This window comes from Suricata suricatta, chromosome X (genome assembly GCF_006229205.1).
Source record: "Suricata suricatta isolate VVHF042 chromosome X, meerkat_22Aug2017_6uvM2_HiC, whole genome shotgun sequence".
NCBI lineage: Eukaryota > Metazoa > Chordata > Mammalia > Carnivora > Herpestidae > Suricata > Suricata suricatta.
This window is the reverse complement of record NC_043717.1, coordinates 75,820,126-76,108,483: the sequence shown is the minus strand read 5'-3', so window position 1 is coordinate 76,108,483 and position 288,358 is coordinate 75,820,126. Positions and strand designations below refer to the sequence as shown.

The 288,358-nt window shown below is 40.9% G+C and overlaps 3 protein-coding genes and 1 non-coding gene across 11 annotated transcripts in view; 2 read left to right on the top strand and 2 right to left on the bottom strand.

Moving 5' to 3' along the window:
• The window catches only part of DCX (doublecortin), a 162,636-nt gene extending 75,645 nt beyond the window's left edge, over positions 1–86,991 (top strand). For 4 of the 8 annotated variants that reach the window (XM_029930322.1, XM_029930323.1, XM_029930325.1 and 1 more), the window contains 4 exons: positions 57,341–57,443; positions 59,621–59,758; positions 75,452–75,549; positions 86,832–86,991. In XM_029930322.1, the coding sequence (XP_029786182.1) occupies positions 57,341–57,443; positions 59,621–59,758; positions 75,452–75,549; positions 86,832–86,888 (396 nt within the window). In that variant the 3' untranslated portion in view covers positions 86,889–86,991. The remainder of the gene's footprint in view (positions 1–57,340; positions 57,444–59,620; positions 59,759–75,451; positions 75,550–86,831) is intronic. The other 4 variants (XM_029930320.1, XM_029930319.1, XM_029930326.1 and 1 more) reach the window with 4 other exon arrangements.
• A 33,399-nt stretch (positions 86,992–120,390) lies between these two features.
• Positions 120,391–144,579, top strand: CAPN6 (calpain 6). The gene is made up of 13 exons (XM_029930142.1): positions 120,391–120,467; positions 126,770–126,951; positions 135,494–135,625; positions 136,590–136,798; positions 137,315–137,507; positions 138,052–138,245; positions 138,491–138,568; positions 138,675–138,861; positions 140,608–140,730; positions 140,909–141,111; positions 141,675–141,796; positions 142,142–142,278; positions 142,896–144,579. The coding sequence occupies exons 2-13, from the start codon at positions 126,787–126,789 to the stop codon at positions 143,076–143,078; spliced, it is 1,926 nt and encodes a 641-aa protein (XP_029786002.1). The 5' UTR covers positions 120,391–120,467; positions 126,770–126,786; the 3' UTR covers positions 143,079–144,579.
• On the bottom strand, positions 122,728–122,833 carry LOC115284492. The gene has a single exon (XR_003905240.1). It is a non-coding gene; the product is annotated as a U6 spliceosomal RNA (small nuclear RNA).
• Positions 144,580–163,951: 19,372 nt separating the features above from the next.
• Positions 163,952–287,971, bottom strand: PAK3 (p21 (RAC1) activated kinase 3). The gene is made up of 24 exons (XM_029930362.1): positions 287,735–287,971; positions 286,516–286,626; positions 286,201–286,309; positions 285,572–285,642; positions 285,363–285,398; positions 284,778–284,850; positions 281,112–281,259; positions 263,613–263,671; positions 260,073–260,274; positions 239,251–239,351; positions 235,031–235,075; positions 233,717–233,870; positions 231,405–231,442; positions 221,424–221,555; positions 220,256–220,421; positions 210,695–210,758; positions 191,874–191,922; positions 191,443–191,555; positions 189,560–189,677; positions 188,018–188,117; positions 186,811–187,007; positions 168,290–168,427; positions 165,557–165,628; positions 163,952–164,825 (listed from the first exon to the last, which is right to left on the bottom strand). Exons 9-24 carry the CDS (start codon positions 260,245–260,247, stop codon positions 164,736–164,738), a joined length of 1,752 nt encoding a protein of 583 aa, XP_029786222.1. The 5' UTR covers positions 260,248–260,274; positions 263,613–263,671; positions 281,112–281,259; positions 284,778–284,850; positions 285,363–285,398; positions 285,572–285,642; positions 286,201–286,309; positions 286,516–286,626; positions 287,735–287,971; the 3' UTR covers positions 163,952–164,735.
• Positions 287,972–288,358: the final 387 nt, after the last annotated feature.

Sequence of the window (288,358 nt, the reverse complement as noted above, 5' to 3'; positions counted from 1 at the left end):
TATTGCTCTGATATATGTTCAAAAGGTTAAGAAATTGCCAAAATATTTTCTAAAGTAACATCACCATTTTTCATGCTTATCAGCAATGTATGAGAATTCCTCCACATCCTTTTAAAACTGGTTGTCAATTCTATTTTTATTAGGGTCATCCTAGTGGGTGTGAAGTAGTATCTCATAGAGGTTTTTATTTGAACTTCCTTAATAACTAATGATATCAAATATTTTTTCACATGCTATTGAACATTTATATATCTTCTTTGGAAAAATGTCTGTTTAGATACTTTGCCCATTTTTAAGTTGAGTTATCTGTTTTCTTATTATTGAATTATAAGAGTTCTTTATATATTCTGGATACAAGTCCTTTATACGTATGTAATTTGCAATACTTTTCTCCCAGTCTGTAGCATGTATTTTCATCTTAACTTTTCAGGAGCATTTTTTTCATTCTGATGAAGTCTAATTTATTAATATTTCTTTTTCAAAAATTTTTAATGTTTTTTATTTATTTTTGAGGGACAGAGAGAGACAGTTCAAGCAGGGGAGGGTCAGAGAGAGAAGGAGACAGAATCCGAAGCAGGCTCCAGGCTCTGAGCTAGTTGTCAGCACAGAGCCTGGTGCGGGGCTCGAACCCACGAACTGTGAGATCATGACCTGAGCCGAAGCAGGATGCTTAACCGACTGAGTCACACAGGTGCCCCTATGAATTTTTCTTTTATGCAGTATGCACTGGTATCATATCTAATGACACCTTATGTAACAAAAGGCCCTCAAAATTTTCTTCCATGTTTTCTTCTAGAAGTTTTATAGTTTTGTTTCTTATACTTAAGTATCTGATACATTTTATATTCTGTTTTGTGTATGATGTGAGGTAAGGATTAAGGTTCTTTTTTGTTCTCTGTGTTAGAGGAAATATATACCTAATTTTTCTAGCACCATTTGTTGAAAAGATAAGACAGTTTGTTAAATTTTAATTTTTTAAATTATTTTATTTAATTTAAAAAATTTTAAATGGTTATTTTTGAGGGAGAAGGAGGAACAGATAGAGAGACACACACACACACACACACACACACACACACACACACACACAAAATCCAAAGCAGGCTTCAGACTCTGAGCTGTTACCACAGAGCCTGACATGGGGCTCAAACCCATGGACTATGAGATCATGACCTGAGCTGAAGTTGTACACTTAATAGACTGAGCCATCCAGGCACCCCCAAATTTGAATTTAACATGACATTTAGAAATAGCAGTGGCCCGTATCCTCATATTTGGGGGTACGATGGCATCAAAAGTTAGCAAGGAAATACCCTAAAGTTTTCTATAACTTGTAAGAAATATGGTGTAAACTAACAGCATGGAAGTTTCTCCTATATAGATGTTCTGAAATACTCACTCCAAGGCCACTGCTACAGCAATTAGGCTGGCTAAGGTTCATTAAGTAGAAAAAACCAAGAGGACTTGATAAAAGAAGTTAAAAGGAACCATTGTTCCTTGGTAGTGCTTACCGCCATGGTCTAGACTACTGAAGTTCTCATCCAAGACCCATCCAAACTTGCTTGTCCCATGTCCTATTTCTTTAGGGTAGTACTAAGCTGGGCTGGGGCAGGGAATGTAGGGCAAGGCCCTGAATTTCATGGGTTACTTTTTACAGTAATAGCTTAATTGTGATATAATTTATATACCATATACTTCACTCATTCAAAATGTACAATTCAATGATTTTTATATATGTCTATAGATATGTGAAACCACAACCACAGTTAATTTCAAAACATTCTTATTACCTAAAAAAAATCCTGTACCTTTTAGCTAACCCCCCACCCCATATCCCTCCCAGCCTTATGTTACCACTAATCTATTTTCTATATCTATAGATTTTCCTTTTCTGGACATTTAATATAAACTAGTACAATATGCAGATTTTTGTTACTGACTTCTTTCATTCAGCATGTCTTTTGAAGGCTCAGCCATGTTGTAGTGTGTATTTGGACTTCATTCCATGTTATGAATGAATAATATTCCATTGTATGGATATATCACATTTTATTTATCCATTCATTTATTGATGAATATTTGAGTTGTTTCCATCTTTGGGCTACTATTAATAATGAAGCTATGGATATTTGTATAACTCTTTGTGTGTGGACATATATATTCATTTCTTTAAAATATATACCAAGTAATGGAATTGTTGGGTGTTAGGATTTCTCCTGTCCCCTCATCACTAAGCACATGTTCTTAAAACATGTGTCCCAAGGGATGCTTCAGACAAATTCATTCTTCTTTCTGTTTAGAGATTTGGCCCACAGTTCTTGCCAAAACAATATAGAAGGAAAAACAAAATTACCTTTCACAAGTTTTCTTAAAGCTAGAGTAAATATAAAGAAGCCATTTCCTTTTTCTTTTTATCCCAGTCCCATTGATTAATTCTCCATAATCAAAGACGCTTTCTAAACAGAAGGGACTCCTAGTACAAAGAGTCACAGACTATCCTCAAACCACCAAAGTTACTTAATTTTATAAAGGTATGTCAAAGGCAAGGCGCCTGGGTGGCTCAGTTGGTTAAGTATTCGACTTCAGCTCAAGTCATGATCTCACAGTTTGTGAGTTCAAGCCCCACATAGGGCTCTGCTGACAACTCAGAGCCTGGAGGCTGTTTCGGATCCTGTGTCTCCTTTTCTCTTTCAGCCTCTCCTCCATTTCCACTTTGTCTGTCTCTCTCAAAATTAAACATTAAAAAGGTATATCAAAGGGGATTTCCAGAATCCCACTCTATCTATTTTCCTAGGCTTAGAATACTTCTATTCTTGATACTACAAACCCCACCTTTTCCATGTATTGTGGTATTAGCTCCTGACAAAAGTCAGCTTGGGTATAGGGAACCACAGCAGTTCCCTGCTTGTTTTCAAACAGGGCAAATTTCTCCCCAAGTGGCATTTGGCAATTTAGAAACATTTTTGGTTGTCATGAATGGGGGTAGTGTGCTACTGACAGCTAGTTGGTAGGGGCCAGGGAGGCTGCTAAGCATCTTACAATGTACGTAACAGCTCTCCACAACAAAGTATTTTCTGACCCAAAATGTCAGTAGTGCTATGGTTGAGAAACCCTATGTTACAGGATAAAGAACAAAGCATATGTGGCAGAAGATGAATCTGAGAGGAAGTCAAGGGCAAGATCCAGTAACAACCTCATAAACTATGTTCCAGAGCTTGGATGTTATCCTGTAGGGTTAGAAGCCACTGAAGGATTGTAAGCAGAAGAACAATGTAATCAGATGTGCAGTTTGGTTAGGTCATTCTGTTGCTTTGGATTTGAGGAAGACAAGATGAGTAGGGAGGCCAAGTAGGAGGCTGTGTGGTAGAACAGAATGGAGAATAGAAGGATCTAATGGACACAGGAAAAGAGAAAACAGGTTCTGGAAATATTTGGGAGATAGAAACTAGAGAGCTTCATGATTAATTGAATTTAGGTATATATTCATTTTTTATTGCTATGTAATAAATGACCACAAATGTAGTAGCTTAGGACAACATCCATTTATTATCTTATGGTTCTGTAGGTCAGAGTTAAAGTAGATTTGACTGGGTTCTCTCTTTAGGGTCCCACAAAGCTGAAGTCAAGATGTCAGGCTAAGCTTCTATCTAAAATTTCTGGGGGTGAATCCATTTTCAGATTCATTCAGGCTTTTGGCAGAATTAATTTCCTTGGACTGTAGGTCTACAGTCCCCATTTCCTTGTTTATTGTCAGCTGGGAGCTATTTCCAGCTTGTAGAGGCTACTCACATTCTTCTCACATGACTCTCTCCATTTTCAAGCCAACAAGGTTACATCAAATCCTTCTCATGCTTAGAATCTAACTACCCCTTCTACCACCAGATCAAACTATCTGCTTTTAAAGGGGTTCATGTGATTAAATTGCTCTCATCTGGATGATTTTCTCTTTGATTAACCCAAATTGATTGATTACTAACCCTAATTACATTGACAATTCTTTTTTGCCATGTAACATAATTATAAGAATGCTGTATTCACAGATTTGTACCACACTCAAGGGGAGAAAATTATACAAAGGCAAGGGTCATTATTAGAATTTTACTTAGGGGTGCCTGGGTGGCTCAGTCAGTTAAGCTTCTGACTTTGGCTCAGGTCATGATCTGAAAGTTTGTTAGACTCTGTGCTAACAGCTCAGACCCTGGAGCCTGCTTTGGATTCTTTGTCTACCTTTATCTGTCCTTCCCCTGCTTATGCTCTGTCTCTCCCAGTCTCTCAAAAATAAATGAACATTGAAAAATTTTTTAAAAATTAAGAATTCTGCCTACTATAAGCAATGGAGAGGCAGGATTTAGGTGACTCTAAGGTTTATGGCTGAGGTGTATGGGTGAATGATAAGGCCATTCATTGTGGTGGGGAAATCCAGGGTAAGAAGCAGAGTTTAGATATACTGAAGTTGGAATGCCTTGCTACATCTAAGGGGAGTCTCCAGAAAGTCATGATATATATGGGTCTAGAACCCAGGGGACATGTGTGGGATGGAGATACAGATTTGGGAGTAATTTGGAAACAATGGAAGTAAAAATCAGGCAAGATAAGATGAGCTTACCAAGGGTTCAGATGTGAAGTTGCTACGGGAGAAGACCATGGTGGGGAGTATTTGCATTAAAGGGATGGGGAGGACAAGAAGCCCAGGAACAATTAGAGCAATAGCTGGAGGCAGGAATGTGCAGCTGTGTCAAATGTGGCAGACAAGTTCCGTTTCAGAGGAATATTTAAGCTATGAAGCGAATCAAATCCAGGTTATATGAATAGTCATTATTGCAGGAGATAAGAAATCACAGAGCAGGGGCTGGCTCAGGAAGACCTTCACAACCAACCAGGCAAACAGAATCATAACTGGGTCAGGCTGTGAGATTTGATGTTTCTTTGGCAGCTCCCCATGCTCCAGATCTATCCTAACTTGCCCATCTAGTGTCCCATTTTCCTAGGGCCTTCCTCTCTGCTAGCTCTTGTGTTGTACATGGTTGCTGAAATGCCCTTCTAAAATAACTTATGTCATGTATGTGTTTTACTATACAGAGTTAGTCATTTGTCCAATTGTGCCCCACATTATGTTATAACTTAAAGCTCTACACACAAATAAATCAGTTCTTTTTTGGGGTCTGAGCTCGATCTCATCTTATGGAGTCAATTGGTAAGACTCTAACAAATCAATCCTCACTATAATATTAACTCTTATCAGTTTAGAGCATTTTTCCCAAACTGTGTTATATGTAATACTAGTCTGATCAAATGTTCTTTGATCAAATAAGTTTAGTAACATTGCATAATATATTCCCATCTTAGAAGAAAAAACTACAATAAGCTCTCTGTAAGGAAACCTGATTGACTTTGTTTAGTCCAGTGTTCCCTGAACTTGTTTGAACACCAAACCTTTTTTTTTTAAAAAAATAAATACATAAAAAACAATGATCATATGGTAGAATGCACTTTGGGAATCATTGGCCTCTGCCTCAGGTATTTATTTGCATTTGAATTAGAGAATCTTGAAAAGAAAAAAAACCCTTTAAGGCCCAAAGGAATAATTAATTGGAGAGAAAACAGGCACCACTGCAATTTGACAGGAGTGATAAACTGGGGCAACAGGGTCTTTGGAGCTAGAGTATTGACAGTCACCACCAAGGTGACACCTATTCATCCACAGTAAAGGTAGAGCTTGAGAGCATTTATCCTGCTACAGACTCTAGAGGGAAAAGGGGAAATTGATCAAAAAAGGAGATTTCTCTAGCAGATGTTTCAAGAGTCCCCAAAGTTGTAAGAGATTATGAGACTCCTTTTGATTACTGGCATTGAAATTGAGCTTCTCTAACCACAGTGGTAAAGAGGCAGCACGGGCTCAGTTCCTTTGCCAGGTTTAGAAAGTTCACAATAGATTTAATCCTGTATAAGCCAGCACTCTCCCCACTACTCCACTCTGCAGAGTCTCCCTGGAAGACTCAGAGACAGGTTTACTAATTAGACTTCACCGCCATAAGTAGTGCTTGCCATATATGTGTACTGCACATTTGTTTTACACCAAGTCCATGCTCTCCAGCTGGCAACAATTTGGCAGACCCTAGGGGTCTGAATGGCTCCCCCAGCATGGTAATATACCTTGAAAGAGGTTTTGGCCCAGTGACCAGTACCTACTGAAGTGTGCCTATGCAAGACTGTGCCTCTGTTTCATTTAAGTATTGGCTGTCTCATCTGATGAAGTCGTATATAAATATTTATATGTCAGGACATTTCTGGTCTTACTGGAGACATAATATAGCCTTGATAAAAAAGCTTCCCTCTGGCAGTCTTTGCCTCCATGGTTTATTTAAAATGACAGTTGATAGGTGAACTTCCTCTTGCTGTTTGCAAAGAAGATGGAGCCCTGCCTTGCTTGGAGTTCCAAGTGTTTGGCTTGTTGCCTGCTGGGAATTAATGTTTGTGCTTTCCCAGGGCCTCCCCTGATTAAAAGAAGTACAGATTCTCTAACGTGCCATTCTACTCTTTAGATTTTGGATCTTCAGGAAGAGTTCAATATACTTACAGTTGTATTATGACTTTTGTGGCCCTAGGCACATTTCTTTTGTGGACATTATTATTATTATTATTTCCACTGTGTTGGTACAAAGAGGAATATGTTAGCATTATATATTTAGACATTTTCCTCAACCTAAATGTTTGTTTTCTTTCTGATTTTAAAGGAAATTAAATCATTTTCATGGGTTCATAAAAGTATGGTGGGCCCTTGGCACTGTGCCACCATACCAAATGGATAATCTGCTGTGGATATACTGGGCTGCTTCCTGGGTTGGTTGTGAGCTCATATGAGCTAAGCGGTGAATAAGAATGCTGTGACTGAGTATTTAGATCAAGAGAGCAGTAGTTACTTAGACCTCCCAACCAATAGTTGAGAAGTAGCAAGTAAGACCCTTGTCTTAGTTAAGCTCTAACATATTTTACTCTCTGTACAAAGCATGATAAAATGCCATCAGTAGTCAGTATTTCCTCTGGCTTAGTGGACTCAGATCTGGGAACAGGGGACTGCTTCCTCAGCATCTTCAAAGAGATACTTCTGGGATTGATGAATGGTATCATTCATTTCCAGGCTGGTAGTGCTTCTGTCATTTAGCCTGCAGCCCTGCAGAAGACAGCTGAGTGAAAAGGGTGTGGAAGCTGATTAGCAATGAGATAGATTACTGCAGGCTCATCCAGAGGAATCAGGGTGGGGGCTGGTTTTAGTCCAGGTCTGTTTTTAGTGGCAGTTAATATAGACACCTCCACCTCAACCCCAACCATAATCTTCTTTAGCAATAGCCACTCAACTGTAGAATGGGGTTCCAAATGCTACTACTGCTGTTATGTTGGCTGCTAAAAAGTCTGTTGGCTAAAGGTCTACCAATAAGCCTCACCTGGAAGTTGGTGGTAGCTGGAATTGAAGATGAACTGATGTAGAAAGTAAGAATTTAGAGGGGTTTCCCCCATGGAGTTTACTTTACATAGCCACCATTGCTTTCAGATTTTCCTCCAACTGGGGCTATGGCTAGGACTCAGACTCCAGGGGAAATAGCTATTTACTTGGCAGGGTAAGACATTCCCAGTGCCCCTCCCACAACCACTTGGCTTAACAGTCCTAGCTCTGGTTCAGTTCACTGAGTGGTATGGAGTTTCGGTCCTCCACAGGGACCTTGCCAAGACCTTGAGGTCAAATAGAGCAATCTCTCTCCCTCCCTTATGGTCAAGCAAAAAATCTGTTTAAATCAATATGTTTCCATACCCCCAGCTAAATGAGGCTTTCAAGGATGGTAGCATCTGCTCCATACTGCCCTTGTTAAGTCTTAGCATGAAGTAGAACAGAATGGTGTAGGGTGGCTGGGTTTGTGTATGTAATGCATATGGCATAAATGCAAGGATACAGACCCTGGAAATCACACAAAGGCAGAATCAGTGGGGACTCAAAGCAAAAGCAAAATATAATTGGAAACAATTAAGGTTAATCAGAGTTTGCAGTGTCTACGAAATTTTGCTTTGGAATACAAAGGAGAGCTTGATTTTCCATTACTCATAATACAATAGATCAAGGGTCAGCAAATTATGTAGAGGTCTAAAAAACAAGAAGAAAAATGTGCAACAGAGACCATTTGATATCACAAAGCCCAATATATTTATCACATGGCCTGTGTTTGCCAATGTTTTTCAGAGAAACAGAAGCCAAAAGATATCTATCTATCTATCTATCTATCTATCTGTCATCATCATCATCTGTCAAGAGATTTGTTTTAAGGAATTGATCTAGGCTATTGTGGGGCCTTGAAAATCTGAAATATTAGGCAGACTGGTAGGGCAAGAGACCCAGTGAACAGTTGATGTTTCAGTCTGGAGTCTGAAGTCATGACCCTTTATAGAAAATATTTGCCAACCTCTTAGAATAATGGAAGGAATATAAGAAGGAATAATAGAAAAGACCCTTGGGAAAGGGACCTGCAGACTCTTGCTCTGCCACTGAATAGCTAGGTAATCTAGAGTAAACCACTGCCATGGTTCTTTACATGCCACTAAATCACTGGATCATAGTTTCTACTTTTATAGAGTAGATTACTTCAAGAGTTTCTCCCACAAAGAAAGCATTGTTTGTGCTTTAATTGTTTCTATTTGTAAATTTCTGTGATTCCATAACTCAAATCTGGCAGATCCCAAATAGGCTAGCTTAAACTGCTTCCTGTTGATGTCTAGAAATGACTCCACACTGTCAAGAATCCCAGATAGCAGTAAATTTTAATTATAACATACAGAATAAACAAAATGCCCAATCTTTACAGTTTATTAGTAGTTTTCTTAATAGTAGTTTCTGTTAAGGATAACAGACTGTGACAGTTCTCTATAATCATTTGAGACACATCCGCTATTGGTATTGTACAAGACACTTTGGGGTACTCTACATAAGTACCAGAAAACAGAGTATCTAGTCTTAAGGTGCTTATAATCTAGTTAGGAAGACATATTCCATACCTAGAATAAAGTATTTTTTTCAGTTTATTTATTTATTTTGAAAGAGAGGGTGAGAAAGAGTGCTTGCAAGGGAAGGGCAGAGACAGAGGGAGAGAGAAAATATCCCAAGCAGGCTCCATGTGGAGCCTGACACAGGGCTTGAATTCATTAACCGTGAGATCATGACCTGAGCCCAAATCAAGAGTCAGATGCTTAACCAACTGAGCCACCCAGACACTCTATTATACCTGAAATGTCTTAGATCTTACAGGGCAACATACAAACAACTGTTGGGGACGGAGGCATTGTCTTTTTCATAGATGTATCCTTAGGACCTAGAACAGTGCCTAGAACATGGTATGTGCCCAATACATATGTTGAATGAATGAATGAGTGGTGGATGGCCTAGTGAGTAGTGAGTTCTAAAGGAAGGCATGCTTACTTAGATCAGGGCCATGTGGATGCTAATTAGGAAAGGTCTTCTAATGGGGGAGAGGGTGTAGTAAATTCAACAGAGAGCCTAATGGCTTGAGTGATATTTCTGAAATGCTGGGTTTCTATACATAAAGATACACAGGGCAGATTCAGGGTTAAGGACCATATGTGTTTGGGACATTAAGCAAACTAAAAGCAGCCTAAAACAGAGGTCTGAGCTTTGAAGTAGAAAGACATAGGATCAGTCTACCAGTCAATCAACGTTTCTGTGCCTCAGTTCCCTCATCTTTAAAGCGCAAATCACATCTAGACCTAGAATGTTAGAGATGCAAGAGACCTAAGACCTCATTTGGTCTGATGGGTTTCAGTCCTGTATTCCCATTAGAGACACGTGGAAAACTTTCAGAAGGCCCAGTGCTCAGGCCTGGCCCCACACCAACTACATGAAAAACTTTGCAAGTGGGCCCAGGTATCCATATGAGTATTTTAAATCTCCTCAGGCAAGTCAGTGTTCACCCAAGGTTGAAAGCCATTGTTCTAGTCCAACCTTTTCATTTTATAGACAGATAAACTGAGACCCAGAGCAGTAAAAAAACTTTGTTCAATGTATCTCATAGGACCATTAGAAGGATAATATTAGATCATAAAATTTTACAGCTGAATGGACCTTAGGTATCAAAATATCTGAGAAAGTGTTTTGTATAACATAAAACATTATTCATTTGTAAGAGATTATCATACCAACAGAACCAGAAAGTATTCATTGGCAACCAGGCAAAATATCCTGTTCATCTTTAAATTACACTAGATGGACAATTGATGAAACTTGCATTCTTTTTCATCTTCCAGGTCTTCCTAAGTCAGCAAATGAGTAAATGTTCCCTTCCAAAAGTTAGGATATGGATTATTGAATTGAATTTTTGGTAAATAAAGATGGCTTATATTGCCCTAAATATTCACATTTATTAAAAAAGGAACATAAGCACTTTGGAAATGTAGGAGAATATGGAACCATAGCAGGAAGCATTGTTTAGCATAGTTCTAGCATATTTTTAGCCTACATCATCCGTTTGGGGTATGGTCATGCCTAGAGACAGAGGGATGAGGTTTAGAAATTTTAGCATGGTGTCAGGCATTTTTGCTTAGAAGGGCCTTCAACTTGCTCCTGGCTTGAGGGACTTAGGCTTGCACTGAATTTTGAAAAGCCAGGATAATTCTCATTGAAGATACATTTCCTCATTTCTACCCTTTCCGTATTTAATCAGATTCACTCTTTGTAATTTGTCCTTCCAAACAAGACTGTGAGGTTGGGTGTAAAGGGCATTTTTTAGTTCCTCCATTTAGCCCATGTACTTTTTTTAAGTTTATTTATTTATTGTGAGAGAGAGACAAAGTGGACACAAGCTGGGGAGGGGCAGAGAAAGAGAAAGAGAGAGAGAGAGAGAACGAATCCCAAGCAGGCTCTGCCTTGTCAGCACAGAGCCCGATGTGGGGCTCAATCTCACAAACCATGAGATAATGACCTGAGCCAAAATCAAGAGTCGTACGGTTAACTGACTGAGCCACCCAGGTGTCCCTGGCCCCTGTTTTTAAGATATATTTATTCTTTGTCTGAGAGACTATTTGTTGAATTATTTCCTGAGAAAAAAAAGTCATAAAAATGTAAGATTATTGTTTTACACAGTTCCACTTTTTTTTATGAGGCTTTCTCAACTACGCCAATTCACATGCTTTGTTTCAATATTTATTGTACTGAGAATGCCAGAGAGCCTATTGTTTATTGTTCTGTAATTATTTTAATATGTGTGAGGTCTATCTCCCCAGTAGATCCTGGCTTACACTCCCTTTATTTTTCAGCCTACCCCAGTATTTAGAATATTATTCTTTACAAAATCAATGCTTGAGCCACATATATGAGCAACTACCCATTCCTAAAGTCTCTTCAGAATCTCAGTAAAATGCTTCTCTTCTGGGGTCACTTAGCACTCAGGGAAATTGCTGGTGGGGATAAGATTTGGGGTTGAGTGTGGGGAAGTGGAGAGAGTTGTGATTAAAATTTTGTTAGTATAGGGACATCTGGGTGGCTCAGTTGGTAAAGTGTACAACTTCAGCTCAGGTCATGATCTCATGGTTTGTGGTTTGAGCCTTGTGTTGGGCTCCATGCAGATAGCTCGGAGCTTAGAGCCTGCTTCAGATTCTGTGTCTCCCTCTCTCTCTACTCCTCACCCTCCCTCTATCAAATAAACATTAATTTTTTTAATGTTAAAAAATATGTTAGTTATCACTAGTCCAGAGCAATGTTTCCCAAAATTGGCTATGCATCAGAATCACCTGGGAACTGGAATTTCCAGAGGAGGTGCCTGAGAGTATGTATTTTGAAGTTCCTGCAAATGATTCTGATGAGCACCCAGGTCAGGAAGCCACTGGACTCATTGGTCTCTGATGCTCCTCAGACTTTAATTTCTGCAAGATTTTGTATGTTACATGTCTAACAAGTTCCCAACTAGTTCTGGTGCTGGCTAGTCAGAAGACCAGACAAAGAAAGCTATAAGGTAGTGGTTCTCAGCATGGGGTCCCTGGGCCAGCTATATCAACATCACCAGGGAACTTGATAGAAATACAAGTTCTTTAGTTCTCACTCTGGATCTTCTGAATCCAAAGCAATCCGGGTCCCAACAATCATTGTGGGTGATATTTGTCAAAGTCCAAGAACCACCGCTATGAATAATGCTGGTAATAAAGTACACGGGAGAGGTGCAATGGATTTGAAGAACTTGAGTTCAAATCTCAGCTCTGACCCTAATCTCGCTGGACCTTAATTTTTTCACTTATAAGATGGGACTAGAAATAATACACCTTAATTCAACAAATGCTTGTTTTGCCAGCATTTCATTAGGTGCTTGGAATATATTAAGATGAGTAAGATACATTCACTGTCCTTGAGGAATTCATTGTTGCTTTGCCTAATGAGCAAAGTTATGATAGATCTTAAAGGTGATAGTATATGTGAATGTGCTCTGTGAACACTAAGGTATATTGCAAATATTAGTTATGATCTTAATCAAATCTGCCCCCATTTTTTCCATATCTTGCATTCATAATACTTCTCAGTAATCCTTAAGCGTTAGCAGACATTTGACTGCTGGAAGCTGAAAGAAGCAAGTTGAGTAGCAAAACAAATATTTTATTAGAAGAAAACATTTATTTTTAAATATTTAATTGTTAAATATTTAAATTTATTTAAACAGTATCTTTTACACATGCACTTCATGCTTTTAGAAGGTTTTTTTTGCTTCTATTATCTGTTTTTAAAATCTTTTTTCTCTTTTTTAAATTAAGAAAAAATTTTTTATTTTTGAGAGACAGACAGAGACAGCGTGAGCAGGGGAGGGTCAGAGAGAGAGGGAAACACAGAATCGGAAGCAGGCTTCAGGCTCTGAGCTAGCTGTCAACACAGAGCTGGACGCAGGGCTCGAACTCACAGACTGTGAGATCATGACCTGAGCCGAAGTCGGATGCTTAACCGACTGAGTCACCCAGGCACCCCAAATCTTTTTTATAAAAGTTAATTTATTTTGAGAGAGAGAGAGAGAGAGAGCGAGCGAGTGAGCATGGCGGGGTGGAGGGCCGATGTAAGGCTTGAACTCATGAATCTTGAGATCATGACTTGAGCCGAAATCAGGAGTCAGACGCTTAACTGAATGATCCACCCAGGCAGGCGCCCTTCTATTACTCATGTTAATTGTCACAGCAACCCTGTGAGATAGCCTAGGTGGATATGATTCTGTACACTTGACAGACGCAGAATCTGGTATTCAGTAGTGAAGGGACACACCCAAGGTTGCAGAACTCATCAAGGGCAGAGGTGTGATTAGAATCCAGATCTCTTCACTCCCAGGTCGATGCTCTTTCTCCCATTCCATGCTGGCTATCAAGCAAAAGTCCTTTCAGATATTCACTCCGTGCTAATGAGGTTACTGCAGCACACATGTGAAACAAACTGAAGCCGTCTTTGAAAATCTTAAACCTGTCCAGGTTTTACTCATCTGCTTATGTTAAAGCATATAGCACTGTCAGAGAACATAGCTGAACTCCTCTGTTTGGAATTTTTATATATCGGGAGCCTTATCAACTGCTGGCAGGCAGTTGGATTACACGTACATTTCAGGAATCAAAGGCCTGTATTAGAAGGCTACATTAGGAAACCAGAATAATATTCTTGCACTCTCAAAATCCCCTTAGAATGGATTATACATAAGAACTTATATCTTTGAATGCCAACTGAAACTGGAGGCCTCCTCTCCTCTGTTGAACTTTGGGTTTTTGACACCTGGCCTAATTTTCAGTTAGTGGATTTTGGGGAAGTTTCAATGTTGGACAACCACAGTTACTAGGACTTACATCTAAACATAGACACTTCCTATTTGCAAATAAATACTAGAGAATGAGATATTTTGCTTGAACAGACAAAACTAAAGAATAAAATAGGCTTGTTTTCCAAAGAAGATGTTTGCGAAATATGTTCTGGATAGAGTCGTCTTCTTCATACAATAAGCAGAACAAATGGCTGTTTGCTGGTGTCTTGAGGGCAGTTCCACGTTCTTCCATGCATGCTTCCTGAACACTCATCTGACAACCTTACTAAAAGGATGGGGTTTCTTTTTGGGGTGACAAGAATGTTTTAAAATTGATGTGATAGTTGTCCAACTCTGAATATAGTAAAAACCCAATGCTTGGGTCGGAGCACTTTAAATAGGTGAATTATAGGATACCTATAATTATATCTACATTAAGCTGTTATTTTTCTAGGTTTCTACTCTAAAGATATTCAGAATCAGTAACATAGCTCATGTATGAATTACAGTATGCACCTATCAACTAAGAAGTTATGTATCACAGTTTGCGATACCCTTTTGTTTTAATTTTTTTCAATTTTTAAAATGTTTATTTTCAAGAGAGAGAGGGAGAGAGAGAGCGCGCGCAGAGGGGAGGGGCAGAGAGAGAGGGGGACAGATGATTCGAAGTGGGCTCTGCACTGACAGCGGAGTGCTCAATGCAGGCTTGAACTCACAAACCTTGAGATCATGACCTGAGCTAAAGTCAGACATTTAACTGACTGAGCCACCCAGGTGCCCCCTTGTATTAAAATTTAAATCCCAAATCTCCAAGTGGTCACATGGAATAACAGAACTGAAGTAAACATATTAAACAGGTACCAGATATCAGAGATAAGAGACATCAGAAGGTTTTCTCCTGCTTGCGAAGTAAACTTGCATGTGAATTTGCCAGTGAGTGGGTGGCTTCTAGGAGCTGGAAGTGGCCCTTGGCTGACAGTCAGCAAGAAAACTAGGACCTCATTCTTGTAAGGAACTGAATTCTGATGACAACCTGAATGAGCTCAGAAGAGAACCCTAAGCACAGGTGAGAACTACAATACAGCTGAGGCCTTGATGGTGGCCGTAAGTCTGAGCAGAGGACCCAGTTAAGGTGCGTGGGGACTCCACATCCCAGGAACCTGTGACATAATGAATGAATGTTATGTTAAGCTGCCCAAGGTGTTATACCAGAACAGAAAGCTACTACACAAACTTACTGTGAAAATGGCATGGGGAAGCTGAGATGGAGTTAAGGGGTGGCTTCTTTATTTTGCATCTGAATTTTTGCATTTGCCTTAGTTTAAAGGGCTGTGGACTGAATAACCCAAGAACAATGTAACCAACATGAAGTCTCTAAATGGGTAGTGCAGTCAATTCCAGCCTTGTTTCAAGTCACTCGACTTGGAGACAGAGAAAAAATGTAGGCTTATCAGACAGACGATTGTGGATATTGTAGTAGAGCAAGCTAGCAATGCCCCCAGAGGATGCTTTCCATGAGACAAAAACTGGGCCCCTACCTAATTAGATGACGATGGAATATGAAGTTTTATCTGTTTGGAGAAATTGGTGGTGTGGTATGAAGAGTATTATTTAATTACATAAAAATTTTTTTAAATGCTTTATGACAAAAGATACTATATACCAGCATTTTTCAGTGTTGCACATAGACCCCATTCTTGTGGGGAGGTGGTTAGAAATGCAGATTTCCTGGACCCCACCCCCAACCTACCAAATTAGATTTGCTAGGGGGTGGGCCTCAGGACTCTGCTAAATGTTCACATAAGTGCTAATGTTTGAAATTCAGTGAGCCAGTTTTTCACCTTTTCCAGCATTGCTAAGTGCTTAACACCCAGGGCATTAAAAATACAGATAGTACGTCCCTCCATCTGTATTTTTTTAAGTGAGAGAAAGAAAAAGGGAGAGATAGAGACAGATTTAGTGAGTGTGTGAGTGAGAGAGAAAAGCTGCAGCAGCAGAGGAAGAAGAAAAGAATGAGAAGGAGAGGAGGATGGGGAAGGGGAGGAGGAAGAGAAAGATGAGGATGAGAAACAAGAAGGGGAGGGAGAGGAGGAGGAACAAGAAGATGAAGAAGAGGAAGGGGGAGGAGGAGGAGAACAAGGAAGATGAGGAACAAGAAGAAGAAGGAGAAGAGGTGAAGGAGTAGGGGGAGGAGAAAAGACATGTCCAATTATTAAAGATGTGTATTGAAGATTAAAGATATGCTCCATTGTCAAAGAATAAAAGTCATGTGCATCATACAGAATATTTGACATCTCTGGGAAGCATCTTTATTCTGACTCCTTTCTTAGCCCTACCATTTTCACACCCAGGAGTGACTGCTAGAGCAGGTGGAGGTGACAGGAAGCTGAGCCCAACCAGCCTGACTTGGCAGTTGAATCGAAACAGGAAGGGGGCTTCAATTCCTGCTTATTGTCTCTTACTGGAATATAGTATTAGACCCCAAGACAAAGCTCATATTGATGCAGTACCCACCCCACCCTTCTTCTCCTGGCTTCTTTTCTATAAGTCATGCTTTCAGTGTTTGGAGTCTGGCAGCTGCAAGGCTTGGTTGCTAGGTAACAATTTCCCAGCACAAAGAACCCTCAGCTGGGTAGGTCAGGTCTGTCAGTGTGAAACAGCTGTACAGAATTTTTATTGTTTTCCTCTTGTTTTGGTTAATCACAGGGCATGGAACCAGAATCAAACTTTTCATAGAAATGAGAAATGCTAGAGGATACTAGTTCAGCTGCTCCTGCTTTTTTGCTGCTCTTCAAATCACAGCCTTTCTACTCTGGCTCAATAGAGCTGCAGCAAGCCTGGCAGGTTGCAGGTGGAGGAGGCTGGTAGAGGGCTCAGGTGTTCTTTAGCCTCTTTAGCATCTGGGAGGGGGAGGGCATTGCTGAACCATGAGCTAAGAAGTTAACTCCCTTTCTTCAAATTGACCTGCAGTTTCCTAGGATTAGAGTTGTCAGATTACAGAACATCAAATTAAATTTGAGTTGCAGATAAATGATGAGAAATTGAAATTGAACTGCGCATCTGGAATTTGTATTTGCTAAATCTGGCAACCTTACCTAGTTTGCATTCAATTTGGTGTGAATTTTTTGTGGGATTGATACCAACAGAGTAGTAGAAATATGGGTGGATCTGGTTCCGGTGCTGTTATGAAGAATTAACCTCAGCCCTGGCTTGGTATGCTAGAAGCTAAAGTTTGAGGGAATTTTGTATAAAGTCATACAAAGCAAAGGTTTAATCCATTTCTGTTGCTGTCACCTTTCCTTATAGTTATCCATCAGATGCTAGTCTAGTGACTAGTGTGGTGCTCTGTGTCAATGATTGGAAATCAGGAGGCCTAGGTTATAGGACTCGATGGATGCATGGAGTATCAACCAACTGTGTGATCTTGGACAAGTCACTGCTATTTTATGCCCTAGTTCCCTTTTCTATGCCTTAAAGGAGTTGTATTAGAGCATGGTTTTCAAAGTGTGTCCCCTCCCCCATTAGCAGCATCAGCATCACCTGGGAATTTCTTAGAAATTCAGATTACGAGGCCCACACTCACCTTCTCAATCAGAAACTCTAGGGTTAGGGCCTTGCAAGCAGTTTTAACAAGCCATCCACGTGATTTTTCCCCCAAAACTCTGTTTCCAAAAGCCCCTTCCCTGTCCCATTTCTGGTTTTCCTATAGAACAGTATAGGACCCCACCCCCACTGTCTTCATAAATATCTGATTTCTAAGGGAGGGAAGCAGAATCAAGAGAAGCTCCGGGATGTAAGGCACCTTATAGCTTCTTTCTCACAGTAACTGACATCCGATGGTGTTGTCCATGGTGCTGAATGTGGTTGTTCAACCTAACCTTGGAAATCTTTGTGAGAAATATACACAAAAGAGAGGAAGTTGGATTGTTGTAGTAGTCTGACCTGTTTCATATCCCGCTGGAGACAACTTATTGAGTTTAGTAATCACATTATGCAACTTAGTTAATGTGAACCAGGATAATTATATTGTTTTATAGGTTAGTGCCTTTCTCTGGTGCTTTCCTGGTACTCCTAGCTTGGGTAACTATATTTTATTCTGACACAGAGGGTTCTATGTAAATTGTGTGTTTACATAAAAGCGTGGATCATTCCCCTAATGCTACCCTCTAATTATGAATGAATGTGGAGAACAATAAGATATAAAGTTAGCCATCAAGGGCCTACAATAGGACTAACAAATCATCTTAACCATCAAGCAACCATAAGGGTAAGAAAACGCAGAGTGCTGCCTAGGTTACTCACAGAAAGCTTTTTAAATCTACTCTGGGCTGTGCTGAAGTGGTGGATAGTGGGACTCAGATAATTATAAGGGATTAGCTAAAGTCTAACATTCCTTCCAGCCTTGCATATTGAGCCTTGGCTTTCTTTACCTTCTTTGGAGGTTCTCATCATGGCATGAGCTATACTTTAATAACTTCTTGAGCAAACTTTTATGTGTTCATCTGCATAGGCACCTACTCTCAAATTTCAGTGTACAGATGGCCTCAAATCACAATGGCTTAACTTATGATTTTTCAGCTTACAACTGTCCAAAAGTGAAATGCGTTCAGTAGGAACTGTACTTCTTGTTTTAAAGATTCATCTTTTCCCAGGCTAACAATATGTGGTACAATACTTTTTTTGTGACTTCTAGTCAGCCATGTGAAGATGAGGGTAAATTACCAATATATTTACAACCATTCTGTTTTTCACTTCCAGTACAGAATTTGATAAATTACATGAAATATTTAACACTTTATTATAAAATAAGTCTTATATTAGATGATTTTGCCCAACTGTAGGCTGATTAAAGGGTTCTGAGCACATTTTGAGGTAGGCTAAGCCAAGCTATAATGTTCAGTATGGTAGGTGTATTAAATTCATTTTGTACTTACAATAGATGTTTTTAACTTACAATAGGCTTATCAAGGTGTAACTCCACTGTAAATAAAGGAAGGTCTATAATTTTATGGACTCCACAATCACTTAGGGGATTAAAGTAGAAAAAGAACAGATGTGAGGAGCCCACAACTATTACTTCTAGGATACTGGATTTGTCTAGGAGAGGACAAGGCAGGAATGTATCCAACTCTAAATCTCTTTAAACTGTCACTTTTACTTATAGATTGTGACTAGAGTAAGTTAATAAGCTTCACTGTATCATCTGTAAAATGGATACAATGATAGTTAATAGGCACTATTTACTGAATAGTTACTATATGTCAGATACTCCCTACTTCACAAGATTCTTGTGATAATTAGATATAGCTCTTATAAAGTGCCTGGCACAGAGTAGGCACTCAAAAATGGCATCTATTAAAATTATTAATTTTGGGGGCACCTGAGTGGCTTAGTAGGTTAAGTCTCCAACTTCAGCTCAGGTCATGATCTCATGGTTTGTGAGTTTTAGCCCCACGTCGGGCTCTGTGCTGATAGCTCAGACCCTAGAATCTGCTTTGGATTCTGTGTCTCTCTCTCTCTCTCTCTGCCCCTCCCCCACTTGAACTTTCTTTCTGTCTCTCTCAAAAAATAAACATTAAAAATTAAAAAAATAAAATTATTAATTTTTAAAAAAGATTTAACTTTGCTTCTGAGGGGACCTGGATTCACTTGGGTAATGCATGTTGGATAAGACCTTTTTGGCCAGGAGCTGATGCTACATAATGTTAGGTCTTACTTTTTTAAAGTTTGTTTATTTTTGAGAGAGACAGAGACAATGTGAGAAGGGGGGGAGGGCAGAGAGAGAGCGAGTGAGAGAGAGAGAGAATCCCAAGCAGGTTCTGTGTTGTCAGCACAGAGCCTGATGTGGGGCTTGAATTCACAAAATGATGAGATTATGACCTGAGCTGAAAACAAGAGTCAGATGCTTAAATGACTGAGTCACCCAGGTGCCCCTTTAATGTAAAGTCTTAGCATATCTGACAGATGTGTGCTTGAAACTGCAATTATTCCTAGAAACAAGAATAAATACAACCAATTCTTACCCTTTCTTGGCTCAGCAAACACAATTTTTTTGCTTGTACCAAGAACCCTAAGTGTGGATCAGAGAAATCCCTAAGGTATTTGATTCCTTAGGTTGAGAATCAAAGTAGCCTCAAGGCAGAATCTTCTAAAGGACTGGGCAAGTAATTGCTGGTTAATATGCACACAAATGTCTTGTCTCTTCTGTGGAATCAGGAACCATGGAAGCAATTTCTTGTGGTTTGAAATTGTTCCCTCTGTTCCTACAGCCCTATGCTTAAATGGGATGCTCAGATCCTCTGGGGCTAGAAGGATAATGAAGAAAGGCCAGCCTTGCTTTGTTTTGTCCACAAGTCCAGTAGCTGATAGCATCAAATAATAGTAGTGATTACACTGGGGACATTAACTCCATGGGTGTTGTGATAATGGAACACTGACCTTCCTAACAGAGAAGTTCATTTCATTGCATTGTGTTATCAGCTTTCCTCTATTGGAAAGAATCCCTTGATTACCAACTTCATCATAACCCCAGGCTCTTGTTTAGCTGAATTGCCAGCTAGTTCTCTTCCCTGGTGGAAGGATCCCTAATAGCTTTCACACGATTTTTAAAAAGCCTAGCCATCTGAGATTCCAAAGGAGTCACTGAGCTTTAAGTTTCAGCCGCCCTTCTTCTTCCCATTCTCTTTGCTGGCTGCCTGCTGAACTGAGCTTCCAAAGCTTTGAAATTGATTTACCAGTCATTTGTAAGTTTCCTGATGGTGATAAAAGAAGTACTGTTCTGTTTTCAGCTGCCACTAACACTTCCTCTTAAAGCTCAGCTACAGAGTTTACTACTAGACGCCCATCTGCTGTCCTGCCTCGAGCTTTCCACTCTCTTTCCTTTGCCAGCCAAACCAGTGCCATTTATCCTTTGAGGGAAGGCTGTTAGAAATGAGTGGCTCAATAAAGGGAGACTAAAGGGTAAGATGGCTCTGTGTGATGCTGTCTTACTTTGGAAGAAAATGAATGCTCATGTGCATAAACACCCACCTCGAATGGGATGTAGATAATTGTCCAATTTAATAGGATTTTTGTTATGGGGAAGAGTAACATAATGTAGCTTGAGTGAGTCGTGCCCATTCCCTGGTTCTGTGGAGATGTTAATCAGATTGCTCCTGGCAAGTCTGTCAGAGCTGAAGCCGATGATGTAACTGATTTTTCAGCAAGCTCTTTGTCTGAGTGACTGCAGTGCAGCTGCAGAACAGAGCGCCAGGGAGCTGAATGTGTTAATGGGAAAAACGCGCTTCCCATAGTTTTTTCTTCCAAAGGGCTGTTGTCACTGGGAGCTTTGAGTGTTGGTCAGCATAGTGGCTTTTCTTAGTGCTAGTGTTTCTCAAAGTCAGGACCAAATGGGTATTGTTAGGAACACCACAGATACGTATGTTCACCGCCAAGGTATAGACCAGTAACAGTGGACTGTTGTGATTTCAAAGCTTTGTGTCAGAGGTCCCATGCCTTCATTTGGACTTTGTAACTGAACAAGTTATATGTTATAGGTACATAAATAAATAGTATTACATATACATATATATTATATGTATATATGTAACATTTATATATAATACTATATATAAAATGCAATATATGGCATTTTTGAGCTCTTGCTGTGTGTGTTAGGCATAGAAAAAGAAGTGTAGTAGTTAGTGTGGAAGTGTGATCTTAGAATCAAACCACTTTGGGATTATATTCTAGCTCTTCCAATTATTAGCTGTGTGATTTGGGGCAAGGTACTTACCCTTTTTAAGCCTCTTTTCCTATCTGTCTTGGGGATCATAACAGTAGGGAGGATTAGATGAGATAACCCATGTGATTAGCTTAGTGCCTAGCAAATTGTAAGCACTTAATAAATGTTAACTTTATTACTAAGTTATTTATGTCCCCTCATTTAAGTCTCCCAATCAACCTGGTGTATCGGGTGCTATAATGATCCCTCTTTTATATGAGAGGAATGTAGGGCTCATAGAAGTTAACGTGCCTAAAATCACAAACAGCATTGGTTGAGGTGGACTTGGCTCAATGACGTGACTCCAAAGCTGCTAGCCAACAAGCTCTACTGCCTCAATTACAAAGGGCTGGCAAGTTGCAATTCGCCTACCTCTCTTTAAGGGGTTCTTCACCTTGTCTGCATGTTGGAATCATCTGGAAAAAAACAGAACAGACTACTGATTGTGATGGCCTCTGGGAGGTAGGAGTGGGTGGGTGTGTCCTGGAGGATGCATGAGGAGATTTTTTAGTGTCTTGATAAGGGTTTGTATCATACAGGTGTATGCACTTGTAAAACTCATCAAATGCTATCCTTACAATTTATGCATTTTACTATATGTAAGTGTTATCTAAAAACAGAAACATTAAACGAATGTTGAACTCGAATTAATTGTGTGCCTGCAGAAGTGTTTAAGGGTGAAATGTACAGATGTCTACCTTTTTTTAAATGTATCAAAAACTGACATGGGTGGATAGAAGGATAGATAGATGATAAAGCAGTATACCAAATGCTAATTGTAGAACAAGGGTGATACAGACTTTACTGTATGTTTGAAAATGCTCATAATAAAGTGTTGGGAAAAGAGAATCACTTGGGAAGCTTTTTAAAAATACTGATTCGTGTGATCCCCTAAGAGTTTCAGAAACAAATTAGTCTGGAATAGGACCCAGGTATGAGTTTTTTAAGACTATTTATTTATTTTGAGAGAGAGAGAGAGAGAGAGAGAGAGAGAGAGAGAGAGAGAGAGAGCAGGAGCAATGAAGAAGCAGAGAGTGAGGGAGAGAGAGAATCCCAAGCAGGCCCCGTGCTGTCAGCACTGAGCCTGACTGAGAGCTCTATCTCTAAACCATGAGATCTTGACTTGGGCCAAAAGCAAGAGTCAAAGGCTTTGCTAACTGAGCCACCCAGGTGTCCCCCAACCCAGGTATGAGTTTTTTAAAAAGGCTTTCCAGGTGATTCTAGAGGGTCTTTAAAACAACATAGTGTACTCTAGGTTCTCAAAGCCAGTTCACAGTAAGTGTCCCTGGGTACCAAACTGAAAGTGTCCTGATGACATGTCAGTCAATGGTAGGCCAACCATTCTTCTCATGCGGACATCTCTACTTCCTACATTCTGCCCCTAGCCTCAAACATTTGCTCTAGCTGATAGCAGCACTGGGAAAAATTACAATAAAATATCAGCTAAATTATAAGTGGAAGCCACATCCCTCTTCCACCCACTCTCGGCCAACAGATTATTGCCTCAGGTTCTGCCCCCCCAAACCTTCACTTTGCAGCTCCTGGCAGACACTCATCTTTTGGCTGAGTGGTTGGACAGACAGCTAGAGCTAAATACATGGTATGGGATCATGGAAGAGAGAGTTCAAGGTTCCCTGGATTTTAGCTTCTGTCTTTTTAACTCTTGTTTATAAGGAGCTGGTCTGGGATTGTGCTACCAAACAAGCATTATTTAGGTTTCTGCAAGTGGAGCAGAAGCCCCAGGATATCTCAGCTTCAGCTTGCGGCCTCTCCTGGGAGCACTTACCATATATTTTCTGCCAACCTTACTTAAGAGAGAAGATCCCTTTCTCTCTCTCCCTCATTCCGACCAGAATGCCATAGATCTGTAATGGCTCATATGTGGGGAAGAATTCATGCTGAAAGTGACCCATAAGTAAAGTCACATAGAAATAGTTCCTGCTGCCATCAATGTGCCAGGGGTCACAGCCTACTGATTCAGCTGCTTCATCATCTTTTGATCATTGATGTAACTCATCCAAGGGATTGTTTCTCCCCTGTGTTTGGAAGGCTGCTCTGCCAAGAGAAGCAGGGACTCTTTAATTAGACTGACATATGGCCAAAATAAGGGTTATGTGAAATTTGTGTCAGACTAGAGGGGAATCATTTAGGGAATCGGTGCCGTCACCAGTAGTTCAGAGTGAGGGGGATGAAATTAGAGCCATATGCTAGATTAAGTCAAAATGGCTATTCCTGAATTCTCCAAAGTGCAGGTAGCTGCAATGTCCCAATACTCAAACCTAGTAATGTGCCCTGGCCAGAAATAAAGTTGGGTAGAAAAATAAATTTGCTTTTAATAGCGGTACTCTACCTCCAAGCTTCACATATTCTGCTAACATTCCTGCCAACCCAGATTCTTCCCCTGGCTTGGACCTGCCCTACTCCAGAACTATATTCCTGGCCAGGGTTCTCTAAAATGTGGTAGCCATTCTACCAGTGACACATGATTTTTTAAGTGAGCTTCCTTGATATGTGTTTCAAGTTCTAATAGTTATGCTTGCTTTGATGTATTAGGAAAAAAATGGCACATCAATCCTATTTATTTCATCAATACTATTGCCTATCACGAGGCTAATATCTGTAGGCCAAAAAAAAAGGTCATTTAAAAATTTTTAAAAATGTTTTATTTATTTTTAAGAAAGAGAAGGTGGGGGGAGAAAGAGAGAGAGAACAGGGGAGAAGCAGAAAGAGAGGGAGACACAGAATCTGAAGCAGGCTCCAGACTCTCAGCTGTCAGCATAGAGCCCAACTTGGAGCTTGAACCCACAAGCCATGAGATCATGACCTAAGCTGAAGTTGGACACCTAACTGACTGAGCCACCCAGGCTCCCCAAAGGTCATTTTTAAACAAGTGTGTGTGGAAACGGCAAAAATTATGAAGGTGATGCTCCAATGACTAAAAATTAGTAAAGACTGGTCTAGACAGGTGGATTTCTAACCAGGATGGATTCCCCCACACCAGGGGATATTTGGCAGTGTCTGAAGACATTTTGGTTATCACAACTTGTGGAGAGGGGTGCTCCTGGTATTTAGTAGAGGCCAGAATTTGACTACACATACTACAGTGCACAGGCTAGTTCCCCCTGCCCTCACTAAGAAAGAATTATCCATCCCCTAATGTCAGTAGTACCAAAGATGAGAAGCCCTGCTACAGACTGGTGCTTCTCTGAAGTACATTTGAGTCACCTAGGGATCTTGTTAAAGCACAGCTTTTGATTCAGGAAGTCTGAAATTCTCCAATTTTAAGTATTTTTTAAAATTTATTTTTGAGAGAGAGAAGGTGAGCACGGAAGGAGCAGAGAAAGAGAGAGAGAAAATCCCAAGCAGGCTCTGCACTGCCAGCACAGAGCCCAATGCGGGGCTGGATCTCACACCCTGTGAGACCATGATCTGAGCTGAAACCAAGAATCAGACACTTAATTGACTGAGCCACTCAGGCATGCCTGCATTTTTTTGTAGGCTTTATGACAAGCATGGAGCCCAACACAGGGCTTGAACTCACAACTGTGAGATCCAGACCCGAACTGAGATCAAGAGTCAGACACTTGGGGCACCTGGGTGGCTCAGTCAGTTGAGCGTCCGACTCTTGATTTTGGCTCAGGTCATGATCTCATGGTTCATGGGACCAGGCCCATGTTGGGCTCTGAGTTGACTGTGTGGAGCCTTCTTGGGATTCTCATTTTCCCTCTCACTCTCTTCCCCTCCCCTGCTTTCTCTGTCTCTTTGTGTCTCTGTGTCTCTTTCTCTCTCTGTCTCTGTCTCAAAAATAATAAATAAGCTTAAAATTTTTTTTAAAAGTTGGATGCTTAACCTACTGAGCTATCCAGATACCCCTGAGATTCTACATCTCTGACAAGCCTTTAGGTGATGTCCATACTACTTGTCCATGGACCACACACTAAGTAACTAGGAGCTATAACTTCTCTCTTTATCCCTCCACCAGATCTTGCCTATCTGGAGTTCCATCCTCTCAAGGCTTTGCTCAGGGTTTGGTTATTCTGAGAAAAGACTAAGCAGTACTCACTGGAAACAGATTAATGTGTTTCCTCAGGGTCATTGAAGCCTTAAAACAAAGACTAACTTGGATGAGAACTTCAGGAGCTAAGCATAGCCAGATAGAGAGTTGCAGTTTGCTCTGGGATTCCTTTTGGAGAATAAGCAGTTTTTAGTAGAAGCCAGCTGTACCAAGGCTGGGTTTGTAGAAGCTGTCCTGAATATTTTCATATGCCTGGTACCCAACACAGTGCCTGGATCAAAGCAAATGCCTGAAACATGTTTGTTGAACCAATTGACAAGTTATCTATAGCTCTTTAGATAACTGCTAGAGCAGTAAAGCAAGGTATCTACTAGGGAGGAACATTGTGAACCCCTTCAATGCTAGGAAAAAAATACTGCCCTTCATCAGCTTCCCATTTGAATGATTACCACTGAAAGGGATGCCTACTTCCAGAGTGTTCTTCTGATCCCCTGGATGGCAGCAAGGTCACTTAATAGCTGCGTGTTTTCACTCTTCTTTGTTTAAAGTTAGAAATCTACAGAGAAGGGTGAGTGTGGTATATATGGGGGCAGGGGATGACATGTTACCTGTTCCTGGTCAGAAAGGAAGCTTTGTCGTAAGGACTGAAGATTTAAGCCCTAGGAAGCAGAACGGGACCAAAGAGAGGAATCATCCAGTAGTATTGGCTTAATAGGCTGGCAGTGTACACCTTCCCACACTACCTTTGACTCTTGGAAATGTGTGGTACTAGATTATAGGACTTAAGGTGTGTCTATATTGCTACTGTTCTACATGTTACCTTTCATGGGCCTGCCACAGAACCCAAAAGCAACTTTTTGAGGGCTATCACCTTGGATAATGCAGGTTTTCTAAAGGTTCTTGTTAAAATGTATGGATTACTGTGTAAAGAGAGAGTAGATGGGTTGGCTGCCTAGGGCTGGGGAGATTGGAGGGAAATTGGGAATGACTGCTGACAGGTATGAGGTTTCTTTTTGGAGTGATAAAAGTATCCTGAGATTGATGGTGATGATGGTTGCACAACTCTGAATACACTGAAACCCATTGAATTGTACACTTTATTTTTTAATTGTACACTTTAAATGAATGAATTGTATAGCATGTGAGTTATATCTCCAGAGAGCTATTATAAAAATGTATAAATATGTGGATTAAATGAGGAGACACAGGTTAATTTAAGAGATACTTGGGGAGGCCCTGGAGTACCACATGGGAGTGAGAAAGAGATGGTCCCACCAACAGGAAAGGAAACATTGAAACAAGAAATACAGGGTTGGAGTTGAGAATTGTATGTAATTTTTCAACTCCATAAACCCATTTCTGCTTTTTTTGGAATCCAACTGCCAGTGATCCCAACTGTTATCAACTTGTTCAACATTAGATTCATTGCTTAGAAAAACAGCCAGGAAATATTTGGATGCAGTGAACAAAGAAAGCCATGTCCCCTTAAATAAAATAACCATGGCATCATTAATGAAGCATAGGGTTTGGCACTGTCCCCATGGTTCTGGAAGCCTTTTAAATTAGATCAAGCCACTGGGACCATTGCTACTTTCTACAAAGAGCTATAAGACCAGAGGCCTGAGAAAAATGGACTTTTTTCCATTGAAATGGAGACTCTGGTTTTGGAAGAGGTGATTTTAAAACCACAGTTATCTCATATAGTCTTGTGGCCAAAGGCTCCAAAGCCACAGAGGGAGAACCCTTGCCTCTCCACATGTGGCTTTCCATGAACCCACTGTAATTTTGGTAGTTAGGTATGGCACAACTGGAACATAAATAGCAGGGCTACTTCAATAAATCTGTTTAAAAAACAGAAATGGCAGGGCCTAGGACCTGGGGCTACTGTTTCTAGGACTGAGATCATGCTAGCTGAACATCCAAGTGTTACATAGTAAAGACATCTTCTCCAACCCTTCAATATATGGCTTGAAACACCTTGAGAGGAAAAATAGTATATTTGGCTATTATCAGTGTTTATATCTAGCTACGAATGAAGGCCCTAAGGAGTGGGGTATGATGATTTGGCCAACTTGGGGGAGAAAGTGGCCCACTAATGGGGGGAAGGGCATGCCAGCAGGAAGATTAAGGGCTAACAAAACAAACTGGTCCTTTTTTTCTAAAAGTTTTCTTTAGGTTTTCCCTGCCTGTGACTATGACCAGCAAGTCTTGGACTTGCAAATATAAATTGAGATGGAGCTATCACTAGAACCCAGGATTGTGGATCTTCCCCAAAGGGCCACTGACTATCCCACTACTCAGCACATTATTTGTAATTTTTCACTCCCTTGGGTATTATTGGTGCCAGAGAAACCTGGGACAAAGGACATTCTACAGGAAGACAAAGGGGATAGGTGTTCAGTACAGTTATTACATATGCATTTCAGAGTAAAAAATTATCTCTAATGGATGCCAATTGGAGGTCGTCCGACATTTGGCGAGTGACTGACCCTGGTTACAATAAAACCCCAAATTTTAAAGAAAGCATTGTGGAAACTTCTCTGATTGAACTCATCTCATTCTTCAGAGAACAGTGGGTTATTTATAAGGCATAATGATATCCAGCAATGCTTCCTTTCCTGCTAAGATTTTATCATCTCTCCAGATTTCACACCAGGGCTGGTCTAATTTGGCTCCATTTTCCTTGTGTCTGCAGATCTCAAATTGTCATGGAACATCTCATCAGGAAAAGGCCAGATGGGCAGTCAGGGAAGTGATTCAGTCCCCTGGGAAGTAAAGGGCTCAACTTTTCTCCACTCCCTCAGGGCACTGGGGAGTGAGGGATCAGACAGTGACCCATGAGAGGGTACCTCCAACGTATCTTAGAGCTGCTGAAACCTGGGACAGATGAGCAGTTTTGGAGAGTAGGGAGCAGGAAATTTGAATTTCCATGTTGTAAGTTCACATGGTGAAATCTGATACGACCCCCTCTCATGCTCTGGAAATGAACTTAGTCCTCTACTTGAATTGGGGTCTCAGAGCCACAGAATGTCACAATGCACTTTTCATTCTCCATACGCTGTGAGATGCAAAGTGAAATACTGAGGGCATAGACATGGATTGTATACATGGTCTAATGAAGTGCTCAAAATGAGGGATGTTCTCATTGCCTTTACATTTTGATTCCTGAAAAATGTTCTTCTCTGGCGATTATGTGGTAAAGAGATTTTAGACTAAATCATTCTAGAATCATCTTGGCATCCTCAGCACCTAACACAGTGGTTCTCAGTAAATGTTTCCTTAAAGAATAAGACTGACATCTGGCACTAACCTCTCCTTGTCACTTTAAAATTTGAGCATTAGGGTCTCTGTCTCTTGATCTCATCAGGCAAATGCCATCCCTTCTGTGGCTTATGACTGCCCTCTGGATTGACGGTGCCTTAGGAGCATATCTACATAACGCAGCCAGGGAAGAGGGAAACATTGTTAGCTAAGCAACCATGCTTTCGATTATTCTGAGAGCTGATCTGGGGTAAGATCTAGTTGGCTTCCTCTTCTTGGCCTTGGCATTTAGCTTTGTGGCTTTGATCCACAGCTGTGTCTCTGGATTGATAACTTTCTATAGTCTTATTAAGTTTCCGGATTACTATCCCTCTTCCCTGACTCATGATATGAACATTAGTCCATAGATGTCAGGGGAAGAAGCCTGGCTCTTATTATATAATTGCTTTACTGGTGATAAGTCAGACTATAGTTCTGGGTTGAGGAATTCCAAACCAACTAACTTAGAAAAGGAACAATGAGAAAACAAGGTTAGGTTATCAAGGCCGTGGTTGAGATCCACAGGCCAGGATCTGGAAGTAAAACAGAAGACAACACTAGAATTAAATTTGCAAGCATGGATAGATTATGAAGATTCATATCATGACATGCTGATGAGGTATTCAACCAATGACTCTCAACCAGTGGCAGGCTTGCCAGAGGACACTTAACAACATCCAGAGATATTTTTAATTGTCATAATTGTGTGGATGCTACTGTCATCTAGTGGGTAGTGGCCTGGGATGCTGCTAAATATCCTATAATGCACAGGACAGCTCCCCACAACGAAGAATTACCCAACTCAAAATGTCAGTAGTGTCAATGTTAAATAATCCTGTATTAAAGACAGATATAAATTATAGGTCACAACCACATAAAATAGGCAGATGAAAACAGACTGGAAGGGTACACATTGTAGTTATAATGGAAAGTGTCTTGGTAGCAGGATTATGCATCTTTTTTCTATTGAGCTGGTTTGCAAATTTTCTAATATAACTGTGTTGCCTCTGGTTTAAATTAATCTTCACCCAAATAATATATGAACACATTCTTCTGGTATTACAAATGAGACTGAAGAAATTCTTTGACCAGCCTGGCTTCTCCATCCTCTTTCCCCTACCCAGAGGTAACCAGTTTGTAGATATGACCTTTCAAAACTATATCTACACATTTACACATATATTATGTACAGCTATAGAATACATATACTATCTCATTTTTTTGGCTTCATAGTATTTTGCAGTTTGTCTGTTTCCCTGCTGATGGACCTGAGGTTGCTTTCACAACCTCACAACAAATGCTACACTTTATATGCCTCCTTGCACATACTTGCTGGGGTTTCCAAAAGTAGATATGGGCATGAAAATTTGTGGGTTATGGAAAACACACATTTAAAATTTTATCAACTACTGGGGCACCCGGGTGGCTCAGTCAGTTAAGCAGCTGACTTTGGCTCAGGTCATGATCTCGTGGTTCATGAGTTTGAGCTCCACATTGGGCTCTGTGCTGACAACACAGAGCCTAGAGCCTGCTTCAGATTATGTGTCACCCTCTCTGTCTGACCCTCCCTTGCTTGCACTCTTTCTCTCTAAAACAAATAAACATTAAACAAATTAAAATTGTATCAACTACTACCAATTGCCTTCCAAAAAGCTCTCATATTTAATTTTCTGATACCCTCATCAACACCTAATACTTACTCTGTTTTTCATATTTGCCAATCAAGTGGTTGTGAAATAGCATCTTCCTTTTGTTTTAATATGCATTCCTCTTGTTACTGATGGGGTTGAGCACCTCTCCATGTATTTGTTGAACCTGTCACATATTGTCTTCTGTGAACAGTGATGTTCTCATCCCTTGCTGACTTTTGTATGATAATACTTTCCAATAGCTTTTAAGAACAAAAGGGAGCAGAATTAGGCAGTGTAAAAACACAGAAGCCAGGGTCTTACCTGTCCTTTTTACCTAAGATAGAGCCTGAATCCCATTCAGAACAAAATAACCTTTTCTTGCCATTATCTAGAACCCAAGAAAACAGCTATATGAGGAAACAAATTACCCAGGGCCATTCTCACCACTGCTCCGTGTTTCCTTGCACTGGGAGCCTTTGCTATGCCAGCATCTTAACACTGAGCAGCCAGCAGGTACTGCCAGTCAGATTCACCCCAGTCAAATGCAAATCTGATATGTGATGAGGCATAAAGGACCATGAAAGGCAGCGTGTGAACTGAATTGTAACCACTGTCCGTGCAAATGGCAATTAGGACCATTAAATTTCAGTTAATCTTCATTAAGAACATCTGTTGTCTAGCCCACATGAGAAAACTAAAGATCAGGTTGGGTAATTGTGACCACTGCAAATAAGTAGTTGTATCAACTAGTTTCCCACCCTGCAGGCATAAACTGGAAGAGATGTGGCAAGGAAAATGTATAATAATGTCTGATAGGTAGTGGCTAAAGAATAAAACAAGATAGAAGGCTTCTTCAAGACTCTTGAGCATTATTCAAAACTGGGGAACCTGTAAGCCATGCCTCTTTGTGGTGACAAAGATGATTGATTTAGACTTAGTGAATTTCAGTCTCTGAAGAAGGGACCCCAAGGACCAACCAGAACTGGCCCTTAGCCAGATTGGGAAAGGTCAAGTTGGGTCTTATGCAGTCTGGCCTTTCTGGTCCCCTCTATTATGGTTGCCCCATCCCACACACCCTCTCACTCTGTCCCTTTGGGGTCCTGCTCTCTGTTGGGGGACTATGGATTTTAAGCACTTCAAATCCCTGCTACCAACACGTTGCTGAATTTCCATCCTTCTGCCCCACAGGTGAAGGACATCTTCTACCTTATTACTCTCCCAGTTGGCTTGTGTCTGTGGTGGTGCAGACCATCCTCACTAGTTCCAGAAGAGGTTTTAGGGGAAAGGCAGGAACTTCTGCATCTTTGTCCGAATTTAGATAGGTTAAACCTCTTCCTGACCATCAACAACCATAGTGGTGGATGGTCTTCTTTTCTAAGCGAGTGGGGGGTCAGGCTCAGAGGTGGATAAGGTAGACCCGTAGTGTAAATTATATTCCTTTCTACATGTGCTACGTATCTTACCTTTGTAGCCTTACCACAGTTGTAATTTTACATTTGTTTGGATGATTACTTTGCCAATATAAGTCTCTCCTGCCAGCCTTTATGTAACATGGGAGTTGCAAGCATGTCTGTTTTTGTTCATCACCGTGTCCCCAAGTACCTAACTCAGTATCTGCCACATAAGTGCAAAATAGAATTTGTCAAGTAAAAGCACAAACGGCTGTAGCTGTGATGTTCTTAGAATGGAAGAAAGGAAGGTGGGAGGAGGCCTTTGTGAGGGGTAGGGCATCTCACCATCTCTCTACTCTCAACCCAGGGAGACATCTCACCCCGTGAGTCTGCAAGTCACCTTTGCGTAAGTCACCTTTGTGTCCCCAGCCACAGCCATCCTCTCAATCTGCCAACAGTGCTTTCACAGAGGAAGGTTGGGAATGACTGAGACTGAAGCTTGCCTTTGATAGTTACCTGTTTCCTGTGCTCTCAAAGCCACTGTCCTCAGGACGGATACTCCTTGCAGGCACAGGTCTGTCTTGCTCCCTGGGGCTTATGGGGTAAAACTGTGCCAGCAATTTGTGGGATGGTGGTAGGCAACTGACCAGCTCAGGAACTGTATTTCCACTGAACTTGAAACAAGAACATACTGGTGCATTTCTTGAATCATAACTGCTCCAGGAATCTGCTAATGTTTCATTCTCTTACTTCTCAAGGACAATTGACATGGAAGGAGAGGATGAAGGGTGTGGCAAAGATGTCAGAAATGGAGCGAAGATAGTGTTTTGAACAAACTTTGACTCAAGCTTTGATTCAAGAAAATTCTTATGAAGAGACCTAGTGATTCTTTCTCCAGCTCTTCTCAACCATCCCATTTAACCTCTTTTGAACCCTGCTGTTTTCCCACAATCCTTCTCCTGACCTCTTAACTATTGCCCAGAATTCTTATAAGATCTTAATACCTCTGTTCCTGAACAGCAAAAATAAGGCTTTAACTGAATCCCCAGCTTCTCCTATATGACCCAAAATGTTGATGCCGAAATGAGGGGTAAGCCGAAAGCATGAATGCATTTACTGCAACAACTCCTTAGTTGCTACTAACTGGAATAGATCTTATTCATTAAACTGAGAGATTTCCAGGGAGACCATTGCTAATCCCATAAACTCAAGATGCACATAAAGCAGTTGGCTTGAGTATCACTAATTTCATTTTCATGCTTATGTTTGCCATCATTCATTCAAGGACAAGAACAAGTCAACTATGATAAAGGTAAACTGTGGATTAGCATTGCATATTGTAGCTGTAAATTTTACTGTAAATGAAATGTACAGATGATTTAAAACCAGTTATAGAAGAAGCAAGAAGGGACAGATGAGCCTTTGATGGAAAACAACTTTGTTACTTGCTTAGTTGGGTATTTGGGATTGGTTTTATTTTTCACATTTTATGAGGAGATAGTTCCCAATTGGCCTGAAGATTGGATTTATAATAATAGTTTAGGAGTTTAGGTGAAATTAATAAAACCAAACTTAAAAGTGTGTTGAAATGAAAGTAAGAGATTGAAGTCTAGCAATTTTAAAGATCCTGACAATTTCCTCTTTAGAACTGATCCTTTCAACTCTGAACATTTCAGATACAGAAGGCTTATTGCTTTTTGGTGTGTTTTGAAAAAACACACACAAAATGTATTCATCATTTTTAAGTGAGTCAAGCAATCCAAAAGTATAAAGAAGAATATGTGAAAGTCCTTCTCTCTCCTCTTCTCCACTCTTTCTCCCTCCAGGGGTGACCATTGTCAACTGTATATCCTTCTTGCTCTTTTAATTAATCAATCAATCAATTAATTAATTAAATTTTATTTTTTAAGCTATTTATTTTGAGAGAGAGAGAGAGCGAGCGAGCGAGCATGAATGCATACATGCACAGGGGAGGAGCAGAGAGAGAGAGAGAGGATTCTAAGCAGGCTCCACACTCTCAGTGCAAAACCTAACACAGGGCATGATCCCAGGAACTGTGAGATCATGACATGAGCCGAAATTAAGAGTGGGATGCTCAACCAACTGAGCCACCGAAGGGACTCCCTTCTAGTCCTTTTAAAATACATTAATTTTTTTTAACATTTATTTATTTTTGAGACAGGGAGAGACAGAGTGTGAGTGGGGAAGGGGCAGAGAGAGAGAGACACACAGAATCTGAAGCAGGTAGGCTCTGTGCTGTCAGCACAGAGCTTGACGTGGGGCTCGAACTCACAAACTGTGAGATCATGATCTGAGCTGAAGTCAGATGCTCAACTGACTGAGCCACCCAAGAGTCCCTTAGAATACATTTATATCAGTGGTTCTCAACCAGAGCAATTTTGCCTTTTAAGGGGACATTAAGCATTCAACAATGTCTGGTTTCCATAGCTGGGGGTGGGATGTTACTGGCACCTAGTGGGTTAGAAACTAAGAATGTTGCTAAACTCCCTACAATGCACAGAATAGCTTCTCACAAAACAAAAACAAAAACAAAAACCCAATCATCTGATTCCATGTCAATAGTAGTACTAAGGTTGAGAAATCCTGATTTACATATAGGAATGGAGATGGAGATAAATATATCTATTTTTTAATGGAACGTTCAGTTAAGAAGTGCTCACATTTTTAAATATTTATTTTTGAGAGAGACAGAGAAAGAGAATGAGAGACAGAGCATGAGTAGGAGGGGGCAGAGACACAGAATCCAAAGCAGGCTCCAGGCTGAGCTGTCAGCACAGAGCCCAACGTGGGGCTTGAACCCCGGAACCATGAGATCATGACCTGAGCTGGAGTAGGAGGCTTAACTGACTAAGCCACCCAGCCACCCCAAATATATCTATTTTTGTTAAATAAGATTATACCATCTCCATTTTTCCATAATCTGCTTTTTCACCATTTGGAGTTATTTCTATGTGAATACATATATTTCCACTGCATTATTTTTAACAGCTGCCTGATATTCTCTAGTATGGACATATTGTAGTTTATTATGCTGCCCTGTGTTGGTGGCTGTATAGGTTGACTCCAGTTTTTTTTAATTACATGCAATACTGCAATAAGCATGTTTATACATATAGTATCTATTAGATTCCGAAAAGGATAATTATTGGGTCATATATGTATTTCTCTTTTGGTAAATTCTGCAAAAAATTTTCCCCCAAAATTTTACAAATGTTTACTTCTATCCACAATGTTTAAGAGTGCTGTTTTCTTATACCTTCAGCAACAGTTTTTATCAATCTTTTGGATTTTTATCAGTCTGTTAGGTAAAAATAATATATAATTGCTGTTTTAGTTTGCATTGCCCTGATATTATAAAGATTGAGTGAATGAGACTTTTGGCCATTTTATTTATTTATTTTTAATTTTTTAACATTTAATTTTATGTTTTGAGAGATAGAGACAGAGTGTGAGTGGAGGAGGGGCAGACAGAGAGAGAAAGGGAGACACAGAATCAGAAGCAGACTCCAGGTTCTGAAGTGATAGCACAGAGCCTGACATGGGGCTTGAAACCATAAACACAAGATCATGACCTGAGCTGAAGTCAGATGCTCAACTGACTGAGCCACCCAGGCACTCCAACTTTTAGCCTTTTAAAATTAATCAGTTAATTAAATCAGTTGCTTGTATTTACTTTTCCCATTTTCTTATTGGATTGTTTTTTTTTTTAATTTTTTCATATGATATATTTTATAAATATTTTATTTATTTTTAATACAGAGAGAGACAGAGCATGAGAGGGGGAGGGGCAGAGAGGGAAGGAGACACAGAATCAGAAGCAGGCTCCAGGCTCTGAGCTAGCTGTTAGCACAGAGCCTGACGCAGGGCTCAAACCCACGAATGTGAGATCTGACCTGAGCCGAAGCTGGAGACTTAACCGACTGAGCCACCCAGGCACCCCCATATGATATATTTTAGAAGGTAATCCTTTATTGAATATGTGGCCAATATTCTCTGTTTTATAGCAAGTATTTTATTTTATTTATTTTTAATATATTTTTTATTTTTTAAACTAGGCTTCACACCCAACATGAGGCACAAGCTCACAACCCCAAGTTCATGTTTTACTGACTGAGGCAGCCAAGCTCCCTTAGCTTGTATTTTAGATTTATTGACGACTTCTTTTTTTTTGTTGTTAAGTGTTAAGTTAAAAGCATTTCGGCTGTCATAATGAAATTTATTAGTCTTTTACTTTATGATTTCTGTGTTTTAGATTTTGTTGAAGAAGGATTTCCTTTCCTTAGGATGATCAATACATTTTTTTTCTGTTTCTTCAAACATTCTTATTCTTTTTTCTTTTTCTGTTCATTCTATTTTTTTGTGTTTGCTGTGAGCTATGGGGAAGGGTCTACTCTTTTTTCCCAAAGAGATAGGAATGGTCTCAACTCAATTTATAAAATAATTAATTCTTTCTCCACTGATTAGAAATGTCATTTTGACTCTCTATTTATCTATGATCCCTGTTTCAAGGACTTATTTCTACCTGTTCTTGGCATAAGACTACCCTGTTTTAAATCCTATAGTTTATTTTGATCTTTGATGTTGTAAATTCCCACTTGGAAATTTCCCCCCCAAGATATCATACATTATTCTTGTACATTTTCTCTCCCATAAGATCTTTAGAAACAGATTGTCAGTTTTCATAAAAGTGCTACTGAGATTTTTATTTGGACTGCTTTGAATTGTATATCTAAGTTTAAAGAGAATTGACATCTTTAAAATAGTCTGGAAATGAAAATATCTTTGATTTTCCTCAATAAAGACTCATGAAGTTTTCACCAACTAGGTCCAATACATTTCTTCGAGATTTATTTCTAGATATCTTATTGTTTTTCTTCCTCTTGTGAATAGAATATTTTTCCTGTAAATTGTTTAATAGTTGACTATTGCTGGAATATTTAAAAAGTATTATTTTGTATGTTGCTCTTATATGCAGGTCTTATTGAAATGCATGGATTTTTTGTTTACTTTCTGCAATTTTCTGAGTAGACAATCATCTGGCGTGAGAATAGCGATGATTCAGCTCTGTGCAGTGGCAGTATTATAGACAATGAGGTTTATCCGAGGCCCAATTATTGCTAATTGAAAGTAGCGATGGGGCATCTGGGTGGCTAAGTTGGTTGAGCATCTGACTCTTGGTTTCGGCTCATGTCATGATCTCAGTGGTTTTGTGGGTTCGAGCCCAGCATCAGGCTCTGTGCTGCCAGTACAGAGCCTACTTGAGACTCTTTGTCTTCCTCTATCTCTGCCCCTCCCCCCGCTCACGCTGTCATTGTCTGTCTCAGAATAAATGAATTTAAAAAATAGTGATAATTTTTCTTCTATTTTGCAAATTGTATCTCCTTTTTTGTTCCTATTGCAAGCTCATTACATTCTAGGGCCGTGTGCTTAAAAGTTCCTTCGTATGTTGAGTCAAAATCTGTTATAATTTTTTTTTTTGGCCAGTAGTTCCAGTTCAGTTTTCTAGAGCCGAACAGAATGAGGCAAATCATTCTTCTGAAAGATAACCCTTCAAATACTTAAATATGTTGATTGGAGACCCCTACCTCTTCTGTTTTCCAGAATAAGACCTCTATTATCTTCAATATATATACCTTTCACATCATAAGTCATCTTTCTTTCTTTCTTTACTTTGAGAGAGAGACAGAGACAGAGAGAGAGAAAGAGAGAGAATCCTAAGCAGACTCTGTGCTATCAGTGTGGAGCCCAATGCAGGGCTCAATCCTGGGAACCATGAGATCATGACCTGAGCCAAAATCAAGAGTCAGGTACTTAACCAACTGAGCCACCCACATGCCCCCTGAATCATCTTCCTTTAAATGAACTCTGTTTTGTCAATGTCCCTCTCTAAACATGGTGCCCAGAGTAGAAGAGAGTTCAGATACTGTCTGACCATTGCAGAGGACATATAGAGAAACTAATTTTATTAATTTGCATACAACACTTCTGTCAATGTCCCATAAGATTGAAATGTGAGGTCTACATTATTTTAAAATATGATTTTGTTGCAATGGAATTCTTAGGCAGAATCCTAATTTTTAAAACACTTCTCTTGTTAAAATGAAATGAAGGTTGGGGGTTACAGGACCTTCATTTCAACTTCTTTCTTGTTCCCCAACGTAGCCTAAGAAGCATCCCGAGGATCTGAAGAACATAGTTTGGAAACCATGAACTGAGTCCAATTTCTTCAGAGGATAATGAAGCCCAGAGAGGAAAAGTAACTTACTGAGGTTACAGAGTGACTTAGCAAGATAGATAAAACTAAACTTGGATCAGGGCACCCGGGTGGCCCAGTTGGTTGATTTTAGCTCAGGTCATGACCACAAGGTCTTGAGATTGAGCCCCACGATGGCCTCTGTGCTGAGCATGGAGCCTGCTTAAGATTCTCTCTTCCTTTCCCTCTGCCCCTTCTCTGTTCTCTCTTTTTCCAAAATAAAAAAGAAATGAAATTAAAAAATTGAAAAAAAGAACTAAACTTAGGTCTCTTAATTCCCATTCCTGAGATCTTTTCACTATGTCACTCTATTTCTCACTATTAACTATCACACCTTAATGGTTCATATTAACCTTGGGATCAACTAAAGTCCTAGGGCTGCTGTTAATATACTTCTTGCTCCATTGTATACAGTTGATTTTTTAGAAATCTAAATGTGGAACTTTACATTTATTAAGCGCATTAAATATAATCTCCCCTGGAACTCAAGAGAACATTAGAAATCTTTGCTTAAGGCCTTAAGTCATGCCTTTTAAAAATTTTTCTAAAATATTTTTTAAGATTATATTTTTAAGTAATCCTTACAACCAGGATGGAGCTTGAATTTACAACCTCGAGATCAAAGGTTGCATGTCCACTGACTGAGCCAGCCAGGTGCCCCCCAAAAACCTTTCTAAAACCTTCATTCTTTCATTTAATATCCATCCTTTTCTTTTGGGAGGACTATTCAAGTAAAGCTTCAACTTATTATCCTGATAGTAAACCCCCTAGTTCTTCAATTTTCCAAAAAATGGATAATCATGACCTAACTTCCAAAAATTTTGGCTTATATATTATGGGATTTCTCCTCCTTTACTTGGAGAACTCTTGCTCATTTATTGAGATCCATTGCTAAAGTCACTTCCTCTGTGAAGTGTAACTAAGCACTCATTTCTCCTCTTTAAATCAGAGTTGACAGATGCCATGTTTATAATATAATAGAATTTTCATAACTAACATACTTTATTATTTTATGAATTCCTTAAGGGTCTTATGTATTATCTGCATCTCCAGACTGTGAGTCTGTGGTGGCAGGTGAACTATGGTGACTGCCTACTAGGAAGGAGTGTGCATTAGGTAGGAACTCCACTGTAAAGAGTGTTGTGAGGGATTAATGATTTTTGCCATGGGCTCAGGAAGGCAGTATTTTGCCAACCCTGGCCCAGCACATATTCAGTACCCAAAATACGTTTTGAAACTATATTTTTATACCCCCCACAGATCCCTAGTAATTTCATCAAAAGAAAGGGTAGTTGGGCATGGCTTGTGACGACCCTTGTTTGTGTCTAGCAATTATAATTTCTCTTGAGTGCTCACAAATAATATTCTAATAGCCCTTTTGCAATATTTTTCTGGATATCAGTATGAAGTTAATTATTGGTTTATATTTTCAGAGATATGCTTCTTTCCCTTTTCAGAAAGTAGGACATTTCCTTGTCTTTAGCCTTCTGGCTCCTCTTCCATTTTCCAAGAACTTTCCAGGTGGTGGTGACTCATTTGGAGAAAATGGCCCCATTCACTGGGACCTTTCAACAGCATTGTTTGTCATGGTCAGGGGCCATGACTAGGAGAGCTGTTTCTTGGAAAAAGTATATTTGAATTGGGCAAATCAGAGGCTGAAGTCAGGATGGCCAATAAATGTGTTATTGACAGAGGCCTGGCCTAGAAAGACAGCCAAGTCTAGGGAGGCAGTTTTCTCTGAACCATGGCCCAGTAAGCATTTCAGATGGCTCTCCCTGTCTCTCTTCCCTTTCCCTTCCCTTGGCTCCATGTTCTCCTCTTGCTGTAGTTTGTCTACTTTGAGCTGAATTTGGATGGCTAAAGCATAACCTCAGCACAAAAATGACCAGAAGAATGCACATCTGCCCTTGAGTTCCGGACGAGGGCCTAGGTCGGTAACTGTTAATGAAAGAATAAGCAAAACAGGAAATGGTTTCAAGAAATTGAAGATATTAGGTTAATAACAGATATACTTCAGGCTGTATATATGTGAAAAAGAGAGGAGACCAGCTATGTAGACACGCATACATGACAAAAATACAGTAAAAGGGCAATTTATTGGAATACTAAAAGAAATAACTTTTTTGTGAACCCACTGTGTGCCCAGTCCTGTGCTAGGTAGGTTCAAAGACATGATCTTAAAGATGTTGCAATAATTAAACAATTTTTTTCAACCTTAATGAGGGAATAACAAATAGCAGGAGCCTGATGGTTATTGTTGTTGTTGTTGTTGTTGTTGTTGTTGTTTTCAGGCTCTTTCTTTAACAAAATTTGGAACAAAAATGTAAGTGGAATTTTTAAAAGGCCAACCTTCAGCAACCAGAAAATGAAATTCATCCAAACTCTGTGTTCCAAGCATGTGTTGGTTAAATGACCCTTGATCTACTGTAAATGTGAAGAAAATGAGACCAAAATGGCTGCAGCTTGTCTTCTGCACCCCATGCTGGGGGTGGCTTTGTACAAGCTGCAGCAAGTCTAGTGTTCACTGATACTGGGAAATCTCACCATGCAGGTTCAGTCCAGCTAAGGTTCTTGTCCTTTCGATGTGGATCTTACCACTTATTTGGGCAAGAGGTACAGTGAGAAGTGGGCTTTCAGCCCTCAGAGGGGTTGTCCTGTTGCTGTAAACCATTGAAATGCTGACTCCTGATCTGAGCAGCCCATGCAAGGGACAAATGTAAACAGGGGCTGCTTTGCTGTCAGTGGAAAGGTTTGAGTTGAGCTTCCTCCAGGCGATCACACTGGCTGCCATTTTATACAGTCTATTTCTGTCTTCTTGTACACATCCCTCAATTTGCATTCCTGCTTAAACTTGCCACTAGTCCTGCCTCTCTATGTGGGAGGTGGAATTATTTGAAGAGGGAAAAAAGAAAGGCCTTTTTGTGAGGAGGGAGAGAATATAGGACTTTTCCTAGCTGTTCCTCCTGAATGTCTTCAGAGAAGCATTTTATCTCCTGGCCTCCTTGAGGGTTGTCACAGAAGCTCTCTTTTAGCACAGAAATCATCCTTACTTCTTTGTGTATTTGAGTTTTAGCTGAGTTTGAACCAATTTGACTCATTAAAAATGGTGATTAGCGGGGCACCTGGGTGACTCAGTCGGTTAAGCCTCCGGCTTCGGCTCAGGTCAGATCTCACGTTCGTGGGTTCGAGCCCCGCGTCGGGCTCTGTGCTGACAACTAGCTCAGAGCCTGGAGCCTGCTTCCGGTTCCGTGTCTCCTTCTCTCTGCTCCTCCCCCTCTCATGCTCTGTCTCTCTCTGTATCAAAAATAAATAAAACATTAAAAAAAAGTGTTTAAAAATGGTGATTAGCATAATGGGAAGATGAACTAAAAGGAAGTGGAAATAGATCTTTAAAGATGGTTTACATGAAGAGAGTGATTGGAAGGGCCCATCAAAGGCTCTCAGATATCCTTGACAAAATTTTAAAATATATGAGAAGTCTACTATTAGAGCTTTATTCTGTAGGGTTCAGTTAGGGTCCTCTTTAGGCATTACCTACAACCCTGGGTGGGATGCAGATTAAGCTATAAACACTCTAGCATAAATTAGTTTTCAGAAATATGCAATCAGCTCATCCCTTCCCAGCAACCAGTTGGACTGGTTGCCAATATATTGGACTTGGATTTTCCTCATTCTTAAGGGAAACTAATTTAATTGTGTAAGTTTTCAATCTTAACAGGCTCAAAAAACAATTGCTGTGAGTCAAAACTTGGAACCATGAGGCAGTTTAGATGATTGTATAAACAAGGTCCCAAAGTCAACTTTTCAGACCATTAAATGTAGGTCAGAGGAAAGAAGAGAATTACATTGGGACAGAAGGGACTGAACCAAGGAGTTTCCACCAGACTAACAGCTTCTCGAGGACAAGAGCTGTGTCTTATTCTTTGTTACCTAACAGTTACCGTGATGGCTAAATTCTCATAAGCACTCAGTTAGTGCCATTCAATCAGTGAATTCATTCAGAAGAAGTTTTTTGATAAAAGATAGATTCTGGAATGCATTACTAATTAATGTTATGGAGTCCCTTACTGTAGAGATTTTATAAAAGAAGGTAGGTACAGCTATGCTCAGGATATGGAAGTAAAGTGCTCTGTGGGGGCAGAGAAAGACAGTGGATTTTCCTTCTAGTCCTTGGATCTTACGAAACAGGGTGAAGATAGTTCACATAAGATTCTTTGCCTCTATCTCTGTTGCCCTCTGTCTCTCCCCTGCCCCGTGTGTCTCTATCTCTTTGTCTCTGTCTTTCCTTCTTTGTCAAAACCTGATTTACTTTACAGACTTGCTTGGTCCCACCTTATCCACCTTCATGTTCCTTTAGGTCACACAACTTTTGCAAAATAATTATAATAATTTGCATTCATAGAGCATTAATGCTTTTCAAGGCACTTTCATATACACCATCTTTTTGTTTTTGTTTCAAATTGAAAAAAATACTATGAAGCAGTCCAAGTAATATTAGTTCCATTTTTTTAAGATGAGGAATAAAGTGTTTAAGTGACTTGCCCATGATCACAAAGCAATGTGTGACTGAACCAGGAGTAGAAGCCAGTCCCTCTGCACAAATATCACCTTGAGTCTCAAAATTCATAAATAAAAGTTTGTTAGGAGGACAGCAGTCCTACTTGCCTTCATGGTTATAATTCTCATACTTTTGTTGTTTCAAATTCTTTTTTTGTACTCCTTTCTAGGCATATGAGGCCACAACTTGAGAAATGGCCCAATCAGACATTATCTCAACTGTGAGGTCTCAATTTATTCTCAGGTTTTCTTCTTCTTCAAACATGAAGTACATGCTTAACCAAATTTAAAACAACATGTAAGGCATCTTTCTGTCTCTACTGAAGCCAGCTGACACAGAAGTCTTCTGACATGTGCTGCATCAGGATGCATCTTTTCTTTCTTTCTCTTATAGCTTTCATTGACAGTAATAGCAGACATGCCTCCTGCACTAGTTAATATTTCATTGAGTCTATTCCTTCTTAGGGCTGGCAACTTTCTTACAAAGATTCAAGAGGCAACAGGTCTAGTGTAATTACCAACCCAAACCCTATTTGGTGTCCCAGAATGGAATGAGTAAAGCAGTGTCATACTGAAACCATGGATGAAGTTGGACCTCAGAGACTGGGAAAGATGCCAGGACTAAAAGAGCCAAGGACTTTGCAAAAACCAGAGGTCTAGGCAGGCTGTGAGTCATTAACCAGACAAGCAGTTAGGAACTAGGAAATAAGCTTCTTATTGGGGATAAAGCAAGGCCAAGGGTCAAAGACTCAATAGCAATGGACAACAGTAACAACAACAACAAACCGCCCTGGAAAATGAGACAAATTCTGCCTTAGCCCAAGAGCTGGATGAAACTGAGCTGATTCTAAGGAGTGGACAGGCCTAACATCCACAGGTGAAAGCAAGGAAGCCATCTTTACAGGTGGGGAGTGGAGTGTGTGGTCATAGCAAAGATAACATCTTGACAATTGAGAAATGCCCTAGAGCATGGTTTCTCAAGTCTGGCACTATTGGTGTTTTGGTTCAGATAGCTCTTTGGTTCTTTTGTTGTATGGCTCTGTTTTGTGCATGTTAGGACATTTAACAACATCTCTGACCTCTACCCACTAGATGTCAGTAGCACCTACCCCCCCCCACTCTTTCCAGGTAGTGATAACCCAAATGTCTCCAGATATTGTCCAATGTCTCTTGGGTGTTACAGGGAAGTAAAATGGCCCAAGGTTGAGAACTGCTCTAGAATCTATGGATTTGAAAGCTTATTGGCTTTAACCTTCTAGGATTCACTGGCTTATAATTATCTTTCAAAGAAGGAATTTAAGGTAGCAAGCATAGGCAACAGTAATCCCATCCTTCTGAAATGTTCTTTCACATTCAGTGCCTGCCTCATCTCTTCCACTAGGCACTATGCAGCTCCTAAGAATGCTGAACTCTCAAAAATTTCCCAAATCCTGCTTAATTGCAAACTCAAGGATAGACCTGCTCATGGTTTTCATTCTTGGTTTACATGCAAGTTGGGACAAATGTGAAAAAGCATTTTTATTTTTTTTCAATTGAGTTCTAAAAGATGTGCTAAGTTTCTGTTTCCTTATTATTTGCCTTGGGTTTTTATTTCTTATTTTCATGTCTTTCCTACTTTCATTCTACTACATCCTTTACAACAGAAGTCTATGGCTGATGACGTAGGACACCCAGAGACCAGAAGCGAAGAAGGAAAGAGGATGGGGGAAGAACTGAGTTTAAACATTTTTGCTCCGGAAAATAGTTGCAAAGAATATTGTACCCACTTATTTATCTTCTAAGTCAGGTTTTTCCTCCCCACCTATCATACTGACCCTTTCTTCAAAATGTGAGGAAGAAATCCATGCAGTTGCTTGTTCTTAAATGTTGCCCTTGTGATGGATGTTTATATTTGTCAGAAGTAGGAATCTTGTAAAGGTCTGTCAGAATAGCATTGTGGAATGAAACATGGTATAGAAAAGACTACAGGATATAGTGCAAATGGCCCTATACTAGGAGTCCAAACCCATGTTCTAGTCTCTCTTTTCCTGTCTATAGTCATTTGAGCTTACAAATCACCTTGCCTTAGCTGGACTTCAGTTTCCTCATGTGCCCATTTGCTTACATGGTAACTCTATGGCTCAGATGAGACCATGAGATGAAAACAACAAGAAACATGTAAAGGCTTTTATAAATGCAAAATGGTATTATTACTGCTTAATTGCAGCTCACAGCTCTTCAGTTATTCTTCACTAGATGTCACAGGGCCCACTGGATGGATGTCACATTCAAAGCTGTAGTAAGAGTTACTTTCTCTTGCCTGCAGTGACAAACTTACTTTCTAGGTCTTCCTCTTCAGATTTACTCACTACTTTTTACTCTATTCCACCCTGGGAGGCTGACCCATGTTAACAGCTCCCTTGTCTTCTGGATACCAGTTGTATTTAGCCAATGGGGAATACTGGCAGGGAGTAGAAAAATAAGGTTAGGCTCCCTGCCTGAGAAGTTGATGGGCATCTTTTGACTGAAGGTCACAGCTCCAATTAGTGAGCTCTTTTCATGTAATTTTCATGCTCTTTCTTTCCTCTGGGTTCTGGTTACAGCTATCTCCCCTGTCTCTTTTAGGAATAAGAGTAATAATACCCCCCACTATTACTAGTCCTGGGACACTTCAGTATCCCCTGTGGTTTCTTTCTACCCTGCCCTAACATGGTAATCAATCCCTTTTATTAAACTACTCAGTTTGTCCACTCTGAGTGTGTCATGGGTTTCTTACTGAGACCCTGATGGGTATACCCACCAAGTCTCTTTCTATTCTTCACCCCTGATCTTTTTTAGTACTAAAATGTATTCTTACAAAAAAAGGGACATTAAGGAATGAAGTAGATCTATGGCCATTCGTATTGTGGGCAGCCATGTTGAGAATCAGCTCCTAAGTCACCAGCTCAGAAATCCATAACTGAGCTGTATGTTCCTTACCAATTGTGTAGTCCATGCTCTTTGTCCTATCCTCAGCCAATCACTGAGAAACATCCACAGGCCATGACTCTTGTACCTACTCTCTCCCACAAAGGTCATATCCTGCTAAATTCCAGCAACCTGAGAGGCAATCGTCTGATGCACACGCTAGTCTCTAGTTTGCTGTAAATCAATTTGCACCCCTTTGCTTCCCTTGGACTCAGTTTGCAGAGAATGAGCTTACATCCTTTTGCTTCCTTTGGACTGGAGTCTCAGGAAGCCTGGGAAGGGGGGTACAGTTAAGCCTCTGGGATTCTACCACAGCTGCCAGCATTCTGGCCCTGGTGTCTCTGCTCATTAACTGTGTCCAACTTGGAATGTTTCATGGACTGTCAGAGCTAGAAGAGACCTCAGAAATCAACTAGTCCAGAGGTTCATAACTTAGGATACATAGATGGGTTTCAGAGAAATATTTAAGCCCCTGAATTCTATGAAACATTAGCTACCTCTCTGCACATAGGCATTTTTCTGGGAAGAAGATCCATAGCTTCTCAAAAGTGCTTGCGACACAAAAAAGACACAGACTAGCACCCCCCACCTTATAAGCTCTAGACCAGCACCTTCATCTCATAGCAGAGGAAACTGAGGCCCAGAGAGAAAACAGCTTATCTGATTCTACAGTGAGTCACTGAACAGGGTTTAACCCAGAATCTAGGAAGATATTAACTTCCTTTATTTTAAACAAATCTTTCCTTTCTCTACTGAATTCCAAAGACATATTCTCACTATACTTTGTGCATAACAGGCACCAGATAATTTGTTAAATGCCAACTGATAACTTCAGTGGGCCTGTATACTCTGATTTTAATTGACCCTGCAGAACAGAATCTGGAGTTGTGTGGGGCTCAGGGCCAACCATAAAGCTTAGTGATGCCAAAAGATCAAGCAAGGTTTTTCCACCCCAGTTCTCTCTGATGAATGGAGTTCTGTCTTGTCCCTGTTTCTCTGAGCCAACTTGTCCCCAGGGCCCTGTGGAAGGGCAGGTGTCGGTCCTGGGCATGGACTCAGCAGCCCAAATCCAGTGCCTCTGCAGCTGTTCTCATCCCTGTGAGGCCCCCAGTGGGAGCTGACACAGAGACTCTTGAAAAATGGCAAAGAAAAGCTAAGGAAAAAACACCCTTGAGCATTGAGGGGTTGCCAGGCTTCCAGGGGAGCTAGCACTGCCTAGCTCAGGTTATTAAATCACAACCAGCTTCTGGTAAAATAAGGTAGAAAGTCTTACTCCCTCCCATCTCCCCTTATATGCTCTCTTTTCTAAGTTGAAGGTATTTTCACACTACCCAGAGTGCCCTACTGTATCTCCTTACCCAGGTCATCCCATCTAGGAGATAAGTGCCTTTGCTGTATAACTTAGGTATCCAGTATGTCACAGTGAAAGAAGCTTTGACTTTTAGTATCAGCTCTGTAACTAACTAGCAATGTGATCTTGTACAAGTCACTTAACCTTAATGGGCTTTTATGCATCATTCATAAAAAACAATGGGGCTAATGACCCAAATGAGGTAATGGAGGTGAGACCACTTGACAAATGCAGAACAACAAAGGGTCATTGTGACCTTTGTTCGTTCAAAGATAAATTGTATTAAAGGTGAAAAGCATAACCTGGAGGGATGATAGTCCAGCTGAGATCTGAAATCCTGGGTTTCAGTCTAACTGGGTTTTGTGGGGGGAAATTCCACAATGGAGGGGGAAGGGGAGTCACTATCGGCTGTGAGAAATCAGTTGATAGAAACTCAATCTACTCTTGATGTTTCATATGGTACTTTACATCCTAGAGACCTATGAGAAGAGTTTCTTAGGATCAGTTACTTTTTCACCAGGCAAGGCACAAGAAAAGCCCAATCAGGTCTAGTGCTGGAAGATCAGAGGGAATCAGCTGCAGTATGACTTGCCATACAAATAGGTAGACTAGCTTGCAGAGGGGCATAGAATTCCCAGAGGGTGGCACAAGATACTGGGAACAGAATATCAGTCTCTCCAACTACAAGTGGCCAGTCAACACTGTTTCCTAAGGCCCTTGGCATAGGTCACACGCTAAGCTAAGCACCTTGAGGCATGACAAAGGAAATCAGAGAAATGGTCAGTGCCTTCAAGAAGTGGATGCTTTGATGGATGAAAGAGGGAGACAGGACAAAACCCTTAGGGCAACTAAGGCCCTTAAGAAATGACCTTTAGGGGCACCTGGATGGCTCTGTCAGTTAAGCAACGGGCTTTGGCCCAGGTCATGATCTCACGGTTCCATGAGTTCGAGCCCCGTGTCGGGCTTTGTGCTGACAACTCAGAGCCTGGAGCTTGCTTCGGATTCTGTGTCTTCTTCTCTCTCTGCCCTTCCCCTGCTCACTCTCTGTCTCTCAAAAACAAATAAACATTGTTAAAAAAATAAATAACCTTTAGTGGGAGAGCAGCTTGACACTGCATTGTTTTATATGCAAATAGCTAAAAAGCAAATAGATCCAGAAGTTAGTAAACAAGTCAATCTCTATCTCTTATGACTTTGTCTAACATATAGTATAGAGGACAGTGACCACTAGTAATCTAGAATAACCTTATCATGCTATAATATCTTTAATTATGGAGCTAAATTTAATTATAATGTTCCTTAGACTCTAGCTATTACTGATGGTAATATTTTAAAAGTGTTTGACTTGTTACACTTGAATTTAGTAGAGATATAATGGAGAACAAGACTGATGCAAGCTCTGTTTTGGAGACTCTATGGTGATGATTCTAGTTTAGATCAGGAGATAAGGAAGACCTCTCTGAATAGATGGAAGTTCACTTTTGCTTCTGCAATATGGCAGTCTAAGCATTCTAAAAACTCTTCCTGCTATACAATACAACCAAATCCTGGATAAATGAAAACGCACTATTTTACATTTATATCTTTATTTTTATTTTTTTAAACAGCTCTGTTGGTATATAATTCACATACCATACAATTTTCCCATTTAAAATGTATAATTCAGGGTGCCTGGGTGGCTTCATCAGTTAAACGTCTGACTTCAGCTCAAGTCATGATCTTGTGGTACATGAGTTCAAGCCCCACATCAGGCTCTGTCCTGACAGCTCAGGGCCTGGAGCCTGCTTTGGACTCTGTGTCTACTTCTCTCTCTGCACCTCCCTCACTCACTCTCGCTCTCTCTCTCTCTCTCTCTCTCTCTCTTTCAAAAGTAAATAAAACATTAAAAAATTTTAATGTATAATTCATTGGGTTTTTGGATATAATACATTATTTAATGTTTTTAATTGTGGTAAAATATATGTAAGAAAAATGTGTCATTTTAACCATTTTATGTGTGCAATTTGGTGGCAGTAATTACACTCACGGTGTTGTTCAACAATCACTACTATTTAGCTCAAGAACTTTTTCATCGCCCTAAATAGAAATTATGTAACTATTAAGCAGTATCTGCTTAATGCAAGGCACACAAGGTCCTCGAAAAGCAAGAGACCTGAAGCTGCAGTCTCCACATTAGGCCAAGACCCTAAGGTGCAGACACACCAGAAAACTCAGCTGGAAACTTGTTTGTTTCTGTCATGACTTCTGCTGCCCTGGCTGCTGCTACTGCAAACATTCCCTTGAAAATTTGCAGTGCAAAACGTGTTCTAACACAGGTCTGGAGTTCAAATTTATACTCCTGTAACAAGGAAAAGCACAGCTGAGTAAAGGTAACACCATACTGTTAATGCTTTCTGGCACCAGGCAGAGCAAATCCAAGCCTTTTTGGGAGGAAAAGATTCCCAACCTAGACCCCTCAGGATTCCCTAAGAATTAGCATAACTGAATAGGAGCTCACAATAATACACACACAATAATGCACACACACATATACATATATATAAACACACACACACATATATATGTATATACAGAAAGACTACTGTTCTTGTATATACATATATATGTGTGTGTATACATATGTAGAACAAGCCATCACAAGGGAGAGTTAGCACAAACAACAGATTTGGATTTCTAAGGATTTCAGACACTAGAATTAATCAAATACAGGACATAAAACAACTCCAGATGGATTGTCTAAAGAAATAAAATGTAATCAAAACTGACAAGAAAAAGCAATTATCAGCTATCACCAGGCAAATGTGGGGGGGGAAATGAAATAGAATTCAATGAGTGGACTAAACAGCAAATTAAACACATCTGAAGAGACAAAGAGGGAACTGGCAGATCTGAAGGTTTTTTCCAGAATGGAGCACCCAGAGATAAGAGGGTAGAAAATATAAAGGTGAGGTTGAGACATGAAAGAGAGTGGGGAAGTCTAACAGGTGCCTAGTTTTATTCATTTATTTTTGAGAGAGAGAGAGTCCATGGGGGAGGGGCAAAGAGAGAGAGCAAGACAGTGGATATGAAGTGGGCTCCATGCTGACAGCAGAGAGCCTAATGAGGGGCTTTGTGAGATCACGACCTGAGCTGAAGTCAGACATTTAACAGACTGAGCCACCCAAGTACCACATAACAGGTGTCTAATTTTAAAATGACCCTGTGAGAAAGATCTAAGATGTAACAAGGAATGGTAAGCAAATAGTACTGGCAGATTTGTAGGTAAATCTAAACAATATTAACTGTATAATGTAGTTAAAATAATAATTACTAATTTGTATGGTGAAATAAAAGAACTAAGATTCTTTTTTAATATTTATTTATTTATTTTGAGAGAGACTGGGCAAGGGAGGGGCGGAGAAGGAGAGGGAGGGAGAGAATCCTAAGCAGGCTCCGTGCCGCCAGTGCAGAGCCTGATGTGGGGCTCAACCTCATGAACCATGAGATCATGACCTAAGCCAAAATCAAGAGTTGGATGCTCAACTGACTGAGCCACCCAGGTGCCCCTAAAACAACTAAGATTCTAAGCAACAATGGCATGTAATTTGAGGTTCACACAGACTTAAATATGTGATGATTTAAATTTGATTGTGAAGGGACAGCTAGCCCTGTGAATGTCTGGAAAGATATTCTACCCTCTAGGTAGAGGGAGCTGCAAGCATGAAGGCCCTGAAGCAGGAAAGGTCTTGATGTGTTTGAGTGTCAGAAAGAAGGCAGTCTGACTGGAGCCACTAGCATGTGTGGCATAAAAGATTGGATACTGTGGTGCGAAGACTTAAAAAAAAAATGGAGTTTATTCTATCTATGGTGGGCAGGCTGAAAGATTTTAAGCAGAGTGAACTGCATTATTAACATTTTGAAGTACTGGGGGACTGGATGGCTCAGTCAGTTAAGCACCTGACTCTTGATTTTTGCTCAGGTCATGATCTCACAGTTTGGGAGTTTGAGCCCTGCCTTGGGCTCTATGCTGACAGTGCAGAGCCCGCTTGGGATTCTCTCCCTTCTCTCTCTCTGCCCCTTCCCCATTCAAGCATGTGCATGCTTGTGCTCTCTCTCTCTCTCAAAATAAATTAATTAATTTAAAAAATCATAAAGTATTGCCACGACCACAGTATGGAGAACAGTACGAGTGTATGTGTAGGGGGTGGAGTGGGTGTGCCACCAACAACCTGGCTATGAAGTAGATCTTGAAGTAGAACACTGACAATGGAGAGGGGGAAATGTGGCTTCTAGTAACAAATGAGTCATAAGTTTCTGGTTTGGTCAACTGGAGAATTGTGGTACCATTTGGAAGAGAGGAAGAAATAAGAGTTTAGTCTTGGACATATGTAAATTTGTTATGCCCATCAGATAACCACATGAAGCCATCAAACAACCAGTTGAATATATTAGTCTAAAGTTCAGTGATAAGAAGGGCTTAGAGATGTTTATGTGTGAGTCATCCATGTATAGAAAGTATGTAAAGATTTGGGGCTGGCTATGATTGCCTAGTAAATAAAATGGAAATGAAGAAGAGAAGGGATCTGAGAACTGAGCACTGGGGATTTCAAAAATGGAGTGGTCTGGAAGAAAAAGATAATCTAGCAAAGGAGGTTGAGATAGGATAAAATCCAGAAGGCTATCGGATCTCAGAAATGAAGAGGGGCAAGTATTTAAGGAGGAGGACTGGCTCAGCTAATGTCCAGTGTTGCTAGGCAGTTGAGTAAGATGAATCCAGAGAAATAATCAGGGGATTTGACAACATGAAAGTCATTGTTGACCTTTACAAGAGCAGACTAGGTGGAGTGAGGGGGATGGAAGCCTGGTTGGATTGGGTTTATGGGAGAGTTGGAGGTGTGGAAGAGAACGTAAGACACAATAGATGTGGAGGTACTTTGAAATCAGTAAAAATATTTTACAAATGCAAGTGGCATTGTTATTTTGTCACCAGAGATTTTAGGGAAGTTCAAGACCTTGACTATGTGATGCATGTGCCAGTAGAGGTACTGTGGAACCAAGGAGCTATTTGCCCAGTCAAGAATGTTGTCATGAGAAGCCACAAGTAAGTCTTCAGGATAACCATGGGAAAACAAAGTTGATGAGCAAGCAAGCCAGGGTTGTCTCAGAATCATTGTCTCAGCTCACCAAGTCAACCTTGGGCCAGCCTCTGGAGCCCAACCAGGGCTGCTGTTAGGAAATGTTCCAGAATAAGAATGGCAGTAACTTTTAGAGAAAGCCGCATCCATTAGGCTTACTAAATCTTTCATTAACTCATTTTGCAAAGCTTGCCAGCCACTCTCTATGGGCTGGATACAGTGTTGGCAAGACCGGGAAATCAGTGTGGTTTGTCTTCGTTGCCACAAGATTCCCTCTTCTTCACCACTGGGGCCACTCCTTTTCCCATAGACACCCTCTGCCCTTCTCTTCACCCTGGATCTCACCAGTAAGCAACTGCAAGGCTGGTGGATGGAACCAGGCAATTTGGCTTAGAATCTCGGTGACTAGTGGATGAGATGGAGTTCTTTCTTTCTAGGACTATTAAGAAAAGACATGTTCTGGGGCACCTGGGTCACTCAGGTGGTTGGGCATCTGACTCTTGATTTTGGCTCAGGTCATGATCTTGCAGTTCGTGGGATGGATGAAATCCTCCATCGGGCTCTGCACTGACAGCATTGAACCTGCTTGGGATACTCTCACCACCCCACCCCCCCGCCCCTCCCCTACTTGTGCTTGCTCTCTCTTTCTCTCTCAAAATAAATAAACTTAAAAAAGAGGAAAAGAGACATTCCTGCCTTTATTTGTGCATTTACCTGGAATACCCTTTACTTCTGTCTCCATCAACCTATGTCCCACACATCCCTCAAGACCCAGATTCTTTGTGGTCTTCACCTTTGTCACTTTCTCTATGCAGCCTTCCCACTTCTTGTGATTAGAATTGTTCTCTTTGGCTTCTGTGTTCCCTTTGCTCTTCGTGTCTTTATAATAGTGCTAACAACAGTCTGCCTTGCATTTCAATTATATGTGTACTTCTGACTTGCTTATTATGCTGGCATTTCTGAAAACAGGGGCCTTTCATTGTATATGGTTGTATCTCTCACAGAGTTCCTTTGCCATAGTTAAGCACTTAAATATGAATGAATGAATATTAGTGGAATTGAACTTTCAGTGAAAATATTTTGCATATTAAAAGAGAGTCTCCTACATATACAAGAACATACTTCCTGAGATAACATTTCTTTTTGAACAATTAGATCATGAAATGTAGAATCTACTTTCTAAGAACTAACTGCCAGCATCTGCAACATGTGGAGAATCTAAGCTTAAATCAAGCCATGGAGTGAATTTGCCATTCACAGCTAATATACCTGCTGGTTTGTTTATTTGTTTGTTTGTTTTTTTAAAAGAAGAACATTGAGTTCATGGTTCAATGTTAATATGAGTTGATTTTATTGATTTTGTGTGGGCAGTTCATTCATTACAAAGACAAGCATTATGCTTTTGTGCTCTCATCTGTGACTTGAAGACCAAGTGTGACTCATACAAAAGCTGATGTCAGCAAGATCCTTGATCTCTGAAGATGCTATAAGTGGTATCATAATGATCATTATTTTTACCACTTTGGATGCCACCTCATGACTGAAATGTTATCTAAGAAAACTAAGTTGCAAAATTATACATTTGCAACAAAGGCTCAGGTGGACTTTCTGTCGTGTTACCTCTATGGAATTTCAAAAGCAGGTGTAAGTGTAAGTTTTACTTGGGAAGCGAATTCCATTCTTCTCCTGCTCCTTCTTCTTTTCCTTCTCCCTCTTCTTTTTCTCCTCATCCCCCCCTTCTCCTTTTCCTCCATTTCTACCACATTCTCCATTGCCAGTTACAGTAGTGAATAGGGATTTTCTTGTCTGCATATTCAAAATATGATCCATACAGATGTTTTCTTTTCTCAATCTAGAAAAATGTTGTAATGGGTATTAGGCATCGATTAGGACACATGGGGACTCTCCTATTTAGGCTATATACAAGCCTTTAATGTCAGGGCTTTAAGAAAGCATGTTGTCTCAGGCAATTGAATATTTCTCTTTCTGGAATTGAATCAGGACACCTGAGTGCTGGCCTCAACTCTGCCATGGACCATCTGTGTATCTTTGGGTCACTTTGACTCTCTGTGATTTGGGTTTCTCATATTTAAAATGGAGAGCTTTCTATTTTCCCAACTTTGTAACAAAGACAGGGAGGGCTATTGTGTCTCAGTATCCGAGGCATTTGGGAAAACTGGGTATTCATATGCACAATGTGAATTTGTCTACATTTGGGAGCCAGTAAAATGTGGGAAGGGATCACACAAGAAACCTGATGCTGAACAGCTGGATTGCAAAATGAATGTTTTTGAAGCCAGCCACACCATTGTGAGTTTGTCAGAAGCATAGGGGGCTTTGCTTTTCTCAGAAGCTCCCCAAAGGAGAGGTTATTAAAAAAGTTTTTCCAAAGCCTGGGTGGGGGCAAAATGGGCTGGGGTTGGAGGAAGGTGCGCCATTGTAACTGCAACCCCCAGAGCAATCTGTGAAGGCTTTGTTGTCCTACAATAGGGTATCATGGTGCGTCACTGCAATGACTGCTTTTGAGCTTTTGGTTTCTCTTCTTGGGAAGCAATTTCCACCAGCACCTCCAAAATGAATGCTCAAGTGCCTTTTGGGGAAGGGTTGATGTTTGAAGTATTTACTAAATTCTTTTCATGGTCAATATTTGGTTGCGGTTTTTGATTTCTTCTTTTTTAAATTTATAATAGTTTATTGTCAAATTAGTTTCCATATAACACCCAGTGCCTCTCTCCACAAGTGCCCGCCTCCATGACCATCACCCCCTTCCGGCCTCCCCCTCCCCCTTCAGTCCTCGGTTCATTTTCAGTATCCAAGAGTCTCTCATGATTTGTCTACTTCCTTCTCCCTAACTCTTATTCCCCCTTCCCCTCCCCACGGTCCTCTGTTAGGTTTCACCTGTTAGACCTATGAGTGCAAACATATGGTATCTGTCCTTCTCTGCCTGACTTATTTTGCTTAGCATGACACCCTCGAGGTCCATCCACCTTGCTACAAATGGCCATATTTCATTCTTCCTCATTGCCATGTAGTACTCCATTGTGTGTGTGTGTGTGTGTGTGTGTGTGTGTGTGTGTGTGTGTGTGTATATATATATATATATGTATATATCACATCTTGTCCTCCTCCATTACCACCTCCCTCCCCCCTCTTCAGCCCTCGGTTCATTTTCAGTATCCAATAGTCTCTCATGATTTGTGTCCCTTGCTCTCCCCAACTCTTTTTGAGACAATTTCATTATTTACATTTTTCCTTTAAAAATCATTCATTTCATCTAAATTTTCCAACTAATTAGCATATTTATTCAAAGAAGAACTTCTGAATGCACAATCATTGCTCTTTTCTTATTCCTAAATTTATGTATTTGTGTTACCTTTCAAAACCTTTATTGTCTATGGGCCTCAGTTTCATCATCTGTGAAACATTGATGACAATAATATCAATCTCTATAATCTATTGTGAGAGTAAAATGAGATGAAAGATTTGGAAGTACTTAGCAGGGTGCCTGTCACAGAATAAGCATTCAATTTAATGGTAGCTCTAGTGGTCATTACATGAGTGTGGAATAAATGGGTAAGGGAGAAGTGGGCTGAAGGATGTTGGCCTATTTGATGAGGTTCAGAACCCAGGGCTGGGAAGAGGCTTATAGGAAAACACCTGGCAGTCTTCCAAGTCTTCCTACCTTATCTTGGCATCTCCTGGAAGATTGGGAGGCTGAGGCAATGGGATAATCTTGAAGCATCTCTAACTTTGTGTAAATCTTGCAACTATCTTGGCTGGGCAGATGAGGATTGAATAAAACTTGGGTTGTGGCGGGTGATGGTATTAATGTGCACATTTTTTTTCAAGTGTGAAATATTGCTCTCCACACCCAGCAAGCTATTATTACTTTGTGGACACTGTGTGTTTGGAAAGCCATTGCTGGCAGCTTGAATGGGTACCTTAGATCAATTAGTAGCTTTAAACACTTTCAAGCTAAAGATTGGGATAAGAATGTTTTGATTCTATAGTTTCTCCTGGGATTTCTCTCATGTGCTGGACTAATTATCAGATGTAATTAGGAAGCTGAGAAGTGAGAAGACTGCAGGGAGCAACATACTTTCCCAGGAACCCTCATTTCTTTGTGCAGAAGAGGTTTGGAGTGACTGTCTCTCTGTTGTGGAGAAACAGCAATACATAGGGCACTAGAGGGTGGGAAGGATCCTGGGAACGGGGTTTTACCAGCAGAGCCTCAAGACTGTGGGTACTCATTGCTCTTGATTAAGATTTAAGTAGTCAGGACAGTTTTCCCCTTCTTGTTCTTGAGGGAAGAATGATATACTGGGTCACTTCCATGTTCTTGGTCCATTTTTAGCAAAACTCCAATTTTCAAGGGTCAAAATTAGTTGAGAACTAGTGCCCTTCTTTCAAACCTCATGAAGTTGAAGAGAAGAACTTCCACATCTTGGTCAGCCATAGAGTCTATCTACTTCAGGCTAGAGAAGACCTTTCTCATCTGCCTTGGCTTACGCCTTTGGCCCCAGAGTTGGGCTAGAAGGACTTTGTCTTTTAGCCTCTGAGAAAAGATAACATTTGCAGGACCATCTGCTTGTGAGCTTATTTTTTTAAGTTTAGTAATTTATTTTGAGAGAGAGAGAGAGAGAGAGAGAGAGAGAGAGAGAGAGCAAGTGAGTGAGCGAGCGACTGCCTAAGCAGGGCAGGGGCAGAGAGAAATATTCCCAATTAGGCTCCTGACATGGGGCTTGAACACATGAACTGTGAGATCATGCATGACCCAAGTTGAAACCAAGAGTTGGATGCTTAACCAACTGAGCCACCCAGGTGCACCTGTTTGTGAACTTCTTTCAAAGAAATTATGTCCACATGGTAATGAAGTTATTCGTTAGTATATGTGCTGCCAAAGCGAGCACAGTATTGAAGTTATTCTTAATGCAATGGAAACATGAAACATGAAACATGGAAAGACAATGGCCTTCGGTTAATTTTTACTCACTAGGGGCTGTGATGCAGACTATGAGCCTGGTAGTGGCTGTGATGCAGACTATGAGCCTGGTAGTTTGAAAAATCGAGATCCCTGAGGGCTAAAGATGATGGCCCAGATGTGAAGTTTTATTCCCCCTGCCAGCAGGATATGAAGTTTATTGTCACAAGATAATCACATGTCAATTCAATGTCTCTACTTTCTCCATAGGTAACCTGTCTCCATGATTTCTTTGGTGATGATGATGTGTTTATTGCGTGTGGTCCTGAAAAATTTCGCTATGCTCAGGATGACTTTTCTCTGGATGAAAATGGTAAGCACAACCACTAGATTTGATTTCTCTATTATCCTCCCTCCTTCTATCCCTTAGGATTTCATGGGTTCATGTGGACCAGAGAACATCCATGCATAGACCTTCAAGGGCAAATATCAGTCTTTCTCCTGTATATTTGGATACATGAGTCGCTAAATGAAATGTTGATTAAATGCCTCAGATTCCCAGCCTCCAAACTCAATAAAACTTACTACCTGTCCCAATAGTGACCATATTTCTTGAATCACATATTGTGTCACATGGGCTGACGGGCACAATCAGACTAAGGAAAGGGAAAGTTGGAGTCAGAACTTGGATATTATATGTATATTTTTTTTCTAGTCAACATCCTCCAGCTACTTGGCTCATGTAGATGGTTCCATTTTAGAAAGATTTTCCACTGTGTTCTTAGTGTCAAATCTTTCCCCTCTTCCCTCTTTCTGGCTTGCTGCCTCATTCCCCCTGCTCTGTGACTCAAAATTCCAGAGGTTGTTAATCTCAGGAAGGAGGTGAACATCTGCCCACCTCCCTTTGCTTGAGTCCAAGCTCCATGTGTATGTTAATGGCAGATTAGCTCATACAGCAACAGGGTTGGGTTATGATCCTGATGGGAAGACACATTCAAAACATATTTCTCAATTATGAAGGGTGAGAAAAACCAGGTTGTACTGTAGACTGTGACAAGGACCCTGAAAGAGGTGACATTTCTGCTGTGATCACTTTGAGAAGAGACCAATGACCATAACATAGCCTAACAAATCCCAGGCTATATCCAGTTTCCTATACCTTCTCCATCTCTATCTCTGGACAGTGATCGTTAAAGTCCATCAACCAAAACAAGACGTAGAACAAACAAAAATGAGCTTTCTGCTTAACTCATTTTCCAAAAATCCACTCAGTTGGCCGGAAAAGATCCCCTAATCTTTCTGGGTAATTGATATACTTTAAATAGAACGTGATGAGGAAGCATTCAAAGAAAAGATTGCCCTCTACCTAGTGGTGTGGTTCCACTTTGACCATCATAGCACAAGGTTGGCAAAGCCATAGTGGAAAGAGCACTAGACTGGGACTTAGGAGACTTTAGTTGCTAGTTCTTGGTCTGCTATTTTCTTGCTTGTTGTCCTAAGCAAAGGGCTTATACTTTTTGTGGTCTCATCAGCAATATGAGTATGATAATTCTCCTAATGCATTAGCACAATCAGTGCCCAACTATATGTTCCCATACAGTGCCCAACAGTATGGATGCTGAGTGACCTGCATAGAAAAGGTGCCCATACATGTTAACCTGGGGTTGAGGCAAGTAGCATAAACATTTGGCCACCTCCCTTACACACCCAACAGCTTTCTCTAAGCTCTGAGTGACAGAGTCACTGCTGGCTCATTCATATTCATTTAACCAGGATAGGGATGTATGATAATGTGCATTTAAAATCAAAAAGGGGCATCTGGGTGGCTCAGTTGGTTGAGTGTCCAACTTTGGCTCAGGTCATGATCTCACAGTTTGTGAGTTCAAGCCTCTGCATCGGGATTGCTGCTGTCAGTGCAGTGCCTGCTTCAGATCCTCCGTCTTCCATACTCTCTGCCCCTCCTCTGCTCATGCTCTTTCTCTCAAAAATGAATAATTTTTTTTAAAAAGAAAGAGTTCTATAAGTGTGAGGTAGTGGTGGTAGTAGTAGTTAGGAGTGCTTATTTATAAATTGACATGACATCCCTAATATGACTATTATAATATATGGCATGTAATGAACAATAAACGGTAGCTCCCCTTCCTCCTTTAGATTACTCATGAATGTTTCATCTGTGTGGCTACAACCTCTAAGCTGTCAATCTCTTCTCTAAGGAAATTAATTAATTATGTCAACAGGTACTATTCTGGGTTGTCCACAAATGATCAAGTTGACTACTTAATAATTCACCCAACTTGTCTTCAACTCCTTCCCTTGTTTCCATAATCCAGGGATTTAAACATATGGCTTAGCCCACATGAGTTCTGAAAGTTTCCCCCATGCTTCCCTCCCCAGAGCCATCATTCCCACAGACAATGAGGACCACCTTGTAGTCCTGAGCCATTGGGTACTTTAGCCTTTGATGGTTATTCCAGTTTCTGGAAGGTGGTAATATGCTGAGCCTCGTTTCCCCCCTGGCTTTATTGAGCTCTCTGTGTCCTTTTCTACCAGAATGCCGAGTCATGAAGGGAAACCCATCAGCCACAGCTGGCCCAAAGGCCTCTCCAACCCCTCAGAAGAGTTCAGCTAAGAGCCCTGGTCCCATGCGCCGGAGCAAGTCTCCAGCTGACTCAGGTAACGACCAAGACGGTGAGTGCTCTTTTCCTAACTGCACGATGACTTCATTTACGGAGGCCAATACCCTCTGCATGCAGGGGAATGTGTTCCTCATGAACACTAATGTGTCTCCATGATACCAATTCTATCCATTCAGAGACTAAACAGCAGGTTTGTTTGGACTCATGGAGACACAGCTAAACCCTGATTCTACTCAGATGGATGCAGACCAGTAATCTGGTCTCTTTGCCATGCTTGCTGTAATGCTTATTGTCATGTTTGTCGTCATAGTCATCATCTTCAACATCACCCAGCAAAAACACCATCAATTAAAAAATCCAGTCAGACATCAATTTGAAATAGAAAAGCAAAATCTAAAACAAAAATATCAAAAACTCGCCACCCCAAAGTGTCAACATAGTTGATGCACTTGAGCTTCCAATTTGACTTTGAACTTTTTAGAAGGCAGCACAAAAAGAGAAACAAGATAATTCACATCATTCTCACAATGAGAAAAAAATATATGTAGGCCAGGGTCTAAAAGGAAACACAGAGATTTGTCACACAGGATTTTAATTAGTGGATAGTGAGTGATCTAAAAAATGGGATGTATGGATCGCTGCCACCCATGAACTATTTATCAGTCTGTGACAAGCTTAGAAGCTCATGCCAAATGCAAATTATGCCACTGAGCAAACATTTGCTTCAGCTAACTCTTTTTTCATAACATAATTTTATTGATAAAGGAAGCAGGGTGTTCTTTGAAGTTCTGGTGCAAGATCTTGCACCCGCCATCTGAGTGATACTGATCTGAAAGGCAAAAGGCTGCAGAAGTCAAAGTTGAGAAGCTGAGTGGGGTCATGCACAGAAAATTTGAGATCTTCATGGTTAAGGAAATTGTATGGCCCAGAAGACTTCCATTTGTTCTCCCAAGGCTCAGTGTTCACCACGATAATTCTTCCAGCCTGGGAGCTTTAGGGCAGAGAGCACAAACACTATCTTTTATTCCAATTGAGGCAACTCAAGCAGCCTCTTGGCTTGGAAATGCTTGTGGCCTAGAAAAACAGCCTGTCCTGGGGGCCTCACACTGCCAGGAGCATGGACATAACCAGCCATATTTTTATTCTTGGGCAGAAGGAACTGAACTGAAAGAAGCAGCACAAGCTTTCATGCTTTCATGACTCTGCACACCCTACTTCCCTGCTGTTGCAATGCAGTCCCTCTAATCTACCACTTTTCTTTGCTTGAAAATTTCTATTCATCCTTCAATACCTCAAACAGAAATAGTTTTATTCCCTGCACGATCATAGCATGTTATTCATGTATCTGGGGTAATATTTACCATGCTGTGTTGTAAAGTCTGTATTTACCTGTCTACTTCCCCAACTAAATATTGGGTCCCTCAAGACTAAGATGTCATGTTCATTTTGCATCCTCAGTGCTGAACACAGTGCCTGGGTCTTAGTAGATGCTCAACTAATGTTTGTGAATGAACAGATGTGTTTTTAAAGGTACCTATTTCACCCAACATGGTGCTAGAGACATAGTTAACATTTAGGTAATATTTCTTAAAGGAGTAAAAATATAAGTGTTTGGTGATGTTTTGGTGAAGTGTACAAAACAGCACATGCCTCTATTTAAGCAAATTCATATTGCTTACACTACAAAGACTTATGTTTTAACATTCGGATTAAGAATGAAATTATAGAGGGGCGCCTGGGTGGCTTAGTCTGTTGAGCATCCAACTTCATCTCAGGTCATGATCTCATGGCTGGTGAGTTCAAGCCCCGCGTCAGGCTCTGTGCTGATGGCTCAGAGCCTGGAACCTGCTTCAGATTCTGTGTCTCCCTCTCTCTCTGCCCCTCCCCACTCACACTCTGCTCCCTCTCTCTCAAAAATAAAACATTAAAAAATTAAGAAAAAGAATAAAATTGTAAGAATATTACTCAACAATCAAAAAGAATGAAATCTTGCTATTTGCAACAATGTGGATGGAACTAGAGTGTATTATGCTAAGTGAAATGAGTCAGTCAGAGAAAGACAAATATCATATGAGTTCACTCATATGTGGAATTTAAGATATAAAACAGATGGACAGAAGGGAAGTAAAGCAAAAATAATATAAAAACAGAGAGGGAGACAAACCATAAGAGATCCTTAACTACAGAGAATAAACTGAGGGTTGCTGGAGAGGTGTTGGGTGGGGGGATGGGTTAAACCAGCAAAGGGCATTAAGGAGGGCACTTGTGATGAGCACTGGGTGTTATATGCAAGTGATGAATCACTAAATCCTATTCCAGAAATCATTATTATACTATATGTTAACTAACTTGGATTTAAATTTTTTAATGTAAACATTTAAAAATATCACTGACCGTTTGTGGGATTTCTTTTTTTTTAATTTTTGGAGAGATATAAAGAGACACGCATGCATGTGTGTGAGTGGGGGAGGAGGGGCATAGGGAGAGAAAGAGTGAGAGAGAGAATCTCAAGCAGGCTCCATGACCAGCACAGAGCTTGATGTGGGGCTCAATCCAACAATCCTGAGATCATGACCTGAGCTAAAATCAAGAGTAAAGTGCTTAACCAAATGAGCCACACAGACACCTGCATTTCTTGGATTTCTTTTTTTTTAGATTTTTTAAATGTTTATTTGTTTTGGTGGGGAGGGGCAGAGAGAGGGAGACATAGAATTCTAAGCAGGCTCCAGTTTCTGTGCTGCCAGCACAGAGTCCAATGTGGGACTTGAACTCATGAACCACAAGATCATGACCTGAGCTGAAGTTGGACGCTTAAATGACTGAGCCACCCAGGCACCCCTTCTGGATTTCTAACTTGTACTACTCATTTCTTACTGCAAAACAAATTGCCCCAAAACTTAGCCCTTTAAGAAACAACAAATATTTATTATTTTATAGTTTCTGTGGGTTAAAAATTTTGGAGTAGCTTCACTGTGTGCTTCTGTATGGCTCAGGATCCCTCTATAGTTGAGGTCAAAGTGTTCATGTGAGCTGAAGTCACCTGAGGGTTCAACTGGGACTGTAGGATCCACTTCCAAGATGGCTATTGGCAGGATCTTCTCCCAAACAGTGATTGAAGAAAGTGAACAAGGAAGAAGATGCAGTGCCTTTTATGATCTAGTTTCTGAAGCCACATACTGTCTACTCATTAGAAGCAGTCACCAACTCCAGCCCACAGTCAAGGAAAGAAGAATGAGTCTTCACGTTTTTGAAGGGAGGTGGACCTATTTTTAGATGGCCAAGAATTTGTGGACCTATTTATTTAAAATAACCTCTTATTTAAAACCTCTTATTTTAAAATGCTGAGGTGGTAGGAGCTTGAGGTAAATAGATTCTCTGCAGGCTGTATCCAGTTGGGTTATCCAGCATGTGTGACCAGAACCTCCTGTGAGTAAACATGGTTTCAACATGATCACCAACATGCTACCTACAGAATCGCCCTTCTAGAAACTAAAAGCATCTTACTGACTCCAAGATATTACAGAGAAGGAATTCATTAGGATTCAATGAAGATTTGTCAAATTAAAAGGATATACTAGATCCCAGCCTAGGCAAAGGCAGGCAAGACCTGCCTTTGCTACTTCAGAACTCCTTTGCTAAAGAGAAGGAATGAAGATGTAGTCACACACACAGGATAAAAAGAGTAACCAATCTGAGGCAGGGAGAGGGGATTTTGCTTGGCAGACATCAGAATGACAAACAGCCCGTGCCCCCTACTAGAAAAAGAAATCTAAAGCGGTGTTCTCAGGAGAGAGAATTTAAATATTTATTTCAGATAATTTATGAACATCAATGAAGCCATACCCTGGCCTAGCCAGGCTTAATGGTCATTTCCAGAATGTTTGAGCTCATTGCAGATGATGTGTCTAGATCTTTCACATGATTTCAACCCCAAAGTGTAAAAGGATCTGTGTAACATGACCTTCTCTAGTCCATGGCAGTTTTGAGCCACGTCCAGGCCATCTCTCAGTGAACATTCCAAGGGGCAAAGCTGATCTCAGGCAAAACAATACTTTAGATATGGTTTGCATTTTACATACCCATTTTCCACTTCCCACCTCCATGTCACTCAGGATCATGCCAAGCTGGGAAGTAGAGGGGGTTAGGATATGGAAAAGGAGAGGGAAACATCACTATAGGAAGGCCCAATGGCACCACTTCCCAGGTTTGTGACAAGTTTCTTACCTTGTCTAAGACTTGGTTTCTGTTTTGGTTAAGATAGAATTTACACATCCCAATATTATCAGTTGTTTCCAGTTTACAGAGTTGTACGATAGCTTCCACAGAATCAGGATCAGATAACCAAAAGGAGGAGTTATAGACCATGCATAGTTTTCCATCAGGACATGTCAAGGCTTTTCTGAGTTCTTAGCAAGGGACATATGTAAGTTAATACACATTTCACCAAAGAATAGTGGTGTTGAGTGGGGCTGAAATTCTTTGTTCTTTTCTAAGACCTGGCACTACCACCATGTTTCCATTCTGTGTTAGTCTGTCTTGGATCTGGGACTTGTGGGATGGATTCGCATTTTTTTCATTCAACCTGAGTAACTCTAGGTTGTAGAAGATAGGCCATTTCCAGGGAATTTTAACTACCTTCCTTTGAAGGCAAATGACAGCCAAAAATGTTCCTCTGTAGCAGGGACTCAAACCAAATGAAACATTGGCTCAGTTTGGGTTCAGTTAAAGGAATGTTTTGACATTCTAGTTAATTAGAAAATATATAGATTTGATTCTGGTTTGCTAGATTTTCAAATATTTTTTTAAAAAGAACAGAGCAATGGAGTTGGGAGAAAGCAAATATTGATTTAAAGTTATAAAATAAAACAAATATTTCAGAGGAGGGTAATAGTGAAAGAATCAGAGAAATAAGTCAAATAGATATTCATATATATACTATAGAATATATATGTATATTTGATCCAATTCATAGTTCAGTTGACTTATGGTTTAGTAAACAGATGCAACTTGGTCTGTAATTTGCACCATAATCTGATTCCTTAGTCCTAAATTGTCTCTTTTCTGTTCTTCCCATGAATAAATCAAAATGTGTATACTTTATTCCCTTTGAGTTCAATCCCCACTCCTGCCAATATTGAGTGTGCCCTAAATGGAATGTCTGTTGCTAAACCCTAAACATAAGTTAAGGAAGGATTTGATTGTCTATATGATAATGCCATAAAGAACTCTCATTCTTTCTTATTGGGCAGAGCTGATGGACTCGTAGAATCCAAGTCCCATTAGCCATGTCTGTCTTTAAAGTAGGAGAAGGAACTGTGGTAAAGCAGAGAAAATCTGAGCCCAGAGGTCTCCTATGGGATGTTTGAAGAAAGCTTGTATAGTGCCCACGTTTTGATTAACCCCGGACTTGCCATTTTGATGGGCAAAGGTAAGCCTGGCCTCAGAACTAAAGGAAGACCTTTCTAGAGTGTCCCTTGCCATTTCCATTTCAGCCATTAATGTGTTAATTTTTCCTTTTCTGTAACTACCCCCAATTGAATTGAATTGAAAGGACAAAGTAGCTAGTTTCTGGGAGGGAGTCTTTCTTTTTCTTTCTTTCTTCTTTTTTTTTTTTTTTTCTTAAGGAATTAGCTCCAAGGAAGCTAATTATCCACCCTGGTAGGCTGAGAGAATTGTAATGTGATAATTAGTTTGCTGTTATTCAGTAGTAAGTCATTGTTGTAGCCACCCAATGTTCCTCACCCTCCTTCCCCCCAACCTATGTGTACTTATTCCTGAAAGTCAAATCTTCTCTGTATTCAACCTCCTGAGAAAGAATGGATTCTATGTCAAAATATACAGCCTTTGTAAAGGGAGGTCAAGGGACACAAAACAGCAGTGAAGAGGGGGAGTGTGTGTCCATGGGAGAATTGTATCCAGGAGTATTTTTCTTTGGAACTGAACAAACTGCTTTGGGTTGCCTGAGGAGTGACCTAGCTATTCTGCCCTTCCTGAATGTGACTGTCTAGACCAGATCTGTCCAATAGAAATATAATGTGAGCCTTGTACATAATTTTAAATTTTCTAATAGCCACAGTTAAAAAGGTGAAAGAAACAGGAGAAATCCGTTTTGATAATATATTTTCCTCTACTCAATATACCCAAAATATTATCATTTCATCATGTAATCAATGCAAAAATAATTCAATGAGGTCTTTTCCATTCTTTGAAATTGGGTTGTGTCTTACAGCATATCTTAATTGTGGCTCATCACGCTTCAAATTCTCAAAGGCAAATGCGACTAGTGACTACTGTACTAGACGGCATAATAACTTTCTTCTCTGTCTTAGGTTCAAGATAATGATCTTCTACATAAATTAAATGATCTGTGCATTGCAAAACACTTCCAAATTCATCACCTCAGTTCACTCATAATAGCACCATGAATTGGTTTGGGAAAGGAAAATCATACATTTTTTTTTCTTTTTGATGGGGGAACTAAGATATAAAGAAGTTCAGTATCTTGTGGTCTTCTCAATGTCATGCAACTATTTACTACCAAAGAGCCAGAGCCCAGCTTTCCTGACTTCCAGGCAGACAATCCCTGCACTGTCTTTGAGGCAAGGTGTGGGAGCTCCAGAGTGATAAATAGAAAGGTCTCTGTTGGATAATCCTTACTTCTCTGCTTCCTTCCACCTTACCTCACCTGGAGGCAGGGGAATGGAATGGCATGTGTGTCATTCTCTTTGTGTTACATAAAGTATAGCTATGAGGAATTGGGCATCTCTGTTTTCAGGGCATTCCATCAGCTCCTCTACTGTCACTCCAAGGAGAACTGGTGCTCTAGGAAGAGAAAAACATCCCTTGCCCTTCCCCCATTATGAATCTTTCTAAAAACCATGGCTTATGTCAAGTTTTACTGGAAGAACTGTTCCATAGCTAAAGCAACATTTCCATTGGTATTAGAGAACCACTTGAGAAACTGTCGGCACAAGCAATATAATGGTGACCACTGACCACTCAGCAGGGCTTCGGATGTGGTGGTGTTGACCCACCTCCCCATAATAGGAGTTCTATACACCTGCTGCAATCTGGGACTTGTGTTTAAATGCAATTGACTCTCTAAAGTTTGAATGGAATACCTAATAGTGTTAGGCACTATGCTGAAAAGGAATAAGATGAATTCCTTGTCACTAATAAGCTTATGATTTATTTGGGGAACCAGTATACATATACGTTTAACAAAAAATTTATTCACAAATACTTATATAGTTCTTCTTATGTGCCAGGCGACTGTTCTAACCACTCTGCATGTATTAACCAATTTAATCTTTATAATAACCATATGAGGTAGTCACTATTGCCCCCGGTTTTGCAAATGAAAAAACCTAGAGCATATGAAAGCTAAGTGACCTGCCCAAAACCACACAGCTCCTAGGTGGTAGAGCTGAGGTTTCAATCCAGGAAGTCTGGCTCCACAGTCCACAATTTAACCATGACACTGTCGTGCTAAATATGAGTTAACAGTAATGGCTTGTTTCAATGCCAAGTGAATGGGAGATACAGGCAGTAAGTGCTAAGGGAAACCTTCCTGGAAAAACTGGGGCTTGAAGGAGGGTTATATTTCAAATGATAAGGAAATGGATTTTTCTTTTTTTTTTATTTTAAAGCAAGAAAGATATAGCACAAGTGGGGAAGTGGGGCAGATGGAGGGAGAGACAGAATTTCTAGAGACATGGGGCTCAATCCCATGACCCTGAGATCATGAGCTTCAGCTGAAATCAAGAGTTGGATGCTCAACTGAATAAGTCACCAGGTGCCCTGGAAATAGATTATTTCTGATGAGGGATGGGGAGGGGGAAGCATGAGCAAACGAGTAGGGATGGTGATGAATATAGCATATGAAGGTCCAGGGAAGTGGCTGTTAAATCTACATCTCCAGCCCCAACTTTTCTTCTGGATGTTAATCCCATGAATGCCTACCAGGCAGTCCTACTTAAATGTACCAAATATAATGTGTCTAAAGACCAAAAGAATTTCCACACCCAACTCCCTGTCTGTCAATAGAATCTCTTCTATTCTATTCCCTGGGTCCAATGCCTTGGTGTTATCTTTGATTCTTCCTACTCTTTAATCCTTCAAGTCAGCCATATACTGCTGATGTTGAACCTTTGAATCATATTCACATTATTTACACAGAAGTCCCTTCCTTTACCTCATCATGTGATGCTAGGATTACTCAACAGACTCCTAAGTAGTATCCCTGTTTCAAATCTCTGTCCCCTTTTGCATCTGGTGTGGTGCCTCCATATTTCTCATCTTAAAACACATTTCCATTGTGTCACCCCCTACCATAGAACCTTCAGTGGTTCCACATTGCATTCATTGACCACCTCTGTGGTAATGGCTGAGAGAGTAAAAAGAGAGTCGTGCAGAGGGCCAAGGGCTATATTTTTGTAAGCACAGCAAGAAACCAAAAAGCAATGGAGTTTACTTGGGAAAGCTTCAATCCTCTAATGCTTGACCTGTTAGCCAAAGAAAGTCCTCAGCCCATTGAGATTGATAAGTCATCCCTTGTAGAAGTAGGATTTCCTAACTCAATGCCTATATATTGCATAGTTACTCATGTCCTTCCATTTCTACTAGTGGTAATAGTAATATTAAGAGAAGAGGATGTCATTATGAAGCACTTTCTACATGCTAAGGCACTTAGCTAAGCATTTTATGTATAGTCTGTCGTGTAATCCTCAAAACAACAATTCAGATATGCATTATTGTCATTCAAATGTTATGGATGGGGTAGCTAAGACCTACAGAGGTTAGGTTACATGCCAGGTCAGACATCGAGGCTAAGCCAGGATTTGAAACTTTGACTGTTTACAAAGTGTGTGTTCTTTCCACAAATTAAGAGTCATGTAGTATTTTTTCCTAGTTTCTACCCCATGAAACCAGCAGTGAGCATTGACAATAGGCTTGCTCTGCTAGAAACATGTTCTCCACAGAACCACCTTCAACCAGAAGTAAATGTTGTCAGCATTATCGAGTTTGAGAAAACAATCCGGGAACGTCCATCAGTCTTCTTACAGATGTCTTCTTCTTGAGAGAAACCAATCTGTGTCAAAATATTGCAGGAATGGTTACACATGTTTGTTTTGCAACAGGGAAAATTCTTATTTCTCTCTTTCTTTAGAACATTCAAAACTGAATGCTGCCCAAGACTCGATAGGAAATAGATTTAAAATTGAAATTCCAACTCCTGAAGTTATGGTATCTCACAACCTAGGATTGAATTTGGCATAGGAACCAGGACTGTGATCAAATCAGTGAAGAACTGTTCCTGCACCCAGTTCTTGCTTCCCTAATGGATGGGTCTGGGGAGAGGGACACACGCTTTTCCACTGAGCAGAAACAATTAGCTAAACCAGTCCAGACACCCATCTGAAGGGCTCTTTGGAATGAATATGTGAAAACCACAGACTCTGTGTCTTGGCCTTGTTCTGAAGTAAGCTGAAACCACCTTGGTTCTAATTGGATGGTCTTCCAGAAAAATTCCCTGTATAGGTAGGAAGCAAACAGGGTGTGTTTGAATGGAAACGAAGGAACACTTAGAGCATCTCAATACCAGAAAAAATGAGGGAGTGCCTGAATTATGTATTGAGATCTCTCTCTGCAAGGCTTTAAGGAATTAGTGATGACAAGGCAGAACCAGTCACTACAAGGTCACAGTGGGAGGCATATGATGTGCTAACCATAAGGCAATTTTGAAATTAATCTGCATGTAAATCCCTGAGGCCACCATCCATTGAGGAGAAGTAATTTATACCCTTTAAGCAAGTCCTACACTCTCTGAACCTCTATATTCGTATGATTAAAAGGAGACCATTAATTCCTGGCCATCATTTTTGAGGTTATCAGGAGAATCATGTGAATTCATATAAGGTAAAATGCTTTGAAAATAATTTAAGAAATAAAACTGCAATTTTTGTTTTTAAAGTTTTTTCTAATGTTTATTTATTTGCTTTTTAGAGACAGAGAGTTAAAGAGAGAGCAATCAGAGGAGGGGCAGAGAGATAGGGAGACAGAATCCCAATCAGGCCCTGCGCTCTCAGTGCAGTGCCCGACATGGGGCTCGAATGCATGAACTGTGAGATTGTGACCTGAGCCTAAATCAAGAATTAGATGCTTAACCAACACCACCCAGTGCCCCTACAATTGCAATTATTAGGTCGTTCTGAAGTTATTGTCATGGCTTTTTAAAAAGATAGGTTCTTTTTACTGAGCAATATTTCAAAATAGACATCCAACCAAAACCAATAGGTTTGCTTTTGAGTTGAGTTGAAGCATTGTGATTGAAATGGAAGGAAAAGCCAGAGCTAAGTGAATGAGCCTCTGAATGAGATCAATTTCATCTCCTGTCAAATTTGGGTAAAAAGCAGATGCCAAGCTGGCTCTTTTATTTCTGTGCCATTCTGGCCATCCAGACTTGAACCCATAAAGGATAATGACATGTCTAACTTACTGCCCAGACAGTTCTATAATTGCCACACCTGGGGCTACGTACACCCACCTTACACGCAGCCGCATTCCAATTTCCAAGGACCAGTCCGGCCTTCAGACAAGGAAATCCATAGTCTAAGAACTCAGCGTCAACTCTGCTTGGGTGGGGACCATACTCTGTCTTTGGTTGTCCATGCCAGAAATTGGACCCTCTCCTGTTCTTTGGAAATTGATTCAGCCCACTTTATTCCTCACTCATGGGAACCCCGTTCTCCCCATATGTTTAAATTCCTATAAATAGGCAAGCCAGCCTTGTTACCTTAACAGCCATCTTTTGTTTGGGTTTGTCCTGCTCCATTCTGACTCAGCCAAGGATTTAAAGGTGAGCACTGGGGCAAGGGATGGCATAATGATTCAGAGAAGCTCATGAGATAAGACTATATGCTGAGCCAAGCTTGGCCATTGTGCTGTGTAGCTGAGGGACACCAGCTGAGGGGAGTAATAGATATAGCACAGATACCATCTTCCCAGAGAGCTCTGTGGCCAGCCATAGTTATATGACATGCTGAGTGCTCTGTCTGCTACTGTTTCATGACATTGTCTATGACACCCAGTCTCTTTGGTGAATAAAAGAAAGTTCCTGCTAAATACTTTCTAATCTAAACTAGATAAGTGGAATAAAAGTCCAGAAGACTTTTCTAATCTCTGGTGTCTGTTTCTACCTTGTCCTACTTATCTGTTTTCTCTGCAGCAACATTTCTGCCCCCTTCCTTCCTCTGTCAGAAAGTTGTCACAGGAAGGAGTTCCAGAAGCAATTCATTTATAAAAGGAAGAGCAATGTAGCAAACACTGAAAACAAATGGAAACACACATAGGCTTTGGGATCAGAGAGACCTGTGTTGAAATACTGACTTTGCTATCCCTAACTGGAGCAAGTTTCTCTTTCCCCATTGAAATGAGAATACAATTAAAGAGGCTGTGGGGTTTTTTTTTTGGAGAGGGGGTGGAGTGCACACAGAGTGCCTGGCCTATTGGATACTTAAAACACACTAATTATTATCTTGGTTTTTATTGATAAGACGGCCTAGGAGACTAAAAGTTCTGATGTACCTTGTTGTAGAGGGAAAAAAACTGATATGTACAATGACAAGAAAGGAATGAAAGAATTTGGACTATGGGGAAATAAAATGTGACAACTGTGAGACAATGCTGTTGTTCTGAGGAGAGAAATGAAAAAGACAGACAACTAAAAGGGGGCACCATCTCCCCCAAGTTACAGCTGGGAATTAGAAGGTCAGAAACAAGAGCTAAAGACATTTAGTAAAGAAGAATAAAGAACAGTGAGGGATGTCAAGCAAGTTATTTCCAGCCACTGTCACAGTGAACTGTCATGGCCTTCTGCATGGATTTGCCAGTTCATCAGGCCCTCTTCGTGTTTTTCCCTGCTCCTCTTTTATTTGACATTTCTATGAATTGGCTTCAGATTCCATATAGAATGGCACCCTCCCAAATATTTTCCCCACATAACCCATAGAAGAAGTGAACATATGAATGTATTTTTATCTAATCTGTAAATGTAGGAGTTCCTTCAGCTTGTGAGGAATTGAAATTTGCTTGTGCACGTCTATGTTCTTTCCTTTCTCTGGGTCCATCTTTGGTTTCTTTTTTTCCATCAGGAAGTCTGGGAAAGTGTTTGAATTTTCTCAACATGGCAGTGAATGGCAGTTAAAGTATTAAGATACTTATTTTCAAGGTGCTTGTTGAATGTGAATGACATAATAAAGTCTTTTTATTATGGGTAGCTTAAGATTGACTAGCTGGGAAGTGGCAGAGAGTAAACACAGATGCACACACAGAGAATAGAGAGACGTATTGATAAAATATGTATTTATGCACTATCCCTAAGCTTTGTAAGTGAGAGGGTTTCAGAGAATATTGAGAAAAGTACTGGAGGTTGCACAAAAACCTGTATGTGCAGGTCTATGGCCAATAAACAGGTAGAAACTACCTCACAAGCAGATATGCTTGTGGTTCACAGTGTTCTCATCTTGGCAGGACTGGTGGGCTCATACTCAGCTAGATAAGAGTGTAGGTGGAAAAAGACAGTTTGCACACTGGGAGTATAGTAACCACCGCTGTGTACCATGGCTAACAAATACTGGGGGACTACAATATCTTGTTGCCAAAGGAGGCATCAATCATTGGAACAAAATGCCACAACTTACCTGGGGATACCTATATCTGTTAACCTTCGTGGCTGAGGTCAAGGATCTTTGGGAAGACTTGCATTACATCAGCTCAGATTGATCTCCAAGATTGTTCTCTATCTTGAATACTATGAGTCAGGTCCTGCTAGGGAGGACCTGCTAGGTCCTTCAGGTACTGAAAGTGCCCTGTAACTCCTTCTTTTTCCTGTAATGGACTACTTTGCCCCAATCTGGCTCCACACACTCTTGCCTTTTCCATAGTGCCTCCTTTATTCACCAGAAAGCATAGTACCCTGGCCAAGCCTAGCTCTCACAATCTCTGTGCTGGTTAGCACAAGTCACATTCTTCTAGGGGTGGTTTACATGGTGTGTGCACATAACACTCTAAGCTTGTCTGTCTTCTAGGTCTCTATCTTCCACCTTGTCCCTTCTCTCCCTCCCTACTACTTTAAGTTATGATCACTTCTCACCTGGACTACTGCATTGTCTTCTAATCAATTTCTTTGCTCCTACCCTTACCCCAACCCACCCCAGCCCACCCCAGCTTTACCACAATAGCTGGAGTAATAGTTTTAAAATGCAAATTTGATAGTATCACTCTCAAATTTCTTTCATAAATAAGTCCCAAACAAAAGGCCCCACAAAAGGATCCCGTGCCCATGATCTGGCCTTTATGCCCATCTCTAGTCTCATCTTTTGGAACTCACTGCTGGCATCCTGTGCTTGAGTCATTTTGAGTAATTTGCATTCTGCAAATGTATTGTATTCTTTTATACTGCCATGTTTTTGCCCCTACTGGTACAATCCTACATTCTAGAATACTCTTTTTGCCTTCTAGTTCCAATTCATCTTTTTTAAGGGCTTTGAGATACAATTCACATAAGAATTTGCTCATTTCGAATGTACAGCTCAATGGATTTTTGTTTAACCACAAAATTGTGTAACAGTCTCCACTATTTATTGCCAGAATATCTTTACCCCTCTAAAATAAACTGTGCGCCTATTAGTGGACACTCTTCATTCCCCCCACCCCCCACACAACTACCCACTTCAACTCTGGAAACCACTGATCTACTACTTTCTGTCTCCACAGATTTTTCTCTTTGTTATTCCAAAGTCGTCTTTCAAGATTTTTCTCAGGTTGCCTCCTTCTGTATGCCTCCCGTTCCCCTGATTTCAAAGCCTTTCCTCATCTCTAAGAATTACCTCTGCGTGGGTGTATCATAGTACTTAGCCCATTGTGTTCTTGCCTGCTTCACCACAGGACGTGACTTACTTATCTCTGAAACTCCCCATGTCTAATACTTGGTTTGGTTTAGAGAAAGCACCTCATAACAAGTGAATGAATGAGTGAATGGAAGTCTTCCAGGAAGCGCTAACAGGGAGAGGGGTCTCTCAGTGAATGGGTGAGAGGTGCATTCGTCAATATACAGGTCAAGCCAGACAGTGGATGCCTACATGCGCATTCTTCAGCTTACTTGCTCTTGGATAAACTCAGGAACCGCCCCACCGAGGTCTCTTCCATCTCTACAGTTGATACTCAGGTTCCAGAATTTAGGGGAAAGTTTCTATATGTAGAGAAGAGGAAGTATATCCTCAGGAAATATTCATGATACAACAATTTAAGCTTTTATGTGAGACTAACAGCAATGCCCTCAAGCTTAACTTTTTCAGTTCTCTCTCTCTCTTCCTCCCTCCTGCCTTCTCTTCCTTTTCATTTCTCTCCTTCTCCCTCTCTCTCTCCCTGCTCCCATAGACCTTTGGGATGTTTAAAAAAATATCCCTTTATTTTTAAAGTGCATTTCAGAATACCTCTGATTAACAATACTGGTCTTTAGATTTAAAAAAATTAACTTTAGGGCATCTGGATGGCTCAGTCAGTTAAGCATCCAACTTCAGCTCAGGTCATGATCTCATAGTTCCTGGGTTAGAGCCTCATGTTGGGTTCTGTGCTGACAGCTCAGAGCCTGGAGCCTGCTTCAGATTCTGTGTCTCCCTCTTTCTGCCCCTCCCCCACTCATGCTGTCTCTGTCTCTCAAAAATAAATAAATTATTATTAAATAATATTAAAATAATAATAAAAAATTTAACTTTAGCATGAGATGTCTAAATATGAGTTCACTCAAAAGCTGTTTAATTGTTCCATCCTATGCACCACATTTTTTTTACATAATGGTAAATTTTAAAAGCTCATTAGCAAAGGGAATATAAAACAATTTGCAAACACAATGGAATATCAAGATGTTACATACTAAACCATCTTATTTTCAGCATTTTGTCAGCCTAGATAGCAGTGGGGGTGCACCCTGAGTCTGGCCACCACTGTCTGCTTTCCTCAGTCTCTGTGCCTTTCTCCCGGTTTCAAATGTCTTTGTTCTTTTCTTTTGATCTCTAACCCTGTCTTCCCCATATTTCCTGTCCTCCACTCTTGATCTCTTTCTCTCCTTTTTCGAGTCCCTTCTCTTCCCATCTTGCTGTCCAACCCTTTCTTTATGTCTCACACTGTTTCTCCTCCACTTTCTTTTTGGTCTTCTTCCTGAGTAGCTAGCTTCCTTTTTCTTTCTTTCCTTCTGTTCTTTTCTGCCAGGATGAGGCAGGGAAAAGGGAGTGGGGTGGCAAGGAGGTGAGGAGAAAAAGAGAGAGCGGGGAGAGATTGACTATCTGCCACATCATCTGCTTTGTGCCTTACTTTTTTCTCACTTGTTACGTCGAAACGAAATCATATGTTCCCAGACTACCTCTCAGAGATGGTGTTAAGGTCAAACTTGGGAATGAATATGAGAAAGGTTTGAAAAGAACCAGAGCCCTGTAATTGGAAGCGCTCAGGGGAAAGGGTGGGAGGATTACGGGCCCTGCACTGCTCCAGGATCTAATTAACTGAGGATTGCAGTTCTGGCCTTTCTGAGGAATGTGTTTCTTTTCACCTTTGTTCCACTCATCAAATCACTTGGTTGTCTGTGTACCTTGCTTGAATGTTCTTAGTGTCTTCGGAGGGGAAGGATAACTGGTTCTTTTGTATGCTGTTGATTCTTATCCCTTCCTTTTCTCTTGCCTTGGGCTAGCAAACGGGACCTCCAGCAGCCAGCTCTCCACCCCCAAGTCTAAACAGTCACCCATCTCCACGCCCACCAGTCCTGGCAGTCTCCGGAAGCACAAGGTATTATGTCTCTTATACCTTACTAAACCCCTTTGCACTCGGACTTCTTTGAATGGCTGGGTGAGGGTTTGCTTTGCCATCCTACTTCAATGATGCACCAAGGCCAGAATTTCCCTTCATCTGGTCCTCAAGCTCAACGGCCTGGGAATCCCAGCAAGGGCCAAGCTTCTGGTCACTTTATTTATTCCTCTGACCTCCCCCTCCCCAACACGTTTGTCTACTCCCAGTGACACTTAACCAAAAGGAAGAGGTAACGAAGGTCCCAAACACCCATTCTGACTTAATGATGTCACCAAATGATGGCTCAGGGGATGAGCTGGGCTCTTTTCCTTCCAATTCAGAGGCATAGCAAAGAGGGTATTGAGGGCATTGTATGTTCCCAGACACCAATCTGTAGAACTGACAAAGACAGCAGTCAAAGAAAGTTAGCACTGAGTTAACTCCCTTTAGATTTGCTGGACATCAATATACGAATAGACCCTGATTTTGCTGTGTATTCTTCATTCCCAGGCAGATTCTGGTACAGTGTAGGAAGAGAGAACATATATATGCCACATTGACCCTGGGCACCATTTACATGTCTAAGTCATTCGAAGTAAATATACCACTAAAATAGTAGAAGTTTGTAAATTCTCTAGCCCCACTTTCCAAGCAGATTCCCCCCCACAAGTCTCTTCTGTATAGAAAATCTGAAGTGGTCACTGCCTTGAACCACATCTCTGAGGCAATGTGAATGTGGTTTCTGCTCTGATGGCCTCACTCTAGAGCAGCTTCTTCTAGGATTCTTTTGACTTCTTCCTGCTCAGAAGACTTGGGTTGAGATGGTAAAAGGTGAAAAGCCACCAACGTGGCTAACTCCATCATGGAACCATGAGCTGAAAAAGATTTTAGGTGGAGATACATTAGTTTCCTTTAAGTCTCTCAATAATCTTGTGAGGTTGGCATTTTGCAGAGGAGAAAACTAAGAGCCAGGAAGGTTAAGATACTAAGGTGACAGATCTAGGTAGTGTCACACATTAAGACTGGCACCCAGGATACCAGCAGTATGCTGGAGCCAGTTCAGGCTAGCTCACAGGAGCTGATTGTGAACATCATTTCCCAGCTCTGTGTTCAGTGACATCCTGTTGGTAGCCACAGCTCAGTCATGGTGGGAATATTTGCACCATGGAAATCAACAAGCACTACAAATCAAGGCTGTTGTTTGCTCCCCCTCTCCCCCCAGAAAATAGGTTGTTAAACATTTAACAGCACACTGCTGCCTGACATTCATTTTCATTTTCTTCTCTCTCCACTAGGGCTTTAATTTCCTGGTTAATCTGACCATTACCTGTTCTGTCATTCCTAGTTCCTGTTCATTTCTTTAATGACTCCTTTAACTTTCTGGCATTGACCCCAACCAGAACCTTCTAATTGTCCTGCTCAGCTATTTTGTTTCCCCAAAGGAGGGTCTGCTGAACTGTGTAGCTAATGTTACCCAGAGGTTGTGGCATGGAGAAAAACTACTCTTGCAGTCAGCTTTCAGTAATTCTGAGCAGCAAAGCTTATTCCTATGAACATTCCAACCAAACTTCAATGTTATCCTGCTTCTTACTGTAGCTTTGCCCTATGCATTTCTGCTGTTATTGTCCTTCTGAGAAGTGTGACCTTTGATCACTACCTTCCCAAAGAGATGGGGTTGCTTGTGCATTTATTTGGTCTGCTCACGTAAGTCATTCAGCTTTTCAGTTTGATGTGCTCAGTTCATTTGTGCTAATGTGAAGGGCTCGCAGTGTTAAACAATTTCTCGTGGTTGGGTTTTGCAGGCTTTTGGTGGGGGTGTTTTGTTTTGACTCGATTCTCCAAACTAATTTAACCATTGTGGGACTAGAACAAACCATAGGTGGTAGCATTGTCAGAGCCTCACTGTTTTCTTCACTGTGGGATTTTTAGTGCCTCCTCTTATTTTTAAAATTACTCTTTTTTTTTTAATGACAGTGAAGCATGCAACCATTAAGTAATAAATTATAGAATTTTCTAGAGCACATTTTTGGATTTTGGTGAACTTTTAAGAAACATTTGGATGTTGGTGGACTTCATACTAATTTTTTAACTTCTTTGAGATCATTTCAAATTTACGGAAAAGTCACAAGAGTAACATAAAAAACTGTATACTCTTTACACAGATTCACCAGTTGTTTACGTTTTGTCCCATTTACTTTTATGCGTGCACACACACACACGCACACACACACACACTTTGCCATTTTTTTAACCGCTTGTTATTAATTTGCAGATATCATACCCTTTGACCCCCGCGTACTTCAGTGTGTATTTCCTAACAATAAGGACATTTTCATTCATAACAATAGTACAGTTATCAAAATCAGGAATTTTGCACTGGTGAAGCACTATTATATACTCTACAGCCCATATTCAAACTTTATCCGTTGCTCCAATAACATTCTTGTTCTGTGCCAAGATCAAATCTGGGATCACACATTGCCTTCAGTTGGGATGTCCCTTTTAGTCTTCTTTAATCTTGAAAACTTCTTGAGTCTTTCTTTTTGACAGCGTATTGTAGAAATGGAGAGTACAGGCCAGTTATTTGGTAGCATGTCCTCTTATTTAGGTGTGCCTGATGTTTCCTTGTGAGTAAGTCCTTAGTATGCATTAAGGGCAGAATTGACATGGAAATGATGTTGTGTGTCTCTTAGCAGTGCATCCTATCAGGATGCAATAGCCTCATGCTTACACCACCAATGATGGAAGGTGAACTGGTGTTTCTGAGTAAGCTAAAAAGTATCTTGTGACCTTGGCTCACTCCCCCTGGGTTTCAGGCCTCAGCTTCTTGCTCCTTCTTTTACATAGCTACCATCAAGGTCCTTGGGCAGTGGGCCCAAGCCTTTCTTATCTGAATTTCCATCCAAGTAGACCTGAAAGGTGTGAGTCATGGTGGAGTCAGGAAGCAGGTGGCTGAGGTCGTGACTTTCCTCCTGCGCAACTGGAAACAAACTTGAAGTCCCAGCATCCCTTTGGTAACTTTTGATGGCTCTGGCAGGACCCTAAGCTGTAATCAACCTCTTGGCTTCCTCTCTTAAGCAGCTCATGGAGAATCCTCTTTAATGCAGCTGTGATGGGGTTAGCCAAAGTCCGCATGCTCAAGTGCTACAATATGGACACAAAGTAAATCCTTGGATAGTTAATGAGAACAACATTTTGCATTTCTATACTGCTTCATCCTTTTGCTAGTCATCTTCCCATTTGCCTTGGTGATAACACTTTAGGAGAAATAACGCAGGTGGCATTTCCACTTTAAAAATGAGAAAAAGTGGGTGCTGGGGTTAAAGACAACCCCTGTATGATTCAACACTTTGAAGAAGGTAGCACATTAAAGATGTTCAAAAAGCCTAGACATTTAGTGAAACTCTTTCATTTATTAAATTTTTTTCCAGATTGGTGACTTGCACTCATAACTTTAAATTTGCTTGCAAAGTTGTCTAGAAATCAAAGGGAAATACATTTGACATATATTTGAAAATACAACTGGGGCACATGGGTGGCTCAGTTGGTGGAGCCATCAACTTAGGCTCAGATGTAACTGTACATTTTCCTCTATGTTTCTAGACATTTTTTCTGTCATCTTATAAGTGCTTGGAGAGATAGTTTGATGAATAAAGCAGGGTCCTGACCCTTAAATCACAAACACCACTCTAAGTGGATTTTGGTAGTATAATCAAGAGCAAACAAAAGGGCTATAGGAACACAAAGAGAGGTGGGAAAGGCATCTGATTGGAGGAGCGTGGGAGATGGGAAACGTTTTGCAGACTAGGTGACATTTAAATGGGGCCTGGGTAGGCTTTTGATGAGAATGGGCATTCCAGCATTTTCTAGAACAAAGCCACAGCATCAGAAAAGTGCAGGGCATGTTTGGGAAAAAGCAAACTCAAACTAGAAGCCAGGTTTCTCAAAACTCCTCTCTGACTTCCTTTGGACTATAAGGTCCTTGGATCAGAGACCAAGTTTTTGTTTTCTCTAATGCAATAGTATTGCCAGCACAGCTGTATTTGTTACAAACATTTTGTTCTGTGGAGCTCCAAGGGACCAAGAAAATGAATTTCAGGTGCAAATTATTTGTATTGTTAAGCAATATGTGTGTTTCTGTATTTCTACATATCGATCAACAAAAACACAGTGTTGAGATAATTCCTTTTCCTGAACATTGTTCTACCCAAGCAAGAAAATATATTTGGAATAGTAAATAAGTGCATGGAGGACAGAAGCACAGAAGTTCACTCCCAAGCCTAGTCCTATGGATTCTCTCCATAGCCTGTACCTCACCTTACCCGTCCCAAGTAAAATATCTTCATGATGCTACCCTTAGGCCTGTCTCCACTTCCTCTGAAATATAGGTCAAAATAGTCTTCTCCTATAATTATTTCCACCAGCCAACCAACTGCACTGAAAGGTCTATTATATGAATAATCAAGAGCAAGGGTGAATGCTAAAGCCCCAGTGGGTCAGTGTGGTGGGACTCAAAGTGGCCTCCAGAATGAAAGAGCCCTTCTGTATTGCCCAAAAAAATGCCCGGGGAGCTCATTAATATGGCAGTGTTTGTCTCATATTTCTTGCTTTGGTCTGACTAATACAACACAAACTGCAATGATCTCACTTCTATTTCAAGAATTTTAAAACCAGAAAGAACCTGAAAGATCTTCTGTCTAATGGAGTTCATCAATAGTCACAGTATAGTCCTAGAACAAAAGCACTACAAAACTGTCTCTTATATTTGTACACATCATTACATGCTGTATATTACTATACACATTATCCATCGATGCATGCATATTGCTGTATAGGGTTGCATGCTCAGGAATCACAATCAGTATTCAGTTGTCAGCATAAGGGATTTTCAAAGGTACTATTTTTTAAATAACAGCTTATTGAGATGTAATTCACATACTATAAAATTCACCTTTTTATAGTATGCACTTTAGTAGTTTTCAGTGTAATCAGAAAGTTGTACAAGAATATATTCATTACCCTTAAGAGTAGTCACAGCCCCTTCTCCCTCCACCCAATCCTTGGCAACCACTAATCTACTCTCTGTTTTGATGAGTTAGCATATTTTGAACTTTTCATATAAATTTCCCTCTGAGCACTGCTTTGGCTGCACCTCATAACTTTTCTTGTATTATTTCATTTTCCTTTATCTCAAAAGTCATTTCTAAATTCCCTTGTGATTCCTTCTTTGACCCATTGGCTATTTAGCAGTATGTTAATTTCCACGTATTTGTCAGTTTCCCAAATATCTTTCTTTCTTTCTTTTTTTTTTTAAGTGGGCTCCACACTGGGCAGGACTCAATCTCACAACCTTGAGATTAAGACCTGAGCTGAGATCAAGAATTGGACTCAACCAATTGAGCCTCCCAGGCACCGCTTCCCCAATATTTTTCTGTTATTTCATTCTAATTTATTTCTGATGTAGTCAAAGAACATACTTTGTATATTTTCAATCCTTTTATATTTATTCAGACTTGTTTTATGACCTAACATATGATCTATTCTGCAGAATGTTCCATGGGCCCTTGAGAAGAATGTGTATTTTGCTGTTGTTGGATGGAGTATTCTATAGATGTGTAATTGTTTATAGTGTTGTTCAAGTCTTCTCTTTCTCTTTCTGCCTAGTTGTTCTGTACCTTATTGAAGGTGGAGTGTTGAAGTCTTTAACTATTATAGTTGGCTTGTTGATTCCTTCAATTAAGTGCTGTTTGCTTTACATAGTTTGGTGCTGTTTTGTTAAGACACATATATGTTTATAATTATGTTTTCAGATGCTTGGATTTCTTTTATCATTAGAAAATGTCCTTATTTGTCTTAGTAACAATTTTTGCCTTGAAGGCTATTTTTTTTTCTCTTATTAGTATAGCCTTTCCAGCTCTCTTTTGATTACTAACTGCATGGTAAGTCTTCCCATCTTTTTGCTTTCAACGAATTTGTATCTTTAAGTTGTGTCTCTTTCAAGCATCATAGAGCTGGATCATGTTGTTTTTTTTCTTAAATCCATTCCATCAATCTGCTTTTTCATTTGAGTGTTTAATCTACTTATGTTTAATGTAATTACTGGTAAGGTATGAATTACATCTGCCATTTTGTAATTTTCTATGTGTCTTATGTCTTTTCTTTCCTTTATTCCTTAATTTCTTCTCTTTATTATATTAGATATTTTCCTAATATCTATCACATACCATTTTATTTTTATTTTTTAAATGTTTATTTATTTTTGTGAGAGAGAGAGAGAGAGAGTGAGTGAGAGAGAGCGCGAGCGAGTGAGCATGAGTGGGGGTGGGGCAGAAAGACAGGGAGACACATAATCTAAAACAGGCTCCAGGCTCCCAGGTGTCAGCACAGAGCCCAATGCAAGGCTCAAACTCACGAACCACAAGATTATGACCTGATCTGAAGTCGGCATTTAACCGACTGAGCCACCCAGGCTCCCCTGACACATACCATTTTAATCTCTTTGTATTTTTACTAATTTTATTTTGAGTCATTTTCTTTGTGACTGCCCTGGGAAGTACAATTAATATCTTAATGCAATCTGCTTTGGAATAATATCAACTTAATTTCAATTGAATATAAAAAACATTTACTATAGTATAGCTTTGTCCCTCCCCCCTGCTTTTGTGCTCTTATTGACATACAGATTACATCTTTATACATAATAATTTCATCAACACACTTATATAATTATGCTTTCATGCAGTTGTCATTTGAACTGGACAATAGAAGAAAAGAGTTACAAAAATCAATTTGTTCAGTCTTTTGTATTTACCTATGTATTTACCTTTTCCAGTGTTCTTTCTTTCTTATGTGGATTTGAATTACTGTCTACTGTCCTTTCCTTTCTTCCTGAAGGATTCTCTTTATTATTTCTTGTAGGATATTTCTGCTAGCAATGAATGCTCTTTGTTTATCTGGGAATGTCTTATTTTCTCCTTCATTCTTGAAGGATAATTTTGCTAGATTTTCTTAAATGCATTGTGTGTGTGTGTGTGTGTGTGTGTGTGTGTGTGTGTGTTGGGACATGATTTCAGCGCCCTGTCAGACACTTTGTCTTAGCCTTCATTTGCTGCTTGTGCAGGGCCATAAGACCAACCATAGGTGAGAGATTAGGGCCTTCTGAAGTCTTTTCCCAGAATACACCCAGTCCTAAACATGTGTCATGTCATGTCATAGAGATGGCTGGAAATATGTTGGAGCTTTACAAAGTCTCCTATGGATATTAATTCTCTAGCTTTTCCCTTTAAGGTTTTGAGCAGCTTCATTTGCCCCAATGGGTTTCTTTACTTTAGGCAGTTGTGATTTTAAACAATTGTAGCTGATTAATGCTCCCTGAAAAGGCTGTTCACAGTGAGTGTGCTCTGCACCAGGTCAAATAAAGGAGAGCCCTTTAACGAGGAATTTCCAAGGAGGTGCCGGACAGGTCAAATAGTGACAATTCTCTGGGAATGAGGAATTTCAGGGAGCTCCCAACTCATTCTGCATCCTCCAGTTGCTACTAAATTGCTGCTCTTCAGATACCGTAATTGTGAGAGTATTGGTTTGCTTTCTTGGGGTTTTTTTTTAGATGTTTATTTATTTATGTTGAGAGAGAAAGAGTGAGTGAGCAGGGGAGGGGCAGAGAGAGAGGGAAAGAGAATTCCCAGCAGGCCCCGCACTGCCTGCAGAAAGCCCAACGCCAGGCTTCAGCTCATAAAACATGAGATCAGCACCTGAGCGGAAATCGAGTCAGGTGCTTTACTGACTGAGCCACCCAGGTGCCCTGAGGCTATTGGCTTTCTAAGCTACCCAGAGTGTGGCGAGATAGAGAAGGGAAAGAGAAGAAGCGAAAGCACTACATAGTTTGGTATTCCTACTGCAATTCAGCTATTTTTCTTAAATGAACACCTCTTGGATTGCTGCAAGCGTTTGGTTAATTTCCAGAGTTTTGAGAATGTTGATTTTGACAATTTTTCCAGTGTCACTGCATTTGTGTGGGAGCACATTTTCAAAATCTTTCTTCACTGCTCTGGGGGTCTAGAGCCCAAAGATACTTTAGTCTATGTTTAATTTTTACTTTACTCAAGTACAGGAGAACTCAAATCCCTTCATAGGTGTGACTCAATCGTATGCCACTTTGCCTCAGTTCAATTTTACAAATTTTTGTTGAACTCCTGTTCCCTCAGCCTTGTATTTCCTCTCTGTTTGTCAGTTTTATAAGAGATTGTGTTTGGTAGTTTAGAACAAGGGTGCCAAATCCTGCCAAGGGTCTGGTTGTTTGGCGATGTCCCCCAGATGTAAAAGAAAATGTTTCTTACATCTTTAACTTTAAAGAGTTATAAAAGAAGCTAAACCCAAACAAACCGGACTACATGACAGAGAACAAATGTGGCCAGCCAAGAGAACCCAAAATAATTACTATCTAGCCCTTTGCAAAAAAAGTTTGCCAGCCCCTGATTTACAGTGAAGGGACGGCAGGTTGGTGAGAAGTGAATGTATTTGCTATAGTTGCCATTCTTGTGCTTTGAAATAATTGTTCCCCGGATAGTCTCAAATAATAGTCTGAGAGGTAGAAGAGACCTTACATATTGTCCATCCCAAAGTCTGAATTTTCTCGATGAAGACACCAAGATTCAAAGACTTGTTCAAAGCCACGGTACTAATTATGCAGGGCTAAAAGCTCAGGTTTCTGAATATACTTTGCTCCTCTTTCCAGTGAAGCTGCCTAAAAGTTTTCTTGCCTCTTTTTTCTCAGCAAAAATCATTGGGTTTTTTTTTTAAAGATTTTATTGTTAACTAATCTCTATACCCACATGGGGAACACACTTACAACCTCAAGATCAAGAGTTCTGCGCTCTACCAACGGAGCCAGCCAGGCGCCCCACAGTAAAAAGCATTCTTAATGCTAGGTAAATAAGTCACACTCTTCCCTATTGTCTTTTTTCATATAACTTATGGAGAAGCTAAGCTGTATGCTCCAATTTTTTGGACAGCTCTCTACTGAAGTTCTCTGTATTATACCAAGGAGGGTGTCTTAAATATCCAGAGAGTTGACCTTAAATCTTTCAGTTCCCTTTAGTATCTGGCTGATAATATGAATGATAACAGTGATTTTCAAACCGTTTCATTTAGAGATGGGTGAGATTCTGGCCCCCCATGTCTTATTCAACTACAACAACTACACTTTCATTTATTTTATGTATTGGGTTTTCAAAAAAAAATTCGCTTGAATGGAGGATTTATAAGGAGAAAAGAGAGATTTGAAAATCACTGATTTAGACTATAGGTGAAGTAAGTCCAAGAGAAAACATGAGTACTTCCAAATACAGCTCTGGGGACAATGGGAAAAACCAATGTCATATCATCTCCCCATCTCAAGACATCATGGATCCTAACTCTTGGTGCAAAACAGAAGAGCATTAGAAAATAAGTTAGAAGTAGGAAGATGGGGCACATTTTGTTGGTCAGCATTTGTTCAGGGCCCGGCAGTTCTCTGGGAGTCTGAAATGAATTCATATATGTGTATATATGTATATATTCATATATATGTATATATGTATATCTTCACCACTGATTTTTGACAAAAGCACAAATGCAATCAATGGAGGAAAGATAGCCTTTTCAATAAGTGGTGTTGGAGCAATTAGATATCCATAGGCCAAAAAAATGACCCCTAACCTAAACCTCACATCGTGTGCAAAAAATAACTCAAAAACAGACTATAGATGTATGTGTAAAACAGGTAGAAAGGAAACATAGGAGAAGCTCTTGTTGATCTTTGGCTAGGCAAAGAATTCTTAGGTTTAACAACAAAAGCACTGTCCATAATAATAAAAAATAATAAATTGGACCTTATCAAAATTCAAAACTTTTGGTCTGTCAAAGACCTCCCTAAGGGTGTGAAGAGACAAGCTACAGAGTGGGAGAAAAAACTTGTGAGCCACATATCGACCCAGAGACATATGTAGAGCATAAAAACAACTATTAAAACTCAACATTAAGAGAGAAGAAATCCAACTAGAAAATGAACAAAAGATCCAAAGAAACGTTACACTGAGGAGAAATTACAGATGCCAACTGTGCACATGAGAAGACATTTAATACCGTTAGCCATCAGGAAAATGTAAATCAAAATCACAATGAGATAGCACTACAAACCCATGGGAATAGCTAAAATAAAAAAAGTATCACAAACACCAAATACCAGTGAGGATGTGGATAGACCAGATTACTAATACTTTTCTGGTGAGAACGTAAATAGTACACCCATTCTGGAAAACGATACTGCAGTCTTTACAAATGAAACACCCAATTGTGATGCAACTCCGCAGTCATACTCTTGAGCGTTTATTCCCGAGAAATGAAAATTTATGTTCACACAAAAACCTGTATGGGAATGTTTATTGCAAGCTTTGTTTGTAATAATCCCCATGCCCTTCAGCCGGTGAAGAGTTAACCAAACTGTGCTATAATCACACTGTGGAATACTGCTCAGCAATATAAAGGAGTGCACTGTTGCTACAACTTGTATGAATCTCCAGGGGAATTATGCTGAATGGAAAGGGCCAGTCCCAAAAGGTTACATATTGTATGATTCCATTTATATAATGTTCTTGGAATGACAAGACTGTAAAAATGGGAAACAGATTATTGGTTGCCAGGGAGGTTTGGAGGTGGGAGACAGAGGGGGGAATGTAGCTCTAAGTAGGGTAGCACGAGGGTGCCCTTTGACAAGGATACAGATCTTTATCTAGCTGTGGTGGTAGTCACACTGATATACACATGTGGTAAAATTTCATAAGACTACACCCCTCCAAACACACATGACTGCATAGAAAATGGTCAGATATTACCATTGGGGGAAACTGAGTGAAAGATATACTGGCACAAATATACCTCCCTATACTTCAGCTTCCTATTAACCTATAATTAGTTCAAGATAAAAATGAGAAGGGCCCTTAGATAGCTCAGTCCGTTAAGCATCGGACTTTCAAATTTGGCTTAGGTCAAGATCCCATGGTTCGTGAGTTCAAGCCCTGCATCGAGCTCTGCCCTGACAGCACAGAGCCTACTTGTGATTCTCTCTCTTTCCCTCTCTCTTTGCCCCTCTCCTGCTCGTTCTCTCTCTCTCTCTCAATAAATAAGAATTTTTTAAAAATTAGAGAAAATACTAATTAAAAAAACAGCCACACGATTTTTCCCATTGTAGGGCCTAAGATGGCAAAAAAAAAAAAGGAGAGTTAACTTGATATCTTATCTTCTTACAGGATCTGTATCTGCCTCTGTCCTTGGATGACTCAGACTCACTCGGTGATTCCATGTGAAGGAGAAGAGAACGTTCAGAGTCCAGAGTACAAACCCAATCTTACCATTACAATAGGGTACTTCTGCTAAAGTGTCCAACATGGCTACTGGTGCTTTCAAGTTTTTATGTTTTTGTTGTTGTTTTTTTTAAAAACACACTGTAATATGTTGGGTTTATTTTCCTGTGATTTCTCCTCTGGGCCACTTATCCACAGTTAACCAACCATAAGAGATAGATTGATAACCATCCTTTGGGGTAACTTTCCAGGGATGCAAAATGTGCTAGTCCATGACCTTTCTATTGAAAACATAGGCGCCTGTGCTATTTGTCCCCTGCCTCACGTTGCTCATACACGTGACAGTCTTCCTTCTCTACAGGGTTGTTTACGTACATAGCACTTAAAATGCGTATGTGGGAAAGAAACTCATTTGAAAATCCAAGAGTGACAAACACAAGTGCCCCTTGTCTCCCGATCTCAAGAATGCTGGAGACTTCCAGGAGGACGGCAAGGCAACTCCCCAGCCTTGCTCTTCACCCCTGGTTGAGCCCCCCAGTTTGTTGTCTCACAACAATTCTGGCTGTCAAGGGGGAGAAACACCAGCAATTTGTAATTCTGACACCAGACGTTTAGGACCCCAGTGCAGGGCTAGCTAAAAAGAGACTAGGCAGAATTGAGTGAGAAAGACGTAGATGTTTCAGTGGAGTTTATAAAGCACAGTGAATTTCTTGTTGATCTCTCCAGTGGGGCACTTTGGAATCAATAAGCAATTAAAAATTGGTGGTGAGGGACTTCATATACCCGATTCCTCTAGGATACTGTCTAACATAGCGAGTTATTACACAAAACCGTACGGTATCCATCTATCTCTGTTCTATTGAATGCCTTGTAAACAGCCAACACTGAAAACACTGTGAGAATTTGTTTTCAGGTCTGACACCTTTTGGTCGCTTTTTATAGCAAGAAACCAATATCCTTTTTATAAAACCTCGTGTCTGTATTTCAGGAGCAAACTCTTCAGGCTCCCTTTTTATAAACTGGTGATTTTTCTTTTGTCTAGAAAACACATGCAGAAAATTTACCAAAAAAAAAATACAGAAGAATAACGTAGTTTAGAAATCATGCTGTCACTGCCAAACAGAAACCTCCAGGAGGAAACAAAACGAATAGCAGAGGCCAATTCAATAGAATCAGTCTTTTGATAACTTTTTAACAGTTATGCTTACATTAATAATTTCAATGTGGACCAGACATTCTAATTATATTTTAAATGAAATGTTATGGCATATTTTAAGCAACTCTTTTTTATCGATAATCCTGATATTTCATACTGAAGACACAGAAACCTTTTGCTTGTCTTTACCGCTAGAAAGGATTTCTCTTTGCTAAGGACTGATCATTTGAAATAGTTCTCATCTTTGAGGTACCGGTTCATAACACTGCTTTTTGTCTGTAATCATAGCCTATAATGGCAAAGATAACTAAATTTAAAGGAAAGCCATGCATGCCAATTCTGTGTTTGCTTTTAGCAGATATGAAGATTTCCTAATTTTTTTGTAATTGTTCAGATAGTTTGAGAGGGGCAGCATTCAAAGCCAAGCTGCTGTTTGGCTAATGAATGACTCACAGTTGTTCCTCCACTTTCACTGGAATGAGCTTGGTGTGTGTGTGTGTGTGTGTGTGTGTGTGTGTGTGCACGCACACACGTGTACACACATGTGCATGCACCGGCAGTTCCTTCATAATTAGGAGATACTACATGGATTGGTGGCAGCCTGGTGGCATTGCTGAGGTGCACTATGTAGAAGGGAACCCAGTGGTAGACAGGGTATCTCAGATGCCCTTGGACAAGCTTCAGGTGTCTATAACTACAGGAAATATTTTTAGTTTAAGAAAAGTCCTGATGATGGTAGTATTCATTCTGGTTATATGGGTCATTGAAGAACCCCAAATCGTGAGAATCTCTTTTTGCCCCTCTCCTTATGTGTAGGCCTGTTAGAAACCATTAAGAAGTCAATTTTACCTACCCCTTACTTCCTTCTGGAAGCTCCAGGTTTACTTAGTGCCTCCCAAAACAATTAATTGGGGAAAATTGGTACCTGGGAGCAGGGCGGGGGAGTGGGCAGTGAAGAGAGTGGTAGAAGGTTTATTATTAATCTTCAGGCCAGATCCCCAAAGATTCCACTTTCTCCATATCTCATTTAGCTCAGTTCCTTGAATTTAAGATGAAATGGAGGCTGAGACAGTTAACTAATGTGCTGGTAAAGAGCAAGACCAGAGGAGGAATTCAGATTTCCTCCTGTCCGGGACCGAGGTCACCTCTCTGTGCATTTCCTTGCCTGTATGTAGCATATGTACTCAATGCGCATATCTTTGGAGTGACCTTTGATCCAATAGCCTTCTATAATAAAAGTAGATTTTTTTCATCTTTCTTGTAAGCAATTAGAAGAGAATCTTTCTGTACTGCCACTTCAGGGATCTTGGTATAGTTCCAAATCCAAGTCTTTAATAAGTACATTTTAAATTGGCCCATTTTCAAGGCAGAAAGAAAGAAAACATTGGAACTGAGTGCCTTCACCTCTGTCATTCATTCCTGATTTTGCCCAATCCAATTTTACAACTAAAGTCCAATTGTGTTCTCTTCTGCACAAACAGCAAATATCAAGTCATTCAGCAAGCATCTGCCACCACTCCCCCATCTTCCCTCTCTGTTTTTTGCATGCGCACACACACACACACGTATACACACACACACACACACACACACACACAAACACACACACATACACAGTCCATCTGTTGCTTGTTCCTACCTCCTGATTTTTTTCCCTTACAGAAATAGAAATAGGGACAAAGAAGGGGAAAATGTATATATGGGGGCTGGGCTGAACAACTTCATAAGTAGTGTTAACTAGGGGTAAATTGAGAGAAAACTTCCTTTTCTCTTCACTGTTTTGGAAAGGATAGCCATTAGCATGATTGCTTTGTGTCCTTAAGGACTTTAGTATTAGCCTAGATTGAATCATAGAGTTTTCTAGCTGGAAGGAACCTTAGGATCACATCATCTACTCCAAATTCTTCATTTACAGGCCAAGAATGGAGATGCAGAGGTAAAGTAATTTCCCCAAGGTCACACAGCTGGCTGGGGCAGGGCTGGGATTAGAACCCACATCTTCTGGCTCTTATTCCAGGGCCTTTTCCCACTGAACTGTATTGCCTTCCACTAGACTCCTGGGGATTCTTTCCCAGGGTCATGTTGCATCTTGGAGCCATATGCTGCTGCCCTCAGCTAAGTGGGAAATCCACCCAGCAACCTAATACGGCTCTTTCTCCCTGTGTTCACATGGTTCCCACCCACATGGGCTGCAGATGTCCCCAGAGAGAAGGAGACATTGAGGATCAGCAGGAACAATGAGGTGCTAGACCTCATCCACCCAAGACAGAAGATCACTGCCCCACCTTGAGGAGCCCTCAGGACAGCCTTCTGAGCTCCTGCCCGGTCTAATCAGAATGGAGGAAGTCTAATTTTCCCAGTCAGCTCACCTCATCTCATCTTATACTGGTTGGTCTTTGTAGACTGAGGGAAATGTTTCTTATTTCTAGAGCAGGGAGAGGAAAGAAGGGAGAGCAGAGCAATAATTTTGTCCATCCTGACTCTCTGAGATGGCTTTTCAGTATTTTTTGAATGAGTGTGCTGACATTAATTGGCAATGATTTCTTTTAAAATATGGAGGAGAGGCTAGCTAGAGAAAATAATCCAGTCTTGCTGTGGTTGTTTCTCATCCACCATGTTTCCATAGCCATCCTGCCCTAATGGGGACAATTTCCAGGTAAAAGCAAAGGACATTGTAACTAAAATGTACCCTGGCTGATGTTAAACATTGACTCCTTGTGTTGGCACTAAAATAACAAGCTATGTGCTTGACACACCATACTCATCTTCTTGGGTACCCTGCTTGCTCCCGTGGCCTTCCCGTGGCAGAATCCAGTGCAACAAGGTCTGAATGCATGGTTTTCCTTGCAGCAAGGCTCTTCCTGGAGACTAAGGGGTATTCTTCCTGCTCCTCCTACCCAATCGGAAGTAACCAAGGCATATTTAAGTGGACATAGAGTTAAGAAGAAGGAAAATAGAAGGGGTCTGAGCCCCCAGTTCCTTCTTTGAATCACCCAGCCGAAGTTTTAGAGCACCAAGCCAGTGCCTGCCTTGGACAAAATTATGTCTTCTTCTCTACTCCCTTCAATACTCTGGAAGGATAGGTCCTCAATTCCGCTCAGATTGGGTTTTAAATAGCTTTTCTTTTTTTAAAAACACATCTCCCCTGGACAAGGAAATAAGCATGCTCAGGTGCCAAAAATGAGCTCTAGCACACTGATGAGTGTTTTCAAAGACTAGCCTACTTCCAAAACATCTATGGCAAGAGAAATCTTCAGACTGATACCCTGAGACAGTAGGGTTTGAACAACCCCCTTCACTATCCGATTTTATGGGGAATAAAAAGCACTAGAGATTTATTTTTTGAAGAAGGCCATTGAGACTTGCACAAAAGGTCACTTGAATCTCCAAGACTGAAACTCAATCATGTATTGTTCTCACTGCATTGAAGGATTTGGCTCTTAGGCCAGGCTGGTTTCATCAGTAAACCATCAGTATTTTGAAGGTCATCTGAGATGGGGGGCGGGTGGTGGGCATTAAGAGTTCTATGTTTTGGGACCTGGAATCCATAGAGAATAAAGTCTCAGACGTTGATATTCCAGAAGTGATCTGAGGCCTCTTGTGTGGGAATGGAGCTGTCACACTTCTGCCTCTACCCTAAGAAGGGGACCTCTTATGTATTGTTGTCCACTGTTCTATGATTCCACAAAGGGTTTCCTCTTTTTTATAGGTGTGACCACATGGAGCAAGGATACTGAGTTGATTCCCCATGCTTACCTTTTGGTGGAAGAGGCATCTCCAATGAGTTCTCTGGCTCTTGGTGCCCAGACCCAGCCTAATGCTGTTAATATTCACTGGATTGCCCTAAAGACTGTGATTGTGGACCAAGACAAATAAGCCATTTTTAAAAAATGAATTCCCAATTTTTTTCTTCCTCTGGTTAGCTCACCTGACTTCCTTAGTAGGTAAAAGGCTGGAGTTTCTTGTCACACAGCAGGCAAGACACGTGGGTGGGGAGGAAAATGCATTTCTAAATCCATAAGTATTGACTCCAGTGGTCAACCAACTATGAGCTGGGACTGTTAGCAGCTCCTCCTAGCCTCTTTCACTTTTTCTTTTAAGAGATTAGAAAGCTTACTTTTCATCAGCTTTTCTTTCAGTATGCCTAGTTTAAGAATTTTGCCCCTCTTATCTCTTCAGGGAAAGGAGACTTTCTCTTCTGTCTTCCCCACCCTCATCCCCAGCACTTATCTACTTCTGCAAATATGTAGCGTGGCCTTTACATCCAACCTCTTGGTACTGGTGTTGCTTCCTGCTTGTTTCCCATTAAGGGTCCATACAGAACTCCTACTTTGGCCTAGGTGGTGTAACACTGGCTATCACATGACAAGACTTTTGAACCCATTTTTAACTGCCTACCTTTGTATCCCTTACTTTATAGGCTTCAACATCTTCTGGAATGAGATGTAATCTTGTTTTAACCTAGATGCCCTGGGGCTGGCAGTGGAGGAGTGTAGAATTCTCTTTGGGAATTAAGACATCTTTCTGCTCCTGATTAGAAGTACAGGTTATTTGGGAGAGTCCACATGGCACAACAGAAGTCAGAGCAAACACCTTGTAAACTAAGGCAAAAACTTGGAGACATGGGAACTTCTTGTTTCTATGTTAATAACCTGAGGAATCAATGACTTTTGCCACTCTCTACCTCCCCTGTGCATCTCGTTGTCTTTTCTTTCTCTCTGTAGTTCACTATATTTGCTCTCATTCTTATACTCAGTTGTCTCTCTTCTACAGTACAAACACCTATCCCTTGTCCTCTGCAATTCTCCCTCTCTCGTTTGCTGTCTCCCTTTTTGTTCTTTCCTTCCTCTGTATCTAGGTATTGGGCATATGCCTCTTCTTGGTCCTGAGATTTTGCTTTGGTAATGAGAAGTTATTGCAAGACTCAACCAGCCCTGATCCCACTCCAGCCCAGTCAGAAGTCTGGTCGTTGGAATCAGTCTGATCCTGGCTCTTTCTTCTCCATTTTTGTTTGTGATTCCGAAGAGCAGATCTTCACAAGCAGTTTCCTTACAGCTCATGTATCTTTGGGTCTTTGCCTTCCAAGCACTGTACAAAATACCCTGTGGTTCCTTTTTAGTCTGCCATTTTGTGGAGCAGTGAAGTGTGCTCAGAGAAATAATCAGCTGAACAGAAAAATACACCCGTGGATTCATATCAGCTTAATACTATTAACTGATTTTGTTTGATTTGCTCATAGTTTAAAAAGCTGCAATATAATATAATGAGAGACCACAGGTAATTTCTGCTGTCATTTGGTTTGGCTGGGTGGGCGTATTGGGTGGGGGAAGCAGCTTGTTTCAAGTTTTACCATGATACATTAAACTTTCTGTAATAACCTTATGTTTTGGGCTTGACAACCACTGAATTCTTTTGGCTAAATGGATAGGCAATTAGGGTTGATTTAAATGGAAAGGGTATTTAACAAACCTGTACTATAAGAAGAAACATTTACTTAATTAAAATGTATTTTTCCTTCTGTTACTAAATTCACCTAAGTATTTACTACTGACATCAACTGTTTATATCCCTGTGCAGGCAGTCCATATAAGAGTAATTAATAGGTCTAAAGAAGTCAGCTTATAGGTGCTAATTTATTCAATAGGGTGCACAGCCCTTGGGAATGTCACTGCTTAGCAATACCATATGGAACACCCTTTCCAATGGCTTTTCTTTCTAAGTTCTCTTAAAGGTATTTGAGCAAGTAAGAAGTTATACCAAAACGTCTCCAATGTATGGTCCTGTAATATATTGCAGCTTGAAGCCAATGATCCTTTATGACTTGTAAACAACTAATGCATGTTTTGATTGAAGTTTGCATTTCTCATGTGTGGTAAGTTCTTTAAAAAAAAGTTTTAGGTCACCTTTTTGTGCCATTAAACTTGTACAGAAAATGCTTTTATGGCCATTTTCAAAGGGAGAAAGTTTAAAATGGAAACAGCCCACCCTTTCTGCCCTATAGCTGTAGTTAGAACTCAGTAACTGTAGCAAAACAGCTGTAATTGGTGGTTGTAGTATTAGAGGCGTTAGCTTGCTAGTGACTAGCTTCAGAGAGTAAATGCATGGTATTGTACATCACATTTCCTAAATAACTCATTTTAACCTCTGAAAAGAATATATTCTTCCTTGTGGTCCATCTTCCCTCCCCTGCCCTCTCCTTCCGCTGCTCCCAGGTGTCTTATAGTTGTAAATAACTGATTTGGGGGCCAATAATGTTTGCCAAGTCAAGTCAGCAAAGAACAAACATACCAAAAAACGGGGGAAAGGCATTCCTTAACAGCCTCTCGGCAGATATTGACCATTTCTCAAGGAATAACATTATGATCAAAGACTCAACTTCCCTTTGCATAAGAACTCGATGACAAATTGGGAATGTGTTCCACCATTTGATTACATTGCAGGGTCGAAGAGTTCTCAGAATTACATATAATTGAAAGACAATGGACAATGATGGTCCTTATCCCTGCAGAGTTTTGAGGTATTTGGAGACCACAGAAGGCTCTCCCTGCTTGACCAATGACCAATACTTATTAAGAAAAAGAGAAACAGAGAAAGACATCAGATAAGTTAGGACTTTTTAGCTGCCCCTTTAGAATAGGTATAGCCAGAAAAGACAAGGACATGGGTTTATATGGTTTGCTGTCGGTTTCCCAGGCAATGCCCAGCCTTGCTCTTAGACTGGGATGCTAAAGTAGTATTCCAAGGAAGGCACTCTCCTTTTTGGTTTGCTGTTCTCACTTGGACTGGTAGTTTGATGAGGCCCATGTAAACCAGCTGGAGCGGACCCTTTTCATCTCCTGTGCCTGTTAATATCCCTCTCCCTCCCTCTACAATTCCATGAGGGCTTTCTTTGGTTAGAGGACTTCAAAGTCTAGAGAAGTTCCCCATGTGTGTAACGTGTTGTGAACTGTGAATGCTGTGAACTCACGGCATTCAATCCCAGGCAGCCAAAGAGCTGCTTTTGCAATTATTTTGGCTCTCAAGCTCTGTTCTTCATTTCATTCTCATTTCTGTGTACATTTGCAAGATGTGTGTAATGCCATTTTCCAAAAATAAAATTTGATTTAAATATTTCTGGCTGACATTCTATCTTTTTTTAAAGCAATGAACTGATGATCATATAACCACAAAATGTCCAAACTGGAAGAAAACTTAGACATTAATGTGTCCAACCCCTTAATTTTATAGATGAGGAAGCTGATGATCAATGATGAGGGAAACACCATCATTAATAGCAGCACATATTTATGACATATAAGATCCTGATCTCCCTTCCAGAGTGGAGCAGTAATCCAATGGCCTCTTTCTATGTATAAGATGCTTTGACCAAATTCAGCCTTTGTCATCAGAATTGGTGGTCACTCCTAGTCCTGTGTTTTTGGAGGTCCAAGAAAGATTCCATGTGGGTTCCCTAAAAATACCCTTACCTGCAATCCGTACCTGCAAATTCTCAATCCTTGATGGTGCAGCTACTCTCGGGGAGAGGGAACACCTAAATATCTTACTCACTCTCAAGTGTAAATGACTAAATATTTTTCTCAGATAAGCTTTCATTAACAGGGAGAACACAAGGCACTGGGCTTGTGAAGAGGTTGATTGAAAGGGAGGGAGGAAAGCATACAGAAAGAGGAGACTGAGATCTTAGAGGATAGTTTGAGTAGCCCTGAAATGAGGGTCAACCCTGAAGGCAGCACCTTCCCCGTGTTTAAAGAAGCAAAGATGGCAGCATCCTGGGTATTCCCAAGGACTGAGATGGTTAGGAGTCTTTCCTTTCTTCAGTATGATATTTTATCAACTAGCCCCATGCCGTTACTCTGGTTGAGGAAAAAAAATGTAAATGGAGATGGGAATTTTTAGTGTTCTTAATAAAAGAAAATTTTGGCTACAATAATTAGCCTAGTCATGTCAATCAATCTTCCTCATCACTACCAACAGATCCTCCTCACTGGTAATCTTTCATGGTGTCACTTTCTCCCAGCTTGGTCTATCCTGGTCTCCACTGCAAGTAGAATCTTTCTAAAAGATCATTTTGAAAGTGTCATTCCTCTGGGAATTTATGACAGTGTCTACTGTCCATCAGATCAAGTCCAACTCTTCTTTGTAGTTTTCATGAAGACATCTCTGGAGTGCTATGCTCCAAGTACCCAGCTAAGTACTATGCTTTCAGTTCAGGAGCTCCAGTCCAAGGAAGAACAGACCTATGAATAAATGAGTCAGGTGCCAAGGAGCAAGTTCTATGGGAATGCCAATGATAGGATAATTAATATCCTGGGATGGTGAAGGTCGGGAAAACATAACAGAACTGGCAGCAGACTAAGAGTTTTCCGTGTAGGAGGGGAGTGTTCCTAGCACAAGGAATAGCATGAGAAATGGCAGGAAAAGCAAGACCCTCTCTGAGAACTGAAAATTGCCCGAGGTAGCAAGATTATAGGGTCCAGTGTATAGGGTTCTGGGAGGAAAATACAAGTGTATAGTCTGGAATTACAGTTTGGGTGGTGTACCAGTGGTTCCCAAATGTTGATATAGCAACCAATGGCAGTCTGTAACAAAGTTTTTACCAAACTGTGGTGAAAAGAGAGAACTAAGGATAATATAATGTGGGTTTTTTCCACAGAAATAAGTATACTCCATTTAAAGGAATTTTTTGTTGTTGTTTTGAAGTCATATCCTTTTGACTGTTTTGTTACAATGAATGCTCTTTCTCTTCTGAAATGTTGGTCCCTTAGAAGATAGGTGTCTGTTTGTTTGTTGTATGTTTGTTTTTTAAGGTCCTAACAAGGCAAAATAAAACGTGAGTAAACCTGGGAGGAGCTCAAATCAAATCTAACTGCCTTGATTTTTTTTCTTTTCTAATTTTGATTATCTGTGACGTTTAGGAGTTTAGCAGCCAACGGTTTAGGCTAAAATAATGGAGAAACTAGTGGGGGCTGAGTTGTAAGAAAAAAAGATGCTTGGTATTTGAAGGAAGTTCTTTCTGTGAGCCTAAATCTCTCCTGATATCCCTCCACCGTCCCCCACCCTCCCTACCTCCTTCCTTCTCTTTTTTAACTTTTTATGATTTCTTTCCTTCAACAGCTGCTGCTGAAAGCCTTCTACACTCCAGGCTCTGTGCTGAGGGTCTGCAGATACAGAGATGAAACAGGGTTTTCTGCCTCCAAGGTGCTCACATTGCAAAGCAGTACATCAGTCCCACCTAGAAACATATCAGAAATGCAAATTCTTGGGTCCCACCACACATACAATGGATCAGAAACACTGGGAATGGGGCCTAATGACTCTTGTTTTAACAAGTCTTCCAGTGGATTCTGAGGCCCCCTCTCCTTTGAGAACCCCTGCTCTTGTGAATTTCACTTCCTTTTTCCCAGGACTTAGCGAAGACCTAACTAGCATCTATGATCTCATGGGCCATTTGAATTAGAGTTTGCATCTTTCCCAGAAGAACAGAGACTCTAGAGGCTATTAATTCTGATAAGATCTCTGTATGTTTAGTTTTCTGATGAAAAAACTGCCTTTTCAAGCTTGAGGAAAATCTTGCATAGGTAAAGACATCGTGAGAATGAGTCTTTGCAGCTGTTTCAAGAGTCCAAATAGATATGTGAGAAGACCCAGAATTAAGGCCAGAATAGTGGTGGTGGAGAGGAGGGATGGGGCCGAGGTGCTGTTGATATAGAAGTGTCAGGATTTGGTGGCCCGGCTGGATATGTGGAGGAAATGTGAGAGAAGGAAAGTCCCAATTTGATTTGAGTAATTCTGTCCCATCTTCCCTGGTTCCTAGACATTGTCCTGTGCTCTGGACAGCTCAGAAGCCTCCGTCTTATCAACCTCCTCCCCTGACTTGAGCCCTGGCTATGCAATGCTCATTCACACTTCACTCTTGCTGACAGAATCTATCCTTCTTTCCCTGCCCAGAAAAATACCCTCTGAATGCCCTTCCACATTCTCTCCACCTGTCTAAATCTCATATGTAGCCAAAACCTACCAGCAACGGAACTTAAGACATATTTATAAGAAAAACAAACCCAAACATGGAGTAAAACCTGGCAACTTTTCTATCCCAAACTTTCCAAGGCAGTCCTGATCTTATGTAATTTTTTTTCCTTTTCCAAATAAAGGTGATTTGTTAAACATACAACAAAATGTGATTTCGTTTTTTGTCCTTTCTTAAAAATTTTATATAAATACACTCACAAATTGGAAAACATCCCTTGTCAGGAAACATCTACACTGAGGGTTTGGAAAATACGATTCCTTTCCTAGAGGCTTTCCCCAGGCTTCCTTGTCAACATGTCTGGCCCCCTTTGCCTCAATCCCCTTGCCAGTGTTAGGAGAGACACTGTCACTCTATCTCTAATCCTCTCTTTTCAATACTCCAAGAGGGTCTTTCAGATCAGCTGATTATAGCAAGCCTGATTGCGTCAAGGAGACAGTCTTGAGTAAGCAGGTAATTTCTCTTTGAACCCAAAGACTGCTGATTTTCTCCAATCAAGACCACTTGGCTTAAGTTGTTGTAATCCCTCATCCTTTCCCCCCACCTGCATGGCCCTGGATGATTCTGAAAATACTTTGCCCAGTTTAGAGATGTATACGTTTTGGAAGTCTGTGTTACATATCTCTATTTACCATTGCCAATAATGAACCAGTTGCATACAGAACTGCTGAATGTCAAAGGTGGAAGGGCCCTCATAAACCACTTGTCCAATGTTTCCTGAACTTTCCCAGGGACGTGAGTCAATTGGGCTACCTGCTACAAATACAAGTACTGGGACCCCATCCCAAGACAGAGGCCAGGGAAACTATGGTTTACAGGAGCTTCAGTGATTTTTTTTCATCTATGATGTTCATAGCACTTCCTAAACTTTAGAGTGGATAGGATCACCTGAAGATCTCATTAAAATGCATATTCTGATTTGCAAGGCTTGAGGTGGGGTGCATATCCTGCAATTCCAACTAGCCACCCATTAGTGCTCTGTGCCCCTAGCCCGCAGACTGTATTTTAAGTAGTAAAACCTTAAGTTCATTGTTCAGAAGAGGAGGAAACTGAGGCCCAGGGCAGGAAAGGAAGTCACCCACATTCAGACACTTGGCAGAAAGGGACTAGCACTGGGGGCTCCAGACTCCTGGGCCAGTGCTTTTTCCATATGACCAGGCTGCCCATCACCAGCAGGCACTAAAAGCAGCCCAGCTGCCATGGTACTGTTTCCAATCAAAGGCTAATTGGGAAAAATGATGTTTCCTGAAAGGGGAGCAGCCCTGGCTTGTCTCAGTAATGAGTGGGCACCCTGGCAGTGTGTGGGGGAAGACAAAGGTTGGGGGACGGGCCAGGATTTATGTCTCATTTTAATTGAAGAAATGAGCCAAGTTCCCCTTATGAGGAGCCAGAGGATTTAAGGTCACACAATGTCCTCCTATGTCCTTCAGGAAAAGTACTAAACTAAATGACATTGAACCATCAAGCAAACAAGAACCCATCATCCAAAGCATCAGGAAAGGGCTATAATGGAGGCCCTGCAAGGAAGTCAGGAGAGCCCAGAGGAGGGGCAGTCTGGCCTCTGGGGTAGCATGATGAAGGCTGCTAGATATTGGAGTTAGTATAATAAAGCAGTAATGATGAAAAATGAGCTAAGAATTACCCTGTCTGGAATAAATCTTTATTTTAATGGTCCCCTTCAGGCACAGGCTTCGCTGAGAAGATGTAACCTGAGCTGAGGCTTAAAGAACAAGTTGGAGTTTGTTAAGTGACGAGGGGAGAAAAGGAGGATGGGGCATTCCGGCTAGAAAGACCAGTATGAACAAAGGTGATGAGGTGTGATCCATGTCCACTGTGTCTGAGATCAGAAAGTCCTCCAGTGAGGTGAAGGGACCTTGGGTGTGGAACCAGGGCTGTGAGTGGTCTTCTTCCATGGGAAGGTAAAGAGGGTTTTGTTTGTATGACAAACATGCAACATGGTATGTGCCAGCCACCATACTAGGCTCAGCTGGGTAAAGAGACATGGTTCCTGAACTCCTAGAGCTCCAAGTGTAGCCAAGAAGGACAGTAATCATAGCAATGTGTTGAGTGCTGTGACCTGAGGAAGAGCAATGTGGCAGAGAAATCATACAGGTCACCTAATTCACCTTGGAGGAAGGGTAGGGAGGCAGTTAAGAGAACCTTCCCAGGAGAAGTGACATCTTCACTGAGACTTAAAGATGAGTAAAAGTTAGCCAGAAGGGGGGAAGAATGTTCCAGGTCAGAGGAAGAGAACACGTTAAGGCCCTGAGCAAAAGTGTGGTTTGTTGGAGTCACTGAAAGAAGGCCAATATGGCTGAAGTGTGGAGTGTGATGGAGGAGAGGTGGTGAGAGATGACACCAGAGGGGCAGACAGAGACCAGACCACGTGGGGCTTGCAAGCCACATTAAGGAGTCTGAACTTCCCTCCTGAAAAGCACCCAGGGAATCATTAAAGACTTTAAGCATGAGAGTGAGATGAGCAGATAATAGTTGTGGATAGATCACTCCTGCTGCTGCCAGGAGACTGGAGTGGAGGGACTCAAAAGTAGGACACAAGGAAAATGTGGGTGTGGGAGAGGCAGCCAGTGAAGTCCTGAGCCAGGCAAGAGCTAATGGCGGCTTGGACAAGGGCAGGTGACAGTGTAGACTAGAAAGAGGTAAAGTTGGAGAGACTCTCAAGAGTCTGGAGTCTACAGGCTTGGTTAAGGACTAAGTGTGTAGAAAGGTGAGGGAGAAAGGTTTCAGTTCTGGCCGAGTGGAGATGGGTAGGAGAATAGGAAGAACTCTGGGCCAGGAAGAGCTGAGCATCTCTGAAAGGTGTCACTGAGAGAGGGACATTTGGGGACTTCCTGTCAGGCAGTGGCACTCTACTTGAATCTAAGCTTCTTTGGGCACAGGTCTACCAGAGGTCAGGCGCCAGTAAGGGACTTTTGCTTTTGAGGCCCCTCAGTACTGTGTGGCCTCTGAGTGGAATAGGCCACCGCTGGATATGCTTCCTTCTGGCTGAAGAGTCTTTGCCCAGAGCGAGGAACTGCTAATTGCTGACCTCTCCCATGGTGTGTCAGGCACCAAGCTCGGAACCTCACATGCTTTATTTTTTAAACAAGACTTCACCAAATACCAGCGGGGGATGAATGGTGGTGGTGCTATCCTCATGATTACAGATAGGAAACTGCCTCAGAGAGGTTAAGTGACTTGTCAACAGTCATGCAGCCAGGAAGTGATGGTCTGATGGTCTTTCCATTAGACCAAACTGCTTCTCAGAGAAATGTTGACACATCAAATAAACTCTACACTCAGTCCTTCCATGATGGGTACCATGGAAGTAGGGTTGGAATCTGTCTCTGCCTGGGATGGCAAGGAGTTTGCAAGTAGATTTGAGGTTGGCTTGCTGCAACACCCAAGGCTGAAGGTACTACAGGCTGAAAGGGCAGGTCTCACAGGCATGAAGATAACAAGAAAGTTGTGGGGTATTAGAGGTGGATTGTACTTAGAATAGAGTATGTTTTCTCTAGAAGCAGCCTAGAACTAATAGGGTGAAGATAGTACAGTATATACAAAGCTTGGATGCATAGGAGCATCATCAGGAGGATTGGAACTCAAGAATACAGAGCTCAAAGGACTTGGATGAATAATCTAAGGTAGCCCTCAACCTGTTGGCATAATTCTTGCTGGCTTCTTTCTCCATTTTAGCACATGTACCTTGTCTTTAAATATGTGGGCTGGAGCACTGAATGGCACAATCAGCCGAGTGAAAAGACAACCTACAGAATGGGAGAAAATATGTGCAAATCATGGCTCTGAAGAAAATGATCATATAAAAATAGGGAAAGGAGTTGAACAGATATTTCTCCAAAAAAGATCCACAAATGGCCAACGAACACATGAAAAAGCACTTAACATCACTAATCAGGGAATTGCAAATCCCAAACACAATGAGATATCACCTCACACTGGTTAGGATGGCAACTCTTAAAAAAAACCCAGCAAGTAACAAATGTTGACAAGGATATAGAGAAATTGGAACACTTGTGCATTGCTGAGAATGTAAAATGGCATGACTACTAAGGAATGCACTATTGCAGTTCCTCAAAAAATTAAAAAATAGAGTTACCATACAACCCAGCAATACCATTTATGGGTATGTACCCAAACAAACTGAAAGCAGAGTCTCAAAGAGATATTTGCACATATATGTTCATAGTAGCACTATTTATAATCACCAAAAAGTGGAACAGCCCAAGTGCCCACTGATAGACAAATGGAGAAACAAAATGTGGTACATACATGGAATGGAATATTATTCAGCCTTAAAAAAGAAGAACATTATGGTGCATGCTACAATATGGAAATATTGGCAGGACATTATGCTAAGTGAAAGGAGCTAGTCATAAAAAGGCACTCATGGTATGATTCCATCTACATGAGGTATCTAAAGCCTACAAATTCATAGAAGCAGAAAGTAGGATGGTGGTTACCAGGGGCTGATCGAGTTGTTGTTTAATGGGTGTAGAGTTTCAGTTACGTGAGGTAAAAGTTATGGAGACCCGTTTCACAACAACACTGAATATACTGAGCATTATTAAACTGCATGCCTAAAAATGGTTAGGATGGAAAATATTAGGTGTATTTGATTACAATCACAATTTTAATAAATATTTAAATGTGGGCTGGGATCAGTATCTGTGTGAGTTTCCTCTCTGTCTATAAACCTCAGCTCCCCTCTGTCCTAAGTTTTGCTGAGTTCTCCCTGTTAAACCTCCTCCAGAAAACTGTTTCAGACAATAGGAAGAGTGGAAATGATTCTCTGACCAGGCCACTTCCAAACTTCTTCCCTCCCTTCCCAGCCTGCAGAATCCCTCCTCCTTTGCTTATACCCAATGGATGTTCTTAGCCTGTTTCCAGTGTGTTTGTGGAATGTGTGTTCTCAGAGGTACTGGGTGAAGGCTGCTGATGAGAAAGAGAAAGGTGTGGACAGCTTGTTGCAGCCCTGTAAGTTACAAGGAGCTGCGTGCTTGTCCAGCAATAGCATAGCTTTGTAGATTTCAGGCAAGCCTATGCTTCCTCTGAGATGTTCTTTCACTGCAGATACAATAACACATTAGACCTCGATCCAAAAAAAAAATCTGCCTCCCACCCCCGTGAATGGCGCTTTGTAAGTCAGTTAATGTGTAACACTTTAGAAAGCTGAGCAGGGAGCATGTTTGCTTTTCCAACAGGAACCACATCAGGGGTGTCAGATGCCAATAATCCCAGGATTCTGTGGTCATAGGCTTTGAATATGCAGCCAAACTTTGGCATCCAGATGTAGAGGCCAGTGATTTCCAACCTTTACACCACCAAGGATCCCTTTTATTTCTTTTACCCCTGTAGGCCCATGTTTGGAAAGATTTTTATCTAGAAAAGCTATTACATTATGGAATAATTCATTTTCTCAATTTTTTCCTCACTCAGAGCCTCTGATCCACGTGAGATAACCACACCAAGCTAATATGATTTCAGTCAAAAGCAAAGAAACACGATATTATACTTAGCTCTTTGTGGCTTTGTCTTGTCTGAGTATACAGTTTCTATTAGACTTTTTCAATATTAAAAAACATCTTAAGAGCCCCAGTTTCTACCTTTTTAGAGACCTCTGGATTGAGAACGGGCCGTACAAGGTAATGGGGGCATTGACAGGAGGACTATCAGCTTAAGAAGCTTCAAAGCACAGTAACCACAAACAGAATCTGTTAATTGAGAGGCCTCTATGCTTTATTTCACTCATATTTCACTAGCTGAAGTGCCTTTTTTTTTTCATGTAAAGGGAATGATGAGAAAGACAGTTCCCAAAACAAAAATAACAAGTGTTTACCAAGTCCCTACCTAGGTGCCTGGCATAGTGACAAGACAAGTTTCAGACACAAGAGTCTGCCTCCCGCTGGGGCCCTCTACTTCCCAATACCAGGCACGCTCCCTTGGCATCAAAGATCTTTGGTCATAGGGCGTCTTAGAGGCTCATCGAATCCAAATGTCTCTTAACACACTGAATACAAATGGACACGTCTATGTGTCTGTCCATGCTACTATACCAGAATGCTTTCAAGGTCACGGATCTTGTCCTATTTTTCTCTGTACCTCTGTATCTCCACCAGTCAGTGAAGTGCAGTGCCTGGCACCGGGCAAGTGCTAGTGGAATGGATGGCAGTGAGTTCTTGGCTGGATGAGTAGTTGGGACTACTGAGAATGGAAAGGAGACCATGAGCTCCTTAAGGGCAGATGCTGCATCTTATTTACATCTGTGTTCTTAGTGCCTGGCATGGCAAATGGCTCAATAAATACCTGAGTGAAAGAACGAATGGATGGATTCCATAATGCAAGAGCTAGTACTCTGTGCTTGGACACCCAATGATGACCCATGGACCAGTTATTACAGGCACACGGGTCAGGGGCCACAGGTGGAAGCCCTTTGTCATCATTTATTTCTGTAAGTCATTGCCCAGTGCTGCCACTTCTCTCTTACTAATCTTTGGCCACCCCACTCCCTTCTGTGAGACTCAGTATTCCTTTGCCTGCTTCCTCCTCTCCCTCCCACCTCTTCACCCTCCCACCTTGCCACTGATTGTGTGCACAAATCCAAATGCACTGGTCTGATAAAAGAACACGGTTCAGAACCCTGACACCCATTTTGGAAAGAGCACTGACGCCTGCTATAAAAGAAGCTCAGAAAGGACAGAGCATGAATGCAGCCTAGACATGTCTCTCCCTGTGGTGTCACTGGGTGTAATTTAAGCAGAGGCATTCCTGCAGTTGTTACACCCAGGCAAGTGTGGGGAATGAAACAGTTGTCTGTGACTGATTTAAACTGTGGTTTTGACAACTGTGCCCTGGATTGAAGTGTCCCATCTGTTAAATTTAGTGTCCAAGGGAGCCGTGAACATGAGCTCTAATAGCAGCAGCTTCAGTTCTGTGAGGTCCTTGACAACTCAGGAAGGGTTCCTATCCCCTATCCCAAGCCAAATTGGGCGTTTTCTCTGTATCTAAGGGATGCTTAATTAATACAGTGATTCCTGGCAGAAGTAAGGTACGCAGAACACGGAGGGGGCAGGGAGTGAATGGAGGGGAAGCCTCTTTTCAAATGCTGGTTTTTTAATGTTTATTCAGTTTTGAGAGACAGAGCATGAATGGAGGAGGGGCAGAGAGATGAGAGTACAGATGATGGGAAGCTGGGTCTATGCTGACAGCAGTGAGCCCAATATGGAGCTCGATCTCATGAACCTGATCACGACCTGAGCTGGAGTCTGACGCTCAACTGACTGACCCACCCAGATGTTCCTCTAATGTTTAAGAAAAATCCAGGATTATCCTTATGCCAAGGTCACCAAAAATGCCCCTTTCTCAAATCCCCACCTCTATCCTCATCTTAACCCTATCCCTGTCCCCCTCTTCACTAAGCCTGAAGTCCCTGGGCAACTCCTGCTTCTAGCAAAGTCCTGTAGGCTCCCATTCAAATTTAAACATTATGAAGACATTATCAACCATTCACATCTACTGTGAATTTGCCTATCAGACTTATACTAGTGACATGTAAGAGCCTTGAGAAAAAGTGATATGGTTTAAATAGAGGAAGAAAAATGGAACAGTAGCAAGAAGAAGAAATTATTTTGAGGGAAGGTGATGCTGGGTAAGACTTTGCCAGCAATGGAAGGTGAGAGGTCTGTGTGCAGAAGGCAAGAAGAAGTTATTGAATTCCAAGGAAAAGGGAGGGTAAAAACTGCAGGTGAAGAGACCTTGGCACACAATCTTGTCCTCCGTGCGCCTTGCCTGGCTCCCCATCTCCATTTTAGAGGAGCTGGATATGAAAGAAGTTTCGATGATATTACCCATCCCCAGTGGCAGCCCTCCCAGCCGCCCCAGTCAACTAATCCATGACTGTCTCTGCAGCTATATTTGTTCAGGCAGGCTCCTAGGTCTACACATATTAGCTTGCGGAACTCACGTAAACTCCTAACTCATCTAGATTTAGGCTCTACATGGTCTGATCTCCCATTGTTTGCCAACATCAACTCTGAAATCCAGTCCCACTAGTCCCCTTCACTGTTCTTCCCTGAGGCACATTCCCAGCACATACCACATTTCCACTTGACGGACTGGAGACCTTGATCTCTACAGATCTCTGTACGCCCTACCCCCAAATGCCTACTTTCTCTCCCTTCCAGGCTTAGCTCAAGTCTCATATGTGACACAGAAAAGTTCTTGACAAATATAAATTCTACAAAATGGAAACAGAAATAAAAAATGCAAAAGTCTAATGGAGGATACAAATAATAAAATAAAAAATTAACACAAAAATGTGATCAATGTAGTACCTGTGCTCAAATTCTGGTCCTGCTACTTACTAGCTGCATAACTAAATAAATTACTCAATTTATTTGAACCTGGATCCTCATCTCTAGGGTAATTAGCAGTATTTCCCTCACTGGGCTAGTGGAAAAATTCAATGAAATAATGCATGTAAAGCACTTGGTACAGTTCTATTCCCTTCTGTGTCAGGGCCTTAGACAGGATCCAAGAGGCAGCAAGGGATTATGGATGGTTTGTCCCTGTTTCTTTAGGCTGAAGGTTCTTTTGGGAAAAGCTTTGACAGAGAAACAAAAATACACAACCTAAGCAAAGTGCCTCTGGGGTGGAGGAGAAGAGAGAATGTCTATAGGAGTTTGAGAAAAGGAACAGGACTGACTTCCTGGTGGAGGTGAGACCACAGGGCTGTTTGGAAAAGAACAGTAGGGGTGCCTGGGTGACTCAGTCGATTAAGCGTAGGATTTTGGCTCAAGTCATGACCTTGTGGTTTGCAGGTTTGGGTTCTGCATCAGGCTCTCTGCTCTCAGCAAGGAGCCTGCTTTGTATCCTCGTTCCCCTCTCTCTCTGCCCCTGCCATGTTTGTGCTCTCCCTCTCCCTCTCTCAAAAATAAACAAATCATTTAAAAAAAGAAAGAAAAGGAATAGTGGAAGCTCTATATTTGTCCAAGCTGGACGAAGTACCAGTTGGTAAATAGCAATAACTTCTCAGCTTCTGAAAAGGGGGGCAAGACTGAAAGAGAGTGAAAGAGAGGAAGAGAGAGAAATATACCCCACCTCCTCCATACACATTCTGTAAGGCACAAAGGACAGAGGCCTTTAGGGTATTTCCTACCAGGGGACAAGTACTACCACTCACAATGAGGAAAGCAAGAAACTCATTGTAGGTCCTCATCAGAAAAGAGTCCCCAGATTGCAATTTCTTTTATGAAGTCCCTGGTACCCTCTTTCATTCCCACCTCCTTTGCCACCTCTTCCCAGGACCAGAGGTGATCAATCTTATAGATTTACTTTTTTAATGTTTATTCATTTTTGAGAGAGAAAGCATGAGCAGGAGAGGGGCAGAGACAGAAAGGGACAGAGAATCCAAAGCAGGTTCTGCGCTGAAGCGGCAAGCCCAATGCAGGCCTTGAACTCATGAACCATGATATCATGACCTGAGCCAAAGTTCGATGCTTATCCAACTGAACCACCCGGGTGATTCTCAATCATATTAAAAGTCAGCATTCAGAAGAGCATTTTAAGTCCACGACCACAGAAAGCTATACCAAGGCTGGTAGCAAGCTCCTTAGATACCTTCAAAAACTGATATCCTCACTATAAGTATTTGGCTTCTCAAGTGCTCTTGTTCCTTGGCTACTGAACTCCTTCTCTTGGTTTTCTAGCTTCAGGAGGTTTCATTCTCCAAGTAGGGTTCTAGTTAAATAGGAACGCCTCTGTAGATAATCTTTTAGTCAGAGGAAGCAGCAACATTACCATCCTTCAAACCTACTACTTGACCTCTCTCACAGTCCCTGTTCTTGGGCACAACCACTGAGTGGCACCAAGGCAGCAAGAAAACCTGCCTGGCATAGACCTTTGCCCCACACCTCGCAACTGAATTTCACTTGGCCCCTAAGGGGTTAGCACCAGCCAGTTGCAGCCGGTTCCCTGGCAACCCTCCAGAGGAGTCCTTGAATCTGGTAAAATTGCCTCACCGATCTTGAAAGAGTTTGTGGATGCCCTGGAATACCCCCAGACCCCAAATTTGGGCCCAGCTAACCAGCAGTAAGACACTAAGAACACGTCCAGGTCTTGCTGTCAGAAAGCTTGAATTTCGATGTCAGCTCTGCCACTGAAAGGCCCATCCTCCTGTTAGGAAAGCTAAACATGACAATATACAGGAAGCACTTTGCACACAACAGGTGCTCAGTCAAAGTTAGCTGCATCAGAGGTGATAAGGAAAAGTGTGCCCCCCATGCTTGGAACATCAGCTTGTTGGGGGCTAGTGTGCCTGCATTCATTTTCTAAACCTGTTACTACTGATTCTTTCCAGTCATCCAGAGCTCTCACCACTCAAAGGGAAAGCTTGTTGCTACCTGCTAAAAGAGCCAAGATTTTGCGAGACCTCAGGGTGGGAGCAGACCTCCTATGCACCATGAGGCAGGTCTCAGGCCTGTATTCTTTGGGGTGTGGTTTTCTCCCTGTCTGATGTGTGTACTGTGCTCCCCTATGTTTTTTCACCCCTGTCCCTTAGCCACTCCTCCCACCCTGTCATGACAAAGCTAGGCTCATCCTTCAAGGCTTAATTCAGACTCCTCATTTCATGGATCCTCCTTCCATGCTCTTTCATTAACACATCCTGCACATATTAACTTAACATATTGACTTAACCCCCTCCCCCTGCTCCTGAGGCAGAATGAAGACAAAATCTGAGAGCTAGGGCTAGTCCCAGCTTCTCTCTGTTTTTCTCTTCTTGCATTCCTTCAAGGAGCAAACACAATGCTAGATGCTGGGGCTTCAGGGATGCCATTGGCACAGTCCACATCCTCAAAGCATGGTAAACACCTCAAAAGAGGATTTGAGAGGCGTGCTATGCCATTTGAAGTAGCTGACCAGGGGAAGATGGTCAAGGTAAAGAAAATAGTATGGGGGGGGCATCTGGGTGGCTCAGTTGGCTAAGCATTCAACATTGGCTTGCATCATAATCTCAGTTTGTGAGTTCAAGCCCATGTCAGGCTCTCTGCAGTCAGCGTAGAGCCTGCTTCAGATCCTCTGTCCACCTCTCTCTCTCTCTCTCTGCCCACCCTCTACTCTCATGTGCTCTCTCTCTCTCTCAAAAATAATAAACATTTAAAAATATTTAACAAAAAGAAAAGAGTATGTGGAAAGGTCTCAGGAAAGGAAATGACATGACTGATTCTGGCAACGATTGGAACTCTGTGTAGTGGGAGCTTTGGCTACACAGTATGAAATACAGCTGGAGGTGGAGAGTGAAGGCATCTCTGAAAGGCCTGGTTTTTATAAAGAGTCTTAGTCATATACTATGAGTAATGACAGCCAAAGGACAGAAGACTTGATGGGTGGGGTTGGGGAAGACAGACCAGGGAAAGCCAGGGTTTGAAGTAGTTGGATTCCTCCCTCTTCCTTGGTAAGATGCAGGAAGGGGAGACTATCTTAGCAATGAACACAATTTATATCAACTCTCTGTCCACCTGTCTATTTATCTTACAATAGTGGTTATCCACCAGGCTTGCTTTTGCCTCCTAGGAGATATTTGGCCATGTCTGTGGATATTTTGGGTTATTGTGACTTGGAGGATGCTACTGGCATCTAGTCAGTAGAGTCCAGGCATGCTGCTAAACATGGCACAATGTACAGACCAGGCCTTCCACAACGAGTTATCCAGCCCCAAATGCCAGTAATGCCAAGGATGAGAAATCCTGTCCTACAGGAGTGACTATTGTCTGTATCTCTTAAAGTCAAGCAGGTTCTCAGACATGGTGAGTGCTTGAGTGCTTAAAAAATATTGAATGAATGAATGAATGCATGACTCAATGTAAGATTCTTTTCTGGAAAAGATATGCATTCAAATAGATACTAGTCTATTTAATTAGTGTCTTTCCCAACACATTCTGTGTGTATCTGTCTCCATCTATTAGAAGGTACCTTCATGAGAGTAGGGACTCTGGCTTGTTCACTGTTGTCTCCCCAGCAGCTAGGTGAATGCCTGGCAAATATTAGGTACTCATAAACATTTGTTGAATCAGTGAATGGTAGGTTTGATGGGTGGGGCTGGGGATAGAGGCCAGGGGAGGCCGGGGTTTGAAGTAGTTGGGATTCCTCCCTCTTCCTTGATAAGATGCTGAAAGAGGAGACTGATAGCCCCGAAGACCTTCTTATACTGAATTACTAAAAACCTACTCTCTCTTTTGGGTTATGACTTCCAGTCTTTGGAAGTTTAATTAGGGTGTGTCTTGGCATGGATTTCTTTTTTTATTTAAAAAAATTATTTATTTTTTAGAGAGAGAGAGAGAGAGAGAGAGAGAGAGAAGGAATGAGAGAATGAGCTGGGGAGGGGAAGAGAGAAAGGGAGACACAGAATACGAAGCAGGCTTCAGGCTCTGAGCTGTCAGCAGAGAGCCCAATGTGAGGCTCAAACCCATGAACCACAAGATCATGAACTGAGCCAAAGTCAGACACTTAACCGACTAAGCCATCCAGCCATGAATTTCTTTAGATTTAGTCGGTTCAGTCATCCTCTTGAATTTGTAGGTTTCTGTCCTGTGCTAAATTTGGAAAGATTGTTAGCTATGATTTCTTCAAATGTTTGTTCATTCCCACACTCATTAGTGCTTTCTTCCGGGACTCTAATGATACACATATGAACTCTGTCCTACAGATCCCTGAGGCCTTGATCACTACTTCTTTTTTTCCATCTATCTTATCTCTATTGATCTGGGTAAATTCTATTGCTCTGTCTTAGCATTCACCAAGTCTGTCCTATCTCTGCTCTACTATTGAGCCCATGCAGTGAGTATTTTTTTTCAGTTATTGTTTTTCAGTTCGGCAATTTCTTATTGGTTTTTCTTTCATATTCTGTTCCTTTGCTGATAGTTTCCTTTTTTTTTTTTTTTTTTTTTTTTTGGTTTCAAGAGAACTTAATTGCTTATTGAAGCCAGTGAGCCCTGCCTCACATTGCCTCATTCAGGCTCTTTGTGGCAGGATGGGAGTGGAGACTCAGACACTTTCTGCCAACCAGAGCACAGATCAGCTCCCCACTCAACCCCTCTGAAACCCCAGGGAAGTGCTATATAGTGGTGGCTCCATTGGTGTTTAGTCAGAATAGGGTGGACAGTGCCAAGAAACTCATGTTCTATTGTTAGGTTACCATGTTCTTAGTCCTTTGGCTAGGGCTAACAGGCTTTCTCACAACTTTTTTTGTCTGCTCCTGTCAGAAGTTCTGGGTTGGGAGTTTCTGCAGCCTCTTGGTTGGAATTTATGAAAGGTGATAAGAAAACCCAGAGAACACAGGTTGTGTTGTTCCTCAAGCCCTGAAGTCCTTAGGTTGTCTGCCTTTTCCCCACCTTTCAGTCTTTCTATGATTATTGTGTTATGCCCAGTGTTTTTTAGTTGTAGGATGGAGGGCCTGGGAAGGAAGAATGGCACTTCGTTGTCTTGGCCAGAATTGGAAGTCTGGGGGCATGAATTTTAACCTTTTCTCTTCTTTATATATAAATAAATAAATGTTTATTTATTTTTGAGAGAGAGAGAGAGAGAGAGAGAGAGAGAGAGAGAGAGAGAGAGAGAGAGGAGAGGGCAAGCAAGCAGGGGCAGGCCAGTGAGAGACAGAGGGACAGAGGATCCAAAGCTGGCTCTGTCTTGAGAGCAAAGAGCCCAATGTGGGTCTCAAACTCACAAACTGTGAGACCATGACCTGAGTGGAAGTTGGATGCACAACTGACTGAGCTACCCAGGTGCACCAATTTTAACCTTATGTCTTATTTCAGGTGTTACATCAAGTCAGTCGCCACCTGCTAGGAGAGGCTTTGGGATGTGTATGTCATAATCATGTCTTACATTTCAATACATCATGAGAGCTTTCACAGTGCTTTCATATCCATGATTTCATCTAGTCCTCACAATTCAATGAGATAAGTACTATTGTTATTAGCTACATTTTATAGATAAAGAAATTGACACACCCAGAGATTCATTAATTGCTCCAAGAGTAGCAGAGCTGGCATTTGAACCCAGGTCTCTAGGCCATAGGATTTTTTTAATGTTTATTTTATTTTTGAGAGAGAGACATACAGAGTGGGAGTAGGGGGATGGGCAGAGAGGAAGATACAGAATCTGAAGCAGGCTCCAGGCTCTGAGCTGTCACACAACAGGGCTCAAACTCACAGACCATGAGATCATGACCTGAGCCAGAGTCCGATGCTTAACCGACTGAGCCACCCAGGTTCCTCCAGGCCATAGTTTAATGTTCCCTTCCTCACACACATTGGAATGGCCACCAGCCTGGTCTGCTCTTCATCTCCCAGCCTCACTTTGACAGTAAGCACCCAGGGGTTTCCAGCCTGCCTTTTGGCTCTGGACTCCATCCTCCCCCTTCTCTTGCTCTATTTGGTCTAAGCCACAGCAGTGCGGTCGACCAGTTAGTGGTGATTTTCCACGTGCCCAGTACTGTGACTTTACAATGATTAAGTCTCAAAAGGCCACTAGGGCTTCAGTCCCTTCAGTCAATCCAGGCAAGCAGGGAGGGGTCAGAAGGGGGTGCTAGTCTGAATTCTCTAGAGGTTGAAACTGTTAAGATTTAGTGGAAATGTGCCCTGGGGCTAGAACTTGTGTGCAGTCACACACACACCCCCTCTTAGAGAGGCGCCGTGTCTGGTTTCATGCTTTGCAGTCACCGTCTTGAAATTCCTTCTACGTTTTGAACAAGAGGCCCCTCATTTTCACTTAGCACTGGGCCTCACAAATTATGCAGCTTTTTCTAGCTGGGGCCCATCGTAGTCAGGTCTCTGGGAGCAGGGTTTAGTCTCCCAGAAAAGAGCAGAGGAACCTGCAAAGTTATAGCCTTGAATGAAAGGCCTCCAAGCGTGAAATCTGTTCCTTCAAATTTCACACCACACTCCCATTCTTTTGCACTCAGTCAAGCTCAGCGACCCGTGTGAACTTTCTCCCTGAACTGAGAAAGTCCCACCACCTCCAGGTCTTGGCGACACTGCTCCAGTTTACCAGGTCACTGTGACTTCATCTTCAAAAAGTGATTTGTGTCTGATTAGATAGAATATATTTGATGTACCTGCCAACCTTTCCCCTACATATACTCTCTTTTTATCATGGACTGTTTGAGATGATTGTGGATTCTCATGCAGTTGTAAGAAATAGCACAGAGGGATACTGTTGATCATTTCCTCAGTTTGCAAAACTCTAGTATATGGCAACTGGGATATTGATATTGATACAATCCACCAATGTTATCCAGACTTCCTGTTTTCCTGATACTCATCTGTGCACAGATGTGAGTCTATACAATGTTCTCTCACGTGGGTTCATGCATCCGTCACCACAGTCAAGATTGTGGACAGTGCAGACACCTCAAGGAGGTTTTGTGGTGTGATCCTTTCATCACCGCACCCACCTCCCTCCTGCAACCCCTTTCCCTACCTATGGCAAACACGAGACTAGTCTGTTCTCCATCCCTGAAATTAGGGCACCTGAGCTGGTTGCAGACTTTCCTACCACAAACATCAACTCTGTTTTCGACCATGTGTTCTTCTCATGAATTCATGGCCACTTACATGGTTAATAAAGCAAGATAATGTCAGAAAAAAAGGTCTTCCAGTCCCCTCTCAGTTGATAGTTATTTTCAATTCCAGAGGCAACGCCATCCAAGAGAAAGCTGGAGGACTTTGGGGTTGGAAGAATTGTTTCAAAAAAGCAAAGCAAAGCAAAACAAAACAAAACAAAACAAAACAACAGGGCTCCCTTATTTCCTTACTGTGCGGCCCAAGGTTGGATATTTAGCACTTTACCACCATCACCCCACCCTCCACCCAGAATCTCACCTAACTCCACTCACTGAGAAAAACAATCCCTCCAGTGCAGTTGTTTTTGTGAAGATTAAATGAGATGGCGCATGAAAACTCCCAGTACTTTGAGGCTTTCCATAGTCCCCTAGTTCTTGGCATCAGCTGAGGAGGGGGATTGGTTCTAAAATAGTGGAAAGTCGAAACTGGAGTTTTTCTAAATGCAGTTTTAATACTTGCAAGTATTTACAACAGGAGAAAAACAGGACAAGGAGGACTATACAACTGGGACTTATAATTAGCTTAATGAGACTTCTAAAGAGCTCTAGCAGGGAACTGGGAAAACTCCTTTTAACTAAGTCAAACAAGACCTCATCCCATCCCCCACTCCCTCTTCCAACATCAGGAGGCTTAATTAGTTTAGCAGCTCTTTTCTTTCAAGATCTGGCTATAACAAGCTACAGCCTCCCTTAGTTCAATTTGTTTTTTCAAAAATCCTAAATTAGCAGAGGCCAGATGAATGACATTTTACTGGGATTAAAAAGAATCCTTCCCCATGCCCCCTCCCATGTTGGAAATGCTTCGTAGTTCTGTTTGTTTCCAACCCCTCTCAATCTTTACTTCACTCTCAGACTCAGTGACAGCTCAAGACTGTCTCCTCCTTTTTTGTTCGAATTCTATAAGCTTTCCCAGCACTTAAAGGGCTGTTTATGGATGTGTAGCTCTGACAAAGAGATACTATCACTTCCTTCAGACCTCCCCTGTTTCTCAAGTTTTGAAATCCCAGAGGACAGTTTGACTTGATTTTCTAAGCACTTTTTGTGAGTGTGTGATCGACCCATCTCAGGGCCTCTTGCTAAGTTGCGACTGACTTCCATTCTGAACACCTCTGGAATCCACTGACAATGTTTACTGCACACCTACTCCGTGTCTTGCCCTGTGTTTTACGCCAGGAAGAGTGCAAAACTCAGAGCTGCTGACCTGAAGGAGTTTGAGAAAACCCAAGTATACATATGAAACAGTTGGACAATGATTAACTAGAGCCCTGTGTGATATGATGCTGACTCAAAATGAGATAATTATTCAGAAGCTGCAGATCAGTGAGGGAGAAAAAAGGCATTGCAGAGAAAGTAAGGTTGGAGAATCAAAGAACAAACAAGACTTGGGTAGACAGAGGTTGGCCAAGACAGTCCCAGTTGGCGGACACTTTGAGTAAAAATGTGAGAGTAGGATTGAATCATGCCATGCATCCAACACCTCATTAGAGTGAGTATACTGACCTCTGGTTTTACTCACAGTCTTTGCCTTGCACTATTTGGCTCCACTCACCTTGCACAATGCTTCCTGGTCCATGAATTGTGGATCATCTCAATTCCTGACTCCTCACTTTGCCTGTTGTTTATGACCTTGCCAACACTCACTTGGTACTTAATGCTCAATTCTCTAGGGTTTGAGTCTTGGACGACACCTATATCCAATGCATCACCCCTAGCCACACTTCTCCAGCCCTGAGTTTCTTACCCCAGTAATAGCCAGTGGTGGTTATGTTCCTGAAAATTTTGCACAGCCCTAAGAAATGGAACACAAAGGCAAACTAGACCAATGCCAAGCAGTAGTGGTGAAACCATTCTTTGAAAATGGCTAAAATGACATCCCTTAGTGGAGCAAGGGACTTAGTGACTGAGCAGGAATACAGATTTGATATAGTCAAAGGTTAGGAACCACTGCAACCATTTATTTAGGGACACAGGTTGCCTTTGACTAACATTGAGAAACTAGAGCCCTTTATTTGAAAGGAAAATGAGTTGTTTCCCTTAATTAAAGGAAGTTCTGCTGACAGCCCAGTGAAACATATTTTTGTGTTAACCAGGCCAACAGGGAAGAGGTCCAATTTACCCCCTCCCAAAGTCTTGTTTGAACTCCACCCATACTGGCCCAAGGCTATTTGGTTTGGAAGCTGACGGTCCATCCTCTTCTTCAGTGGCTTCTGTTCACACTCTCACTGGTTTTGGGGGATTGTAATTTCAAAATAGGCAGGGACTACAGTCAGCTGTCCAAAACCAAGTGGTGCCGCCTCACACTGCTGCAGCACACTGCCCTGATGTGCAGCAACGGCCCCCCACCCGACACACACACACACCAGGTGCTGACTTTTCCTCACGGGAATGCAATTTTACAATCTAGCATTGGAGAATGCCCAAGATGAGAGAAATAATTGGGCTGGGAATGTGGTTAGAGAATGAAAAACCACAGAACCCAAGACTTGGGTGAATGATGAAATGAAATCAGTCAGAATGTATAGTATCTTAGAAGGAGTGGCCAGCAACTTGCTCCACAAATCCTGGGCTACTGGATCAAAGGCTCCTTACCGCTGCCCGCACCAACTTTTGAAGAAGGTCAAAACTTTTGAAAAAGTAAAAATAACCACTTTACCCACAATATGAAACAAAGAAAAAAAAGTGCAGACTGAAAACTTTCACAAAGTAAACAGATGGCTGACCTTTAACTCATCAAGAGCTGAGATCATGTTTCAACATTATGTCCCCAGGACCCGACATAGTATCATAGTATCTGGCACACAGGAGGAGTTCAGCAAATATTTGTTGAATGAATAAATGAGTCTCAGTAATAATAATAATAGTAATAATAATAATAATGACAATATTAAAGATTCATTGAGTCCCAACTGTATGTCAGGCAGTGTTCTAAGTTGACTGAATCCTCACAACAACCCTCAAAAGTAGGACTACCATTATTCCCACTGTCATTCCCATTTTATAGAGCAGGAAAGCAGGGCTCAGGAGGATTGTGACTTGACCAAGGGTATACAACTCCTAAGCACAGAGCTAAGAAAAAGCAGGAGCACCCTGGTTATCTCTTGACCTTTTGTGGTCTCTTAGTGTTCATAATGATCAACAAAATATACTATGAAGCAAGGCCCAAAACCCATAATAAAGAATAACTTATTCTTCATTATTTTCTCTGCCTGGGATGGTATTGTCAATTTCTTCTATCATCCTACCACGTATGCACACATTGCTCCCTTCTTCCTATTAGAATCCTCCTCATTCTTAAAGATCCCACTCCAATGTCACCTCCTTTACTAAGCCTGTGCTGACTACTCTTGCTAGAAGAGCCCTCTCCCACTTTGGAATTCATATAGCACCCATGGGCCACACCACTCATTTGGTACTTGAAAGCTACATAGCATGCTGGCTAAGAGGCAGACTGAACAATCAGACAGAGCAGGATTTCAATTCCACCTCCCCCAATTTACTAGGTGTGCAACTGTGGGCAAGTTACTTAACCTCTCCATCAAGAAGCATGATCTTTGAACTAGAAAGAGAATTAAAGGCCAAGATAGATGAGGAGATAATAAGGGAGTGCTTAGCTGCCTTCAATGAGTTCAAGTTTCCAGGCCCAGACAAATTACATCCGAGGCTACTGAGAGAATGTGCAGATGTGATCACAGAGCCAGTCTTAGTAAACTTTGAGAAATTATGGCAAAGGCAAGAGGTGAGAGATGCAAAGGGGCAGGCAAATGTTCCAGTTTTTTAGTTGAAGGGGTGTGGTGGTATACCATTTGAGGGTGCAAAATGTAGATACTGGAAACTACAGACCAGGGAGCATGGCATTGGTCTTTGGAAAAAGTATAGAATGCACTATTAAGCAGATAATTTTTAAGGTTTTAGAAAGGAAGCGGAAATCACTAGGGGTAAGCATGCACTCACTAAAAGTAAGTCATGCCTAACTAAACCCATTTCCTTTTTTGAATGGGCATCTAAAAGGATAGATGAAGGGAATACTGGTATAATGTATCTGGATTTCAGTGAGACATTCGAGAAAGTCTTATGATATCCTCATAAAGAAGACGGGAAAATAGGAGCGAGGTAGCAGCAGAAGTTATATGGATTGCTTCAAGTTTGGACAACCTTATTAAATGCGCTTGTTAATAGGGGAGGATGCCAAGATTACACTGCAGTGTTCTATCCTGGACCCTATCTTATTCAATAATTGTATTAGTGTGGTTGATCAAATATGATGATAAAAGAAACTTGGTGACATAGACTATGCACTGTCAATGGAAGTGATATCGCCCCCAAGAGGGCAAAAATTCCTTCTTAAGGATTCAAAAAAATCTTTTATATACAGAGCCCAGATATGATTATAGTACATAAACATATATATGTCATATCTGTGTTATTAAAGTCTAATGGGAAAATAATGTCTTAAAGACTCTTTAGAAGTGTGATAATTAAAAAAAGGTTGAGAAACAATGATATAATGTGTTTTACTTGAAAGACTCAAGATCTAAAAAATTACAAGGTGTGCATCGAAATAAAAAACAAACAAGGTCATGGTTCTTGAGAACACATGTAAAGCACAGCATCTAGGTTAAAATAAAATTCAATTGTAAGGTCACCTGGGTAGCTTGATTGGTTGAGCATCCATCTCTTGATTTCAGCTCAGGTTTTGATGCCAGGACGGTGGGGTTGAGCCCAAAGATGGGGTCTGTGCTGAGCATGGAGCCTGGTTAAGGTTCTCTCTCTCCCTCTACCCTTCTCTCTCTCTCTCTCTCTCTCTCCCTCCCTCCCTCTCTTTCTCAAAATAAATTAATAAAAAGTCAATTGTATAAGCATAGAATCAGGCAAATAATAGTAGTTCATACCAAAAACAGAGGAATTTAACTGAGCTGCAAGCTACACACCAAGCAGATATATGCTCAAACAACAACCAGAATGGCAAAAGATCTAAAAACTGTGCCTCATGAAACATGGTTTAAGTGAACTGAGGATATTTAGTCTGGAGGACAGAAGACTTGGGGTGACATGACAAACATTGTACAAGTCTGTCATGGGAAAAAGGAATTCAAAACAGTTTGCATGAAGCTAATTATTTCTCAACCTAACAATAAGTGTTTAACAATTAGGGGATGCTCAAACGTGGAAAAAGCTGCTTTTCAGAGAGATGAGCTTTCCAGATTATTGGGAGGATATTTCTACAAGGAGCAGAAGGGTAGATATGGCCTCCAAGTTTCCTTCCAATTCTCCGAGTCTATGGTTCCCCACTCATTTGGAAATGATAGAGGTGGAGAAGATGGCCAAAGAAGGTGACCCCTGACAAAACAGCACCCTTCCTTGGTTTCAAAGTAACAGTCCCACAACATGGGGGATACTTGCTTGAAAATCTGTCACTCAAGGATGAAATTGGGTGCCAATATTTAATCAATACAAAAGTATTGCCCCTTACTTCTAGTTCAGTTTCCATCTTGGCACAGAGGACGAGAAGGCATAGGGAAATGCCAAGAGGGAGGTCTCAGAGACCAGAATTATAGAATTGCTCAGATCCGTTTCCTTAAAATATTGGCATGGGGCCAGTGATTAAAGATTGCACACTTTCTTTCCTTCTTGGGATTCTTGCTCACTTATTTTCTCTCTCTCTCTCTCTCTCTCTCTCTCTCTCTCTCTCTCTCTCTCTCTCTCTCTCTCCCTCTCCCTCTTTTTTCTCCCCTGTCTTCTCCTGCTTCAACTAGCTAGAAAAAGAATTGTTGCAAGGGTAGGAGCAGAGCGTGATAATGTCAGGTCAAAAGGTTGATGCCGCGTTGGTTAGGCGAGCTGGGGGAAGATGAGGAGTCTTCATAGGTTGTGAAAATTGAAACAAACAAAACAACTTGAGAATTGTCTCCAGGTTTGTGTCCAGGTGAATGTCTCAGGCAACAGGACCCTACCTAGGATGCAGCAGAGCGCTTTACAGGTACCCCTCTGAGGCTCTTTTTCGATCAGACACCTTTTCCCTGCTTTTCACCTAACACGGCCAGGCAGAATTGCCACAGCCCCGTTCAGTGCTGGAAACTAGGCTTCTTGCAACTGCCGTGGAATCAATCTGCACTCGCTTCCCTCTTAATGTTCTCTTCTCTCTGCCCTGGGCCAAATGTAACCAGTTGCTTCACAAAGCAATCTTTTCTTTCCCTGGGCCCCATTAGCTCCACTTTCTCTCCCACTCACTCCCCGAAGCTCTCACCACTATGAAACATCCGTGTACAAGGGCCATGTCTGCAGGCTAGCCCGTAAGAACTTTGTCAGCTCTTCAAGATTTTTCTCTCCATGTCCTCTCTCGAGTAACGAGTAACGCCCACATCTGCACTATTGACCCCAGGAACAGAAAAGTCAGAAATCTATCAGACCCCTCCCTGAGAGTCCTATGTCTCCTTGGAACAGAGAGAGCTTTCTAACGTGGCTTCCTGAGTTTTCTAATTTGCTGGTGGGTGGATCTGGAGTGGGCATCCCGTCTGCACATCTGGCAGGGGCGTTTTCCAGATTTTCCTCATGACTCAGGATCAGTTTCTGACTGCTAGGCGGGGCAAAAGCTCCTGAAGTTTCTGCGAGGCACCTCCCCCTGTGAGCAGAGCTTGGTACAGCCCAAATAGTTTTCAGGTTAAGAAAGCCAGAATCTTTGTTCAGCCGCACTGACTGGACAGACTTTGTAGGGGTTACCTGGCCAAGAGCAGCAGCGGCGGCAGCAGCGAGGCTCCTGGGATAACTCAGGTGAGCAGAGAGGGCATTTGCAGACTTATTCTGCAATTTTATTTGCTGGATAACTTGGAGTCTTTTGAAAGAGGTGAAGAAACTTGAACTTAGAGTTCATAGAACTCTGCAGCTCTCATTTTAAGATTTATCGGAATCGAGTAGGTATGTGTAATAGTTTGGAAATTTCAAAACTAATGATATACCTTTCGATTGGTTATTTTTGGTGTGTGTGGGTGATTGTGGTTGCCTGGTGGTGAGGTTTTTCTGGTGGTATCTGGTCAGTTACCAGGGTGTGTGTGTGTGTGTGTGTGTGTGTGTGTGTGTGTTCGCGTGTGTGCGCGTGCACGTGCGCTCGCGCGCACGCACACGCACACGTGGTTTGGTTTGGTTTGGTTTTGTCTTTGGTAACCCAAAATACCTGATAAGGAAGAATAAACCTGGGAGAGAGGTGTGAGAGGGAGAAATCGGGCTGACAGTGCTTCCCTTTAGCTTCTGCTGACCCCCAGCTGTGGGCAAATTATTGAAACGCAAGTATAATCTTGGATCTACACCATGCACAAAAGGTCTTTAAATGCCCTTAGAAGTAGGGTGCCCAGGCTGTGTGCTCTTGCACCAGAGGGAGTGGCTGCCCTCTCTACACAGCCGGGGGTCCTCCTGCCTTGGTGATAGGTTGATCTTGGCTATTTCATTATCAGCCCATGGCCAGCCTGGTTTTATTTTTCACTGACTTTAAACTTTGATTTGCAGCCAGGGCTCTATCTCCTTCCTCCCTACTACGTTACCACTCACCTTCTAGGGGCTTAACTGGGCTCTTTGACCAGAGTGGGCTGAGGGGGCAGGGCAGAAAAAGGTTCACATATTCCAGTTGAAAATTGGTTCCCAAGCTTTCGAGCTTGAAGTTTGGTTAGAAGCACATTAGGGAAATTAAACAAATTCTAACATCCTGACAGTCACCTCTGGCTTCAGGATGAAGCATCATGATTAATGTTTTACTGAAAGGTGGCTAATGTCTGATTTGCTAATGTTTGTTGTGAAATTAAGGACGTTTTATAGTCTGGAGGAATTAAAAAAAGATTCTTCAGGTTGGGGGGAGGACTGCTAATTAACTCTTTCTTTCCTCTGGCTGTTTGTGTGCATGAGCGTGTGCATGTGTGAATACTTGGAGTTGGAATAGCATTCTTTATTTATCCTTATTGAGTGCCTAGCAAGCTAGGAAAGAGTCTAAACACTTGTGTTATCATGAATAGGTTAAAAAAAAGTATTTCTATATCCTTGAGTGTTTTCAGTTCCTAAATTAAAAGCAGAAAAAGTCCCTTTGTGGCCCCCAAACACTATTTCTTTGATTAGTCTTGATTGGAAATCATCTCACCTTCTGACAGCTTGCAATTCAAACACAAAACTCCTAAGTGCATTCTTGTAAGGGAGGATTCTAAAAAGCAGGAGGTCTGTAACTGTGTAACCTTGGGCCAGTGTTTTTACCTTCCTGAAAAAGCGAGGAGTTGAGTGAAGTAATTTCTAAGAGTCCTTCCAGCGTAACATTCTATAAAAATTGGAATTTGATTCTTGCAAGGTTGTAAAATTAGACTTGTAAGATGGGCTTCTTCATCCAAGAAGGGAAAAAATGGGTAGTGGGGCAAAAATGAGGGGTGGAAGAGAGAGTGAGTACTGAATTGCAGAGGGGCCATTTTATTTTGGTCTTTTAAATGTCAATGAATGTTTTAGTTAAGGCAGGTGATTAAATCTCATTTTCCGCTAAGGACAGGAAAGAGATTTAATTTGCTAACAGTGAATGTTTTCTAATACTATGGCCGTTCATTGCTCTTATCTTTAGCCATTATAACAGCTCACATGCTTAATTTCATTAGATTCCCTCGATAATACTCTGAGGTGAACGGGGGCAGCCATCATATTTCTGTTGTGCTTATGGGGAAACTGAGGGACAGAGATGTGGCTGACACTAAATGGTGGCGTTTGGGACTTGATCCTGGATCTGCTGACTACTTGTTTTCTTTTTATGATTCTGGATTGTTTTGTATGTTTTGATAAAGTTTTTCAATGATGGAATTAAAGAAAGTTGTGCTCTCCTTTTTCTTTGAATTTCTTGGAACAGTCTTCTCTCTCTGGTTGGAGTACATATGTCCTAGATAAAGGTCCTAGATAAGAGAATTTTATGGTCTCATTTAGATCCCAAGATGTCTGGCCAGCAATTTGAATCTGACCAGCCATATGTTTCCTGGTAGATGCGTGCCCATAGATGTTTGCTATGCCTCTGCCAATGAGATGGGAAGCACTATTCTGTGTAACATATGTGTCGTCCCTGCACAGGGGCAATGCTAATCTCTGTATCCTTCCAATCTTAGTCTATGTGCTGCCAAAGTGAGCATTCTGTGTAACGTGGATGTGGAGTTTTTTTTAATTAGTTCTCCTTCTCCACACTACCCCCAGGTGTGAAGCTAAAGTGGCCCCTACTTCATGCCTGGGAACACTTTAGGTCTTCCACATTCAGTTTGCTCTGCGAACTCCTAATTGCTATTATCTCCTTTTTCACTTCAAGTACAGTACAAGGTGGGGAAACTAGGGCTGGAGGAGGCTGGGGGGGGGTAGGGGGTAGCGGTAGAAACCAGCCAGGGATAACACCTCCAGAGCCATGCTCTCTCCCTCTCTCCCCTTAAATACCCACCCTTTCTCTCCCGCTCACCCCAATTAAAAGCAGTTTGTAAACTGCAGACATGATTTCCTCTATCAGAGAATAGTTATCTTTAAGAAACTGAGGCAGATTTCATGCTTTAGAGCCGAATCTGAATTCCGTGTTAAGGCTGACCCACTGGTGAAGAACAAGTGATTTTCTTGAGTTTGCCCAGCTCCTCACGATTTCCAGGCCAGTGAGTAGCAAAAACTCCTAACTGCAGCCTTGCTTTCTACATGGCAGGCTCCCTGAACTTCCTGGCAGTTCCCAACTTTCCACTCTGGATCTACCCCTTCCACTTGCCTGCATCCATACAGCCTTCATACTCTATCTCTAGACAGTGGGTCTTAATTGAAATAGTGTAAGACCATTATTTCAATGCAGAAACCTCACACTCTGCTTCACCCAACCACTCATGATAGGACACCCCCCAATCCCAGGACACAGGGTCCCTCATTTTAGATGTGCACATTCCCTTTGTTAGTTAGAGGCTCCCTTTGGTTGATGCTTTAAAGCCCTAGCTTTGATTCTGTTTACTGACTTTCTTAATATGCGGTCTTTAACTAAAAGTCCTTCTTGTCTTCATGCTGGGTGCAGCAAGACAGCTAAGAAAGAGCATTCCCTTCTCCACTCTCCTAGGTTGTAACAGGGCAAGTTTATGTTTATGTCAAACCCAGCTTACAAATTTATGGGTTTCCAAAAGTTTTTTTTCAGACTTCACTAATGAACCCTCAGATGTGAAGGGTTCAGACTATCCCATGATCATCAAACCGTGGAAATAAACACCCTTTTCAAAATCTACCATGGCAATAAATTCTAGGCAGAATGCCTCAAAGTTAGGTATCATGTTTGCTTTGGAGGGCTTTCCTCATTTGAGCTTAAAAAAGTCCCGTCTTTAAGGAGGCAGTGACCGAAAGAAGCAGTGTGGTGTGATAGAAAGCTGCACACCAGATCAGGCATTATACAGACCCGGGTTTGAGTCAGCTTTGACAGTTTCTAGCTGCCCCTTCTCTAAGCTGCCATTTCTGCAGGTACAACATAAAGGGCACAGATAATGTCTAGTAAACATGGCTGCCATGAAGCGACCATGAACCAAAATGCACATGTCAAATGATAAATTGCCATACAAACATTAATTGTCTACATAAGACATCCATGCATTCAACAAATATTTCCTGGACACTCATTGTATGCCAAGCTCTGTGCCAGGCAATGAGAGCACTTACAATGTATATCCTGCATTTATGGAGCTCCTACTTATTCAACATACTTTTACACTAACCATTAGGTTAGCATCATTAGGTATATTATGTCTCATCAGGTACAGCCACAGTATAAGGAGGGCAGGATAGATAACTCACACCCCTGATGAGAATATCGAGGCATAAAGAAACCAAGGTTGCACCAATGGAACACATTTCTCCTATTACCTAGTCAGAAATGGGGATCAAGTCTACTCTGCAAATCCAGCAGGACTTGGGACGATAGTTTTATTCTAATGAAAGCCTGTCAAATTTCAAGCAGATAGCCTGCTATTTCTTATTTACCGAGCCTTCCCAAATGCAAGTGCCCTCACGCAGAAGGCTTGACCTATCCACATCAGCTATATATTCTGCCTCTGAAAGAGTCTACTGGGATCATACTGGTTTTTCAAATTAAACCTGATTTTCCTTTCGATTGATGGTACTTCTGTCTGTAGAAAGGGCCCTCCTTATATAACAGGGATTTCTTTTGCAGGGTCTTGTTTGCCTCGTAATTTGACTGAGTAGCAAGGGAGACAGTTGGGGGCAGAGGGCCTTCCCAAGAACAGGAAATAACCATTTATACAAAATGTTCAAGGCCTAGGAGGTTCTGGCAAACTAAATACCCTGATTGCCCCAGACTATCCTCCATTTACAATCCCCAGCCTCTGGCAGTCCACCAAACCTTCCAGGGAAAGCAAGAGGCACAGTAGTGTTTGTTGTAAGTTCGAGCACACGTGAAAATTAGGGTCCATTTGTAACAGACTCCAGAAAGGAGACTGGGCATACATTTAGATTTGCTCTGATGCTGCTTAATGGAAAATTATTACTGATACCACTCATGATTTCAAATACTGAGATACACTTCAATATTTAAAATATGTGAACAGACTTAAATCAGATGACTAAAGGCATTTTGGTATTTTGCAGTGTCCCATAGTCTTCAATTTGAAAAAAAAATTGTCAGTAAATAAGGCTATTAAAAAAAACTATAGTTATTTTCAGCTTCTTATTCCTTGGACTCAGAGAAAGAGTAAGTTTGTTTATATATAGTTTGTGAATAACATCAAATTTAAATTTTTTATAGGTTTCAAATAGGAAAACTTCTTTTCCAAAACTTCTTTACCAAGGTATCTCAATGTAATACTGAAAGGACATGAAATAATGTAGTAGAGAAGTCTGATTAAAATTTCACTTTTTATAAAATAGTGGCTCCCTCTTTATTAAGTGATTTGGAGCTGTGGTACCTACACAGACACTCTTTAAAGTGCTAATTATTTTTTTTCAAACTTTCTTCACTTTTCAGCAGATACTTTATTCAGATATTCTAGTTTCAACCCTCATATAATCATGAAACATAGACACAGTTATCCTTAAAATATATGTATTTGAAATGATTGGCACCATGTAAATTTCACAACCCTCCTCTTATTAACCATTGAATGTCAAGAAAGAATCATTAAAATCATTACAAATCTGTCTTTGTGGATCAAGCAAAGGCATTGAGAACCCTATTATCACCCCAAAGCTATTTAAAATCAAAGTTGCCTTTCAAATTATCCTCATAAAAACCAGTTGTTAGGGACATTTGAGTGTGGGGCACTCAGACATTGCTTGAAGAGCCACTATATTAATCCTTTATTTAGCCATGTAAGATTTGTTTTTAAAAAGAAAAGAAAGCAACAGTGTATTGCCATGGGATAAGAATCTATAGTCCATCAAATCAGCATAATTGAATTTCAGAGTCTGCTTTTTAAGGCGGCAAATGATTGCACATTAGACTTTGAAGAAGAAAGACACATAGGATCTTTCTATCTTTCCTTGTCTTTGGAGGCCATCTGCTGAGCTCTGTTGCTTGCATTAGTCTTCCTGGCCAATAATAAAAAATGCAAAGCTCTTTAAATGATAAAAGGGAAGGAATTGTGTAAAGGGGCTCTTTAGAAGTAAAAGGAGCTGCTTCTCCCCTCAAGCTCAAAGTGTGTGGCCCTTCAAGGCACCAAATTATTCTGCATGTAGTAAAACAACTTTCTTCTTTTATTTTCAAATTTAGAATTGTTCTCTGCTTTAAGCTCCTCTCTGCCAACTAAAACAGAAAATTGCCCTTTAAATTATAATAACTTACTTTTAACTAGCAATCTTAACATTTATTATCTATTTTTTAATAATATTGTTAAGAATTATATTGCCCCATTTGGCAAATGAAGATACTGAGGCCCCAAAATGTTTTAGGCGCCCAAGCCAAAGCCCCATGCTAAGCCAATTGGTTGCAGAATCTGGTCCTTAATTCCTATAAAAATATTCACTTTTGTTAAAGCCAAGCTTCAAGTGCCTAGCTCCAATAATAAGTCTTAAGAACTTCTTCCTCCAATGACTACATTTTTTTATCCTTCTAGATATCTAGCTCGGCACTATGGGTCCTCCTCTGAAACTCTTCAAAAACCAGAAGTACCAGGAACTGAAGCAGGAATGCATCAGAGATGGCAGACTCTTCTGTGACCCAACCTTTCTGCCTGAGAATGATTCGCTTTTCTACAATCGACTGCTTCCCGGGAAAGTGGCGTGGAAACGTCCCCAGGTAACTTTGTGGTTTTTGTTGTTGCTCTTTTTGTTGGTGGTGGTGGTGATGTTTTGTTTGGTTTTTGGGGTTTTTTTGTTTGTTTCTTACTTTCTATCTCCTTCTTGAACTCTTTCATCATAACTCTGCCTGATCCACTATTTCTCTTATACAGCCTACTATATGGAAAGCAATTTAGGAGACAGCTTTAAAATGATAAGCTTTATGTATCTGTGCTTCTGGCTTCGCTTGAGGAATCTTGAATTTGGTCAGAATGAGTTATTTTAAAGGAAATAAATAAATAAACAACAACAACAAATGCCATGCTTGTTTTCTTTCAGAACTTCACTTTAGTAAATGTGGTAACTCAAAAAACAATTATACTCTTTTCTCTTTAACAAGTTACCTATCATAGCAATTTCAAGATCATTTCAGACCTGTAAGGAGGAACACTCCTTATGTGATGAGCATAAAGGAAATCAACTCTAAGGAGGACAAGATGGAATTTGCACTGGGGGAGGGAGACTTCTTTGCTGCTCTTTGCATACCATCACCTAGATCCCCTCACAATTAGCAAAGTGGGATCTAAGTAGGAGCATAGCTCTTTCACCATATACTAATAGTTACCATGGTTTTCTGTGGAACAGATGTATATTGTGTCTCTAAAGCAAGTCTTGGGACCTCTTTGCAAGCTCTGTGTGAGTGGAAGTTCAATGTATAAAATGATAGGATGATGCAATCTGGAGAACAAATGGCAACCTTGCTCTCTATCTAAAGGGTATTATAACTGGAAGAAAGATATTACACCTGAGCTCCTTCCTAAAATGGGTGACCAGGGATATAGAGCACAGAGGGCTGTTAGAAATTCAAATTCTTGGACCTTCACAATATCCCAAAGACCTTCTGATTCCATGCATTGATGTATCTTTTTGTGCCCTATTTTGGAACCACCACAATAAACAACCCAAGGTTTGCTTTCTTCAGTGAGCAAGCTTTTTATTTGCAACTTTTTAGTTGCAGTTTCCACAGTTTAATCTCCTAATTGGACTTCTCACAAGAGCTACTTCAGTTTATGTAGGTTGCCACCAGGTGGTGCCAAGATACATTGGCCACTTCAAGGCTCTTGGTTTTTCTATATGACTCAAAGGACATGTCTCAGTTTTTGTCCACAAAGTATGATAGCCATTGAGAGTATGAGACTTGGAGTTCTTTCCATCGGAAAGAAGATTACACTCCTCTTGACTTTCTGTGCCTCCAGTTGTTGATATCCCTGCAGATCACTGACCTACAATAAAAATCTGGGAAACATGAGTAGAATTCACTAGCTACTAATTCGGTATGCAGAGAGGTAAGTTTTGTTTTGTTTTGTTTTTCCAGAAATGCATGGAGAAAATAGAGATATGTTGCTGAGAGACACTCTTAAGAACAAATGATGATAATGAGGAGAACCTCTCTTTTTTGATGCTTGGATATGAAAGAAAGCAGATTGATAGGGCAGAAATAGCTGAAAAGGAGGCAGGAAATTGAGGAAAGTTTTCTGGGGGGGAGTCTTGTCTTTTAAAAATAGGACAGACATGAACATATTTCTAGGCTATGGAGTAAACAAACAGTAAAGAAGAGGTTGAAGACACAGAAGAGAGAGGAATGATTGATGAAGGAGAGGTCCTGGAAGAGATAGGAGGCGACCCAATGGGCGACAAAATTGCAAGGCAACATGAAGCCATTTCACAGATGTGAACCAAGCTGACAGTGCTTCCTATAATGGCCAGTCTTTAGACATAGGCTTCCTCCTCTGTCTTGGCTCAGTCTTTTGTCCTTTGCCTCCTTCTTCAAAATTCTGTGGATTGAATCCTAGATGGATTACAAGAAGGGGAAAAACTTAATGACCATGGCAATAGTCCATCTTGCCTCTGAAGCAGACAATACCACTTCCAAGGATTTCAGAAAGAAAGGGTGAATTGGGATGGGGGAAAAGGGGGAATCAGCATTTATGCCATGCCTGCTATGGGCCCAGAGACTGTGTTTGGAGATTTCTGTACATTTTTTCATTTCATCTTTATTTGTCATGGCTGGGCAATGTAGGAATCTCACATATTTCTTTGATGTAATTCTTTTTTTTCTGGCTTGAAAAGTAAAGGTAAATATTATGTCCATTTTATTGATGAGGAAACTCCTGACACCCTGGGATTTGAATCCAGGTTTGACTTCAAAGTCCACATTGGTTTTCATGCTACCATGCTGCTATTTCAGGGATACAGATTTGTTTGTGTCTTCTCTTGCTAAAATAAGGAGCTTCCCACCAGTCAGTTCTCACATTCTTCCTCATTGGGTTGATGCCAATTAATTGATTAATATGATCAATTTATTGATCCATACTCTCTCTTTTGAGAATACACCATGAGTTTAGTCTTAAGCCCAAAGGGAGAATCTTGAGAAACATTTATTGAACACCTACTCTGTGCAGCCTCTGGGGAATTTACAGACACAACCTGGGATAAGGTACTCCCATTCTAGCTGGAGAGATGGATATTGAGCTATCAAAGAGTTAAATAATAAATTAATGCCTCATATAAGAAATGCTATTTTCAGGTATGTATACAGTAAATCCTGTAAGATTTTGAAGAAGGGGGAGATCATCATAGATTGGAGTGGTTGGGGAAGGGGCCTCTTGTGGGAAGTAAGGGGAAAAACAAGGTTCTGGACCACCATCTGAGTCTCCTCAAAAAGCTGTGGATTCCTTTCCAGCCAGAGTGGAGGCCAAGCCTGTGGTCAAGAACCACGTCAAAGTTCTCTGGCCTCCCATCAGGAAAGCTGAGAGACAGCCCTGGGCCTCTCCGAATTGGCTCAGGAAGACCAGATGGCTTGTTGGCCTCACCCGCTACATTGGCAAGGTTGAGATCCTGGTTTGCAGGGAAGCTTACAAACATCTTGTCCCTTGGCATGCCACACAGCCTCATCCTCAACCAGAACTATTTTCTGAAGTCTCTAAAACGGAAGAAGCATAATTAACCTGACATTTTCTGTTGCTTTCCTTTCCTATGTTGAAAAACTTCTGCCTTTATTAGCCTTCATGCCTGTAAACTCCACTGCTAGTTGAACCAAAAGGACTTCAGTGAAACTCCCAATATCCTAGGGTAGGATTGACTTCCCCTTCTTCCCACTTGCAACTTCCTTGCTGTGTCTTCAGGAGCTACTTTAAATAGGCAGGGATTATGGGAATGTTTTTTTTTTTAATTATTCAGGGCCAGTTCATCTGCTCATACCTTCCAGAGAAAAATCCTTCTCCCTAACTTTTTCTTTGGCCCAATGGCTGCAGCTATTGTCCTAGCTTCCTGGGGTACAATGGTACACCGTTTGAGGCAGGTACTCCTGAACTTTCCTGTCCTTCAGGGGTGTCCACATATATAGTCTTAGTACATTCTAAGTTTTACTGATTTATACTGACTTAGAGGCTTATAACTGATCATAAGGCTTCAGGTAAAATTTTTAGGCTGAAATCTGGCTGCCAAATTCCCATAAAAAAATCTTTTTTCCAGCTCTCTTCAGCCACTCTCCCTTCCTACCCACCTCTGGCTTTTTTCCTGACTGACTCATACTCAGGTACAATAGTGTCTTAGAGTCAGACACATCTCATCCTTGACTAAAGTGGAAGAAGCCCTCATGAGGCTTTGCACACAAGCTGTGGGGGAAGCGAGGGCACCTTCACAAGATCTTCTGTCAGCTCTGGTAGAGTTTTGATTTTGGTCACCACTACCATTGCCATTGCCCCAGCCCTTCCATTAGGAATACCCCCCCAAGAGACATTTCACTACACTGGGTGGGAGGAAGGTGATGAGGTTCTGGATGAAAATCAAAGTGGCAGGAATGGAAGGGAAAGTTTGATGAAGGGGAAACATTAGAAGAATACATGGGCTTTGATGATGGATGGCCTGTGAGGAAAGAGTAAAGGGGAAATGCTTTCCTCACTGCTAGTAGAAGTTTCCAGCTTTCCACTGAATGTGACACCTCTGTACAGTAGTTTTGGCCTAGACTGTTCATAAATTTCTTTTTCTTCCCAGAAATTTTGTCCCAATCTGATTAGTCCTAATGTTTTCCACTGTTGACACAGATGAAGAGAGTTGCATCTTCCCATTCTCTTTACTTTTATCTGTTCTGTTTATTTTAAATTCCCCACTTTAACAGCTTTATGGAAGTAAAATTTATATGCTCTAAAATTCACCTGCTGTAATTGTACGATGCAATGATTTTTAATAAATTCAAAAAGTTGTGATAACATCACCACAATCCAGTTTTAGCACAGATACATCATCCCAATAAGACCCTTCATACACGTTTGTAGTGAGCAAACTTTCCCCCTCGTCCATTAAAGGTACTCAGTAATCTTTTGGTTTCTATCTAGATTCACCAAATTTTAGACATTTCACTTAAAACAGAATCATAAAAGTACTCTTGCTTTGCATAACATTTTCAAGGGTCATTCATGTGGCAGCATGTAATCAGTTTGTCCTTTCTGTGGCTAAACAGAATTAATTGCATGGATATGTAAATTCTTCCCAATAAAGCAGTTTGAGATTTATATATTGAGTCTTCTACCAGAGCTATGAAGGCGCAAGTAAGAAGATAACTAGGCAGTGACTTGGTTGTGTAGATTGGAAGTGAAAGAGAGGCTGAAGACCTTAATTCTTAGGCTTCATATTGAATTTCCCTTGGTGGGATTAGGAAGGAAGTGAATATTTTACTGATAACAAAACCTTCATGCAAAAGTAAAATTGCCCAGCACGTAACGTGGACTCCTTGAGAGGCTGGTACAACATTGGTGCCTGAGCCCAGGTCCACCTACAAATGCCCCACCTGGAGATGGTTTAGTTTTCTATGGATAAGATAATGGTTACTTGGACCAACTCACAAAGCTCTCAGCCTCCTAGGACTACTTAGAGTGCTGGAATTTAGTCATAATTTATCTACTGCAGGGCCGGCGTCACTTGTAGGTGTTCATGCCCCCATCCCGTCAGTACTGCAATACTTCATGGAGTACTCTTTAAAATGCCTCCACTTTTCTGGCTGCTGGTTTTCTAGGCATCCTTTCATCTTGCTGTGGTTCTTGAGGTATGCCTGGGACATCAATGTTTATTGTCAGCATATTTCACCTGTGTAAAAAAATTGCAAAAATGTGGATGTTGTAGGTGCAAAGGGAGTCACAAAGAATAATGTGTGTCCGACTCCAAGGCTTATAATTTTATGTCTCCTTTCCCTCAATCTTCCAGAGGTCTCTGTGAAAGGACATGAGGTAAGAACAATGGGAAGTTCTCTCACTACTCCGCTAAGAGAACATATTTCCTAGAGAGGCTGTTTTGCTTATAGAAGGCTGTGTCTCAAGTAGGAGGGTACGCAGAGACCATTCCTGGCTTTACTCTTGGTGTCCAACTTCCTAGTTGTGTGTGTTTCCCCCTAAGAAATTATTTTGCCTTGACAAACAGCCCAGTTCAAGGATCACAGCAACTGTGCCAACACAGCTGGGAGCCATTAGGGGCCCAGCATCTCTCCTCCCTCTCAAGCCCCCCAACTATGCAAATATGTGAGCTGTGACCTCTCCCCAGCTCCATTCCTTACCACTGTAGCAGAGCTCAGGCTGAATTATCCCACCTGTACTCTGCTCTGAATTACAGAATAATTTCTCCAGCCTTACTTATTTACTCCCAACTGTAAGACACCCTGTTGTCCAAAACTCGGGGAAAAGTCAATAAATAGCCATTTCATTATTTTCAAATGTGTCACCAAAAAAGTCCATTTGGCTGTTTGATTTGCAATGGCTTATTACCCTTTACCCTGTCTACCTACTTAGCTTCTTTCTAGTTTCTGACTTCTTTAAAGAGGTGGAGAATGTGGCATAATAAAGATTTTCTTCCATGTTTCACATCACGGTGCTGACCTACATAAGAAATTGGTTCACATTTATTGCATTAAATTGAGGAGTTTTAAAGCCCATTGGTGATATTTAGCCGGGAACCAAAAGCTAAGATATAACTTAAGCAAAGAGGCATGAAACACTGGGATGGATGACTAACACAGATGGTTGCAACTTTGTCCCTGAAGAGCTGCACAACATTAACTTTTTTGTGGTGGTTATCGATTAACCTAAAGGCAAATGGATGGGCCAGCTGGGATCTTGACTTTTCTTCTTGAATTATATGTGCTTTCAAAGAAGCTAAAATTTGAATCCTAGATCTCCTAATAACTAGCTGCATGCTCAGGCCAGGGGCAAGTTGTTGCCTTTTTTGAGACTGTTTTCTCCTTTGTAAAATAAGCAAGTTGATTACATAGTCCCTAAAATTTTTTCCAGCTTTGACAATCTATGGCCTGTTAATTTATCATGTTTTAGAACTCATTGTGAAATGGCTATCCATCATGTATGAACAATGGTGAAGTAAAACTGGGGCGTGGGCCAGTTTATAAGAGGAAATAGAAAATAAGGAATTTTGGGCCCAAATTTATATTCTTTCATGATTGCATACAGCTACACACACACACACACACACACACACACACACACACACACACAATGACCACACTCAGCTTAGATATATAGGAAAATAATTACCCAGTTCCTCAATTTGAGTTCTGCTTGCAAGTATTTGTTCATTTACGTGACCCTTTAGGTCTTGAATAAAGTTTGCATGCCAAAAGTGTTGGCTGAGCCTGGATCTCTGCTGTGAAATGAGAGCCTTATGGAAATCTAAGACACTGTAATGTGTCCCCAGCCACTAATAACTTTACATAAAACCAGCAAATAATTTGCCTCAATAATCTAAAAGGACACTTTTCCTTATGTCAGTGTTCACTTTATTGTTTTCCATGGTAGGCAACAATTCTATGCATCATCTAAATCCAAGAAATCATTGGATAACTCGATGTCTTGCTCCAAATAAAATGGTAACCCCCGACCCACAAAAGAAAACTGTGTTTTGTTTCATCTTAGAAAGGGCAAAGGAACATTAGGAGAGAAAGAATATCATGGCCTAATTCACTCAGCACACCTGCTTTATACTCAGTAAGTGAAAAAACAGGCAGCCCACAAAATATTAAGATAGAAGTCTTCTCTTAAGACAAAAAAGTAATGATGAGACACTAGGTATGCATCTAAAAAAAAAGACCAGAAAATCCAAAACTGAAAACCCACCTAACCCTCTCCTTTTGGCAGAAGGATGCTCAATTAATCTTCAGTTTGGATTTGTCCCTGCCTAGAATGCTTATTCCTTTCCAGAGTTATTTTGGCTTTTAAAGAATATATGGAATGTTTCATTCTGTAGACCAGACCCTTCATCAAGGAGAATTATGCCCATTTAAAAAAGAGGCTTGAGAACCAGGAAAATATAGCTGTCTCTATTTAATAAATTTTAAAAGGATGTATGTCTAGATTTTCTTTCCATTTGAGACTAGGATTTATTTCTGCTGGTTAAGCAGAATGTCAAGGTACCGGCCAACGGCCTCCTCCACAAAGCTTTCTCCAGCTACTCAAGACTTCACTGGTATTTCCTGCCTTTGAACTCTGCAAGTGCTGATTCTCTGAGTCACACAATCATGTCTTCAATTATAAGATGTTATGTATGCAGCTATGCCTTTGTCTATGCTGGCTTCTCTATCCATTGTGCTTCCATACCTCTCAAAGTACCTTGTCCAACTACATAACACTAGTCATCCTCAAGGCTTCATCTCAAGTGTTATCACTGCTATTCAGTCTATTCTGTTTGCCACCAGGGAAACATTGGGGATCTTTCCTTTAGACACTGATTATACTTTGAAAATAACTCCAATGTGCCCTCATACGTTGTGTTGTAATTGTATTATTTGGGTCTCATTTTCCTACTTACAGTGAGAATGGCACAGCTGTTGACATGTTGGGGGAAGAGACATGCATACACCCCAAAATATTTCCCCCACTCTGCCTGGTTTCCCTCAGAACATCCTTTGTTGGGAAAGAGTGTCTGTTGGAGTGTTCCTGTGAGTTACCTACCTGCTATTTGTGCTTTTGCCATCTATATTCATCCAATGATATGGAAAAATCTACTTGCCATGGAGACTGCTGTTGCTTTCACTTGACGTTGGGAGAGGGCTTTCTGTATAAGGTCTCCTAACCCATTTTCCCAGAGAGGGAGAATGTGCGCTTCAGGAAGTCTCATCCTGACAAATAGGAGCAGAATGCAATGTGCTATTCTCTAGCTCCTTTCAAAAACTCACTGCTATAGTGAAAACTCTTCCACACTTTAATGCTAGCTCTGAGGGCCCCCACCAGCACATCTTAACCTGTTTGTTTGTGTCCCCTCCTCTCATTTCTCTTATTATTTCCCCCACATAGCCAGTTTCCTGTGGCTAGATGATCTACTGCTTTCTATTTTTCCTCACCAACCCTTGTGCCTTGTCGACCCTCCCCTTATCCCTCTTATGGAAGCCCTAGTCACAATCTTTAATCCAACCTATTCTGTAAAGTCTGCCCTGCCTATCTCAGCTCACATTGATCCTTGGGAAACTGTTAACACATTTTTAGAACAAATTATTGTATCCACAGGATATCTGTGATGACCCTCGTCTGATTGTGGGCAACATCAGCAACCACCAGCTAATCCAAGGGAGACTGGGGCACAAGCCAATGGTCTCTGCGTTTTCCTGTTTGGCTGTTCAGGAATCTCACTGGACAAAGGTATGCCTGCTGTGAGACTTCACTCAGTTTCCACCTTCTTGTCTTCTGTAGTAATTTTGGGAAACATCAGGTCATAAGTTTTTTAGATTGGTCAATTCCTGAGGTTGAAGATATTAACTATGTGACTTCCCTCAATTTATTATGAGAGTTTTTACACATACAGAAAATTGAAAGAATTTTACAGTGACTGCCTATATACTCACCTAGATTCTCACCATTAAAATTTTGCTCTATTGGCTTTGTCATACAAGAGTTGATCTTTTGTCACTTGCAGTATTTTGACTTAGTAGATCTGCATACTTTACTCTCTTCACCATGTGGAGTTATAGAGTACTAGCAGGGGCCAGGAGATCATAGATATGGGTAACAGAAAAGACAAGAAAGATGGAAATAGTTCCTCAAAATGGTTCTAATAAGTTGTTGAGTACAAAAATTCCTCTGGCATTTAGGTAGAGTTGAAGGCAGTGAAGCACTGACTTGATTTTTCCTCAGAAAAATAATTTTAGAAGAGTAATTGCATATACAAAGAAGAATTTTCTAAACATAATTTTATCTTAGGTGTGAATAAAATCTGTATTCTATAAAATCTACACGAAATCTCTAGGATGGACCTTTAAACACTGGGGCCTTGTGTTTTCATTGATTTTGTCTTTTAGGTGTTTAAACATGCAACTGTGAATATGTTTGTGCAGACGGTTTCTCATGATCGAGTTTGAGATTATCTATGGGAAATAATTTAACTCCTATCTGGCTTCCCCCAATTACCCTGTGTGCCTTGAGGCATTTATCAAAATTGAAGTAAGGAAGCAAAAGCTGTGGGAAAAAAATGCCCAACCTAGACCCAAAACCAATGTATTTGATGTGCTTACTGTTGCCATATAGATTTGCCAGAAGTTAACTGCAATCTCAATTGTTAGATATAGTGTGGTGAATAAGAGTCATACGAATGTTTTTATATTTCCAGACAATTCCCAACCATAAGGAACAGGAATGGGACCCTCGAAAACTAGATAAATATGCTGGAATATTTCGCTTCCGTTTCTGGCATTTTGGAGAATGGACTGAGGTGGTGATTGATGATTTGCTGCCCACCATCAATGGAGATCTGGTTTTCTCCTTCTCCACCTCCATGAATGAGTTTTGGAATGCTCTACTGGAAAAGGCTTATGCAAAGTAAGGAGGGGGTTGACTAGTCAGTGGTCAGGGTACATGAGGAAAGGAAAACCACATTTGTCCTTGGGAGCTCATTCTCTCCCAGCCCAGCCTCTGAGTTTAAATTGGGTAAGAAATCAATCAGATCCAAGGCATTGCTTTGGGCATGGGACTGGCTCTCAGAAATCCTGGATGATAGAGAAATTAGCTGTTTTGGTTTCCATTAAAAACCCTCCCTCCTCCTAGGTGCCTCTTCCTGCTGCTAATCTTAAGATCACATGGCATTATGGCCTCAAATTCTCTCCTTCTTTAATGTTTGCCTGGAGAAAGAAGTTTCTTCATGGACTGTCCTTGTTCAACCTAACCTAAGCCTAGAAATATCTGACTATAATCTCAAAATACCTCTCATTTTCATACCCAGAGAAAAGCCAGCTGGTACAGGCTGGCCAGGCAGGGACTGTGCTAATTTTTGGGAACAAGATGCCCTTGATGTGGAAAAGTAATTTTACAAAGATAACTGTGCATATTTGCCCCCAGGCTGCTTGGTTGTTATGAAGCCCTTGATGGTCTGACCACCACTGATATCATTGTGGACTTTACTGGCACATTGGCTGAAACTGTTGACATGCAGAAGGGAAGATACACTGAGCTTGTTGAGGAGAAGTATAAGCTGTTTGGAGAACTGTACAAAACATTTACCAAAGGAGGACTGATCTGTTGCTCCATTGAGGTTTGTTGTCACCCCAAAACAACCATTCTTTGCTCACTCTACAAAATTGAGTAGGGAACATCCCCCTTACCCCAGAGACTCAGGAAAAGACATTGTGGAACTCAGAAAATTAACAGTATACGTTGAGCCCTGAACGTAGAGCTTTAACTTTTTATCCTTTTGCACCAACCATCCCGCTGGGGGCCAATGCAGCTTTCTGAGCTGGTGTAAATAGCCTCTGCCAAATTCTTCCTTCTGCCTGCATGTGAGGTTATAGCTGTTTGCTCATGGAACAAACCAGCCCCACCAAAATTTAAAGCTGTTCATATCAATGTACTACTGCGGGTAGTTTCAATCTGAATTGTTTAAGTGAGATGTAATATTAAATTCTATATTTCCTTTCTTTCACTTGCTTTGTGCCAAGTAAAGTTACCTGGATAAAATTTCTATCCACATAGGGAAGACTAGCTTTAATCATACTGGGGTAAACCAATCAAGGAAGAGGAGGAGCCAGGCCTTGGGTCTCCCAATTCTTTTGGCCTTATGTATCTTTCTTTGCTCTCAGTCTCCCAGTCAGGAGGAACAAGAAGTTGAAACTGACTGGGGACTACTGAAGGGCCATACCTACACCATGACTGATATTCGCAAGATCCGTCTTGGGGAGAGACTGGTGGAAGTCTTCAGTACTGAGAAACTGTATATGGTTCGCTTGAGGAATCCCTTGGGACGACAGGAATGGAGTGGCCCCTGGAGTGAAATGTGAGTGACATTTCACTTGGACTGCCACATCTCAAAAGCCCTATAATTCATTCTCCCAAATCATCCCTCCATACTGCTAGTGTGTTGTCAATGCATAGTGACATTTGTGGGGTCTGTGACAACAGCCACAGGTGAAATAAAGCAGGTCCAATACTCATGCATTTTGGTCCTTTGGCATCCTGCTTATTACTGTGGCAAGTCAATGGCAGAAATAATGGCTTATCCCATTGCTCGTTTGCCTTTAGTTCTGAAGAGTGGCAGCAGCTGACTGTGGCAGATCGCAAGAACCTGGGGCTTGTCATGTCTGATGATGGAGAATTTTGGTGAGGAAGGGTTTACTCTGCTAAGGGAATTGGGGTTTCTACATGTAAATACAGGAGGAGATATTAAGTACCATCTTCATTTCTTTCCTGCCCTTCTTCCATTCAGGATGAGCCTGGAGGACTTTTGCTGCAACTTTCATGAACTGAATGTCTGCCGCAATGTGAACAACCCTATTTTTGGCCGCAAGGAGCTGGAATCAGTGGTAGGATGCTGGACTGTGGATGATGATCCCCTGATGAACCGGTCAGGAGGCTGCTATAACAATCGTGATACCTTCCTCCAGAATCCCCAGGTGTGAATCTACTTTTTTTCTTTGCTTCCAACTTATCAAGGCAATAGGAACTCAGGTCTCACCTTGGAGTGTGTCTTTGACACTAATTCTTCAGTTTGCAGCTATTGTGTGATATTCCTCAACCAAGATGCCTAGTGATTGGTTCAGATGCTATAAGTCATGGCAGACAATGTCTCTTTTCAGAGACGTATGTTGGCAACAATATTAAATCTGAGCAGTCTTTTCTGGCTGCCTCTCTCCTGGCCATATTGCTTAGTATAGATTTCTTTGCCCCTCATTGGACAGAAATGATCTACTCCTGGACGCCTCTTCTCAATTCTTTTTCATTTCTTTATTGTGCAACTGTTCTCTTGGGGGCAGACTTACTCTATGTCTCCTTTCTCATGTAGTGATTCTTCTGAATGTCATCATTAGGCTTCCCTTTTCTCAGCCAGGACCAGGTCATTTTGACCAGGATTTGAATCATTGTCTTCTCAGTGAGCCCATCCCATCAATCTTCTGTTACTGTGCTCTTCCAGATGAGACGTTAGGGGTCATGCCCAGGCACACCCCAAAGCAAGAAATCTTAACATCCAAAGCCTGAATCTATAATAATCTTGATGGCTTTACCCCCAAATGTGCTGATGAGGCAACCCACAAGAGACAAGAATTCTGACTGTATTGCCACTTTACGTGGGTGTGTCTTTTTTTCCATGGGCCTACTTGGCTGGGCATTTTTGAGAACACTAAGACTAATAGCTAATTTACTTAACTCATACATTTTTCCCATTCCTTCCATCATAATTGCCCTTAAAGAAAGAAAGCTCCCATTACCCCCTACCTCATCTCCCTGTGTGACCTTGGAAATGTTTCAAATATTGGGCACATATACCAAGCTGGAGAAATGGGCTTTTGACTTCACTCGTAACTGTCTGCACAGGATTGATCTTTAGTGTCCTTGTGAGCCTATGGTTCTGAATTTATTTTCTGTTTCTTTTGAAAGGGAGGGAACAAAACTATCAGAGAGGGAGATAGAGACAGAAAGAAAGATTGAGACAGGAACAGAATGAACATTCAAATGCCCTTTAGTTTTACTTGCCAATGGCATAATGAGTCTCTCAGATGAGGTTTCAAAGTCTCTAGCACAGGTCTCCAGCTTCCCTGAAGAGGTGGTTGCAAAGCATCAACTCTCCAAGGAAGTGGATCCAGCCCCTTCACAAGCCACACATCTGGGGTAGCTATAGGACGCTAGCTGAGGGGACTGACTATAGTATCAGGTTAAGTTAAACCGTGGAGGAGGGCACTTGTGGGGAAGAGCACTGGGTGTTTATGGAAACCAATTTGATAATAAACTATTATAAAAAAATAAATGCAGGAAAAATGTATTTAAAAAGTGCTTTTTGCCTTTATGGATCCTGGAATTTTTCTGTGTGCGGTTTTTTAAAACACGGCACAATTAAAAAAAAACACAAAACCCAATATCTTACCAAGAACTTATCAAAACAAAGCGTACCCTCTTTGGCATCAAAGACATAGGCATAAAGTTGTCTCTCAATCCATGCTGAATGCCATAGGGAGGACCAAGTATATGGTCTACACTTAGCATGTCTATGAATTATCCAATGCTTTATTGTCTGGTCAATGGCAAAATCCAGAAAATAATGCAAGTCTCGGCTTCTCTGCATAGAGTTTTCTTCCCTGAAATCTTAGCTGGCTTATCTGAAATGAAAGTGTTAACTAAGCTAGTTGGTGGCCTCTTTCCCTTAGTACATCTTCAATGTGCCTGAGGACGAGCACAAGGTCATTATGTCACTGCAGCAAAAGGACATACGTACTTACCGCCGCATGGGAAGACCTGACAATTACATCATTGGTTTTGAGCTCTTCAAGGTAAGAATGGGCATTAGGAGGAGAGAGAATAATGGGAAACAGAGTCAAAATTAGGATGGGCTGTGGTTCGGGAAATTAAGGTAGGTCCATGGATAAAGAAAGCAGAGGACCTAGGATCTCTGAACATAAACACTATGATCTGAGCAGAATGAAACATTTCATCCTGTTTCATTTCCAGGTGGAAATGAACCGCAAATTCCGCCTCCACCATCTCTACATCCAGGAGCGTGCTGGGACTTCCACCTATATTGACACTCGCACTGTGTTTCTGAGCAAGTACCTGAAGAAAGGCAACTATGTGCTTGTCCCAACCATGTTCCAGCATGGACGCACGAGCGAGTTTCTCCTGAGAATCTTCTCTGAAGTGCCCGTCCAGCTCAGGTTCAGCTTCCTTGGGCAGCCCCACAAACTCCTATTTTCTACCATGCCTCTAATACTAACCTCCTGGACCCTGCTTGTCCTGTACAGACATGCAAAAGGACAACTTGTTCATGTCAGACTTCACTGAAATGATGGTGATAGAAATATTTCTCAAAATGGTTATTTCCATAACCATGAAAAATTCCCCAGTAGAGGTCTGAGCTTCAGAGCTCTGAGCTGCCATTTAAGGGGAACAGGCCTATAGCCCAAGCTTTTCCACTTATATCTCATCTTCCGTTCTCTGGCTGACTCTATTTTCTCTTAAACAGCTGGAACTCCTCACTACTCCTCTGTTGTGTTCTGAGTCCTGGGTCACCAAAGCTACCTTTTCATCCCAGCTCTGCCTACTCTGGTCTTTATCTGCTTGTCCTTAAAGCCAGGGGAAAGGAAAACACTCAAAATATAAGCCATGTCTGAGGAGGAATGGGCTAGGTCACTCAGCATTTCATGCCTTTCAGCAACAATGTCTGAGATCATCAGAGGTCATTCATCATCAGTGCTGTGTCTTCATTTTGATGTTCCAGGGAACTGACTCTGGACATGCCCAAGATGTCCTGCTGGAACCTGGCTCGTGGCTACCCGAAGGTGGTTACCCAGATCACTGTTCACAGTGCCGAGGGCCTGGAGAAGAAGTATGCCAATGAAAGTAAGAACTGCAGAGGTGTCTGGGAAAGCAAACTTTGGTTTCATTTATTGCATGTATGGCTAGAAAAGATGGTCACAAATGATTCTCCCCAATGGTATTTTTAGTCTAGAGAAGTCCAGATGACTGTCAACCTTGGTGGAGAAAGGGATGGAAACTTCTTTGGGCAAGGTGTACACAGTGTTCATTTTCATAAAGTATGGAAAAGAAAAGGGAATCAGGAACAAAAGTTCTAGGCCATTCTGATACCCAGGTGCTATGCTAAAAGTCCTAGTGAAATAGTTTCTTGACTACCTAGAAAAAGAACTTTAATGAGTCTCTTAAAAAGCAACTGCCACTTTGTTCCAGCTGTAAATCCATATCTGGTCATCAAGTGTGGAAAGGAAGAAGTCCGTTCTCCCGTCCAAAAGAATACGGTTCATGCCATTTTTGACACCCAGGCCATTTTCTACAGAAGGACCACTGACATTCCTATTATAGTGCAGGTAAGACTATGAACAGGGACCTTTCTCTCTCCAGGATGGCGCACATTCCGTACCAGATTCTAGATTATCCCCAGTGTCTCAAATATCTAGAATACAGAGCAAAGGTTATCCTGGTCTTTGTTTATTTTTACTCAAGGATATCTCCCACCAAGAACACACACTGACTTCCTTATTAATTTCCATTGTAAGTATTCTCTCCTCTATACATTTCATTGTGGATTCGAGTCCACATGCTTACAGGTACACATGTTGACAGGCACTATAAAATCCCATGAAAACCATATGCCAGTTCAGATGACCCTTATCCTGATCAGGGATAGGTCAGGATGGACCACTATAGTTTGGCTGTTTTTCTGACTTGATGCTTCTGCCCATCTGCATTTACATAGTCGTCTCATAGCTTGAGGCAGATCTTGAGCTCTGCTGGCTGGCTGGCTTTTCATCTCTACTCTATGAGGTATCTTCCTATCAGCCAGAGATGTATCGGGAAGACGTGTTAAAATGTCTCAGTTTAAAACAGACCTTTCGAAGTTCAGCACTGGGTTCTAGGTGCCACTGGGAGAAGTCCAGACTCACAAAAGGTCATTCATATTTACTCTTTTAACTTGTCTCTCCAGGTTTGGAACAGCCGAAAATTCTGTGATCAGTTCCTGGGGCAAGTTACTCTAGATGCTGACCCCAGTGACTGCCGTGATCTGAAGTCTCTGTATCTGCGTAAGAAAGGTGGTCCAACTGCCAAAGTCAAACAGGGCCACATCAGCTTCAAGGTTATTTCCAGCGATGATCTCACTGAGCTCTAAATATTCAGCTCTAGAGAACCCTGACAGAGCTTTCCATCCTTTATTTTCTGTCAGATGCCAGGTCTTACCTAATTCATAATCTTTTGAAAGAAAGAAACTCACAGTAACTAACTTTTCCTTTTCTTCTGATAAGTTCCCCATACCTCCCAATCCAAGTAGCATCAGTAGCTACATAACCTATATACCTCCAGCAGCTGGACAGGGGGAGGTGACAGTTCTATGTGGAGATCATACAGATGTTTTCCAACAAAAGATCTCTGGGGCTTCCGGGGGTGAGATTCAAGCAGGACAATAGCCTGGATACCCTACAGATGTCTTTGCTGCTTTCAGGTGCCCAGTGTATCTTCCCTGTAGGGCGTGTTAAGGAAGGAGGAGGGATGATCAAGGCCAAGCTGGTCTAGCCTGACATCCAAGCTCCCGACTGAACACTACAGACTTCTCAGCAGCATTCTACCCAGCAGCCAGAGCCTGCTTTTAAGTCCCCAGCCCTTATCACCACCAGCACCATTGCCACCTCCATCACCACCACCGATTGCCACCACCATCACCATCACCACCTCCGGAAAGTGTAGTTCTTCCCTAACCCGAGTCACCCCGCCCCCAACAGTAGGTTTTACCTTCATGTTGAGGAAGCTTCCTAGGTGCTTAATGACGAGCTGGAATTCAGTGAGGCCTAGATAGCAGGAAGGGCCTGAGCTCCAGCTCAATGGAAGCCAGCTGTGTGCCACAAGAGGGAAAAGTGGAAGAAGCTGCAGTGGGAGACAAAGCCTCGGTCCCCCACCCATCCACACACACCTACACTCACACACGCGCATGTGGGCGCGCATGAACTACCGTTCAGGCAGTCAGTGGGCAAGAGGAAGGACAAATCAGTACCACACACCCCTGAAAGGATGAGAAAATCCACCTAGGCATAGTACAGCCAGTTTGGGGCCCCTGACTGCAATGTGAAATCTCCTGCTGCTGCTAGGTTTACAAACAAGCCTGTTGTCCTGTGCCTCCGAATATCATTGGTACTGAAGACCCCATCTGGGGGCCTGAGATTCTGGGTCTTATACCAGGCCCCTCAGGCTTTTCTTTCAGTTGGGAAGCTTCACTCCCTGGGGGCATTTCTTTGCCCTCTTGTTTTTCAGTATTTCTACAGAATTTTCTCTAGAGTCATTCATTCTGAAATCTTCTTCCCTCCATCTCATCTTTCAGTATTCTGCCCCTCCTTCAAGGTCCAGCATAAATGCCACCTCCTCCATGAAGCCTTCCCTAACTCCTCCCAACCCCCACCTCTGACAATATTTCAACGCTTCCGCAATGATGAAGAAAAAACATAGTTGTAGTACTTAGTCTAGTCCTGCACGCATTCATTTAAAAATATATTTTGTAGGGATTTTTTTTTTAGCTCACTCATTTCCTACCATGTTTTTCAGTCTGTGTAACTTCTGCAGTGCCTTCACCACACTGCCTTACATAATCCAAACCACAATAAAGTTCACATTCAATAAATTGACCAGTCTTGGCTTGATTTGATGGAATGGAAAAGATGGCAAGAGTGACCATCTGTTGAGACTCATTTTGGAGTTGCTAGAATTGGGAGTGGGGATAGGGGTATTTGTGCATCCTGAGTTTAGGTACAGATCTGATGGTGCAGAGGCTTTGGCTGCATTCTGACAGTGCAGTCCTTTATCTAGGTGGGGGATGAGGAGGTTGGGAGAAGAGAATGGAGAGGGGCCCTCTTCTATTCCACATTTAGGAATATTTGAGTGGTATTTGGGGTTACATGATTTTGAAACCCCTGTGGGATTGACCTCAAGGCCAAAGCTACATGGCCATATCTTTTAAAGGCAGACTTCCCAACAGGAGAAAGTAGCGGCTCCTTCCTCCCAGCGTGTCCTTTAGAGCCAAATGAATGTGAAGACTTTACTCATTTGCTTCCACACTCAGTAGTATCTCATCTGCCTATCTTGGGTGGGTGGGGGGTATAGGGAAGCCTCGCTCCTTTTTTCTTGATACCTGCCTCTTGACAGGCAAGGATACCTATGCAGGGGAGGGGTCTGAAAGCTCAGTAGAATAGTCCTTAACCCATTTCTACAGCACTACCCCAGAAAACACTAGAGATGAACTTTTAAATACAGGTATTTAGATGTGGTAGAGCTTTCTCAGAAATGCACTGTACTATACTAGTAATGTAATAGTTATCTATGGTCAACAGATGGCACTATGATATTACAATTAAGCTCAAAGAAGCTATTACATTTTTTTTCAGGATGAGAATATTTCCCCCAAATAAAAAGGTAGAAAAGAAAAGGAACCAACACTTTTTGATTGTTTGCTATGCGTCAGATTCCATGATCAATGCTTTGTATTCTTCACATTTCATTTTAATGCCCATAACAACCATAATGAAATGCTGTCATTATTCCTGTTTTTTTGAAAATAAGGAATGGAAGCCACTGAGAGTTTCAGTAATCATATCATTATTCTTAGGCAATCACATCTATTGACTTCTAGACCTTGACCCTTCCTGGGAAAATATTCTGTCCCACAGAAAGTGGAAATATCTTTCCTACACTTCTAATACCAGTGGTATATCCACAATACTGTATCAAGAACTGTCCAGCTAGCATACAAAATGTTTCTCTCATGGAATCTTTACCTCTCTCACTTTCGTGTGCACATATGTACTTACGTACGCACACACATAATTTGTAAGTAGACTTGGTTTTCCCAAAAGGAATCCAATGCACCAATACACACCAATATGTATTGGATACCAACAACACAAGTGCATTTCAAAATAATTATGCTGAGTGAAAGAAGCCAGAAAAAAAGAGGATGCAACTTGCCTGATTCCACACACATATGATCTTAAAAATGTAAGGGACACGTGGATGGCTCAGTTGGTTAAGCATCTGATTCTTGGTTTTGGCTCAGATCATGATCCTAGGGTCATGGGATTGAGCCCTGCATTGGGCTCCATGCTGAGCGTGGAACCTGCTTGGGATTCTCATTCTCCTTTCCTCTTTCTGACCCTCTTCCCCACCTCAAGAAAAATAAACATTAAAAAAAAATTTTTTTTTAATGTTTATTTATTTTTGAGAGAGAGAGAGAGAGAGAGCAAGCACGTGAGCAGGGGCGGAACAGAGAGAGAGGGAGTCACAGAATCCGAAGCAGGCTCCAGGGCGCTGTCAGCACAGAGTCTGATGCAGGGCTCAAACTCACGAACGGTGAGATCATGACCTGAGCTGAAGTCAGATGCTTAACTGACTGAGTCACCCAGGCAACCCCAGAAAAATAAACATTTTAAAACAATCTTGAAAATGCAAACTGCTCTCTAGTAACATAAAACTTATGTTGCCTGGGGAGACGGGGTAGTGGCTTGAGAAAACTTCAGGGAATCATGACCTTATTTATTATTTTTGAACTATTCCATACCTTGACAGTCATGTTGGTTCCATGACTTATGTGCATTTTTCAAAATCTCAACTGACTGTCACTGTAAATACATTTTTAAGAAGTAAAGACTTACAAACACTAAACCCCATGACTGATTCTTTAACATTTCATAAGTATTATATCTAAATACATTAGAAACTCCTCCTGACAGTGTTATAATTTTTTTTTGCTTTCAATGATTATACATATTTTTAAGAACTTAAGAGGAGGAAAATAGTATTTTATGTTAGACATTTTTGTTTCTTTTTCTTCCTAAAGTTCAAGATTCTCCTTGGTATTATTTTTGTTCAGCCTGAAGAACTTCCTTCAGTATTACTTTGAGAGCTGTTTTCAAATTCTCTTAATTTTTCCTCATCTGAGAGTGAGTGTATATTGCCTTCATTCCTGAAGGATATTTTCACTGGATATAGAATTCTAGTTTGGCATCTCTTTCCTTCAGCAATTTTTTTTTCAATTAAATTCTACCCCCAATGGGGGCTCAAACTCATGACACCAAGATCAAGTCACATGCTCTACTGACTAAGCCAGACAGACACCCCACTCTTTCAGCAATTTAAAGACATTCCTGTCTTCTGTTCTCTATGGTATCTGATGAGAAATCCACACTATTTCAAATTATTGCTATCAATATATTATGTGTCATTTTTCCCCCCAGTGGCTTTCAAGATTTTTCTTTATTCATATTGAACAGTTTTATTATCTGTCTAGGAGTTATTTTCTTTACACTTATACAGTTTGGAGTTCACAGAGTTTTTTAATCAGTAAGTTTATGTCTTGATTAAATTTGGGGAAATTTGCAGCAATGAATAATTCTAAAATTACTTTCTGCACACATCTCTTTTCTTCCCTCTCTGGGCCTTTAATGACATGAATTTTAGATCTTCTGATATTGTCTCATTAATCTGGAGGTTCTGTTTAATTTTTTTCATTTTTAGTTGACATATATGTCTTGAACTTAAATTTTTCATTTTAAAAATGCACATAGTGTGAATGATTTGATACACCTAACACCCAGAGTCAGGAAAAGCTGATAGTAGTGATATCTAAGCTGATCTTAATGGATGAATACAATTAACCAGATGAAGAAGAAAGGTGCCAACAGTTATAAGCATTGAGAATGATGTGTGTACATGACTTGCAAGGGAACATGGAATGTTTGGAGAAAAACAATTAGCCTGCTGCAGTTAAAACATATAGCACCAGCATGGGAATGATGAGAGATGGTGTTGGAGAAGTAAATGGAATGAATCATGCAAGACATTATATTTCAGGATAAGTACTTTTTAAAAAATGTTCATTTATTTATTTTGAGAAAGACAGAGAACCCCAAGCAAGCTCCAACTGTGGGCACAGAGCCCAATGTGGGGTTCAACCTCATGACTGTGAGATCGTGGCCTGAGCCAAAATCAAGAGTCAGTAGCTTAACCACTGAGCCACCCTAGTGCCCCATCAAGATAAGCACTTTAAATTTTTTATTTATTTATTTATTTTGAGAGAGAGAGAGAGAGAGAGAGAGAGAGAGAGAGAGAGAATATAAGTACATAAGTTGCAGGAAGAGGAACAGAGAGAGGAAAGAGAGAGAGAATTCCAAGCAGGCTCTGTGCTGTCAGCACAGAGCCCAACATGGGGCTTGATCCCACAAACTGTGAGATCATAACCATGAGTCTGATGTTTAACTGATTGGGCCACCTAGGCATTTTAGGGTAAGCACTTTTGACTCAGTCAATCCTGAGGAAAATTTTGGGAGTAAGGATTGTCTTGTGGACAGTTTGAAAACAGAAATGTATTTATTTATTTATTTATTTATTTTTATTTATTTAATTTTGAGAGAGTGTGAGTGAGGGAAGGGCAGAGAGTGAGGGGAACAGGGGATCTGAAGCAGGCTGCCTGCTGTCAGTGTAGAGCCTCATGAAGGGTTTGAACTCATGAACCATGAGACCATGACCTGAGCTGAAGTTGGTCACTTAACAGACCCAGCCAGGTGCCCACAGTTTTTTAAAAATGTGAATGGAATTTCTTTCTTCTTTTTACTTTCCTGAGCTTTAGTGAAATGTAATTCCCATACCATACAATTCACGAATTTAAAGTGTGCAATCCTTGGGTCGCCTAGGTGGCTCACTCGGTTGAGTGTCCGACTTTGGTTCAGGTCATGATCTTACAGTTCGTAAGTTCAAGCCCCACATCAGGCTCTGTGCAGACTGCTAGCTCAGAGCCTAGAGGCTGCTTTAGATTCTGTGTCTCTTTTTCTCTCTGTTCCTCCCCTGTTCACGCTCTGGCTCTCTCTGTCTCTCAAAAATAAATAAATGTAAAAAACAATTTTTAAAGAGTGGAATTCAATGGCTTTTAGTGTATTTACAGAGTTGAGCAACCATCACTGCAATTAAATTTAGGAAAAGTTTATCCTTTCCAAAAAGAAACCCTGTATGTATCCTTTAGCAATCACTTCTGACTCTCTAACAGCTCTCTTCCCTTTCACCTTAGGAAACCATGAATCTACTTTCTGTCTATGGATTTGCCTATTCCGAACATTTCATACAAATGGGATCAGACAATCCGTGACCTTTTTTGTCTGGCTTCTTCCAGCACAATGTTTCATCTGTATTGTAGCATGAATCAATACTTCATTTCTTTTTATTGCCAGAGAATATTCTATTGTATGGCTATGCCACATTTTATTTATTCACTCACAAGTTGATAGAAACTTGGGCTGTTTCCACTTTTTACCTATTATGAATAATGCTTTTGTGAACATTCATGTACAAGTTTTTTCTGTGGAAATACATTTTTTTAATGTTTTATTTATTTTTGATACTGAGAGAGACAGAGCATGAGAGGGGGAGGGACAGAGAGAGAGGGAGACACAGGACTGGAAGCAGGCTCCAGGCTCTGAGCCAGCCGTCAGCACAGAGCCCGACGCGGGGCTCGAACCCACAAATGTGAGATCTGACCTGAGCTGAAGTCTGAGGCTCAACCAACTGAGCCACCCAGGCGCCCCTGGAAATACATTTTTAATTTTCTAAGGTATCCACAACTAAGAGTGGAATCCTTGGATCACATGGTAACTCAATGCTTAACTGAGTAACTGACAGATAATTTTCCAGAGCAGCTGCACCATTTTGCATTGGCACCAGCAATGTATCATAAGGGTTCCAATTTCTCCACCTCCTTGCCAATATTTGATAACTATCTTCCTTTTTTCCCAGTTTAATTGAGAAACAAATGACATACATCACTGTATATATTTAAGGTGTACAGTAATGATCTTATACAAGTTTAAGGTATACAGCATGAGGATTTTATTTACACATATTGTGAAATGATTACCACAAAAGATTTGGTTAACATTTATAGTCTCATATACAGTAAAAAGAAAAGAAAAATGTTTCTCCTTGTGATGGGAACACTTAGGGACTACTCTTTTAACAACTTCCGTATTTTATGCAGCAGTGTTAACTATAGTCATCATGTTGTACATCACATCCTAACTACTTATTTATCTTAGAACTGGAAGTCTGTACTTTGTGACCACCTTCATCCAATTCTCCCTCCCCTACCCATTGCCTTGGGTAACTACAAATCTGATCTATTCTTCTATAAGATTTGTCTTCTTGATACTTTGCATCCTAGTGTGTGAAGTGATATCTTGTTGCAGTTTTGATTTGCATTTGTCAGATGGATAATAATACTGAACATCTTTCTATGTGCCTATTGGACTTTGTACATCTTTGAAAAAAAATGTCTGTTCAGGTCCTTTGGCTAAATGTCTGTTCAGATCCTTTAGATGATTTTTCATTGGATCATTTGTCTTTTTATTAGTGAGTTGTAAGTGCTCTTTATATATTCTGAATCTAAGTCATTTAACAGATTTTCAAGTTTTCTCTCCCATTCTGTGGGTTGTCTTTTCTACTTCTTTTTTTATAGTTTATTGTCAAGTTGGTTTCCAGATGTCTTTTCTGCTTCTTCATGGTGTCCTTCATAACACACAAGTTTTAAATTTTGATGGTGTCCAGTTTATCTATTTTTTTTTCTTTTGTTACTTATGCTTTGGGAGTGATATCTAAGAAAACATTGCCTAATCCGAGGTCACAAGATTTATGTCTGTATGTTCTAAAAGTTTTGAAGTTTTAGTTCTTATATGTAGACCTTTGATCCATTTGAGTTAATTTTTATATATGATGTAAGATGAGGATCCAGCTTTATCCTTTTGCATGTGCGTATCCAGTTGTTCTAGCACCCCTTCTTGAAAAGATCCACTGATCTGTAAGTCTATCCGTACGCCAGTATCACACTACCTTGACTACCGTACTTTGTAGTGAGTTTTGAAATCAGGAACTGTGAGACTTCCAATTTTGTTCTTCTCTTTCAAAAATTTTTTGGCTATTCTGGGCATCTTGCACTTCCATGTGAATTTTAGGATAAGCTTGCAATTTCTGCAAAAAAAGCCTGCTGGGATTTTGATAATGATTGCATTGAATTTATACATAAAATTAGGGAATATTGCTATCTTATTATTAAATAGTATTTAACTTAACATCAGAATGAATATGGTACATGTATTAATTTTTGGATAAAAGTAAAACAGTATTTATTTACAAAATGGTACACTATTCCTCTTTTAGGGCCCTTTTCTCAACAATTACCCCATATCTCCATCTTCTATTGTTTCTAATTGGTCCTTTAGAGACAAAAACAAAGACCTTGCTATTAGAACTGGGCCATATCAAAAAAAGGTAGCTCTGATCCTGAGGATTCTTGGTTTTGCATACTCATTCTTCATACAGTCTCAAGCTGAGCAAGAATAGAAGAAAAACATCATTGATCAAGAGGAAACTGTTAGCCAAGTCTTGTACCCTGAATTTCCTCAAAACATGGTCTCAATTAATCTTTACAACAACATTTTACATGGGTATAACTATTCCAGTTTTATAGATGAGGAAGTGAAATCTGGGGAGTTTACAGAATTGGATCAAACTCATAGTACTGTTAAGTGGTGGAGGTGATTTAAATCAAAGTTGTTCTAACTCTAGAGCCTTTGATACACCCACTACTTCCGTGTCCGGAGAGCGCTGAAAGTATGAAAGCATCTGTACAAATACCTTTTAATCCTGCTTTTCAGACCTGGCATAGGGTCTCTTCTTCTTTCTCTGGGCTCTCTTGGGCTGTTGAGTTATTCCCGGATGCTTTTTAGAGATGTTGAAGGTCACAAAAAAATTTCATAGTCTGTGCCAGGGTCCTTATCCAAGCTGACCTGGCCCCTGGCACAGTCCATTTCTTTAAAGGTTCTCTGCCCAGAGAAGGGCATTGCCTTTTATCCCAGGCCTGAAATTATAGCCAAACCAACAACACTCATACTTTTGAATTTCAGTACTGACCTTCTCACTTGGTAAACGATTTGGGATGAAGCTTTCAGTAATAACTGTGTAAGAACATTTTAAGTTGTGTAAAAACATTTTACTCCATAGTGGAAGATTTCTGTGTGTATATCTCTAGACCATTATAAGGATAGTCCATAAAATTCTGAATATATCAAACCCATCCAAGTTATTGGTCAAGGACCATGACTTCTGGAGCACCAAAATAAGAAGAGAGTCATCTTACTTCTCCGAAGGGAGGCTAACCTGCAACAACAGAAAGGAAAAATCCAAACACCATGGAATGGGAAACACTGTGTGATTCTTCTGAAATGTCTCCTCCTTTTCTCAATCAGTTTGTGAGTTCTCAGCTTCAGAACTAATTGCATCATTGGGCTTATATGCTTTTCCAATTGAATTATCATAGCCAATATTCTTTATCATTTTTTAAAAATTTCCTAGTGGCTTAGAGATCAATAATTTTGACTTCTTGGTGTGACTTTCATAGGTGGTTCCCATATCTCTCCATGGATCTATAATCAGGGGTCATGGTTTCTGTTTAGGGAGTATTAGACAAACTCTTAAACTTTATATGAGGATCCATATGAAGGGGACACACTGGAGAGCAAGAGGTCCATCCTGATGGTGCCAGAGAGTCCATGGAAAGGATTTAAAAAGGGTTCTGACTTAGTCAGATTTACTTTTTAGAAAAAATAGTCTAGCAGTCATACGAATCAGAAGAATGCTGAGAGACAGTTCCTAATGTCTTCATGATTTATTTTCCTTGATTGCTGCAATATTCCAGAGTAGTAATTAGGGTAAGAAGTAAGGGATAATTTAAGAGATACTTAACAGAAGGAATCAAAAGAACTTGGGAATCCAGAAAATAGTAGGGGTAAATAAGATGAAGAGAAAACTAATAATGATGCCTACATATCTGATGTAGGTGGTAACCAGAAAGAGAACATAAAGAGAATATTTGATATGATGGATAGAAGATAATGCCTTCTGTTTGGGGCAATTTGAGTATCAAATGATCTTGGAAGACATTTATGGAGATTTCAAGTAAGTAAGTGAATTCATAATTACGGCATGAAGTTTAGAAGAGCCATATTGACTGGAGATAACCATTTGGGAGTTGTTCTATAGGTAAGAGCTGGAGACAATGGCTGTAAGTAAAAACAAAACAAAACAAAACAAAACAAAAGACCATGAAAGAATCCCGAAGGTCAACTACATGAGAGGAAGGGTAGAAGCAGGACTCTGAAAAGGGAAATGGAGAAGTGGCAAACAGAAAGGTGAGGGAATGATAAGGAGAAAGTGGTCACAGAACCAAGAGAAGATAAGGTTTCAAATAGAAAGCAACATTTAACATTCACTGAGTCAACTAAGGTTTATTGAGTCACTATTATGTGCCTGGGGATACCTCAGGGGATTAAAAAGGAGATACTTGCCCTGGTGGAGTTTACAGTCAATTAAGAGTAGTTAGACAATAGACAAAGTAAATAAATAAATGGCAGCATATGAAAGAAGTTGATAGATACTATGGAAAGAAGGACTAGGGAAAGAATATCAGGAGTTCTGGTCTGGGAAGTTCAACTGAAATGCAGTAATCATGGTAGGACTCATTGAACAAGAAATATTTGAGCAAATATTTGAAGGAAGTGAGACAGGTGTGTGGATATCTAAGGGAAGAGTTTTCCAGTTAGAAAGAACAGACATTACAGAGGTTCTGAGGCAAATGCATGCTTGAAATGTTTGTGGATTAGCAAGAAACCAATACATGTGGGTCAGAATGAGTGATGGAGAGAATAAAATGGGGTAAAATGAGAAGATAAAGGGGCGTCACACCCAGTGGAAGGCCTTGTAAATCATTAGAAGGATCTCGTCTTTAAAAGAAATGTAGAGCCATTAGAGAGATTTGGTTTATGTTGAATGTCATGTCAAGACTATAGTTAGGCATGCAAGGTTAGAAACAAAGAAGACTAGTTAAGAGGCTGTTGCAACAATCCAAGCAAGTTGAAGATGGCTTGGATCAGATTGGTAGTATTGAAGGTAGTGAGAAGTGATCAGATTACATCTAAATATATTCACACACATTCACACATTCACACACATATGCTCACTCACAGTCACGTAGTTTCTTTTTAATCAGCTTCATTGAAGTATAATTTAGACATGAAATTGCCTGATTTTAATTGTACAATTCAGTTGTGGGTCAAGCATGTCTTAGATGGATGCTATAATGTCTTCTGCTAAAATAACAGTTTCAATAGCTGGGTTTTCCCCTAAGAGTATTGTCCTACAGTTTTAAAGAGTATTACACAATGGCTTTGGCAATATAAGAAGCGACTTTGTATTACAATTTAAAAAACTGGTTATTTTGGCCAAAGATGGATGAGGACTTGAAATACAAATGTCAGGCATGGGCTTGCTTTACACAGCACAAGACTTCACCAGTACAGAAAGCATAACTGGATGCTATACCCAGATGCAAGCCACTGGAGTTAGTGGGCAAATATTTCTTGCTTTTAGATATAGATGGGAGAAAAATTGGTGTGCACAGTCATGCTGTCTGCACACTTCAACTAGAACATGCTCAAGCCTGTCCTATACAGGACCAGGTCTCCAATAATGGCTACAGTATTACATAAGAAATATTTCTCTGAATTTCGACTGCCAACCAAAATCAATCAGGGTAGTAGCTACTATTGAAGGTGTTCTGGTGGGACAGTATATTTTTCTAAAGGCTAATAATAATAGCTACCATTTATTGAATACCTGCAGTATGACCAAATGAACATTTTGATAAGTTAACTTTTTGATTCTTCACAACCTCTGATGTATTTTTGTCTTCTTTTTATAATTGAACTTGATGCTTAGAGAGAAGTGAAATGAAACCTACACTCTCAATCCCATATAAGCCTACACTCTCAATCCCATATAAGCCTAATGGGGATCCATCATTTACGAGATTCAAATAAACTGACAGCACACGAAAAGAGGTGGTGGGAGCCAAGATAGAGCATTTGGAGTACAGCGTTACTATTGTACTAGGAATGATGATTTTACTTTCTCATTATTTGTTTTTGGTGGGAACATCCACTGCCCAGAGACTTCTATGGGAGAAGAAGTGGGAAGTATGAAGATTTAGGAAGCTGCCATAATATATAGCTAGATTGAAATGGAAACTATGAGAAACATACAGGTTGGACCACCCAAGGCATTTTGTAGCTTGAATGGAACAAGTACCAATGCAATGTTCGAGTATCATGACAGTCACTACATGAAGGGGTGCTGAGTGGTGTTGAGGAATGGGGGCCATCCTGGTGAACTCAAAATGATTGCCCTATCTACAGGCAGGGAGAAATACACAGTAGGCCACAGTGTATACTCCAGCCAATAAGTAATTAAAGAAAAGCCATTGGACCATTGTTCACATGTTGGTGGACAAAGTAAATACCCCTCCAAGGCTCATTTCTTTACTCCCTAGGCATTTAGAGGCTGAGGAGCCACACTTGTACTTGGCCTGATTCTGGCAGCTATAGGCGCCACCTCAGCTGTAGCCAAGCACCATGAGAATGAGGAAAAACATCATTGGAAATTATTCATTACAAGGTGGTGTAGGGGGGCAGAAGGTTCCTTCAATTGTGATGCCAAGACGGTGAAAGAAAAGTTGATGGTAAACCTGAGGATCTGGGGGTACCTGGGTGGTTCAGTTAGTTAAACATCCAGCTCTTGATTTTGGCTGCGGTCATGAGCTCACAGTCCTGTGACTGAGCCCTGTATCGGGCTCCATGCTGGATGTGAAGGCTACTTGGGATTCTGTCCCTCTCCCTTTGCCTCTCTCTCTCTCTCTCTCTCTCTCTCTCTCTCTCTCAAAACAACAACAACAACAACAACAACAACAACAACAACAACAAGAAACCTGAGGATCTGAGAAAGTAAAAAAAAAAACCCAACTGAAATGGGTACATGGCATCTTATAAATCATTAATTCTATGACCATGTGCTGGGCCTTAACCTTTACCATCAGTGGAACAATGGAAGATCATAGAGAGAGGATAGGCCCAGCACAACCCACTTGTACCTTGCATAGTATAGATATTAGTGCAGATGACATGAAGGCTTTGGCTACTTTCATAACTTATTAAGTGGTATCATTGCTCTACCATTTGAAGGAGAGACTAAGATAGGTATTAGTAACCCTCAAAATTATACAGATAATGAGTTAGGAAAGATCACAGGAATGTACCATGGAGTTAAATAAAAAGGGTTGCTTTGATTCTGGAATCTATGCCTTTGCTATTCTTATGAACGCTAATAAAAGGGAAATGTTCTGGATTACAGATATTTATCCTGGTACCATGGACTAATTCTGATATTAATATACATGCCTGTGCCAATTAACACATCAGCCTAAGAGGAATCCATATGATTCTTCCACAGGTGAAGCATCTTCCATAGAATTGAAAAATTCATGAAAGTAACTTCTTGCACCAACCTCTTGAGATCGTCTCCCAATGTGGGGTATAAAACCTTTATTGTTCAAGATTTGGTAATATGGGCCCACACACTATGCAGTATTTATATAATTTTGATGTTAGATATGCTGGTGTTGGTGAGATTGATGGTAACATATGTAATTCAGGTAGTATTTAACCAAGAGAGATTTAGAAGACTCTAAATAACAAATGAATAACAAGATTGGATAAGATTGTCTTTTCCACAGTCAAGTCCTAGGAAAGAGATACCGTGAAAGCAAATTATGACACATGCACTTGTGATTCAGGTAAAAAACAGTTCACCAAACACAACACACCCCAAATCAGAAAAGAATCATTGCTAAAGGCAGTAATGGACCAATAATACCAGGATAAAAATCTTCCTGAGGGGGAATGGTTTGGTAATCCCTGCTCTCTACTTGAAAGCGAGGGGAGTAACTATATCATTTAAGTGATTAAAAAGTGTTTTTGAATTTTGTCACACAACCACTTGAATATGAACAAGATTTTAACTACCATTTGCTAATAATGTCTGCTCAAAAAGTTTAGAAAGAAAATGTGGAGAACGTCGTGGTCTAATCATTTGTTCCCTCTTGCAGGGGTTCAGGACATAATGTCAAGTGCTGTAGTATAGCACTGTAAGAACATGACATTCCTCTCCTGCATTTTATAATTTTTAAAAAAAAAATTAATGTTTATTTTTGAGAGAAAGAGAGAGAGCAAGGGAAGGGCAGAGAGAAAGAGAGGGAGAGAGAGATTGAGAGAGAGAGAGAGAGAGAGAGAGAGAGAGAGAGAGAGAGAGAGAGAATCTGAAGCAGGCTCCAGGCTCTGAGCTGTTAGCACAGAGCCTGATGTGGGGCTCGAACCCATGAAACATAAGATCATGATGTGAGCTTAAGTCAGACGCTTAACCAACTGAGTTACCCAGGTGCCCCCGGCTGTACAATTAAAAGTTGTTTCTTGTTAGGAATTTTATTCTTGTGAGCCAACTGATTGATGCCCATGGGAAGAACTCATAAGCAATGATATTTGAGTCCTCTGCTTCCCCCATGAGGTCTCAGAAGTGCCTGAAGAGAGAGTGGGAAGTGTTGATACCTAAAGGAGAATTAAATTTAGGCAAAACTTCTTGATACCAAGGTGACTGGTACTTGGCATTGGTATTAGGTTAGGGTATGCTATACAGCTCGCATCTTATCTCCTTGCCATGACCTCTGACATGTCATGATGGAAGTATTATGTAGTCTGTTGCTTTTCTTATTAGAAATTTTATCAAGATAATTAGAGATGTATATGCAGTTATAGAAATATTATAGAGAAATCCTGTGCAACTTCTACCCCCTCCCCCCAATGGTAACAGAATCTGTTGCTTCTTTATGGGAATATACATGCCAAGGAAATAGGACCAGAGTACTCTGGTTAAAACATTAAAGTACACATATAATGTAGCCAAACTGCCAATTTCTTCTTCACTCCAATGTGGGCTGCTTGGGAGAACATGGAAAACTTACAGGTGTGATTCCATGTAAAAAAAACCATGACTCTGAGCTATTCCATGTGAAACCAGATGGACATTCTGGGTCTGAGTTACATAGTGGCAGAATCTTCTGGACATTTCCTGCATTGCTCACAGGCTGGCCATTTCCCTGCCTCTAACCAGTGAACTAGGTAAAATGGCCAATGCCAGAGGCGTGGGCAGGAATGTTGACAGACGAGAGAAGCACCAGTTCATTGATGTTTGTCATTTTTATTTGCAATACTTTAGGTCCAAGTTTCAAACTGCAATATTTTTACACTCAAGACACAGTCATGCACAATCCATATTTCAATTTTCTATTGCTTCAACCACAATTTAAAATAACAATATTGGAAACAAAAGTCATTAAAAAATCAGAAGCTGAGGTCAGAAGGATGGAACCATACCATCAGCAGGTCTACGAAAGAAATAACTTACTTAAAAATCAAACAAACAAAAAGACCATAAATACCTTTAATCCAAAGTTACAGAAGAATTTCACTACACATGGGTTTACAGATAACACATTTTAACAAAAGTAATGCACAACCATGAGATACAATTCTGATAAAGAATGAAAATACAGATCCTCCTCAACTTGTTTTGTCTGGATATGAGTATAATCCCAGTAGACATCAGTACCCTGTGATCGGACTCTTCCTGGCTGATGTACTGAGGTTTAAAACTGAGCCCCCTAATGGTTATAGGGTTCTGTGAAAGGTCTTATCATCACTAATGAATATAGTATATGCGGGTCCATAAAGCACATCACACACAAGCACACACAGTGAACTTGAATTTCACCCTCAGGGCTGGTTGGCACTCTGCTATAGGCAGGGCATTGGGACTAAAGAACTTCCAGTTTACCCTCTTTCCAACAGTATACGCATACACCTGGCCAATCACTATGGGAGTTGTCATCAGAAATGCTATCTTTGGTTCCCAACAAGTGGATTTGTCAACACTCATTAATGCTAATAACATGTGCTCACGTTTTCCTTTCTTTATCTGCAACCTGCAAGTGCTTATGTCCACTCTGAATAGTCCCAGCCATTAAAATGCATGGATTCTGCCATATTGTGCCATTTACAGAGTAAACTCTATAAAGCCCAGCATTGCTTCATAGGAAAGGAGAGGCCCAAATATAGCTGTCTTCTCGCAAGTGTAACAGTGCATTTCTGTTCTAGTAGCAAATACTGGCCACAGCTTAATGAAAACCAGACTTTACATACAGAGTATATGGAAAATGAAAACTGGGAACACACCACAGAAAAAGTACATTCAAACAAAAACAAAACAATTGTGAGGATTTGGAAGGCTGTCACACGTTTTACCAGCATTCCCTAGTATTATTTTCATTTATTTGAGGTTTTTATTTTCTCCATCATTTGACATATTTCTATTGTTTCACTGCCACACAAGAAACCCAGGTTTAAGCATGTGATATTTGCCATCATTTGATCAGGCTGAATTTGCAAGGCAACCTAAAGTACTATAAGATGATAGAACTTTTGGAAAGACCTTGGGGGTCATATAGTCCAATACCCTTTTTTTTTATAGGTGAGGAAATAGCCATGAAAAGGTTAAGTGACTTGCCCAAGGCCACACAATAAGGGAGTAATAGAGCCTATATTAGAATTAGGCCTCCTCACTCATAGGCTAGTACTACATCTGCTTCATTCTTTGTACTTGCTGTTGATTTCCTCTTAGGTATGATATCAGGTGAACATGGTACACCCCCTTACTACTGGTAGGTGTTATGGGGCATCTTTCACCTGATGGCAGCTTCCAAAGGAGACTTTGATGGCACTAACCAGCTTCTATAAGTTTATCTTACAAGTCTGACTATATTATGTGGCAGCAAATGCTACTTGTATTATAGTATACTTGCACACAGAAGTGTACACATGGAGGTGATTTCTCAGGTCCCGCATTTGCAGATTCAGTTAGATATTGTTTATTATTAAACAGACATTTCCAATCCATGAGGAGTTGGGGGATACTCATTTGGTCACTGAAGGAGTGTGGGATCAGAAAAGGAGTAGAAAATTTAAGGCTAACCAACAGAAAGATTGTATCAGAAACAAATCTCTTATGAAAAATTCTTTCTTAGGAAAAAATATTTCCATTATTTCCAAGGTACCATTTATTTCCTTCCCAAGCCACATGCAAATATATGTTCAGAATTGCGTGTTAAGTTCACTCAAAATCCCAGGCTTATTAGACTGTAACTTTACAAATGCTGAATTTAATCCCTCTTGATCAGAGCATGGGAGAAGCTTGCATCACTGGCCATGCTTGTGTTTAACTGAATACTAACTGCAAGTAGCTCAGAAATCGACCATGAGGTTTAACTGGGGATGGAAGGGATAAGACACCCTTAAGTACTTTTATGTTGAGAATGGCCAATGGAAAGTGGGTTCTCTAGACATAAGGTCTGCTCTTGGTGAAACGGAATAATGTCTGAGACCACTACTCCAGGATAAAACTCCTCACCTACAATTTCTTCAGTGAGTTCAGAGGAAAACTCCTCTCTTTGGGTAAATAGTCTCCCTTTTGCTCTTGAAAAATGACAGTAGTTATGCATACAACCTATAAACAGGCAGGACAGAGAGCACATGGAAGCCATCTCAATCCAAGGCTAACAGGACTGTAACTGAAGGCCAACAGGCAATGGCAGTTCTAAATATTTGTCTTAATGTTTTCATAATTGGCTTTTAGGTACAAGTCACAACTTTCATTGAAATCAAAAGGACTTGCCTATTGGTCATGAAGAGAAGAATCCCGACCCAAGTGATATAACATCCAGTCAGACAAGGACATGGTGGGAGATGGGGGATTTATCCTTCTGTTGTTCCCAAATTCAGCCTGAAAATCTGCTAAAAAGTTGATTCATAAAGGTGATCTCTGAGTCAGATGTTTTCAAGGGGGCTAATCAAATGTCACCCCTCCAATGTCAAGTAATCACAACAGAGGCCTCCATGCCATATCCAAGTGGAGGGCAGCCACTTTCAACGCTGAAGGATGGATGTGTTTGGAGTTCTAAGAGCGACATCTCCCTAGCTTCAACTTATAGATAATAGTCCCCTAAGAAAGCATGTGCCATACCCAAGTGTGTGCCAACCTCAGCACCCAGGCAAATATAAAGCCTATGGAATAATTGTAACTAGCAAATATCTGTGCCCTGCATGCTCTGGGCTCTGGCCAGAAGGCATCTGCTCCTGGCTTCTTCTCTATGTTTCTATAGTCCCCTTTCTGATGTTTCTTTATTATAAAGCAATATTAGAACAATATCAAAGAAAATTTTGAAAGGAAAAACATGTTGTGCATAATCCCACCACCCTAACACAATTGATTCAATGGTCTGTGTTCCCAGTCTTTGTCCATTATGCACAACTTATTTTTTACATAGTTGTGATCCCTGTTTATGTTATTTAAAAGTGATTTTATAGATTTCTCTCTGAGAACTGGCAGCCTCATTAGAAATAAACAACCCATTGCGCAAAGGAATATAGTTATTTACATGATCTTTGAGCTGAGAAATATCCTTTATAGACAAACATCGCAAACTATCAAAACAGTTTTACAGACAACAGAAAGCAATTTCATATTTTTTTTAGCAATGGAATGTGCTTCACAGGGGAGGGATAGATGTGGAGATCTGGTGGCTGAACTCAACATCAGGGTGCAATTCACAAGCCTGAAGAAATCTGAGTAACACAACTAAAGAATAAATACTTGAGTTCAATCTTCTTACATGACTTGGCCATCCAGTAGCCAAAATGGAACATGGACACACAAATATTTACAATGACACATAGACGAGATCATCAAGAACGAAGTCATTACCCAACATGGTGACTGATTTGGGGGGATTGTGTCATCCGAAAATCTTCATGGGATTATGACAACGCACCGGATCCTTGCTACAACATTAATGTTCTTTTCTTTTCTTAAATAAATAATCTGTACTGTGCTTCTCACCCTTCCCTGACTTTCCCACTGCCCTATCCCTATCTCAGGACATTTTGGAATCAACATTCGACAATGTGCCCCCATTTTCTCAGGGCACACTAGCAACTTCAAAGATCTGGATAGACTCATCTGTGTCAAGATGAGCTTTAAAAAAGTCCAGAGAAAGGGAATAAACAATTAACCACCTGGAGTCCAAGTTGTTCAAGTTTACCCAATGTGAATCCTTCAGCATCATTTTGGCAGGAGAAACAGCTTCTCACTAATACTTATTAGAAATATACATAACTCTCCAACATGAGGGAGGGTCTTTAGAAGCTGTTCTCATTTAAAAATTTACATAGATATAAATTTGTAAGAGTAAAGCCTACTGCGATATATTACCATGAAATCTTGGTACTATGCGGTGTGGTGAAGAAGTACCTGGCTGCTCATATGCAGGATTGAAAGCATAAAAGAGCAGCCATTTCTCTGCCTACAGTGATCTGAAGGATCGCTGCTCCAGTCTTCTCTCCACCTAAAGGCCTTAATGACACCAAAAGGGACACTAATCAACAACTAGGGCTTCCCAACCAGATTTGTGGTTCTCTCCACTGGCAGGACATGGTTAGTGTACTAAATTCTATTCACACCCCAGGTGTTTCACTGAATTCCCTGGCACTATGAATGAAACATTAAAAAAATATTTAACTTTAAATGAAATAAAAATTAAGGCCTCTCTTTCTGTCTCTCTCTCTGTCTCTCTATCTGTCTCTGTCTCTCTCTCTCATTAGAACAGTGTGGCATTAACATTTTCAGGCCCATCCACCTTTTTGCAAAGTATAACACAGGAGGCTTCAAATGAATGTTACCGTTTGATTTTTTCACATCGGTTGTTTTATCTCACTGTTGATATTTTCTAGGGGATCAAGCCCCTCTCAAATTTTATAGTAAAAAAATCAGTAGGAAAACAGGAAATCCACCAGTGGTGCCATTTCCTAAAACATAAACATATACACTATACAGTTAGCAGAAATTCTCTAAAGAAAGTGCTTTAATTTTAAGTAATGGATGGATGGCTAGATGAATAGATGTACCATGGTAGAGAAGAAGAGAGGCCCGTGTCATTGATCTTTCTCCCTCTTGCTGAAGTAGATAGGTTCTATTCAGATTCTTGATATATTACAAATCAAGAAGCTTTCCATAATACAAATTGTTAGCTTTTCAAAGGCTTAGAGAAACAACTTTGCAAAATTTATAAAACTGACAGTACATTTGAAAGAGAAGTATATTTTTTTTCTACGCAGACACCCTCCAGATATTTTTCTGCTCTCAGAAGATTCAGGAAGTGCCAACTGGTGAATCTTTAATAAGTAGATTTATGATGCAATAATAGCCAAATTTTTGTGTTTTCCCCAAGCCACAAAAGGAAACCAGTTGGACTGATACTTCTTGGGATAGAGGACTGCAAACCCTAATTACTTTTACTGGAGAATTTACAGATCTTTACATGTTCTTGAAATTCAAAAGCTCAAAGGACAAAGTGTGAACATACTATATCTTGAAACAGAAACTGCCAAGACAGAAGGAAAATGGGAATAAGTACTTAGAGCCAAATATTGATTGGGGTGTAGTTTTTGCAGACCTCCCATTTCTGACAGGGCTGAATACTTAGAATATCTCTGTTCTCCAGATCCTTTAAGGAATTTTTTAAATGTTATAAATTGTCACATGACTTTGATCATAAGCAAATGTTGGCTAGTCGGTCTGTTTCTTCCTAATGCACCTATTTTCCGATGCCTATGTTCCACAAGCACAAGAGAAGATTAAACTAGGTGTTTTTATCTTTGTTTCCTTCTGTCCAACAAAGATCTAAATATTGTACACTCATTTTGCTTTCCTTTTGGCTCTCAGAGAAAGTCCTGTCTTTGTCTAAGTATGTCTTCTCCTATGAGGATTTCCTAGGTTGAGGACCTGGACTCATCCAACAGGAGAGTTCACAAGCTTTGGGGTGTCCTTTCTCAGGTACCATGAAGATGGACAAGCTGGTTTCTATAAATGACACATCAACTACCTCTTAAGCATCATTATGAAAATGTGACAGGATTTCACCATTTGAGATTTATTAAGATATACAGTTTTTAAAAGCCCTTCCTGAACACACATACTCCTCTCTGCTTTTGGAAAAATGCCTTCAAAGAAACCTTTCCCAATACAAATGCAGAAAAACAGATACACAAACCAAGCCACTACTATAGAAGAAGAATAAAAAAAATTGCAACTCTGTTAGGGCATGGACTTCCACATGGTCACACAGTACTTGCTCTGGGGAAATTTTTTTTGTTTGTTTTGCTTTTGTTTTTTGTGTTTTTTTTTGTTTTGTTTTGTTTTTGCTTTCGTTTTTTGCTTGCTTTAAAAAAATGTTTTGACATCTTTTTTTTCCTCTGGACATCTAATGACAATGCAAGTGAAAAACATCACATTGGGTAAGGAGTTTTGAAGGAGGTTCGAATGCAAGAGGGACTACTCTCTAACTTAAAAACGAACACGACACTATGAAGAGGGAGTGTGCATCTTTGAGAAACCTTTTTTTCTTCAAAGTGAATGCACAAAATGAGGGGATTCACTACTGGCTCTTTCGCTTCACGGTAGAAGTGACCACTTTATGGCCACTTCGACATTGCTGCCCGGTTTGGGCTGCGATTCAGGCTTACAAATAAATTACATAATCTGAGGGAGTAGGAAAAAGGCTTATAAGAAGTTTCTATTCATTGGAAAGTTAAAGACCCCCCCACCCCCATTTGACTGTCTTCTTCCATCTTTCCTGCAGCAGAGTTTCACAGTTCAGTCTTACTCAGGACGGAGATGGTGTGGGGTAAGGCTTGCAGTCTTAGCGGCTGCTGTTCTTAATCGCTTCCTTTGCAGCGATAATCAGAGGAGTCAGGCTGGAGAGAGGCTTGGCTAGTTTTAGAAATGGATGCTGCAAAAGGAAAACAACAAAGAAGAGGAATTACTGGAATCTTTTCCTCCAACAAGTATATTACTTTACATTCTCAAGCGGCCCTTTCTTCGTTCAAATGAACTTTGAGTGTCCAATGAAACATCATTAAAGATAATGAAATATCTTTATTTTATTAAAGATAGCACCAGTTTTTGTTCCTCAGATGCTCTGGTCATTCAATGTCATAAAATCCTCTGGCAGCTGACTGGCCAAGCCAGAACCTCAGAGGAGGGATCTCATAAAAAAAAAATAATCTCACTGGGTTTGCAACAGTCTCATTTTCTGATTTCTCCAACTGATGCATTTATCTGGAGCAGCTCTCAGGCTGGAAAAAGTGTCTTTGGTGGACCCTGACCCTGAAACCAGCGGCTTCTTAACTGCTAAACCCCATAGCCATGCCTCTGTCATTCCTCTCTTGGCCCCTCTGCAGTACTTAATACAAATCCCTTCCTTCTTTGAAATGTTTTCCTCATTGGCAGCCTGTGATGTTCTACCATCTTGGTTCTCTTCCACGTGCATGCTCACTAACTCTTCCCCTTCTGTCTTCTTCCCGGTGTTCCCTCCCTTCTTCCACCTCCCACATACCAGAACTCTGCTCTCATCATGTTCTTTTCTAACTTGATTCCTTTGAGAGCTCACTTTCTTTCATTGTTTCGACTTCTTATCAGCTTTATGGGGATGACTCCCAAATCAATATGGGGTGACCTGACCTCTTTCTTGCAGACTGGTCCTACTTCTCCAATTGCCTGCTGGGTATTTCCTTCCGAATGTCCTTCTGTACCCTTGAATTCAACATTTAAAAACATATGTTAAGGTCTCCCAAACAGGGTACGCTTGTGTGATGTAAGCTACAGAGGGTCTGGAATCAGTGCACCTAGGTTCAATGATCTCCTCTGCTTATTACAATGGTTAGATGAGGTAAGTGACAGTTTCTTTTAAGCTACATAGAGTCAAATCAATGCTAGCCATTGTATTATCCGCCATCATTTTTGCCTTTACTGAATGCTGCTACTGGTCTGATATTCTGAAATCACTTTTGTCTTCTCCCTTATGTTCTATATGCAATCAGCTACTGAGTACTTTCTTCTCAATGCCTTTCACGATTATCTCTCGCCTTCAAAGTTCAGGCTTAATCAACTTAATCCTGAACTATAAACTGTAAATCCTACTTGATCTTCCTGCTGCCATTTTTTTTCCTGTTGCTAATTCTTATTGCATACCTCCAGATTCATCTTCCTAAGCAAAGCTGTCACCATGTGACCCTCAGATATGTTTAGTGTTTCCCCACTGGCATAGCCCAAATTCTATAGCCTGGTCATCAAGGCCCTCTATGGCCCTCTCTCTTACAGCTTCCTGACTTGATCTCTTTACTTCAGCTATATGCTTTATTTTCTGTTCCCTTAATTAAACCTTGCCTCCATGCCTTTGGTCACGCTATAATCCTTCCATCTGAAATTCCTTCCTCTGTTTACCTTGACTATTTAAAAATGCTCTATTCTTTAAGACTCAGCATAACTCTTTCCTGATTGTCAGACACTTTCTGGTCCCTGTAACCTACAGAAGTAGCTCACTAATCAACCATAGCATTTATTGTTTGAACAGCCACATGGTTTGAGTGAGTCTTTAAAACACTTTGTGTTGTTTTTTGCATGTACTCAAGGAAATTGTGACTTAGGGAGAGTAGTAATCATGCTTCTAAGAGGTGAGTATCACCCACTACAGTTAAGCCTTGCAAACAGGAATTGCTCGAAAAATGGCAGTTGATGGACAAAGAATTGACTTAGGCCATACACAAAGGCACACAAATATTTTAACACCGTGTCTCTTCTCAAGCATTCCAGTGGGGGTGAATGCCATGAGTCTCTCTCTATTCTAGACTCTGAAATGGGCAATGAGAGGCTAGAGTCAGAAAACAGTGTTCTATGAACTTAAGCAATACATAAGTTGTTGCTAACTTGTGTTAGATGAAAAGATGCAGTAAACAAGTGATTTAATTTAGACTCAAAATATAGTTTTGCATTACTCATGTGACTGGCTCAGATAAAAGTATTGTCTGGCAAGGAACTAACTAGATAACAGTCAATAATCTATGTAACCGTATAGCTATGTTAAGAGAACCTATCTCTTTACGTATCCTTGGAATCTGTATCAGGATGTTCCCGATGTGCATGGTGGATGCATGAAGAGCCGTGGGAGCGAGGCACTCCAAAGTTCAGGTTTTTCACCTGTAATTTGAAACTGGATTAAACAGAGGGTCAGTGAAAGGCCATTGCAGATTTGACATTTGCGGCCCTAGGACAGCCTGTGAAATACTCACAGGTAGCAGAAAAGAGAAGGTGTAGCCTCTTTAATTTCTCAAAATCAGTTTATCTCAGGTATGATTTGGGTTGAGGTGAGATATTTTTTCCTGGGGTGTAGCTCTCTGTCTCTGGTGAGGGGGGCTTCAGGAGCAACAGGAATAATTTTATTTATTTATTTTGCCTAGGACAGGCTTGGTCTGTAGTTAACACACAGTATAACCAAGGGTTACACCTTTTTGTTTAATTGGGTTACATGTTCAAAGTCATAGAGAGAAGAAGCAGGCACTGTTCTTAGACATTACAGGGCTTGACATATGTCCCCTAGGCCCAGCACCAAGTGTTGAAGTTATAGGTGTAGTCCTGGGCATGTGTTCTTTTATCAATATAAGTACATCTTTTTCTCTAAATTGGTTTGTGTGTTTGTGTGGTGGAAAGTCATATAATCCAGGGCTCAAATCCCAGTTCTGCCACTCAATGGATGTGTCAGCCTCAATTTCTACATCTGTGACATGGGATGATAACATCTACTATATGGACTTGTTTTAAGAATTGAATGAGATAATGTGTGTAAAGAATGTGGTACATAATCAGTACTAATGATCGTCAGTTATGCTAATCCCTGAGAGTCATGAAAAGGACAAATGGTTATAGAGGCACTCACCACTGGATGGTACTCACCCAGGCAAGCAGCTGCCTGCCATTTGGCATCACAAGGCAAGGGGCTTTGACCAGTAAAGCATTAGAGTAGCAAATGCCATGGAAAGAATTGCATAGTTATGTAGAGAATTACCTCTGTTCAAGACAAGAGCACCTGCGTACAACATCCAGGGGCACAAGTAAAATTTAGAACAAGACAGCAACACCAGAGGTTCAGTTTTCTTTTTTTCCTTGCAAAATAAGACTCCAGGAAGAACAAAAGAGATTTATAGATTAAACTGCCAACTTCTCAGAAGAAAGGCAACATGCCAATCAATCATGTATTAGATGCATGCCTCTATTTCTGTGCCTGTGGTCTAAAACCATATGGCTACAGCTCAACTTGAACTAGACATCTCTTGACACAGCCCCCTTGCTGTCACACATTGAGATGGAAAAGCTCAATATAATGACTCTCTCTTTGTAATTGTCCTATTTTAGTTTCACCTGCAAAAGCTCCTTGGCAGATCCTCGCCTGTCCACATCCATCTCAAGACAGCGATTTAAAAAGTCACGGAACACAGCTGACAGTCTCTCAGGATTCTGGAGCTCTGGGGTTCCATTAGTGGCTATCAGGTATAATGCCTACAGAAATTAAAAAAAAAAGAAAGATAAAAAATCTAGAAAGATCCATTCAGCACATACAAATTAGGATCGTGAGTTGGCACAGAAGGTATAAATCCAGCTTCTTCCAGTTTATACTCTCAGTCTTAAAAATTCCACTGTAGAACATGACACTGACATGTATTTCAAAGTTTCTCTAACATTTAGAAATCATTCCTCTTGGCAGTGACTGAGGTGACAGTGCAGGGCTCCACCCTGAAAAATTTGGAAATAAGGTTAAAAGGTTATCCCTTTCAGACTTAAATCAGTAAAAACTCAGTTATAATGAATGTGTGATTAAACACCTAGGAAATGAAGCCAAGGGGTTGTCTGGGAAACTCTGACTCTAAAGAGTTGGGGAACATGCACACACTCAATCACATTGACCTGGGTACAACCTCCAGAATGCACTGTTGTAAAAATCATTGTCATTTGCTCAATGTTTATCTTGGTTGAAGAATATTTGTGAGGGGCGCCTGAGTAGCTCAGTTGGTTAAGCATGTGAATCTTGGTTTCAGCTCAGGTCATGGTCTCATGATTTCATGAGTTTGAGCCTCATGTTGGCTCTGCACTCACAGCATGGAGGCTGCTTTTGATTCTCTCTCTCTCTCTCTCTCTCTCTCTCTCTCTCTCTCTCTTTCTCTCTCTCTCTCTCTCTCCTTATTTCTCTGCCCTCCCTTGCTTGTGTTGTCTCTCTCAAAATAAATAAACTTTAAAAAAAGAATGTTTGTGAGCAGCCCAAGGATGAACAGAGTACATTACAGAATTAGAAAAGCACAACGAACCCTAGGGATGGTAGGGCCTGGATAAGAAGTAACCGGTGAGACCCAAGGACTATAGTACTTTTGCCCTGTGGCAGATGTATCCCTATAGATTTCAATTAAATTTCCCATGAAGGTCTATCTCTAATAAGAGAAAATATGAGAAAACTTGACAGTAGTAGTCCTGGAACCTAACAATTATGGATCCTAATGTTGGCATATAATTTTTCATAGTATTCCCTGATGATTGCTCATTATTTGGTTGTCATAGATCCATTTTCATTCATGATTTTGTCTATTTGGGTGTTGTCTCTTTTCTTTCTGAGGAGCCTGGCTAGAGGTTGATCAATTTTATTTTTCAAAAACCCAACTCTTGGTTTCATTGATCTGTTCAACTGGATTTGGTTTTTTTTGATTCTATATTATTTTGTCCCTGATCTTTATTATTTCTCTTCTTCTGCTGGATTTGAGGTGCTCTTGCTGCTCCCCTTCTAGTTCCTTTAGGTGTGCTGTTAGATTTTGAATTTGGGCTTTTTCTTGTTTCTTGAAATAGGCCTGGATTGCAATATACTTTTCTCTTAGGACTACCATTGCTACATCCCAGAGAGTTTGTATTGTTGTATTTTCATTTTAATTTGTTTCCATATATTTTTAATTTCTTCTATAATTGCCTGATGGGCCCAATCATTCTTTAGTAGGGTGGTCTTTAACCTCCATGTTTTTGGAGGTTATCCAGACTTTTTCCTTTGATTGATTTCAAGTTTCATAGCATTCTGATCTTAAAGTGTGCATGATATAATCTCAATTCATTTATATTTATGGAGGGCTGCTTTATGCCCCAGTATGTGATCTATCTTGGAGAATGTGCCATGTGCACTAGAGAAGAAGGCGAATTTCCTAGCTTCAGGATGCAGAGGTCTAAATATATCTTTCAATTACATCTGTTCTAATGTGTCATTCAGGTCCATTATTTCTTTAGTGATTTTCTGTCTGCTTGATTTATCCATTGCTGTCAGTGGAGTATTAAAGTTCCCTGCAATTAGCACATTCTTATCAATAAGATTGTTTCTGTTTGTGATTAATTGTTTTATGTATTTGGGTGCTCCTGAATTCAGCTCGTAGATATTTATAATTGTTAGCTCTTCCTGATGGAGAGACCATGTAATTATTACATAATGTCCTTCTTCATCTTTTGTTACTGCCTTTACTTTGAAGTCCAGTTTGTCCGATATAAGTATGGCTACTCTGGCTTTCTTTTGACTACCAGTTGCATGATAGATACTTCTCCATCCCATTACTTTGAATCTGAAAGTGTCTTCAGGTATAAAATGAGTCTCTTGTAGATAGCAAATAGATGGATTTTGTTTTTTCATCCATTCTGCAACCCTGTGTCATTTGATTAGAGCATTTAGTCCATTTACATTCAGTGTTATTATTGAAAAATATGGGTTTAGATTCATTGTGTTCTCTGTAAGGTTCATGCTTGTAGTGCTGTCTCTGGTATCTTGTGTTCCTTGTAACATTTCCCTCATAGAGTCCCTCTTAGGATTTCTTGTAGGGCTGGTTTGGTGGTGATGAATTCTCTCAATTTTTGTTTATTTGGAAAAACCTTAATCTCTCCTTCTATTTTGAATGATAGGCTTGTGGGATAAAGGATTCTTGGCTGCATATTTTTTCTGCTCATCACTTGACAATTTCCTGCCATTCCATTCTGGCCTGCCAAGTTTCAGTAGATAGGTCTGTAACCACTTTGATAGGCTTCCCTTTGTATGTTAGGTCCCTTTTATCCTCACCTGCTTTCAGAATTCTCTCTTTATCTTTATCTTTTGCCAGTTTCACTATGATATGTCGTGCCAAAGGTTGATTCAAGTTACATCTGAGGGGAGTTCTTTGTGCCTCTTGGATTTCAATGACTATTTCCTTCCTCAGATTGGGGAAGTTCTCAGCTATAATTTGATCAAGTACCATTTCAGGGCCTTTTTCTCTTTCTTCTTCTTCAGGAATTCCTATGATATGGATATTGTTCTGTTTGATTGTATCACTCAGGTCTTGAATTCTCCTTTTGTGCTCCTGATCAATTTCTCTTTTTCATGGCTTCCTCTTTTTCTATAACTGTGTCTTCTATTTCACTTATTCCCCTCTCTGCCTCTTCAATCCATGCAATGGCTGCCTCCATTTTATTATGCACCTCATTTATAGCATTTTTTAACTTGTCACAGCTATTTTGAAGGTCCCTAGTTTTTGTATCAATAGCTTCTCTGATTTCTTCCATGCTTTTTTCAAATCCGGTGATTAGTTTTATGGCTACTGTTCTAAATTCTTGCTCTAATATGTTGCTTATATCTGTTTTAAGCAGTTCTGTAGCTCTGACTTCTTCCTGGAATTTAGAGGAGAGTTCTTACGTTTTGTCATTTTGGCTAGCTTTCTGTCTCTTGTCAGTTTTAAACGCTTGTTATGCTGTCTGCACCTGTGAGTATTGCTCTATTAAAAGAGGCTCATTGACTGTCCAAGGCCTGTCCATTCAGGAAGTGCTCTTTTAATGGTGTCTCTCGGTTTCTTTTTTTGTGTCTTTGGTTATTTTATTTCCCTACTCAGTGATATTTGGGAATCTCCACCATGTGTACTTTGGCTTGTTTCTTGAGGTAGCCCTATGAGGCTGTCTTCTTTGTGGACTCTGTGTCTTTTCCTCCTGCTCTTGTAGATTAGAGTATTGTGGCTTCAGTCCTTTTTAGTTTGATAGATGTGGGCAGGTGAAAATTACAGAACTCCCTACTTTTCTGCCATCTTGCCCCCTCTCAATAAGTAACTTTTTAAAAAGTAGTTTGTAATGGGGCACCCGGGTGACTCAGTTGATTAAACATCCAATTATTGATTTCAGCTCGGGTCAGGATCTTGACGTTCATGAGTTCCAGCCTCGCACCAGCTCTGTACTGACATTGCAGAGCCTGTTTGGGATTCTCTTGCTCTCTGTTGATTATGGATCCTAATGTAAAATATCAGTTGCTAATATATTTCTGATATCTTTGTTTTTTAAGGCCACCACTGAGAGACGTCTATTGACTGACTCATGGTGTGCTGACAGAATCAAGGGCCTAGCCTTCATGGAGAGAGCTGGACCCAGGTCCGTGATTAATTGAAAAAAGTAAACCCATCTTTTGAAGGCTCATGACAGCCAAAAAAAGGTGGCTATTCCTCATGGCTCCTGTAACCAAATAATTCTAGAACACTAAGTATGTATCAGGTATTATTAGACACTGGAGATCCAATGATGAATATGAGAATGCCCTGCTTTCAAAGATTCCACAATTTGGTAAGGGAGAGAGACATAAATAGCTACAATACAGTGAGGTGAGAGCTAATGGAGGGAGACAGCAAGTGTTGAGTATATACAAGGAGGAAGCAGTTAACCCTAAAGCTCAGAGGAAGCTTCATAGAGGAGGTTGGCATCTGAACAGGGTTTTGAAGGATAAGTAGGAGTTTTTCTGCAAGTATTGCCATCATGGTTATGTCTGCTTATGTGACCAACCCCCTAACAATTATGAAGACATGCTCTCTCCTGAACTTGCTTGGGCTTTGTAGCAAATAATTCCTCCATTATCTCTTTCCTCTTTGCCCACCATGGCTCCTAACATTATTATTAGAAGTATTTTTATAGAAGTCCTTGCCTGGGGACACCTGAGTGGCTCAGTCAGTTAAGCACCAACTTCAGCTCAAGTCATGATCTCCTGGTTTGTGAGTTAAAGCCCCATGTTGAGCTCTGTGCTGACAGCTTAGAGCCTGGAGCCTCCTTCAGATTTTGTCTCTCTTTGTCCCTCTGCCCCTCTTCCATCCATGCTCTATCTCTCTCAAAAATATACATACATTAAAAAAATTGTTTTTAAAGTCCTTTCCTGGACCAGATATCTTCAGCTGGTAAAGATATCTCTCCTCCTTCCTAGAAACCTCTACAAGTGTACTTTAGAAAGGGTTAGAGTGGGGGTGGGGGGCGCCGGGGTAGCTCAGTCGGGTAGCTCACTTGGTTGAGAGTCCAACTCTTGATATCAGCTCATGTCATGATCTCATGGTTTATGGGATCAAGCCCCAAGTCGGGCTATATGCTAACAGCATGGAGCCCACTTGGCATGCTCTCTCCCTGTCTCTCTGCCCCTGTCCTGCTTATGCTCTCTGTCTCTCTCAAAATTAATAAATAAACATTAAAAAAGGAGAAACGGTTAGGAAGGACTGTTTAATTAAATGTCTATCAACCTACAGCATGCATCAGAATCACCTAGATGGCTTGTTAAAACAAATTCCCAGGTCACCCCCCAGAATTTCTGAGTCAGTAAATCTGGAGAAGGGCCCAATGAATCTGCATTCAAACAAGTTCCCTGTAAATGCTGAAGCTGCTAGTTCCAGGACCACACTTTGAGAACTGGTTTAATCTATATGGGTAATTAAAGCAATGGGCTAAACTAGAGGGTCCCATAGTTTGCTTGCACATGGGAGTCACCTGGGGAGTTAAAAGCTCCTCATGCCCAGTTCTCACCCCTAAACCAATTAAGTGAAAATCGCTGGGGGTGAGATAGGCACTGGGATTTTTTAAGCTCTACAGGAGACTCCAATTTACAGCCAACACTACGAATCACTAGCCAAGGACTTGTGGCCCCGTTAAGCCAGAATCTCTGAATTGTAAATTCACCAGGCATGAGAGCCACAGAATGTCATAGAGTGAGATTCTCTTACATGGTGATGACTGAGAATTGAAATGCCTTAAGTTTCTATACAGTGCAATGAAACTTTGTTTTTTTCTCTCAGTACATTTAAAAAAACCCACATGTAAATACAATCCCCTCTAACCCCCCAGTTTGTTTCCCCACAGCCCGCAATCTTTTCTGATTTTCAATTTCCTCACTGATTAACAGAAAATGCAGGGGGGCAATTATTGAGACTTCCGTGCCAAAATAGAAGTCAGCTGCAAATCTAGACTTGATTAAAACAAAGTATGAAAAAGGAATGTCTTTCTAAACTGCTTTTAGGAAATCATCAACTGGGCTGAAATGAAATGGTGCATGATCACAGCAGATATGTTACATGGAGTTCAAACAGCATGTTTTTTTTTCGTGGACGATTAGTGCTTTAAGCACCTGTCCTCACAAACCATCTTTGTTCCCTTATTCAAAGAAAATTGCTTACCATGCACATTACAATTTGCTGTCGCCTCCTAAAACTTTCTTATTCACACTGGCCACAATTCCGCCACACTCACTGTCCTTTGCTTGCCCTTTTCTGCTCTATGAGCCAAGCCAGGTCCTAAACAAACATATACAAACACACACATACACAGATCTCTTTTCTCCCTTTCTACCCTCCTTAGGTCTGCCTGCATGCGACATGGTTTCATTTCCTTACCTTTATTTGACCACTGTGGCTCAATGCATTCTCCTCCACACAATCTTATTCCTTACAAATACACATACAGTTCTGCCCAAATCCTTCTCACCTCTCTTTAGTCCATGCCTCATTACCTCAGGAAACTTGTGCCCCTTTCTATTCATGAATTACAAAGTGACCCTCATCAGAGTTGTGCAGCATGAGCAGAGTTGGTGATACACCGGAGAAAGGGAGAAGAAATTTGGAGAATCTGAAGGAGACTCAGAATAAGGAGCCAGTGCTATGAACTTCCACTACTCTTGGAAGAGACCACATATCCTCTTCTGAATTTCTACACAAAGGAGGAACTCTGGTGTCTGTTGTGGGGGGTGGGGGTGGAGGTGGGATTGAAGGTTGGAGATCTTGGTTGGTAACCTAAGGAGATGACTCTTGACTTTGATTAGTGCCAATTTACTTACACACTCTCACCCCCAATCCAGGTAAAAGACTGCCTGCCTTTTATTCAAACACTAGATTACAAATATTGTTTGATGTTTTAAAAACTTCTTCATAAATATCATTTTACTAAAATTTTTAATGTTATTTTTGAGACGAGAGAGAGAGAGAGAAAGAGAGAGAGAGAGAGAGAGAGAGAGAGAGAGAGAGAGATGGGATCCAAAGCAGGCTCCAGGCTCCAGGCTGTTAGCACAGAGCCCGATGGGGCTTGAACCTGGCCTGAGTGGAAGTTGTAGGCTTAACCAACTAAGACATACAGGCACCTCTATAAATATCTTCTTAAAAACTGCACAGCAGTTCATGAGGGATGCACTCTGTTAATACTGCTGGCTTGATTAGAAAAATACACATACTTTGGAAAAATTTCAGAGGAAACACACCAATATGTTCTCTCTGGGTGGTAGGATTACTGGTGATTGAATTTTTCAAACATATTTTTCAACTTTCCAAATTTTCTACAAGAACATGATTGCTTTTCTTATTTACAAAACCATCCCAAACATGTGCTGTCCAACCTCACACAAAAATCCTCATGTACTTCTCTTTGTCTTCCTAGGATTAAAGCTGCTTTTCATCAAGTGCTAACCCTTGAGGGAAACAAAAACCCAGATGATTTTTTTTCAACTATTGTTTTTGCTTAATTGCAACAGTATTATATCCAACCAATTTCCATTGCAAAAATCCACACTTTCAGTTATATTATGGGCTAAACTGGCCTTTGTGGAATGGCCTGGGAACCTACTCACTACACATAATGCTGCTTCTATGGGAAAATGCACTCTGAGTTCCAAATAATTAAATTAAAAACGAACTTTTGGAACATGTCCTATGTGTAAGCTGGGTAATATCTTTGTAAAAAGAAAATTGCTACCCACTGCCCTGATAATGGGAGACAAATACAGTTGCAACCAATATGACAATCACAGCAAAAAGGGTTTTACTAACAAAGTCAAGTCTTTTTCTTCTTACTTAAAAATTTTTTGTTTATTTTTGAGACACTGACAGAGTGCAAGTGGAGGAGGAACAGAGAGACGGGGGTAGATACAGAGTCTGAAGCAGGCTCCAGGCTCTGACCTGTCTGCACAGAACCTGATGTGGGGCTTGAATCCACAAACTGTAAGATTATGACCTGAGCCCAAGTCTGATGCCTAATCGACTGAGCCACCCGAGTGCCCCTAGCAAAGTCAAGTTTTACATAAAGAAAGATTGGGGAAGGTAGATTTTGGTTTTATCTGAGCTAGTGAAAACTCAGAGAAAATGAGCTGGCTGTTAGAAAAAACTGTTGGCTCCCCCATGGCCCACACATGTGGTTTTCAAACTGTACTCCCCAAAATAGTCCCCTAAAGAGGCAGGACAGGGAGATACATGTGAAGGCAATAGAGCCTGCACCCACACATACCTGTTTCAATCAGAGAAATATTCCTTTTTCCTATTTCTTTATGCTTCCAAGCAAGGTTTCATTTGAACCAAGGTCACTTGAAAACCGCTAAAGTCTTTTGAAAACCACTACGGTCATTTGAAATCCACTGGTCCACAGGATCCCTAAGGATCCTTAGCATGGCATATATATTCCTCTATGATTGGGCCCCTGCGGCCTTTGCAGTACTGGGATAATTGGTTACCCTGCAGATAGAGTTAGCCACTCCCTCCTTTGAGCTACCACTACTGTTCCTTCACATATCTACTTCCCAACTGCATTGTGAATACTTGCTCCTTGTTTCCAGGCCTGCCTCCCTGGACTGCGAAGGTAGGGGTCATGAGTATCTCTGGGTTTTATGGCAACTGGTCCCAACCAGGTGCCCAGTAAATGTGTTTGTTGCTGAATGAAAGGAGAGCCAAAATGTATGAATACACCTAAGTGTGCTGGGACTAAAACAGACTTGGGTACACAAAGTATTAAAGCTCAGAACTTAAGTGAACTATTAAACATATGAGAAGATACACAGAGAATGACCAAAGCACCTTTTCTGAGTTGCACAGACCTGGCATTGGTACCTTCTGATGACTTGGTCTTCAGTGTGGGAAGAGGAAAAGAGCTCTGTAAGCAGAGCATGGAAAGGTATGGCATCAAAGGGAGTGAAAACTGGAAAACGATGGCCCCAACATGGTAATCTGCTGCATGGGCAAACCCAGAGCAAAAGGGAAGAAGATAATGGTCTCTGGAACTTGAAACATAATTCAGAAATTTAGTGTTTTCTGATTGATCTTAAACAGAGAAGGCAGTCTTGATTAATCTTTTGCTACATCATTAAACAAGGTCTGTTTGATACCTCAGGTGAAGCAATGCAGGCCCTATGACCTACTGACCTTGTTTGTAATGTTAGAAAGACACTTTGGGGCATAAAATGGTGGCTTCCTCCATGGTGATATACATGTTACCTAGAACTTTCAAATGTTCTGGAATTCTTAATGATAACTCTAGGGTCGCCTGGTAGCACAGTTAGTTAAGTGGCTGACTCTTGATTTCTGCTCGGTTCATGAACTCACGGTTCATGGGTTCAAGCCCCACGTCAGGCTCTGTGCTAACAGTGTGGAGCCTGCTTGGGATTCTCTCTGTCTGTCTGTCTCTCTCTCTCCCTCCCCCCTCCCCCACTTGTGCTCTCTCTCTGTGTCTCAAAATAAATTTTAAAAAAACTTAAAAAAAATAACTCCTGTGGCACCTGGGTGGCTCAGTTGGTTGAGCATCTGACTTGAGCTCAGGTCATGATTTTGCAGTTTGTCAGTTTGAGACTCGCATAGGGCTCTGTGGTAACAAACAGCTCAGAGCCTCGAGCCTGCTTTAAATTCTGTGTCTCCCTCTCTCTCCCTCTTCCCCTGCTCATGCTTTCTGTCTGTCAAATATAAATAAATGTTGAAAAAAATTTAAATAATAATAACTCTAAAATCTCTTGGCAATAACACACAAACATCACAGTTTTCACTGACTCTGATGTGCAACTAAAATTTTCCTAAGCACTCAGAGAAAACTGCTCTACCCAGTTGAAGGAATAACTCAATTTACCTTACTGGCAATTTCCTAGGTTAAAAAGATCAATGCAGTCATCTTAGAAGTTACCACATTTCTCCAAAGAGGCCCCAAAACAATCTACATGTGCACAATAAATTTTCATTAAGGCAGTTTTGCAACAGGACTAACCATTTAATTAAAAAGCTTCAGTTTGTGACCTCAGTTCATTATAACACTTTATAAAGTTTAGATTCAGATGTTAGAAAACAAATCAGGGGACTTACATGGGAATGTGTTAGTAACCATGAAAGGCTCCAGCACTGATATAAAGGCTCAAGTTACAAAGATGATAGGGTGTGGTACAAACATTTCTTTCTAAGTTGAGGATCTGGGGCTCTAAACACATTTTCCCATGGAACTTGTGTTATACCTGATGGAAAGGCTCCCAACCTACCCAATAAAAATCTATTTAACAAAACAATGTAACTGAACTCTAAGACCAATAGGGCTATTCATCTGTGTCTCAACATCTCTATAAATACTATGTCCATGGAAAGTCTTAATAGCTAACATTTATTCAGTGATTACTATTTGGTGACTTAATTCACCCAACAACCCACTAAGGTAGACTTGATTATGATCCCCAATGGACAGATGAAGGAACTGAGGCCTGTGGGACTAATATAGCTTGTCCAGCATCGCACAACTAGCAACAAGGGAGTCAATATTTGAATCGAGGGAGTGTGAGTCCAAAGTTCTTGCTCTTGACCTCTGCAAATACCACCTCACACTGTTCACTGTCTCTGAGGTAGGAATTCTCCTAGCAGAGGCAAACATGGGCTCTTCAAGAAATGAGGCACATTGAGGCACCTGGGTGGCTCCGTGGGTTAAATGTCCAACTTTAGCTCAGGTCATGATCTCACGGTTCCTGAGTCGAGCATGCATCAGGCCCTCTGCTATCAGCACAGAGCCCACTTCAGATCCTCTCCGTCTCGCTCTGTCCTTCTCACTCTCTCTTAAAAATAAACATCTAAAAGGAATGAGGCACACTGAAAACTCCACCTCTACCTCAACAGAGGAAATGGACCCTTTTGAGGTCAATCGTTCTCCACTTGTTTGGAAATGGGGAACAAAGGGAAGGTCCCCAGTTAGAGGGTTTCACACTATATTCTCCAGTGTCTATATGTATGTTGAGAGTTTATAAGCAGCTTTGTACTCTGCAACCTCCTGCTGTCCTGTTTCCTTTCTCATCTTAGGCATTCCAACTACCTTTGAGTGTTTCATGAGAGTGATTTGGCAACGAGTGACTTGACACCTCATGGCTTAGTTTACTCATGACCTGAGATTTCAGAAGTCAAAGGCCAGAGTGTACTGCTGCCTCTGATGTGTTTATGGATTTCATGAAAGACCCTGATGTTTCTTTCCAAGAAGAAAACGAATGGGACCAAATGTGCAATAAGAAATTACTATAAAATAACTAACGTTTTCTACCATACGTTGACTTATTTATCCCAACAGTTCAGAGTGATCGGTGAATAAGCAACTTGGTGTAATCTGTTTTCTACTTGTCTTTGATAGTGGTTGTCATCTGTCAATATACCATGGGGTTGGGGGGCAGTGCTTGTTGTTACTTAATCCTTAAAAAGTCATTCAAAAGCAACTTTTACAGATTGATCTCTTTACAGGTTGATGGCAAAAAGTTATTAGGTACCACTGACTGATTAGGTGTCGGTCTAGCTTTAGAGTTCTCCTTTTGAGAATAAAGGTCTAGCCACTGCTAGAAAATAAAGACCAGATGACTCCCACAGTGGGTGTGTTTGTTCTAATCTCTCAGGATTAATAGTGCTTGTCAAAGAAACATGGATCAGGCTACAAATTCCGGGGCAGCCCAAGCAGCAACCCAGGAATGAAAACCAGAGGGGATCTGGAAGTGAGGATGGGGGGAGGCAGAGGCATGGAGAAGAAGCAAAGCAAAATGGGACGGGCGGTGGAGGAGAAAAGCTAGGGGAAGCAGAAGAAACAGATGATCACAGGGCAAGGACAGAGGCCAAATGACAATGGGGAGAGAAGGGTGGCTAGTGGAACCCAGAGGAAGAGAAATGTAGAGGCTAAAAAATCAAGGAAGCCAAGGGGACCTGATCCTTCATCCCATTCTGCTACTGCCCTATCTCCCTGGTCTTCTCGCATACAATTTCTCAAAGCATTGCTTGTCGTTTTAGTGTATTGACTTTCTCACCTCCCATTTTCTTTTCAACCTGCACCTGATTTCTGGTTCTAAGATGCCATTGAACACTACACCTTTTTTATGTCTCATTTCAGAACATTAGAGGAGGTAGGCACTAACTCCCTGATTCTTCTGGGCTTTTCACCCAAATTACTGTATTGGGTTCAAAATGGCCAGACTATGGCATCATCTGTGAAACATGCATTACATTGCTCACATAAATGGGTTGTGACTCCTACTTTGTAAGCAGTTGGTCAGCTGAGTGACTCCATACACAATAGCATATGATTCTTCCTCTGACACCCTGGAGTGTAGCCTATGGATCCCTATAGCAGCTTTGTCATTGCAGTATTGTTTCCAGGCTTCTTCCCAAGAGTCCTGTCAGAGCAGGGTTGCCTGCCCCCACATGCAGCATTCTTTCACTCCCAACATGGTCAAGTACTTTTGCTTGGTAGGAGAAGGGGGAATCTTTCCTCTTTATGGGATACAGATTTAGTCAGGAGGTGATGAGAGAGACAACTCCAAGTTTCTTCCTGAAGGTTCTCCTCTAAAGATAACACACACCCAAACCATGGATCTTCCAGCAGTCAGGGAAGACTGTAATCTACCTACAGCCTAAGAACACAGAATCAAAGAGACTCACGAGTTTCTCCTTTTCTTTAAGTAACACTCATGTGGAAGACTAATACAGAAAAACAATTAAAAAGGAACTGTTCTGGTGGAATCAAGAGCCATGTGACCTCTCCCTTGGGCCCTTTAAGCCCAAGGAGCTCCATAGATTACTAGGGCCTTGTGAAGTCCACTGGCAACAAATAATTTCATCAAATTCCACTTCTTTGAAGTGACAAGGAGACGGAGGCCCAGCAAGAAGTAACCTATGCAAGGTCATGGACTTCCTGACTGTCACACCTGGGAAGAGAATGCACTCTTCAATTCACATAATGTATACAGGTTTTAGAGACAATAGAAAGTTCTTTGTCCCATCTTCTCACATTTATTGGCTACACCTGGATGAAAAGTGATGATGAATTTTGCCATCTAAGCACGGGGAAATTCCTTATAGAAAGAGGAGACGGAAGAGAAAGAGAGGGTGGAAGAGGACCAGAAGGAGAAGGTGATTGAAGAGGAGGAGGAGGAAGTGGAGGAGGAGGAGGAATAGTGGGGGGTAAGGTAGGGAAAGAGGGAAAGAAGGAAGGAATTAAGGAAGGAAGAAGGAAGGAAACAGCAAGAAGCAGCAAAATGATCAGCTTGGTTCATGGCATAATGTTAGCACTTTGCCTCTTCCAGCTACAGAGGTAAGACTGCCTTCATCAGGTTAAACTCTCTATGCTGAGAGGCTCATGTAAGACATATCAGAGCAGCCTTTTATCAGGATGCAAAGGGTCTTCTAAAATAATGTCACAACCTGGTTGGCAAAGGTGTATTTCAAATTAGTGACAAAGGTTAGAAATGATCTTTAGTAATCAAGAAAACCCGATTTTCTTGGTGAAGTCATTTTTCACTGGCAAAACACAGACTTAAAACGCCACAGGATAAAACATGCCAGTGGGCATTTCACTAGGCAAATGCCCACCAGCATACTCCATGATTTGTCTATTTAGAAAGGGCTCTAATTTCGAGGGACTTAAGTGCTTAGCTATAGGTCTGGAACCTATTAGGGCAACAGGCATATGCATTCTTGGCTTATTACCAAGTCATGCTTTAAGGATACCAAAGAATGATAAGGTGATATCAGGATAAGGGTGCATCAGTCTTAGCCAACAGTAAGTCCCCAGTCACCGCATATTTGATCTTTCTTTCCCTCCTCTTTGCCTGGTCAGGTTTCAGATTTTTGCTTGCTGTGGAATCAATTTCTTCTTTGGCTGTCTTCAGGGACATAACTCACCAGTCTGAGCTGTCTGCTTCTGAATTACAATCTAAATGAGACTTGCAGCTTTCCTATGGCTATGTCCCATTTTCCTATGCTAAATTCCTGACAACCAATGATTCTTAAGAGCTGTCTATCCTTTGACAGGCAATATTTTTTTTCCTGAATAAAAAGAAACCCTGTTACTGTTCTATAATTATTTTAGTTGCAGTTGGTCCCAACTTGACCCTCCTTTCAGGCACAGGTTTGCCTTCAGAGTAGGAGGAGTGTCAACAAACCATCAGTGGTTTACGGAAAAAGAAGGGAAGGTTCCCAGCTCTTCCTGAAATACATTCAAAACAATATTGACTGAGTGCTAGCAAAGTATGCTTGCTTCTCTGGCGCTCAGGAAGTTTATGTCTGACTTTAATTCCAAATGAGCATGCGCCATCAAACCCAGACATTCCAATCCACAACACAGGTTCCAGTGGTTGGAGGAGCTAGAAGCACTTTGGCTCTTAGTTGCTGTTTTTTAGTTGCTAGAGATTCTCTCCTGCTTAACTTTCTTCGCTAGACATCTGAGCCAACCAGAACTTCCCTAGTTCTGTAATAAAGAATAAGGATAACTGACATTAGCGCAGTGCTTTAGGTGTGGGGAAAGGGAGACCAGAGAACCTGGTAGTCCTTGTAGTGGACACAACAGGGCTGATTTTTAGATTGATGCCCTCCCTTCTCTCTGGCCATCCAGGTAATGCACTCTTAATCATGAGCAAACTGATAGCTTCATTATCACCAATATGTTATGTACTCAGCAGCTAGCCCGTCGTCATGATAGACTCCGTTTTTTAGGAGCAGTAAAATTGAAAAAGAAATGGCATATCATGGGTGTATATGCTGAGCTAAGGTCATTTCTTTTTCTAGTAGTGCCATTGGACTGGTAAATCGGAAGATGCCATAGAGTGCATCAGGATTTCAACAGGGCTCTGACAGAGTTACTCATAGTATTTTTTCTTCTTTTAGAGGAACTGGAGAAATGTGGACAAATAAGAGTATGGTCTTTTCTGGTTGAACAATCATGCTCAAAGAGGGCTGGTGAAGAATTGTTTTCCAGTTCAGACAGGGTTCTATAAAGGGCCTGCCACAGAGCTTTGGATTCGGTTTAGTCCTTGGTGTGGGAACATGATATCATCGGTTCTAAAAGCTCCTTAGGTGATTCCAATGCACAACCATGGGGTAGATCCACTGGTACAGGGTCAGTGGTTCACATCATATATTACATACTGTTTTTAGCATTCAGGTGTCCCTTATTAATGCCAATAACAGTCTTCCAAATATCCAATGTTTGCTACTGTGTCACACATGCTTAAAGCAAGGGTAGAAAGACAACATTTAAAGTTCATTTCAACTAGGATATAGGTTTGGAAAATTACACATAAAAAAGGGATCTGCTCACAGTCCAGTAGGGATCTCAACTGGATGTCACTGGGACTTTTCACAAATGGCAAATTCCATCAAAACCCATTGATAAGAACAGCCCAATTATGTGTGAATGCAAAGTTCATACAGGGGAACTCCTTTGGGGTTGAGAAAAACAAACCGAAGATTTGATTTATGAAAATGAACATCCCTCTTTATTTAGAATCAGGTCATTGTAACCAGAGGTCTTAGACCACATATCTCCAATTAACAAAAAATTTGGGGAGATGAGCAGAACACCAACACTGATTGGCATATTCCCAGAGGAAGTTCAATTTTAACCCCTGTCACTTTGGCAAACAGAAAGAACGAGGCACTTTATCACAGGAGACTGCACTAAGAATGTCCATGAGTCACAGAACAACATGTTCAAGGCCAATTATGTTGAGTGCAAAGACTTCAGACAGTAGGGGATGGTAAGAAGCTTGTCTCTTCTCTGTGTCTCTGGAAGGGTACCAATCTCATAACATTAGTATAGTTAATAACTCTATGACCTTTAAAAGTCGTTTTATGAGCAAATTAGGTCAATTAGTACAGAGCAATTTACATGAAAACAATCCCAACCACTTTATAACTAGGGGCAGAGGAAAGTAGCTAATTCCTTGCACCAATGATATGTTAACTGGTAACACTCACAAATGGCTTGCTCAGATGTAACTGACCCAACAGACACAGACAAAACCACAGTGAAAGGCAAGCAGCCTCCAAACGTATAGCCCCAGTCTTCACTTCTCTCTCTCTCTCTCTCTCTCTGCACACACACAATACATATATATATATGTATTTACTTCAATGAGCTAGACACTGTGCTAGGTGATTTACATGCATTATTTTATTCAGTCTTCACACTAACTCTGCAAGACAGGTATTACCCCATTTTATACAAAGGAAACAGGTTTACAAAGGTTTTAAGTGACTTGCTGAAAGGGGATAATACCTATCTCCTCAAAACCCAAAGGGGTGGGTGGGTGCTAGTACAGGAAGGATTTCAAAGAAAGAAGGACTAACCTACTTCTCTCTTATACCTCTCCCAAAGCTCTGCAATTTTGCATCTCCCCACACATAGCCTGCCTGGTCACCAGGATCCAAGAAAATACAGGTTTCTTACAGGCTCATGTTATGTCTTTTCCTCTCCAATCTCTCTATGGCTTTGGCGACTACATTTTGCAAATCCCAAATAAGGGCATATAGCCCAAGACACTGTGTTTTCTCTAAGTGAACACAAGGGCAACATATTTAAAATCAAAACTCAAAAAGCACTTGTGGTGCTTAGCAGAGAGAGCGCTGTCTCAATACAAACCCGTTGATTGAGTCATTGGAGGTTGATCACACATGGAGAATAATGAGAAAAGTTAGACTAAACCCTTATCTGTGGAATTCCACAGGGTGGTCTTTCTGATAGGCTTTTTTGTTATGGCCTTAATGTAGGCTTCCTGAACCTGGTGGCTTGTTAATCTGCAAGTACATGTTTAGATACAAGGCTGTGGATTCTAAGAGACAAGCTGTTCATTAAGAGTTCTAATCTTAGGCTGGAAGATACCTATAAAGATTAAAACTTGTTTCCTTTTTTCTAACAATTAACAGCCTAGCTAAAGAGTGATCAACTGTAATTGGGGAACTGAAGAAGGAAATAAATGCATTACCAAGACCAGTTGCTTTACAGTGCCATTTATTTAATCCTTAAATTTTGCAGGTTGTAAATTACTCATTAGAAGGCAGAAAGCAAAATAGCTGTAATCCATTTAGTGCCTCCAAACTCCGAAGACTTAGAGAAGGAAATCCATGGAAACAAGAGGCCTGATGTGTTCTTTCACTGCTATTTCTTAATGGGCAAAGGTGGTTAAACAATAAGGATAAGCCCAAGTAATTATCCTGATGTGCTGGGCCATAGGTCAGGGTTGGGCTTGATTAAATTCATGGAGGGCTAACCCACAAATGGTGGGAAAATGCCCTTTCTTTTCCACTCAGCCCTGCAGGCAGCTAATCAATGTGCACATCTCACTTCCAGATTGTTTCATGAGACCAGAGCAATAGCCCGTAGCATTCATTAGGGCATTCACTCCTATCTGTTGTTTTCTAATCAGTGAAGGGACTAGCACAAGAGGCCAAGTGCCAGGGAAGAATTAGAAAGTGGGGAGGAGGAGGCTGTCCCCTTCTCCATACATGGGAACGCAGCTCCCAACTACAGCTAGACAATTAGTTTGTAGGTTGCTTTACATATACAGAAACCAACATATATTTGGCTTGAATATGGATTTTATAAGCTGCTTAATGTGTAAACAGCGAACCATTTGCCAGGACAATTTTTTTATTCTAAGGGTAAAATTCAATTTTAGACTCAGTGGTAATGGTGTAAACAATACGCAGGATGCCTTTGGTGCTGGCACTCCACATGTGTTTTAAGTAGAATTTGAATCTGTTGCATTTCCTTTTTCAAAAGCAGGATGCCCTTTAAATATGTAACAGCTTCTGGCTCATGCTTAGCCTCTACACAACAAAATAGCTACTGGCTCACTTCAGTGCTGAGCAAGCATTTCGTTCCTACTCCTTTGCTGTTTACTTTCATGATCCATGGCTTATCTCTGAATAAAGATGGTGGTGTTAGGCTTTGAAACAGAGCTTTTCTCTTTTCAAAGGTAACCAGACCACATAAGGACCAAACCTGTTTCTGCAGTAGCAAACTGAGTCACCCAGCACCAACTATCTCCATTAATTTTCTACTAGATAGTCTAATTAAGTTTGTGATTCCACCATGCTGGTGCTTCTGTCTATCTCATGTCCCACCCAGCTGCTGCTGCTGCTCAATAAATCATTACTGACAATGAGACAAAATCTAATTTAAAAATTATACGTGTTCTGGAAATGCATTTATTCACTTTGTTAAAGTAATTATAAACCAAATGTTTCCTAGGTAGACCATTTAACCATAGAATGTGATAAAAAATACTTTTCTTCCCACATCTCCCTTTTTTTTTACCTACACATTTTTTTAACAGCAGAAAGCTATACTAATGAATTTCAAAGACCCCTGTCGTTAGAAATCCTAATATCAAAGCACTTGGAAAAACTGCGGAGACACCTTAAGAGATACTGAGAAGAGTTCTAATAATTTTGTGAAGTATAACTTGGAGCTTCTGTGTCACTTGTCTCAGGAAAGGGCCCATTGTGGGCACTTTTGGTGGAGACAAGGAATGACAGTTGGCCCCTTTCTTGGAGCTGAATTACCTATGTTTTCTTTTTACTTACCCTGAGTGGATTTTCATTAAGGTAAGGGGGTTCACCTTCCACCATTTCAATTGCCATAATCCCCAGAGACCAGATATCAACTTTCGGACCATAAGCTTTTCGAGTCACCACCTCAGGTGCCATCCAATAGGGAGTTCCCACCATAGTGCTTCGTTTACTTTGCTCAGGGGTGATCTGGGCACAGAACCCAAAATCAGCTGCAGAGAAGAAAAGTCCATTAAAATCAAGTCAAATTCTTCTTGTTTTTTCTTTAATTTTTATCTATCTATTTATTTATTTAAATTTTTAAATATTTTTGTTTATTTTTTGAGAGAGAGAGAAACAGTGTAAGCAGGGAAGGGTCAGAGAGAGAGGGAGAGACACAGAATGTGAACACAGGCTCCAGGCTTTGGGCTAGCTGTCAGCACAGAGCCTGACGCGGGGCTTGAACCCAAGAACCGTGAGATCATGACTTGAGTCAAAGTCAGACGCTTAACCGACTGAGCCACCCAGGTGCCCCTCTTCTTGTTTTTTTAAAAAATGTTTATTTATTTTGAGAGAGAGAGAGAGAGAGAGAGAGAGCGAGCGAGCATGAGCAGGGGAGAGACAGAGAGAGAGGGAGAGAGAAAATCCCAAGCAGGCTCCATGCTCAGCATAGAGCACAACAAGCGGCTTAATCCCATGACTGTGAGATCATGACCTGAGCTGAAATCAAGCCAGATGCTCAACTGACTGGGCCAGCCAGGTACCCCAACTTCTTCTTATTTTTTAACAATAGATCACTTTCAGATATGGCTGTACCTTCCTTTGTTTGATACTCAGCTTCTACAGCTCCCTGGCTCATATCTATTATTACTTGATCTCTCTGGTGGCCCCTGATTTTAAAAGGGTCTGAAATAGCTGATTAATGTGATGTCAATTTTCCCTAGACCTCAATCTGGTTCCCTCTCCATTACTGTTCCTTTCAACTAATAGAATCTTTCAGTTTTCTATTTAGGTATTTATCACCCAGCAGATGGAAGTCAATAGAAATTCTGAAATGTTAACACCTCAGAATCTGGCCATGATCTACAGGAATAGAATTTGAAAAAAATTCTTTACTTCAAACTGGGCTCTAAATGCCTTTAAACCAATCACCTTCAATAGCCCTTTTCTTCTTAAGATAGACAGTAAATGAGCAGAAGTCCCCCGATACTCTTTCAAATACCATCTGAACAAAAATACGTACTCAGTTTAACAGAACCATCCATCCCAAGAAGAATATTGTCACTCTTTATGTCTCTATGAATCACTTGGTTTGAGTGCAAGAAGTCCAAAGCTTGGAGGCACTATTGAATCAGGAAAATAAGTTCTAATTATATCACAAAGAATTTAAAACAATTTACATTTTCTTTCTAAGTATTATTGGGGCAAAGGTATACTTTTGCATTGTCAAGTACAATAGATTATTATTGTATTATCATTTTAAAATCACATGACCACTTACATCAATGCTATAACTTAGCAGGATACATTATAAAAGCTTCCGAGTCAGAATAGGGCATGCAGAGCAGTGATGTGCTAAATAGCACTAAATCATTAATACAGTCAAACTAACCAATTAATACTCACACTTTGACCTAGGTATCTGGAAGGTATGGATTCAGCTTGGTCTTATACAGGTGTACTAAGCTTCTTCATCCATGATATTTAATTCAGTAGGCCTGAAGTGGGACCCAAGAATCTGCCTTTAAAATGAGTGTCCCAAGCTACCTCTGATGGACAGCCATGGTTGGGGACCACTTCTAGGCTATGAAGTGGCTACAATTACTTGCTTTGAAATGGCTTTGTATTGTGTAACATGGAAACCATAGACTCAGGGCAAAATATTCTCCTAAGTATTAGAAGTTTGCTTCACTGCATGAATAGAAAATGTGTGTGTTTGGTGGATACGTGTACACTCTTGGGGAGGAGGAAAGGCAGACAGGAGGAGAGCAAGGGGGGAGGAAATTTGCGTAAAACATTTAAAATAAAACACAAGCAAAGACTAGCTGAAATTACTTGGTTTTGTGTTCCTAGCATTGATTTTCAAGTTGCAATGGGCCAGAGATCTGATTTTGGCCTAGAGACAATCTTACCACAATGAATGGGGTAGAGAGTAATGCTCCAGATGAAACTCTGACTAAAGAGAAGTGTGTTTTTAAATGTTGAATAAAGTTTAAGAAAACATGTCTCCATTTAACTCGAAACCAGGGATACAACACTGGTATTGGAAAAGTGGCAGACTCAGGCCCCCTGGAGGTTTGTGAGGGATGTCCGCATTGGACTGTGAAAGCAAGGACTATCTGAGCTAAGGGAAGATCTTGCTTAAATTGCCTTCTAGAGAATGATGGGATTATAGTGGTTTGGATTTTACATGGCTCATGTTGCACATGCAGGACAAAATCATTAGCATGTGAAAATTCTCCCAAATCGGGAAAAACTTCCATGCCACCACTACTGTCTTCTGTGTTTACAGAGACTACAACAGGCAGGCTGAGCATTCATTTTGTGAATGGCATAACAGAACTCAAAAGATCCATAGCAAAATAATCACAATATACAACAGGGAAGGGAGGGGTAGGAAAGCGCTATTAGGAAAGGATTTAAGTTGAAGTTAGGCTCTCCAAGTTTTTTTTCATAGAGAAGATATGTGATTGTTGCTTTGACGTTCTACACATTCTGGATAATCAGAGAAAAAGAACTGCCAGTTTTAGTGTTTTCATCTGCTAGAAATGCTCTATTTTCTTACCTCTCTGCAGACAGCTGCTATCTGGCCTTCATCCATACAGGTCTCAGTGACCACATCAGTCAAAGAGCCACCAGCCAAATATTCCATGACCACCCATAGTTCATCACCAACTAAGTAGCTATAAGAAGAGAATAAAAAGACTTTGACTCAGATCTAAGGATGTGGGGACTCTTCTATATCCCCATTAAGGTAATTTACAGTTAATATCTGCATTTTGCCATATTATATAACAAAAGGAAAATATCCATGACAGTGATGAGATACTTCCTTAGCATTAGAGGAGAATATGCATGAAAGTCAAAGGATCATCAGATACAACTGTGTACCATGGAGGAAGGAAAAGAGCAAAGGAAGCCTCTGGTGACTGACTACTGTCAGCCATTCCAGTATAAAAGCTACTTTCAATAAACAGGATCAGTGAATAGCCACTTTGCCTATCAGTATATTCACTGAATATACCTCAAGCCATAATGTTGACTTCTTGGACTGAACTGGCCCATGGTATACAGATTTAGAAGATATTCATTCAGATCTCAGCATTGCTTTTGATGCTACTGGATTAATTACGGAACTGTTTTCAAGCAGTTTCGGAATCAAAGTGTCTCCTGTTCCCAATGGATTTACCATGCTGAGGTCTCAATCCTACAGTAGAAGTCAGGGGCAACATGCCCATTTTCTTTAAGTACTTATTGAGGAGCATACCCAGATGATCAAACATGAGGAGGAAGATCACCAGACCCCTACAATTTGGTCAAATTCAAAACATCTGGAAGCATCTGAAGGCACATTAGCAGGATGACCGGGTCTCTCTTCCCCTCTCCGCCTCCACTCAGCAAGAGAGAAATTTTGGTGAATGGAGTGACCCCAATGATCCCATCCTGCCCAAAGTTTGACGTCAATATGAAGCAAGCCTTTCTATCCAGTGATGCTCAAACTGCAGTGCCCATAAGATTCATCTGGGGAGCCTATTGAACATGAAAATTCATAGGTTCTATCCGATCAGTAACAGAAAACATCCTAGAAATCCTTATTTTTTACAAATGCAATTTTGCCAAAATTAGAAAAAGCAGAGTAAAGTCCCTCTGCTACAGATAGTCTCTAACTGGACCTTTATGAAACACAGGTTTCTACTGATAAATTTCTCTCCTTTTCTTAAATCCCCCTTTCCCCATCTTTGTCTACCACTGGTCCACCTGGCACAAAACACATAAAGCAAGATTTTAAGCTCATTGAGGTTGCAGACCTAGTCTTACTTCCTTTATATCCCCCCAGAGTACACAGCACAGTGGTGCTAAACAAACACTTACTGAAATTGAATGAGGCAGAAGTTAACCACAAGTGAAGAGTTAGCGCTGTCTTTAAATGCCTATTTATAACCAACTGCTAATACCACTGATGAAAGAGACATTAATTACCTGGTCTAGGAAAAAGGTTTGAGATTAAAGTCTCAATTCCCTAGACCTCACTGTCAGTTAATCACAAAGTGCCCATTAAAGTGGGGCCATTACAGCCAGTCCTCTTCACTTAGACACCCAGAGACTGCACTGGCTCCAAACAGTTGATGAAATGTTTAAAACACCGCAGCTCTCCCCTATACACAGTAGTCGAGTTCCTGCCAACACGGAGTCACGATGCTCAAAAGGAAATGACACAAACTGCTCATGCTTAGAAGCAAGACCATAAAATGTGTCTTCAAATGTTTGATGGGTGGAAAAAGAGAAGTGGGTGCAAATTTAGGGATAGATGTGATACTCTACCATTTTGTGGCATTCGAGAGATTTTCTAGCATTTGAATAGTATTTGTAGAAAGGACGCTAAATGAACAGATGCTAAATAAAATAATTTGTCAAAAAAACAAGTACATAATGAGGCAAACCACTTACCTATCTAAATAATTAACAATATTGGGGTTCTTATTTTCCCTCATGACAAGAATTTCATTAATAATTAATTCCTTTTTGGGCTGCTGTTGAAGGTTCATCTGCTTTATGGCCACCTGAATGATGATTAAAATGCACAAATGAGTTACAGTCATTACACACACACATATCTATGTATGTATTTGGCACACAGAGTAAGGCATACAAATTCTTTATCTTACAAAGCTCTTTCTCAGTGCCACAAACCCATACTCCCTTTTCTCTGGTCAATGATCAGTAAACCATCCACTTCAGACAAGTTTGGACATCTATGAAACAGATTCCCATGTCAACCCAGGGCTGCCCATTGGGTCAGGCATATGCTATCAAAGAAGAAATGTGATCGATATGAATTAAAGGACAATAAAAAATCAGGATTGAGTGTTAGCACTCACCTCTTGTCCTGTTGCAATGTCTAGCGCTGTATAAACAGTACCTGATGCCCTGTGAAGGTGAAGGTTATTAAATGAATAAGCAATCCAGGTTTTATCCATAGATTTTGTTTGAAATAAAATGTAATTATTTTTAGGAGAGGGAAATTAGCAAACTCAAGATTCAAAGATGAAATAACAAACGAACACCCTAAGTTAAATAGCTTAGAGTCCAAGTATGTCTGACTCTCTGACCTGTAAAATGGCAATGGCCGCTTTATTTCTACAGTTCTTTTTTTTTTGAATTTTTAAAATTTTGTTTTATTATTTTTATTTCTTTTTAAAGGTTTTTGGGGGTTTGGGGGGAGGGAGGGAGGGAGAGAGAGAGAGACAGAGAGAGAGAGAGACAGAGAGAGAATGAGTGGGGGAGGAGCAGAGAGAAAAGGTGAGAGAGAATGCCAAGCAGGCTCCATGCTATCAGCATAGAGCCTGACTTGAGGCTCAAACTCATGAATTGTGAGATCATGACTTAAGCTGAAATCCAGAGTTGGATGCTTAACTGACTGAGCCACCCAGGAGCCCCATAAAATTTATTTCAAAGTAATTTCTACACGCAACGTGGGGCTTGAACTCACAACCCTGAGTCAAGAGTTGCATGCTCTACAGACTGAGCCAGCCAAGCACCCTAACTCCCAAGGTTCTTTAATCTCATGATATACAATCTACAAATTCTACTGCTCTCTTCATTTTGTATAGGTATTTAAATATCTATTGGAACTTGACTAAAAAATTGCCCTTACTCATTAGGTGTCACCTGAAGCAGAACTTGCAAGTTTCAGAAATTCCTCAGGTTTGAGGCTGATGTTAAATCAACCTCTTGGTTTTGATTATTTGAGACTCTGGGTTCAGAGCACGCAGTTGGTGCTCATTAAGTATTTGCTGAATGAACCAATCAATATAAGTCTTTTCAAACAAACATGCAATTGCAACAAAACCTTTTCCTTTCTGTGGAGAAATCTCCTCCATCAATCAACATAAAACACTTCTCTTGTGGAATAAGCTATTAGACATTTCTGATTTCAGGGGCCAGTTTATGATTGGTCCTTCTGAATTCAGATTCACCTGGGCTCAAAAGAATAGATTACCTTGATTTGGTGTGTATTTCAACTGCATGCGCCCTGAGCAACTACATAAATCTGTTTGCAGAATAAGATTAAAAAATGCCCTTACTTGGGGCACCTGGGTGGCTCAGGCGGTTAAGCATCTGACTCCTGATTTCAGCTCATAGCATGATTTTCATGGTTCATGAGATGGAGCCCCACATCTGTCTCTGCACTGACAGTGCTGAGCCTGCTTGGGATTGCCTCTCTCCCTCTCTTTCTGCCCCTCCCCTGCTCACACATGCTCTCTCTCTCTCTCTCTCTCTCTCCCTCCCTCAAAATAAAAAAACATTGGGGTGCCTGGGTGGCTCAGTCAGTTGAGTGTCCCGCTTTGGCTCAGGTCATGAAATCGTGGTTGGTGGGTTCGAACTGTCAGCACAGAGCCTGGAGCCTGCTTCATATTCTGTGTCTCCCTCTCTCTCTGACCCTCCTCTGCTCACGCTATCTCTCTCTGTCTCTCAAAAAAAATTAAAAAAAATGTCTTTACGTGCATATTTCCTTCAGATGCCAAAAAAGTGACAGTATCTGCAAAATGAGATAATAATAGCATCTCCCTCATAGACTCATAGAAAATTGAGAAGCACAATCTATGTAAGCATTCAGCTTTGTTCCCAGATAAGAGATGGTGCTCAACATGGTAACTGCTATTGTTATCATTTGTTGTTGCTGCTGGTGGTATTGGCTTTACAGTAAAAAATTTACTATGTGTTAGCTGGCCCTTTCCGATCTCTGAGCCAAAACATTCTTGCTGGTGTTTGTCCCTCTTTTCCAAAAGGACAAAAGTAGTGGGGCACCTGGGTGACTCAATAGGTTGGGCAGCAGACTCTTGATTTTGGCTCAGGTCATGATCTCACAGTCACGATCTCACAGTTGTCAGATTGAGCCCCATGTCTAGCTCTGTGCTAACAGCATGCCTGCTTGGGATTCTCTCTCTCTCCCTCTCCCTCTCCTTCTGCCCCTCCCCCTCCCCTTCTCTCTCTCTCTCTCTCTCTCTCTCTCTCTCTCTCTCTCTCTCTCTCTCTTTCTCTCGCTGTCAAAAATAAACAAACTTAAAAAAAGATGGCCAAAGGGGACCTATTTGAACCCTTTATAGAGATTTCATGTCCTTTTTTTTCCTTAGTGTTTTTGCCTTTTTCTTTCCATTTGGAATACCTTTATTGAACAAAAACATATTTAAAATTCCTCAATATAAAATAGGAGGTGCTTCAGCTAAAGCTGCTAGGGAAAGAGGCCCAAAATTCTTGCTCTAGTGGCCTCCCCCTTATTCACCACCCTGTCCCCTGCCCCCAATCCCATTTCCACTGTCTTAGAGGCTAAACTTGTGATTGACTTGGAGTGCAAAGGAGATTAGTGTTTAACATTTCCAGAGATTTACCTTTCAGATCCTTGGGTTTTGGGCCCCCCCAACCTCCCTCAGCATTTCATTGTCTTAAATTGCTAGAGTCCTAACAGTGGAATCCCAATATCCTGGGTTTTGTAGCATTCTTTGGTATAGAATTGCCACAAACCCTAATCCACAGAGGTTTAAAGGCCCTGAAACTCTAGAACATCAGTTATTAACTAAAAAATTAGCTTTTCTCCTCATTCTCCTTTCTCCCACCTTAGAACATACATGCAGTTGTCCAGGGGGAGCCATTTTCTACTTTCTCAACTCTTGTTTCCAGCCTTAAAATGGTGATATTCTCTTCCACCCCTCTCCCCAACCTCCCACCAAACATATTACACATGTGGAACTCACTGCTCTGACCAATAAGTTATTGGTTGGCCCAACTTCTGGCCTTCACAGAATCCTCAATGCAAACTCAGGTACAATTAGAGTAAAATTTAGTGCCCTGTCTCTGACTTAATCTTTGCACTACAAATACTTCTCTGCACGACAGCTCTGATGCCTGCCCATACTCCAACATTGAAGATTCAACTGGTATAAATGTGAATGTCTGTTCTCCTCTTATTCATTTGATCCATGTGCTATCCTTGCCCACTGATAGGTTATCAATAGTAATACTCATCCCCATCTACTCAAACCTTCCTGGGTTCAAATCTCACCAGTTCCTAGTTGTGTAACCCTGGGTAAGTAATTTAACTTCCCCATAGCTCAGGAATAAAGGAGGATTGCATGTATTCAGTGGTGAAAGCCAGTTCTTTATACACATTGCCAATACATATTAGCAAGGACAATCATCATCATCAGCATCCACAGTCTATAGTTTGGGAACTTAATGAATATACTAGGGAACAATCAGTCTAATAATAAAAACTATTATTAGTAAAATAACCATTAATATAATAATAATAGTCATTATTATTACTAGGAATTATATTATCTATTTTTAAATTTTTTAATATTTGTTTATTTTTGAGAGCAGGAAAGAAATAGAGAGCAAGAGGAGGAAGGGCAGAGAGAGAGAGAGACATAGAATTCAAAGCAGGCTCCAGGCTCTGAGCTGTCAGCACAAAGCCCGATGTGGGGCTCAAACTTATGAACCATGAGTGCGATCATGACCTGAGCCAAAGTCAGACACTTAACTGACTGAGCCACCCAGGTACCCTTATATTATATTGTATTATATTATATTATATTATATTATATTATATATTATAAATCTCATTTAAGTATCTTGGAGTTTCTAAGATATGTGATTTCCAAATTCCTAACAGGAATTTTACATTTACCTGAGGTGGAACTAATTAAAATATCATATATATTTCTTTTTTAGCTAGAAGGCTAACTTCTGATTACCTTGCATAGCTCACTGATCAAAAGCTCTAAGCAGCAGATATACATTGTTTGCTTAACAAAGTCTGAGAAATAAGCTATTATTTAATAACTATGGTTTAATAGTTTTAATTTTCATATCCTGGAGTTCATTAAAAAAATAACTGAAAGGATCCTTGGTGGTGAAGCTGGGAAGCACACTCCTTATAAGAGTGAGGGACAGTAGTGTATATTCCTAAGGAAATGATCTTTGAACCAACAACATGTCACACTGATTTGCCCCCAAAATGGGCCCTGTAACAGCCTGGGCTATGTCAAAGTATCTCAAAGCCTATCTTTATAAAATCAATCCATCACTTTAAGAAAAAAAAAGTCAATTTCATGCAGCACGATAGGACATAAGCATGCCAGGAATCAAACTAACAAATATGAAGTTGAAACTCCTAATTCTCTAGTATTTTGGGGTGGTATGTCGAAATGGTCAACATTGTAAATTTAATTTTTATGTCAGTTAATTACATAGATCTCTATTATCTCTCCATTCCAATTATATCAAAGCCAGATTGCTGTGGGGAGAACATTTGTTTATGATGGGGATTTTGTTTATTCCAAACCTCAGTCACTTAGATAGTATAAAGAAATCATACTTTATCAGGACCCAAGGGAAAAGAGAAATCATCCAGTTTAACCTCATTAAAGATGGGAAATCTGAAGTCAAGAGAGTAGGATGAATGTGCCTCAAGATGAAACAGCTAGTAAGTAACGAAAGCCTCTCACTTTTGAGCAAGAGATATTTCAGCTAACCTACACAATGGTTCAAGAATATTAAACCAACAGATTGCTCAACTGTTGGGCCTCATCATCCATTACAGTGAGATGAGTACTGCTGGGTTCTTGGCATCACATTAGATGCTTCATCAACAACTTCTTCTTGACTTGGCCAAGCACTTAATACTCAAATGGAAACACTGGCATCTTGCCTAAAGGGTCTAGGAAGAAACAAACAATTCACTGTTTTTTCCTTTTCCTTTCAAGACAAGTCCATTTAATTATCAGCAATCTTCCTCAGTTTTTGATGTTTCCTGCTAAGAGCCAATGTCAAGCCATGATCATGAGTAGTTGCCAGGGCAGCAACATGGTAAGACTTATAATTCAGATAAATCACTCTGATTTCAGTATGGAAATGGATCAGAGGAGGGAAAGAAAGGCAAGTGAGGCTAGAAGGAAGCTCATGGACTAAGAGAAAAGGAAGAGGGCAAGATGACTGGAGAGCTCAGTGAGATCCAAAGAGAGCCTCATGGAAATAAGAGAGAGGAAGCCAGAAGGATAGGGCAATATTCACACTTAAGGTTTTATAAGCATAAATCTGGTGCTAATGAGGTCACAGGGATTTTAATCCAATTTAATAATTTAAATTTTTTTAATGTTTATTTATTTTTGAAAGAAAAATAGAGCATGAGCAGGGTAGGGGCAGAGAGAGATAGAGGGAGACACAAAATCCAAGGCAGGCTCCAGGCTCCGAGCTGTCAGCACAGAGCTTGATGTGGGACTCAACCTGTGAATTGCCAGATCCTGACCTGAGCTGAAGTCGAATGCTTAACTGACTGAGCCATCCAGGTGCCCCAAGGATGTTTGTTTTTTTCCATCTACTCCTCCTTCTGCTGCCTGAAAAGGCCATCTTGTTTATTGAGCCTTACTCTCTGCTTGCTCTCTGTAAATGGGTGATCTCACTTACTGCTTACCCTAAACAATTTTACAAATGAGAAACCTGGAACTGGGGAATGGTAAGTAACACCTGCCCAAGGTTACAGTTTCTCAGCAGCTGAACTCACAAATGCATTAGTTTGATTCCACAGCCCATGCTCTTAACTATCTTTTTATGTTCTGTTATAGATCTTAAGCTTTTTTACATCAATGCCAAGTGCAGGCGTGGTACTTCCTAAAGTCTGGCCTTGTATCTACTATATGAAAGTTCCTACCTAAAATATTTCTCTTGCCTCTAATTTCTTACTTAACTTAGTCCATATGCCCCCTTTGTAAGCCACTTTTTTTGCCCCTGGATATGGTTTGGTTGATTCCTTTGGCATAACAATAGGAGACGGTTCTTCTGTTTTCAGACTCCATTAAGATTGCTCACATGGCCAAGAGTGGGCTATTTCTTACGGCTGGACTTTATGTTCTGCTGAGCATTCAAGACACAGTTACTACATGTACTACTATCTTGCTATACTCATGCACCTGTCATAAGAATACCTAGATATCATATGGTACATACTACATACATCTACTCATTTGGTTGAAGCATATGCCCTGTTGTGTTCAGGAATGGTGATAAACAGTGTTACCACTCATGCAACCACTGTTTCAGAGGGCTTTCCAGTGTTTCCTTTTGTATAATTTACCTCTTAAAAATGTATCAGTAAATCAAAAAAATATAAAGTTATGTATAGATCATTTGTCAAAGTACCTTTCTAAGTACCCAGAATGGAGCAGGGACCAGGTGGTACAGTCCTCACTTACTAGGATTATAGATCAAAACAGGGAAGTTTCTATTCCTTCCCTAGGGCTTGACTGTCCACAGAGTATCCGTGGTCATCTAATTTAAAATAGAGCTGTAATACCTTATGGGTGTGAGGCCAGGGAGCTCAGTGAATTATAGTCTAGTGATAATGAGGCCACAGTTACAGGGCTTAATCCCTGAAAAGACCAACATGAAGGTTAAACAGCTGTTTTCACACAGTGCACGCCATTGGTTTCAAGACGGCCTAGACAGGAAAAGGGGACAGGCGGCTTCATACAAGCTCATTACTATGGCTGGAAAAAAGCAAAGTGAAAGCCCTGCTAATGGTGGTTGATTAATTGGCATCATCCTTTTTTTTTTTTAAACAAGGGACAGCACACAACACAGTGCATTTAAGAGCAATAAGTTGAACAAAGAGTATCTTCCATTGCTGCATAAACATTGTTCTTCACAAATGCTAATGTATTCCCCAATCTCCTTCATCACAAAGGCTATTATAAAACTCAGACTACATCTATTTAGTGCCTCCTAGCTGTGCGCTACCTTCTATGGCCCAAAACAGATCCTATGAGGAAGCAAATACTTTTCTGCTTTGGGTCGCCCTAACCAAATAATCACTTGGGTAAGCACACTAGACACCACTTCTGCTCTTGCCATAGTTTCTTGAACAAAGCAAAACAAGTCAGAGGTTTTATTCTCAGCACTTATCCCTGAGTTCTATGCTCTGCACTGCTTTGTCAGGTTCTCTAAACAAGCTGTTATTCATCAAATCCTCTAAGAAACAAGTTTCAAAACTATTCATCTTCAATACAGGAACTTTATGTCAGAGGAAGAAGAGGGCTCCTCACTGAGTAGCAAAGTTCAGTCTGAGAAATGCTTAACATGATATATTTACTTCTTCAAGCCTTAAAATTAAAATGAATTTAGTGGAACAGGGACTAAAGTCTTATAAAACAACAAGAAAAAAGGTTTAGCAGTAATTACTAATGGCTTGATCATATTATCATTCTGTATAATTATATGATTGGCAAAGATCCAGATGTTAGACAAAATTCCTCTGGCCAAAGGTGGTATCTTTATGCACAGGAAGAAACCGGTTGCAAGAAATGCTCCCATTGTCACTTTCTGACAAATTTAGCTTCAGGGTTGGTCTAATCTATAAAGAGATGCAACATACAATCAAGGTACTTTGGCATAATACAGTCATGGACTATGGATCCTTCAGAATAGCCTTTTCTTTGTCATATACTTTCTTGTTAAAGCCCCCTGTTTTTAATTTAATGCTTATTTATTTTTGAGAGAGAGAGAGGGAGAGAGAGAGAGGGAAAGAGAGACAGAGCATGAGTGGCGGAGGGGCAGAGAGAGAGGGAGATGCAGAATATGAAGCAGGCTCCAGGCTCTGAGCTGTCAGCACAGAGCCCAATGCAGGCTCAAACTCATGAACCACAAGATCATGACCTGAGCCAAAGTCGGACACCTAACCGACTGAGCCACCCAGGCACCCCTAAAGTCCCTTAAACATTCTCCCCTTTGGAAGTCAGTGTTTGTATGAGTTTTTATTATAATCCTAGAACCTCAAATAAATTAACGTGGCTATGGTGGTGAGGGTATGGGCCAACAGGTGCTCTCATATGTTGTTAGCATGTCACATGGAACAACTTCTATGGCGGGAGGGGCAATTTGGACATTAAAAGTATCCTTTCTGGGAGCGCCTGGATGGCTCAGTCAGTTAAGCGTCCAACTTCAGCTCAGGTCATGATCTCACAGCTCATGTTCTCACACCTCTGGGTTCAAGCCCCATATTGGGCTCTGCGCTGACAGCTCAGAACCTGGAGCCGGTTTCAGACTCTGTGTCTTCCTCTCTCTCTGCCCTCCCTTGCTCAGGCTCTATGTCTCTCTATCTCTCAAAAAAAAAATTAAAAAATTAAAAAAATATATACCTACAACACACACACACACACACACACACACACACAAATACACACAGAAATGTACCCTATGTGCCCAAATACAAGGTAAGGTATTCCCCCTGCCCAATGTTTTCCTCAAGAAAAAGGGAAATTGCCTTGTATTAAATCCTTATAAAATCTCTTTTGTAATATGGTAATTCACCATATTTGTTTGTTTTTATCCATAAAGTACTATTTAGGAAAGACATTTTAGGTTGAAATATTCTCAATCAATGCCAGTGTGGATGCTCATAGATACTATCTGTCAGAATTGGAAAGAAAGGATGTAAATAAATTATTTCTGAAGGTATGATAACAACTGCAAGTGTTGGATATCATAAACAAGCTTTTTTAAAGGTCACTTTCAAAATTAATGCAGTGAAAAGGGCACCCACTAGCTAACAATAGGACAGTTTGAACATCAAATACAACAATGAATACAACTGATTGAAATGGATTGAATATATAAAGGCCTGTGAGGTTATAAAATTTTTTTTAATAAAAGAGAATGCTTCCTTCTTCCACTTAAAATCAAAACACTCCTCATAGGACCCTTTTGGAAGTAATCTGGGTACCAACTCCTTACACTGAAATTGGCACTTAAAACTTAAGCATTTAACTTGATTTGACTCTATGAACTATATTTCAGATTAACCAAAAACCCACAGCTGATGAGGTAAAGTTCTTTTGAACAAAAGCATTGTAATTAATATAGTGTAGAAGGTATGATAGTTTTAGAAAATCATGATTTTGGTACACCTGGGTGGCTCAATTGGTTAAATGTCCAACTCTTGGTTTTGGCTCAGGTCATGATCTCACGGTTTTGTGGGTTTGAGCTGCATTGGGCTCTGTGCTGGCTCTCTTTCTCTCTGCCCGTCCCCCACTTGCACTGTCTCTGTCTCTTTCAAAGTAAGTAAACTTAAAAAAATCAGGGGTGCCTGGGTGACTCAGTTGGTTAAGCATCTGACTTCAGCTCAGGTCATGATCTTGCGGTCTGTGAATTTGAACTACGCATCAGGCTCTGGCTAACAGATCCAGGCCTGGAGCCTGCTTCAGATTCTGTATCTCTCTCTCTCTCTGCTCCTCTCCCACTTGCACTCTGTCTCTGTCTCCCTCTCAAAAATAAATAAACATTAAAAAAATTAAAAATAAAAATAAAATCACAATTTTGTAATCCTTAATTTAATAATTGATTTGAGCAGTACAGTCATCAATAGATGAAACCATTAGATGAAAGGCTAATGAAGAACTTTACATTAGAGGGGAAAGGCAGTGCCCACTGACTCTTCTTATTTGTTTATTTATTTGGTTTTTTGTTTTAATTTGTTTTTATTTATTTAATTGAGATGGAGACCATGTGTGAGTGGAGAGAGGAATGGAGAGAGAGAAAATCTCAAGCAGTCTCCACACTCAGCATGGAGCCCGATGAGCAGCTTGATCCCCTGACTCTGACATGACCTGAGCTAAAAACAAGAGTTGGATGCGCAACCAAGTAGCCACCTAAGTGCCCCTGCAACGGACTCTTCAGATCTATTCATCACTAAAAAATGGGATGATCAGACACTGTGTGCCTTCTGATACAATATGAAATACATAGAACCGACCTATGAAGAAATCTTGCCAAAGGATGAACTTGAATCTTATCAAGCTTTGAGGACTCTCTTTCACTGATAGGAAATACAGGGAATAGATGAGCAAATTTAAGGGCATGAAATGAAACTAACAGACAAATCGAGAAAGTGGTACATTCTACAAGACAATGACAACTTCTTCAATACGTCAGTGGGAATGGAAAAAGAAGGGGAATTGTTTTAGAGCACAGAGATTTAAGAGACATAACCAATGCCATATGTGGATCTTCTTTGGATGCTGATTTGAATGAATCAGCTATAAAAACTGCATTTTTGAGGCAACTGGGGAACTCTGATAATAGACTGACTTTTAAATGATATTAAGCGATTGCTGTATTTTGTTGGTGTTATTATGGCATTGTGATTATATTAAAATATTGGTAACTGTTTACTTGGGCTGATAAAATATGGGAGTTTCTGTAGAATTCTCTCTACTCTTGTGCAAGTTTGAAAATTCTAGATTTCAGCTCTGGTCATGATCTCACAATTCTTGAGTTTGAGCCCCATATTGGGCTCTGCACTGGCAGTGTGGAGCCTGCTTGGGATTCTCTGTTTTTCTCTCTCTGCTTGCTCCCTCCCCAGCTCACTCTCTCTAACTAAATAAACTTAAAAAATAAGATAAAAAGTGACATCATAGAGAGTTATGTTGTAAAGATCTAAATATACACCTGCAAAACAGATTCAGAAATAATCATGTAAATGTTATATGGATGGGTAACTGCAACGAGAAACAAAATATTCAGAAAGAGAATAGCATGTAGATTCAAAAATATTATATCTAAAGATGTTAGAGGAGATTCAAATAATTTACTTAGCTAGCTGCTGGGTGATTTAAAGCAGGGTTCTAGTGATTACAAAAACAATGATGTTAAAGATGCACAGAAAGATTTTGAATTATATTCCTCAGGAAATGTGAGAGTACAAAAATCTCTCCCTATGTTTATATAATGTGTGCGGGGTTTTTTGTTTGGTTTTTCAAGTAGCCTTTACACCCAGAATGGATCTCAAGGCAGCACTCAAACTTATGATCCTGAGATCAAGACCTGATCTGAGATTGAGTCAGACACTTAATTCACGGGGCCACCCAGGTGCCCCATATAATGTGTGGTTTTCAATATATAAATAAGAGTGATTAGCAAGTTAAATATCATAAATAGACATTCACCATTTGTGTATCTAACACTTTACATAGATAAGTAAAAAACCTGTTTTAAAAAATATGTCATTGTGGACATCTGGGTGGCTTAGTCCGTAAAGTGTGTAACTTTGGCACAATTCATGAGTTTAAGCCCCCTCTCTGCCTTCAGCACAGAGTCCACTTCAGATCCTCTCTCCTCTCCCACCCGTCTCTGCCCCTTCCCTGCTCACATCCTTTTTCTCTCTCTCTCTGAATAATAAATAAAAATTAAAAAAAATTGTCATTGTGTGACTTTTATTCAAGCAGATATGGTGTATGAGTGTGTGTGTGTGTGTGTGTGTGTGTGTGTGTGTGTGTGTAGAGAATGCAGGAGAGTTTTTCTTTCTGGAGGTTTCCTTTATATAAGATAACAGGGAGGCAAAGGCACAAGGGTTGGAGGGACATTGACTTTTCACTGCCTACTCCTGTGAATCTTCAGAGGGTTGCACCATGTCCAAGTATAACCTACTTAAAAAAAATTATCCAAACAAATAACAATTACAGTGCATCTTGTATGTCTCACTTTGATAACACAGTCCCGACAGGTCTTTTTAGTATGATTTCCTGTTAACTCCCTGGCCATACTGGACGTTTGACTGTCCATGAGACTGGTACTGCTGATTTGCCTCTTCTGGTCTTTTTGATATGCAGTCACCAAATAGTAGTTAAGGATTTCCTTTATGCCAGATACCATTGCAGGCCCTAGAGATACCACAGTCTGAAGCCAGTATTCATTTGGTTTCCTTCCCCAACTGAACTGCCCATAATCCCCACTTGTTAAATCCTATACCTTCTCAAGTCGCTATTCCAACGCACCCTTCTCTAAGAATCCTTCCTCATTCCCTCTCTCTGCCTAGAAAGGATTTGTCCCTCATCTCAATCCACATGTCACCATGGCTCGCCATATTCTGCTCTACAGAATAGTAGTTGTGGGTGCATCTTTCACCTCTAATAATACCTAGCATTTACTGAGCACTTCCCCATGTGCCATGCATTGTGCTAAGCACTTTAAACACCTTCCCGCAATGCCTGGGTGGCTCGGTCGGTTAAGCACACAACTTCAGCTCAGGTCACAATCTCCTGGTTTATGAGTCTGAGCCCTGTGTCGGGCTCTATGTGGACAGCTTATAGCCTGGAGCCTACTTTGAATTCTCTCTCTCTCTCTCTCTCTCTGCCCCATCTCTGCTCAAGCTCTGTCTCTGTCTCTGTCTCTCTCTGTCTCTCTCTCAAAAAAAACATTTAAAAAATTTTAAGTGCCTTCCCTTATTCACTGCTAATGACCTTATGAGGTTAGTGTCTTCTGCTTACTATGAACGACAAAACTGATCCTTTAGGAAATTAATTAATTGGCCTACAGACTTCTGAGCTCAGAATCTGGGCTCTTTGTTTTTCTTCAATGTTTCCAAAAATTATCCCTGCATTCTTCCATGGTTTTCTCAGTTTCAAGCAATTTTATGTGGCTAGGCAAGCTGAGATATAAGTGATGCATACATGCTGGTGCAGACGTATGCTGTAAGATTCAGGCCTGAAGACAGAAAAGATCAGTTAGGGTCAAGGCAGCCAGAGAGAGAGAGATCTGTGGTGGAGAGGGCAGTAAAGAAAAGTATGTGCATAAAATTATGGGGGAAAAGTACACACGTTTGGGAGGGAGGTGAGGGAGTACATGCTTATTCCTTGATCTAACTCTCCTTTTCGCCCTGTTGGATGTTCACAAAGACAGTGGACATAGAGGTCATTGTGACTCTCAGAACCTGGTTCTTAACTACCATGTTATGTTCTGTGTATTCTATGTGGTAGGCACTTGGAAGAAGTTCACTGAATTAGAAAAGTCATTTGTTAAATGGGATCCAAACCATCTCTGAGTTACATCCTTAAAAACGCGTCTACTATGGTGAAGAGAGACCAAACATGAAACCGAGAGAGAAAGGGGGTCTGTTTCTCAGTACACTCATGCTTAGGAAAAGCCTTAAAAATGAATTCAAATACACTAATGAGAAATCTGTGAGCACAGTTGCTGGTGTTACTAAATTCAGCCTTCTGTAGTGACACAGCTACTGCTTCTTCAAGAATTACACAGGCTCACCAGTGATAGCTGTGGACTAAAAATAAATATTTGATTTTCTCGTCTCGTTCCACCCCTGTTATTAAGCATTCTTTTAATTAATGATCCCACAGAGTGAGACTCCGAAGTCTTCACCAGATAGGTTTCTGACAAAATCATGTTGTTAATGATAATTCGGAAGATGCCAGGCGTCTAGTCTTTCCTTCCTTTTCTTTTTCTAAACTTTACATACATCTGTTCAAAACATCCAGAGTTGGTGGCCGATGATAGAACACTTTTCACAGAAACCTGGTAAAATAATGTCACTTTTATTCTTCGACTCACAGCTATGGACTCAAATGATTAGACATGCAATTCTGTACTTGATTTATGGAAGATGGAGGCCAATTCTCTGGCCCCAGGACTGAAAGCTGGGATGGCAGAAGTCCATATTGGAAAAATTTAGTTTTCCGAGTAGATGAGGGTGATTAATGGAGAGGTTCTTCTTAAATCCAGCTCCTAAGTGTAAGCTGCTGTGTTCCCTGAAGCTGAAAATGGAATCCTGTGGCTGATTATTCCTAGTACCAAATGATTCCTGACACAGCTTTGAATTTCACTGTCATAATAGGTAAAGGAAAACAATTAAAAAAACGACTTAATGAAAAGAAAATAAAAACCCTATATATTGAGAGCAGAGACAAATTTGTCTAATTTAGGCCAATAATTCATAGGAAAAAATCCACTGAGAGCAATTTAAGTAAAAGGAAAATTAATTTAAGTGGTTTTCTTTTTTTGGTCTAGAAAGAAATAAATCAATATTTTGTTCATTCACTTGAAAAATTAAGAACGGAGAACACAAATCTACTAAAATCGAAAACCCAAAATTAGTAAATTAAATACAAGCTAAAATCACAGTAAATAAACAGATTTCAGTTACTTCTATCTTAAAAGCCATTTAGAAATGAATCTTGATTTTATATTATGACTGTTGGATTTGGAAAATGGGCAGTGGAAGATGAAGCCAACATGAATGAAAAAGGCAGATGTGCAGCACACACAAGTCCCCAAAGGACAAAAAATCAGATCAAGTTATTACAAGAACAAAGATGTAGAGATACATGGAGACAAAGACAGAGAGGTAGAGACAGTGGACAGAAAGAGCAAGATGAACATGTATGTACACACGAAGGGACAGAGGACAGAGGAAAAGGAGAGCTAAAAAGACAAACATTTTCTTGTTTGTTTCACAAATATTTATTGAGGCAAAAACATCCAGAGAGATGGGAGAGGCAGACAGGAGAAGCTCTGTACGTCTTTGACCTTGGCCAAGTAAACTCTTGCTGTTTATTGAAATTGTACAAAATTGTTTCCTTTATTTTTGGGGTTTTTTTTGAGGGGGGCCACTAAGTACAATTCCACTATGCTAGACACCCAAGGAAGCAAAAGCAGGAATAAAATAGACCCCCTACCTTCTAAGGACTTAGTTAAAAGTTTAATTGGGCATATGAGTGAAAGATCTACTGGATTCAACATTCTTTAAAATGATGGACTGGCTGGGAATTTAAAACAGACCTTTCCACAGTGGCAAGTGGGATTTCTGCTTTGACTTTTCAATTTGGATTACAGAAGATTTACAAAGTTAGGCAGAAATACAGAACTTTCCTTTTGCACCTTCAGAGGTCAGCAGCATAAATAACTAGGAGGGGAAATCTCTTTGGTTTATGCAAAGTTGCTTGGCAGCCTAATATTTGTTCTGGGCGAAATCAGTCTTGCTTCATTACCTGGTATCTGGGAGTTATTCGAAACCATCTCCGACTTTTTCTTTTTTAAATTCAAGCTATTTTTCGGGGGGGGGGCTCAGTTGGGTTTTAGTGGGTAAGAGCAAGCAAAACAGAATTATCACATCTTCCACTTCCCCAAAAGACAACTAACCCCCGTCTGCTTTTTGAATAAATAAATAGATACTATTGACACCTATACCTAGAGCAGAGCTGCCCATTAGAAATATAATGTGAGCCGTATTTTAAATCTGAGGGGAGCTATATTCTAAAAAGGTTCAAAGATAAAGTTAATTTTAAGAATACAGTATTTAACACCAGGCAAATAAACTACCATTTCAACATACCACCAAACTATAATTTATTACTGAGATATTTGGCATCCTTTTTTCTTCCTAAATTTTTGAAATGCTCACATATTTTGTACTTGCAGTATATCTGTTTGGACTAACCACATTGCAAATGCTCCATAGCCACATGCTTATCATACTGGACAGCAAAGATCGGATATCTCTGTGGGTTGTGTATCCTTTTCTATTGTTAGCTCTACCAAAACCCCAACCAGATTATAATAAGATCTAAAAGGCAACTTTTGGGGCACCTACGCGCTTAGCCGGTTAAGCGACCAACTTCGGCTCAGATCATGATCTCACAACTGGTGGGTTCCAGCCCCACATTGGGCTATGTGCTGACAGCTCTGAGCCTGGGGCCTGCTTCGGATTCTGTGTCTCCCTCTCTCTGACCCTCCCTCGCTCACACTCTCTCTCTCAAAAATAAATAAATATTAAAGAAATTAAAAAAATAAAAGGCAACTTTTGCTTTCTAAGCCCCCTTATACTGTGTTGTTTTAACTGGCCTTGTGATGTTTACCTTTTGGGCATTAAGAAAGCGATTTAAGTTTGTAAAGCTAGTATCCAAAATATACAAGGAACTCACCAAACTCCACACCCAAAAAAATGAATAATCCAGTGAAGAGATGGGCAGAAGACATGAATAGACACTTCTCCAAAGAGGACATCCAGATGGCCAACAGACACATGAAATGATGCTCAGCGTCACTCAGTATCAGGGAAATATAAATCAAAACCACACTGAGATACCACCTCACGCCAGTCAGAGTGGCTACAATGAATAAATCAAGAGACTATAGATGCTGATGAGGATGTGGAGAAACGGACACCCTCCTACACTGTTGGTGAGAATGTAAACTGGTGCAGCCACTCTGGAAAATAGTGTGGAGGTTCCTCAAAAAACTATCAGTAAAACTCCCTTATGACCCAGCAATAGCACTGCTAGGGATTTACCCAAGAGATACAGAAATGCTGATGCATAGGAGCACATGTACCCCAATGTTCATAGTGGCACTTTCTACAATAGCCAAATAATGGAAAGAGCCTAAATGTCAACTGATGAATGGATCAAGAAGATGTGGCATATATATATTCAATAGAGTACTACATGGCAATGAGGAAGAATGAAATTTGGCCATTTGTAGAAGGTGGATGGACCTTGAGGGAGTCATGCTAAGTGAAATAAGTCAGGCAGAGGACAGATACCATATGTTGTCACTCATAGGTATAACAGGAGAAACCTAATAGAGAACCATGGTAAGGGGAAAGGGGGGGAAAGAGTTAGGGAGAAGGAGGGAGGCAAATCATGAGAGACTCGAATACTGAAAACAAACTGAGGGCTGAAGAGGGAGGGGCAAGGGGAAGGGGAGTGATGGTCATGGAGGAGGAGGGAGGGCACTTGTGGGGAAGAGCACTGGGTGTTATATGGAAACCAACTTGACAATAAACTATAAATAAAAAAAAGTTTGTAAAGGGACTGGAGAAAGTACGGCTTCCGTACTTAAGTAAAACAATCAGTCCATCAGAAGAAGTTAAGAAGGAAAATTCCAGGTGGGACATGATCCTACAGAAGTGAGCCCTGCCCTGCACTCAGGTGAGTTGAATTGACTTGTTTTAATGTCTTCTTTGCACCCTATGTTACCCTCTATTAAGCATTTACAACTATAGACTTTAAGTTCCTTGAGGGCCCACATCAGTACCTAGCTCTTTTTCTCTAGTACTTAGAAAAGTACCTGGCACACAGTTGGTGATCAATGAAGGGGTAATAAACAAAGAAATTAATTTAAATAAATACAGTTTCTAATTTGCACTAGGCACATTACAAGTGCTCCACAGCCATACAATGCTACTGTATAGGACAGCACAAATATAGAACATCTCCATTATTGTGGAAAGTTCTATTTGGACAGCACTGTTCTAGAACAATGGGTAGAAATACTATTTGACTGGATAGGAGATGGGTGTCCCTAGAGACCACAAATCTCTCTTTTTTTAATGTTTATTTTTGAGCAAGAGATAGAGCACAAGCAGGGGACAGGCAGAGAGAGCAGGAGACACAGAATCTGAAGCAGGCTCCAGGCTCTAAGCTTTCAGCACAGAGCCCAACGCGGGGCTCAAAGCCATGAACTGTGAGATCATGACCTGAGTTGAAGTCAGATGCTTAGCCAACTGAGCCAGGTAGGTGCTTCTAAAACTTTTTTTTTATGAGAAAGAGAAAATATCAATGATATCAAATGACAGAGAACCAAAAGCACATATAGGTATACATTTTACCCTCTAGAAAGCTCAAATGCAGCAGCATTATGGTTTCCACTAGATGGAAGAGGAAACTCGGCCATATATTTTTCCCTGAGTTTCCGTCTTCCTATTATTGTTCTCTTACTTTAATTCCTATCAGGCACATTCCCCACAAGTACCCCTCTTAACCTCTAGCCAAAATATCTAATGAATGCATTCCCTTATTTCCTGAGATAAGTTGGTAATTTCAAAAGAAACTTTAGTACAGGAGCTAGGAGGGAAAAAAAGAAATAAAATGTAAATATCATGAAAATTTATCAAGCTTCTGTACAATATATAGTTTTCTGAACCTAACGGTCCAAGGAAAAGTAGCAAAGTACGTGAAGAAAAGAGACTCTGCTGGCTGAAGGGCTAGCATAATTTTGTAGGCACATTAGCAGTCTGGGCTCCTGGCATAGTAGTTGATGCATCTAAATATGTTGCATCATTCCCTATTTAAGGACATCTCTTAAGAGCACTTCATTTGTCTTTAAACAAAATATTTTCTAGTTTCAAACATTTGTAGCTTACTAAGGCCCTCATGCTCAGTTTCACATTGAGATCTGAGAAACATGCCTAATTAGAGTCAGTTTATAGAACTGATGACTCCTACCTTTAGCTCTGGTGAATGATCTGGCCCTGTACATCCCTTGTCTAGCTTATGATCAGGATTACCTGAGGAACCTTCCCAAAGTTCAGATTCCTGGGCCCCATGCCACACTTCTGAATCAAATCTCTGGCAGCAGGGCCTGGAGATCTTTACTGTTAACAAGCATACTAGGTGAAACTGATGTACTCCCTCTCACTTAGGGATTATTAATCTGTTTCCTCCTTACTTGAACAGTCAACTCTGCCCACCTCTGGACTATTCAGTAAGGACTTTCCCTACCCCCATTCTGGCACTCAACAGTTTGACAATGAAACAGGATCTTAAGCATAGCATCCATACAGATGTAAGGGAGACAAAGAGGAAGGGGGTTTTCACACAAGTTAGAGGTTTCTATACCCTTACTACTTTTCCAGAGATATCAGTTTGAATATTCTAACCATATGGGATTAAAATGTCCCTAAATAATCCATTGTTGACCCAACATTCCTATGTTGCTAGGTTAATTAACAGTCAGTATGTCAGCTAGAAAGCCCAATACTGAGAATCCACAATGTGAATATAAGCTAGGCTGCTACTGAATGCAGACGTATGTCTCTGGTGCTTATCTTTTGATATTTCAAATAACAATCACTTACCCTTGACCTATTTTTTCAAACCTTGTGTATTTCTTCTTTGGGTCGCCAACACTCACAATGCTTCCTATGTTTGGGGTGGGGGGAGAGAGGAAGAGAGAGAGAAAGAGATTTGAATTGATTGCTTGATTTCCTTTCATTTAATATTAAAAATTACAATTGCAGAGTCCATGACAAAACATTGGAGCAATATTCCCATGTAATTTCTATAATTTACAAGGATAATAGTACAGTAATATACTATAAAGTAATATGTGGTAATAAACAGTAATATATTAATTAAAGTAGTACTAATAACCGATGCTGCTTTTATATTCAAAATTGACGATGTTTGGGGAACAAAAAGGACCGGACACAACTCAACATTTCTAAAAATTTCACATAAAAGGAACTAGACGAGACCAGGAGATAAAAACATCTAAGGACTTGGGTGCACTATTTGAAAGAATAACTATCTTCTCTGAACTGGAGTAAAATTGAGCACTACATCACATACAGTTCTGCTGGACACATCTCTATTGAAGAATTATTATATACCCAGTACTGTGCTAAGGGTGATGGGGTAACAAAGAACAAAGTCTAATCATAAAGTAAGGAGGCTCATGGTTTTGGGAAATCTACATCCTCAAACTCAGGACCCTACCTGCACTCCAAACATTCTGCAACAACTTAATTCAAATATGATTTCCATACCATAAAGCTTACTCATTTAAAGGGTACAGTTCATCAGTGTTCCTGAATATACTAAGCAAACACTGACAACATTGAAAGGGGTATCAAGAGCAACACAATGATGGTCAGAGACTTTAATTAATAGCTCATTTTCAATAATGGATTGAATAACCAGAGAGGAGATCAACAAAGAAATAGTGTACAACACTATAGATCAATTGGAACTAATACATATACAGAACACTCCACCCAACAATGGCAGAATACACATTCTTCTCAAGTGTACATGGAACAGTCTCCAGGATAGACCACATGTTAGGCAACAAAACAAGTCTTAGCAAATTTTAAAAGATTGAAATCATACAAAATACTTCTTCTAATCATAATGGATACAAACAAAAAAAATCAGTAACAGAAAGATGACTGAAAAGTCCCAAGTATTTAAGTAAGACATGTGTGAAGAGAGATACCTCCAGAGAAATTTAAAAATAGTTTGAACCAAATTAAAATTAAATACAATCTATAAAATTATGTGGGATGAAGCAAAAACAGTGTAAAATATTTTTAAAGGAAAAAATTAAGTGTGCCATTCAATGGTTTTTAGTAAAATTTTTGAGTTGTGAATATTTATTAAATTTCACCAGGATCTAATTTTAGAACATTTTGGTCACTCCAAAAAAGAAACCTTGTACCTGTTAGCAGTCACTCCTCACCCCCTCCCTGGTTTCCCAACCTATCCCCAGGCAACCACCAATCTACCTTGTGTTCCTATAGATTGTTCCAAACGCTGTAGAGTAAGGTTATAAACCATACAAGAAAAACGTTAATTTATCATGTTTGACTCTGGGAAAAATATTGGTCTTGTTATTTCAAAATATCAAATTCAGGACTCAGAGGATGAATATTTGCCATCACTCAGAATAAATCTTAAGGAAGTACCACTAACTCTTCAAGTGGTGTTCAAATGGGTGCAGAAAAATTCCAGGTCATAGCAGCATCATGGGAATATGGGTTTAGCTTCTCAAGCAGACTACCTTGAAGGGAATAATTTATTTGGATGCCTTTGGCTCTCCTGTATGTTTTTTTTAAGCAAACATGTAATTATCGTTACTTTTGAACTGTATTTCACTAATATGGCCCCTGTTCCAAAGAAGTGTAGAGCCAGTAAGATAAGATTTACACCATGAATTAATCAAAAGGTCTATAGATTCTACCTCCTAATTGTCACTCTTATTCATTTCTTCCTCTTCACACCCATGGCTACTGCCATTGTTCAGTCCCTTAACATCTCTTGCCCAAACTATTGCACTCACCATTACCTAACTCAAAACGCTACCTTCTCTAATTATCTTCTGCAATGCCTTGGGAACAGTGTGACCATATAATTCACAAACCAAGATTATCCTGGGTAAACTGAGATGTATGGTCACCCTACTTCAGAATGATTTCACTCTTACTTATAATTCCTCAAAAGTTTCTCCTTGCTACATAATCAAATTCAAATCTCTTAGTTTGACACAGAGGGCTCTTTACTGATCAGCACCATCAAACTCATATCTAACCAGACTAACCACATAGAATTCTACTACTCTCTATCCCCACTATTTAACATCCTAGTAAAGTTATCACTATCCAAGGCTTAGGTCTCTGCAGATGCTCCCCCTTTTCCTTTCTTAGCTAACCCATGATTCCTATTTATTATTTAAACATTGCTTCAAAGTCATCCTATTTGGTGAATTCTTATCTGATCCTTCTAATGAGACTTATATGTTTCTTCTTGAGGGCAGGAACCTTGTCTTTTCATCCTTGTAACTTCAGTGCCTAGATCAATGCCACCACTGGACAGATATTTGTTGACTAATTAGTGAGAACAAGAAAATATGTATTTAAGTGCTAAACTCTGTGCTACAAACAATATCTCATATAAATTCAGACCTACCAGTAGATGGTACACCTTGAAAAAAAATAAATGTTTGAGTCATGGACTGCTCATCAAGTTGTTAAAGGTTTGTTGGTGTTGGTGGTGGTGGCGGTGGGGGTTTGTGTTTTATAATAGAAGTCCATGTTTCAGTGAAGTAAAATAAGACATATACAGTATGTGAGGTGTTATAATTTTTTTCTCTTGCATTTCTAATCTCACTTGATGGTACTACCATCTGTCTACTCAGTAGCCCAACTCAGAAACCTGGGAGTCATCTCTGACTCATCCATCACCTCCACTCCCCAAATGCAGTTGTCCACTGAGTCTTGATCCTATGTCTGTTTACCTCCTAGATACCTTTTCAGGGGCACCTGTGTAGCTCAGTCAGTTAAGCATCCGACTCTTGGTTTTGGCTTAGGTCATAATCTCACAGTTTGTGAGATTGAGCCTGGTGTCAGGCTCCTTGCTAATAGTGTGGAACCTGCTTGGGATCCTCTCTCTGCCCTTCTCCGTCCCTCCCCTCTCTCTCTCTCTTTCAAATAAAAAGATACCTATGTAATGTGGACCTTCCTCATTAGTACTGTTCTGGCTGGGCCCTCATCATTTTTTTGTCTGGGCTATTCCAACAGCTTCCTAGCTGTACTCCCACTGTCAGACTCTTCACACTCTGGTCCAGGCTCCACACCTCTCTCTGGCAGGAAGCTCTAAGTACAAATTTGATCAGTGATTCCCTGATTCAAGGATCCTAGACACTCCTTCATTGCCTTCAGCGTAAAGCTCAAACTCCTTGGCATGGAGTATAAGGCTCTTCATATCTGATTCTTGTTTCATTCTCCCATCTCCTCCTCTCCACTCCCCCACTAGAACCTCAGGTTTTGACCATAACAAATTGCAACTCATGATCAGCGCCTGCTTTCCAGTTGAGCTTCTTCTCTTAAGACTGCAATCTTACCACCCACCTAGTAATTCTATATTCAAGTGACATTGAATAAGTTAGCATTCCCAGACATATGCCTTCATACCTTCTATACATGCTTCCTCCTCCTGGAATGTCCTGAAATTTCAAGTTCGTCTCTTCATGCTTCAATTCAGCTTTGGTGGTGCCTCTTCTAGGAAGCCTTCCCTGATTTTGTTTTTGAATAATGTTAATCATTCCCCTTCTCTCTACTACTGTACCTTATCTCTTTCAGTTTTTCTTTTTGCACTTACTCTGTTTCTCTATACTTAATACACCATGTATCCATCTCTATGTATTTGGTGTTCCCTTATAAACTGTATATTAAGGACAAGAGTCATATCTTATTCACTTCTGTATCCTCAGTACCTCCTTACATAATGTTGTATGAGAAATACATTAGTTGCTCAAAAGATGTCTATTGAATTAAACTCAAATAAAATTGGGTATTTCCTTTTGTAAACGCCCCATATTTTAAGACAGGGGTTGGAGAAGATATTTTACTTGATTTATAGCTATAGAATGCCACCAATTTAACAATTTCTGAATTGCCACTTCACATTTCAAATTGTTGTACAGATTTCTACATCATTGAGAACTAATTATCCTTATTCAAGTCAACAATTAATGGATAAGGGCCTGGACGTTTTCTTTTTTTCTTTTTAATGAAATAACAATTTTAAAGTCACTTGACACCATTGTTTTCTTTAGGAGTTTATAGTCTTCTAAGAAAGTTATATTATTAAGTTGCTGAGCAAACTCTTTTCCATAGACTGAACAAAACCAAATAAGCTTCATCCCAAGCCACTTTCTGAATTATGACCAATTTCAATTGGCAGGGTTTGGTTAATGAGGTTTTATGGTAGTAAATTACTCAACCTTCATTTCCTTGGTATGCAGAGTAAAAAAAAAAAAACCAACTGGAAATAAATCCTTTCATGAGGATTACCAAAAGACAACCATTTTGATGAACTCCTGCTTCTGAATTTAACTGCTATTTAGATAAAATGGCGTCTCCACACCTATTACTGTTCACAGGAGAGTGCATGCTGCCATCTACTGATGTCAGGCAAGTACACAGGAGGTCTTGTTTACAACACAAGCTTTTAAAGTGACCTCTTTCATCAGAGCCATTGTAATTTGCTTTTTCACCTTACACTAAAGAAAGGGGAAAAAACCTAATGTGCCACAATGCGGGGGGTGGGGGGAGGGGTGGGGGGAGTGACAAAAGTCAACAACTCAAAATCAAAAAGGAAAAAAAAACCCTGAGAGCAGTACCAGAACAATTTCCTACCAGAGCAACTTCTTAAATAAGACACAAACTATTTATTTTAAAGTATAAGGATTTAAGAAATCACTGAATAGTAGTGTTTGAAAATAGGGTTCATGATGTGGTTTCAGAGGCAGAAAAGCCTATCAATGTATTTTCCTACATATTAAGCTAAGTTGAATTCCAACCATGAGAAGATTATTAGCCCTTTAGCATATTGAAGGTTTTGGCTCCTGAGAATAAGCAAAATAATTCTCTAAATTACTATTAGTCCTATCTGAGGGGAAATTAGAAGAGTCTTGAGCGGCTGGTGCTGGAGAAGGGGAGGGACAAAAAGCGGAGGTGACTTGTGAGGCCCAAGACAAATTCCCTGCGTTGCACATTTTTGCCGACAGTGCCTTTTGGAAATGCTCTCTAACATTTAGGGGTTTCTTTAGTTTCCAACAGATTCAGTCAGACCACAGTGAAGCCAGATCCAGGCTATCTGTCTGTGTAAAACTGAAAGATGATCTGTTTATTTCAGCTATTAATGATTCCATGGTCTGGCCCTCACAATCAGCATCTGCGTGGAAGAGGAATAGCTAGGCGGCTCTGTGGTCTGGACTGCCCACCTCATAGTCATTGGATCCCTGAGCCTACTCTCCCCCCTTCCCCATGCTTATGGTAGTGTCTGCTCTGGTATGGGCTGTGGGCTATTCCTCTAGCACTCTGTCTCCCTTCTTCCTCTCCTAGGCTTCTCAGCACTGGCTCCTTTACTCCTTCCCTGAGCGCCAACAGGGGCCTGATTCCAAGGTCCCCCAGTGACAGCTGTATAGGGACCATACATTTTGGATTATTTCTGGTTTCAAACATTCTGTCCTATGAGAAGACCCCATGCTCCAATTTTTCATGTCCCAAAATCTGGTTGCTCTCATTCTGCAAAAATAACATCAGAATTATATACTACTATTTCTTGTGCTTGATGTCTTACATACTTTATCTTGTTTAGTCCTCACAAAATCCCTACCACATTGGTAGTATTATTACTGCCATTTTTCTTTTTACAAATCTAAGTTATTTTTTCATTTTAGAGAGTGAGAGAGAGCATGAGAGTTGGGGAGAGGGGCCAAGGGGGAGAGACAGAATATTAAGCAGGGTCCATGTTCATCACGGAAACTGATGAGGGGCTTGATTGATTCCATGGCCCTGGGATCATAACCGGAGCCAAAAATCACAAATGCCCAACTGTCTGAGCCACCCAGGTGCCCCTACGTCCATTATTCAGTGGATGAAGAAACTGAAATGCGGAGGAGTTGAGTGATTTGCCTAAGTCCACACAGCTACTGTGGGCCTAGGATTCAGACTATGATTCATTCCAAAGCCTGTCTTATTGTCTTATCAAGGCTTTATACTCATGTAATAAAATACGAATTGCTATTTGAGCACCTACTGTGTACCAGGTAATGTTGCTGAGGTTTTTACATGCATTATTCTCATTTAATTATTATAACACTGTAAGGTTGGTACTATCATAGTCTCCATTTTGTGGGGGACTGAGGAATAAGAGGTCAAAGGAAAGTTAAATAACTTGCCCAGAGTAACACAAGCAATGGGCTGGCCATTTCTGGCTCTAGTATTTGTCCTCTTAGTCACAAATTGAGCTACATAAAACCCATCCTATAGACACAGTCCCAAAATATTGTTATGATTCTTATCTCTCTTTGACAGATAAGAAACTGAGGCTCAAAGGGGTTCAATAAATCATCTAAAGTTATACAGCAAGCATGTGGTAGAGTGGGGGCACACAGAGGGTGATGGTGCAACAGGAGCAGGAAAGACCCCACTTTGCAGACATTGTAGTATAGCTGAGCCTGGACCTGCTTCATGAAAAATATCCCCTCCCTATTTTTCTACAGGTTCTCCCTGCCAGGATCTGGAAGCACAAGGTAGGGCTGGCAGTCATAGGTGGTGGCCCAATGACTCAACAGAAAAAGAGTCTCTCAAGTCCTGAGCGCTTTCCAACAGAGGAGAAAACACTTAATTCTTAATTAAAAATGTAATCAAAGGTATTCTTCCCTTGTTCATTATGTTGCTCAGTGCAGGGCAGAATAAACAACCAATGAGAAAGACCAGGGGCGCGTCGGTGGTTCAGTCGGTTAAGCATCTGACTTCAGCTCAGGTCATGATTTCGTAGTTCATGGGTTCAAGCCCTGTGTCAGCCTCTGTGCTGATTGCTTGGAGCCTGGAGCCTGCTTCAGATTCTGTGTCTTCCTCTCTCTCTGTCCCTCCTTGGTCACACTCTGTCTCTCTGTCTCTCTCTTAAAAATAAATAAACATTAAAAATTAAAAGAAAAAGAAAGACCAGAGCTCGAGGGCCATTACAGTTTGCAAATACTGCAGGATTTTGGCTCAAGAGAAGAATGCTTATCTCTCTGTCACTGAATGTAAGAAAACCAAAAATGCATTTTCTTTATAATAAATCAATTAAAATCTGAAACAAATACCAGTAACAGTCATTTTTACTAAAACGATGCTGTTAGATTTTAAAAGTCTAATCAAATCTCATAGGTCATGTCTCCATGTACAAAATAAAGAAAAAGAAAAGTTGAAGTAACAGTTTGAATAATTGAACTGAAATTATCCAGGCAATTCTATCTTTCGCCTTCCCTTTTTAAAAATATATTTAGACATTTTTTAGTGCTTATTTATTTTTGAGACAGAGAGAGACAGAACATGAGCAGAGGAGGGGCAGAGAGAGCGGGAGACACAGAATCTGAAACAGGCTCCAGGCTCTGAGCTGCCGGAAGAGAGCCTGATGCAGGGCTTGAACCCACAAACTGTGAGATCATGACCTGAGCGGAAGTCGGTGCTTAACTGACGGAGCTACCCAGGCGCCCCTCCTTCCCTTTTACATATACAGACAGTTAGGGATACACAGAAGCAAAGTGGGTATTGGAACAAGTTTTTATCTTTGAAGGTAAATACATCTGAGGAGTTCAAACTCTGGCTCTGTCACTCATTAGTTTGGTGACCTGGTTGCTTTAGCTGCTTTGTGAGGCTGACTTTCACCGATCTATAAAATGAGGATGTTGAAATCTACCACAAGGGCTCATTATGAAAATTAAACCTTCTGATGCATGTAAAGCGGCCAGCGCAGAGACCGCACAATAAAGGGGAGTTATTACCATTGTTATTACAGCAAATGGTAGGTATTAGCACTAGAGGCATATTTAATCATGTATAGTAAAGTTAGTTGGCTGAAATCCAGTGATTCCAGTTCCAGTGCTCAGTGCCAGCTGCAACCCAAACCTGTGCTTTTCCAAATACCTCTAGCTCAGAATGTCTCAACCTCAACACTGTTGACCTTTGGGGCTGAATAATTCTCTGTTGCAGAGGGGCAAGGAGGGAGGGGGCTTGTCGGTAGCATTGTAGAGATTTTAGAAGCATCTCTAGCCTCGACCCACTAGATGCCCATAGCACTTCCTGTGTTTGACGATAAACGTGTCTCCAGACATTGCCAAGTATTTCCTGAAGAGGCAAAATGGCCTCACAAACCCACACTGCAGAGTCTCCCTGTGGCCTATAGCTGGCACTGCTCTCTTGCTTTTCTGAGGTCTTTTAGATGGAAATTTACATAAACAAGATGGCTTCTTGTGCTTTAACTGTATCATATAATTGAATCTTATCATGCAAATCAAATTGTAAGTTTATTGATGGCAGGAAATTGCTTTTCTATGGTTACTTCCAGAGATTCTTGCATAGAACAGACAAGTAGGAACTCAGTAAAGGTACATTTTTTTCCCTCATTTTTTTCATTATTCACTCAAAAGGCATTTTATAAGTGCCTTTCTGTACTAAGCACTTTTTAAGGACATGGACATATAGTAAAAAGAGTCACAGTCTCTTCCCTTGAAGAACTCACAGTCTAACTGAAAGATTGGACTAGTATGGTATGATTTGCTGCCACAAAGCCAGTAAAGAAGAGGAGCCTTAACTCAGACTGGGAGAGGCAAAGAAGTCTTTCCTGAAGAGGCAATTTTTGAGTTGGGTTTTGAAGGATGAGTAGGAGTTAGGGACACTGGGGGTACCAATTGCCTATAACTAGAAATTTGTTGGATAGTTTTGTAATATGAGCTTAATGAAAATGCTTCACAGACCATTGACTCTTTTCAGTAGACAATATATTTTTCTTAAATCTCCCTGACCCAGAAAGCTAACTGAAAGAGGATTGTTTTGTAAAACTGGAGTCAGTGTATATGCACAAGCATGTACACAAAAATGACACTGTGGGTGGGAGGCTGCTAGCATTTGCTGGCCCTGCCCACTCCTCCATATAGAAATGCTCCTAAATTAAGGGAAAAGGTTGTATTATTGTGGTTGCTGGTTTGATTGACTGTGTTGGGCTTTGAGGTTGACTTACTTATCATGACGGATCAGTTGGGAGACCTTGGGGGATGATCAAAAGACGTCCCAGATTTATTTTATTCTTTTTGGAAGTGCCATCTTAAAATAAAACTCATTGTTTATTATGTTAAGTTCTAACCTTAATTGATATTTCACAAGTGAAAATATTTAGTTTTGTCAGATTTGGAGTATGGGGGAAGGAGCGATCTGGAATACAAACAAGTTCCAAACTTTGCATCTTTTGACTTCAGGGAGCCTGGAGTTTATGCAAGCAGGCCCAAACTTTTAAAGGATCAGTTTCAAGTTTAAACGTTTTTTGAGAAGCCATCCCATGAAGAAAGTATTGATGGCAAGAAAACTCACTTAGCTTCTCTAGGATCTCCTCATCTGTCATCTTGGATTTTTTCCTTTGCCGATCTGTGTTTCTATACAAAGTACTAGAATTGGCATTCTCTGCAGAAGGTGGTGTGACCTCTTTATTTGGTGCTGCTGGTGAAGCAATGGATTCAAGCACAGAACGAGTGTAGATCTTAAAGACAAGAAAAAAAAGTTATACAGTGAAAACAGTAGGCCAAAGAAAGAATATGAAGTCAAGATGCCATCATTTCTATGAGGTTTACTTTTTTTGATTAAGATAAAATTTTATTTTATTTTATTTTTTTGTGACTCTATGTTATTTTATTTATTTTTTGGTTTTTTTCATATAGTTTATTGTCAAGTTGGTTTCCATATAACACCCAGTGCGTTTCTCACAAGTGCCCTCCTCCATGACCATCACCCCCTTTCTCCTATTTTAAAACAGTTTTTGGTTCATAGCAAAGCTGAGCGGGAGGTACAGATTTCCCATCTACCCCCTCCCAAAACGTTATAGCTTCACTCATTACAAACAACCCTCATCAGAGTGGGACATTTGTTACAATTGATGAACCTATACTGACATGTCCTAATAACCCAACATCAATAGTTTACATCTGGTTCACTCTGGACAAATGTATAATGACAGGCATCCATCATTACAGTGATGGAATTTTGTCACTAGCTAAAAATTCTCCGTCTTCTGCCTATTCATCCCTCCTCCAACCCCTCCCCCCACTCCAACCCCTACCTCCAATAAGTTTTTAAAGACAAGTGATCAATTATTAAAAAAAGAACTTTAAGTTGCTTCAAATGCACTGGCTTTGGAAGCTCTCAGGACCCAGTCTTTTGAGGTCCCCATATATGCTGAGCTAATTCTGGTCTCGGTGTCTCTGCTTAGGCAATTATTCCTACTTAATTCACATTCTCTAATTTAACTTCTGCAGCAATTTTATAACTTAGCACTTATTTGTATATTATTCAGTATTAGTCTCTCATTATCATGTACTATCCTGTATGCTCAAATAGCAATTTCAACCAAGGTTGTATCTTATATTCTAGTTCTGGGCACACAGTGGATACTCAATAGTTATTAGTTGATTAATTAGATTCTGACTTTACAATTGCTCCAAAGGACGTCTTCTGAATCATTTAGAAACAGTCATTTGTGACTTACTGATTTTGTATGTTCTGGTCTTGGTGCAATAACTGGTGGGGGCTCATTGTCATCATCTTCTTCTTCCTCTTCTTCGTCTTCTTCTTCAGACACAGGAGGAGCCAAAGGAGGCTCTGATGCTGTTTTTGTACTCTTATGACAAAAACAAAGTTTAAAGACCAGGTATTAACTCCTCATTGTTTTTCTTCAGAAGTGAGAAAAGGGAAATGAAATATTTAATCATGTAGGGATATGAAGAAACTGCACCTTTTACAAATGAGCAGGAGAACCATCTACAATTTGGTGATTAGTTCTGCCCACATTTGAAGATAAATTCAGGTCATGGTTTTAAACATCATGAAAAAAAAGGTTTTTTTAGCATCGTGAAATTTTAAAAAATCTTGTTATTTTCCACTGAGCTCAGAAACAGTGAGCTATTCATTTAATATGTGAAAGTTCAATGTTTTTGAAATCAATGAATATATTTTTTAAATGCTATAAAGCCTTCAATTTGTACTGGGCAGATTGTCAATCTGTTGATTGATAGTTTGTCGACCAGAAACGGGCTATGTTGTGCCTGAGGATCAGAGCATGCATATGGATATGGTATTAATACAGCTCTGCAAATACTCACTAAGTACAAGCAAGCCCAAAAATGTTGCTTCCCTGTTCAGCCTCCTGGAAAGAAGCACTCAGAGAGTAACAGACATGGAGATCTAAGGGATATTCATCAACAGAAATAATTATTCAGTCTTAACCAACAGGTAAATGGTGATTTGCAATGTTAAAACTACAATAACACCACCAAAAATAACAACATCTGTAGTATCTAGCATCAGTTCCTGATCATTCATATTAATGCAGAGGTAAAACAGTTCCAAATCAGAATTTTGAAAGAACTACGGCCATGGTTCTCAAAGTGTGGTTCCCAGGCCAGCCTCATCAGCATTATCAAGGAACTTGTTAGAAATGCAAATTCTTGGGCCTATCATAAATCATATCTCTGGGAGTGGGGGGGTCTAACAATGTGTTATAACAAGCCTTCCAGGTGATTCTGTTTGAAGCTCAAGTTTAAAAAATCACTAAACTATGATATAGGTCTGTGCTGTCCAAGATGGCAGCCACAAGCATCCATGGCTAGTGAACAGTCACAATGTAGCTAGTCTGAACTGAGATGGGTTGTAAGTATAAAGTATACACAGATATTGAATATGTAACATGAGAAAATTGTAAAATATTTCCTTGATGAAAAATATTTCATTTTCTCTTGGGCGTATGTTGACATAATATTTTGAATACATTGAGTTAAATAAAATAGTATTAAATAGTATTTAAGAAATAATATCTCTTTTTATTTATTTTTTTCAATGTGGCTAGTAGCAAATTTAAAGTTACATATATGGCTTTTATAACATTCACTTCTGTTGGAAAGTACCATTACAGATTTTTTTATTTTTTGGTGTGTGTTTGTGTGTGTGTGTGTGTGTGTATGTGTGTTTATTTATTTATGCCTTTGGGTATGGTGGCTCAAGCTAATCCTAAAACGAATTTTCATTTATTGAGGACAAAGCTGCTGAAGTCAATACAGGAAGCCTACTAATAGACTTTTACATCAAGGGACCTCAGCCTATGAAAATTTAACATGGATTTTCTATAATCATGTATAAACTGATGGTCAAGTTATAAGGTAAGACCATATATTGAATTGGAGACAGCAAGATTTATTTGCTGTGAAAAGGAACACAACTTAGAATTTGTAAGTACTTGAAAGAATATTTGCTTGCCCCAATATATACACACTGAGTAGTTTACAAACTGAAATTGATAATACTTACTGGATATTGGTTTTCTTATTTTTTTAAAAAATTATGTTTATTTATTTTTGAAAGAGAGGAAGAGTAAAATAGAGAGAAAGAGGTATTGAAGGAGGGGCACAGAGAGAGGGAGACAGAGAATCTGAAGCAGGCTCCTTTCTATCAGTGCAAAGCCTGATGTGGGGCTCCAACTCACAAACCTGTGAGATCATGACCTGAGCCAAAGTCAGATGGCTCAACAAACTGAGTCACTCAGGCGTCCCTGGTTTTATTTCTACACCTATATTTATTCTTAATTCAGCCAAAAATAGTGAGGCTATTCAATTGTATTGTGGCTGTATGGAAAGCAACATGTGTTAATGACATTAAGTTTTCCGATAAAAAGTCACGTTCTTGTGAAAGACTAACTCTTCAGGGCACTTCAGTGGGCACAGGAAGAAATTACCTTTAGGTTATTGGTTTCTGCTTTGTTATTACTTTCTTTCAGAAAGCTCTCCTCTATCTTACGCCAGCTGGGATCAAGAATGCACCTAGTAACTGTTCACTAGTAGAAGGGAAGAACCACCTATCAACTGACTACTTTTTATATTACAAACATAGCTATTTTATCGATCAGGCAATATGAACCATGCCTAGTGATAGTAAGCTTTATGAAGCGCTGTGAAAATATGAGAAGTCAGAAATTAATAATTGGCTCCAAAATGCTACAAAAATCTCTAAAATCTAAAGTAATTATGTCTCAATACATGTCTATATGTCAATTTAGTTACTTAAATTTAGTATATAATTTATAGAAATTTCATTACATTAAAACACAAATTGTAGGTTAGAGTGTAATAGCAACAGTTCTTCAGTATTTATAATGATTTCCAATAGATTATGCCTAACAATAAATCTAATGCTACCTGTAATCAAATAATGGTCAAAGGCAGTCTTTAAAAATCACTTTAAAAAGTTTACAGCAAAAAAATTAAATAGGGTATAGGAGCCCTTTCATATATTTGAGACAGTGCATCATGTGGCCTCTATAAGGCAGAGGTATATACAGCCTGTGAGCATCTAAAAATAGTCCCAGTGGCAAATATAATGGGCCTAGGTCTGGGGTTCTCAGACTGGTACAAATACCAAACAGCACTACTGACCAAGAGTACTGTTGCTATTCACTAAAGAAAATCCACTTGCAAAATATCACTGTTTCTCAGCATTCATTACTATCCTTCTATTTCCATTTCATATGGAGGAAACTCCCCATGTCCAAGGATGGACTGAGGAACTATTAGAAAACCTAAAGTCTTTCATCTTCTTGAAAGTTTGTGGGGGAGGAGGAAGACCAGTGTTTCTGTTTATCTGGGACCAAACACTATGCTGTCATGTTGGCTGGTTGGTTGGTTGGAAATAATGTGTGGCCTTCGGGGGACATTGTATTTTGCATTATGGTTGGGCCAGGGAACATTAGCTGCCCAGAACATACCTAGAGCCCAGGCATAGGTACTGAGAACTGAAATCAACATAATTTCCTGCCCCTGTGCTAAATAATACCAGCATCAAGAGGGCATATTTTCCTGTTCTTATGTTTTTTTTAAAACTCTTTTTAATGTTTATCTATTTTTGAGAAAGAGAGAATGAGTAGGAGAGGAACAGAGAGAGAGGAAGACACAGAATCTGCAGCAGGCTCCAGATTCTAAGCTGTCAGCACAGAGCCTGATGCGGGGCTCAAACTCACAAACTGCGAGATCATGACCTGAGCTGAAGTTAGATGCTTAACAGACTGAGCCACCCAGGTGTCCCTTTCCTGTTCTTATATTAAACAATACTGAGAATAAGCAAAAATAACATCTTCAAGAAATGCTTGTTCTTGGAAGATAAGGCTGAAGTATTGTACTTAGTAAGAATAACAGCTTGCTCACCGAGACTCTCTACAAGACTCTTGCTTCCCCAGTCTAAAGCTATTTAATCATAAATACTGCATAATCCTAACCTGTTCCTTGCCTTGTAAGACCTGCTTTAAAACTGCATAGCCATGCTCTAAGACCCTATAAGTGTTCTCCCCTGACATCCCTTTTCTAAGACACTGCTAAAAGCCTATAAAGGGAGGGCTCTGTCTTGCGGAAGTTTAATTAAACAGCTTCCCTTGATTAACAGGTTTCTTAGGTGGTCTTTTTGGGAGTCACAGGTATAATGTCACTACGCTCTTCCTTCTAGGCTGAAAATCACTATGACTGTCTAAACTTGAAAATATATATATACTCTGGTTTCTCTTCAGATGATGACCAGGGTGTGGCAGGTAGAGGGATGGGTGAAATAGGTAATGGGGATTAAGGAGTGCACTTGCTGTGATGAGCACCAGGTGTTGTATGGAAGTGTTGAATTACTCTATTGCATGCCTGAAACTAATGGTAATTACACTGTTAGCTAACTGGAATTTAAATAAAAACTTAAAAATAAGGTTTTAAAAAGCCAAAAAAAAAGAAAAAATATAGATAAACGAACAACAAGTAAAGAATATTTTTGTCTTATTAAAAATTTGTAGGGTGCTTGGGTGGCTTAGTTGGTTAAGCATCTGACTATTGATCTCAGCTCAGATCAAGATCTCAGGTTTGTGGACTCAAGCCCCACGTCGGGCTCTGTGCTGACAGCATGGAGACTGCTTGTGATTCTGTTTACCCCTCTCTCTGCCCCTCCCTCTCTCAAATAAATAAGCTTAAAATTTTTTTTGTGTGATACACTTCTTTTGCCACACAATGTGGCAGGGGAAGTAATTCTTTACCTGAGCTGGGTCCTGGAGTCTTTTAGAAATCTAAACTGTTTAATACACAGTCTTCATAATCAAGGTAGTGTAGGGCTAGATGATAACAGATGTATGAAACATTGGAATAGAATTGAGAGTACACCAAGGGATACAGAAGTGCTGATGCATAGGGGCACATGTACCCCAATGTTCATAGCAGCACTGTCAACAATAGCCAAATCATGGAAAGAGCCTAAATGTCCATCACCTGATAAGTGGATCAAGAAGATGTGGCGTGTATGTATATATATATACACAATGAAGTACTACATGGCGATGAGAAAGAACGAAATCTGGACATTTGTAGCAAAGTGGACCTCGAGGGTGTCATGCTAAGTGAAATAAGTCAGGCAGAGAAGAACAGATACCATATGTTTTCACTCATAGGTCTAACAGAAGAAACCTAACAGGAGTCCATGAGAATGGGAAAGGGGAGGAAAGAGCTGGGGAGAGGGAGTGAGGCAAATCATGAGAGACTTTTGAATGCTGAGCACAAACTGAGGGCTGAAGAGGGAGGGGGGAAGGGGTAAGGGGGTGATGGTCATAGAGAGGGGCACTTGTGGGGAAGAGCACTGGGTGTTATATGGAAACCAACTTGGTTTATTAACTATTAATAAAAAAAACCTCTTCTTTCTTTGAGCTTAACTGTTAATGGTCATAGGAAATCAAAGTAAGAACCCTGGAGGCTCTAGGAAATGCAAAACGTGGTCTTTGGCCACTTTTCATGCTTGTTTAATAGGGAGAATTGAGGGTTCCATTCCCGATCAATTTGTGGATTCCCCAGGCAATTCTGATACACACTGAAGTAAAAGAACCACTAATCTAGATGAATGAAATAAACCAGGATTTCAAATCAAAAGCTCACTCTGTATCATCTATACACCCAGCTTTGCTGGGCACAAATCATGACCTCTTCATATTACTGTTGCTACCTTCCACATAGAACGCTGGTCCAGGATTGTAAATGCGTAATTCACTCTGAATAGTATAATAAACATATAACATCTTATAGTAGCCTTAAATTGAAGTGTAGGTCCCTGAACAGTATTTAGTCTTTAATATACTGATATCAAAGAAGCTACCATGAGTGAGCAGTAAAAGAGACGTAATAGGACTATGGGATGTATTGCTGAATTAACATTAATTATATAGTCATTAGTTTAAAATAGTGACTACAGCACTGCTTCTATTCTAATTTCCACTCAGGCTAGTACAGGAGGCCAAAACTGGTGATCAGTTTAGGTTGTGTCTATAAGGAGATAGTCCAATCCCATTAAATCAGATCCTATAGGCTAGCTAGGTCTACTTGGGAGGGTTTCTAATGCAAAAACAAACAAACAAACAGACAGACAGACAAACAAACCCAAAACATAAGCAGTGTTCAGTGCAATTTCCTCTTAGAATCATAAGGAGAGCACAGGGTCCTCTCAAGTCCCCATTTCTAAGTAGCTGAGCCCCACTGAAAAAATCCAATCTAAACTTAAGGGACTAATACAGTTCAATAGAAACACAATCTTAGTTAAGTAGTTTAATCAATTATCTCCACCTGGAAGTCCTACCGAGCCCTTTAGGGTAGGAAACTCAGCATCTTCTCACAAAAGTTGCAACTCCTGAAAGATGGCATCCTTGTCTTTTTGTCCATCCTCATATCATTTTAAACCTGCAATCAAACTTTGACCTTAACCTGTCCTCCAACATCCAGTCAATAACGTAAACATTTCCAGAATTTGAAGCTCTTCTCCATTCCTACTGCTACTGTCTCATTTAGGCCCTCATTACCTATGGCCTGGATGCTTGTGCTACTCCCCTACCCGGTCTCTCTTCCTGCAGCCTCACCTTCTGCCCTTAATTCATTCTGGACAGTTGTTGTCAGATAACTTCCCAAAACATAAGTTTTAATTGCCTATTTCTCCTGGTCCAAAAAACTCCAAGAACTTTCCAATGTATACTAGAAAATGCCAGATTTCTTAGAATAGTATCTAAAGGCCACTATGATTTAGTTCCAACTTAACATTCAAAGCTTAATTCCTATGATTCCCCTTCTTGTACCTCAGTCTTCATTCAAACCCACACCTTTTTTGTTCCCGTGCTCTCCTCACTAGTGTGCCCTTTCCCATGTTTTTTTCTTTTGCTTAGAATGCCCTTCCCCATCTTGACAAAGCCAAATCCCACCTGACCTTCAAGATCTAGCTCAAATACCACCTTTTATATGAAGCATTTTCCAACTCAACGTTCAACAAATATGTACCAAGTACCTGGTTTTGTATCAGGCACTGAGCTTAAGCCCTTATAGACAAGTGCCTGCTTCCTTTTCCCTTCCCAGCTAAGAGTAATCTCTTTTCTCTGAGTTCTCATAGTAAATGGACATATTTTATGGTATATAATATGGTCCATATTGTATTGTGTTTCTTTATGTCTATACTTCTCTTTCCTTACCAGACTGAGCTCCAAATTTCCTAGTGCTTGTAAAGAGGCACGTGATAAGTATATGCGAAAAAAAAATATCCATTTGTTTTATCTCCAAACAGTGAGAACACTTTGTTTCTGATTTGATGGAATTTTTTGATCATTATGTAGATTTAGTTTGAATTCAACAAACAAAACTGACAGAAGCAAGCTCAAAAGAAAGGGACAGTATTTTAGGATATATAAATTGTTGACCAAAAAAAAAAAAACCCCACAAAACAACCTACAGACCATCCTATCAGGTTAGTGTTTGCAATAACTGACTTACCTAAAAAAAGTACCAGCTATTTCTTTGCCAGGACACCCAGCTACTATTCATTAGAGGATTTATTAATTAAATCAATGGAGGTGAGGTATTGTTGGTCATGGAAAGTTGCCATTTTTGTCTTTCTCACTTTATAATGACCTACCTTCACATGCTATTTTGAGTATGGCCTAGGAAACTGTCACGACAGAGAAGAAGGGGGGTGGGGAGAAATGACCAGTTACAATGGAAGAGCTACATTCTACTCCATTTTGGGGAATCTGAGCCTGGTACAAGTACCATGGCCTCATAGGAGTCTCATGCATGGAGAGAGTGAGTTTTTCCTCTTGTTGCCATCTAAAAGCGATAGTAATACTAACTTACAATTAATAAACATATGGTATGTGCTAGGTAGTATACTAAGTATATTATATGCATTACTACATTCAATATCCAGACAAGTTTTAGGAGGTAGGTACTGTTATTATACCCAGTCAAAGCTGAGGAAAGACAGACTCAGCAAAGCTAAGCTACTTTTCCAAAGCTGCACAACTTGTGAGTGAGGAATAAGACTAAACACCTAGGTCTAGAGCCTTCATTCTTTCTTTTTTTCACTGTGGTAAAATATGCATAACATAAAATTTATCATCTTAGCCATTTTTAAATGCACAGTGGTGTTAAATATATTCACACTGTTGTGCAATTTGGAACAATGTCCTCAAGGTTTATCCATGTGGTAGTATGTGTCAGTATGTCCTTCCTTTTTAAAGCTGAATAATATCCCATGGCATGGATATGCCACATTTATTTATCCATCATTTGCTGATGGACACATGGGTTGCTTTTACCTTTTATATATTGTGAATAATGCTGCTATGAACATGTGTGTATAAAAATCCACTTGAAAACTTGCTTTCAATACTTTGGGGCATAAATTCAGAAGTGAGATTTCTGGATCATATGGTAATTCTATATTTATCAATGTTTTATTTATTTTTGATAGAGAGAGGAAGACAGAGCATGAGCAGGGAGCTAGGGAGACACAGAATCCAAAGCAGGCTCTAGGCTCTGAGCTGCCAGCACAGAGCCCAGCGTGGGGCTCAAACTCACCACAAGATTGTGCCTGAGCTGAAGTCGGTTACATAACCGACTGAGCCACCCAGGTGCCCCTGGTAATTCTATTCTTAATTTTTGAGGAACTGCCACAGTATTTCGCAGCCTTTACTCTTTACCACTAATGATCTACTGCTGTCATATTTGTCACTCAGGGTGATTGATATCAAGGAGGCCAGTATCTGTCCTCTATGAAAGGTTAATTACCCATGACTCTTCAAATCAACAGGAAACTTCTACCACTGCTAATTATTTTACCCCTAAGGAAGGAAACGAAGCAGGAAATAATTTCTATCAAATATCAAAATAAAATCACACAAAGAGAAGCCTTGTCTAGGATAATTTTCTGTCTAATGTGTAGGGGTATTCTTGCAGATACTACATCACTTCCAAGAACTCTGAACTAGGTTACTTATTTTTTAGTTCTCTGATAAAACTGTCTATGTGACTTTGGGCAAAGTCACCTTCACCACTGCACCTTAATTTGTTGCAACAGGTGACACTAAAAGGAATGAACTTAGGTGGTTTATTTCACTTCTCTGAATCACATTTGTAAAGTGGAGATAATGGTACAATTTATCTGATGTGGTTGCAAGAAAGGGTACGTAAATGTAAAGTGGGATTATCCAAGGGGTGCTTGGGTGGCTCAGTTGGTTACGGGTCCAACTCTTGATCTAGACTCAGGTCATGATGTCACAGTTCATGGCTTCAAGCCTCACTCGGGGCTCTATGCTGACAGTGTGGAGCCTGCTTTGGATTTCTCTATATATATCTCTCTGCCCTTCCACTGCTTACACTCTCTCACTCTCAAAATAAATAAAGAAAAAATGTTATTATCCCAGGGCCTGGCATATTGTTAAGTGTTCAGTAAAAAGAAGTACCTATCATTATGATTATTTGCAAGACTTTATATGTAAAAGAACACATTTATCTACCTAATGATTAAACATCCATGTTCATAGGAGCTTTATTTAGAATAGCCAAAAACTGTAAACAGGCCAGAGATCTTCCAATGGGTAAATTGTTAAACAGAGAGAAGGAAAAAAAACCAGTGGTATACTCATATCATAAAATACTGCTTTGCAATAAGGAACAAACTACTGATCACATACAACTTGGATGAATCCTAAGAGCATTGTGTTGAGTGCAGAAAGCCAATCCTGAAAGGTCACACACTGTATTATTTCATTTACATGAAATGTTCACAAAGACAAATCTGTAGTACCAGAGTAGTGATTGCCTGGGGCTGTGGTGGGGGTGGGACGGGGAATAACTGTAAGCATGCCTAAGGGATCTTATGAGGTGATAAAAGTATCCTAAAACTGGATTGTGGTGAGGGTAGCACAGGTATGTAAATTTACCTGAAGTTGTCAAACTGTACATTAAAAATGGGTTATATATTTTATATATAATTCTATATTTTATATTTATATATAATTATATTTTTATAAGCAAAATGATACCTTTAAAAAACTGTTTTTAAAAGATTCTATGTCTAAACGAAATCTGTGCAACAGTATTCTGTTGGACTGCCAGAAACCCGGATCACTCTAAACCATTTTCAATTTTTCACTTACCGAAGGGTGGGCTGCTATGTATCCATGTGCGCTTTTATCTGAAAAGTAAAGATAAAGATGTCACCTTTATTTCATAAAGACTGCCTCGTTTAGTGACCATAGTTAATAAAAAAAATTAACCTATGCAAGTTTAACCTTTGACCAGAAGGAAATTCTCCAGTTCAGTATTAAATACATGTTATGACAATGACATGATTTTTCTTTTTTAAAGTTCATTTATTTATTTATTTATGTTTTATTATTAAAATTTTTTTTATGTCTTTATTTTGAGAGAGAGACTAGAGCAAGCAAGGGAGGGGCAGAGAGAGAGAGGGAGACACAGAATCCAAAGCAGGCTCCAGGCTCTGAGCTGTCAGCACAGAGCGCGATGTGGGGCTCTAACCCACAAACCGTGAGATCATGACCTGAGCTGAAGTCGGACACTTAACTGACTGAGCCACCCAGGCGCCCCATAAAGTTCATTTATTTCTTTTGATGGGGCGCCTGGCTGGCTCAGTCAGTTAAGTGTCCGACTTCAGCTCAGGTCATGATCTTATGGTTCTGAGTTCAGGCCCCATATCAAGTTCTCTGCTGTCAGCGCACTGCCTGCTTTGCATCTTCTCTCTCCCTCTCTCTCTCTGCCCCTCTCCTGCTCACTCTTATCCCCTCTCTCTAAAATAAATAAATACATAAATGAATAAATAAAATGTATTTATTTTGAAAGTGAGAGGGTGAGAGAGAGAGCAAGGGAGGGGCAGGGAGAGAGGGAGAGATAGGATATACCAAGCAGGCTCCATGCTGTCAGCCGAGAGCCTGACGTGGGGCTTGAGCCCACAAACCGTGAGATCATGACCTGAGATGAAACTAAGAGTCAGACACTTAACTGACTGAGCCACCCAGGCGCCCCTCATTTTTCTTAAAATAGCTCACACACTTGCATCCTTACTACATCATTTTATAGACCTTAAGGAAGGCCTCCAGTGAATCTCATCTACATGGAAGAATACTGAGATCACCTACTCCTGACTGATATGAACCTATACAGCTATACCCAGAATTTTTCTTCCACTTCCTTTTTCCCTATCCTCCTCTACCCTTTTCCTCCCTTGCTTCCATTCTCCCTTTCTTCCCTTTGATTTCACTTCCTTCCACCTCCTCCTACCCTATTCCTCTGTCTCCACACTAGAGCATCCAATAAAATGTCTGTTGAGTTTCACTCAGCTCAGACAAATACTGGAATGACGCATTTGGTCCTAGTTACCTATGGTTCTACAATGAACCTGGAGGAGAGTTCTAGATTTCCTCACATTAAGCAATGCTTGATGTGTCACTAGGATCTCTTAGACATTTCACTCTATGTGGAAGACCATAAAAAGCTCTCCTTGATAATTTTTTTTCTTTTAGGTTTTCTCCACTGGAGGACAGCAGTTAAGCAGGCTTCTCTGTTTAAATCATCCCATCGAGCAGGTGAATTACTATATGCCTTAATTTTGGGCTTTGACATTTGTTATGACCAATTGAGATGCTCCTCCACTTCCACGTGTGTCTTTGCACCATTCTTGAAGATATTTCAAGCCTGCGCTATATTCAAACCAATGCTGAGAGGTACAGGCTTTTACAGCTGGGGCACTGATGATAGGAGTCTCTTCTATTTTTTTAGATGTTATACAATAAGTTGTTCTAGGGAGGCAACCAGGTTCATCTTTCTCAAAATGCCAAAATATTGTTTGATAAATATTTTTCAGTTGCTTACAGTACAAACTGGAACATCAAAACTTCAAACAATGGCTGGATCTATATGCTAGCAAATGAAGTCAAGATTTGGCAGGAACACAGCCATTTCGATTTCTTATTAATAGCCAGACATGATTCCTCTTTTTATGTCTGATTTTGAGGTTGGATCAAAATAACTTGACAACCATGAAACGCGTGCTGTGTCATCTTGGTACAATTCAATGAATCTAAAGGATAAAGTAAACTTCAAGAGACTTTGGTCCATACACTTCTTATTTCACAAGCACATCACAAGGCCTGATCATAAGTGACTAAGTGCCTTCTTCAGGCCAATGAAGAGACCAAACAATTGTGATTGCCGATTCGAACTGACAATTACTGCTTCGCTGAACAATTTACCTATTTGAGTTTCACAAAAACTCAAGTAAATCTCCTAACATCAATGTCAACTCCCAAGCCATATTTCAATTTACTTATGTTGAAGTCATTTGGAGAAGGAACTAGAACTGACTTCAGATACCCTCCAGGCATTCTGTTCTAATCCTGAGGCTCTGAGATCAGAATCACTTCTCTCTTTGATACCTTAGATTTACTCTTACCTCCAGATGTAAAGCTCATGTATTTCTGGTTGTTGACTGTTTCTTTGGAATCGTAGAATTTGAGAACATCTAGAACGGCTTGTGGATTCTTCTTCTGTTCCAGCTTTGTTATGTTGGAGGTTTGGAGTAATCGTGCCCACTGCTCAGGAATTCCCTGTGGACAACCAAAGGGAAAGAATGGCAGCTCAGAACATTCAGTAAGCTGCCTTTTCATGTTCCAGTAAAGTTCTTCACCAAGAAGCCCATGCTACCTGTAGGATTACACTTGGGAAACTGAAGTTACACTCTCGATTTAAAGTTAGTAACTTAACAATGCAATCATTCTCTTCTCTAATTAAAACACATAGGTAAAACTAGGATCCAAATTAAAAAGGGTGGGTGGGAGTATGACTGTGATAGAAAAAAAAAAGCGCATGAAAATCACCTCCATATTAATTCTGCTCATCCATGAAATGATGTTTACGGCTTAGCTTATTTATTCTGGCGACTCAGGGCAGACATAGCAAGACTTCTCTAAATTTGGGCACCATATAGTATAGTGCAAATCACTGGATTTTGTATGACTGGAATAACATAAGCTGTTTCTGGGCACATTGGAATCGGAATTATCTTTCCGAATAAAAGAAAAGCCTCACCCTTGGTTCAGTTTACACTTTGTGATTACAAAATGTAATTTGTGGGGAGGGGGTCAAGGGCTTTAATGCAGAAGGGGACTGAGAGGAGACAAAAATAGAATAGTGGAGGAGCAATAACCACAGAGATGCAAAACAGTAACATTAAGGCTGCTTTGGGCATTCTCCCTGCAGCTTTCTCCTCTCCTCCGTCCCCCGCCCCCTTTGTTCATTGGTCACACAGAACCTGGGGACTGTGACAACCAAGCCAAAGCCCTGTGAGAATTTGCAATCATCTAAAGCATTTAGAGCACAGAGGAGGGGGTATTTGGAAATCTAACCAAGGACAATTGCACCAATTACATGGAAAGGTTAGTTGTGCCTTGAGCATTTTAGCATTCTTTCCTACACATTCAGCCTCTGGATGTCCCCATTTTGTAATCGTCAGCCCTCCAAGAGCGACTTGGAGCGAGAGACAGACACACCATTCCTGAAGTGCATCTAGACCCAATTTATGCGGCTTTGTCCTACGAAGTCTCGGCAAAACAATGTGTGACGTGGGCCTCCAGAGTTTGGGAATGACAACAAAAAGTGATATAAGCCAAGCAACAACTCTACTGCACACACATGAACCTGCTGCTGCAGTGCTATGACATCTCAAAGAAGCACTTTGATGCAAGCTTCTTTTGGGCCTGTGACGCACCTCTGGGAGCTTCCCTGGGCACATCTGTGAGCCATAGAGATCTGGCTGTAATGGACGTAAATAAAGAAAGAAAAGAAAGTTAAAACAGAATGCGGGACAACTTAGAAGGTGGGAGGAGATGAAACCAATGGGTCTGGATGGGGGAGGGGGGTAATCCCTTCTAAAGTGGGGCGGTTATGAAAATAGAGAGGCATTAACTAAATCAGGGGCAGGACAGATTTAAGAAAACAGAGAAAACGACAATGTTCTACAGAGTGGATGCGTAATTCCACTTTTGGCCAGATGCGTCCTCCATAAATATGCAATAATAAGAATTACTACTAAATGACTGGAGAAATTACCAAAAGGCAGAAACGTGACTTTGGGGTAGGGGGGAAGAAGGATGGCATCGTGAAAAGCTCTGACAATAATTTGTAAGTTGTATTTACAACCGGGTGATCATAGGTAGCCACTGGCCATGTGATGAACTTACAAATTTCAGTTCCCAATTCTGGTTCACCGTTTTCAATTTTGCGTGGGAAGTATCTGTGGAGCTACAACTGGAAAGGTGGCTATGTGGGGACACTAGATTTAACTTCATTCCCATTGATGTGACTTTTCTGTACTTTGTACCTAAAGTCATGGCCAGTGTAATGAAAACGAGATTGAGGATTTCCCACACAGCCAGACTCTGCCTTTGAGTTCCTTTAGACCAGGGGCAGGGAAACCATTTTGTTTCAAACCATATATGAGTAATTGCCATGTTAATGCTGCAGCTCTGAAGTCTCACTTCCCACAAAATAAGATCAGAGAAAAGATAACAGCTTTGTCTAAATAAAGCAATTGTCTCCAGTGCTACAGAAACATGCTTTGACCCAACTGGTTGGATTCAGGATACGGGTCTTTGATTCCTGGCATTTGGGGTTACTCCAAGCACAGTGAGAACGACACTTTTACATGCATTAATCACGCAATTTGATGCTAAAGCCTTAAGCCAAATATTTGAACTCAGGAGCCCATGCATGATCCCAGTTCCGATTCTAAGTGCAATTAATAGCATTTGGTTAATACTGTAATGGCCAAAGGAGTTATTAAGTGTTACAAAACTAGGTATGCATTGCACATAACCACTAGAGCAGATATCACTGGCATGGTCATTACTGTAATTATTAGAATATTTGCAGTTATAATACATTCTCATGGCACTTCTAAACTTTTGTGATAAATAAATGTCTTGAGATCACTAGACAGCAGGAAAACATGCTGTCAATTGCAGAAGATCCTTCAGACAACTATACTTACCACACAGCTACACTGCTGACATAATTTCTTTTGTCTTTTGTAAGTTGAGATAAACTAGTTAATCAATGAAACCTGACACTTAAATTTGAATATTTGCCACAGAGGCACATAATAGGAAAGCCATCTAATTACTCCAAATTGAGGTACAAATCCCAAAAGTTAAGAGAGCTAATGGAGCCCTAGACATATGAGCAACAGAAGCAGGAGCACATATCAATGCCTGACCATGTGTACAATGACGACCAGATGTACAAGCTGAGGATTGTCCAGTGTAGCCCAGGAGAATGGCAGCATGATACAACAGGCCAAGCATTTATCTTATCATAAGAAATGATCATTTATATCACTCATACCATTTTTCCCTCTGATTGACTTGAAGCGACCGTCACAGGTCGAGAGGTCTGGAAAGGGGAGTTCTAAAGTATTTGGGACAAAAATGGCAATATAAAGGGTAAGGACTTGTAATAGTTCAGTACCCCAAATCTCACTTCCCAACCTAATTTTAATCTCAGAGTCCAAGTGTATAACCAGGTACACAAGGTTATACGGGCCAGCTAGCTGTAGGGCAATGAACAAGCAGTACACCAAAGCACTGTCCAAATATTCAAAATGACAGGCCCTTGTAAGACAACTGAACAACACAGTTCAACAGATGGCTCAAAATCCAACCTAAGCCACCACAATAATCAAATTTAGTACTATGCCCCTCCCACCCACATGCATACACGTGCACACGCACATGCACACAAACACACACACAATAAGTGAGTGGTACCGGGGCAAATAGGACCCAATTTTAAGTGCTACCAACAAAATAATTTTAAAACCTTATGATCATTATGGTAATTTCAAAGTTAGGAAATGTAAACCATCAATGAAGATAGGAAAAAGGGGAAGAATTTGGCATCTTTAAATATAATATGTGGACAAGCAGTTTTGAAAGATCATCAAGAGGCCAATAGTACATCAGATACCAAAATTTAGCCCATGTCTTATCTGTATATTCAAAACATTTCTAACAACTGACTGCATCCAAACAGATGCCTTATTTTAAATTGGGTTTGGAGGACAAGGGGGGACAAGTTTTGGTTTGGTTTGGTTCAATTGCATCAAACAGGTTGTTCAAAATCGAAACGACTTCTGATCACGTATCCCACCCACTCCTACCCTCTCTGGTTGGTGCTTTGAGTTCTGACTGACAGCAAAGTGAAGATGCGGTCAGCAAGATGATGGTGATTCACTTTCCTTCATTTCTATTCAGAACCCCAAAAGAACAAAGAAAGAGCTAAAGATAGATTGTATCTTAAGATGTCAAGCAAGTTGGAAAGAGGAGAAAAAATAAAAAAAATTGGAAAGGAACCAGAATGTCACATAAGAACAGCAGAGGAGAAGCTTTCACATAAGACCACAATAAGGAAGACAAAAGAAAAGAAAAATGTGGCATGACTGTAATAAAACATAAGAACAATTTAAAACATAACTGGCAGAAGAAAAGCAACATAGAAACCAAAAAAGGTCCAACCAGAAAACACGATGTTCTTAAATAAAAACAGGGAAGAGTTATTAGACAAAATTTATAAAGTTTAAGTGCTCTTACTGTTTCAAAGGTCAAAAAGAGTCAGATTGTAAAAATTTTTGTTATTATTATAATTATTGGTGGTGACGGTGGTAGTAGTGTCAGTAAGGTTATACTTCCTAAGTGTAGCTAAGAGAATATTCTCAATTACAGCAAAGAGCAGAGGTCAGACTCAAACTCAAGGCCATTTGAATAATGTCTCAGACTCCAGTAATGAAATTGGTTAAATCCTACCGGTGTCTCAGCTTTATCAATGGCAGTACCTCTTTCTGTTCTCTTCTGCTTGTTACTAAGAGTATAGAAATAATCAGCTCATATATCTTTATAAGGCCAAGATATGTACTCAGTTTTGATTTTATTCTCATATTGCTCACTTCCAGAAAAGAAAGGCAATTTGCCTGTCAATTCAGAGACCTGGTTTGCTTCTCCAAATCAACTTAATTTGTCACTCTCCCTTTTTTGTTCACTTATTCATATGACAGTCTACTCACTAACCATCAAGTCATAAAACAGAAACTTTAATTATTTAATATCTAAAGTTATCTATGGCTTAAGAACCCAAGAATCAATGGTGATGATACCATCAAAGATTTTTTTTCTGAATGCATTGAAATGTGCGTTTTTATTGAGATCCTTACTAGTATGGAAAAAAGCTGATCCTCTTGGGGACATATTTCTAGCCGCATCTTTTCCTTCATCCATCTAAAGACAAAGATGCCATATCTTTAAAAACTATCCAAAGAGGGGCTGAATCTAGAGCTATGGTCTTTCTGGAGAATTTTTACTGATATTAACTGTGGATTATATATCTATAAAGCACATAACCACTATAGTACATGTGATATATCCATAATATTCTTCTTAAAACATGGGGTTTGTTGTTTTGAATGTCTATAAAATACACCTGTTAATAATCCTAAAAATAAGCTATGTTCTTGGAATCGAAGCAGAGAGCAGGTCAATTTTACAGAGATTTTTGTTTAGTTTGGTTAGCTGATCTGGGTAATCCAGATTCCAAGGTAAAGCCTGAATTAGTCAGATAGGCTGTCTTCACTGTCCAAGTTGAATCAATGATTCTCTGATTCACTTCAAACAATAAAGAACAGACTCAATAGAGTCTCTCTACCAGGACTACCTCCCCTGGGCCAGGGAAAATTAACATTTTCAATCAGGTTGAAGACTAACTGTGATCAGACATTTTTACAATGGACAAAATAATATTACCAATACTCTTGCCACTCTCTAGTTCCACCTGTGATTGTCTGCCTGTGTCCATGTCTGTGACATGGAAATGCTTCCTTGAAACCTATTTTCACAAAGGAACTTTTCATGGCTTGCAAAACAAAATAAGGAGCTTACTTACAGTGAACTCCCCGGTGACTGCGTCAAACCCCACATGAATCGTATGTTCAAAGTCTGAAGGAAGAGAGATCTCTGGGCGTTCTTTCTCTTTCTTCTTATTGGCTAAAGGCAAAATGTTAACATGTATTTATTTGGGCTATAGTTTTGTCATCCATAAGTTGTACAATTAGGTTCATAAAAACAGTTACAAAGGTGAAGGACAATCAATTCCAACACAATTTTCACAGTATTTCATTCCAGAAATTACAATTTCATTTGCAGAAGTAGCTGAGAGTTTGACAAAAAGGTTACATCCCCATAATTTACAAATTTCCCAAGTCCAACTCAAAAAAAACTTGCAGTCAAACAGATTTATGTCCTCTACCAGTCTAATAATGTAACCAGCAGGTATATATGTATATTGTGCTCATCTGGCTTTGTTTAATCAAATAAGACTTACTAAAGAAGAAATTAATCACGCTCAAGTCAAGCTAAGGCTTACTATTAGAACAAAAGAATGGGAAAATGCTTAAGCTATCCATAAAAGTGTTATGAACTATTTCCATGTTAACCATAGTTAAGTATCAAGCAGCTAAAACTTGTTTAACTTATATGTTTAGATTATGAACATAGACTCTTGTTCTTCCTTCAGTGAGAACACTATTGTGGATCAGTCATGTCACAAATCTTTATCATTAAAAATGTTTTTAACCATTTCCTAGCCAGCACTTGTTAATAAAAATACTCACAAACTGCTTATTTTTACTGAATTTATTTTATTTAGTTCTCAGTAACCTCAAACCAATGCCTTGGTTTAGACATTCTAGTCTGTAGCTCTTTTTACATGTGCCTAATATATTTTGTCATATTAGCCATTCAAAATCATTGTCCTCAAGTAGCAGATTTTTCATAGTGACACAATTATAAATGAGCACACCCACAGTTAATATATCAAAAGCCTTTAAAAATATCATCACTGGAGAGATTAAGTTGGGAACTATAATAAAGTTAGTTTATCTTGAAATAGATTCCAGGAGGAAGTCACTGCAGAAATGTAAAATGGCATCAAGTAGATTCCATAATAGACATATAAGCAGATATGAGAATGTGCCTCTTATCAGAGTACATTCTCATACTTAAAAAAATAATAATACTCACCCTCCTAATAATGGGAAAGTCAGCATGGTTTGCCCAACTGAAACCAGTCAACCTCAGAATTGCCCAGCATGGCCAATTTAGAACATTCTGGTTCACATAGATATTTCCTTGGCCTGAATTCAGACAACATTCAATTAACCATATATGGATTACTGGTTTTATGGATTACCCAAGAGAAATTTTAGATTCAAAACCTTTTGTGTTCAAATGTCATTCTTACGGCTTCTTTTCTCTTTCTGCCCTCTTTCACTGCTCCCTGTCTCCAGCCAGATGACAGAGATATGGGGCAAAAATATGGAAATTCAAGTAGTAAGAAAAGTAGGATACAGGATTGAGAAATAAAGGTTGGAGGGGGGGTTGCAGGGGTGAGGGGACAAGAGTCATTCAATGCTACTGCCTGGCCATGGAACACATTTAGGACTCATTTTGAAAAGTACCTATGTGCCATCTAAACTTCAGCATAGATGTCACTTTTATAGCAAGCCTACTTTATTGAATATTATCATAACTGAACAGTCAAGCATAAAGGTTTTTTTGTTGGTGTTCCTATTTTCTCTGCATGTTTTTGCACCATGGCTATCACTCACGCTTGTTTGACTGCCATGTTTACTTGTTCAGAACCACCACAGGTGTCCTAGCTACTCCTGTGATGGTTCCCTTGTTTTGCCTCTTCTGTGCCCTCCCATCCATATTGGACATAGTTGACTACCTCTCTATTTCCTTGACAACGTGGTCTGATTCTCCTCCCTCAGTGACTATTCTTTATTTTATTAACATTGCTTCCCTTTCTGCCTTCTGTAATGCAGTCTTTGGCCTTTAATGATTCCTTCTTGACACTCATTCCTCTTAGATGGCATCCACTCCCAGATACTATTCCCTAGTCTGTGGTTGGCAGGGGTAGATCCACATACCATGGGACCAAACACTTGATACAATTTGAGAGGAATAACTCCCTTTCAGTAAAAACAATATGAGATTGCTAGGGCCCCTTCTGGGGTCTTGTAAGAGCCCCAGGCAAGTGGGGAACTCTAGGGAGGTTTTATTCACTTTATAGTTAATCTACTCCTGGTGGTTGGTGACTTTCTTGGGGTCAAAGTCCACTTTAAAAAATCTCTAGAGAGCTTTGGAATTTCTGCCCATAAAATGCACTGCAATACATCTACCCAATTCTGCATATAATTTCAGAGATTCAAAACTCCCTTGGACTCCAGGTTGAGAACTTGTAGCTTTCTGTCTTCAATCATTGTATCAACTGGCATTCATTATCTCTCTTATCAGTAGTCTTTCCCCACTTTCCATTAGTATTGGCTGAATGTTTGAAGCATATTGACTTAGACATAAACACTCCACTTGGACTGAACTGTATGAATTGACTTAATGGAGTTATTCTAGAAGGCCAAGGATCTAGAAGGTAAAGATTGCCAGTCCCTTACCAGCCTAATCATGCCATTTCCTTCGCTTCAGGGCTAAGCATAACAAAGGCAGAAAGGAAGCCCAAACTTGCTCTTCTTCCACATTCTCTCAGTGAAATGACATCACTAACCACCCAAATCAGAGAAAGGTTCAAACTTTAGATACCTCCTGTTTTGGGAGGCCCTAATCAATGAAAAGATTAGGACCCATTCTTTTCTATAGGTAATACAGATAAAAATAATACTAAAGCATAAAAAGGTAAGAAAGTTCAAAAAGTTCTTATATGCCTATGATGATTAAGTCTTTCTAAAAACTACATACACAAAATAAATATGTGGTCATGTTTGGGGTGTCCCTAATTTGCTGGGCCTATAGCACCTGCTTACTCTGTCTATTAGGTAATTTGGCACTAGCCCAACTGCCCAAGCCATAAATTTGGGAGCTTCTTTGACTCCCACTGTATTTCTATCTTAAGCGGTCACCAATTTATATTTAATCTCCTAGACTCATTTTGAATCCACCATCTTCCTTTCATCCCCACAAACCATTACCTTAGTCCAAGGCGCTAATTTTTCTTACCTAGTCTTATTGCTTCTAATCTTGCCTCCTGCAATTAATTACTTTGTGGCCAGAGTAACCTTTGAAATATACAAATGTGACCACATTCTTGCCTTTAAGATCCTTAAATGGTTCCCCATGTCAGCATGCTGCCCAAGGACCTCCAGGATCTGCCCCCAGCTTACCTCTCCATTGTCTATTCTTGCCATAGCCCCCACTTTCCCATTCCCATGCCATGATCCCTAAAATGCTGGATTTTCTCTTACTGCCAAGACTTTCAGGCTAAGCTAAGGCTGGAAAGTCTTATTTCTTACCATGATCCTTCCCCCTATCTCCTGCAATTTGGGTGGATAACTCCCCCTAGTCCTTACTCTTCACTCTTGGGTTTCCTCTTCTTTGTAAAGTCTTGCTCTGTATTCCCTCTCCAAAGTTAAATGTCCTTCTCTTCATGCTCCCACAGACCTCTCCAGGGCAAACTCTGAGCTTGGCATGTCTCAACACTGGATTGTTATTTCTTCTTTACATACCTGTGTCTCTAGCTAAAATTTGAGCTACTTGACCATAGAGCCTGTATTTTATTCATTCTCACACTCCCTAGCACTTGGCTTATGTCTATACCCTTAATGATGATCATTTATGGAATATTCACTTAATCTCATTAGGTAGTCCCTATTATTATTGTTTAATTATTATTCTCTAGATAAGAAAATGAGAGTGAGGTTCAATGACATACCCAGGGCTATACACCTGGCAGGTGTCAGAGCTAGAGTTTGAATGGAGGTCCTGTGTCTACAGAACCTATTTCTTAACAGCTACACTATTTACTATTCAGTAACATTAAAAAAAAAACGCAACATTTTTGAGTCCTAGTCTCCAGAAAAAAATGTTTAGTATTGAATGGAGCTTAGATGCGAATTTTTGTCTTTTGTTCTTTTCAAAAACACTAAAATGTATCTCCCTCAGAAAATTCTGCTGACCACTGCTTGTTTACATTAAGATTCAGTCTAACCTAAATATTGGGTTGATAAGACTCAGCTCAATCAGCTCTGGGTTGATATTTGCAGAAAGCAGGAGCCCAAATGAGTACCACTTTCTAAGTGTATCACTCATATTCTACTGGAACACAGAAAGAAGGCCACATCAGAGGCAGCAAACTGGCTCTGGAACCCTCTGGGTGCACATGAGTTCTCATTCCAGGGGCCAGCGAACCCTTCTGGAGTCTCTCATCCTAACATCTTTCTCCATTCCATTACCTTATAAAGAAAGAAAAGTCCCTCTAATAAGCTATCATTTCCTATATACCCTACCCCAATCAGTATTCTGCATTTCCCCAGTGGCTACAGCTCATCCCATTACCAGTCCTTCTACACTTTCAACCTCTTTATTAAATGTTCTCTTCACCTTCTTGCCTCCAGTTCCCAAAATTCACTGTGCATCACTCTCATCTGGGAAACTTAATAGAAAGAGTGAGAGAAGAGAGAGAGGATATCAGAGCCTCACCCCCAGAGATTCAGATTCAGTTAGTCTGGGACAGAACACAGCACCTTTAATTTTTAAAGCTTTTCAGGTATTTCCATTAATCAGCTGGAGTGAAGGGGCTACTGGTTGGCTCAGTCAGTTGAGCATCTGACTTTGGCTCAGGTAATGACCTCAAGGTTCATGAGTTTGAGCCCCACATTGGGCTCTGCACTGATGGTATGGAGCCTGCAGCCTGCTTCAGATTCTGTGTCTCCCTTTCTCTCTGCCCTTCCCTGACTCTCACTCTGTCTTTCTCTCTCTCAAATATAAATATTTAAAAAACAGCTGGGGTGGAGAAAAACAACTTTAAGTTCTATTCTCCAATGAGGGTACCACTTCCTCATAGCATAACTCTGAGGGATGCTTCTCATTCTTCCCCATCCCAAATCCTTAGGCCTGGAGGAATGGGGGAGGGCAGGGTTTCCCACTTTTCATTCCAACCTGTTTATGAGATCAGTACTTCTGCACTTGCTTAAAAAACTTTTTCCATTGAGGTTACTGCCATTAAATGCTTTTTGGCCAGGTCCCCTTATCCATTGAGGACTTGGGCTCCAAGTCTTCCGCCCTACCCTCAATGCTATTATAGCTCTGTGAAACATGATATGTAAGTGGACACCTCTTTCACACTTTTTCTGCTTAACTCTTTGGCCTTCCTCAATTCTAATGAATTTCAGCTCCCTTCCACTTCAGTCTACTCCCATGGCAACCACTAATCCAGGGGTTCTCAACCAAGGCTGCTCATCAGAACAACCTGTAGAGTTCCATGGAGGACTAACGTCTAGGGCTTACCCAGGACCTACTGTAGCAGGATTTCTGGGGGTGGGACCTGGGCAAATGATTTTCTAAGCTACATAGATGATGTGAAAATGGAGTGGAGGACCAAAGGTACCCCAGGCCTTTTCATTATCCAGAATGACCCTTTCTTTGAAATGTTAAACCCCATTATCCCAGCCTCCCATCCTTCTAGCCCTCTCTTTCCAGCCCTTAATCCTATTTTACTTGTTCTTTCATTCTACAAAGCCTCTAGTTTCTGGATCTCTCCATTTTTAGCCATGTTCCTAACTTTCTCCAGGCCTAGACTATTTTGTACATCATTTAAAATTTAAGATCGTTTATTTGAGAGAAAGAGTGGGCATGAGTGGAGGGGGGGAGCAGAGACAGAGGAAGAGAGAGACAATCCCAAGCAGGCCCCATGCTGTCAATGCAGAGCCTGACACAGGTTTGAACTAACGAACCGTGAGATCATGACCTGAGCCAAATTCAAGAGTCAGATGCTTAACTGACTGAGTCATCCAGGCATCCCTGGTTCATCATTTAAATTGCTCTTAAGCCCCTGACCTGAAAGCAGTGCCACACTTTGACCACAATTCTCCTGCAAAAATGTACTCTGATACAATCCAACCATGAAATCTTCACTTCTATACTGATGCTGATGAGTTGTTGGAGGAAAAATATTTACACAGCCAGGCAGATTGGTTCATACTACAAAAGTCAGAGATCATAGTTGGGTCATTGATGGCATCTGACAATATTCTTCTGGCCCATTGCCAACTTCCTTTCTTATTCGTACCGAATATTCCAGAATGTTTCCACGTTACTCAAACTTCTGCCTCACCCTCTCCCCATTGACTTTCCACACATGAAATTCCTTCTACTTCACTGAGAAAATGAGTCCATCAGTTTGTAACTGCTCTTACTTCACTTCCTCTCCCATTCTAGCTGGGTTGACCTCCATCAGTAACATCTTCTCCAGTCTCACTGGAAGCAATGTCCCCTCCTGCCTAAGGTTTATCTCTCTCACCTCTCCAAGGATCTATATCACCAATTATTGCCTATTATTCTTATCTTCAATCTCTCCTTCTCTACTGACACTTCCTATCTGGCCCACAAGACCTACTGAGACCTCCTTTGTCTTTAAAAATTAAAACCCTCTGCCACATCACATCTTTCTCTACTGCCATAGTCTCTCAGCCTTTCCTTCTTTGGCATATACTTTTTGAAAAGGCAATATAGGCTTCCTTAACCTGCACTCCCCAAACCACTGCAACAAGTCTCTGAGATCTCAAATTAAATTTCCTCCTTGAAAATGCTCATGTTCTTGTCCTTACAAATGCTGACCTCTCAGGCAAAACTGACATTGCTGATGATGAAGGTCATGAGATTAGTCCTTGCTGCCATTTTTTCCACAATCCTTTCCTAGAACCTGTTCCTGCATTGCTGGGTCTTCCATTGACTCTAAACAATAGTTCCCAGGAGCTGTCCGAGGTCCTCATCTCTTCTTACCAGCATGCTTAACCTTTCAGTCACCTATTTACTTGTTTGGTTTCCCATCTACACTAGTGACTCCCTGTATGTCTGTCCATCCCTGACCTCTCTGCTGTACCCTGACCCCATGGGGTTGCATTTTGAACACTTCTATCTGGATGCCTCCTAGACTGCTCACTCTAAATATTTTCAAAATATTTTCTGTTGCCTTCTCACATGTGAAACAAGAAATTACAGCCCCTCCTGTGTTCCCTACCTCACCCTCCTCCAGCTTCTCATCATCCACTTGGTTTCCTAGCTCTGTTAATGCTTCTTCCTGAATATTCTCTCTGAATTGTCCTCTTCTGATTTACTGATACTGGCCTTTAGGTCAAGCACTGTCATTTTTCACCTGCATAACTCCAACAGCTTGATCTGTTTCCTTCCATCCCACCACACAATCCATTCTCCTCCTGGGGCTAGAGTGAGATTTTGAAACACAAATCTGATACCATTCCTCTGCTTCAATACTTCCCCATTGCCTTCAAAATCAAATTCAAAGCCCTTGGCATGGTGTATATAAGCTCTGAAAGATCCTGTCCCAAACTACTTCCATGGCTCCATCTCCCACCCCTAATCAATGCACTAGCTATTCAGAACTACTTGTAGTTGAATTCGCAGAGCCTCAATTAACAATGTGTCATGTCTGCCTTCATAATGCTGCTCCTTCTCTCTAGAATACCACCCATCCTTTACATGGCTAGTTCTATTCCTTCTTTAAGACTCACCCTGGTTCAGTGGTCACTTACTCCAAGAAGACTTCTCTAACTTCCCCTCAGTCCTGAATAGATGCCCTTTCTCAGTGCTCACTTCTATATTGATCTTACCACACTAAACTTTAATCATTGACTGACTTGTTTGGATCCCTCACTACACCATCAGATCCTTAAAAGCAGGAGCTGGGACTTATTCACCTCTGTATCCTAACATCTATCTAACATAGTACCCGATTCAATAAATATTTGATGAATAAGCAATGAACGGAGGAGCGATCTTCATTATATGAAATGAGAACCAATACCTGGAGACAAATCATGCCTATCTGCCATTATGTGTTTATGGATGAGGAGACAATGGCCTAGGTTCCCTAAAAATGCCTTAGGGTGAGAAGGTATATTTTAACATACTTGTTATAGTTGAAGATGATGGTGACAGCAATGTTGCTGTTTTTCCTCAACAGTAGGGATGCCTCTGCACTCATTAAGGCATACCTCTTGCCAGGTACCTCTTTGGGGCAAAAGTCATTTATTGCCAACACAATTGGGCAAGGTTCAAGGCACAGCAAAGCACCCAATTTTCCCCCAGATGAAATCCCTGGATGGTGCTATGCTTGCCTTCTCAGTGTTTTAGAAGACTGTCACCTGAATTTTCCTTGTTTTAGAAATTCCACTTGTCACCTTCCTCTAAAATTCCTAGAAGTTTTTTGTTGGGCCTTCCCATTGGATGATGTCATATGTTTACATCCAGAATTGTAGTTTAGAACACTTTCTGGTTCCTTGAAAACAGAGCATGCGGGAAAAGAAAGGGAATGATGGAGAGCAGACATGGACAAATGCTTTCCTACATAAATGTAGCCTAAGAGCACAGAATAATAATTTTTTAAAAAAGCAATGGAAAATATGCAAAGTTATGTATATGGCATAATAAAAAAAGTGATGTTTAAAGCCACATTAAAGGCACCTGGGTGGCTCAATTGGTTGAGCATCTGACTTCAGCTCAGGTCATGATCTCATGATTCGTGGGTTTGAACCCCACATTTGGCTTGCTGCTGTCGGTGTGGAGGTCACTTCGGATCCTCTGTCTCCCTCTTTCTCTGTCCCTCCCCTATTCTCTGTCTCGCTCTTTCTCAAAAATAAACATTAAAAAAATAAAGCCACATTAATACAGAAAACTAAAAGTAATATTTAGTAATAAACTAATATTAGTAAACTAATTAGTAAATTAATTTAGTAAACTAATTTACTAAAAGTAAAATACTATGTAAAACACAGAAATAATTTTTCCAAAGGGGAAAAACCCCACATAGGCTGTCTAGTTCTAAGCAGTACGCATTTCACAACTTTGGCTCTTAGGAACCACTCTGTCCTGCCATTCCCTCAGTTTCCTTTTCCTTTGAAAGTGTACATGGAATTGTGGATCAGTGTAGTGACAGACTGTGTTGGGTGGCTCATTAGGAGCTTGAGTAATATTCTAAACTTGCAGTCTGATTGGGGAAATAAACTTTCCAAATTAAAAATAGCAACCAATACTACCAGACCAAAGAAACTTAGGTGCTGTGGCTCAGTCAGTTAAGTGTCTGACCCTTGGTTTTGGCTCAGGTCATGAACTCACAGTTGGTGAGATTGAGCCCTGCACTGGGCTCTGGGCTGACAGCATGGAAGCTGCTTGAGATTTTCCCTCCCTCTCTCTCTGCCCTTTCCTCACTTAATCTCTCTCAAGAAAGAAGAAAATAAACATTAAAAAAAGAAACTTAGGTGCTAGATTAAAAAAAAGATAGAGTATAAGTGCTCTAGCCTATTAAAAAAGACAGAAGTCTGTGGTGGACAGTTAGGCTTACTGGAATGGGTAGGACTCAAGAGATGGTATTAAAGAATGGATAAGCAGGAAAGGATAAGGCACCTAAAATAGAAAAAAACCCAGGAGAATCAAACCTGGCATGTATGAACGTATATAGCATATTGATGAGGACTTGAGAAGACAGAAGGGTAAATAGGGTAATGGCCTTGGAAAGCAGGAAGGAAGATGAAATTGGAGACGGTAATAAAGAATGTGCTAGAAAAGGTTTTTGAGCAGGTGGATAATACAACAGAGAAAGTACTTTCTGGAAGACAAGCCAGGGAGCTATGCACTGCTAGGTACACAAGGCATGGTAGGGGCAGGCTTCAAAATGATAGTTTTTTTCACACAGGCTGAGGAGAAAAATGTATGGTGGGCATGGAATGGGGATAACCTATCTGCTACTGCATCTGTTGCCTCTAAGATCACATACTAGGCATTTTCTAGAAACCATGTGTGTGATTTCTGCAACTACACAGGAAGTTACAATCCAGGAGAAAGCACAGGAAGGAAAGCATGTCTTCTATGTAGTGTCCCCCACAACACTCAGCACAGAGCTAGGCACATAAAAATCAGACACAAATAAGGGCACCTGGGGTGGCTCAGTTGGTTGGGTGTCTGACTTCAGCTCAGGTCATGATCTCACGGTTTGTGAGTTCAAGCCCCACATCGGGCTCTGTGCTGACAGCTCAGAGCCTGGAGCATGCTTTGGATTCTGTATTTCCCCCTCTCTTACCCTTCCTGGCTCACACACTCTCTCTCGAAAATAAATAAACTTTAAAAATTTAAGAAAAATAAATTTAAAAAGTCAGACACAGATCTTTCCTGAGTGAAGCACACAAATAAACTATGAAAATTGCTCCAGGGAGACCGATATTAATGTCCAAGTCTGTTCTGTCTCATTTTTCCATTGAGCTAGTTAGTAAACAAGATCTGTGTTTAAAGTCAGCATGTAGCCCAGATTTATGCATTGGCTGGTTGCGCATCTCTCTCCTGTGATTTTCCATGAAGCCCTTTGAGATAAAGGAGGCCTAATAAAATATTTTGCATGGAGGCTTGCACTGAAGTTGCTGGGGTTGGAACTCTCCTGGGAGGGAACCTCATCCCACAACCATTGCTTAACTTGACACTAGAAATCCTCTTCTCCCTGCTCTTTGACCCATTCCCCCTGCCCAGGTGCAATCAAGTGTTTTGCATTCCTGAAGCCAAAAAACTTGTGCAGACATAGAAGCCATTTCGGGCAGGGGCTGAGTTAGAGATCTGTCATACTAAAATGCCTACTTTTCATCTCTGTATTCCTGGCTTTGTTCTGGGAGAGCCATGTTAGAAGGATATAGAAGTATTTGTAAAGGGCTCTCCACCTCCTATGGACAACAGCTTTTACTTTCCCTAATAGACTATCCTTAGTGATTTGGTCACTCTTTAGCTGGGTGATGGGTGTTTTCTGTGGTCCACTCATTTCTCTAATTCATTAAGAGGCAGCTAGTCAATGCCTCACAAAGACCATTTACAGAATACTGCCCTTGTGGCCTTTAAGAATTAAAATTCCTTAGTGTCTACTTAACAGGAAAGTAAATTAGATATTGGAGTTGTTTTAATTCAAGAGAAAAAACAATGTCATTCTGCTCCATCCTCTGAATTGGGGGTCACAGAACACACTGTGCCATAACTCCCCAGAGGGAATCTTTCTGAAACCTTACACTTCGGTAAGAATAAGAATTCCAGAGCAGTTCTGGGATACAGTTCTTCCTATGGCAACAGCAGTCCTGCAGGTGGTGTCCAAGAGAGCAAGAGAGACTAATATCTGCAAGATGGTTATCATCTCTGGCACTCTGCTCTATAAACACATATGGTTTGGGGGCATATTATGAGAGGGGATCTCCGATTATTTCTTATTAGTTTCATGAAATGTGCATGTCTCCTTACACACGGGAGAAAATGATTCATTAGTTTTCCTCTCTTTTCTTTTCCTTTGGTAGAAAGAATGTCATTTGTGGGTCTTCAAATTTATTTTCCCCATTGGAACTACTTGAATGCACTATGTGGTAATGACAATGGAAAGTTAGGCACAGAAATAGATTTTATTCTTGGCTCTAAGTATTTAAAGAAATTGACAGCACAAGGTGGGTAAAAAGTTTAAAAAGAGGTTCTATGTAACAGATATATTTTTGGCTTACACCTAGCATCTTGGGCAAAATATATACTGATTCTGAGCAGAAAAAGAAAAAAGGTGTCTATTAAATGAGGAAAAAAGACCCAACTCTTTAAATACTGAATTATAAACGAATCTAAGAGAAGGCATGAGCGGGGACTCTTGTGTTCTATTTTAATATAGCTATTTAATAGTTTAATTGTAAAAGCATCAGTTATTATTTTTGTAATAGAAAAAGATTTACAGTGGATTCAGGGAAAAGTAATTGACAATTTCTTTTTCACAAAGGCCTTTACTTTTGGCTAGCAAATCAGACCCTCAGGAGTAACTTGTAAAGACAAAAAGGTAAGACTGCTGTTGTGACTGCGGATTGAGACAGTGGGTTGGATTCACCTGGGCTTTACTCACTTCTGTAAAAGTTCCATTTTGTGCATATTCCATTGGCTAAGACCCTATTTTCGAAATAAGTTAGGGAACTCCCATTTTATGACAGCAGTGTCATGTTCAACCACCATTGGATTAGGAGTTGGGGATGATCCAAATTCCAGGCATGCCTTGCTTTGTAAATTTGTAATGAATGGGGCAACTCTGGGGAAGTCATTTAACTTCGTAGGAATCTCTTTCTGCCTTCCTCTATATATTGGGGGATAGTCCTTGCTTCCATCATAAGAGATCTGAAGGAGGTAACTGGTATGAAAGACCCGTTAACACGATAATATCCCTAGAATTGCTGTCCCAAATACATCATCTCATTAGCAATATACTCAAGTAACAGGGTGACTCTGTTACTTGTAATGGGGTTACTTGTTTTGTTACTGGAGAATAAAGTAATCTGCCATTTGTCACCCAGCACTTCCACCATGTGGGTGATGTCCTTGAAAACAGAACTACCAAGAAATAAGATTAATCTGGCCTGTTTTAAACATCCACTGCTCTTATAATATTTTAGATATTAGCAAATCCCAGGAGTAGAGAGGTGGAAAGGCCCAGGGTTGTGGGTTCATTCTCCTGTTTCAGGTAGAGTCTGCTAAAGCCATGAGAGTCCCAGCAGAAGAACCTAGAAAATTTCACCCTTGGTCACTTACAGTATTCAATATTTGGAATTTCTTTTCGCCTGGTCCATTCCCTCTGTGGAAATAGTAAGTCCATTTCCTCCTGCCAGGTCTATGGTGGCTATGGAAAACAATATGTACTCTCTCCATAAGTCAGTAGCCTTTAATGTACAGATAAAAACTTCAAAGTGGCACCTGATTCTGCAAGAGCAGCTACAAGTCTAATTCATAAGTTGGGTGTTCCATGAGGATGATGGGGGTAAAGAAAATGATGGTCTCATGTGAGCCCTTCTAGTGACCTCCACTCGCACACAGACAGCCATCACCTTCAGTGGCAGCATCTTCAAAACCATTCAGCAACAGCGATCATTCTGGCAAATCGTCAGGACTCTTACCTATCTCCTTCCAGGCAACACACACGGCTTCCCCTTGTATTTACACCCAGTTCACACATGCAACAATTTCAATGGAAAATGTTTGAAGGGAAAAAACCCCAAATATGAGGCATTGTCCTAAATCAGACACTCCTGATTGTGTGGAGAATTACATAGGGTGCAAGTTTGAGAGAGGGGTAAATAAAAAAGTCTTCATTTGGTTTAAGGAGGAAAGCAGCCACACATGCCTCAGCTGGTGTTAGTTTTCCTCTCTTTTCAACAGTTTGTTTTAATGTTTGATACAACTCTCTTCTGTCTTCCCCTCTTCTCATCCATCCCCAGGATCCTCTCCACCCCTTAACCTCCCTCTCACATATTACTTCCTCTCTCAATTTAGATCTCTCTGTTGCTTCTTTCCTTTTGTGTATCTATCTCCCAATCTGGCATTCCATACGTGAATTTGTCTCCTCATTTTGATGGGCTACCATATTTGTACCCAATGTCCTTGTTTATTGGCCTTGATGTAGAAGCACAGGCTCTAAGTAGATAGAGGGCATCATTATCCCACCTTCTTACCATTTCAACCATGGGACACTTCTCAGAGTAAAGAAGGCTCTTCTCCTGGGGAATAGCACTGACCCTGGAGGACAAGCAAGATGCCACGTCCTTCAGGCTTCCCAAAGAGCAGGGCAGTGATCTCCCAAGAGCACTCTGCTGAGCTGTATGGTTTACATTTGGAAAACCAAGAAGAATGTAAATACCATTCAGGAAGTAGCAGTCTCTGACATCTGGCTTTCTGATAACAGGACCCTCAATTAATTGGGCCTCCCACCAGCAATGATAAGAATCTTGAGCTACTGTAAGATCCCAATGGGTCTTCAGCATCACCGAAGAAAGATTGCATATTGTTCCGTCTAGGTATCACACTAAGTATTTTTTTATTGTGCATTAATTGGATGAAAGTTAGTACTGGGCATTGACCAAAACATCTGATAACATCACCATAAAGGATAAGCTGAGACTCTCCTTTAGTATAATTGTTGCACAGTAAAGCTTCTTGTGTAGTGTATAGAGAAGATGGCATACTCTAGGAGTCAAAACAGTATATATGCAATACAATAACAACACTATATGGCACTTTAAGAACTTTTTCACATATATGAACACACTCATTTAGAGCCTTGACTTTCTAATGTAAGCAATATTTAAGCCCATCAGGTATACACACCAAATGAGAATCTAACCCACAAAATACCCAAATCAAATATTAGTACATCTGTATTGTCAAGAATTTTTTTTTCCATCGTTTCTTTAAAAAAGAAAAGCCATGAAAAAGTTTTCCTTCCTTCTGAGTGGTGATTTAAAAAAATAATCCCCTTTTCTGAAATTCACATCCGTTTCTAAGTGCACTGGCATCTTAAGGAAAAATGAAAGCCACTGCTGGCTTTTGGATGCCAAGAACATAGTTGACCACATATTCCCTTCATCCTGTAGCAAGGAAGTGTGATGGAACAGAAAAAGCACAGGGTTTGGAGTCAGAGAGACCTGGTAGACTCCTGGCTTCCCTCACTTGCTACGTGATTCTCGGCTGTCTACTCAAATGCTTTGTACTTAAATTACCTTCTCTGTGAGAAGGGGATAATACAGAGTGGCTGTTAAGGATTAAAAGACTCAATCTGTGTAAACTGCTTGGCACACGGTCTGGCACCCAGGAACTGGTCATTAATTGGTAGATTACTTCTTATTTGCTTGACCTGATTTGTATCCAACTATCCCCTCATGCTCCTCCAGGGAGAGGGGCCCCAGTATCACCCCCAGGCTCACCAGCTCCCAAATTTCTCTGGGTTCCCCACAAACCAAGCACATATAAACTCTACTCTCTAAAGACACAGCCCATCACACAGTGTGGCATGTCCTCTGAAACACACCTTATGCTCAGGTGCAGGGCGAGACACAAGACATGAGAAAGCACACTTCAGAAGACACACACGTCACACAGAACAGGTCACCTCAAAATGCAGCCTCAACGGCCTCTTCCCCACATGTCCCTCCAAGCTTCGGGTCCTTAACATTTATTATTTTTAGAGGCACTATGCGATTTTCAGAGGACTGGGTGATTCATTTGCCTCATTGCATGTGCCCTACTGGTTTATTTATTCCCCTCCTTACTCCAAATTGGATTTAAGGTGGCTTACAAGAATATACACAATATGATAGCATAAATTCAAAGTATATAAGAAAGTAAAAGGAAAATAAAAACAAAGACAGAGACATAAAATGGAGCCTGGAAGAAAGCTAGTGCAAGTGCATACATACCATAGAGTGCCATTACAAGTGCTATGCATGGGCCACACATTTGGCTGCAGGCTTTCTAGTAGCCAACAAAAGAGAGACTTGATCAGTCTCACACTGCACAGAGTCCATATAAGATCAAACCACTCGTTCAGGGTGCCCTCTCCCTGTTCTACATTCTGAAATTTTCTCTCTAGGAAAGTATTATAGCATGGTGGCAAACTGTCTCACCTAATTTGCTCTCAACACCAAGATTCACTTCCTGGGACAGTCTCCAGCAAGGATAGATCCTCAACCTTGAAATTACATCTACTACTTCTTACCTCTCTTCTATCTGTCTCTTGAGGTTCCATTTAGCCAATGAAATGCAGCTATTAAAGAGACTCTTAAGCAAAAACCTCTGCTGTCACCAAAGTATTTTCATTTAACCAAAGAGGTACACCAGGTGACATTATTTATAACAAAAATTTGGAAAGGACTTCAAATATCCACAGACTCAAGTAAACCGTGACGCCACTACATGATGAAATATTACACACCATCAAAAATATATTTATCAAACTTCTTAAAAATTCAGAAAAATTTCATGATAAAAAATTTTAAGCACATCTTAAGTAAAAATTAAGATATAAAACTGTGCATATTGGTATTTTAATTATGTAAAAATCTGTACAAAAGGATGTGTGTGTGTGTGTGTGTGTGTGTGTGTGTGTGTGTGTACTATCTCCACAAAAAAAAAAGTCTGGAATGAAATCCACTAAAACATTAACTTTGCTTCTGAGATTTGTGAATAGGGGTGACTTTTATCTTTTCTACCTGCCTTAGTTTCTGTTTTTTTTATATTGATAAACAAGTTCTGTATAATGATGAGGAAGAAGGCTAGGAGGAAAAATACCCAGTTGGTTATTATTTTTAGCTTGTAAAATTATGGGCAATTTTAATTTTCTTTAAAGTTTTCTATAATAAACAAATAAATTCTAGTTAGGGACAAAGGCATTTCAAGAAAAAAAGAAACAAGATTTCTAAAAATCTAATTATTTCAGGCTGTTTTGTATGTAAGGTCCAAAATGATACATATGTAGTAACAACTCACAATTATTTAGCACTTTTTCATTTTAGTAGCACTCTGATATTTAGAATTACTTTGGACTATCAAAAATATCTTATGAGGAAGCCCAGGTATCACTATCTGCATTTAACACATGATGAGACTCAGTGAGTAGCCCAAAGTCACAATAATCAGTGGCAGAGCTTAATTTAAACCCAGGTTCTTCAGAACACCAAGTCCAGTGCTCTTCCCATTCATGAAGACTGCGATATATACCCAAGCAGTTACCTAGAGACATGAATATGGAAACAGTGACCCCTCCTTACCAAGAGGTCAAGTTCCCGAACAACCCCCATGGGAGTAGGGTTCAGCTGAAGAAAGTATGATTTTAGGAGGTTTCAAAAACATTTCTTCTGCCTTCTGCCTTCTGCCCATTTCTTTGGAGGTTTGAAAAACAAAGAGCAGGGGCAGTGAGGTCCCATGCAAACTCTAAAATCCTGCATGAATGATTATTTGCCCAGTAAAACAAAAATAGTAACAAAAATACATTACGTGAAAAGAATAATGAGAGTTTACATGGCTTAAATGAGTCAAAACAATAGGTATAGGTTCTACAGTGTCTCCACTGAGATCCTAGGATGATTTCCACAGGTAATGAGGATGTACCATTCATTATGACAGTGGAAGATGGGGGGAACAGTGGAAGGGTGAATGGAGGTGAGTTGCTAATTCAAATCATGGCTCTTCATGTTCTCTGAGTCATTGAAATCCAATTTGGAAATTAGAAAAACTGGCTTGTGCTTTTAGCGCTATCAAGCAAGTGAATTTAAGTGGCAAAACTTAATGACTAGCTCTTTTTCTGAATATTCGGTCTCCTCTTTTCTGAAGATACTTTAGCACTTCTGTACAGAACTCAAATTAATTAATCAAAGTTTGTCTGAAAGCAGCTTACGCAGTGTCTGGCACACACCTGAATGGCACTACTTTATGATTTAGGCTCTTCTGAGGGTACTTCCTTCCTAATATAGTAATGTAAAAGACTTTTAGTACCTCTTTATAGAGTTCAATGAAATCATCCAAAATTTTTCTGAAGGCAGCTTATCAACTGTCCAGAAATGGTATAAAAAGGTCCTCCTTGATGATTAAAGGCCTGCTAAAGATGAATTCTTTCCAATTGACTGTTTGAAGTATTCACAGCACCTCTTTACAGAGTTCTGTTATATCACTCAGGCTTTGAACAGGTTAAGGTTTGACATGTAAAGGTATCAATTTGCATTACATTCCTGGAAGGTTTTAATCTTGTTCTAAAAAATCTGCACCTGTTGGGGCACCTGGGTGGCTTAGTTGGTTAAGCATCTGATTCTTGATTTAAGCTCAGGTCATGATCTTATGTTATGGTTCATGAGATCAAGCCCTGCATCGATCAGTCTCTGTGCTGACAGCATGGAGCCTGCTTGGGATTCTTTCTGCCCCTACCCATCTCATGCTCTGTCTTTCCCTCTTAAAATAAATATGCATTAAAATTTTTTAAGTTTATTTTTGAGAGAGAGAGAGAGAGAGAGAGAGAGAGAGAGAGAGAGAGAGAGAGCATGAGTAGGGGGGGCAGAGAGAGAAGAGATACAGAATCCAAAGCAGGCTCCAGGTTCTGAGCTGTCAGCACAGAGCCCAATGCAGGGTTTGAACTCATGAACCATGAGATAACAACCTGAGCCTAAGTCAGACGCTTAACTGACTGAGCCACCCAGATGCCTCTCAAAATAAATACACATTACAAAAATAAAATAAATTTGCATGCATTGTCTATAACTGTATTTGTCTCCAGTCCTACAGATGCCTAATTATCTTTGTCATCACTTATGATAATCACCTCTCGAGTGCTGGAAGCTTCCTGAGAGTCATCCTCTAGTAGCATCACATCACTTGAATTAATATCAATAGGTTCAGATTCAACTTCAGCCAGAGTGCTCCTGTATCAAATGCTCATTCTCATCTATAGGTTCTTCTTGATCCAATGATTCTTTGTCTTCAGGACAGATCACTGAAAGGCATGTCACCATCTCTAGCCAAATCTTTTGTCAGCTTGCATTAATGACACACTCTGTTGAACTATCTATTGGTTCTTTTAGTAAGAATACAGTATTAATGAGGTGCCTGGGTGGCTCAGTCACTTAAGCATCTGACCCTTAATTTTGGCTCAGGTCATGATCACACAGCTCGTGAGATCAAGCCCCGTGTGAGATCAAGCCCCAAGCAGACAGCATGGAGTCTGCTTGGGATTCTGTCTCTCCCCCTCCTCCACTCATGCTCTCTCTCAAAAATAAATAAATGAACTTAAAAAAAATACAGTATTAGTGACAGTGTCAGAATCCCATGGGATAGGATCTTCAGACAGGAGAATCTTTGTGACAGTTTGAACAAAATTAGACATTAGGTTGGCATAAGTCTTCTTGAATATCTGGATCAAACACTGATCTAAAAGCTCAAGGACCTGAAACATGCAACACATTATAAAGACAACCTTGGGGTACTGGGGTGGCATAGTCAGTTAAGTGTCCGACTCTTGGTTTCAGCTGAGATCATGATCTCACAGTTTGTGGGTTTAAGCCCATGTCGGGCTCTGTGGTGACAGCAAGGGGCCTGCTTGGGATTCTCTCTCTCCCTCCACTCTCTCCCCCTACTCACATGTGCACTCTCTCTCTAAAAAAAAAACAACAAAGACAACCTTAATATTAAGGGTGCACACTGGCAAAATGCATCTGAGGTTTCAAAACAACTGAGAGAAATCAGCAAGGCTTGAATTCCAGGTTGTTTTTCCTTTTTAGTCTTGAACTTCCACAAGAAAGCATTGTTCAAACCATTCCTTCAGGAAAGAAGGGATTATACACACTTTTCTGTTGGCATGGCAGTACACCAGAAACTTGGCTTGGGTTTTTTTCCTCTGAGAAGACTTGGGCATAGTTTTGTGTCAAGCAGTAGTGGTTTCACCATGAGGTCACCTCAAGTATTGGCAAAAAGCAGAGACATCAGCCTCTCTGATTTTGCTGACCTTATGTTGGCATCACTTATTGGTTCTTGCTCTCCAAAAGGGCAAGTAAGATTATTCAAAGACTTCCAAAGCATGCCGGCCTCAACAGCATTGAAGATTGGGCAGACACATAATCCCCTTCTCCAATTACCTCCTGTGGTTGTGGCAGATATAACATAGGAGATGCAGGGTCTGATGGTTCTTTCTTCGGCATCACCGTAACATAAAACTTGGTCTCCAGGTCACAGTGTGCCAGAAGTTTCTCAAACCATTCTTTGCTCCCAGCAGGATTTTTTTTCTGTGCCCACTTCATTGTCTGAAAACATGTCTTTGGAAATCCCTCGTGCATTTTCACAGATCCCTTGCACACTAAGTGCTTCATTGTTCTTTTGCTGGTCTTCAGTGTAGGGATTTAACATTTCCATCTTTTCCATCCTTGAGTCAGCAGGTATAAAGCACCTCTTAAGTGACTAAGATGTCCAACAGACAATCCTGGCCCTAATGAGTTTTGGCTTTTTTTACGGTACGAATAATGGACTCATTCACACCATTTAAGTGACACATGACATTATTTTTTTACCTTGAAGGAGCAGATCGTGGATGTCCCTTTTCTCTTCTAAAGACATCAGCATTCTTGCCATTTTGGTGTCTTGCTTGGGTAGTTCTACTTGTTTCACTGTCTTCCACCTCAATAGCACATTTATAGAAGCCAAATTTAAGTTTCACTAATTAACGCAACCTGACAACTATCTACTAGAGATTCTATAGTCCTTGTTATTACAAATGGTTTTATGAATAACACATGGATTAATGTTAACATGGTGTTGTGATGCTCAGTCCAAATAGGGCTGATCATGTAGGGAACAAGTGGCAGAAGACTGAGAGGAAACAAATGGCTCAAAAGTTTCTTCCCACCTTAGGATATAGCCAGAGAGACCATCAAGTGGCACCTTGGACTGACTCCTGCATACTCAATTCAGAATTTTCATGGTTGTCATAAAAGTATATACAGAAGTAAATCCACCTATACTCAAATTTCCAAGAAGGACAACTTCCAGTTAGAAAGGGATTACTGTTAAATTCCCCTGTATGTTATCAGAAAGAAAGGCGCTGTTCATATATTCAAGAGAGTACTGTGGTTATGATTTCCCTTGGCTTGACATTATGAATTCAATTTTATGTGTAAGGCAAACAAAGTAGAAGTGTATTTTTTGTCAACCCACAGTAAGTCCACCAAACATTATCCTCTGACAAAAGGCAACCTCTGAAGATGTAGATGTAAAGGCCAGGTAGGCCCTGAACAGCCACCACTCAAGAAATGACTACCCAACAAAGAAAGTGACAAGGAAAGAATAAACTAGCCCCTTTTCAATGCCCGGCCACTGATACTTTACTTTTATCCCCTCCTCCTGGGAAGATAGAGCGAAGCCTGGCTTTCTTATTCTTCTCTTCAGGGGCCATGGGAAGTGGTTTGGAGCTGTGGTTGAGTGCTGAGGAATCCCGGTTGTTACTATTCATTCTCAGTGGGGGAGCTGGGGGTTTCTCTTCATTATCCAGACTGTCAGACATTTTCAGTTACCACTGATAGCACAGCTCCTAAAGAACAGGAGAAAACAGGAATTAAGAAAGAAGAGGCCTAGAAAACCTGTCTGGTAAAATAGGGGCTCTAACATCTCAAACACAGAAGCTTTGGTCTCATGGTTGTCTTCAGTTTTGTGGGTTTTGTGATGACCGTTTTCAGAGGCTTCTTTTCTAGAGCAGAGGGAGCTGCCTCCTGAAAGACCAATGATGCAATTTTCCAGAGAGGAAAGTGAAGGCAATAATTATTGGCTTTTCAAGATGTAGACACAAACATATAAAGTCCCTTCTTTTTCTCAAAAATGAAACTCTACTTTCTGCTGTCCACTCATAGCCTTTTAATGAACAAATTATGACTTTCTTTAAAAATTCTACTCAGGGCACCTGGGTGACTCAGTGCATTGGGCATCTGACTTCGGCTCAGGTCACGATCTCACGGTTCGTGAGTTCAAGCCCTGTGTCCAGCTCTGTGATGACAGTTCAGAGGCTGGAGCCTACTTCAGATTCTCTGTGTCCATCTCTTCCTGCTCCTCCCTTGATCTTTCTCTTAGAAATAAATAAACATTAAAACAAGTTAAAAAAATTATATCCTGACTTTTGTGATGGTCAGGAAGTACAACCTCCTCAAAATCTGGAGCTGAAATGGGTTTGGCTGTTGATTTTTAATGACCCATTAGCTGCTTTGACATTGGGGTGTTGCTTGCACTGGATTCTTACCTGCATGTAACAGGCTTACAAAACACATTCTACTGTGTTATGTGAAAGAACTGGGATGCGATCTAGTAGACCTGACAGTTTCAGCAGAGTTTGGGTGTAGTGAATGGGGAAACAACACTGCATTTTCAGATAGTGGGCAGAAGATAAAGCTGACCTAATGTTACCATGAGCAAAGAGGCACTAGCTCTAAGAAGAGGACCACTTCCTGAGGAGCCATCATAACCTTACCCCTGGTCATGCTTTATTTGAAACAGGTAATGAGGGAGTTTGCCTTGGCAAGAGGGCTGTTAAGAGCTGGTCTGGGTTTTAACAACGTACCTGATCTCAATGTCATTACTCGTTAGTATCTTGTACTTAGGATGGAATACATTCGGGTTTCATCCCACTGGAAGGTAAAGTGACTGGAAATGCATGGACTCCCTAAGGAAATGTTCCTGCTTCCAACTGTTTTCCTATTCTAATTCAAGTCCCTCCACTAGCAACCCAAAGAGACACTTGCCATCTCAAATCACATGTTAAGAGTACCTTCCAAGTGAATCTCCAGTTTGAATACAGGGAAAATCAAATCCCATTGCAACAAAATCTGTGTAAATTCATCAAGTGTTAACTGGCACTAATTTAGGAACATAAGAACTCTCCAAATAAGATTTAGCAGATCACTTTCTTACAACAACATTTACTATAAACCAACTTAAGTACAACAACAACAAGGATCTCCTCATTACCTGCTATAAAGAGAAATAAGCTATCATAATGATTTTATGCCTTTGGAAGTTACAACGTGCTTCTTATTTTCAGTAATGAACTGCTACATCGGGTTATGTGGAAAATTTTACAAATCTTACCTGTAAATTTTCTCCAATTTAAGCATTCAAGAATAGGTGAGTACTAATTAATATTTTCTCCAGCTGCACAGGTAACTACCAGCTAACAATGACTGACTTGATCATAATCTGGACAAGAAATCTCTTTTCTTTTTCTTTGTCTAAGTGTCATGTCTTGCATTATCTTCATGAATTTAAGATCAGTTCTGTATTTTTTCACAATCATGATCAGGAAAATATTCAGTAGTAAGTGTTTGGTCACCACTAACAACTTGATTAACCTGGCATTTTCTTACATAGGTGAAACCATGGCACGAGATAAAATAAAATGCTGTGACATCAAGGATAAAGCATATTCATAGATACTTCTGGTAGTAGTACATATTTTGATTAGTATATGAAACTCGTGCTGATGGGTCTGCATTCACTCTTGCATTTTAAATTTGACTCTTCTAGGGGTGCCTGTGTGGTTCAGTCAGTTAAGAATCCTACTTTGGCTCAGGTCATGATCTCATGGTTTATGGGTTCGAGCCTTGCATCAGGCTCAGAGCCGGGGGCCTGCTTCAGATTCTGTATCTCCCCCCATGCCTCTCCCCTGCTCCTGCTCTGTCTCCATCTCTCAAAAATAAACACTAAAAATTGTTTTTAATTCAACGCTTCTAAATTTACTGTATCTCCAGAAGAAAAGTGAGTTTAATACTAACTTCACCAGTGGCATTATTCTGTACTGGATAGGTCCATGGTTTTAACTGAGTCACTGAGAAGAAGTTGCCACAAGGAGAAGGCACTATTTTTTGTGTGGGTTTTTTTTTCTGTTTTACTTCTTAAGGCTTCAAAATAATGCCTGGAGATGGATGGGGTGATTATTACATAAAGCTCAGATACATAGAATATAGCTTGGTAAAAAAAAATGAAAGCCACTGCAAAAAACAAAAACAAAAACAACCCTGAGGATTTAAATAGAAATACCTAGAAGATAGGTTCCTGAAAAATGTATCTCACAAAGAGAGAGCAACCAAGCGAGCGCTGGGTGATATAGATTTTCTGATGACATATTACATAATTTAAGATGATGGAAGTTACAGAAACAGGCATGACTTCTTTAATATGATATACAAAGCTCACCTTATATAATAAGGCAAGTAAGAGACTGGGCCATTCAGGGTTCTAGTATACCTACGTAATTAAAAAAATAATAGGCTCCTTTGTTCTTGATATTTAGGTGTGGCTAATGGACTGGAGTTTTTTGTTCCTAATTACTCTCTCTGGCTAGAGACTCAAAAGGTAGGTGCCCTGCTTCTTCAAGCTGCCCGATTACTCTGACCTTATTTGACCAGGTATATTTCAAGCTGGGGAAAGCAGGGGTACTTGGGATACAAAAATCCAACTATGCTCCCCTAGAATACACTTGATATCCCTGACCAAAATTTCACCGCCACATACTGGCTGTGGTCTATAACAGGCATTGTGCGAAGGACCCAGTTTACATGGCTCACCTTTCTGTTGCACAGCAAACTGGAATTGTTTTAACTCTATTCAACTCATCCAGGGACTATAAGAGGAACTGGAATACACCTTTTACACAGATGGACAAGAAGAGGAAGAATTTGTGTCTAGTTCCAGGCTAGAAACATGGAGTATGAAGCCAATAACCTTAGACATTTCAGATTTGGTTTTGCTTGAATTGTTCTGAAATTACTTCAGTTCTTTATTACCTTTTCCAAGGAAAACCAATCTTCATCTTCTAATTATTCCAGAGATTTTTGAGTTGGCGACAAAAGAATACTGCAGAGGCTCTTGTTATCTTTAACTCACCTTCAAAGCAAGTGCTTCGAAGCATGCTTTTAGAAGACCGATGGAGAAAGGGTATGGACCTGTAAGGAAGCTTTGCTGTTAATATGTTTGTTTCCCAAGTGGGAAATGTCTCTGATTATTCCGCAAACAAAGAAGAATGGGGGGGGGTTCTATTATGTTATGTTTGTAAACAATGCCAACTTGCTAAACCAGGTCCCTCCCGAGACAGCTTTCTACAAAGGATACTATTAATGGATTGCTAGTTCAATCTGCCTATGATGTCATTATTTCCAAGATCTTGAAAGAGACTTTGTTCAGGGCGGCTGTGGGCTCTATTTCAAGAATTGTATAAAAGCACCATTATTCTCCAGGAACTCAATCAAAACACTGTTTATCTTTAAAGTTTAAATGTTGTCATTCACTTCTGTAACACAACAGAAACATGCAAGTGAGTGGCATGTTGGATCCACAGGCCATTCATTTCACTTTTAGAGCTTCGCCCTTAGCATTGCAGAGAGATAGCGAACTTTAATGGACAACCAGCAACAGTTTATATCTGCTCACAAATTGATTTCATACTTGGCTATTAGGCTTTTCCGCGAGAATTCAAGTGGCTCCTGCAGATGGTGTATATTTTTGATCCAGCCCTTGGGACTTAATGTGGCTTACCAATGCTCTGTAATTATAATTGAAATTCATCAGCAATAAGAAATGAGCCTCTTGTTTCATGATAACCAAGGAGCCTGAACACCCCTTTTCTAGAGTACTAGGAATGATTCCTTCTCTCTTTCCCTTCCTCCTTATCTTTTTTTCTCTCTCTACTCCACAAACTCCACCCTACCCCACCCTCAAGTGTGAGGGCAGGCCTGCACGGGCAGGCATGTGCTCACAGGCACATACACAAATACACACATACATGCACACACGTGCACACACACACACACACACACACACAGCCTTTCAGTGACTTGCATTTTAACACACAGATTTGGTGGAAAGCATTTTAGAGGAAAACTTTAATCAAGATCTATGGCAACTTAAGATGAAATGATTAGGTGTTATGAACAACTGTCATTAATTTCTCATTCCTCAAAAATGTATGCTTTTAATCTGCACAGGGCCACACTACACACTCAGAGAATGCTCAGTAGATTAAAACAGAAAGCCACCAACTTGCAGGTTATGGGAGTTAATAGGAAAAATAAATGATCAACTATACTCTAGCTAATGTGGCTATGAGTCATACTATTGCATAGGTGTTGAATCAGATACAACCAAAAATGCCCTTTTGTCACAAGGGCTTTAGCCAGGTGTGTGAAGGGTGAGAATCAAGAAGCACTAACCCTACAATGTATTAAGTCACAAGCAACTGAAATAAATGTTTTCACCAGATCTGGTGCCATCAGAGACAATCCCCGTGTCTCTATCATTCTGTCTGCTTTCAAAATCTAAATAACTGTTTATTTGCATATTTCCCCAATGAGAAACACTCTAATACTGGCCTCCTTTCAAAAACAAAAGCCCAGCCAGCAGATGCAGAACCATGATCTAACAATCCCAGAGGTAAACCTCCCAAACCACCAGCTACACAAGGTTATGACTACAGATTGGTGAGCACACCAATATTGCTTAATACTCTCTTCATATCAAACTAGAGGATCTAACACAGAAATGAGACATAGCCTAGGGGAAATTTCCAGGGGGAATTCCCTAACGTTTCTGAAGAATAGGGTTGTAAGACATCTCAAAGAGCTGATCAGATGACAGCCAGACTGACAAGAGCACATTCAAAAGGAGATGGATTTTAGGATCTCAAAAATGTAGTAAACAAGTCAAAGACCTCTGTGTTAACACACACGTAATAAAACACAAGAATATTTCAAATTTCTAGAATTTGGGCATTCTTTTAAAAAAATTTTTATTACATTTATTCATTATTCGAGCTGAGACAGAGTGTGAGCAGGGGAGGGGCAGAGAGAGAGGGAGACACACAATCCGAAACAGGCTCCAGGGTCCAAGCTATCAGCATAGAGCCCAATGTGGGGCCTGAACCTGCAAACCACAAGTTCATGACCTGAGCCAAAGCTGGACACTTGACCAACTGAGCCAATCAGGCGCCCCTAAAATTTGGGAATTCTTGATTAATAAGAACTAGCTCTACAGGGCAAGAACTACCAAGTTTTTTAATGACAGCTTCCAGACTTGAAGGTAGTACATAAATATAGATTTAATGTCAGCCAATGTCTCCTTAGACAATGATATCGATGTTGGGCTGTTCTTTGTATTCGAGGATGAGTTCGCTGCTTTTACCTACCAGAAGAATGATGTATACGCTGAATTATACTTTGGTGGTGGGGAAAAGGGTCTGAGAGTTCCCTGCCGGCTCTTTCCTTGGCTCGCTTGTAAACAAAAGCACACATTTTCAAGATGGCTAGCTGAGCCTCCAGGTATGGACTGTGACTGGAAAACAAATTATGCTTTGCTAACTAGCCTACACGGATACTAAACCCACTCATCTTGGACACATTATTAGCAACTGAACCAGCAGCTTATGACTGATAATGTAGGATTTAGTGGACTGTTTTTAATCGTAAAAAAAAAATCACATACAAGAAAAATCACCAAGTCTTTCACAAAAGGGACAATGTATTATATAATTTGAAAGATATACTATACATGGTTTTGCATTTCTATAACCACCTGTATCTGAAGATTTCTAGCAACTTTCCAGAGATTAATTCCCATGATAGGCTAAGATGCCAAAAGAGAAGGGAAAGGATATTTATCTCATTTTACAGGAAGAATGCGCTAGATTGGAGTCTCCAAGCAACTCCAACCCCATATTCCTTGCATTCCTAAACTAGGCGGAGGAGGGACAGCCCAACTACTAACTATAGGCAGCCAGATGGGCCCAATTTAGCATATCCATTATCTTGTTTCAAATTGCACATATTTATTATACATGTCAGTCCCGGTCAGTGGTCAGTAGATCACAAGCTCTTTGAGGGTAAGGACTCCTCAGTCATAACTCTGTGCTTTCAGACTGCCTACCTGGTACAGGGCCATGTTCCCAGCCAGAATTAAATACACACGTTGTGTAATAAACAGAACTCTATACATTCTATGCATTTATAGCAGCCAAAAGCCTATATACCTACTGAAAGTAGGTCTGAGCCAAGAAGCCATGTTTGGAAAATCCGGCACCAGTCTAACTGCCAAGCAATTGAGCACTGTGTAGAAGTCAGCTGCCATCTGATTATCAACACCTCGTTTTTTCACGAATAGGTCATGCCCAGAGAGCTTCCACTCTTATTTGAGCTGAACAATAGCATATGAAGAAGGGAATACCGTCCCCATTGTCAACATTAAGGATTTACGGAGAGTAGAAGTCAACTTACCCAGGGTCACAAAGTGAAAGAATGCAGACGAGAATGTCAAACTCTTCTCAATTCCCCCTCCATCACACTGATACAATGTGTATCCAAGGAAATCACCCCTACATGCACGCTCTTCATATATACACTTTTGCCTTCCCCAAATATTCATATGGCAAGTTCTAGCTTTTTCATGTCAACCCACTTAAGGCCAGTACTTACTGATTTCACCTGGTTTTCTCATCCAAAGACCCAAGGCTAGGTAATTTCCTGACAGAACTCCAACAGGTTTCACTGGCCAGTGGTACCAATTCTTAGACGGCTTTGTTTTGGAGCTTGTCTGTTCTGGGGCACTCACCAAGGGAACTCTGCTATCAGAGACACGGGTGTGCTGTTTCAGAGAGCCTCACCTGGGAGATACCATTACAGTGTGTAATGGAGGGAAGCCATTTCTCAGATCGTTTGATCAGGAGGAACTGAGTTACTTGTTAGGCAGATTTGCAGAAGCAGCCGGACAAGCAAGGGAGGCACTGGCTCTTTTTACAGCCGCCTAGTTTCAATCTTCGATCCTGCAAGAGATAGCTCGCTACTGACATACATACAGGCACGGTCACACAGGATACATTCGTGTTCTCTCTCATACACACAAGCAAATGAGGTCAGTTCTGCTGTGGTCCTATTCTCTGCTAACATCTTTAACAACCAACTTCCATTGTTTTCAGCAGGAACTTGACTTTACTTAAATCCAATAAAGCCAGCATATTATAGTTGCAAATTCCAAAGACAGGTTGCAAACAAGGAAGTCAATAAGTAGACCCCAGCATCCAGAACTCATGTAGTGCATATCAATATATTATGTGGAACAAATAGTCCTTTTTTGAGTGACTTCTTAAGTTTCTAAATGTATGCAGCACCATACATTAATATTCATTCTGTATGCTGCATGAGCTAATGCCAAGAAAATGCTAATGATCATCTGATGTGTATTTATATTTGCAAACTGATCTATTAATACAGGTTTCAGCTTTTCATTTCCAACACTAATGCTTTTATGAAGAGAGAATAAGACATGTAAAGAACAGAGGCAGAAAATTTCTTAAGCATAAAAAAACCCCAAAAGTGAATATCTTAAAAGATGCCTCAAAGAAATGTGTGGGGAAAGGAAAAGGGAAGCAAAACCTAGTAATAAAGCATTTCCTAATTCTCAAAACAGAACATAGTATCCTTGGAAGCATTCAGATGGAAAAAATTAGATGCAAATGGACAGCCCCAGAGAGCAGGATATGGTAAACCAATGTCTTGAGTCCCTGGGGTTGTAGCTGCTCTCTGTTACTATGTATGCACGATAATTATACCCTTCCCTGATCCACTCCAGTGAAAAAGCCAGAAATTTCCTCAAATTCAGGCCTAAACACTCAATTCCCAAATATGCTAAGGTTTTCTGTGTACCAAACAGATGCCTGGGAGTTGTTTTCCAACCTGTGCACCATGGCTCACCATTGTAGGTCTTTGCTCTGCTCTCAACTTCTCTGTCCCCAAACCAGGTTTCTGTAAGAAGGTGACCTTTTCATTTTTCAAGAGGAGAGACACTTAGGTTCACTTGAGACCTTGGTATCATTTCTAAAGCAGGAGTTTAGATCCAGTTGGCAAAGCTCATATTTCACCAAAATGAATGAATGAATGAGCGAATGGCATCATGTCAGAACTGGAGGTCAGAGAACTTGACATGGCATAAAATGCAGTTACTTTTTCAAGCTTTTGCCCCTTGACCTCAGATTATGTGTCCACATTTTAAGAGCATGGAAGATGTATCTCAGCATCTTACTTGGAGGCCATGGTTAAAGAAGCAGAAATACTACCTGTTAAAAAAAAAAGGCTTCCCTCCAATACTGAAGGAAGAATTGGATGCCACAGGCCTACTTTCCATCTATCTCACTGCACAAATGGTAGGAGATTAACATTCAGTTGGCCATAGCCTTGTTTGTAGGAATTCTCCATCTCCTACCCTCATCAATGACAATGTTTTGATCTTCACAAAACTGGCCATGGGTCTGGGGAAAAGATAATAATCCACCCAAAGAAATTCCTCTAGAGACCAAAAGCCTGTTCTGAAGGACCACCTCACCAATGAAAACATTGCTTTTCCCCACATAAGCAGGCTCTTCATTTGCAAGTTGTTGGATCTACCAAGCCGTTTGTCCCCCTTGCTGCCCATGACTCTACTGCCTGGTTGCAGCTGCCACTGTCCACTTATAGAAGATATGGCTCACCACCATTCCTGCCAGAACAGATGCCTACTCCAGCACATGGTCATCTCTGTTTCCCCGGTGCTCACACACACAGAAGAAGAGGAGAGTCCTGTGCAGAAGACTTTCTGTGGTCCTGGGAAGCCTCTGGGTTGAGACTACAGGGCCCAGCCCTCACCTCAAAGGAAGGTATGGTAGCCTGATAGGAAAACTGCAGATAAAGCAGAGGCAGGGCTTGACACAACGAGCTGGAGTCAGCAGACCTGAGGGGGAATCAGGCAGTAGCTCCTGTGAAGCCTGGACTGTGGCCTAGCTCACGTCCTGACAAAAACTTGGGTGGGAAAAAGGAGAAGAAGGCTGGCGTTCATAATAAATTATACAATTCCACACTATAACTCTGCATCAAACAATGGTCATCTCAGAGTGTTCTTTCTCCTTTAAAACTGAGAATAATACACTTGCCTGTACCCACAGTCATGTCCACCAATCACCAGCTGGTTTTGGCCTTCAGTGGATTGACTCAGCCTGCCCTACACTCTTCTGCCCAGATTAATGATGACAGTCTACAGGTTATATAGCTGCATAAAGAGGGGACAAGGAAAGATTTTATGCCAGCCTAACATTACTTTTTAAAGGAAAAGAAACGAATTACATGTGGTCTTCTTGTTGGTTTCTGGTTGACTTTTGCTTCAGAGAATCCTGAGACCAAAACAGAAACCTAGTACCCTTTGAGGGGTCAGATTAGATAGTAATACTAAGAATATGCCTCAGGGCACCTGGGTGGCTCAGTCATTTAAGCATCCAACTTCAGCTCGTGTCATGATCTCACAGTTCATGAGTTTGAGCCCCACGTCAAGTTCTGTGCTAACAGCTGGGAGCCTGGAGCCTGCTTCAGATTCTGTATCTCCCTCTCTCTCTCTCCTCTGCTCATACTCTGTTTCTCTCTCTCTCTTAAACATTAAAAAAAGTTAAAAAATATGCCTCTTAAGTAACACATCTGTGCAGGCACCATGGTAGGCATTGGAAGTTAAGAGATAGATATATGCTTGGCCCCAAGTGAGATTATAGGCTTGAGTGGTAACTTTTCTCTCTGGACGCATATTATATATATAATATATACATTATACAGACAAAAATACAACTACAAAACAACTATTTTGCATGTGTATTGCAAAATGTAGAGTGCTAAAAAAAAAAAAGGAGGGACCATAACAGTTCACAAGAGGGCAAGCCTCTTTAACTGACAACTGTCTTACTAGATGAGAAATCAGTGCCAAAAATTATACTTTCATACCTAAGGGAAGTGTCTGATATTGTTCCAAAGAACATCATTGCCTTGCCTTTCATCTCCATGCCACCAACATTCATATGTACCAGCTGCTGTGTCAGGTACAGAGGGCATTAGAGAGAGATGAATACCGGTCCCTATCTTCAAAGAGCTCAGAGACTAGGGAGGAAAACAGACATGCATAATAGGAAATACAATGCAATGAGATCCTACACATAGGAGGCTTTAGAGGGACAGAGAAGAAAGGCTAACATTTTCCCAGAGGGGTCAGAGGATACAGCACTTGAGCAGAGTATTGAAGGATGAGGAGGAGTTCATCAGGATGTGAAAAGTGAAAAGCATTAGGTTGGTATAGGCCATTATTAAACAGTATATACCAACCAAAAATTATCCAAGGATGCTAGAGTAGCTTTCTTAGTTTTAGGCCCCTGTTTCTGCTGAAGTAAGTGATGCTGGTGTTGTGTAAGAGAGAGAACAGATCTCAAATCTCTGGAAGAACATAACATGTATGAGACTTTAAAGAAGCCAGGCCACTGGCTCCTAATGAACTACAGAAGAAGAGATCAGTATGTTTCGATAGAAAGCAAATTCTAGAACTGTAACCATATGTTAAGAGTTGACCTCTTTTGGGGAATGTATTATGAAGACACTTGGAAAAAGAAAATCCTTCCTTTCATAGTTCATTTAAGAACTAAATTGCACCCTGTTACGCAGCTTTAATTTCAGGAGTTGATGTTTAGTTAGGTCTTCTATAAACCTAAAAGAATTATCTCTCACAAAAAGAAGAGCTCATTCAAGTTCTACTTCTGGATCATTTTGTGACCTTGAGGAAATTGCTGAATCTTCATAAGTAAATTCATTCTTTCAGCATTTACAAAGTGTCTATCTAGCCTGTGCCCAATTAGGCAGAGGATGCTTTGGAAGTACAGTGGAGGAAGGGTAACTAATACTGCTCAGAGAGGTGAGAGGATATAGCACTCGAGCAGAGTACTGCAGGGTAAGTAGGAGCTCACCAGGTCTAGTGCAACACATGAACAAGGTATGGTCCTTGCCCTTGAAGAGACTTAAAGTGTAATGGGTGTTGGCTCTGACAGCTCAGTGCAAGGGTGACAGGTTGCTACTGAAGGACAGAGAAAGGGACTCTCAAAAGCATGAAGGGGGCTTCGTGGAGGAAGTACACTTGAGCTGAATTAGGCAGAACAAGTAATAACACCATGGGGAGGACATGTCTCAGGCACAAGCAACATTATGTACTGGTGCCCAGAGGAGATTAGAAACAAGGTAGGGTACCAGAGGAACTACAGGTCACTTGGCCTAACCATAGTAAAGAAGAGAGATGGGAAAAAATAAGATTAGTAGAGACCAAATGAAGAAGGGTTCTGTATGCCTTTTTCTGGAGTTTAGACTCTTCCTGTTAAGATAAAGAGGTTTTAAGTGCCAGCGGGGACAGCGGGGAAGGACACGGTTAGCTGTGAATTTCCAAATTATTACTTGGGTGACAGGGTAGCAAGATGTCTAAAGTTGAAGACTGAGGGAATTTTTTCCCCATGGGGTGGGATGTTCCAGGTAGCAACATGGAAAAATCTGGAAGAGACAACACTGAGAAGGTGAGCCAGGGGAGAAGGAAGCACAGGTAATACAGGACTAGAAAGATAGAAGAGACATTTCAAGAGGGGACATTACCCAAAGGTGCCAGGGATATTAGGCCTGGTGGGATTAATTGGTTTCAGAACCCTGAATGAAAATACATTTCAATCCCAAAAGGCCATGAAGAATGTGGCAGATCAAATTCTGTTTTTCAGTCTTTAGGGTTTTTTCCAGCTTTATGGAGGTATAATTGACAAAAACTGCCAAGGTATACTGTGTGATGATTTGATGTATGTATACACTGTGAAATGGTTATCAATGTTTAATTGATACATCCATCACCTTACACAGTTACCTTTTTTTTTTTTTTTTGGTGTGGTGAGAACATGCAAGATCAACTCTGTTAGCATATTTCACAATACAGTATTATTAACTATAGTCACCATGCTGTGTATTAGGTCCCTGGTTGCACCTTTAGCTTTTGTTTCAGATTCCAAACAGAATGGTGTGTCAGTTTCTGCTCTGGTTTTCGTTTGTTTTCTTGGGGGTCTTTTTAAATAAGAGTTGGAGTGCCTGGGTGGCTCAGTTGGTTAAGCTGACTCTTGGTTTGGGCTCAGGTCATGATCCTGTGATTTGTGAGGTCGAGCCCCACATCAGGCTTTGTATTGACGCATGGAGCCTGCTTAGGATTCTCTCTCTCCATCTTTCTGCCCCTCCCCTATTGACACTCTTTTTGTCTCTCTGAAAATAAATAAATGAGTAAAGAAATAAAATAAATAAATAATAGTAAACAACTTGGGGTGACTGGGTGGCTCAGTCAATTAGGCATTTGACTTCAGCTCAGGTCATGATCTCATGATTCATGGGTACACACCCTGTTTTGTTGGGTTCTGTGCTGACAGCTCAGAGCCTGGGGCCTGCTTCAAAAAAATTAAAAAGGATAAACAACTAGCTTGGAATGGTGGGAAAAATACTAGCCAAGCTTGTCTACTGATAACAAATACAGTTATGTTGGGAGCTGCTCATATTAGCAGCCACAAAAGCACCAGTAATAATCATATTCCCACAAGAATAATAAGGACAGATTGTTCTAATGTTTTTGGCCAATATGATAGCATTTATGAGTTTCAGAGAAAATCCATTTCAACTTTTATATAAACTCTACAAAAAATATAAAATTCTACAAAAACCAGTAAGTATCTGTAGAAGGACCTTGAATGTGTAACTTTTGCAAAAGTCAAAATATAAAAAAAGAGAACACAGTGACACATTTTATGTCTCAGCAAAAATTAAACTATGAATATCTAGTGGGAAGCAACACAAACATGTACGCTTCTCGACTTTGAGAGCTATAAACCATGTAGTAAGTAATAAAAAGCTGGAGGGAACATCTATTCATAGAGGACAGAAAAAGTCTCTCTAGCTATCTGGCCCTCTCAATAGAGATGCCAAGATGAAAGACATAAATACAAACATATTGTATTTCTGTTCTACCATGTTCATCTGGCCCCATGAAATGGTTTGGCAGAGAGCTGGACATATGGGCTGCTTATATTAATTTGAGGACCATTGGCATGTGAGCAGGTACAAGTACCCAAGGAGAGTACAGAATGAGAGAGAAGAAAAGGCTTGTGGGGAACACTTACATTTACGGGCTAGAAGGGGAAAAGGAACCAGAGATCCCTGAGGAATTTGGTTAAAGAGGTGCAGAAACTGGCCATAAGACATCATAGAAACTATGAGAAGAGTACTTCACTTTGAGTGTGGCTATGAGGAAAAAAATAAATGAATAAATAAATAAATAAACTTCACAAAGGTCAAAATTGCTCCACTTTGGGTCCTTCCATCCTCTCTCTAAAGTTTACCAAGGTTTAAGTCACATAAATTTTCGTGTCAAGAGAAACACCTAGGTGGCAAGAGAGATCTGTGGATGTACTTCAGAAGGTTTTAAAAAATCCCAGACTCTGGGGACACCTGGGTCGTTCAGTCAGTTAAGTGTCTGACTCTTGGTTTCGGCTCAGGTCATGTTCTCAGTCTCCTGAGTTCGAGCCCCACATTGTGCTCTGCACTGACAACCTGCTTGGGATTCTCTGCCTCCCCCTCTCTCTGCCCTTCCTTCACTTGCATTCTTTCTCTGTCTCGATCTCTCAGGAATAATAAACATAAAAAAAATCTTAAAAAAAAAAAAAAAGAAATCCCAGACTCTGGACATCTGGTGTTACTTGAGCAGAATGAACAAAACAAAGTGGTGTGCCTATAGAAAGGTTTTCCTTTTGGTATTGAAGAGTGTCACTGTGGCCACATATCACTCAGGCTTGTTGCAAAGGGTACTCTTATGGGGCCTTATTTGTTGCATTCTTGTAATTGTGTTGGCCATTGCACAGGATGCAAAGGATAAAATGTGGTAGAGGATAGACTGTAACTAGCATTCACATTTTTCCCCATAAGAAGGATTATGCTCAATTGGAACACCTCTTATTTGCTAACTGTAGCCCCCCAGACACTTTGCCAAGCAAAGATGCAAATGGTCAGTATGGACTGGTACCATTTCAGCCTAGTACTGCTGCTTCATGAGCTTCATGACCTTGGATACATCCCTTGTCCCTCTAAACCTATTTCCTCATGTATAAAAGGGGACTACTCACTGAGAGGTTGTGAGAGTCAAATAATTCACATGTGGGAAATATGTGGAAGCAACTCAAGATATTCTACCAATAGAAGATGTTTATGATTACTACCACAGATCTCAGAAGCCATAAACAAAATCACCAGCACTCTGCTAAAAGTTACTCTTGTACAAGTTCACGTAGCTTATATAACCACATTAGGTATTTGTATTTTCGTTTTGCAGATGAAACTGACCTCTAGTCACTGGCTAAGGTCATAGAGTAGAAAAGTAAGCCTACAATCCCCTGTCTGTGGAACTCCAAAGCCCATGCTCTGATTTATGTATGCTTCCTCAGTCACACAACAGTTTCATGTGGTATGGTGTGTTCTCAGTTACTCACAGGCTTTATGTGGACATGAATGTTCCTAGGGCTTCACAGTGGACCGTATGTTCACTGTGGGGTTTGGGACCAAAGTCTGGAAATGGGCAGACCCTCTACTCATAAAGCAAACATTTCAGCATTAGAGTCAAGGGCAGAGTGGTGTCTGCAGTTAGAGAGGACACTTCCGGCTTGACTGGGTTCAGAAGTCTCTCCTTGTCCCCTCTGTCAAGTTTCTATACCAGCAAATGAAGGGGACATCACTAAGGACTTTGTGATTTCAAGAGGACAGTTGTAGGGCTAGAGGGGACATTGACATGAACCAGAGACATTGCTGTGGTGGCTAGATATGCATGTCCCAGAATGATACAGGAATGGAGGCCACTCTCCATAGATTAATTCTGCTTGTCACTCCTCTTCTCAAATGGGAATGAGCGCTGACTCCTAGCTTGTGGTTAGGCAGAGCTAGGAGGAAAGCAGGCAACAATTCCCATGAAAATCTGGTCCTTGACTGCAAAGAACCATCCTATTTCTCTGTTATCTCAAGGTTGTGTCCCTTTAAAGGTGTCTACGTCAAAGAGCTGTGGTAAGGATAATAAGGTCTATTACTTGTTGAGCACTTCCTGCAGGTCAGACATTGTACTAAATGCTTTCATATATTATCTAATTTCACCCTCATAACAACTCAGTGAGGTCAAGACTATTAGTGTCACTGCCATTTTACAGATGAGAAAACTGAGGCTTAAGAGGGATAAGTAATTGACTCAAAGAAGATTCTGCAGCTAGGAGGTGGCCGAACTGGGATCTAAATGTTGTTGCTCCTGATTCCTCTATCATAATGGATGAATGGGTCATTAACTGTTTCTAAAAGTATAAAATATCATATCAATGCAAAGGGGTGGGTCTATTCACTCAGCACTTCTCACTGTATTCAAGTGACTTCAGGCAAGTGTATTTTTTTTCCTTCCTAAAATTCACCCAGTCCTGTAAAATTGCTTCTGGGGACTCTCAGCATTATTGACAGGAACGATCAAATGGAAATTTGCCAGACTATTTCTCTAAAGCCATTTCTTGGAGGAAGTGCTGGCTAAATTTTAACTAAGTACAAAATTTCTATTAAGGTCTATAGTTCACTTTCCTTCCTCTACCTTAGGGACAGTGACAAAGGGCACTGTCACACGCAATCGTCTGGAAAGACGGAACATCTCTGTGCTGAGCAAGAGCTCTATAAAGAGGTTTGCCTTGGGAAATGACTTCTCTAAATCCTGGCTGCTGTTCCCAACCATTCATGGGACCTCAAGGCCTTGGGAGTTTAAATACCACTGGGTTACATGACAAAGATTCCTCTAATCCCATGCTTCAAGACTGTGACCTAGTGCTACACTTGCCTGGTGACTTCATCTTTCCCACTGGAATGAAAGTACCTCAAGAGCAGAGTACGTTCCTTTCTTCCATCTTTCTTCCATCTCCTTCTGGGTCTACTACTATATCGGGCCCATAGAAAATGCTCAGTCTAAGCTGGTAATGCCATGGGAATTCTGGGATTGAGGAAGAGAGGCACTGGATCTGTCCTGACATGTTGGTATCTACCTACTTCTTTCAGTTTCTTAATGAAGTTTCACAAGTAGGTGCTCTGGGCCTGGCATCATGCCCTTATTTGGCATTGGGAATTCAAAATAAGTAAGATGATGTGGTCTCTGCTTTCAAAGAAATTCTCAATCTAATCACAGGTGTACAGGGTAGTACATGGTATTTCAGAACATAGACTTTTCCCCCATGGTGCCAGAACCCATATCGAATGGCAGCTTGGACATACTTTGCTCCAGAGAGATGCAAGCAGGGGAAGCCTTGGAATCAGGAAGTTCCTACAAGGTACCTCATGCTTCTAAATCTCTGGCTGGGAACTGGGGGTGGCACAGGACTCTGGCACCACGCTCCTGATCAACTGGTTCACTCCTGGGATTTGTGTTTCTTTTTACCCTCTTGCAGGGAAATCTACAGTCTGTCTGGAGTGCAAGGAAGTTTCTTCAGCTTGCCTTTATCCACACCTACTGAGAAATTTCCTCTGTTAACTTGTTACTAACAGCTGTTGAAATCCCAGTGGGGTCTATGTATGCACATGCACACTCAACAGAAATTTCTTTTATCATCAAGCTAACTCATTAACTTTTCTTTTCTCTTGCTTTATACCATGTCCCAGGGTTAACAGGGTAAAAGCAGACCTAGGCTACATGAGAGGTCCCTACCGTAAGCAGCAGGGAATTCTAGATCACAGGTATATAAAATCACAGACATACACTTTTGCCTAGGAAACCACTGAGCATGCATAAGGAAACACATTCTTTACCTTCTCCTCCCCTTGGGAGAGAAAGGAGTTCGCAAGTTAAGCCATAAATTTCCAGAAAACAAACCATGTAACCTCCCACCCTGTCTGGGTAGACTGGCTAAGGTTCTATTAGAGAGGATTTCTATAAAAGAAAATTATGGCAAAAGGATATAAAATTTGATCTGTGGGTTTGAGCCTTTTCTTTTTAATATTAAATTATCAATTCCACTCTTTTCTACTCTGGAAAAATCTAGTCCCACTGGTACCCTGGCAAAAACCAACACTCTTCCTATGATCACAGGTTGCTGAAAAACCTTCCATAGCAGGGGAGAGGAGAACAGCAAGTAGATAAAAAAGTGACAGCTCTAATCAGGAGCTCTCTGCAGTGGGGGTGTGTTATTGGTGTGCATGTGTCAGTGAGAAAGCGTGTGACTGTGGCCATATCAGCGTGGGGGCACGTGTAAGAGTCTGGGAATATATAGGTGTGTGAAGGAGTGTGGGGTCACTATATGCACGTGTGAATCACAGATGTGCAGGAGTTGGATCATGTCAGTGATGGAGTGTATGTCAATGTGAGGGTGAGTATGGTGTCTGTGCCAGCGGGTCCATGTAAGAGTCCAAGGAAGAGTCCATGGCAGTTCAGGCAAGCGTGCTGAGCTAGAGTCAATGTACTTAAGCATCAGTAACCACATGGGCATGCAGGCCAGTATAAGCAAGTGTGTCAGCCTAAGGGATGACGCTGCAGGGTAGATGTGAGCGTGAGTGAGCATGAGTCTGCATGGCCATTCACGGAGTCTGTAGCTGCCTGTGTATGAGCGCATGAATGTACTTACGGGAATTGACAGTGGCAGTGTGAACTGTGTGCGCCGGCATAAACACAGGTCAGTGACTGTGCAGGGCACTGTCTGTGTACTGGTGTGAATGTGTGTGGCAACGTAAGGATGTGTCACCATGAGAGTACAGGGGCGAGAATGTGCAAGAATATGAGCATGCAGCAAGGGTGATGGTGCCAGTGTGAATACTGGTGATGCAGAAATGGTAATCAGAGGGTGAGAGGGTGTGCACCTGAGTGTATGTGACTATGAGAGTGTGACTGCCCATGCGGATGTGCGGGAGAGTAGGATGTTGAGTGTGTTGCCGTGAACGTGAGAATATGTGAAAACATGCAAACAGCAGCATATCAGCATGGGTGTGCTATAAGCGTGCAATGTGCTCATGTGAGCTAGCGTGAGGACTGCATTTGAGTGGGCATATGGGTATGGCCGTGTGTGTCCATGTGGCTGCACGTGACCACATTGGAGGCTGTACACCTGTGAGTTTGGTGAAACGGGTAACCAGGTCTCAGTGTGAAGGTGAGCGAATGAGTGTGAATGCGTGTCAAAATGAGCATGTTTCTATGTGCACGTGTGATTCTGTGTGAATGTGTCAGATGTGGGGAGGTCGTGCCAGAGCTGAGGAGGGGTCCAAAAGCATGTAATCCTGAGTGTAAGACTGTAAGAAAGCACAGAAGCGGAAACAGTGAGATTACCTTTATGGTAGGAGTATGTATGCATGTGTGTGTGTCCCTGTGAGGAGTTGTGAGTTATCTAAGTGTATGGCTATGAGGAGGAAACAGTGACAGGGCGAATGTGTTAGAGTACACAAAGTTGACGGTAAGTATAGCTCTATGAGAAATGGGAAGGGAACAGTCAAAGTAGGTCTGCATGTAGACTATGTATGAGTGTGGAGGAATTAGAGGGGTGAATGTGGTTCTATCACCTGTGTGGACAGGAGTGACAAGGCGTGCCTGAGAGTGCGAGAACATAAGAAAATGTAAGGGTGGGGGTGGGCGAGAACATGTGGCCGGGGTGTATGGCAAGTGGGAGCCTGTGTCAGTATAAGAATGTGAATATATAAATGAGTGTGGTAGCATGAGTGTGCCTGTGTGCAGTGTGTTTGTGAATACGACTGTGTGTGAGAATGAGGGGGTGGGAGGGATCATCCCCACGAACATGTCCAGTGTGAACAGTGGAAGTCAAGGAGGCATAAGGATGGTGTGAATATCTAAGAGTACATCAGTATGCTTGAGAGACAGAGAGAGAGAGAGTGACAGAGACAGACAGACAGACAGAGAGACAGAGAGAGAGAGAAAGCACTGAAGAGTACCAACATCATTTGGGATGCTGAGACACTTGACAAAGTATCTTTCCTCCCAAAGCCACAGCATGTGTCCAGTTACAGGAAAGTTACTTAGCCCCTTCTCAACCTCTGTCTCCTCCTCGTGGGTAAGACAATGATTCTAGTACCTACCTTGAGCTAGTATCAGTTTTATAATCAGGAACAAAAACAGTAACTATAAGAAAAAAAAATACCTACCTTGCAAAGTTACCAGGGGATCAAATGGTCTCATGAAAATAAAACGCCTAGCACAGGGTTCGCAACAGTAGATGATAAATTTAAGTTATTATTATAGCTGTCACAGAACACCCAGGAGAGACCCCAGGGGCTTGCTTCTTACTTTAGTGAGTTCTAGTTACCTTCTGTCACTCCAGGTCTATAGAGGATCCCCTACCACGGCATCTCTAGAAAGCTGAATACATCAGTATCGGCAAAAGGCTGTAATTTCATACCCTCCATTTCCCGGCCGAAACTCTGGAGCTTCCCCCTCGTGAGAAGGCATCACAGAAACACCTGCCACTGGGCGGCACTTTGCCTTTGTCCTGTAGGCTCAGGGCAGGCAGGCTCAATGGGAAAGGACCGGCCCTGCATTTTCGCTATTGGTTTTCTGTTTCATTTGTTTTTCTTGTTGGGGGCTTTCTGTTTTGGTTGGTTGCTCACTTTTGACTTGGGCACATTGAGAAATGGCTAGGTAGCTGACAGGAAGACAGATAGAAGGCTAGACAAAGAGAGGGACAGGTAGCTGGACTGTGGCATATGGCAACAGAAGGCCAGATGGAGCAGCTGACAGAGGAAGGCATAATGTCTGCCTGAGAGGAAAAGGGGTAGATCAGAGGCAGGCCAAGGAACCTGAAAGACGTGGAGAGGGAGAGAGAGGTCTCAGTCAAAAAGCTGCCAGGGGAACAGTCAGGCACTTCTGAGAGAGACTAGAAGCCTGTGAAATCTAGTCCCCACCCATACTTTGCAGTTTAAGCTACCTGCCAAGACGAATACTCCAGAAACCATGCAAGAATTATTTAAAGCAGTAGAGAAGCAATGGCCATACTACATACTACAGACTCAACTGTCGTCAGAGAGCTAGGGGAAAAATTGCTCTTTGGCTGGGAAGGCAGAGCAAAGGTTCTGGAAAGGTTAAGCCTGTCGGGCCCAGAAGCTTGGATAGATGGGGTGGGAGTACCCTTTGACCAGGAAGGTAAATTTTAAGTTGTGGAGCAGGAGAAATTACAGGAGCTGATTGTTCAGTTAGTAGTGGTTCTGCTGAAGCTCTTAGTTGGAACTTGAACATTTGCAACAGACTTGGCGATGACTACTAGGTTGTCTCCTCACCCCATGATGTAGGGCAAGGCTGTCATTCCTATCCACATTGGAGAGGGCAAACCAAGAAATCAAGGGTAGCCATACAGGCCACAGTCCCCCAGGAAGGAGGGGCTGTGCCCTGAGGCCTGGCTCTGAGGGGAGGGGCAGGGTCTTTAATACTGGGAGATCTGGTGGAAAGGTGGCATTTTTACTTGGACTTAGAGATCCCTAACTTGATGCCCTGGAGTCCATTACTCACCTCTCACCGCCACTCCTTCAGGACTTCAGCACAGGTGGGTGCTGCCCATGAGAAGGGGCCGGGCTGCCTTCAGCTCCGAAGTGCTCGGTGCTGGGCACACCAGCTGCCACAAGATGCAAGGACTCAGCTGCTCTTTGTTGGGGAAAACCTGCCAAGAGAAGCATCGTGGGGGTGCAGGAACCTCTTTCCCCACCTGCTACGACTCCCCCAGCCAACATCCTCAAATGTCACACTCACACAACAGTGGATTTCAGAAAACCCCTTGAGAAGGCAGAGAATCAGACAGTGGAGAAAGCATATTAAAAAAAAAAGAAAAAGGCACTGCTGTGTCAGAGTCTACAAAGGGCACAGAACTGCAAGTTTCACATTGAGACCTCATATCCCTTCACCACTCTGGATCTGCTTGCTAGCTCATGGAGAAGACCAGCCATAGTCACCATGGACCTGTGTCCTCAGGAGGACTAGATCAAACAAGACAGATGTGAAATATTTGTATATTCGCAGGAGGGGGTATTGTCCAGCGTACTATACAAAACTGAGAGATGATGGCAAACGCAGGTTGGCTCTGAGGACCCTGCCATACTAATGCTGTCTATTTCACTTTCATTGCTGTTTATTGAGACCTATTTGATCCCTCAAGTCCAAGCCTCCACCTCTGTGTCCTTCCCTTCTCAATGACCTCCTTCACTGGCTTGGGGGTAGGAAGCACTCAGAGGGCTCCTAATCTGCTACCATCTCACAGCTGCTGAGGACCTCAGCCTCTGATCCTAACGGGAACCTCCTTCTACCTTCCCCCAACCTCCACTATGGGGAAGTCTTCCATAGTCTTTCTCAGATTTCTTAGGGTGACTATATACTGGGGTTTTCTTTTTGGTGACGGTTTACCCTATCCTCCCCACAGAGGTTTCCATATCCAACCATGGAGACAAGGTCTCTAACTCTTCTCTGTTCTGCCTTTTCCACAATCACTTGAGCCTCTCTAGAATAGACCAATCTTCCATCTGCAGTCCGTCCTACCCTGCCTCTTCCTTCCTTCCAGTGTCTGTCCTCAAAGAAAAGCAGCACCCATATGTTATATCCCAACAAACCCAGACCCAGGCTAGCACAACATTCTATTAGAGGACACCAAATACACAAGGTCCTAATTCAGAGACACGGATAGATGGATATCTGAAGGTAGAGATAGTAAAATTGAAGTCTCAGGGAGCCAAGAAAAGCCCCATGATTCCCAATTCCCCCTTGGTGAATAAGAAGATACAATAAGAAGCCATAATCTAGGTCTGCCACTTGCTCCTGGCGAGACTCCAGAGCATGTACGTCCATCTGTCCCCCAGTAGCCCTGGATTCTGCAAGTGCTTCCCACTTGCACACTCCAAGCAGCATTTCCAAATCCCACCCACTGGGCTGCTAAGTGGTGTGCTGACCACTCCTTTGCTGCATAAGCTCATCCTGCAAGGGAGTGGGTTGAGGGGAGGTGAGTGACAGCTGCCAAAGCTCCAGAAAGGGGCAGGACTGGAAGAGGACTCAAGAAGTGTGGCCACAAAAAGGCCTCTGAGGACGGGGATGGCACTAAGCACCCACGGGGCTGGGGAACAGCACCAGAGGGCCAACTGGGGGGCAGTGGATGCACCAGCTCAAACTGACCAAGCACCTCCAGGTTTCTGTGCAAGATCAAGAACTTTCCTTAGGCCTGCCTCCCCCTCGCTTTAGCCTTCAATCAACTGCATGGCAGCCTACTTTGAATCTCCCAGTTGCACAGCTAGAGCCAGTGCAGATGAGACTGACAGGACACAGTGCTCCACCTGGTGACCACACTCCTCTGGCCTGTCTGAGGGGTGAGTTTTGTTGGGAGTGCAGGGACATAGCCTGTTTGTGAGTACGTGCTGGCTTGAGTTTATCTGTGCTGCACCCCACTGTATTTAGGTGCCCTATGTGCCTGTATCCTGTCGTGTGTCATATCTGTGCTATTTTGTGTGTCCAGTTTGTATTCATGTCGATGTGCATGCAGTCATATTTATATCATGCGTATGCATACAGTGTCAGTACTGTATAGTATATGTGCTGTGGGGCTGTGCTGTGTTGTGTGTGCATTGTATGTGTTGCACGCTGTGTGTGACATGTGTCTGATGCATATTATGTACCATATTGTGTACATATATGTATGATATACTATGTCCCATATTATGTGTCTGGATCATGTTGCATGTTTACATGGCCTTGTGTCTGCACCTGTGGCTTAGCCTCTTACTGGAAGATGGGGCAGGGATCAGTGCACACTCACTTTGTGCCTACCAGCACCCCAGCTTTGCTGCATTCCAGCTGCCTGCCAGCATCTCTGTCTAGGGACTAGGCTGCCGCTTTGTTGGAGGGCATGTGTGGGTAAGTTGTAGCCAACCACCAGCCCCTCTCTCTAACACAAGGCCCTCTGTGCAGATGCCTGGCCCAGCACTAAAGATGGCACAGAAAGAAGTTCTGCAAACTTTTTCAGGCCCAAAGGAAGAAACTAAGCATTAGGGAGATGGCTTCCTTGCTCAATTTCCAGCCTCATCCATATAGAAGGACCTGCAGGAAGCTGCAACTGCCTCAGTTTCTCCTTCGGGCCATTTGGAAGGACTGAAGCCCTTCTCCACAGGGAGTTGACAGCTGCACAGGGGATCAGCACTGGCCTGGGAGCTGGGCCATGGGATGCATGGGGAACTCTGCCAGATATGTCCCTGTCGAGGTCACTAGAGGGCGCGATTGCGCTGATGGTTAGGGTTAGTGTCTCTTGATGGTGCAGAATTCCAAAAAGTCTACCTGGCTCAGAGAGAGATGAGGGAGAAGTAAGGAAAAGGATATACACCCTAAGAAAGCCTTCCTTTACTCTCATCCCGAGCCCTTCTGTTTGAAGGTTGAGTTAGGGAGTTGGTGCCACTAATGCATATCTGCCCCCCACCCTACTGAAGGAGATCTGCATAAGATCCCCAAAGAACTTTTCAGGGCCTTGGTTATAGGTCCCTAGCAGATTTTCTACTTGGACTTCTCTTCTCCCCACTGTATCCCATTCACATCAAATACAAATAAAACCATACTGCTAAAAAAGAGATGAAATGTGTATAGTGGTTGGGTTTATTTTGCATTGTTCTCCCCCAAACTGGAAGGCATACCAAAAAGTGTGATTTAAAAAGATAAATGGTTTTGGGGAATGATGTTGTTCTATCGGGGACCTGCCTTCATGACCAAGAACGAATGGTCCCACTTCCTAAAATGTCATGACCATCTCATAAGCCACCAAGTCCAGCCCTGCCATCCAAAAGACTAAGTGAGAAAGGCTCAGAGAGGGGCACAAGCAGACCAGAACATCTGACTCCTGTGACTCCCAAGGTTTATTCCACCCCAGATCCTGATCCTCTAGGCTCTAAAAAAAAACCAAAAACCAAAAAACAAAACAAACAAAAAAAACCCCCCAACAATTTCCTTCTCCAAATCCAGCCCCCTCCCAGCTCAGGGCAAAACTCTAGCCCCTGGCTCTACGGTGTGGGGTCCAAGACAGTCCTATATTATCTCAGTGATTAGTCACCCAGGCCTTTCTGTGACCACACCTTGGGAATGATCTCCATTCCCCATCAGTAAACTGTTCATCTCTTTCCAGTGTTCAAGGTCTGCCTCCCCCATTTTGCTTCTCACCGGCAGACTTAGCTGTAGCTACGCCATTTTGCCTCTTGTTATATCCCTGAGGTGCCGCAAAGATTACCCCAACCTGCAGATCATTGACCAAATGTGCAAATCAGACATGGATCCATTGCAGTGATTAACATTTCCAATTAAACTCTGGGTTAGCCTGTGTATATTAGTGACCAGAGCAATCACTGCGTTTGTAAATGCAAATGCCTTCCAAAGTTGTGGGTCACATTAGGAAGTGACACATTTCCTCCAGAGGAAATGGAAACAGACTGCCAGGCCTGGGGGCTCCTTTGGTTCTCCGGTACCCCTAAATCATATTTTAAATGTATGGCTGTTACTTGATAAGAAGACTCCAGCTTCAAACCGGAAATGGAAGGCTCTGGCCCTGCCAACTACTGTGTGTCCTTTCCTGCCCCCTGCTGGAGAAGCCGCATAGTGCCGGATTGGCAGGCAAGGCCACCCCTGGCCCTGCAGAGGGAGCCTCCTAGCCTCAGGCAGGGTGGAGTGTGTGTGTGGAGAGGCTGGGGGCCAGAAGGGCGGCTGGAGCTTAAGCTGCACCCCCCCAGATGCCTCAACAACTGCACTTACCTTCATGGGCAGTGGTTTTCACCATTCTACGGGCCCCTGGAAGGAGGACACTTTTTGAGAACAGGCAGGTACCCCCATGCCTGCAGCAGGGACCCCAGACCTGGTGATGGTCCTCCCCATATAAAAACAGTCAACCTACCTGTGTCTCAGGTAGATTCAAACCTCCCCTAATCCCCTTTGAGACCCTGCCTCCCCTTCCTTCTCCTTACCCAGAAGGAAAGAGCCATTGTTGAGTCCACTGTTCAGAGTTTCTTCTTCCTATGACCAACGCTATTAGCTCCTGAAGGCGGGTTACACAGATGGGAATGCTATCAATTTCCTAAATATCAAGAAATTGTCTCCCTACGTATGGGCTGAGCCACCTGTGCCTCAGCCATCCAAATTTTCCCATCTCACCAGTGGGATATCATGGCGTTCGGGTTCCTTGTAAGACCACAGCTTCTTTTTCTATTATATCTCCCTATGGCTTCATTCCCACCTGCTCCATCTGATTTCTAGACCTGATTTCTTTTGGCCTTGACCATCGTCTATAACCTCATAGTAGCTTAAGTCTCTGACCTCATAACAGCGGAGTCTCTGATGGGGGCAGCACACCCCCATCCTCCTAGTTTTTCCTCATTTTCCTCACTTGCCACATCTACTCCCCTCTCCCCCAAAGACCTCAGCACAGTTGTTTGTTTCATATATCCATTCTGCCTCCAACCAGAAAACCTGCAACCTGTGGTAATTGTTAGCTAGTCAGAATGCCCTTTGGGTGTTGCGGCCCCTTGCCTGCACCCGTATCACAAGTGAACCTCCTTTTTCTGTTTGGTCTCTCCCACAAGGCCCACTTGCCTACCTGGAGGCTTGGAGGGTCTGCTCCTTGACTTCTCAACGTCTCTCTGGCCTCGAGATTCTCAGCTGTTGGCTTTCACCAGCATACATGCCAGTCTCTTCCCATTTTGCCTCTTTCATGGAGAAGGGAAGTATGACATTTGTATCCAGACACTGACGGAGGCTTACATGGCTCTCCCTCCAAGCGTGGGCCTATTAGTCATCTATCAAAAGTTAAGCTTCTTCACCCAAAGGTGCCCCTGGCTAGGGGCCTCCGGTACCAAATCTCAGACCTGCCCAATTATAATTTTGCAAACAGCCTAGTGAAAACTGCACTGACCTTTTATACCTCAGTCATCCCAGAACAGGGCCATAGTGTTGTCACCAAGAGGACTGGACCTCCTTCTGTTCCAACACCTCAGTCAGTCATACAGTTGGCCTGGATCTGAGTCTGCAAAACCATGTGAGGAGCAAGACTAACATGCCTAAAGGCTTCCCTGCTGAAAGCCATTTTTTTAAATTAACAGTGCAACTGCCCTCTTCATGCTTGGCAAAGCCAAGCCACTCACCCTTCTCTCCTTTGCTTCTACAGAACACAGCCTAGAACCCTCAAGTCCAGAGTCTGGCACTGGATTCTGGAAGGTGGGACCAAAATACCAAGTGGGGCCTCTGGCTCCCTCTCTGTGAGCATCAGGCACCACCCTCCCACCCCGTCCCTCCACCACCTCCATCACCGTCACCTAAGGAAGGAAAACCTGCCAGAGCAAGTATCTAAAATGTTCAATCTGCCCCAAAGTGTGGCACTTATCTTGCCAGAGCCAGTTCACAAACTGAAGGCAAGGCCCCCCTACGAGCTAAGGACAGGGTAGGAGGGACAGTGCGCCTAATGACCCCTAATGACCCCTACCCCCCAGACAAAGACAAAGGCCAACTGAGGGACCCCAGCCTTTTTAGGGATAGAACTGCATCATTCCAATTTCCACATGAACAGAAATGAGTCCTCCTGTCATTACCCTCCCCCCCCACCAAAAAAAAAAAAGGGGGGGAGGAAGGTAAAAGAAAAATGAAAGAAAGGGCGCCTGTTTAAGAAAATCGTCACTTTTTCTGCTTGCTCAGGTTGGGCTGGTCCCCATCTCGCGGACCTGCCGGGGCCTTGGCCACACCTCCTCCCCTTGGTTGGGGTGGGGGGAGGGGGGCTGCCTTTGCTACTGGGGCTGGGGGAGGGGGCGGGAAGATGGTGTAAGACTAACGGGCTGACGTTGCTTTCGGGGCGTATTTGGCCTCCAGCGGCCCAGGCCCCAGTCAGCGAGCCCAGGAATTGCCCCAGCCAAGGGGTCCAGGCCTTCAGAGAGTGGCCCTGACACACCCACTCGTCCGCCTTAGCCCAGCGCGATCCGGCGAACTGCGCGCTGGGTCTCGGGGCTCTGGGGGAGCCACATAGGGAACCCGAGGCTGGGGCGCCGCGAGAGCAGGAAGGGACCCCGGGGAGGTAGAAAATCTGACCGGCAGCGCCACACCCTCCCCCGAGCGAGCCGGGCGCCGTGAGTCGCGGGATTTACCTGCCACTGGTCCAGCCACCCTGTCCAGACCTTTCCTCTACCTCCGAGCGCTCGGGCTGGCGGGGCTGGGGGGCCGCAGCCGCACCCGCAGCCCCGGGCCCGGCTCGCTCCCCCCGGCTTTCCTCCTGGCCCCGCACACTTGCTCCGGGCTGGGAAAAGCTGCAGCCCCCTGCGCGAGCCCCCAGACGGTGCGCTGTCTACAGCTGCCCGCCCGCGGCCGAGCCCCACTCGGCAACCGCTCCCTAGCTCATGTCTGCTATGACGTCACCCGGGCTCTGCACCGCACGCAGGCCAATCAGAGGGTGAGCAGAAAACTAAAATCGCCCTGAGTGGGCTGTTGGGAACCAATCTTTTGTTTCCAGGCAGGAAGCGCCTGGGAGGGGAAAAAAAAAAAAACTGAAGGGGAGGGAACAAGAGAGGGAAAGGAAAAGGAGATGGAAACTTCTACACTGTCAGGGTTGTCTAGACAGAGGTGGGGCCATCAAGAGAGAGATGCACCTGTCAGGAGCGGCGGGGTATTTCGTGTGTCTTCCTCAACTGGTCCCCCTCAGTGAAGACTGGAATTTCAGGTAAATTTTCAGGGGAAGAAATCGGTCCTGCTACCCAGGCACTCTTTATTGGGGA

Excerpts from the sequence above, each read along its gene's own strand:
- PAK3 (XM_029930362.1), bottom strand. The coding sequence starts at position 260,247 with ATGTCTGACAGTCTGGATAATGAAGAGAAACCCCCAGCTCCCCCACTG. Across the intron at positions 210,759-220,255 it reads GGAGATCCTAGAGAAGCTAA|GAAGCATTGTGAGTGTTGGC; the intron begins GTGAGTTTTCTT and ends CCCCAAACATAG. Across the intron at positions 164,826-165,556 it reads GACCAGTCTGCAAGAAAGAG|CATCCATTTCTAAAACTAGC; the intron begins GTCAGGTCACCC and ends TTCCTTTTGCAG.
- CAPN6 (XM_029930142.1), top strand. The coding sequence starts at position 126,787 with ATGGGTCCTCCTCTGAAACTCTTCAAAAACCAGAAGTACCAGGAACTG. Across the intron at positions 138,862-140,607 it reads CCTTCCTCCAGAATCCCCAG|TACATCTTCAATGTGCCTGA; the intron begins GTGTGAATCTAC and ends TCTTTCCCTTAG. Across the intron at positions 141,112-141,674 it reads GAAGTGCCCGTCCAGCTCAG|GGAACTGACTCTGGACATGC; the intron begins GTTCAGCTTCCT and ends TTGATGTTCCAG.